We start from the raw sequence: 288,358 nt of genomic DNA, 5'->3' as shown, positions 1-288,358 counted from the left end.
TGTTCCGATGTCTGTCAGCTGTCATCCCCTCAACCCAATAAATAGTAATTCACACTGCCAAATGATAAGGAATAGAATAAATCTCTAATGTTCTTACAAGCACCAGGCAACTTGTAGCATTAGCGTGGGCTTTAGCATTTCAAATGGCCAATCAAATTCCCCAGCTGGTGTCTTAATCCTCTCATTCAGACAATGCAGCCATTTGCCGGCTTCCCTCCCCTCATCGAAGGAGCAATGCACAAAGATATGCGACCCAAATTGGGGTCAGATCAAACCAATGTACACTCTCTGAAAGTAAAAGTGAGGAGGAGGAGGGGAAAGAAGAAACAGTTTATGTTAACCACATAAATGAAATGTAATGTTGGCCTAGATCTGCTTAAACAGGCTTAGTTCTGTCAGCACTTGGCATTTTGATTTCGCGGTTTAATTCCGCCTCGGATTGATGGAAGGATTACAAGGCTGCGGAGGAAAAGCGCAAATCCCACAGCTCTGGTGACCTTGGCCGCCCTTGGATTTTTTCTGGGCTTAAGCTGTCAAAGATGAGATAGAATAATCCTCTTTCCAGATCACTTAGACTCACTGGCATCTTGCTGTGATCTGAAGGCACTGATTCATTTTTATTAGCACGCACAATCCCCCCCCTCTCCCTCCCCCAAAGGTACATGGCACCCGTACAGCTGGCCTGCTTTAACGGCACTCTCTTCTGCTGGAAATCAAATAGTGGAATTTTTGAAACAGAGAGAATTTTGTCAGATCGAATTTACAAGTGGACTATCGTTGCTGTTATCAGTGTGGAGACAGCAGTCAGGTGTTGCTCTCACTGTGTTGCATCTCAAGGGCTCCTTGTTCTCCAGTATTTCCACTGGCTGCATGATGATGTGCTTGCAAATTATTTGCAGCCTCAAACACTCCACACCTAATGCAGTGATTGCTGTTCCTCTTGCAGAGTAAGCTTGTGCACAGCTCGGGTACGTTGCATGTTCAGCCCTACAACCATGCAGGGTGGCCAGGATGGAGCTAGGCAGGGAGCATGGGGAGTGCAGTAGCTGTTTCAGATGTGCCTTTGGGTAGGGTCACCATTCTCGTGGTACATGTGATGGTGTGTCTCGGTCTTTTAAATCTTCCCTTCTCTCCATGGGAGCTTGCTGTAGGGTTAGTGGAGCAGGAATGGTGTGGCAGATGAGTTGTATATGCTTCCAAGAATGCACAACTTCATATCATGGAGCCTGAGACAAAGCCTGAATTCCGTTCTCCTGCTAAGGCAGGGTTCATTCACTGTATCGAGCGGGTGTGAACTGTGGATGCTGGGAGTTAAAGTCGTGGTGGTTGTAATGTTGCATAAAGCATCCAGATGATTGGCAGTAAGTTCAAAAAGTGAGACAATAATTGAGGGTATCAGAAGGCTGTGAATCTTTCTGTACCCCGGCTGTGGATGTTCAGTTGTTGATTATATTCAACCAGAGATTGATAGATTTTTGGGCACTAAGGGAATCAAAGGATATGGGGATTTGGTGGGAAAGTGGAATTGATATTGAAGATCAACCACAATCGTATTGATTAGTGGAGCAGGCTCAAGGGGCCAGTTAGCCCACTGCTGCTCCTATTTCTTATGTTCTTATACACATCAAGCCTTCTCCTGTTGTGCAACCAGCTTTTTTTCTTATTCATTCATGGGATACTGGATCAGCCAGCATTTGTTGCCCATCCCTAATTGCCCTTGAGAAGGTGTTAGTGAGCCGCCGCCTTGAAATGCCGCAGTCCCTGTGGTATATGTACACGATGTTAGGTTAGGGAGGGAGTTCCAGGATTTTGACCCAGTGACAGTAAAGGAATGGCTATATATTTCCAAGTTAGGTTGGTGAGTGGCTTGGAGGGGGACTACGGGGTGATGGTGTTCCCGTGTGTCTGCTGTCCTTTTTCATTCTAGATGGTAGTGGGTTATGGGTTTGGAAGGTGCTGTCAAAGGAGGCTTGGTGAGTTTCTGTAGTGCATCTTGTAGGTGGTACACACTGCTGTCACTGTTTGTTGGTGGTGAAGAGAGTGAATGTTCAGATTGGGTGCCAATCAAGTGGGCTGCTTTGTCCTGGATGGTGTTGAGTTTCTTGAGTGTTGTGGGAGCTGCACTCATCCAGGCAAGTGAGGAGTATTCCATCACACTCCTGACTTGTGCCTTGTAGATGGTGGACAGGCTTTGGGGAGTCAGGAGGTGAGTTACTCGCCACAGGATTCCTAGCCTCTGACCTGCTCTTGTAGCCACAGTATTTATATGGCTAGTCCAGTTCAGTTTCTGGTCAATGGTAACCCCCAGGATGTTGATAGTGGAGGAATCAGCAATGATAATGCCATTGAATGTCAATGGGCAATGGTTGGATTCTCTCTCTTGTTGAATATGGCCATTGCCTGGCACTTGTGTGGCTTGAAGGGGCTGTGAGTATCTCTCCACTTGAAGGCAATTTTGGAGGTGGGTGGCTTGGTGGGGTGGGGTAAAATGTTTTTGTTTAATAGCATTTCCACTAGCTAGTCTCAGAAGGAGCTTTTGCATATAAAGCTGTACTGCAAACCGAATCTTGCTCACTTTGTGTCCTTCACTGCTATCGAAAGACATGCAGTTCTCATCATCTGGTTTCTAAAAATAATCTACTGTATTGTGGAAACACACACAAGACTTCAAACATCATTTAATTATGCATATCTTTCATTTCTCCATGATCCCTCTGTGTCTGGCTCCATCCCATCTCTCCTGCTGTCTTCTGTCACGCCTCTGTGCATCTATCTTAGTTTCCTTTGCCTCATTCCTCCTCTTCTTGAAAGCGCTGCCTGCTGGGACACAATTTCTTGCTGTAGTTCAGTTCTCACATGGACAGCAAGGAGCAATAGCTGATTTGAGCATTTGGGGATGGGGAGTGGGGGTGGTGGGTGGCTGTTGAATCACTGCTGAGCCTCTTTCTACCCTTACCACTGTTGGCACATATGCTTTCCCACAGAGGTCACTGGTCAGTGATTGGTCATGGGACCATTGGCCAATCCGGGTGACCCTAGTCATGTGACTGATATCAAGGAGTCCAGCACTAGGCTTGATTTCTAGAGGAATAGAATTGAAAAGTAGGGAAGTTTATACTGAGCCTGTATCAAACCTTGGTTAGACCACGCTTGGAGAGCTGCATGCAGTTCTGGCCACCATATTATAAAAAGGGTATAGAGGCACCGGAGAGGGTGCAGGAAAGTTTTACAAGGATGATACCAGAAATGTGTGGGCTTGTATATCAGGAAAGGATTGACAGGTTTCCTTGAAAAATGAACGCTGAGGTCTTTAAAATGATGTAAGGTTTTGATAGTGTGAATACAGACAGAATATTCCCTCTTATGGGGCAGAGCATAGCTGGAGGCCATCAGTGTAGAGTGGTAAGAAAGTGGAGCTCGCTCCAACAGGGAGTGCTTGAAGCGAACATTATAGATGCATTTAAGAGGAAGCTAGACCAGCATTTGAGGGAGAAGGGTTATGATGAGGAATTTGATGAGAAACGATGGGAGGAGACGCAAATGGAACAGAAATACTGGCACAGACTGGTTGGGCCAAATGGCCTGTTCCTGTGTCTTATCTCCTATATATTCCTATGTTTTTAAAAAAGCATAAGTCGAGGATGGCCCCTATTGGACCCAAATGCATACCAGGCAGACCATTTACTCACCGAGCCATTGGGGGTGCTTTACATAAGATAATCATAAACTGTATCTACTTTCCAAGGTCCTTAGACCCCACATGGCATTAGTTTCACCTAATGATCCATTGCCTTGGCTTTTGTAGCATTGGAAACGTCTATGATTCACACAATTGATGTGGGAAGTTTAAACCCAGAAAGCTATGTTTAAAATTTACACTCAAATTGAGAGCATTTCAAAAGAACTATCATAGATAGTGGGGCTCATGATTATGGTTTTGGAGCCTTTTTGCAGATAGATAGGGTTTTAGCAAACACTGTTGTGCTGTATATGTGATATATGTAGGGCACGGCTCACTTGACTGCTCCCCACCCTCCTCAGTTATACTTACCAGGTTTGGGACAACACAGACTACACATGCCAGCAATTCATTTACTGCTCTGTTGGTGGGCCTTGCTGCTGTAGAATGTTTCCATGGAAAATCGTTGACTGTCTTGGTGCAATTATGCCAATATTCCTATTCTTTCAATTCAGTTGGTTGAAAAATTGGAAATGGAACCAGCTATGTTAGCCGTTTAATTATTTATTTTTAATACTCCATCCACTTCCAAGATGAAAACTGTAAAGGCGATCTTATTAAACAGCTCATAGGGTCCTGATCTAGGCAGGAAGACCTAACAGGTTAGGTCCCTGATTCACAATATTAATATATTAATTTATGGGATGTGGGCGTCGCTGGCAAGGCATGCATTTGTTGCTCATCCCTAATTGCCCTTGAAGGTGGTGGTGAGCTGCCGTCCTGAGCCGCTGCAGTCCCTGTGGTGTAGATACACCCACAGTGCTGTTAGGAAGGGAGTTTGACCCAGTGACAGCGAAGGAACGGTGATATGTTTCCAAGTCAGGATGATGTGGGACTTGGAGGTGGTGATGAAGCCATGCATTTGCTGCCCTTGTTCTCTTAGGGGTTAGAGGTCACAAGTTTGGAAGGTGCTGTCTGAAGAGCCATGGTGAGTTCCTGCAGTGCTTCTTATAGATGATACACACTGCTGCCGCTGTGCGTTGTCCTGGATGGTGTCATGCTTCCTGAGTGCTGTTGGAGCTGTACTCATCCAGGTAAGTGGAGAATATTCCCTCACATGCCCAACTTGTGCCATGTAGATAATGGGCAGGCTTTGGGGAGTCAGGGGGGGAGTCACTCAGTATTGCAGGCAAATCTCTCACTTGAGGTTCTCCAGTTTGTGTTGTGGGCTGATCAGAATTTCAAGCCCATTGACCTTATTTCCATGTGTGGACCGAATACATCAAATCTAGCCAACCCAGTCCCTTGACCTGGCAGAAGGCTAAATGATTATACCCTTTACCCTTGTGGTAGGATGATCAGACATTTTTTATGACTGTATCTTTAACCTCTTACACTCTGTTGAATCTGTTCAATCTCTTACAGTATCCTCATTGGCCAATACTTCGAGGGGTCCTTCATCCAGCCATGGATATGAACGCACTGAGAGCCAAGTGAAGGCCACGAGTCAACAGCCCTAAAGGTGGAAACAAATCCAGGAGGAAGTGGGAGATACAGCTCATGGCATTAACATCTCTTTGGTTTGCAATGGTTTCAATGGCGACTCTGTGGTCTACGGCTAATGCTACTTTACTGGTGGTGTCCGATATTCTGTTCAATAGTGAAAATATGTGAAATAATAAATAACTGAGAGGGAATGCAAAGCTGTAATGGTCAGGCCTCAGATGACCTCAAACCATGAGGGTAGAGCTGATGTGTTCTCCTCCCCAACCCACAACCCTTTCCCACCTTTCCCCTTCTCTCCACTTCTCCCTTGAAGGCTCTGACCTATGTTGGGATCCAGGTCCATAGACACCAGTTTCCCTTCAGAATCTTACCAAGTGACCATTCATTATATGGGAACCTTAGATACTTGGCAGGCTATATGACCCTGGCCAGAGGCTTCATGCCCTGTCTTTACCCCATGTCCACACGCATGCATCTTCCAGCAGTGGCCACTGGACCAGGATTCAGGAACAGGCATCCTGTTACATTTTCTTTGTCAGGATGTTGAAACCAATGTTGACAACCTTACTGCCGCCCCCTAGATGAGATCAGCTAACTTGGTGTAGACCAGAGATTGAGCCTGGGCTGTGTGGCTCAGTTCTACACTGGGATTGTTGTCAAATCAATGAGCCCCAAAATGACCTTTAAACCCTCTCAAATCTGAAGTAAAGCCACAGCCTTAAATACATTCTGGAACAGTGTTGTCCAATACACTTGCCACTCGCCACATGCGGCAGATCGACCACGGACACGTGGGGAATCGATGCTCTTCATCAGGTGAGAGATTTTAACCAGATGGACTTTAGGACCATGCCGCAGCCCATTCAACTGAGGACACATTTCCGGACTCTGTCTGACACAGTCTGTGGCCACATCAAAAGTAAGTAGAAAATCCTGCAAGAGAAACAGTTCTTAACATGAAGAACCTGTGGACTATCTCCATTAAGGTATGTGGTAAAGAGACTCCAGGAAGGGAAAGCATGTTGAAATATTTTAGTTGCTATGGATGCTGTGTAGTGATGAGCTGCTGCTACTAAAAGTATTCTTTGGCAGAGCCTCTGTCACCGTGCAGTGCACAATTGCTCACCTTTAGCCCCATCCCTCAATCCCAGTTCATCCTTTACATATATTTTGTTTCACGCAGCGAATATAGTAACATGATCACCACAGGTTTGGCGAGCATCAAAATCCTATTGGACAACACTGTTGTAGAGTATCTGTTGCTTTACATAATATGTACTGCCATTTAAAAGAAAGGTAATTAGGTATGCATTCTGAAAGTTTCCATACAACAGTTGCAAGCTGGGTCAGTGTTGAGGTCACATGATTGGCTTAAACAGGTTACAACCTTTTGTGCCATTAGTCACTGAACAAATGTGTCACGTGACTGACAACATATTCGGGTGTGGCGCAGAGCACTCTTTATGACCTGTGTTTAACCTCCTGTGACCTGGCCACTGTCCTAGTATACCAAACAACTTGCATGCTGCCTGTTTTTTTAATATATATTAAGTGCATCCAAACATTCATTCACTGCATAAAAAAGAACTCTAATCTACAAGGTGAAAGTTATCCCACAGAGTGACCAGACCTGCAGAGTCCCAAGATTTCAATCTTCTAAATACCAAATCACGAAACAGAGGGGGCAATTTATAAGACTGATGAATATATGATATTCATTAATAGGAGCAGGCTCAAGGGGCCAAATGGCCTACTCCTCTTAATTCCTATCTTTGTATCACAGATGTCTTTAAGGGGGAGCTAGAAAAGTCCATGAGCGATTGAGAAAGGTATGTTGATAGGGTTAGATGAAGTAGGGGCAGGAGGAGGCTCGTGTGGATCTGGAAGGCCTGTTTTTGAACTCTAAATTTGACATAATTCAATGTCATACAAAAGGCCACAACAGTTCCTAAAAGCCACGTTGTTCTTAAAATTTGCTCCTGGCATATAAGCAAGGCTGGATTTAATGCTTCTCTGTAGGTGATCTGATGTTGAACTGCCTTCTTGAACCGCAACACTTTGTCATTATGGTGCTTATTGGGTTGTTTGATAGTTAAGTGCCTTGTTAGTCAGGTAACATTAAGCATCAGCCCTGTACTTGGGGCTTAATTCTTTGCTAGCAATTGTCGGCAGCCAATTTTAACATGGGGAAGCAAACCTGATCCCACCCCCATCCAATGTCCACACGTATTTTCAGAAGTAGCAATTGTATTGTTGATCAAGAGTGGGGCAACAGTGGCCCATCTCCTTCCCTCTATCCCTAGTACTGAGCATCCAGCACCCACCACCGCCTTCCGGATCAGAAGTTGTGTGTGTGAGTAGGATGGCTTGTTATTACAATGATTAATTCAAATTGACTGAACCCTGTCCCCGGTTTCAGGTCGGTGTCTATTCTGTCGTGTTCTGTAGTTTGAATTAAACAGTAGCAATCTAAAAGTTCAATGTATTTTCCCACCCTGCTCTGTTGCCTTTGGCCCTGATGCTACTGTTGCCTTGTAGCCACCAGTGTGTATTGCCAGTACGGTGTTTACAATAAGAAGTTAGGCAAGGTCATACTTTTCCTGCGATGACATAACCCTCATTGAAAGAAGTTGTTGTGTCACAAACGTGCCATTGCTTTTGGTGGTGAAAATCATGGATATCTGTTCTCCCCTCCCACAGTCAGGGACTGTGTCCTTTAATAGGTATACTCCTATAAATTGGTATATTTTTAAAACAACTACAAACTGCAAATCTCAATGAATTTCTTATTTTTGCCCATTATTCTCTGAGCCAAGTAACAGTATTGCCTTAACTGGTGCATAGAGCAGAATTTTACACTCCGCTGGTGCCAAGATGGAAGGTGCCATGGACCCCATTCTCACCACCTACCTGCCTGCCCCCGCACAATTTTAACAGCAGCAGCAGGGGAGGCGTTGGGCAGTCTGCCAGCTTGTTGGCCTGTTGAGGCCCTTGAGTGACCAGTTAATGACCACTCAAGGGGCTCTTCTCACTTCTGCAGCAATTTTTCCCATGTCAGATGGAGACCGGTGGCAAGTGGATGACGTGGGGGGGTGGTGGGGGGGTGGTTGGCAAGGGTTAGATTCGTGATTGCTCCCGCGGCCAAATAGACGGCTGAAAATTAAAAGCTTGTGCTCACGCATGAAGAATGGCTAAGCTGCCTGTTGAATCATATTCTGATAAGTGAGTCCCTTCCAGAAAGGGGCTGGGGGGAGCAAAACCAGCATAAACTTTTGCTAGTGTTGGGTAAAGTGTGCAGTGTTGCAAATTGCATTCAAAAACTAACAAGCTGGCAGGAACTCTGTTAACAGAGTTTATTGGAAAACGTTATCAATTTAGTTAGATTAATCCTTTATTTTACTAACTGGTCTCGATCAACAACTGAAACACATGTACTAACATTGCACGCTCTTAATGAAGATGTTTTATTAACACTGATTAATCCTTTACTAACTGGCCTTTCTAATTATGGACTGGAAGCCACAGTCCCAACAATACTGAGGCTGTCACTGAGTGTGGCACTGATTCAGCAAGCATGCATAACAGGAAGGGATTGATAAATAATTGCCGATTTAGATTCTTAATCCGTTCAGCCTCCATTTCCAGCAGCTCTCCCCATTTTTCTGCTGGTCTTCTGGCTAGACTTGTTCTGAAAAGTGTGATATTATCTGTGGCAGGGATTTTCATAAGCGCATAAAACTAACAGCCCACAGCACACAGTCTGTTGCACAGTGTATGCACGCCTCAAGTGTAACTGGACAATATTGTGCCGGAGGTGGGGTTTGGGTGGGGAAGGGATTGGAACAGGACAGTAGCTGAGAAACTCCCTCTCCTGGCTAGGGTTATTCAAGCAGATCTTACATTTGATGGACTTTTTAAGCTATCACTGTATGCATTAATACTTCTCATTTCAGAGAAAGCCCCGCACACAAACACTAAGCTTTGTTTCATCGCTCATACTGTTTGAAAGTAAGGAAATACTGGGTTAAAGTCTTGTGAGAAAGGAAGATAGAACTGCCACCACTGATCGAGAATTGCACTAACACTTGTCCTGCGCCTGTGGTTTTGTTTTTGAGAATAAAGGGGAGGACATGTTATCAGAAGGCCAAAAAAGGTAGGAGATACACTCTAGTGAATAGAAAGGTAGTAGCTCAGAGGCATGGGTTTTACTAGCCTGCAGATAGTTGGTGGGTGATGAGGCTGAAGGAAACAAGATGCTTGAAGCTTTTGAGGTCCTGGGAAAGATTGTGTTGGAGGAAGAAACTGTGATAAGTCTCGATATTAATCAAGTGGGGGTGCAGCAAGGAGCAAGAGCATGTAGGATGGGGCAATTGGAGCTCAGGAGGAACAAGAGAGTAAAGCTTGGAGGAACAATAAACTTAAGCACTTCAATAAAATAGAACAAGGGTCATGAAAGGTGGAAACTGGAGTTGAAAGTGGGTATTGCCTGTCAGATTACAAGCTTAACCAGCTGTAGGTCCAACACAACAATGGGAAAACAAGTCACATTAAACGAGTTAACATTGGTGACAGCCTTAGCGTGTGCTACAGCCTAATAACATGGCCTAACGCATGTTTACTTGCACAATTGTTTGACTAATCTACTACTGAATCTGATACTAACACTTCTAACATATTTCTGACAAATTTATTACTAATATTCTAATATTAATCTGGTGTATAGTGCACCACTTCAGAGTGGCTTGAGATGCAAAATGGCTGAATGCAACGATTTTCTGTTTCTGATGTGTAATTATGAACAGCTTCTTACAGCTTCACAGTGTGCTGTGTTCATGCAAGAAATGTGACCAGGACCATTGGCTAAGGGCGGTGTTGCACAGTTGCAACACAGTTCCATATGAATTATTCAGATCACAGTTTTATTGAAAAGGTGTGCTGAGAATGTCCGTACCTAATGTGCCATAGTTCGTCGAGCAGCAGGTGTAACATCTACATCTGCAGCTCGGGCCTTTTTCAGGGGGTGGTACATCTTGGTTCTCAGAGTAGCCATCCTAGCCGATAACTCCACCAACAGGCAGGTGCTGCCTTTGGTCAGAGAGTTGCTATGGAAGCCTGGAGCATCATTGTTGCCCTAAACACAAACTTGCACTAAAGAAGAAAAGACTTGCATTTATATAGCGCTTTTACAAACCACCAGATGTCTCAAAGCACCTCACAGCTAAGGAAGTACTTTTGCAGCATGATCACTGTTGTAATATAGGAAATGCGGCAGCTGATTTCTGCACAGCAAGCTCCCACAGGCAGCAATGTGATAATGACCAGATAATCAATTTCTTGCGATGTTGATTGAGGGTTAAATATTGGCCAGGACACCAGGTATACTATCCCTCCCCTCCTTTAAAATAGTGTTGTAGTACCTTTCACATTGATCCAACCAGGCAAATGGGACCTTGGTTTAACATTTCATCCAAAAGCACTCCCTTAGTACTGCATTAGAATGTCAACCTCAATTTTTGTGCTCAAGTCCTGGAGTGAGACTTGAACCAAGAACCTTGTGACTCAGACATGAGAATGCAACCAACTGAGCCACAGCTGACATTCCAATTTTGGGAGAGCAGGGAAATGGTAATCCAAAGTTCAATTGTGACATGTGAATGGTACATTCAACATTCGACATTAACCCTTAACAATAATAACGTGACAATAAGCAGCAATGTCACTTGATCTAAAGTGTACCATCACGTCAGCTTATCTGCTGTAGAATCCCTCATTCATCCCTTTGTTAGTTTTAGACTGGACTATTCCAATGCTCTTCTGGCTAGCCCTCCCATCTTCCACCCATGTTAGCTTGAGGTCCACCAAGCATCCGCTGCATCCTAAATCGCACCAAATACCATTCACCCATCATCCCTGGGTTCGCTGACATGCATTAGCTCTCAGTCCAGAAAAGTCTCAATTTTTAATTCTGATTCTTGTTTATAAAATCACTCCATGGCCTCACCCTTCACTATTTATATTACTCCTTCTAGCCCTACAACCCTTTTGAGATCTCTGATTGCCTCCAAATGTGGCCACTTGTGCATTTCTGATTCCCATCGCTCCTCCGTTGGTGGCCATGCTTTTGGCTGCCTGAACCCTAAGCTCTGGAATTCCCTCCCTGCTTCCTAAGAGGTTTCGAAAAACCTGTCCCTTTGACCAAGGTTTTGGTTAGCCGCCCTCATAGCTCCTTATGCGGCTCTGTGTCAAATTTTGTTGTCGAACACTCCTGTGAAGTGCCTTGGGATGTTTTGCTACATTAAAGGTGCTATATAAATGCAAGCTGTTGATGCTGAGAAAATTCAGGGAACAGGCTTCAAGACCAGATCCAAAAGAGCTTCAGAACTCCTCCTCCATGTTCTGTATTTGGCAAAAAAAAAACCTGAAGAACAATAATTGTTTTGCCAATAATAGATGAGGTTAAATATTATTCGGCGTTGATTCTAGTTAAATGTTACCCAGCTGGCGTTTATTATATTCATGTTTGCAGTAATGTAATTACAGTGTGGTTCACTGCTAATTACATTGTGGTTAATTGCCTTTCTGCCTCCTCTTATTAAGAAGTATTTTCTTTGTGTCAAGTTAGTTCATTTCTGCCAGGGCAGCAGTTGGGGGTGCTGCAGTTGGATTTGACTACCCTGGGCTCGGCTGGTGATATTTCAGCCTGGATAACCGATCAGGATAGCCATCCACTGACTCCCTGCAGGAAGATATCAGGCACGGACAGGATCGGGTTCAATTCTGCTTCCATGGTTTAACTAGCCCACAACGTTCAATACCACAACAGCTACCTCGCCCACTCTGTAAACTTGAGCCCATCCAAAACTCTGCTGCCAAATGTCCTGACTCGGACCGTCCTGTTCACCCATCACCCTGTGCTTGCTGACTTACACTGGCTCCGGGCCCAACAATGCCCCAATTTAAAAATTCTCAAACCTTGTTTTCAAATCTCCCCATGGCCTCACCACCCCTTCTTATCTCTATAACCTCTCCAACCTCACAACGCTCCCAGACCTTTGTGTCCCCCCAACTCTGGCTTCTCGTACATCACTGATGTTAATTGCTCCAGTATTGGTGTTTGTGCTTACAGCAGTCTAGGCCCTATAAGCTCTGGAATTCCATCCCTTAACCTATCTCTACCTCACTCTCTTCCTTTAAGATGCTCCCTAAACCTTACCTATTTGCCCACCTGATCTATTGGTCACCTGACATAATATTTCCTATATAGCTCGTCATTAAATTTTACTTGATAACGTTCCTGTGAAGCACCTTGGGATGTTTTATAACATTAAGGGTGATACATAAAGGTAATTTATGACTAGACTCATACTTGGCAAATGACCATTTGGGCAAACTACTGGAGGAGTGTGGGCAACAGTTAAACCATCCTCTAACCAGACATAGCACCTTCAGGACAGGAAGGAGAAAAACTGCTCAAATGGTTTTTAAAGCATTGCATATTGCACATAACATTGAGCATCGGAAACTAGCCAGTGACATGCATTCTAATGAAACAATGACTGATTTGGTTGGATTGAAATTAGCCAAATTAAAGTATTTTGGACAACTGAAACAAATGTCTTTCTAATTACAAAAGGAGTTAATGAGAGCAATACTCTGAATGACATTGGGACTGTTGCTGACTATTAAGCACTTTGTAATGAGAGTATGAACTCATGAAAACAAAGAACACACAAGACTAGTTTGTCTATCAAGGCTGTCCTAATTTATGTGCCCTCCCACTGCCTCCACACACCCTGCCCCCTCAACTAAACAGGCCAGCCATGCAATCTGCTGGGAGGGGAAGAGCAATTGAATAAATCCTAGGCAAACTTGGGGTGTGGGGAGCTCCAGGAAACTCCTCTTTGGGGAGGGGATGGGGAACAGGCAGGAAAGTGGAGTGAAGGCCACAGTCAGATCAGCTGCAATCTTATTGAATGGCACAGCAAGCTTGAGGGAGTAAATGTCCTATTCCTGCTCCTATATCTTATGATCTTATGACAAAAGGTGATGAGCCAAGTTCCAGGGGATCACAGTGACCCGAGAGGCATAAACCCCCAATGCCCCACTTACATTACATACGTATTAAAGTCTGTGACAGGAACTTGTTTTGGATGCTGCTGGCCGTCTATTCCACAATGTTTGTACAGCCCAGAAATAGGGGAAGGCAAGAGGAAGGATTGCAGTGGCTTCTCGATGCACGCTATTCCAGAATAGCTGGTTAGTTGCAGTAGCAGAGCAAGAGTCAGGTGTAAACTGAAGGGGCAAAATGTGCTCTCCTGGTGGGGCTGTGTGAGAGTCACCAGCAGCGGAAATGGGAAGCAGCTCCATCTTATAGTCCCGCAGTGCCCCACTGTACAACAAGGGAAAAGCGGAAGTTGCTGGGCTGAAGTTAGGAAATGCCTATTCAGGCCAGATAAGGAACACCTCAGAGCTTGTCTGTCAGCACCTTCGGAGGTGACTGCTGTGAGCGATGAGATTTCCAGCTTGGTTTTTCAAAGTTCACAATTCACACAAACTTCAATTCTGTCTTTTAAGTTTTCATTCAAATCGCAAGAATTTTATTTTTAAAAAATCCAAAAAATCACAGTAAATGGTAGGGCACTGAGGAGTGCAGAGGAACAAAGGGATCTGGGAGTTCAAATACATAATTCCCTGAAAGTGGCGTCACAGGTAGACAAGGTTGTAAAGAAAGCTTTTGACATACTGGCCTTCATAAATCAAAGTATTGAGTATAGGAGTTGGGATGTTATGGTGAGGTTGTATAAGACATTGGTGAGGCCAACTTTGGAGTATTGTGTGCAGTTCTGGTCGCCTAACTACAGGAAGGATATCAGTAAGATTGAGAGAGTGCAGAGAAGATTTACTAGGATGTTGCCGGGTCTTAAGGAGTTGAGTTACAGGGAAAGATTAAACAGGTTAGGACTTTATTCCTTGGAGCGTAGAAGAATGAGGGGAGATTTGATAGAAGTTTACAAAATTGTGAGGGGTATAGACAGAGTAAATGCGAGTAGGCTCTTTCCATTTAGATTAGGAGAGATAAGCACGAGAGGACATGGCTTTAGGGTGAAAGGGGAAAGGTTTAGGGGGAACTTCTTCACTCAGAGAGTGGTGAGAGTGTGGAACGAGCTACCATCTGACGTGGTAAATGCGGGCTCACTCTTAAGTTTTAAGAATAAATTAGATAGATACATGGATGGGAGAGGTCTGGAGGGTTATGGACTAGGTGCAGGTCAATGGGACTAGCGGAATAATATTTCGGCACAGACTAGAAGGGCCAAATGGCCTGTTTTCTGTGCTGTAGTGTTCTATGGTTCTATCACAGTAGGTCATGGTTATTGGCAGCACCGAGGGTGTACGAGAATAGGACGGAGCAAAGCACAGAGGGAATGTGTATCCAAACCAAATAAAACCAAGTGTTGCACAACCTAATAAATTGCTACTAACTTGCATGAAAAGAAACTAACTCTTACTAACATAAGTTTGCATAAACCTATAATTAACTAATGCGAACTCTTTAACCCTTGGTATAAGAGGTTATCACATAGCCAAGGCAGAAATTGCCAGGTTAGGGCAAACCAGCATTTTCACTGATGCCTGTTGAATTCAAGGGTGTGTACCAGAGCCCCATTGCAAACCTAGGGCATCCATCCCCAGGATCGCTGACACACAGGATTTATTACAAATATTGTCAATTAACAACCAACCATGGTGTCAGTGGGGCTTCACAATGTAACTTCCATCCATAGAATAAATGTCATATCTTAAAACATCATTTCTGTACATGCAATAGTACAATGTTAAAGATTTTAGCCCAGTAATGGTACTGAACTACACAAAGCAGGAAGGCCCTAGATTGAATCTGCTAGTTCATCCTGAATTAGCTGGTCCCAGCAACAGTGGGGCACGACAGATGACCTCAGTGCCCATGAGGTCAGGAGAGAGAAAACCCGCCATATGGGCCTGATTTGGGAGGTACACAGGTGGACTTTGGATGGGAAAGGGATCAGGTTTGCTGTGAAGCTCTTTATGGTCAAACAACCCACCAGCATTTGCTGTTTATGCTAAAGCACAAAGGATAGTTATAGTACTGGTCTGGCAACCTGGAGGTCATGAGTTCAAATCCCACTGTGCAATAAAACCAAATTTGATAAATCTGGGTTAAGGGTTGGAATAAGGGAAATGGCCACATGGAATACTGCTAAATTGACACAAGAAGCCAAACTGTTGACTAATATCCTTCAGGGAATGTGGCCTTGCTACCTCTATGTGGCCTGGCCCTTATTTGACCCCAATACCAATACTGGATTGTTAACATTTAATCCCCTGAACTAGGGATAGTAAATAAATACAGCCTTGCTTAAAGGTTGAGAAGAGATTTGATAAAGATGTTCAAAATCATGAGGGTTCTGGACAGAGTGGAGAAAGAGAAACTGTTCCCATTGTTGGAAAGATTGAGAACCTGAGGTCATAGATTTAAAGTGATTAGTGAAAGAACCAAAGGTGACATGAGGTAGAACTTTTTTTTATGCAGCGAGTGGTTACGATCTATAATGCACTGCCTGAGGTTGTGGGTGGAGGCAAGTTTTATCATGGCTTTCAAAAGGAAATTGTGATAGCACCTGAAGGGAAAAGAATTTGCAGTGCTATGGGGAGAGGACCAGGGGCGTGGGACTAGCTAAATTGCTCTTGCAAAGAACCAGTGTAGATGGGCCAAATGGTCTGCCTCTGTGTTGTAACCATTCTATGATTCCATGCCACTGTTGCCCACATCCTAAGAACAAATTAAAGAGAGAAGTGACTGCTTGGATGAGCTGCTGGAGTCTGACCATTGCTGGTGGAAACATTCTCTAGACAGAGCCAATGTCCAGATCTTACTCTTCAGTGTCTGGGTATAAGCCTTGGCCATCAGGAGCAGATTTGATCACATGCTACTCAAGATTTTCAGTCTACTAGAGAGGCACTGTAGAGGAAAATCGGGCCACTGGGTCCCATTTTAACTCTGTATGTGAATGGGTTTTGAGTGAGTTCGCATCTCACCCAGGGCCTGTGTGGGCTAATGGACAATCCACCTTGCCTTTTATATGGCATTGGATTTACTGACAGCATCTTCAACGATGGGCAAGTTAATCCCCCATCTGCCTAGTGATCCGGCATTTGAAAGTACCCAAAAATATTAACTACTGTAAGAACAATGTCTACACAGCATTTACCTGCCGCATTGCTTATTGTTTCAAATCTCACAGCTCTAAAGAAGCAAGAGAAGGTTTCTGGTTTCAAAGAAGAAATTCCTGACCACACAAGGGATTGTGGTATAATAGTTTGTATTTTGCCTTTCTGGTTTGTTATCACAAGATTGGTACTTTGCTGGCCTGGTAGCTCTCTTAGAAAGTGTAAAGTCCATTGTGGTATTGCCCTTCACACACACTAGAAAGGTTGCAGGTTTATATTTGAGTTAGCTGATCTCAACCAGGTCAACAGCACATGGGTTACAGTTGGCCTCTGCACCCCTGGCTGAGAGAGGGGGAGGTATTGGCAGCGATTCCCGCTCTTCATTGATATCCAATGACCGCCCCCTCATCATCCTCCCTGCAAACTGCATGAGCTTGGATGTTGCTTCAGAATAGGATTAGGCTCCAATCTGATGTTGGTCCTCCACAGTCAAATTTAGTGATGGTCACTCACTCACACATGAAGGGTAACCACTTGAACAAGGTACTGGAGTGTAACCAGCACTATGGAGGCTTCAGGACCAAAGTAGGTGATAGAGGGGAGTTTGACCATGTTTTTTTCTTGTAGTAAGTGGCACAATGAGTTTTTGTTGGTGGCTTCAAAGCCAAGTATATCTTTCTTTTAAAGGGGCCTTCAGATTTGTCACAGTTCCAAAATGAAAGACCTTTCTCAATGAAGTTAGATGTTTAAGTTGCAGTCTGAAATTTTCAGTCATTCAGACACCAATAATTAGTCAGAAAGAGACCATGGTAGGTGTAGTCTGGAATACTCTTCCCCAGAAAGCAGTGGAGGCAGGGATTTTAAATTTATTCAAGGCTGAGTTTGATTGGCTTTTGATAGGTAAAGGAGTCCAGGGTTATGGGGGCGGGGGGGTGGTCACAGGCAGGTAAGTGGAGCTGAGACCACAATCAGCTCAGGCATGATCTTGTTGAATGGCGGAGCAGGCTTGATAAGGGCCAAATGGCCTACTCCTGCTCCTAATTCCTATGTTCCTAGACCAGCAGTCTGGTCCAACGTTAGTTATTAGATCAAGCGAGTGTCAACGAGGCGGCTGTTTCACCGTTGAGTGGTTGAAAGGTTGAAGCTTTTTCCAAAAAGTGGATGTCGCCCCATTCACTAATGTATTTATAACACACCTTGCCTCAATGCTTTTCTTTAAGCACCACGTGGATGTATGTTTCTTGTTTGATTTTGTGTTAATTGCTTCTACCACAATTTATCACATATTCCTCCTCGAGAAATCAACATAGCTTTTTCTCCTGCTATTCCCAACAGCAACGTGCTAAAGTCAGATGCAGCGGGTGTGTTATAAAGTTGCATGAATTGACTAATAGGAAACATTCAGAGCTGAAGGAACGCTCTTTACTAAACCACTGCATGCACTAACAAAATTAACTAGTACTAACAAATCTACTAATGATTCTTGGAGGCCTAGTTGAAGTTTTCTGTGTTTCCCTGACAAGCTCCAGTCTCAATTTACCTAATAGATTGCTAACTGATGAATTCTAACCAAGCACTTCTGTGGCAAAAGGTCGGAGTTCTGAAAACCAAAAACACAAAGAAAGATTTGTTTATTGCTTGTGCTTTAACCCTTTCACAATCACAAACCCTTTTTAATCCAGGCTTGACCACCAGGTAAGTATACCCAAGGGGCATCACCAGCTATCATGCCCAAGGGCAGTGTCAGCCTGGATTAGGGTTCAAAATCCCATCTCCTCTTCATGTGCAGTCAATACAATCCCTGGCATACTGTGAATAAGTACATCAATTCAACGTTCTCCAGCACCCAATTGCCCTGCTTGGGATGAGTTCTTGGTCACTCCATTAGTTGGGGCACTATCTATCCTTCTGGATCTAAACCTTGCCTACCTTCCCCAGGGTTATTGTATGTATTGTCTCCTGTCACTTGTTGTACAGCACGCATCAAGGATGGGGCACAGTGGGGTTATTGACCTGGGTATTACCATGCTTTCTGCTGGCAAAGGAAGTCTCAACAGGAATCCCACAGGAGGGGAAGGGAGCAAGGCATTCATATCAAACTTTCCTATTATTTGATAACTTCACAGTAGTTGGATTGTATTGTTGCTTGAGAAGATTTCTAACTCTTTGAGGACTGCTCTATAAATGGGCCCATATGGCCCTTGCTGTGTGGTACTGTACCTAACTGTCCTTATGATTTTCCTCTTGGGTTTGCTCACGGCAATGTGCTGGGAGATTCATCTTTCATTCCTGGAGACTCCAGGGCAAACCCACAGAGTTGGTAACCCTACCTCCAAGAGACGCTAAATTGCCTACTGACACTCTCTGTCGAGACTTACACAAAAAGAATAGCCACTCGGGTAACTATTGGAACCATAACTCAGGAGGGAGCCAACAGCTTCAGCAGAATGAAGAAATTTTGCCAGGAAAAAAAAACTTTGGGAATGTTCCCTGCAGGATTTAAGATGTGGAACAATGGGTCCTGGAAGGGTAATAAACATGAAACATGGGACCAGTGAACGGGTTAAAGTTGTCAGAGGATACAGAAAACTTCCTGTACTTTCTTAAGAGGCCAGATAACTTATCTAGAAGTAAAGACATACTAATCCTTTCAACCAGGACATTCTGGTTTTACTAACCATTACTAACAGCACTAATGGTTATCTGCTTACTAACAATGGAGGGAGCTCTCCCCAGCTTTGTAGTGCATGGAAGCTTGAATGATATCTGACTGGTCAGGGATGTGAACAACAAGAGCGTTTACTTAAAATGTTATACAAGCATTGTTTATAGGCGGTTAGCTTTTTAAAGGGGCACTGTCAGCTCGGATTGAGTGACCAATGAGCCATCATCAAATTTGGTCGTCATTGAATCAAAACAGTTCTAAACCATGAGGGTTTTAGAACTATCAAGCAGAACTGCACGGATCCTTGTGCACACAACTCAAAAAGTATGTGGGGTGTGCATGTATCTTGTGTTATGTGCCAAGCCAGCTGATCATAGTCAGCAAGGTTACGGAGGGAGGGATGCTACAATTAGCCAAAGCATCCCTCCCTAGGCTAAGGAGGGGGATTATCGAACAAGAACTCCAGCTCCAATTCGCTAGCTGATAACTCCTGCTGGATGTGGGGGAAAGGATAGAATTAGGCTTAAAGGCTCACTTTTTTTATTGAAGAGCAGTATCTAGTCCTACATAAGGAATAGCCACTTGACTGAACTGGCAGAGGCCCAGAGGTGGCTGTGTGGGACTGAACCCTCCTGATGAGCCTGCTGGAGAGGCAAACCTGGGGGGGATAGGCGGATACAAAGTTTTGGATTTTCAGTCTTGTATACAGACAGAGATGATGAGCATCCACAGGGCACGTTATCAGCAAAAGGCTCATCTCCTCAGCAGGAGGACCGTGCCCCTTTAAAGGCGTTGTAGTGACAGGAATTTCTGGCATGTCAAGCAATTTCCTGAGTGCAAACCTTCAGCAAGGTGTCTTGTGGGGTCTGTCCAAGGGGGAAAGTACGAGGGAATCTGTCTGTGCCCCGGTTTCCACAAACGGTTGTGTTATTATTGCACTTTCATGTGTTACTGAGCTCCTTAAACATAGCATGATCCAGCCGTAGTGCTGCATGTTTCTTTTCAGAAGCACATCATCTTCTCCCCTCAGTGCTGAGTACAGTACAGCACTGCTTTACTAGACAATCAGTGTGTTGGTGCTGACAGTATGACCTGCCAAATGATGCGAAACAGAGCATAGCTTTGCATCTACAACATGCAGCGTTTCATAGTGTCAAAAAGTGGATCTCTATTAATGCATTGATTTTTGAGACTTGAGAGAATCCTGGTGGTGTTAACAAGCAGAACGCCAGAGTCCTCTCTCTGCTACTCTTATTAAACTTTTCATCCTTGTTACCCAATCTCTCCATGGCCCCAGCCCGGCTCCCTACTATCTACATAACGTCCCCCAGCCCCACAAACCTCTGCGATCTCTGCAGTCCTCCAATTCTGGCCTCTTGCTCATCCCCTGTTCAAATCGCTCCACCATTGGTGGCTGTGTTTTCAACTGCCTTGCCCCTAAACTCTGGAATTCCCTTCCGAATCTGTCCACTCTCGTTCGCCTCTCTCTTTCTGTCTGTCCTCCTTTTAAGGCAGTCTTAATTCCCGCCTTTTTGACCAAGCTTTTGGTCATCCACCCTAATATCTCCTGTGGTGTCAAATTTTATTTCATAATGCTCCTGGTGGAGTTCCTTGAAACATTTTACTATGTTGAAGGTGCTATGTAAATGCAAGTAGTTGTTGTTGTAATGCCCCCACCCCCCCTCAAACAAACTAACCAACATGTAAGCAACAGGGCACGACTGAGTCCGCCTCTGGGGTGAACCTTTCTTCTAAGCTGTAAGGATCATGTGAGAAATGAATTTAATGTAGAGAAGTACAAACTCACAATACGAACCAGCACTGAATTTGCAATTAACTGGCCACAGAGCAGAAGTCGCATTTTAAAGGGTGGCGTGAAGAAGTTGGGGCTAGCTGAAGTACACTGGAACTAGTAGATGTCAGCTCTACGTCCAACCAGTGCCACACTCCAAAACATATACGCTTGAAGCCTGAGATGGAAAGTGTTGCAGATCTCACCACTAATGTCCCTCGCCTTGAGGAGCACAATCTGTTTTTTAAAAAAATTCAAAAACAAGGCAAATTTCTGCTGAATGTTTGCAAAAGAAAAAGGAGGGAACTTAGTTCTTGCAAGCAGGAAATTCCTGATGACTCTTTAAAAGGGGATCGCGGGCTGTTAAAGTGAATTTTTGCAGACCTTTTATTCTTCTGTGTATGTGTGCGCTTTTTATCCAATATTGCATTGTGTCTCATCCAACAAACTAATAACCAGCAGCCAGTGTGTTTGCTGTTATACTAACCTCACTAACCTGATTAACGATTACTAACAGAACTGGTTTATGCAGACCTGCCAACCACCCCATGATTGGATTTCTCATAGCAAAGAAAATCCTATAGCTTTTAATAAGATCTCCATCTTCTTTCCCCACCCCCACCCCACCCCACAATTGGAAAATCCCCTCAACTCCTCTGACATGTTTATACCTAGGTGTGACTCTTTATATACAGGATATATACTGAGAGGCATAGACTCAAGCCTAGGGGCTGGGTGGGTGGGGTAGGAGAGGTGTGAAAAGACAGTTTAGCTTTGATTACACAGAGGCTGGTGCATGTATAGATGGACTGGCGAGGGAGGTAGTGGAGACTAACTGCATCAATAAGGTCAAGAGGCAGTTACATACATGCCTGGGGGAAAATTGGATGGAGAGGCATTGTTGTATATGATGGGTTGATGACGATAGCCCTGAGGTTCCAGGAGGTTTCTTCCGATCTTCCACCACAACTTTGGTGAAGGATCGGTGGAATGCCCAGAGATATGGCGTCAACAGTCATTTTGACAATGATGGGAAACCAGGAGAACTCCCGGGGAATTTCAGTTGCTGATATTTCTTAGACACTGGGATCTGCCAGATGGACCAGAGAGGTCTTTAGCAGCCCTGCACATCCCTATGTTTACTTTTTCCAGTCTGATACTCAACGACCAATGTTCCCTCTGTGCCACACAGTTGGTACCTTCAAATTACCACATGCAGCCCCCCAACAAAATGTAAATTGGGCTGCACACTTAAATAACTCACTCGCACACTCCAAAGCAAAATTTCGCAGGAACGTTGGCAACCACCCAGGGTCTGTCGAATGTGAAATTTTCAAATCCCAACTCGTGTCTACTAAATGTCCACATCAACAGGTTTCCCTCATTAAGCTCCACCAATTTATGAGTGGGTGAATACAATTATGGGGTGCTAATGAGGAAGGTAGCACAATGAAAGATCTAGGTACAATGCCGGGCCTGTGTTGAGTCAACTCATCTCGGGGAGGATAGCATGAGGAGAACTAGACTTGGCTTCTGTGCTCCTGATCACCAGAAGGGGAATTTGGACAGAATTTTTCCGTCATCTGTCACAGAGCGTCCAATCTTAATGGACACTAGATAAGTGGTCCACTGTCATATCACCCACAGTTGTATTACATGATGAGGCTTACTGTCTGGGTTCACATGTGATGAATAACCACTTCAAGTGAAGGATAGAACCATGCGCAGTACAAAAGAGGGCTACTTAGCCCACATTCTTCTCTGAAAAGGCTATCCATTTTGTCCCATTCCCCTTCTCTTTCCCAACACCCCTTTCAAAAATGTCCTTTTCCTCTTCCATTCCTGAGAATTCCACATCCCAACAGTTCTCTGCATAGAAGAAGTTTCCCTAATCTCTCACTTTGTTTATTTTTGACGATGATCTGTAATTTATGCCCTGCATAAACATCAAATACAAAACCCTGCTGCCCGTATCCCATGCGACCCCGAGTCTTTCTTGCCCAGCACCCCATTCTTCCTCACCTACCCTAGCGTACCCTGCAACTTGATTAATTGAATTTAAATTCCACCAGCTGCCATGGTGGGATTTGAACCCATGTCCCCGAAGCATTAGGCTGGGCCTCTGGATTACTAGTCCAGTGACATTAGCACACAGTTACACAGTAACAATGGCAAAGACATGAGAGCAGGTTGCTCTGCTCACAGTGTCATGCGGGGTCTATCGTGTGGGATAGGTTAGGACCTAGAGGGTCACTATCTCCACGAAAAAATATGTTTGGCAAACATTTTACTTTTGGGTGGAGCAGTGCCATTCATCGCAATGGCATCCAGTGTGCATTTGGCGCAATGAATGGATGTTATTCATCCCCAGGTTCTTCCCTCCTCTCCTCAAGATACTTCTTGCCAGGATGGGGTAAGGTTCTATGGGCACTGCCCCTCGGTACGTCCCCCAGGCGATCATTTATTCATATGCGAGTCCAGCCAATGAGTGTCTGCGAGCTATTTGATCGTGTGGGTTGAGGAGACAACACATTAAAAACTCAATCCTGCCCACGTCTGAAAATCCAAGTCACAGGTCAGCACAGCGTTTGGGGGTGGGAATCCTGGCTGAATCTTCCCTTCTGTAGCCCAGGAGCACTGAAGCAAATGGTACCATTCCATTCACTCTCCTAACTTAACTCAGAACGGGAGTGGGTGTCGTTTATATTTCCAAAAAAAAAGATTGCAAAGCCTTTTAAACTTTAACTGAAAAATAGAAATGAGACAGAAAGGAGTGTTGAAACTTTTAAGTCCCATCACTTCAGCTGTTGAGTTACAAGTTGGTCAAATGGACATTTTATCTGACTTAGTAATTTAGAGTGAAGTTTAACAAAAGGCAAATAAAATTGAACTCCTTCACATCTTTCACCTTAACTGTGCAGTTCCAAAACCCAGGAAAAAAAAATCTGTCCTTTAATCGATAGGCAGCAGAATGGAAGGGTCCACAGGGAGAATCAGATAGATCACATCAATAGTTTTTTGTTTTTACATCAAAGGATGAGTTGGACTTCAGATGAGTCATTCATGCTTAATTGCAACCACCTAGCTTCCAGCTTGAGGCTGGCTGGTACAGGGTCTTTTATTACGGTCTGTGAAAGACACGGTGATTAATTCGATTATTTTTGAGTTGGGTAACATTCAGTCTGCTTGGCTTGCATGGTTTTTTGCTCACTGATCTGGAGAGCAGATGTGTCCTCTGAGAGGTAACTTCATGTTTAAAAGCTGTGGGCTTTTGGCTTTCTCTTTGACTTGCATTCTCCTTTAATCAGTCTGCTTTCCACATATCATTTTCCCATCCTTCTCTCACACTTTATTGCTTTCATCTCATGATACCTCTCCTTTTTTGCTATTTGCTCTCGCTCTCCGTCTCATGTTTCTCAATGGCAGTATTTCCTGACTCCATTTTTCCTCTCGTTTAATCTGTCATTCCTTATCTTATTTCTTTTGTGCTTTTCTCTTATTTGGATTAGTTCCTGGAGGCCTGTCTCTTTGCCTTGCAGACTCCAAGATGTGTAGAAACATAGAAAATAGGAGCAGGAGTAGGCCATTCGGCCCTTCGAGCCTGCTCCGCCATTCATTATGATCATGGCAATGTCTCTCTCGGACGGAGAGAGAGGCCTATGGTCTGTCGTTGACCGAGGCTAATTATGTTCTGGTTCATTTTTCTGTCCTCTTTTGATCTACCTCTTCCTTTGTTTCCCACTAGTTTTTGTTTCCTCTGCAGAAGTTGCGAGCTGCACACGTAAACATGTTTACATTTTTTGTTACATTTAAATGTTGGCTCGCGGCTGTGATTCTCACTTAGGGAGGATTTCACTGATTAAAATGCAAACTCAAACCCCGGGAGAGCCCCATTTATTTTAGCGGAGGTAGGGTGGGAAAGTGGAGTTGAGATAGAAGGTTCTTATTGAAGGGCAGAAGCGGGCTCGAGGGACCGAGTGGCCTACTCCTTATTCGTATGCTCCCAAATGAGGACTGTGATATTGGTTGTGCCACCTAATCACACAGACATAAAACAAATAGGGCAAGAGAACAATATAGGAGGGCCTTATGGGGCTCCTAATATATCCGGGCTGTTGGTGAGTCTGTATAAGTCAGTCACTGAAGAATTTAACACTTACTAATACTATTAACACTGGGCATTTGGGGGCCAAAGTACTGGGGAGTGCTTAATGGTTACTTCATCCTGTAACCTTCACCTTCACAGTGAGAAGGCTGCAGTGTGCATTGAAATTTCAAGTGAAAGTATTTTGGAAGGAAGTCTGTTGGGAATGAAATCCGATAAAAACTCAATGAAGAGTTATTCTCCTGCACCAGATTACTTGCATGAGTGCTCAAAGTTCCAGAAATCAGACTAGAAAGCTAATTGAAGGGAGGAGTGAGTGACATTGTCCTAACATCGCTGGGACCTAGGTTCAAATCCAGGTTCTGCTGCTGCTGCTGGTTCTAAGGATCTCGTGTGAAATGTACTTGTGCCATGTCAGTCCAATCCTTAACAGCCTTGAGCTCATGGCGCAAACTGGGCACTAAACTGAAAATCGTTATTCTGAAGCACAAAGAGCGAGATGTTGAATGCCGCACTAATGCAGTGGAGGCTTCTTTCTGGTGCTGAGACCCATTGTTAGGCCCATGTAGAGGGAACTTTATTCGACGTCCAACCGGCCCCGGCAGTAAGATAAAAGCAAAATGCTGCAGATGCCGGAAATCTGAAACAAAAGCAGAAAATGCCGGAAAAACTCAGCAGGTCTGACAGCATCTGTGGAGAGAGAGACGGAGTTGACGTTTCGAGTCTGTATGACCGTCATACGGACTCGAAATGTCAACTCCGTTTCTCTCTCCACAGATGCTGTCAGACCTGCTGAGTTTTTCCGGCATTTTCTGTTTTTGGCCCTACCAGTACTTGATGCTGACATAATGGGTGGGGGTCGGGGGAACAATTTAACCTCATCCCCGCCCTCTTCAGGAAACTGACAGGATTGAGTGCAACATTGGTTTCACACCCCGCCCCATCCCATATTACTCTCCTTGGAAGCCCAATGAGTTAGGTTAGGGAATTATGGTTGGATAGTGGTTATGCTACTGGATTAGTAATCCAGAGATCCTGGACTAATGATCCTGAGGCATGAATTCAAATCCCACCATAGCAGCTAGGAAATTTAAATCCAATTAATTAAATTTGGATTTTAACGAAAAACTAGTCTCAGGAATGATGACCATGAAACTAATGGATTATCATTTAAAAACCCTTACAGTTCATTAATGTCCTATAGGGAAGGAAATCCATCATCCTTGCCTTTTTTTTATTCATTTATGGGATGTCAATGTCGCTGGTTAGGCCAGCACTTATTGCCCCATCCCTAATTGCCCTTGAACTGAGTGGCTTGTTAGGCCATTTCAGAGGACATTTAAGAGTCAACCACATTGCTGTGGGTCTGGAGTCACATCTAGGCCAGACCAAGGATGGCAGATTTCCTTCCCTAAAGGGCATTAGTGAACCAGATGGGTTTTTCCGAAATCATTTTTTTTTTATGACCATCATTAGACTTTTAATTCCAGATTTTTAATTGAATTTAAATTCTAATATCTACCATGGTGGGATTCGAATCCGGGTCCCCATAGCATTACCCTGGGTCTCTGGATTCCGAATCCAATGCCTGGTCTGGTCGATATGTAACTCCAGACCCACAGCAATGTGGTTGACTTGGAAATGGCCTGGCAAGCCACTCATGAAGGTTTGCACTCCATCACCTTCTCGAGGGCAGTTAGAGATGAGCAATCAATCAATCACCTTACCAGCAATGTTCCAATCCTGTGAAGGAATATAAAAAAAAAATCCTTTAGCTTCTTGGCATTGAAATTGTCCCATTCCCCGGAATCCCTCACCTTGAAGGCCACTAGAGATGGACAAATGCTCTGTAATTTTGGACAGATGTTATATTTTGAACTACTTGGTTCTTAAAGTGAGATCAAGATTCATTAGCAATGCCCTGACAGCCTGGTATCAAAAGCAACTTGAGGTTTCTGTAGTTGCTGCCAGCTAAGTAATTCTTCGAGAATAGTAACTCTAGTATTTGATCTTGGTTCATTTAACATGGAGACCAAATGAGATGATGGTCAATTTAACATCACTGACATATTAAGGTGGTGCAGGATTGGAGTGAGTGGAGCGACACCTGAATCAGATGGTCAATTATAAGGGGATGAACCTCTTCATTGGTTTTTAAATACTACATATCTGACATCCAATTTCCAATGTAAGTGAGATGTACACTTCTGGTCTTATTGGTGCATGCAAGAGGAGTGGAAATGGCTTTGGAAGCTGTATTGTATGTTTTTTCTCCTCAGAACCCATTATACAGTACACTCTGTCATAAGTATCATCTGCCCTTATTGTAATGCTCTGATATGGGGTGCCTTATGTGCTGTGTATGGAGTGACTTCATCATGAATGGTGAAGACATGGACTCTGCCATTTGCGTGATGTCATTTTATGAAACATATTTAAATGATTCTCAACGGTTTAAAGGTTTTCATAAGACATTATAAATGAAGTTAGGAATGGGAAGGGAAGTCAAGCTGCCTTTTTTCCATTGAAAGGACAAAAGAAGTTTTGATAAAGCAACCCCATGTAGCCAACGTAGCACAATATCTCTCAAACTTTGCTCTGTCTAATAATCTGTACAATCACCAGACTTTACCACTGTCTGGCTCATTGTCCTCCCTTGATAATTTATTCCACAGATCTGCTGAGTGAGAAAGTTCTGTCTGACTTCTCTTTGTCTTCCTAATTTCTTATTTTTCAATGTGTTCCCGTTTGGTATTTCAATCGTTTACCAGAATGAACCTATTGACCTGGATTAATTTTTGTGATTATTTATTTCTAGAATGGTATCCATGCCTCCAATGTTTTAAGGGTGAGATTGTGAATTCTAACTTGTCATGGTCACATTCTGCTATGGTGTTGTCACTCATCTTCTAGTTGGCTTTCATTGCCTGAAGATTATTGCTGAAAAAAGAAACGTCTAAGCTTGTCATCTTACACTCATCAGGACACTCGGAAGAATACCAATATAAGGGGAAGACAACAATTTATACTGTATGTAAAGAGAGTGCTGATTGGTTGGCAAGTGGTGTTGCCATGAAGAATGTTGCACTGATAGTGACTGACAGTTAACTGCCAAGCATTGTTTGAAATTTAAACCAGGCAGCTTGACCCTGATTGGTCAAGGCATTGCCCTGAGGAGTGAGTCAACGAATATGTAGCTTCCAGTACACACAAATGCACAATACTGCAAGCCTGACTCACAATCTTAAATTGGTTGTCAGCGTAATTTTTCCCCTTATATTGGTATTCTTGCAAGTGTCCTGATGAGTGCAAGGCGAAAAGCTTAGACATGTCTCTTTTTTCAGCAATACTCAAATTCTGTACTACCAAACAACTATTTGTATGAAGATTCAATGAACAGGAAGGTATTAATATGATTATCAGGTATCAGCAGAAAGGAAATTGGGACATTCTGATGGACAACTTGACCACAAACTGCGCTCGTTTACAGCGCACAGAGGGTGCAGGAGGGGAGGGACTTTAAGGTATATTAACACAAGTCGTTGAAGGTGGCAGGACCGGTTGAGAAAGTGGTTAGTAAGGCATGTGGGACCCTGGGTTTCTAAATAGAGGCATAGAGTACAAAAGCAAAGAGGTTATGGTGAACCTTTTTAAAACTGGTTCAGCCTCAACTGAAATATTGTGTTCAATTCTGGGCACCACATTTTAGGCAGGCAATAGAGGCTTTAGAGAGAGAACAGAAAAGACTTATTAGAATGGTTCTAGAAACGTTCGACTTCAGTTATCAGGATAGATTGGAGAAGCTGGGGTTGTTCTCATTGGAAAAGAGAGGTTTGAGAGGAGCTTTGATAAGAGTCAGGACAGAGTAGTAAGGGAGAAACTTCTCTTTGAGGAAGGGACAACAATCAGAGGGCACAGGTTTAAGGGAATTGGCAAAGGAAGCAATGGAAACATGAGAAAAACCTTTTCAAGCAGAGAATGTTTAACATCCAGAATTCACTGCCTGAGAGTATGGTGGAGGCAGATTCAGTCATAGCTTTCAAAAGAGAATTGGCTAGTTATCTGAAGAGAAAAGATTGGCGGGGCTATGGGGAAAAAGCAGGGCATGGGACTAGGTGAGTTGCTCTTGCAGAGAGCTGGCATGGACATGACAGGCCAAATGGCCTCCTTCTGTACTGTAACTATGCTAAGATTCCATAGTTTGGCCAACACCAGGCTTTTGGATTTGCCAACCTCCGTAATATTGCCACCCTCCCCCAACATCAACCTTTGAATAACTGCACGCTGCCACCATGCTGTGGATCCAGCTTCACAGCGCAAACAAGGTGGATTCAGAGCAGCAGTCAAGTTAAAACACTGAGCAACCCCATCCAGCAGAGATTTCCACAAATGAACATACGCCAATTGCAGTGCAGTATTGACAGATGCAGTGAGGTTACGGAACATCAATCCCTGTAACGCTAGTTGCCAGTTCTCTGTAATTGAAGCAGCTGGCATCATTAATGACTGACGGACACAGAGATGATGGATGTGAAAAAATGCTCATCCTGGTGAAAAGAAAGGCTTGCATTTATAGAACACCTTGCACAACCTCACGATGTCCCATAGCACTTTGGTGGGTGACACAAAGATGAGGACTTCCACCATCAGAATATGGGGTGTGTGTGATGTTTCTTTTATCCTGTGGAGGTGCAAGGGTAAATAAGCTATGTGTGCCCAAAATCTTTCAGGTGAAATCATCATAGCAGCTCTTCCTTTTAAAAGGGATAGGGCCTTTACTGTGAGGTAATGAGGAGAGTTTGTCTTCATCACACCTGTGATACACGTTGATAATAATCTTGCAATGGGGCCAAATGGAAAACAGGTCTGCCCAAATAGTTGCCCCATCCCTTGAGAGATGATACCTTGTACATCAGCTACCTGACAACAGTGTGGGTGGTACCATTGTAAGAATACTGCATGCGACAACATGCCCATAGATGTACCTCACTGAGATACTCCTGAAAGCAGATAATATTGTGCAGTATTGGAAAAGTTGTGCATCCAAAATACAGGGACTGACACTGTTTCCATGGAGATGTGTTTGACCAACCAATTTAGATAAAGGAAAGCCATGTGCTGTATACGTTAGTCCTAATCGACTCAGTGTCACAATTTACATCAGTGTCATGGGCTTGGAATCAAACATAAATGTTTGTCAAATAATTATTCGTGATGAAGCTGCCCCTTTTAAATAAGGCTGACATTAGTATAAGACATTGTTCACTCTTTCATCGTCAAGTAATGGCAGAGCGGTGAAGCATCACACAGCAGCTTTGTGTTTTCCCCCTGCATTATACTGGACAGCTAACCCTGTTGTAGATTACAATCTGGATAACCCACTGTTATAAATACCCACGCCAACATTCATAAATTTAGCCTCATTTCAGTATGGAGCACACTTGGCTCAGAGTCAGAAGGTTGTGGGTTCAAGACCCACTTCAGGATTAGAGCACAAATAAGTCCAGGCTGACACTGCAGTGCGATACTGAGTGAGTGCTGCATTATCAGCCTAGACATATGTGCTCAAGTCCTTAAGTGGGTCTTGAACCCACAATCTTCCTCGGTTTAACATCTCATCTTTCGGATGAGATGTTAAACCAAAGCCCCCATCTGCCCTTGCAGATGCAACACAAAAGATCCCATGGCACCATTTCAAAGAAGAGCAGGGAGTTAACTCCGGGCTCCTGGCCAATATTTATCCCTTAATCTACGTGACAAAAAAATAAATTATCTGGTTATTATTCCATTGCTGTTTGTGGGAGCTTGTGGTGCAAATTTGGCTACTGCGTCTCCTGTTTTACAACAGTGATCACACTTTAAAAGTCCTCGATGGCTGTAAAGCGCTTTGAGATGTTCAGTGGTCAAGAAAGGCGCTACATAAATGCAAGTCTGTTTTCTTTTTCTCTTTGTCCTGTGTAAACTCTTTTGTTTTGAAAATGTGCCTCAATCTTGTCCATGTGTCTCCTGGCCACCAGCATCCCAGATTGATGACTTCAACATGAGCTTGGGTTAGGGTGCTTCCATTAGGCAGTGCCTTTCAGTATAAAGGTTCTGTACAGTACAAAGGTTGTAGACCAACTTATAAAAAAATATATATATATATAATATATTCCTTCCCATGATCTTCCATCTTGCTCCATTTGCAGGGAGATCATCATCTCACCCCCCTCCTCCAATCCGGAAAATGGGACAGCGTGATGGACCACAGTGTCATTGCAGTTCTGTGGTCAGCCAGTAGGGAGCAGAGTCCAACTGAGCCAGATTGATTGTGTTTGGGAGGTTTATTTTTAACTTTCTCCACAGGCAGAATCTGCTCCACTTTAAAATTTTCAGCCCCCATCAGGACAATCTGCAGGTCTTCACCCTGCTCATGTTGGAGGTGCATCCTTCGGTGCGATCCTATGAGAGATGGGACAGCGGGCGGGACACTGAAGCAGGAGGCCCAATAGAAGGGCTCGCAGGACTAGCTGGCCGGAGGGCCCCACTGGGAGAGGTGGGTGCTACTGATGCAGAGGGAGAGCGCAAGGGCGCCTCAAGATGGAGGCCCTGTCAAAAGGCTTTTGAGGGTTTATTAAGTATGAACACCCAGAGCTGTCAGGGCCAATGGTGTGAAGGGTGAAAGCCCCCTCAACAAGAATGCTTTTGGCCACAGTTGTTCCTGTCTCAGCCATGCGGCTCCACGATAGTGACATGGACAGCGGAGTCTGATGTCCCTCTGACCTCCCACCAGGAAGCTGCCTCCAATGGCCAGCTAGGCTCCTGAAACAGTGCAGGCCCTGCACACCTCCAGTAAGATCGCCTTGCTGCGCACAATTAAAGGTCAATTGGCCTTTCACATACCTTGATTGGCTACCCACTGTGGATAGCAACCAACCACTGCCAAAGGGAGCCTGCCACCAGGGAAAATTTCCTTGAGACAGGAACACCTTAGGCAGCCAACCTGACTCACCTCGGTCCGATTTTCCTCTCCCTGTCCCCCTTCCCCCAAAGCTGCCTCCACGGGGCTGGGAAGATACCATCCTACATCTCTCCTTCCCTTCCCTTTTTCTCCCTTCCTCTCCTGCCTCTCGCATGATGAGAATCTTTCTTCCTCACCACTCTCCATTCAGAGAGCTGTAAATCGACTCTGAGGGAAGGATGCCCCCTTTGGGCGGGGGTGAGCGGAAAACAGAGGTCAGGACCATTTCTGGGGTTCCGAACACGCCCCGAGGGGTAAGTCACCAGCGGCAATTTTCACTGGGGCACCCTCCCCATTGTGTGGCCTCAAGACGGGCTCGCTGTCCAATTTAGAACAATGGGCGGGTTTTCAAAGCTGGAGGCCCAGTCAGAGGTCTTCCGGCTTGAAAGGACCAGCAGGTTGCAATAGAGGGTAAGTAAGTGAGAGGGTGCTTCAAAATGGAGGCGTCCCCTCTCCAACTCTTTTAAACTTAAGCTAATAAGTAGAACTTGCTGCTGGGTGGTGGGTGGGGGAGGATTACCCCTCTACAGGGCAGCCTGCAGCTGCTTCCTTACCCGGGCAGGCAGGGAGAGCCTTTAAGCCTGCCAGGAGCACTGGCATTGTAGGCCTACCACTGGTAGGCTGTCTCCAGGCAATACATTGTAATACATTGTCCCCCCCCCGTCGCCTGCGGGAACCTGGAGGCCGATTGGAAAATCCCACTCGGCCTCCTTTAATTGGCCCCAATAGGTTCTTAATGATAGGCTGCATTTGGGCAGTAGGGCTGCTGTTCTTCCCACCCTGCCCCTACCCCCCCACCACAACCCCCCTCATTCCCACCTCAACACAAATAGTCCAGGGCCAGGATAGAGCTGGAGAACTGGCGAGCCACGTTCCCTTTTTTAGTGCCCACAAGCCCCGCTGGAAGCTCAAAATCCAGCCCTGAGATCCCAGTAAACTCTCCGAACCCAACAACCTGCCCCAACAGGAAGCAACGAACCCCAACTGCAACTTTCTAACTTGTCCTCTTTCTTTCCAGTTTCTCCCTCTCTTCCAGATCTCCTTTGGGTTACAATTCCAAAGGCACTGTTAGCCTCCCTTCCACTCAACCCGCACCCCTCCCACCCCCCTGCTCCTAGCCCATGTCTCACTCCGATGTAGATGGTAACTATTGGCAGGATTTTTGATCACTGGATCTAAGCGCGAGATCCACCCATACACACACTCCCCAATCAGGGGAACCAACACATTCCCACCTCCGGCAATCAGGACTGAAGCCCCCCCCGGGAATTGTTCCTGTTAACCCAAGGGGATAAGTAAGAGTGTTCTCTGATCTTCAGAGTTGCCTCTCAGCATCTGTGCAGGATTGAATAACGTGGATGAGTTTCCTAATCTCTTAAAGGGTGACAGCACAACAGAACTGACAGACAGTTAGAATCCAGTGTTTCTGCATCCTGTATTGTTCCATTTTTCTTCAACTGAAGGCTTTCAGACCGAGGCAGAGAGAAATGTTTAATCACTCATCTGAATGTTCCCGAATCAAACATTGTTTATAATATTCAAACCTTCTTTGATTGTGTTATGATCACCTCGTGAAAGATTTCTGCAATAAAAATATGTTGTTTAGGAAATAATTTTATGTTATTATAACAAGCAATTTGCCAAATAAGAATGTAATAACAGCTGTTTAAAAAAACTGTAAAATGTTGATACTGTCCCTCACGGAATCAGCACAGATTGTGTTTCTGCTGTTGGAATATTTTGTTGACTCTGTTAATGGGAAATAAAAATATATTACCTTGCAACAATGGCCTCGCTCTTTCAACAGGCACCAAGGTCATGAACTTTGAACCAAGTTTCCCATTGCCGTTCTCGGACTGAAAAAATATTCCAACCCCCCCCACCACCCCCACCGTTTACAAGTGACCTCAGAATCTTTTCCCCCCCACACATTCCTGACTTCTGTCCAACTCTTAATTTGATTTCCAAAACCTCAAGCTTAAAGATTCGGCTCTTTATCAACACTAGTTCATCGGCAAAATGTTTTCGACAAAGTTGTGGTGATTAAAGCCTTGGTTCAAGCAGGTCAGGAAGCATCGGAGAGAGAAACAGAGTTAACGCTTGACCTTTCATCAGAACTGGGAAAAGTCAGAGATGTAATAGGTTTTGAGCAAGGGGTGGGCGGGACAAGGACAAAAGGAAGGTCTGTGATAGGTGGAAGACAGGAGAGATTGAATGACATAACAAGAAATGGGAGCAGGAGTAGGCCATTCGGCCCCTCAAGCCTTCCTCACCATTCAGTAAGATCATGGCTGATCTGCCCCAGGCCTCAGCTCCTCTTTCGTGCCAGCTCCTTATAGCCCTCAACTCCCCGATATTTGAAAAATCTATCTACTTCCTCTTTAAATACTTTCAGTGATCTAGCCTCCACAACTCTCTGGGATAGAGAATTCCAGACATTACCCTCTGAGAGAAGAAATTCCTTCGCATCTCAGTTTTAAATGAGTGTCCCCTTATTCTGTAACTATGTCCCCTAGTTCGAGATTCCCCCACTAACGGAAACATCTCCTCAACATCTACCCTGTCAAGCCCCCTCAGAATCTTGTACGTTTCAATAAGATCACCCCTCATTCTTCTAAGCTCTAATGAATAAAGACCTAACCTGTTTAGCCGTAGTGGATAAGTCAACCCCTTCATCCCAGGAATCAGCCTAGTAAATCTCTTTTGAACTGCCTCCAATGCCAGTGTATCCTTTCTTAAATACGGGGACCAAAACTGTACACAGTACTCCAGGTACGGCTTCACCAACACCCTGTACAGTTATAACAAGACTTCCCTATTTTTAAACTCTAACCCCTTAGCAATACAGGCCAAAGTTCCATTTGCCTTCTTAATTACTTGCTGCACCTACATGCTAACTTATTGTGTTTCATGCACAAGAACACTCAGATCCCTCTGTGCTGCACATTTTTGGGGTCTCCATTTAAATAATAGTCTGCCTTTTGATTCTTCCTACCAGAGTGCACGATCTCACACTTTCCTACTTTAAACTTCATCTGCCCACTCACACAACCTGTCTATATCCTCTTGCAGATTCCTTATGTCCTCATCACAACATGCCCCCCCCGCCCCTGCCACCTATTTTTGTATCGTCAGCAAATTTGGATACATTACGCTGCCCCTCCTCCAAGTCATTAATATAGATGGTAAATAATTGAGGCCCTAGGACTGATCCTTGTGGCACTCCACTAGTTATGTCTTTCCAACCTAAAAAAGACCCATTAATCCCGACTCTCTGTCTTCTGTGTGTTAACCAATCCTCAATCCATGCTAATACATTACCCCCAACACCGTGAGTTCCTACCTTGTGCAATAACCTTTTATGTGGCACCTTATCGAATGCCTTCTGGAAATCCAAATACACTACATCTACCGGTTCCCCTTTATCAACTCTGTTTGTCGTATCCTCAAAGAACTCTAGCAAATTTGTCAAACATGATTTCCCTTTCACAAAACCATGTTGACTCTGTTTGATTGCATTAAGCTTTTCTAAATATCCTATTTCTTCCTTAATAATGGACTCTAGCATTTTCCCAATGACAGATGTTAGCTGACTGGCCTATAGTTTCCTGCTTTTTGTCTCCCTTCTTGAACAGGGGTGTCACATTAGCAGTTTTCTAATCCGCTGGGACCCTCCCGGAATCCAGTGATCCCGGAATCCAGTGAGTTCTGGAATATTTTGACCAATGCCTCCACTATCTCTGCAGCCACTTCCATTAAAACCCTTGGATGCAGGCCATCAGGTTCTGGTGACTTGTCTGCCTTTAGTCCCATTAGTTTGTCAAATACTTTGTCCCATGGGATAGAGACTGTTCCAAGATCTTTCCTCCCAGTAGCTCCTTGCTTATCTGATATCTTTGGGATGTTTATTGTGTTCCCCACTATGAAAACTGATGCAAGATATTGGTTTAAATTATCTGCCATTTCCCTATTCCCCATTATCAATTCTTCAGTCACATCCTCCAAAGGTCCCACGCTCACTTTAGCCACTCTCTATATACCCGTAGAAGCTTTTGCTGTGTGTTTTTATATTTGTTGCCAATTTACTTTGATAATCAATTTTCTCCCTCTTTATTAACTTTTTAGTCATCCGCTGCTGGTTCCTAAAAAAATCCCAATCCTCTAGTTTTCGTCACTTTGTATGCCTTAGATTTTGGATTGGATACTCTCCTTGACCACCTTTGTTCCACGGGTGGTTCATCCTTTTCATCGAGTCCTTATTTTTGATCGGGATAAATTTTTGCTGAGTGTTGTGAAATATCTGCTTAAATGTCTGCCACTGCTCATCCACTGACCTTCCCCTTAGTCTATTTTCCCAGCCCACTTTAGACAAACACTTTCTTCATACTTCTGTAATTGCCCTTATTTAAGTTGAGGACATTGGTTTGAGACCCAAGTTGCTTGCCCTCAAACTGAATTTGAAACCTCCAATGGTAGAGGGATTAAAATCAGAGAAGTTTAAGAGGCCAGAATTGCAGGAACGCAGAGATCCTAAAGAGTTGTAGGGTTGGAGGAGCTTACAGAGATAGGGAGCAGAGATGCCATGGAGGCATTTGAACAGGTGGATGAAAATTTTAATTTGATGCATTTACCAGACTAGGAACTAATGTATGTGAATGAGCATGTGGGCTATGGATGAATGTGGATTGGTGTGAGTAAGAACACAGGGAGCAGAATTTTGAAGCTGATGGAGAGTGGGAAAATGTCAAGAGAGCATTGGAACAGACACCCCTAAATCACAGTTTTACTGAATTTCTTTCCTGAAGATATTTTCTAGTTTTTTTTTTAAGATATCAAGAGCTATGGGGACAGTGTGAGGTAGATCAGCCATGATCTAGTTGAATGGCAGAACAGGCTCGAGGAGCTGAATGGCCTACTCCTATTTCCTATGTTCCTATCACAAGAAATGATCAGAAGGGAGTAAAATCAGAAAATGCTGGAAATACTCAGCAGCATTTGTCACCATCTGTCGAGAGAGAGAGTTAACGTTTCAAGTAGATGACATTTGGTTAGAACATGAAACAAGCTGAAAGGGGTGACTTTGGAGTGACACACTGCGGGGCGGAAGTGACATTTTGGGTGGTGACACTCACGGCCGGAAGTGACGATTTAGGCTGTGCCTGCGGGGCGGAAGTGACATTACAGGAAGTGACGGTTGAACGGAAGTGCGCTGGGGATGAGAGGAAGCGGCGGGGTTGATGGTGAGTCGGAAACTTATGGAAGTTGGTTTTTAAATCATGGATTTGTTTCAGGCGGAGCGGAGAGGGTTTGTTTCCTTCGGTTAGAGAGAGATCGCGGCCCCACTCTCTTCAAAATAAAATAAGTTTCTGTCGGATACAAAGAAGTTTGTCTGGGAGTCTGAGTTTCGTTAAGGAAGGAGGAGGGGAAGCGGGGAGGGGGAGAGGATGAGGAGAGGGGAGGGGGAGAGGGGAGGGGGAGAGGGGGAGAGGATGAGGAGGGGGAGGGGGAGAGGGGAGAGGGGAGGGGGAGAGGGGGGAGGGGAGGGGGAGAGGGGAGGGGAGAGGGGAGGGGGAGAGGGGAGGGGAGGGGGAGAGGGGAGAGGGGAGGGGGGGAGGGGAGGGGGGGAGGGGAGGGGGAGGGGGAGAGGGGAGGGGGGGGGGAGAGGAGGAGGGGAGGGGGAGAGGAGGAGAAGCGGGGGGCAGGGAGGGGAAGGGAGAGGAGAGGGGGAGGGACGGAAGGAGGGGGGCGGGGAGGGGAAGGGGGAGGGGGGGAAGGAAGGAGAGGAGGGGGAGAGGGGGGAAGGAAGGAGAGGAGGGGGAGGGGGGAAGGAAGGAGAGGAGAGGAGGGGGAGGGGGGGGAAGGAAGGAGAGGAGGGGGAAGGAAGGAGAGGAGGGGGAGGGGGGGAAGGAAGGAGAGGAGAGGAGGGGGAGGGGGGGGAAGGAAGGAGAGGAGGGGGAGGGGGAAGGAAGGAGAGGAGGGGGAGGGGGGGGAAGGAAGGAGAGGAGGGGGAGGGGGGAGGAAGGAGAGGAGGGGGAGGGGGGGGAAGGAAGGAGAGGAGGGGGAGGGGGGGGAAAGGAGAGGAGGGGGAGGGGGGGGAAGGAAGGAGAGGAGGGGGAGGGGGGGGGGGAAGGAAGGAGAGGAGGGGGAGGGGGGGGGAAGGAAGGAGAGGAGGGGGAGGGGGGGGGGGAAGGAAGGAGAGGAGGGGGAGGGGGGGGGAAGGAAGGAGAGGAGGGGGAGGGGGGGGGGAAGGAAGGAGAGGAGGGGGAGGGGGGGGGAAGGAAGGAGAGGAGGGGGAGGGGGGGGGAAGGAAGGAGAGGAGGGGGAGGGGGGGGGAAGGAAGGAGAGGAGGGGGAGGGGGGGGGAAGGAAGGAGAGGAGGGGGAGGGGCGGGGGAAGGAAGGAGAGGAGGGGGAGGGGGGGGGAAGGAAGGAGAGGAGGGGGAGGGGGGGGAGGGAAGGAGAGGAAGGGGAGGGGGGGGGGAAGGAAGGAGAGGAGGGGGAGGGGGGGGGAAGGAAGGAGAGGAGGGGGAGGGGGGGGGAAGGAAGGAGAGGAGGGGGAGGGGGGGGGAAGGAAGGAGAGGAGGGGGAGGGGGGGGGAAGGAAGGAGAGGAGGGGGAGGGGGGGGGAAGGAAGGAGAGGAGGGGGAGGGGGGGGAAAGGAAGGAGAGGAGGGGGAGGGGGGGAAGGAAGGAGAGGAGGGGGAGGGGGGGAAGGAAGGAGAGGAGGGGGAGGGGGGGAAGGAAGGAGAGGGGGGGAAGGAAGGAGAGGAGGGGGGGTGAAGGAAGGAGAAGGGGGGGGAAGGAAGGAGGAGGAGGGAGGGGGGAGGGGAGGGAAGGAGATGGGGGAGGGGAGGGGAAGGAAGGAGATGGGGGGAGGGGGAGGAGATGGGAGGAGGGGGAGGAGGGGAGGGAGGAGGGAAGGGAGAAGAGGAGGAGGGGAGAGGGGGAGGAGACCTGGGTGTCGGGGTGGGTGGGTTGTGGGGGGTGGTTAGGGAGAGGAGGAGAGAGCTGGAGTCAGGGACCAAGATAGTCTAGGTCAACATGGCAACAGCTGGAGTGATGGTTTGCTTATTTCTCAATTTACTTTAAATCATCTGTTGTTCAGTAACGTTTTGTTCTTGTGGGAAATCTTTAATAGGAGCTCTGTCCGGGTCAAGATTTGACATATGCTTATATACACAGCTCTTAACATTGGACATCTGTATACACCTACACACACAACTATGTGCTTTTCTATCTCAGAGTCGATCGAGAGAAACATCTTTCTGTTGGTTGGGAAGTCCAGGACTTAGGGACAGAGTCAGATATTTAGAGCCAGAGCTTTCAGGAGTGAAGTTAGGAAACACGTCCACACAGGGTGCTCCAAGTTTGGAACTCCCTTCCTGTTATTGTTCATTTTAAATTGGAAATTAAGCACAGTGAGTGATTAGGATTTGAAATAGCACTGCCTGATAGGGTGTTGGAGGCAGATTTATTCGTGGCTTTCAAAGGAGATTGGGCAAAAACCCCAGGGGGAAAACATTGGCAAGGGCTACAGGGAAAAGGGCAGGGAGTGGGATGAGCTGATTTGCTCTTGCATCAAGCTGGCATGGACATGGTGGGCTGAATGGCCACCTGTGTTAATACCATTCTGTCATTCTATGATTCTTTAAAGGGATATGGGGGCAAAGGCGCATATGTGGTGTACCTGGTATGTGTACCTGGGTCACAGATCAGCAATGAGCTCATTTAATGGCAGAACAGACTCAAGGTGCTAAATGCCTGCCCATGTTCCCATGTTTGCGTTTGTATTTCCTTAGTTGGTGATATTTATAGTATGAACGTATAAATATTTTAGAGTAAGACTGATTTTCTTTATATTTGAATAAATGAAGCTGTTTATTTTTGAGTGAGATTGCCAAAGCTGATTCAGGTATAACCCCAAATAAATTACATTCTTGCACTTGGTTGCAGCTCGATCCTGTCATTCAAGTAATTTCACAGTGTTTTAGGATGAAGGGACTGAGCTGTCCTCATTTTACAATTAAATATGACTTGCGCAGATCAGTGAAACTTGACAGATTTTACAAAAAAAAAGAGTTTTAACAGGATTTATGCTTGGGCTGATCAATGTCAAGTAAAGTTCAACACAGTTAAATATATGTTGCTGTGTATATTGCAAGTAAAAATAGATTGCATATGTGTATAGGCTAAAACTTGCTGAGGTGGAAGCTGGAAGTGTTGGTTGATTAAGTTGCATAAATAGCAAACAGAATGTAGGGGAAAGGACCAGTTTCAGAATCAGGGCCTGTTAAGTGTTACTCATTTATAAAACGTGTTTAAAAGTCTTGTGTATGGTCCACCCTTGCATGTGTCACACTGCCTTTCACACTTGCCCTGTCACATTTTGTTGATAACACTTATGTAACAGTGTGTTCTTTGATTTGCCCAAACCCTGAGGGCAATTTATGGGTCTTCCACTTGAAATGTGGCTTATTTTGGGTGTGTTTTGCCCAAGACATAATTTTTTGGTGGGGGGGTGATATTTGAGGCAACATGGGATTAAAGTCGGCAGAGAGTTGGCTATAGGACCAGCAATGCCTTCTCTGTCCTGCCTTGCTGCAGAGTTTATGATCTCAGTTATGGCGACACAGCCCTGGGCGCAGTTATTTGCTGCAGTTTGTCCCCGTTCTGAAGGTGCCAGGGACAAAGGAAGAAGGACAATATGGTGGGAGTAGATGAGGAGTTCATGTCAAAGTTAAATGGGAAGCTTGTCTTCTGCCAAAGGGTTTTCAACAGCCCCTTGATCCAGCTCTTACAGTGGGAAACCTCAATGAAGGGCCGATGTTTATTGTGCAAGAAGGAAAGGATGTGAATTTATATAGCACCTTCCCATCCTCAAGATGGCCCGGAGGGTTCCGCAACCTCCCAGTTATTTTTTGCGAGCAGTGTTGTAACGTGGCCAAACCCAACAGCTAGTTCATACACAGCGAGACCCCATAGAAAACATGACCTGTTTATCTGCTGTTTTTCCCAGTAATGTTGATTGAGGGAGGAATATTGGACTGTGGGAGATTTGCCCTGTTCATTAATAGTGCTGTCCAGGGCTGACAATTGTGCTGGAGGTCTGAGGGGACTAATATCCACGGTAGGAGATTGTATTTGAAGAGCTGGGTAGTTAATCTCTGGCTAAAGGGATTGTGTTTAGGAGCACTGGTTTGGTCGATGTGACAGAATTACCATTTATAGAGCAGTATTCAAGATCTCCGGATATTTGGTACCGTTGAGTTGCTATGCAGGCACCTTTACAACAGGGAATGTCTGGCTTGAGAGAACTTGCTGCTTTCTGAAGCCTCCCAGTTTTCTGTTGTGCTGTGACTTCCAGAGCTAACAGTTCCTGAAACAAAGGCTTCACTGCCCACATCTCCCTGGAGGACCAGATTGTCCCGGCACAGAGAGAGCTAAACATTTCAAACTTTTTGCAGAATGTAATAAAGGTGAGGAGAAGACCATGTTTTCAAACAGCCGGGATTTGTCAGTGGGCTTGGTGCTGCTGTTTTATCCCACTCGTTTTATTACAGACCCTGTGTCTAACTTGGAACAATTCAGAAGTTCGGAATTTTGCAGTTTTGTTCTATAAGTTGGTGGCCCTCTTACCAGTCCGCAGCTCAATTTGCCTTTAGGTCTGATATGGAATAATGTAATTATCAGAATTGCTCACTTGTTTATAAGAGATATGGATGATGAATTCAGTAGGTTTTGGTCAATTAGTGAGTGTGGTCACATCAGTGCTCAAGGTTGGGATAAAATGGTGGGTTACTGATGGGCAGAAACCTAAAACGAAAACACCGGTGATACAGGTATGTCAGGAAGAACAGACTAAGCTTCCTCGTCACTGATCGGCTGGCAAACATCCCATTTGGCAGTTGAGGGTGTCAGATTTTATCGAGCTGATCTACCCTTTCCGTTTCCCTTTCATTTGGGAGAAACAAACACAGCTATCCACATCAACAGGCGAGGGTGAGAGTCAGTATGACCTATCACATGCTCCTAGTCACTGATGTTACCTGGGGTTTCAATGCACTGAGCGTTTCTGAGATCAGTCTGACTGTTTTTAATGATGGTTCTCCCTCATCGAATCCCGCAAGTAACCCCCCCCTCGTTTTGCAGACACAGAATCAGATTACAAGATCATATTGGCCTGTGTTGATTGGCTGAACTTTGTGTGTTCCTCCAACTCTGGTCTCTTCTCCCTAACTCTTCTTCCTTCGCCCCATCATTGGTGGCAATGCCTTCAGCTGTCTAGGCTCTGAGCTCTGGAATTCCCTCCCTAAACTGCTCTCTCCTCCTTTAAGACACTGCTGAAAACGTATCTCTGTGGCCAAGATTTTGGTCACCTGTCCTATTGTCTCCCTCTTTGGCTCAGTGTCATTTTTGTGTCTGATTACACTCCTGAGAAACACCTTGGGGCATTTTTACCGCATTGAGCAAGCAGTTTATAAATATCAACTCTTATCGAGTACCCACTTTATGCTGCTTCTGCTCATATCACTGTTCTGACCTGTGTTCTCATGTTCCCAGTCCCCTTGTGTGAAATATTCCTTTGCGATAAGGTTGGTGAAGATGGTGGTCACTTGAGTGCAGGGGGAGCATTGTCAGCCGTGGCTCAATTGATAGCACTCTCAACTCTGAGTCAGAAGATTGTGGGTTCAAGCCCCACTGCAGAGACATGAACACTGAGACTGACACTGCAGTGCAGTACTGAGGGAGCGCTACACTGTCAGGGGTGCCATCTTTGGGTTGAGGCACAGTGTGTCCTCTCATGTGGGTGTAAAAGATACCATGGCACTATTTCACAGAAGAGTTCCCCCCCCCACCCCGATGTCCTGGCCAATGTTTATCCCTCAATCAACATCACAAAAACTGATAATCTGGTTATGATCACATTGCTGTTAGTGGGAGCTTGCTGTGTGCAAATTGGCTGCTGTGTTACCTGTATTATAGCAGTGACTACACTTCATTGGCAGTAAAGTGTGCAGGGATGTCCTGAGGTTGTGAAGGATGCTGTATAGATGCAAGTCTTTCCTATTCTCTAACTAAGCAATGCTGTGCCCTCGCAGGAAGAGAGAATGTCTGGAGAAAGCGCGGTGAGTCCAGTGCCCGCAGCGTCGACCCGCACCACCTCCTTCAAAGGGGCGAGCCCGAGCTCCAAGTACGTCAAGCTGAATGTGGGAGGTGCTCTGTACTACACCACAATGCAGACCCTAACCAAACAGGACACCATGCTGAAGGCCATGTTCAGTGGCAGGATGGAGGTGCTAACAGACAGCGAAGGTAAATTGAGCTTAACCACTGCTCCACCCTACCTACTAACCCAGTTAAGGCGACACCTGTGTGTCCTTATTGGCCAGGCTCAGAGAAAGGCTGAACAGGCTGCAGCTCTCTGCACAAGAAGAGAGAAGAGACTGTTAGAGGACTTTAAGATTAGAAAAGGGTAGATGTTGAGAAGATGTTTCCACTTGTGGGGAAGACAAGAACTGGGGGCCATAATTCTAAGATAGTCACTAATAAATCCAATAGGGAATTCAGGAGAAACCTTACCCGGAATGTGGAACTCAGTACCACAGGGAGCGGTTGCAGTGGATAACATAGATGCATTAAAGGTGAAGCATATGAGGGAGAAAGGAATAGAGGGATTTATTGATCGGGTTTGATGAAGGGTGGGAGGAGGCTCTTGCAGAGAATAAAAACTGGCATGAGTTGATTGGGCCAAGTGGCCTGTTTGTCTGCTGTTAAATTCCATGTGGAAATAGCTGCTTGAATCCATGACAGAATGCAGCAAAGAAGACGCAGGTGAGATATTTTTATTTTGTGGGAGAAACTGGAATGTAAGAACAGGAGCAAGCCATTCCCACCCTCAAACCCTTTCCGCCAGTTCATTGGATGGTATCCGATCTGATACATGGACAGAGGTTGCCAGCAGCTACTATCCCTGGCTGCAATCCTATCAAACATCACATTGCTGGCAGAAACAGGATTTCCCTGTTCGTTTAGTCAGCGTACAGCGGATGTTGAACTTTAAATGCCACAAAGGCAAAATTCCAAATTAAGACTAATTTGGTATCTCAAAACTCTTAACTTCAAAAAACAATTCCCTGAGTAGCTGTTCAAAATGTCCCATATGCGATTCCATTTCTCCCTCAATGTTTGCACTCGAGTGTGGTTGCCTCATGGATCACTTAGCATTACTCAAACCTGTTTATCATTTTGTAGTTAAAAATTAACAGGAGGGGGAAGAGGGAGGGCGAGAGAAGAGGGGAGGGAGAGATTGGAGGGGAAAGGGGGAGGGAGAGGTTGGAGGGGGAGGAAGGAGAGGAAAGGGAGGGTGAGGGAGGAGGGGAAGGGAGGGTGAGGGAGGAGGGGAAGGGAGGGTGAGGGAGGAGGGGAAGGGAGGGTGAGGGAGGAGGGGAAGGGAGGGTGAGGGAGGAGGGGAAGGGAGGGTGAGGGAGGAGGGGAAGGGAGGGTGAGGGAGGAGGGGAAGGGAGGGTGAGGGAGGAGGGGAAGGGAGGGTGAGGGAGGAGGGGAAGGGAGGGTGAGGGAGGAGGGGAAGGGAGGGTGAGGGAGGAGGGGGAAGGGGGTGCGAGGGAGGAGGGGAAGGGGGCTGGAGGGTGAGGGAGGAGGGGAAGGGGGCTGGAGGGTGAGGGAGGAGGGGAAGGGGGCTGGAGGGTGAGGGAGGAGGGGAAGGGGGCTGGTGGGTGAGGGAGGAGGGGCAAGGGGCTGGAGGGTGAGGGAGGAGGGTGAGGGAGGAGGGGCATGGGGGTGAAGGAATGGGGGAAGGTGAGGGAGGAGGGGGATGGGGGAAGGTAAGGGAGGAGGGGGAAGGGGGTGCGAGGGAGGAGGGGGAAGGGGTGCGAGGGAGATGGGGGAAGGGGGTGCGAGGGAGGAGGGGGAAGGGGGTGCGAGGGAGGAGGGGGAAGGGGGTGCGAGGGAGGAGGGGGAAGGGGGTGCGAGGGAGGAGGGGGAAGGGGGTGCGAGGGAGGAGGGGAAGGGGGTGCGAGGGAGGAGGGGGAAGGGGTGCGAGGGAGGAGGGGGAAGGGGTGCGAGGGAGGAGGGGGAAGGGGTGCGAGGGAGGAGGGGGAAGGGGGTGCGAGGGAGGAGGGGGAAGGGGGTGCGAGGGAGGAGGGGGAAGGGGGTGCGAGGGAGGAGGGGGAAGGGGGTGCGAGGGAGGAGGGGAAGGGGGTGCGAGGGAGGAGGGGGAAGGGGTGCGAGGGAGGAGGGGAAAGGGGGGATGAGGGAGGAGGGGAAAGGGGGAGAGGAGGGGAAAGAGGGAGGGTGAAGGAGGCAAAAGTGAAAAAGGAGCTGGAGAGGGGAAAGGACCATTGGACAGGAGCTACTTCCCATTTGTGTTGCTTTTTCGCTTTTTCTCTGGGTTATTCATGGTCGTATCAGGGATATAATGTCAGTGTGTGGTAATTGCTCAATAACAATTTGGAATGGTGGAGATATCGCCTTATTTGTTCAGGGAATTTAAAGGCTCCCATTGCATTTCTGCAATAAATTCCTTGGATCCCAGCCCTCTGTGATTTACATAAGCCGCTTGGCCTGCTTTCCCTCTTGCTGTGACTGAGAATACCAAATCCAGAGATCTGCATGCTTGGAATATTTGAGTGAGAAAATAGCATCAACCCCTGTAAAAATGGTGCAAGGCACTGAATAGCTCACAGTAATCCGGTATCGGTAGTAATGGAACTGGTAGTCATAGAATTCAGGGTTGTTAATGTTTTAACTGCTCAGTTGGTAGCACCCTCACCTCTGGATCAGATGGTTGTCGATTCAAGTTCCACTCCAGAGACTTGAGCATAAAAATCTCGGCTGACATTCCAGTGCAGTACCGAGGGAGTGCTTCACTGTTGGACCTTTCGGATGAGATGTCAACCTGAGAACCCATCTGCTCTAAGGTGGCTGAGGAAGATCCCATGGCATTATTTCAAAGAAGAGCAGTGGAGCTCTCTGCTAACCCAGTTAAAATTTATCCCTTAACGTCACCAAAAAAATGATCATCTAGTTGAAAGTGGGTGTCGAAAATCTGAAATATAGACAAAAAGCTGGAAACACTCGGGTCTAGTAGCATCTATGGGGAGAGAAACAGAGTTAACGTTTCAGGTCGATGAGCTTTAATCAGAATGATCATATTGCTGTTTATGGGAGCTTGCTGTGCACAAATTGGTTGCTGTGTTTCCTACATTATATAAATGACTACATTTCAAAAGCATGTCAGTGGCTGTAAAGTGCTTTGTTACAGCCTGAGGTTGTGAACAGTATTATATATTCTCTCCCTAACAGCACTGTGGATGTACCTAAGCCACAGGGACTGCAGCGGTTCAAGAAGGCAGCTCACCACCACCTTCTCAAGGGCAATTAGGGATGGGCAATAAATGCTGGCCTAGCCAGCGATGCCCACATCCCATGAAATAATTTTTTTTTAAGAATCAATGCAAGCCTTTAAGTCTTTAAAGTGGAAAGAACAGTGTGTGCGCCTGTCAGTTAAGGGTTTGACTTTAATATATTTGGGAAGCTTGCTCTCCACATTGACATTCTGCTGAGCATCTGAATTTCCCAATCAATAACCAGTGCCCTATCAAACATTGAAACTGAGCTTGTGCCTTTGACTCCCACAGTCGACAGTACCTGAAAGCTCTGTGATTTTGGATCTTTTTCCTGAAAAGATTAGCCCACCAGAGCCTCTGCCATTTGGTCGTGGACCTGAAGCACTGCCCCATCTTCCTCTCTGTTAAGACTGCCTGACCTGCCAAGCGTTTCCGCCATTTTCTGATCTGGTTCTCACCGCGCTCTCCGACACAAGTCACTGCATCATGAGAATTTTTTTTGTATTTATTCTTTCACAGGATGTGCTAGGCCAGCCCTTGAGAAGGTGGTGGTGAGCTGCTGCCTTGAACCACTGCAGCCCCTGTGGTGTAAGTACACCCACAGTGCTGTTAGGAAGGATGTTCCAGGGTTTTGACTCGGCGACAGTGAAGGAACAGCGATATACTTCCAAGTCAGGATGGTGTGTGGCTTGGAGGAGAGCTTGCAGACGGTGGTGTTCCCATGTATCTGCTGCCCTTGTTTTTCAAGGTGGTAGAGATCGCAGGTTTGGAAGGTGCTGCCAAAGGAGCCTTGGGGGGTTCCTGCTGAGCATTTTGTAGATGGTGTACCCTGCTGCCACTGTGCGTCAGTGGCGGAGGGAGTAAATGTTTAAAGTTGTGGATAGGATGCTGATCAAGTGACTGTTTTATCCTGGATGGTGTCAAGCTTCTTGAGTGTTGTAGGAGCTGCACTCATCCAGGCAAGTGGAGAGTATTCCATCAATTCCTGTCTTGTTCCTTGTAGATGGTGGACAGGCTTTGGGGAGTCAGGAGTTCAATTACTCGATGCAGGATTCCCTGCTCTTGTAGCTGCAGCATTGGTTATATTGTTTGTATTTATGTTCATAGAAGATGGAGTGTCCAGCCACTGCAAAGTGGTTATTGAGGTCACCACAGACGATTCCAAAATTGTGGCATTGTTCATTGTCACGCTGCCAGTACTTTACCCGTGTGAAGATTGGCTGTGCTGGTTTTTCAGTGTCGAGTTGTGAAATAGAAACCCCCACAGCAACAGCTGGATTCACTGGAAGGACTGCACTGTCTACAAGTAAACGCTACAAGGGAGCAGTGCACAAAGGTTTAACACCCTGGACCCACGGCTATTGGGTAAAAGCAGCTTAAAAGAGCACAGACTTACTGCGGACAGGAATGGTGGGAAATAGCCGGTTTAGTTTGTGCGAGAGATGCCTGAATTTTAGGTGCACGGTAAGTTTTAAATGAGGGACGGCCGAGATGGTCAGAAGATAGAAACCCTGACCGGAAGAATAATTGGATGGAAAGGTTTCTGGGGAAAGGAGCTTCAGGATTCATCAGCTGTAAGATCAGCAAAAGACCCAAAGTGTCTCACCTGTGGGTCTTGGTCAGGTGGAAAGTTTTAGCTTCACCTGTGGTGGGGTGGGGTTTCTTGGATTTGTCAGATTAGGAATTCTACCGTGGGCAAAACAAGTCCAGAGGAAATGGCTCTGTAGTGAGAGAGTCTATAACACAGCAGCACTGCATCTGTTGAGACTATGCTGGGGCCAGTAAAATCCAACCTGCCATTGACAGACTTCATATAGTTTTTTTTTAAAAAAAACTTCTCCTCTGTTGTTGCGAGACCCCCACCTTTCAATCATGGTCCAAATGTGTATCTTTAAATCAATCTAACCTTTCTTTAGCTTTAATGCATGTTTGTTCTCACAACAGCTCCATTTAGTTTCTCAGGTTAGTGGTGAAAAATCTCCTCTTGTCCTTTTGGTCTCCCAGACTTAACCCTCCCTCCCCAAGTTTCCAGACAATGGCGGACTGTAAGTTTTTATTTTGCACGCTTGTCATTTCCTGATTTTCATTTTAATGAGAGAGTACAAAATATTAGGTTGGTAGCGCTCTCACCTCTGGGTCACAAAGTCCCGGGTTCAGGTCTCACTGCAGAGCTTGGGGCACAGACACCCGGGATGACACTCGAGTGCAGGACCAGGGGAATGTTGCACTGTTGGAGATGCTGCCTTTCGGGATGAGACGTTAAAACCGAGGCTCCGTCCGCCTGCTTGGGTGGATGTAAAAGATCCTCATGGCACTGTTTCGAAGAAGAGTACGGGCAGCGTCATCAGTGTCCGAGCCAATATTTATGTTTCAATCAACATTACAAAATAAAACTTGTAGTTATCACGTTGCTGTTTGTGGGAGCTTGCTCTGTGCACAAATTGGCTGCCATGTTTCCTACATTACAACAGCGACTACAGTTCAAAAGTACTTCATTGGCTGTAAAGTGTTTTGAGGCGTCCGGTAGTCGTAGGAAGCAATATATAAATACGTCTTTTTTTTATCAAACTGATTTCACCTCATTCCTGTTCAGTGCTCAACTTCCCAATTTGCACTGCCCCTAGATTCCTCCTGAGGGCAGTACTGAGTACACTCGAGTTTGATGGGGTAGTTGCGCCACCTGGAGGAACATTGGTGCTAAAACAGCTGTTTGCAAAATAATTTTATGGGTGGGGGAAAAGTAACAGCTAAGATGGCAGGCGTGTTAGAGCTATAAGCTCTGCAAATTTGTACTCTGTTCCCCCCCCCCCCCGCCATATACAATTCTCATCAGTCGTGCAGCTTTGAAGAGCTGCTAAGTGTGAACCACGGGCACCCCAGCCAGGAAGGAGAGGCAATCTGTGAGTTAACTGGCTAGTTTCATGCAGCTCCTTAATGTCGCTTTTCAGAGTAGAATTAGGAACAGTCTGTGGCCCTTGAGCAGGAAGAAAGCAAACAGCACTGAGAAATAAAAGGTTAATGAGAGCTAAGATGTAAAGGTCTCCAGCTGAGTTGAACACACTTAGCTTGTCCAAATAACTGCAATGTTAACTCCAATGACCTGACCTCTCTCTGCAGAAACATTTCTGTCTATTTAAAGGTCTGGGAAAATAACTGCTTAAAAGCTAATCATCTAAGACTTTTCATTCGAAAGAACCCCAGTCACCAGCACCAGGCCAAAATATTAATCTTACTCTAATGCAAACATGGAATACTGCGGATGCTGGAAATCTGAAATAAGACAGAAAATACTGGAAATACTCAGGACAGGCAGCATCTGTGGAGACAGAAACAGAGTTAACGTTTCAAGTCAGTGACCTTTCGTCTGCTGCTGGTTTTGATAAAAGGTCATCGACCTGAAATGTTAACTTGGTATTCCTGTCTCCCCTCCCCCGATGCTTCCTAACCTGCTGAATATCTCCAGAATTTTCTGTTTTTAATTTTTCTTTTTTAAATCCTCATCCATCTGATGTGCCTTACTAGCCTCCTTTGCTTTGCTGCAGCCTTGTTTGTTTCCTGTTGAGTAGCGAGTGTCCAGCATGTAACACTGGCAAAGGGTGGGCAGCTGGTGTATCTGTTTCCACGAGGAACTAACGTGGAGAGTTCTTCCAGTCACCTCTCTCTTGCCTCTTTCCCCCCCACCCCACCAACTAGAAGACTACAAAGTGATTTTAAATGCATCCGCATGAGGTGGCCACAGAGGAGTCACGGGTTGAAGTGATTGCTGAGATTAAAATGTAAACTTCTCCTGTTTTTCAGGCTGGATCCTAATTGACCGCTGCGGAAAGCACTTTGGCGCGGTTCTGAACTACCTGCGTGATGGCGCCGTGCCCCTCCCAGAGACTAACCGCGAAATTGAGGAACTGCTGGCCGAGGCCAAGTACTACTTGGTCCAGGGGCTGGTGGAGGAGTGCCAGGCTGCCCTTCAGGTAAACCCACCATCTCAATCTTCTCTAGGTCTCCTCTTCACTGGTCACGGCTATCCTCAGGACATCTTCCACTGAACTGCCCAGGTATTGCAATCGATACAAGGTGAAGCATGTTCAATCTATTTGACCTCCAAAATACCAGTCATATAGTCTTTCCACCATAACTAGTTTCTTCAATGATTCCAGTGTCGTTGCTTCAATTGTGGAGGATTTTGGCACGGTAAATATGAAGAAACTGTTTCCACGGCAGGAGGTTCAGTAACCAGAGGACACGTTTTTACGATAACTGACACAAGAATCAGAGGAGATGAGGCACATTTTTGTGCAGTGAGTTATGATATAGAATGCTCTGCCTGAAAGGATGGTGGAAGCAGATTCAATAGAAAAGGGAAGTGGATTAAAGACTTAGAGTGGGACTAATTGGATAGGTCTGTCAAAGAGCCGGAACAGGCACAATGGGCCAGATGGACCCCCTTCTGTTCTCTATGATTCTAATCACTGTTCTTGGCATCCCCATCCTCGTACTGATTTCTACCCTAAACTTGCACTTCATAGCCCTGCGTCTGTGTTCCCTGGTCCTTCTACCCAAACGTTTCAGAACATGCTCTCGTTTTCATTCTCTTCCCCTCCACTTGCTTTATCCGCTCCTATCGGGTCCCTTTTGAGTCCGAAGAGCCCTTGCTTATAAAGTTGCAGACCACAGCTTTTCTGATGCTGGAGATTTGTCTCGTTGAACTCCTCTGCACTGTCACCAATTCCTGAATATCCCCATATGTTGCAGTGGCTGGAATCGTACTTACTGCAATGCACAGCAGGAGTACTGTGCCTGGAGTTCCAGAAAACTTTTGATGAAGTCTTGCACAGCATCCTGCTACAGAAGTTTATGACAGTGGGTATCCTAGCTAAAACTTCCAGGCAGATAAGCCATTGGCTAAAAGAAAGGAAGCAGTGGATATTAGTTAGGGAGCAGTACTTGCTGAGGTGGTGTGCTAAATCAAGTGCCTCAGAAATCAGTGCTAGGGCTGCTACAATTTTTAAATCACATGAGTTTAAATTCAGAAAGTTAAAGGAAATTGGTTACGTTAGTAAATCATACTTGGGCTCAGGGGCTCAACAGCCATCTCCTTTCCCTAAGCTTCTTACATCTCGCATTATATTAATTTTCACCGGTCATACCGTTCTACAAACTTGAAAATGTTGTCATCTCCCCCACCTATCGATTATGATTTACTAATGTAACCAACTTCCATCAGGCCACGGCCGATCTGTGCTTCATCGTCTTTTGCCCATCTTTGTGTATCTCTTGATATCCTAACAAAAATCTATCAACCTCAGTCTTGAAAATTTCAATCGACACCCGGCATCCAGAACCATTTGGGGAAGAGAATTCCAGATTTCCACTGCCTTTTATGTGATGAAGTGCTTCCTGATTTCATTCCTGAATGGTCCAGCTTTAATTTTAAAATGTGATATCATGTCCTGGATTCCTTTACCAGAGGAAATAGCTGGTCTTATTGAATCCCTTTATCATTTAAAAGATCTCAATGAGATGAGCCCTCAACCATCGAAACTCAGGGAAATACAAGCCAAGTTTACGCTGCATAATTTAACCCCTTCAGCCCCAATATTCTGGTAAATTTGAGTTGTACACTGGACAAATAAGTGGGGGAACATAATTAGTGGTGCTTAACTATCTAAAGGAGAAGCAGAAAGAGATCTTGGAATGATAGCAAATCCAATCTTTAATGTACCCAGATATTGCAGGCCTGCATTCAACACGAAGTTACATGTATTCAGCACTTTTAACTAAGCAAAAGGAAAACAGATGCCAAACCCACAAGGAGAGGTTAGGAGGGGTGACCAAAAGTTTGGTGCTTAACTTTATAACATAAAAATGCCTCGTGCACAATTACGTGGAACTGTTTGCCACAACTAGGAATCTTTTTTAATATCATTTTCTAACTACTTTGTGAAATTATGACCTAGAAAAGCTGTGCTTTCTATGTTTTTTTTTTAATGTTTGAAAAGGTTTTCACGTTTGAAATGTTCTGAGACGCTTGTGCTTGTTTTACAGCAGAAAGAGACCTATGAGCCTTTCTGTAAAGTTCCTGTGATCACATCTAACAAGGAGGAACAGCGACTGATCGCAACTTCTAATAAGGTTAGAACAATCTAAAGGAGCACCTGATGGGAGAGGTGCAGTGAGTGTTACTGACCTCTGTGACATATCAACGTATGACACTTTTTCCCCCTCTCCAGTGTATCCTTCCCTTTCACTGTTAGACATACAAATCCCATCTTTTTCTCTATCCACTGTTGGTATTATGTTGTGCTCAGGTGATGATACAGCAAAGCGGAACCCCATGTCGACTGAACTACCAATGTACTGGGGTCCATCAACGCAAGCATGAAATGTTTCCAATTCCCATCCTGAATCTAGGAATGGCACTGCCAATTTGAGCCAAACTCTGGACTCTTCTGTGGTATTTAAACACCTACTCTAGGAACTAGATTCAGACTGCCCCCAGATTTGTTTCACACTGGATCCTTACTGCCAGCATAGAGAGAGAGAGAGAGTTTTCTTTTACCTATTCAGTGTGACGTAATTCTAAACCATGTACCAGATGTACAAGACGGTATTCTAATTGATTATCACTAGTTCTCCTTCACACCATGAAACCACAACTATTTGATATTCTTTTCTCTCTACAGCCTGCAGTTAAGCTGTTGTACAACAGAAGCAACAACAAATATTCCTACACCAGGTAAGGGAAGACCATCTGCTCTGTGCCAAACGCAACGTTAGGCATTACTACACACACTTAGAAAAGACAGTGGAGCTCTCTCAATGGCCTAATGGGCAGAGTATGAAGCAGCTGTTGACTAAAAGTTCCCAATACTGTGTGTGTGTATGTGTCTGTGTGTGTATGTGTCTGTGTGTGTATGTGTCTGTGTGTGTATGTGTCTGTGTGTGTATGTGTCTGTGTGTGTATGTGTCTGTGTGTGTATGTGTCTGTGTGTGTATGTGTCTGTGTGTGTATGTGTCTGTGTGTGTATGTGTCTGTATGTGTCTGTGTGTGTATGTGTCTGTGTGTGTATGTGTCTGTGTGTGTATGTGTCTGTGTGTGTATGTGTCTGTGTGTGTGTGTATGTGTCTGTCTGTGTATGTGTCTGTCTTGTGTGTGTGTCTGTCTTCTGTGTATGTGTGTCGTGTGTCTGTGTGTGTGTGTATGTGTCTGCGTGTGTATGTGTCTGCGTGTGTATGTGTCTGCGTGTGTATGTGTCTGCGTGTGTATGTGTCTGCGTGTGTCTGTGTGCGTGTGTCTGTCTATGTGCGTGTGTCTGTCTGTGTGCGTGTGTCTGTCTGTGTGCGTGTGTCTGTCTGTGTGCGTGTGTCTGTCTGTGTGCGTGTGTCTGTCTGTGTGCGTGTGTCTGTCTGTGTGCGTGTGTCTGTCTGTGTGCGTGTGTCTGTCTGTGTGCGTGTGTCTGCGTGCGTGTGTCTGTCTGCGTGCGTGTGTCTGTCTGCGTGCGTGTGTCTGTATGCGTGCGTGTGTCTGCGTGCGTGTGTCTGTCTGCGTGCGTGTGTCTGTCTGCGTGCGTGTGTCTGTCTGCGTGCGTGTGTCTGTCTGCGTGCGTGTGTCTGTCTGCGTGCGTGTGTCTGTCTGCGTGCGTGTGTCTGCGTGCGTGTGTCTGTCTGCGTGCGTGTGTCTGTCTGCGTGCGTGTGTCTGTCTGCGTGCGTGTGTCTGTCTGCGTGCGTGTGTCTGTCTGCGTGCGTGTGTCTGTCTGCGTGCGTGTGTCTGTCTGCGTGCGTGTGTCTGTCTGCGTGCGTGTGTCTGTCTGCGTGCGTGTGTCTGTCTGCGTGCGTGTGTCTGCGTGCGTGTGTCTGTCTGCGTGCGTGTGTCTGTCTGCGTGCGTGTGTCTGTCTGTGTGTTGGGAGAGCATGGGTGATGCAATTGGCTTCAATATCCTGAGACTAGGGTGGGACAATATCACTCGGAGCTTGCTGATCGGTATCTAGTAACTTCTGGACAGGCCACGTGTCCGGGCAACAGATGAGGACAAGGTGTTACACGAGAAGTTGAATTTATGTAGCACCTTTAAAATAAAGCATCCCAAGGCACTTTCATAGTGTTGTATGTGTTCATAGAAGTGTTATCAAACGAAATGTGACACCAAACCACATGGGGAGATAATAGGACAGGTGACCAAAAATTGGTTGAAGAGGTAGGTTTTGAGTATCATCTTAAAGGAGGAGAGTGAGGTAGAGAAGTGGAGAGGTTTAGGGAGGGTAGAGGCAGCTGAAGGTACGGTTGGCGATGGTGAAGCCTTGAAAATGGGGGTGCACAGCAGGGTAGAATTCAAAGAGTGCAGAGACCTCGGAGGGTTTTAGGGCTGGAGGAGGTTACACCATCAATTGTCTGCCAGGACTCTCAGTCTGCACCAACAGATGAAGGATGTCCATTTGAGTGAGGCCTTGCCCGGGTGACCACTGTCCTTGTATAAAACAGTTCCTCAGCAAGAATCAATGCCTTTAGGAGAACAGGAAAAGTGGAGCAGCCTAAGGTGAAAGTACATTGTGGTGCTGTTTGGCACCCATGGCTTCTCATGCTAAATCCCCAGTTTCCTGGCTGACTTGCTGTTAAGTGAAAACTGGACACTGTTTCCTGAATGGATTGAGGGAATACTGGAGAGTGAGTTCCCACTCGCGCACCTGATAACCGTCTCAGTGGCATTGACAGAGCCTGAGAGCAGCTTCTCTCCACACACCCCTACCAAAGCAGTCAGCTGGGAAATTGTGCAGTCTGTAGGGAGGAACAGAACATATATTTAAAAAAATAGGCAATGCTATGATGCTGGGGGTGATGAGTAGTACTCCCACTGTAAGACCTTTAATACTATTTCATACTTGTGAGAAATAATGCATTTTTTTCATAACTGCTTCGTTTTTACATCACTGATGGATCTAGTAACACGAGATCACTGCAGACAATTCTCCAGCCTCAGAATCAACAGCGACAACTTGCATAACACCTTTAGCGTTGTAAAATATCCAAAGCGCTTCATAGAAGCATTATTAGACAAAGTTTGACACCCGAGTCTCTCAAGGCGCTATCAGGAGAGATGGTTAAAAACGAAAGAGGTCGGTTTTCAGCAGCGTCTTAAAGGAAGAAAGAGGTGGAGAGATGTAGGGTGGCAATTTAACACCTTTACCTGCACGTTTAAGAAGGAGACAATGGAATTTATTTAGATGGTGCCTTTCATGAACTGAGGATGTCCCAAAGGCCTTGTTGGCCATTGAAATTCCAAAGCTCGCTCTTACTCGTAGTTAAAATGAGATATTTTTGTTGAGTACTCACCATTCAACTCGCTGGGGCTGGATGTTTATGCCAGAGTTCAAAGGAATGGTTCAGATTGACTCGCCAATCTGCTTCCCGTTGCTGGCCATCCCACTGAAGTTTTCTCTTGTACTTTCAGCAACTCGGATGATAATATGCTAAAGAACATCGAGCTGTTTGACAAGTTGTCTCTGCGCTTTAACGGCAGAGTGCTTTTCATAAAGGACGTCCTTGGTGATGAAATCTGCTGCTGGTCCTTTTATGGGCAGGGCCGAAAGATTGCTGAGGTGTGCTGCACCTCCATAGTGTACGCGACAGAGAAGAAACAGACCAAGGTGGGTTTTCACTTGGAGACCAGTCTGTCTTTTTGATCACTGACGTATTTGTAACCCAGGTGCAGGTTCTTCCAGTGAAAGTGGAAAGGACAAAAAAGACTTGCATTTGTGTAGCACCTTTCACAACCACTTTACAGCTAATTAAGCACTTTTGATGTGTAATCACGGTTGGAATAATGACAGCCAATTTGTACGCAGCAAACTCCCACAAACAGCAATGTGATAATGACCAGATAATCTGTTTTTTGTGATGTTGATTGTGAGATAAATATTGGCCAGAACACCAAGGAGAACTCCCCTGGTCTCTTTCAAAATTGTGCCATGGGATCCTTTAAATCCACCCGAGCAGGAGGATGGGGCCTTGGTTTAAAGCCTTATCTGAAAGACAGCATCTGCGCACTCCCTCAGTACTGCCCCCAAGTGTCAGCCTTGATCTTTGCGCTCTAGTCCCAGAGTGGGACTTTAAACCCCAACCTTCTGACTCCGATCAAGTGCCACCAACTGAGTCACAGCTGACACTAAATGAATGGTCCTGGGCTGTCCTTGAGTTATTGACCTGCCGTCTTTGTGATTTTGACCCTGCATACAGAGGCCTCGATCTGTTTGCTTTATTATTTTTTAAAACTGTAAAATCTACATTAATTTTTTTTTGTAGTATTTTAACCTGAGCATTTCCAAAATGTTACTGAACGGGCAGCATTCTAATAAATGATTGTGTTAATAAGGTCATTATAAAATACTGCGGATGCTGGGAATCTGAAGAAAAGGTATACGGACTCAAACCATTAACTCTGTTCTTGGCTCTACAGATGCTGCCAGACATAGGTTTTTCCAGCATTTTCTGTTTTTGTTGTATATTAATAAGGGAATTGCTGTTTACAATCATTGTAAGCAGGAGCGATCAGGCAAAAATAAGAGATTGTGTTGCTCATTCTGCCTATCACCACCTTGGAGCAATCCAAATCACTTCACGGTGGATGAAGCTCTTTTGGGAGTGCAGTCACTGTTGTAAACTAAAAAGAAAGGAGAGCCCAGGAGAGGCTATTAAAGTCTCCAGAACACAAAATAGGACAGAGTGTTTGGAAAGGGCTAGGAATCTAACTTCAAGCACATCAGATAAAGGGATGACAATGAGAAAGGGGACAGGAAATACAGGACTGAAGGTGTTGTATCTGAATGCACGCAGTATACGAAATAAGGTAAATGAGCTTGTGGCACAGATTGAAATTGGCAGGTATGATGTGGTGGGCATTACGGAGACATGGCTGCAAGGGGATCAGGACTGGAAGCTAAATATCCAAGGATGTACATCCTATCGAAAAGATAGGCAGTTTGGCAGAGGGGGTGGGGTTGCTTTGTTAGTAAGAAATGAAATTAAATCGATAGCAAGAAATGATGTAGGGTCAGATGATGTAGAATCTGTGTGGGTAGAGTTGAGGAACCGCAAAGGTGAAAAAACCATAATGGGAGTTATATACAGGCCTCCGAACAGTATTCAGGATGTGGGGCACAAGATACACCAGGAGATAGAAAAGGTGTGTAAGAAAGGCAAGGTTACAGTGATCATGGGGGATTTCAATATGCAGGTAGACTGGGAAAATCAGGTTGGTAGTGGATCCCAAGAAAAGGAATTTGTGGAATGTCTACAAGATGGCTTTTTGGAGCAGCTTGTGGTGGAGCCCACTAGGGAACAGGCAATTCTAGATTTAGTGATGTGTAATGAGGCAGATTTGATAAGGGAGCTTAAGGTGAAGGAACCTTAATAGTTGTGAAGTGACCATAATATGATAGAATTTACCCTGCAATTTGAGAGGAAAAAGCTGGAATCAGATGTAACGGTATTACAGTTGAATAAAGGCAACTACAGAGGCATGAGGGAGGAGCTGGCCAGAATTGACTGGGAGATAAGCCTAGCAGGAAAGACAGTGGAACAGCAATAGCAGGAGTTTCTGGGAGTAATTTGGGAGACACAGCAAAAATTCATCCCTAGGAAGAAGCATACTAAAGGGAGGACGAGGCAACCATGGCTGACAAGGGAAGTCAGGGACAGCATAAAAGCTAAAGAGAAAGCATACAATGCAGCGAAGAGCAGTGGGAAACCAGGGGATTGGGAAGCCTACAAAGACCAACAGAGGACAACTAAAAAAGAAATAAGGAAGGAAAAGATTAAATATGAGGGTAAACTAGCCAGTAATATAAAAGAAGATTGCAAGAGTTTTTTTTAGATATATAAAGGGTAAGAGAGAGGCAAAAGTGGACATTGGGCTGCTGGAAAATGACGCTGGAGAAGTAGTAGTGGGGAACAAAGAAATGGCGGAGGAACTGAATAGGTACTTTGCGTCAGTCTTCACAGTGACACACGAGTGACATCCCCAAAGTTCAAGAGAGTCGGGGGGCAGAGGTAAGTATGGTGGCCAATACCAAGGAGAAGGTGCTAGGAAAACTGAAAGGTCTGAAGGTGGATAAATCACCTGGACCAGATGGATTACACCCCAGATTTCTGAAGGAGATAGCTGAAGAGATAGTGGAGGCGTTAGTGGTGATCTTTCAGGAATCACTGGAGTCAGGGAGGGTCCCAGAGGACTGGAAAATCGCTAATGTAATCCCCCTGTTTAAGAAAGGAGTGAGGCAAAAGACGGGAAATTACAGGCCGACTAGCCTGACCTCGGTCGTTGGTAAGATTTTAGAATCCATTATTAAGGATGAGATTTCAGAATACTTGGAAGTGCATGGTAAAATAGGGCAAAGTCAGCATGGTTTCATCAAGGGGAGGTTATGCCTGACAAATCTGTTAGAATTCTTTGAGGAGGTAACGAGTAGGTTAGACAAAGGAGAGCCAATGGATGTTATCTACTTGGACTTCCAGAAGGCCTTTGACAAGGTGCCGCACAGGAGGCTGCTCAGTAAGATAAGAGCCCATGGTGTTAGAGGCAAGGTACTAGCATGGATAGAAGATTGGCTATCTGGCAGGAGGCAGAGAATGGGGATAAGGGGGTCCTTCTCAGGATGGCGGCCAGTGACTAGTGGAGTTCCACAGGAGTCAGTGTTAGGACCACAACTTTTCACTTTATACGTTAATGATCTAGATGAATGAGCTGAGGGCATCCTGGCTAAGTTTGCCGATGATACAAAGATAGGTGGAGGGACAGGTAGTATTGAGGAGGCGGGGAGGCTGCAGAAGGATTTGGACAGGTTAGGAGAATGGGCAAAGAAGTGGCAAATGGAATGCATCGTGGGGAAGTGTGAGGTCATGCACTTTGGTAGGAAGAATAGAGGCATAGACTATTTTCTAAATGGGGAGAGAATTCAGAAATCTGGAGTGCAAAGGGACTTGGGAGTCCTAGTCCAGGATTCTCTTAAGGTTAACTTGCAGGTTGACGCGTTAGTTAGGAAGGCAAATGCAATGTTGGCATTTATTTCGAGAGGACTAGAATATAAAAGCAGGGATGTGCTGCTGAGGCTTTATAAGGCTCTGGTCAGACCACATTTAGAATATTGTGAGCAATTTTGGGCCCCGTATCTCAGGAAGGATGTGCTGGCCCTGGAGAGGGTCCAGAGGAGGTTCACAAGAACAATCCCAGGAATGAAAGGCTTAACATATGAGGAACGTTTGAGGACTCTGGGTCTATACTCGATGGAGTTTAGAAGGATGAGGGGGGATCTGATTGAAACTTACAGAATACTGAAAGGCCTGGATAGAGTAGACGTGGGGAGGATGTTTCCATTAGTAGGAGAGACTAGGACCCGAGGGCACAGCCTCAGAGTAAAGGGAAGACCTTTTAGAACAGAGATTAGGAGAAACTTCTTTAGCCAGAGAGTGGTGAATCTAAGGAATTCATTGCCACAGAAGGCTATGGAGGCTAGGTCACTGAGTGTATTTAAGACCGAGATAGATAGGTTCTTGATTGGTAAGGGGATCAAAGGTTAAGGGGAGAAGGCGGGAGAATGGGGTTAAGAAACTTAGCCATGATTGAATGGCGGAGCAGACTCGATGGGCTGAATGGCCTAATTTCTGCTCCTATGTCTTAAGGTCTTTTGGTAATGGGAGGAAACAAGACAGCAAATTCGCACACATGAAGGTCCCACAGACAACAATGAGATAATCCAATTTAGTGATGTTGATCGGGGAGGTATTTTGGTGCAGTGGTAGCATCCCTACTTCTGGGCCAAGTCCCAGGGTTCAAGTCCCACTTCAGGACTTGATATCCATGGAAGGTGCGTTTATAACGCGGCCAAACAGGTTGAATATCAGCCTGTAGATCTTTCCAGTATGCCTGATGGCAGGCGATAAGAGTAGGAGAATTTCCTGGTGAGCCACACTGCAGAAGGCAATGGTAAACCACTGCAGTACTTTGCCAAGCATAATCATGGACTAATCCAATGGAAGTCCATGGTCACCAACGACCTCTTAGAAGTATGGTATTTGAAGGAGGAGGAGGATATTGTTTGAGGGATAAATATTGGTCAGGAAACCGTGGAGAACTGCCCCAAGCAGTGTCGTCGAATCTTTTTACATCCACCCGAGTGGAAAAATAGGATCTCAGCTTAAAGTCTCAATGTTCAAAGCTCCTGAGTGCAGCATTTCCTCAGTACTGCACTGGAGTGTCAGCCAAGATTAATGTGCTCATGCCTTTGGTGGGGCTTGAATCCATGACCTTCTGACTCGGGTGGGAGTGCTACACTGACCAAGGCTGACAGATAGCAATTTTCCTCCGTATTAGTCCAAAAATTAATATTTTGTCACAGTATCTTTACAGTGCAGAAGGAGGCCATTCGGCCCATTGAGTCTGCACTGGCTCTCTGAAAGAGCATTCCATCTAGTCCCGCTCCCCTGCCTTACCCTCATAACCTTGCACATGTTTTTTTTCAGATAGCAATCCAATTGCCTTTTGAATACCTCAATCGAACCTGCCTCCACCACCCTTCAGAGGCTCTCCTTTTATTCTATACTGTCTCACCATATTTTTCCTGCCAAAATGAATCACCTCACACTTCTCTGCATTGGACTTCATCTGCCACTTGTCTGCCCAATCCACCAACATGTCTATGTCCTTCTGAAGTTCAAGACTATCCCCTTCACAGTTGACAACATTTCCAATCTTCATATCATCTGCAAATTTTGAAATCGTGCCCTATGTACCACTGTCTAGGTCGTTAATATATATATCAGGAAGAGCAAGGGTCCCAACACTGACCCCCTGGGGATCTCCACTACAGACCTTCCTCCAGTCTGAAAAGCAACCATTTATCATTGCTTTCCTGTCACTCAGCCAATTTGTTATCCAAGTGCCACCTTTCCCTTTTATTCCATGACCTAGAATTTTGTTCACAAGCCTGTTGTGTGGCACTGTTTCAAATGCCTTTTGAAAATCCATATACACCACATCAACAGTGTTTCCCTTACCAACCTTCTCTGTTACCACCTCAAAAAACTCCAAGTTAGCTAAACATGATTTTCCCTTAGTGAATCCATGCTGACTTCCCTTAATGATCCTGCACTTGTCTAAGTGGCAATTGATTTTATCCCATGCGATAGTTTGCAGAACTTTCCCTACCCCTGAGGTCAAGCTCTTACTTCACCAGCTTTTTCAGCAAAGCGAGAGAGACTAGTTTTTTTCTTGTTTTCTTGAAGCAAGTTATCATTTAGTAAAATCAGTATGACTGTGGACATTTTGATCCAAGTGAAATAGAGAATAATGGTGCGATTACAAGGCAAGTGAACTCATTCAAAGATTTGGGATCACAGAAAGTGCAGCTGTAAAGCTTGAGTAAGTTTATCACCTGAACACTCAGATTCCATTATATTTTCCAATTACTCTGTCGTTGCCTCCTGACAGCAGCTGAACTGAAGGATTTATGATTGTGCTGTAATTATTAAGTCTGTGTTTAACTCATCAGAAGAAAATAACATGATCTCTGTATATTGTCAGTGGCAGCTCTTGTTAAAATGGCTGAATTTTTATCCACAATTTAAAAGTGCATGATAACTCAGACTGGAGGGAGCACGGTCTCGTATCCGCAAGGAGAGAGAGTTTATTGATTTTACACGCCCTTCTGATGAAGGTAATGTAATGCATCAGTCATCTCAGCAGCAAGGCAAATATTCCTATTTCATCCTCACGATCACTCTGACACTGTCCTTGGTCTCAACTCAACCCTATGCAAACTGCAATTCATCTGAGATTCTGGAACCTGTATCAAGAAATAAGTCCTCCACACCTGTCATCTCAGTCTTTGCTGACTTACACATGCTTCCTGTACCTAACACACTTAACCTATAAAGTCCTTGTCCATGTCTTCGTATCCCAACAAGATCCTGCTCCAGCCCACCTCTACAATCTTCTCCAAACATTAAAGCTCCACCCTTCCTGCTCTGGTCTGCTGCACCTCCCTCTGTGCCACCATCACTGCCAGAGCCTTCAGTCCCCTGGGCTCTACACTGTGATACACCTTTATAACCTCTTTGCCCCCTGTTACCCCACCATTGTAAAACCAGTAAGCTTCCCAAAGTTCTCATCTCCCTCCTGCTCAGTACCCAATGTGTCCCAGTATAATACTTTGCAACACTGTGTAACATGATAGCACTATTAATGTAATTTGTTTCTCCGCCCTGCTCGCCCTTTGAGAGGACCCTCTGCAAACATTCGATTTCCTTTTGAAATCATTGATTGCTTCTGCTTCTGTTCCCTGCGACATCTGTGTCCTCCCCCACCCCACCAACCTTCAATTCTACGTAATTAGCTTGCATTATAATCTAGATGGGCTCATAATCTTGCTCCTTAGCTTCCGTGTATGCTGTTGTGATAACTGGTTGCTGGGGCATACGTTAGAAAAGTCTTCCTCGAACCTCACGTGGGGAAAGGACTGCTGTACAATTGGCTGAGCTACATAGGAAATTTGATGTGAGCCTCTGTCCTATCACAAACTGAGGATTTCTGTTTAGTCTGTTATAGTATAGGTATAGTCTGTTGAACCTCTAATTTGCCGTATATTAAATTGCACTAATTCATTATTGAAGCTCTGTAGCCTGAAACTTTATTGGGAGGTTTTTTGGCTGGTGACCAATGCTTGTATAATCAATAAATTGTGTTATTGTAAAAATCCTGTTCAGCATGGTAACATGTCACATTAATCAGTGGCCTACTCACTGAGAGACAGGCAGATCCAGGCACTTCGAGGACTGGAGAAGGTGGGAAAATTATTTTAAAATAAACTAACTGCTTTTGACTACCTTCTCGTATTGTACAAGAAGCTCAGATTATTTACTGTAAGTGAACTGTTGCAAAGGTGTTGGAAGCACTGTTACCAGAAAATACTGGAACTGCACAGCAAGTCAGTTCGCACCTGAAGGAGAAACCTGAGGCGGCCCTTCAGAGTTGCACTGAAGTGGCCCCATCAAGACATAAACTTGTCTTCCTGTTTGACACCATGCTGCATGTTATCTGTTGTATACCATGTTTAAAGTATTTGCCCTTCTTATTTTGAAGTGCAATTAAGTTCAAATGAGATGTCTACCCTCTCAGGGTAAAAGTCTACCCCCTCAGGCAGAAAAGACCCCATGCCTGTATTCGAAGATGAGCGGAGGAGTTCTCTTTGAATCACAGAATTTTTACAGTGCAGAAGGAGGCCATTCCATCGAGTCTGCTACTGGCTCTCTGAAAGAGCATTCTACCTAGTCCCACTCCCCTGCCTTATCCAGGTAACCTAGGACATTCTGGTGTCCTATCCAATATTTATCCCTCATCTAACATCAGAGTCATACCGCCTCGAAACGTTAACTCTGTTTCTCTCTCCATTGATGCTGCCAGACCTGCTGAGTTTTTCTAGCATTTTCCATTTTTATCACAAAACAGATTACCTGGTCATCAGTATCTTATTGCTGTTTGTTGGACCTTCCTGTGAGCAAATTGGTGTTTCCTACATTACAACAGTTGACTACACTTCAGAAATGCTCAGTTTGCTGTTAAAGCACTTAGGGAGGTGGTGAAAAGTGGTATAGAAATACAAGTCTTTCTATTTTTACTGATTTAAGGCCCCAGTTTTCAGGTCCTGTAGAACCAATAGAAACTTTTTTATTCGTTCATGAGACGTGGGCATCGCTGGCTAAGCCAGCATTTATTGTCCACCCCTAATTGCCCTTGTTCAGAACACATTTAAGAGTCAACCGCATTGCTATGAGCCTGGAGTCGTATGTAGGCCAGACCAGGTAAGGATGGCAGATTTCCTTAGTGAACCAGATGGGTTTTTACAACAATTGACAATGGTTTCATGGTCATCATCAGACTTTTAATTCCAGATTTTCTTTTATTGAATTTACAGTGCAATTTACTGTTCGGCTCATCGAGTCTGCACTGGCTGTCTGAAAGATCGTTCTACCTAGTCCCACTGCCCTGCCTTATCCACGTAACCTAGCACATTTTCTCTGCTGTCCTAGCCAATATTTATCCCTCATCCAACATCATACGGACTCGAAATTGCCGTGGCAGGATTTGAACCTGCGTCTCCAGAGCAGTACCCTGGGTCTCTGGAATACCAGTCCAGTAACAATACCACTCTGCCACCACCTCCCCTTAGATTTTCACTAAGCTGATAATTACCCTTGTAGTAAAGGTGTGCTAGTTCATTGTCAGTGAGAAAAGTGAATTGAGACACTGCCATCAGATTGCCATCAGTCTATTTGAATTGATAAAAGTTTGATGTAAGGCATTGTGACATGTGGATTGACAATCTGTTACTCCTGCAGGTTGAGTTCCCTGAAGCCCGAATCTATGAAGAGACTCTGAACATTTTATTGTACGAGACCCAGGATGGACGCGGACCGGACAACGCTCTGCTGGAGGCAACTGGAGGAGCAGCGGGTCGGTCTCACCACCTCGAGGAGGAGGAGGAGCGGGAGAGGATTGAGCGGGTTCGGAGGATTCACATCAAGCGCCCAGATGACCGATCGCACCTCCATCAGTGAGGCTTCTCAGCTTCTGTTTGGCTGAGCCTCAGCAGAGGTCTAACTTCTAGCCCTTTGTCCATGCCCTCCCCGAAGAAAGAGAGAAAATGAGAACTTTGCCACATAATGGGGTTCCTGCAGAGTTTGATCATAGTGAATGAGTTAAAGTTAATCAGTAAAACTCAGCCAGACTGAGGGACTCCTGATAATACGCAGTACACGGAATGCTAAAGTATGGACATATTCTTACACACGGCAAAACCTAGTTTGGGTATCATGATTGCACAGTTAAATTCTAGCCTTAAAAGCTGCCCTAATTATTGAAGAGGCAAAACACTTTTTCTCTTTTTTAAATTGTACATAACATGTTCACCTGTTGCTCTTCACAGAAAATGTGACTGCAGCTAATTTATTTTCATCGTTTCTCCAAAAGTAATCTTTCAGTCTTGACGGACCCAACACCCTGATTAGAATTAACTGAAATTGGTGGAGATGCACAGCAGGTTAATCTGTACCTGAGAGGTTAACGTTTTAAGCTTTGTGTTCTCACAGTGACTTCATGCTAAACAGTGGCCTGGTCCCTTTTCCTTCAAACACTGCTGACCCTGCTGTATGTTTCCAGCATTTGGTCACTGCTATTTCTGCCTGTACTAATTGGTGTTGCCAAGTCACAGATGTAGCTGAACAAAATTTCGTTTCCTTCCGTCCTAACAAATTATATTCCTCATTTTTTTTCATGGAGTAGTAAACTTAGGTTTATTTTGTTTTAGACACTGGCTCCCTGATTCATCCAAATAACTAGGAGGCTCGATGTAGTTCTTGCATTCCCTTGCGAACCTAGAGGGCTGTAACCGATTGCTTTTCTTACTAAGATTTACATAGTGCTGGAATTGATTTCCTCAGTCCTTGCAGATCAGGAAAAAGTCTTTTTCTTATTATTCCCAATGTTCAGTCATGATAGACCTGTAACACTCAACTCCCTTTCCATTGTTTATCTCTGGCCTGTTCCAGTTTCACCTTTTTGCCATGCAGGCATTCAGTTTGACTCATGAGCTGCCACTCAATCGTGCATGGGAAGGGATTTATGGAGATTTTTTTCCAACAGTAATGGATGATGGAAGAGCTAACTGTATTGTCACGTGCACAATGTAAGCAGGCTCACAGGGGTGTACTTGTGTTGCCCAGTAGATTTTTCTTGGATCCCTTTGGATTTATCTCCACACTACACGCACTTGACCATAAATCACTGTGTACTGATGTTAGCGGGAACAGAATGTGTAGCATTCCTGATTTCAAACGTGTGTCAGTTTTTTGCCAAGCCAGAGAGGATTTCTGTTTCTGATCAAAATAGGTACCAGAACAGTATAATTTTTTTTGTTTTAATTATTACTTCTGTTGGCCCAAAATTTGGTTGTGCACATGGTTTATGGTGTTGGCACTTCACACTAAGCATCCAATTCCTTAATGGCAGAACCCACTCGCTAACCACACCAAATCGTCTGAGATAAGGATTGCATTTTTACAAAGAGAATCTAGTTATTTTATCTGCTTAAAAAAACACAATCTTATATTGTTTTTTATTTGGAGCACATCCTGCACTTCGGATGGTATTAGTTTTGAGTTTGGATGTCAAGTTGAGTGGATTGCAGAAGTCACAGACAAGGGCAGTGCCAGTGCTGTACCACAGTGTAAGAGTGGGTGATGCTGTGCCCACCCTTGCTAGAGATATTCTATTGAATGACCTAAAGAAACTCACTCTAGAGGTAACTAATAAGACTGAGAGAAAAGCATTCAGGTGTAAGAGCTCCTTCCTTTGTCTTGAATCCAAACCGCATCGCTGTTCACACAGATCAGCACTTAGCAGTTAACATTTTGGTTTTTCTTTCGTTACTGCTGGTCACGTGAAATAATTACCCAATTAAGTAAAACGATCGACCAAATCTAAGTCGTCCAATAAGTGAAAATGAAAGAAATCAGTTTGCAGTCCTGTCATTGGGTTTTTAAAGCACAATGGAATTTTATAGCCTGTCCATTGTACTGTGGGGGGAGGAGGTGTGGTGAAGAGAGGAGAGGAAGTCACTTAGAAATACAATTAGATTATAGATTCCCAAACTTGGATTCTATTGGAAAGAGCGTTTTGAGTTAAGTACAGTGGCGTGAAGCAAGTTGGCCACTAGTGGTGGCAGTAATTTAAGAACATGAATCCAGACCATCACATAAGCATTAAAATAAAAATCAAATGCTGCAGATGGTAGAAATCAAAAATAAAAACAATGCTGGAAATACTCAGCAGGTCTGGCAGCATCTGTGGAGGGGGAAACAAGAGTTAACATTTCGAGTTGAATACGACTCTTCAGAGCTCTGATAAGCATCTGCATCAAACCACTCATTAAACCAGATACCAGTGCTGGTGCAGAAAATTGTGTGGGATGGTATGAATCTTCCTAATCCTTTAAAGGCATCGAAACGAGAGAGCAGGTCATTGCACCAGTCTGTTGAATCTAGCTGAACAATCATTAAGTTTTACTCTCTGACCTCATTTTTGACTGGTGCACTATTTGTTCAACATCACATTCTGAGGGGACAATGGAAGAGAAACTGATGAGTGAGCTTATCTGTAGTTAGTTACAAAGTTATAATGGCCTGTATTATTAATCAGCAATGTGTGGTTATATATGAAAACGGTTACCTCGATACTACTTTTTCACTGATCCATTGACTCAGTATTTAGACATCAAATGAAGTTTAACCCATAGAATGGAGGTAGTTGCCTGATAGAGGAGATCAGGGATTACTTACTACTAGTACATCAGCTGGTGAAGTAACGCTGGTAAACTGCAGCTAACCAATAATTAGGACCAATGATTTACTGTTACTCAAACGCCAGCATTTTTGTTCGCTACTTCTGGGATTTTTTTAAGGCAAAATAGCAACTGTTTGGTGCCAAAACACTAAAAATGCAACAAGTGTTGATATATTCATGAAACTGTACAAACTGATGCAGCCTACCGGTAATCAGAAAACTGTTACTGTTTCAGAATCCCTTTGCAAAGACTTCCTTAACTAGTGAGGGTTAATCAATCCCGTCCTTTCTTCATTCTGCATATAACCACTGTGTGGATGTCTTTACAGAAAAGCTGACTTTTCAAGCCCCTACAGCCTGAACCACCTCCACCTCGAGTCCTCTAGCATTGCGTATTTAAGAAATTGAAAGTAACCCCTGTGTATCTGCTTAATTGTGACTTCACGTTGAAGGGAAAACACACCTCATGCCCCTACTCTTACCTGACCAATTTTCTACAGCGCTTTCTGTTGACAGGTTGCATGGTTTTCTGGCTGCTCGGTAATTTTATGATTTAAAAGGCACTCCCTCAAGTGTGAACTTGGCTTGGTGGGGAATACCTCGGAGACAGACGGTTGTGGATTTGAACACACAACCCAAGATACCGCTTCAGAGTATTTCTGAGGAGGTGCTACATTGAGGGGACATTAAAAGCTGGAATGGGATGACAGATTTGCTATCATTGGTGAAATAAGATCATGTGAGCTGAAATCTGTCTGAGTGTGAATCTATCTTGTAAACTCTGCATCTTGCCTTTTATCTGGAACTTACTACAGTCAGAATGTGTGGCGGCTTAAGAGTACAGCCAGTCCCTCAACATGACAAAAAAAAGATTTCATTGCCTGTTACTAAAAGATAGTGGGAAATGGGGAGTTTATTTTTTTTGCCTTGCCAGATATCCAGCCCTCTTTTATTATTCAAATGTTATTTCCCCGGGGAATGTGTGGATCTCTCTACTGCTGCGACGCCTGAATCCTTATTTTGTTTGATGAGATGAGTTGCTTCAAATGGAACTAATTGGGAAATTCGAAAAACGGAACCTTTGGGGGGGGAAAGCGCTGCAGAGCCTCCTGTCTGATCATGCACTGAAATGGTTTAAATCAGTAGAGTCAACCATACCCTCCTGTTAATGGTTCTGGGTCCAGCCACTCTTTCCCTCTTGATCTGAATTAAACAAAAACATTTAGAAACAAATTCAGATGACACTCCTGGAACTTGGCTGAAGGCTGTGTGCCTTAATTAATATTACTATTAGCGGGACTTTGAAATAGTATGGATTGCATGTATCCATGTATATTTATTCACCTGTATGAGTTCAAATGTACTGATGCATCAATCTATTGAAGCTTATTTTGATTTCTAATGTGCTTAAACTTTTATTTATGTTGGGTTATCTGAAAAGTTCTAAAATATATCCATAATCGAGAGATTTTAACTAATTTTGATGCCAGTGGGCAGCCAATATAGCCTTTATCTGATTTATTCTGGCACAGGTTTTACTTCAGACCTTCCAGCCAGTACATGCCCTGTTGACTCAGTTTGAGCATTACTGTAAAACCTGTACATAATTTGTGATTAACTGTTATTTTTGTTTTGCAAAGTCTGTGGTTTAAGGGGAGCCAGCATTATCAGCCACAGGGGGATTATTGAAATTGGTAGTTAATTGATGGGCCTCAAATTTTGTCCTCAATGATGCAGTATGAGGATGAAAACATATACAGCATAAAATAAATATATAGTTTCAACTGCCTGGAAATTTGATGACACAAAGCAGGCACCTGTACCAAATATGGCAGGCTGTCATTAAGCACCAGAAGTGTGCTGCCTGCCATTTTGATAACGGTAGCAAAAGAGGCGTCCAAGGCTTTTGTCACCAAGCCAGCAATGTTCAGGAAAAAATCAATGCGTGGCCTAACTAGCGGTGCTTAAAGGGACCCAGCAGGTGTCAATAGTTCATCGGTGTCCTGTAAGTGAGGCCTGAGGTCAGGTGGGCCTACCCATTCCAATGTTAAGCCCAGTCCCACCAGCAGGCTGACAGGGACCAATTTCTAGACCAACTTCGCCCCACACATGTTCTGCTGGGTAATTCGAGCGTTGACAATGGAGATTCCACTGAAAGTTTGGAGAATCGTAGGTTTTTGCTTGTTTCCCACCTGTTTTCTTAAAACATGCTTTTAAAAACAAATTGTGGTTGTCTTAATGACTCTGAACAAAAATTAATTTGGGAGTCGATATAACTCAAATCAGTAGCTCAAAAGACTGTTATTTAGTAGTATCAGAAACTAATAGCAATAGTAAATGTCATCCATTGGGGTTTTTCAACAATGGAACAACCTCACTTCCTCAGTTTGAGGTCTATAACTGACTTGCCATCAAAAAGGAGCACAGAAGACAATCTGTTAATATTACATTGACCAGCAAACTTTGTCCAGGATGCTGTACAATAATTAGGCACAATGATTTAATTGATCGAAAGATGATGATAAAAACCTAGAGGCAAGAACCTTCTGCAGCTATTACTAAGATTAAATGTTTTTAGGAGTATTAGTCTGCTTCTGCAGTACTGTTTCCCCAAGTCTTGTATCTTCCACCCCTGCCTTGATGGACATAATTTGAATTGTATGAGATTCTTTACTCAGGTTTCAGGGTTATCAGTTTAACTAATGGCTCAATTTTCTCACACCCAAATCTGCCGATTGTTAAGGGTTACCAAACACAATCTTTTGAATGTTTTCCTGGTCTTTTAAACACAACCTGCCATTTGATTGCATTTGGGATAAAAGAGTAACCATGGTTTTACTAAGCCAGGATCAAATTTGATGAGAAAGCTTTTTCAAAGCTCCTGGTACTAGTAATGCTTCAGTGGTACTAAGTGTAATAAGTTTGGGCAGATCCAAGGTGCAGTGCAGAATTGTCTTTAGTTGGTATTTGTGCTCAAAGACCACTGGGCAACTAACGTGTAGTGGACGGGTGCGCACTGGTGCAGATGGTCCTGAGGTGCATCACTGTTGAACTGAGAGCGCTTTACTCTACACCGCACTGCTACGGTATTGGATGGCTTCTCCGAACTTGAGTCATAAAACACGTTGTTGGGCTAGATAGAGCTTTGCTGTAGATCTGACCATATATACCTGATCTGGGGCAGCTTGCTGGCTGCCCAAAATGGAGCATGCTTCATTCCCAAGCACTCGCGTCCTTCACCTTAATCCCCAAAATGTGTTTTGAAAATTAGTAATACTTGAGCATAAGTGAATTCCAGCCAGTACTGCTGCAATCTATTAACAGAATTGCACTTGTAATGCTCAGCCTCACCAGCGTAGCTATCTGTAGGCAACTTTAAATCAATTTTCGGTTGTATGTTCAATTAGATGTCCGGTTTTCCTTGATTTTTTTTAATTAAAAAATATTGGAGCACTGGTTTAATTTGATCTCTGTTCAAATATTTGAACTGCCTTTGAATGTTATGAAAGCACATACTGTGTTGTATTCCGTTTTTATTTTTATAATCTTAGTACATTGTTGAAAGTCTGTATTTTGTACAGTTGTAAAACTCTGCCACTTTATTTAGCTAAATAAAAGGTAAATAAAGCTTGAACTATATTTATAAAAATCTAAATTTGCCAGCCTACATATGAGGATATGCGCATTTTCTGTTTACCGTCTTCCTGGTTTGACACTTTCTTCTATGTAATGATATCACTTCCCTATTAGTTAAATTAGATTCTGTACTTTTTCAATGCTGGGAACAATATACTTGGGCTTCAGTGTCCCAAGGCTTAGGAAGAGAAGCAGCCAACATTCCTGATTGCCATTCAGTGACCCCTGCTGAAAATCTGTGCAAAGCCACAGTATCCATTTCAACCCTGAGAAGAACTTCTAACCTCACATCAAGGCCATCATCAAAATGGCTTAATTTTCATGGTAGAATATTACCTGCCTCAATCCTATCTCATCAAACCTTGCTGAATTCACCTGCTTTTCATGATCCCTGAACCTTCATTCATAAGCTTCAAAGTCCTAGTCTTTGTATACATTTTTTTAATTCAATCATGGGATTTGAGCATCTCCGGCAAGGCCATGATTTGTTGCCCATCCCAACGAGCCACTTTGAGCCATTGCATTCCATCTAGAGTAGGTATTTCCACAGTTCTATTAGGGAGTTCCAGGATTTTGACCCAGCGACAATGAAGGAACGGTGATATATTTCCAAGTCAGGATGGTGCGTAATGTGAAGGGGAGCTTGCAGGTGGTCATGTTCCCATGCATCTGCTGCCCTTGTCCTAGATGTTAGAGGCCATGGGTTTGCAGGTGCTATTGAAAGGCTTGGCGTATTGCTGCAGTACATATTGTAGATGGTACACATTACTACTTGGTACACATTGGCCTACTATTCACAGGACCTCCAGCCCAACATCAGTGGCAGAGTTCAGTCCACATCCCAAATCCTCATGCATGATGCAATTCATTGCAGGGTATCACTAGATAGCAATCTCAAGGGGCTGAATGGCCTACTTATCCTAATTCTTGTGAAGCAGAAATTCTGAATGAACTTTCTTCCCTAGCTCAAGGGTACAGAGGCATACTGTAATTTTTGTAATCATAGACTGTTACCAGTAAGAATTAGTGCTGGGCCTTAGCTATTTGCAACCTTCGTCAATAACTTAGGTACGGAGAATAAGTGTAATGTTTGCTGACAATGCAAAGCTACGTGGGCGACTAAACTGCTGAGGCTTCAAAGAGGTGAAGATGGGTTCAGTGAGTGGACGCGAATGTAGCAGAAAATAATGGGGTGTTATGAAAAGAGTTTTATTCTTTCATAAGATTTGGGTGTTGCGGATCCTTATTTGCCCTTGAACTGAGTGGCTTGCTAAGTCATTTCTGAAGGCAGTTAAGAGTCAGCCACATTGCTGTGGGTCTGGAGTTACATGTAGGCCAGACCAGGTAAGGATGGCAGATTTCATTCCCTAAAGACTAGATAAAGAGAAACTGTTTCTACTAGTTGGAGGGTCAGTGACCAGAAGAGAAACAGATTTAAGTTCACTCGAAAAAAGCCAGAGGGAGATGAGAATTTTCTTTCTTTACTCCGCAATATATGATCTGGAAGGGTGGTGGAAACGGTTTCAGAAGTAACTTTCAAAAGGGAATTGATGTATTCTCAAGGGGAGAAATTTACAGGGCTATATGAGGAAAGAGCAGGGGAGTGTGATTAATTGGATAATTCTTGCAAAGAGACACAGACACTGGACCAAATGGTGGTCTGTGCTGTATCGTTCTCAGCTGAACTGGCTTTCTTTTGCAAAAAGAAATTTGGAAATGATCTCATTGGCATTTTGATGACTGTAAAGGGAATTGGCAAAGTTATCCTGGGTAATTTGTTGACCATGGTGAAGCTTTCAACTATTGGGAGACACCTATTGAAGGTTAGGAAGTAAGGGAGGTCAGGTGGAAGTTTTTCACCAAAAGGCTAATAGACATGTGGAATAAGTGACTGGGGAGGCCTATGAAGGAGATGAGGTTTAGGAGAACAATTGGATATCTTTCTGGAAAGAGATGTGATTGTGGGATTGTGGTGTAAAGGTGGTAGGGAGGGTTGATCTGTCAAAAAAGGGAATGGCTTATTGAGCCAGCTGGCTTTTGTTCCTAAAAATGTTGGTACTCTTTTTTTTTGATAGAGGTTTTCAAAATCATGAGGGGTCTGGACAAAGTGGAAAGGGAGAAACTGTTCCCACTCATGAAAAGATTGAGAATGGGAGGGCACAGATTTAATGTAATTGGCAAAAGAAACAAAAGCGATATGAGAAAAAACTTATTCGCACAGCGAGCGGTTAAGGTCGGGAATGCACTGCCTGAGTGTGTGGTGGAGGCAGGTTCAATTGAGGCATTCGAGAGGGAGCTAAACTGATTTGAAAAGGAAGAATATGCAGGGTTATGGGGAGAAGGTGGAGGAATGGCACTAAGCGAATTACTTGTTTGGAGAGCTGGTGAAGACACGATGGGCCAAATGGCTGGCTGCCTCCTGCACTAAAACAAATTCTGTGGTTCTGTTTGTTGAGGTTATATACCAGTAAATGGGTTGGTTGCTGTCAGACTCAGGTGTACAGAGCAGATTCAATGTCCAAGCCCTTGCTGAGTTTGCTGTTCATAGCTGGGGTGGTAGTAGCCGTTTGGTTAGGGGGGGGTGCACAATCAAGCTTAGTGCCCTTGGCCAAGAAGGGGATAATTCGAAGCAAAGTATTGTGGATGCCAGCAACCTGAAATAAAAACAGATAATGCTTGAAATACTTGGTAGGCCAAGCAGCATCTGTGGAAAAAGAGAGAGAAAAAACAGGGTAAGCATTTCAGGTCGATGACCTATCCTGAGAACTGGGAAAGATTAGAAACAGGTTTTAAGTAAGTGAAAGGGAGGAGAGTGGGATAAAGAACGAAAGGGAAGGTCTGTGGTGAGATGGAAAACGGGAGAGATTAGATGGCAAAAGAGTTGGTGGTGCAGAGCCGAAGGGAGTGGGAATGGGACAAGTAAAGAAACAGAAGATGTGTCCAGAGGAGGTGTGAACGGCAAAGAGAAGGAAACAAAGTGGGGGCAGAGATTAAGGTCTGTAATTGTTGAACCCAATATTGAGTCCAGAAGGCTATAAGGTGCCTAACAAAAAGATGAGGTGCTGTTTCTTAATCTTACAGTGAGCTTAATTAGAACAAGGGGATAATTCCGCTGGTTTTCGCAATCTGGTAACTCGCTGGAAGTATGGCCATGTGGACATTGTGTGAAGGAAGTATCACGATTGGACCAGTTGTGACACTTTGCATTGCCAAATGGATCTCCTGAAAGCCTCTGTCTAAATTTACACACACACACAAATACTACTTGCACAAAGGACCAGGAAATGGCCAGCAGCCACAAGGCCAAACCCAGCAACAGTCATTGATTAAAGGAATGGAGGAGAGGAACCTGGTAGAAAAAAAGGGTAAAAATAAGTGAGAGGCTTGTTGGGCCTAAGGTCTATCTCTAAATTCTCATATTTGTTATTTTCTAATTTGCTAAATTAATAAAAACAGAGAGGCTAAGAACATATTTTTACCAAGTCTGCTACAACTAGTTATATTACCAAGAAGGGAGCAGTGACTGAGCGAGGCAATTATTCCATATTTGCAAAATTGCATTAAATTATCAATGCCATCGGTCAAACTTTTGAAAGTGTCAGGTGTGAACGATTGCATGACAGAAAGCAGGCTATTAATGAGTTCCTAGACAAGAATCCATTATATTATCCAACAAAACACTGGAGTGACAGAACCACAGTAGATTAAACGGAGAAATGAGGGTGGGGAGGCGGTCAACACTTGCTGCAGATATCCAGAGCATTAGTGGCTTTTAAAGTCAATTATTGGAATGAGTAACAGGATGAGTAAGGTCATAGTCATAGAAGAATACATTTTAAACAGATGAGGTGCTGTGAGACAATTAGGTTTTTTTAACTAATGTATCTGAATCCTAATATTTAATAACTGGCTGATCATTATTTGCTTCTGACTCATAGAGTCTTTTAGATTTGAGTTTGTTTCCTGTGAATATTTCTTTTTTTAATTAAATTGAAAACAAGTGTTACGTTTATCAGGTAAAATGTGCCGAGTGTGTTTGAACGTTGCAATAAATGTTCCACTTACTGCTTTAGTTCACTCCCCCTGACGTTTTGCGCCTCTTCTCTTGGTTGTTTAGTTACTGGTCTAGGAACCCAGCGGTTGTGAGTTCAAATCTCGCCATGGGGATGTATAAACTTGAATAAATTAATTTGAGAAATAACACCAGAAAGTGCCAGATTGTCAGCAAGCACACAACCGGTTCACTACTGTCCTTTAGGGACAGGGTGCCTCCTACTTCTACCTTTCTGTGTGGTTCTAGCCCCAGACTATGAAGTTGACTCTTAAAACCCTCAGGACAACTAGAGATGTGAATAAATGTGCCTTTCTAGTACTACCCACATTCCAAAAAGAAGTAAACGCTGAGATACAGCTCTTGGCGCTTCCAGTTCCTGCCTACATTTTTAAAAATTCATTCATGGGAAGTCAGCATCGCTGGTTGGGCCAGAATTTATTGCCCCATTCCTAACTGCCCTTGAGAAGGTGGTGGTGAGCTGCCTTCTTGAACTGCTGCAGTCGATGTGCTGTAGGCACACCCACAGTGCTGTTAGGTAAGGAGTTTGAGGTTTTTGACCTAGTGATGATGACGAAATGTGATATCGTTCCAAGTCCAGATGGTGTGTAACATGGAGGAGACTTTGCAAATGGTTGTGTTCCCATGCACCTGCTGCCCTTATTCTTCTAGGTGGTAGCGATTGTGGGTTTGGGAGGTGCTGTCAAAGGAACCTCGACGACTTGCTTGAGTGCATCTTGTAAATGGTATGCACTGCAGCCATTGAGCGCCAATGGTGAAGGGAGTGATTGTTTAAGGTATTGGATGGGGTGCCAATCAAGCGGTTCAAAGGGGTATTGAATATACACCTCAAAAGGGAATGTTTGTTGGGTTAAGGGGACGAAGCAGTGGGTGGGACTAATTGGTTAGCTCTTTCAAAGAGATAGCACAGGCATAGTAGGCCAAATGGTCTCTTTCTGTGCTGGATGGTTTTATGAAGTTCCTGTCTGTGCTAAGTTAGCTAACTTCAGCAAGCAATGCTAGAATTGGTCTCAACACTCAAGTTAGAAAAGGAGAGAAGACATCATCTCGGATTTGTGCTCCAGCTTGCTACTTAGCAACCTCTGGCATGTGTAGAACTGGATAGGATCAAATCACAGTCTCAGTGATAGCCCATGATGGAATATACATTGCTTGTGCTCACAAATGAAGAATGGCCACTTTAGCAGGGGCGGACCAACCTGGGTAGTCCGTGAGAAGAGAAAGGACAGAATTGAAAGAGAAAAAATAGAGGGTAACATATTTGGCTTTGATGAAAGTCTTACTTTGTGGTTAGAGATGGTCAGGATTGGAAACCTAAGTTTACATATGAACATATGAATTTGAAGCAGGAGTGGCCCTTCAAGCCTGCCCTGCCATTCGAATCAGATGATAAATAACGCCCTTCCCTTCCAGCTTTCCCCACATTACATGGGATCGCCACAATGCTGGTCAATCACTCCATCAGATCATCCATCATTTTTTGAATTTGGCCCTTGGTTTTACAGGCAGATGCCCTTCCTACCACTAACCGTCCCTATTTATCTAGGCTGGGGACCAGCACTGATACACACTAGTTAGGCTTTTTTTCCCCCTCCAGAACCAGCAAGACCTAGAGTGGAACTTGACCCTAGGGCCTTCCAACGCAGAGGTAGGAGAGCTACCCACTGAGCCTTTCCAGCACCTCTCCAGCTTAGCTCTCCTAGTTCAGGAACTTCTAAGTTAATGGCAGTGGCCTTGCTGTTGTCACAATGCTGCCACCCAAACTCAGCACTGTCCAAGGATCAAGACTAGACCCTTCCTGCTATTGTAGCTCAGTTGTACACATCTAGTTCTCTTCACCCACTAAACTCCAGCATTACTGTATTTGTACATTTTTGACCTTAGGACGGTCGTGCTGGGCCCCAATGTCATTCTGGGTCTTGAGATGACGCAGGTGCGCGGTGGTCTTCCGTCTGAGTGCACCCCTGTTCGGACTGAATCCCACATTGGCCCCAAATCCCAAACCCTCCCTCAGGAGCCGGTGCCAGGCCACCTGAGTGGCCTCGCGGAAATACTCTCCGTGCCCTTTAGCACGGCGCGCAGGGGTTTCCTGTACGGGCTGCTGCTGCTGCACACCCTTCACTTTCTTGCCCTCGCCCGCCGCCCGGACATGCCCTGGCGTGCCTTGTTGCTGTCCGGCGGTGGAGGCCCCCAGTGGGGGGCCCTCTACAGGGGTGTCCTCCCGCTCTCCATCGGGAACCTGGAGTGGAGGGTGTTGCATGTAGCAGTCCCATACAACCGGAGGATGTGTTGGTTCATGGACTCCCAAGTTGCCTGCATCTTTTGTGGCCTTGTGGAGTCCGTGGACCGTGTATATCATGTTTCTGGGAAGGAGGAGAAGGCGTGAGGGAGGATGCGCGGGATATGGGCCGGACACGGTTGAGGGCCCTGTCAACGACCGTGGGTGGAAAACCTCGGTTAAGGAAGAAGGAGGACATGTCCACCCTGTTCTCTTGCCCACATATCTGTCCTTGGCTTGCTGCATTGTTCCAGTGAAGCCCAATGCAAACTGGAGGAACAGCACCTCATCTTCGGACTAGGCACTTTACAGCCTTCCGGGCTGAATATTGAATTCAACAACTTTAGATCTTAAACTCCCCCCCCACCACCTCCCCCCATCCCCACCCCGTTTCTCCCCCCTCCCTTTTTTTTCCAATAATTTATATAGATTCTTCTTTTCCCACCTATTTCCATTATTTTTAAATCTAAAACTAAAACTTTGTTAGTCTTTCCACCCCACCCCCACTAGAGCTGTACCTTGAGTGTCCTGTCTTCCATTCTTAATTAGCACCTTTCTTAGACAATATCACCACCTTCAACACCTCTTTGATCCTTTTGTCTGTAAGATCTTTTGATTATCTGCTCCTATCACTGCTTGCTTATCTCCACAATCACCACACCCTCAACTTCTCTCTCTCCCCCCGCCCCCCTACCTTAAACCAGCTTATATTTCATCTTTCTCCCAACTATGCTTCAGTTCTGCCGAAGGGTCATGAAGACACGAAACGTTGACTGATTTCTTCTCCACCGATGCTGCCAGACCTGCTGAGTTTTTCCAGGTAATTCTGTTTTTGTTTTGGATTTCCAGCATCCGCAGTAGCTTTTAGCTTTTTGTTTTTATCTCTGGGCCTGGCCAAGTTGGTTATTAACAGGTCCAGGCAGCGGGTGATTGAGGGTGTCGTCTGACCCAACTGTCTGCCCCTCTCCTGCGGCTATGTTCCCCTGGAGAGGGAACATGCAGTGTCTGCCGGCACTGTCGAGGCCTTCCATCCTTGGTGCGTACCACAGGGACTGGGGTGTTTTATTGACCCCTTTAATCACATTTTGGTTCAATGTTTGTAAGTTTCCTTTAAATTTTGTCTTTGGCTTTGCAGTTCCCCTTTAAGAGGCTGCTTTTTAATTTGTCCCTAATTTTGTTTATTTGGTTGACTCAAAAGAGTTACACACTGGCTGGGCTTTTTTTTTTCCTCCCTCCATAGCCAACAAGTCCTAGAGTGGGACTTGAACCTAGGGCTGTCCAATGCAGAGGTAGGAGAGCTACCCACTCAGCCTTTCTGGCATCTTTCCAGCTTGGCTCTCCTAGTTCAGGAGCTTCTAAGTTAATGGCAGTGGCCTTGCTGTTGTCACAATGCTGCTAACCAAACTCAGCATTGTCCAAGGATCAAAACTAGACCCTTCCTGCTATTGTAGTTCAGTTGTACACATCTAGTGCTCTTCACCCACTAAACTCCAGCACTACCGTATTTGTACATTTTTCATTTATTCCCACATGCAATTTCAGCACAGTAACGTGTGTGACTCCAGGGAGGTTGCATTGGAACCGCAGTGTGAATCTTGCTGTGAATCTTGCCATGTTCATCCCTCTAAAGCGGCTGCAATATAGAAAACAATACAAATCACAGCCTCTAGGGGGTGATCTTTCCCAACTTTGGGCCTGTCATCTGTCAGAGGATAGAACATCACTGCTTGTGAGCGTGGCTCATTTAACTATAAATGTTTCAACGCGTGAGGAAAGACAAGCAGTGAAAAGGAGGAAAGCCAACTAAACGATTGTGCAATACCCCCACATAAAACCACACCTTGCTTACAGACATAAGGCAGATATTTTCTCACAGAAATCTTTTTGAATGCAGTCATGATAATTGCGGTTTGGTTTTATTTATGGGTGCATTGTTTGTCCTCATTGAGAGAAAATGATTAAACATTTAGCACTTTTTTGTGTCCTCTGTCAGTATCAATCTCTTAGATAATATCACCACCTTCAACACCTCTTTGATCCTTTTGTCTGTGACATATTTTGATTCTCTGCTCCTATCATTGCTTGCTTGTCCCTATAACCACCCCACCCTCAACTTCTCTCTCCCTGCCCCCCCACCTTAAACCAGCTTATATTTCACCCCTCTCCTAACTACTCTCAGTTCTGTTGAAGGGTCATTGGACTCGAAACGTCAACTCTTTTCTTCTCCACCGATGCTGCCAGACCTGCTGAGTTTTTCCAGGTAATTCTGTTTTTGTTTTTGTTTTCAATCTCTGGTTAAATGGGGAAGAAAGCTACTTTTATACTGCACCAACGAAGCACTTTAGCCTCTGATCACTTCCTATTGCACCAGTATATTTCTTCAATTCTCTACTTGAAGAACAACAAAGGGTTTTCCAGACGCCTTGACCAACAATCGTCCTCACACACACCATATTAATAAAAGACCATTAGATTTGTTTGCAGGACACTGTTGGTACACGATGGTTACTGTGCTTGCCCACATAACATCAGTCAAAGTAATTGATTGATGTGCTTTAAGTAGTGATAATCTCTAAATAATTGTGTGCGATATTTTATAATGAAGAGCTGGGAGCAGGCAGGAGAAGAACACAGCCATTCATCCTGATTGCTGTTCTTCCTTTGGGAATGGAGTTGGAATAATCGAGGGATTCAGGGATTAATCGACCCAAAGGCACAGGAATAAAATTCTGATGGGGAGAAATTGATCTGTGATTTACAAGGAGGTAATTGGAAAAGAGAACTGCAACCAGCAACAATTTGCATTTAGCTAGCGCCTTTAACGGAGTAAAACTTCCCAAGGCGATTCCCAGCAGAGTTATCAAACAAAATTTGACCTCGAGCCTCATAAGGAGGTATTAGGGCAGATGACCAAAAGCTTTGGTTAGAGAAGGAGGTTTTAATCAGTGTCTTAAAGTGGGAGAGAGAGGTTGAGCGATGGAGAGTTTTAGGGAGAGTTACAGAGCCTAGGGCAGTGGCAGCTGAGGCCACAGCTGCCAATGGTGAAGCAATTAAAATCTATATTAAAATCCATAGCATATATGAAGAAGACACATTTTATCACCATGCTGTGCCTCTTGTTAGTGTGCTGGTCACGTTCAGAATGTTCCTAATTACCTTCCAAATCTCTGAACCAACTAATTGTGACATTTTGTTGCTTTCTGCTTGAACAAAAGGCATCAGTGCTTTGAGAGATCTTTGATTGACCTCCATAAGTTAGCTTATTTGGCATGCAGACACCTGCTATCCTCTGTTTCTCCAGCTACAGTTAGCACTCACACTTCCCTCCCTCCCAGTCCAGTTACTGTGCATCATCCTGATGCTAAGGTACAGAGTGTGGGATTGGCAGTATGATGATCAGGAAGAAGGGGGCCAAGTCAAACTGCACTATTCTTGCAACTGATGCTGTAGCCAACTTTCACTCCCCTGCCCAAGTCAATTTTCTCCCTCTCCTCCCCTATAGGCCTGCTCTCAGTGTGATGCAATTCCACTTGAGCAGGGTGCCCTGCAGCAGCTCGTGCCATTAGTCCATCCTACACCTCATCATGTTTCTGATCTGCCACATGGTCTCCAGAATTTGTTTTAGAATTGTCAGAAGTTGACAGGCTAACTCGCTTCAGCTCCTAAGAGAGACATCGGGATAAGTATACCCCATCTCCCAAAGGTTATACAGTGAAATTCCTAAACATCTATTCATTCCCGCAACTCCACTATCCCAGCTCCTACGGGAGGCACTCGTTCCTCAACCTTCACCCACACAATGTAATTAGAAAGGATAAGTCAAGGTTGAGAAAGTGCCACTCCATCTACTGAAGCTGGTCCTTGTAGTGACTTTACTGTCTCATTACAGTATTAAACTACATGTTGAACAACTGCAAGGGGTTTTTACATAAATTATCCTGCCGGTTAGAACAATCTAAATATTTACCCTCTGTTATGACACAGCAGTTGGCAAAGGCTGTTATTTAAAATCCCAGAGGGAAACTTTAAACAACTGTCATAACCTATATTTTCAAGTGGTATGTTTGAGGTGCAGCTCTAAATTCAGGAATAAGACCACCAGTTCTTGAGAGGTTTTTAATATCAAACTACATGAGACATTTATTAATTTACACAAGTTAAACATATACACTTGGCTACAAATTACTGCTATCATAACCTTTAACAAATTCCCAAACTAATCTCCACTAAGGCAACAACAACCCATAAACATTAAGCAGGCACCAGTCAAAGCCTTTTCACCTTACAAATTCAAAATGAGGTTCTTTTCACTTTGGTTCTTTTGCAGACAGTTACAGGCTTACAGCTGCTTTGATGTTACATGCCTCTGCCCTGCACATGCAAAACTGCTTTCTGTTATACCTAGCACTCTCCATTGAATGCAAATTCTCATTGTATCATCAGGCCCCTTGAAGTCCACCTCTTCTAACAATAAAAGCTCTTTTCATAGTACGAATTTGATTAGTAATATAAATATTGATTGGTATCTCCTGACTAGGTGCAAGATTTCACCCACAGTCTTTGAATGTTCTATTCAACAAAATGCAAATGTCCTCTACCTCTGTGTTTACATCTCAAAACTACTATACATTAAAGCACCCAGATTAGCTTTAATTTAATCCAATTAAAACACACCCACAGACTAAACCTCTATTTAAAAAAATAATTTCCAATAACATTATATACGTTCATGACACCCTCTTTGCATATAAACAGTTCTTCTTCATGTCTTATTTAAACCCTGAATTCCAATTGTTTACCCCCTGGCCTAGTTTAAGCAACACCACGTCCCAACCATCAAATAGTTTATTTTTTCTCTTTTTCATGGGGTGTAGGCATCACTACCACCATTTGTTGCCTAGCCCTAACTACCCCTGAACTGATCTTTTCAGTGCACAGTTAAGAGTCAACCACATCATTGTGGGTCTGGAATCACATGTAGGCCAGAAGATTTCCTTCCCTGGTGAACCAGATGGGTTTTTAGAACTTTTGATGATAGTTGCCATGGTCACTATTACTGAAACTAGCTTTATATTCCAGATTTTATTAATTGAATTTAAATTCCACCAGCTGCTGCGGTGGGATTTGAACCCATGGCCCCAGAGCATTAGCCTGGGTCTGGGTTACTAGTCCAGCAACATTGCTACTGCACCACTGTCTATATTTAACTTATATTTGATCTTTAACTTATACTACATTTACATTTATATTATTTTATATTTATTCTTTAACTGATTTATTGCTGAACTGTGAAGCTCAATCTTTTTACCACTGATAAACTACAAGACATCTAGGAAGCCACACCTGGTACCTACATATGGTTCGCCGTTCCCATCTCTCTGCCCTTGCCAAGCTCCACATGCTGTCCATGACATGAATAATACTCTGAAACAGAAACAGAAAATGCTGGAAAAACTCAGCAGGTCTAACAGCATTTGCGGATACCTTATGACTTTTCTTCAGAGCTAAAGAGAAGTAAAAATGTGATGAAATTTATACTGTTTAAGTGGGGGGGAGGGGCGGTGGAGCAGGTGAAGCTGGATAGAAGAGAAGCGATAGGTGGAGGCAAAGGAGAGATTGCCAGAGGTGTCATGGACAAAAGGACAAAGGGGTGTTAATGGTAGTGGTACTGGCTAAAGGAGGTGCTGATGGTGGCATTAAGGTCAGAAAGCAAAATGTGGTAATAGCAGGACAAGGGTAAGCACCCTGGAAAGAACAACATGAACAAGTGACAGATGGTCCAGGTGGGGGTGGGGTGGGGGGAGGGGACGGTGGTGGGAAAAAAGATTGAAAATAGGATAAAAGGTGGGGATGAAACAAAGAATAAAAATGAAAATAAATAAAAATAAGTGGATTAAAAATTAAAATTAATATTGGAAAAGGGGATAAAAAAAGGGTGAGGATGGAGGAGCGAGTTCATGGTCTGAAGTTGTTGAATTCAATATTCAGTCCGGAAGGCTGTAAAGTGCCTAGTCGGAAGATGAGGTGCTGTTCCTCCAGTTTGCGTTGAGCTTCACTGGAACAATGCAGCATGCCAAGGACGGACATGTGGGCATGAGAGCAGGGTGGTGTGTTGAAATGGCAAGCGACAGGGAGGTCTGGGTCATGCTTGCGGACAGACCGAAGGTGTTCTGCAAAGCAGTCACCCAGTCTGCGTTTGGTCTCTCCAGTGTAGAGGGGACTGCATTGGGAGCAGCGAATGCAGTAGACTAAATTGAGGGAGGTGCAAGTAAAGCGCTGCTTCACCTGAAAGAAGTGTTTGGGCCCTTGGACGGTGAGGAGGGAGGAGGTAAAGAGGCAGGTGTTGCACCTTCTGCGATTGCATGGGAAGGTGCCGTGGGAGGGAGATGAGGTGTTGGGGGTGATGGAGGAGTGGACCAGGGTGTCCCGGAGGGAACGGCCCCTACAGAATGCCGACAAGTGGGGGGGAGGGGGGTTGCGGGGTGGTGGGTTGGTGGGGGTGAAGGGAAGATGTGTTTGGTGGTGGCATCATGCTGGAGTTGGTGGAAATGGCGGAGGATGATCCTTTGAATGCGGAGGCTGGTGGGGTGACAAGTGGGGGGGAGGGGGACCCTATCATGGTTCTAGGAGGGAGATGAAGGTGAGGGCAGAGGTGCAGGAGATGGGCCGGACATGGTTGAGGGCCCTGTCAATCACAGTGGGTGGAAAACCTTGGTTAAGGAAGAAGGAAGACATGTCAGAAGCGCCGTTTTGGAAAGTGGCATCATCAGTACAGATGCGACGGAGGCAAAGGAACTGAGAGAATGGGATGGAGTCCTTACAGGAAGCGGGGTGTGAGGAGCTGTAGTCGAGGTAGCTGTGGGAGTCAGTGGGCTTGTAATGAATATTGGTGGACAGTCTATCACCAGAAATTGAGACAGAGAGGTCAAGGAAGGGAAGGGAAGTGTCGAAGATTGACCCTGAGAAGGTGATGGAGGGGTGGAAATTGGAAGCAAAATTGATAAATTTTTCCAGATCCAGACGAGAACATGAAGCAGCATCGAAGCAGTCATCGATGTACCGGAGAAAGAGTTATGGGAGGGGGCCGGAGTAGGACTGGAACAAGGAATGTTCCACATACCCCTTAAAGAGACAGGCATAACTGGGGCCCATGCGGGTACCCATAGCCGCACCTTTTTTTTGGACGAAGTGAGATGAGTTTGAGGAGAAATTGTTCAGTGAGAGAACAAGTTCAGCCAGACGGAGGAGAGTAGTGGTGGATGGGGATTGTTCGGGCCCCTGTTCAAGGTAGAAGTGGAGAGCTGTCAGACCATCCCAGTGGGGGATGGAGGTGTAGAGGGATTGGACGTCCATGGTGAAGAGGAGGTGTTTAGGGCCAGGGAACTGGAAATTGTTGATATGATGTAGGGCATCAGAGGAATCGCGGATGTAGGTGGGGAGAGACTGGACAAGGGGAGAGAGAATGGAGTCAAGATAGGAAGAAATGAGTTCCGTGGGGCAGGAACAGGCTGACACGATCGGTCTACTGCGACAGTCCTTCTGTGGATTTTGGGGAGGAGGTAGAAGCGGGCTGTCCGAGGTTGGGAGACTATGAGGTTGGAAACTATGGAGGGAAGATCTCCAGAGGAGATGAAGTCAGTGACGGTCCTGAAAACAATGGCTAGATGTTTGGTGGTGGGGTCATGATCCAGGGGGAGGTAGGAGGACGTGTCTGAGAGTTGGCTCTCAGCCTTTGCGAGGTAGAGATCAGTGCTCCAGACAACAACAGCACCACCCTTGTCAGCAGGTTTGATAACAAAATCAGGGTTTGACCTGAGAGAACAGGGTGCGGCAAGTTCAGAAGGAGACAGGTTAGAGTGGTTGAGAGGAGCAGAGAAATTGAGACAGCTGATGTCACACCGACAGTTCTCAATGAAAAGATCAAGAGCAGGTAAGAGGCCAGAGGGAGGGGTCCAGGTGGAGGGAGAATACCGGAGGCGGGTGAAAGGATCCATAGAATGGGGGAGAGGACTCCTGCCCAATGAAGTGAGCATGGAGATGAAGGCCGCAGAAGAAGAGTTCAGCATCGTGCCGAGCCCGGAATTCATTGAAATGAGAGCGTAAGGGTATGAAACTGAGTCCTTTGCTGAGCACTGAACGTTCAGCACTTTGTAGTATAAAGGGTTAACAGATGGGATATGCTAATGCATGATGTAGGTGATGATGTGTCACTGACATCAGTCAGCCATGTGTTTCACTCACGAGAGAGAGACTGGAATCATGCTGAGAAGTAAGGTGCCTTCTCTGTAACCTGTTAAGATGTAGTACTCATAAACAAGTGTTAAGCAGATACCAGAGTACATCTACCCTCTGTTTACTAACCATGTACCACACCTAGAGCTGACTGTTAGAAAGATCATCGCAGAACATGGTGGCAGTAGTAGAGACATCGATGCAAAAAACACATTGGTGTTATCAAAGGAACCAAAGAATGAAGGAAGGAAACCTTGATAGCAGTTCATAACAAATTGATGGAAGGAGGATGCTCTCTGGAGAGAGGTATTGATGACTGTCCCTGGTGAGCTGTCCCTGACTCTACCCCACCCATTTGACTGTCTCAAAGGCCTGCCAAGAGGCTATCACTGGGGGTATTGGAAACGCCATTTTTTCTGGAATTGAGCAGCAACAGGCCATTATAAAGAGCAAAAGCATTAAGTCAGTTCCTTTCTTTGTGCTGCAGGTCCAGTAGTAGACGATGTTCTCCTAAGGCAGAGCATGGAGGAGTCCACCGTGGACTTTGAGACCAATCTTATAGTCTTTGACACCTATTTTAACTCAAAGCAAAACTTAATAATCAAACAAGCACATTTCAACATGCAACAGTAGCAACGACCTGGGGAATCAATTGAATTATTTCTAACTGGCCTATATCGCCTAGCTCGTTCTTGCGGATATGGGATGCTGAAGGATGAGCTAATCCATGATCGCATAGTCATGGGTGTCCAGGATGAAAAACTCTCTGACTTTCTGCAGTCTAAAGACGATCTTGTATTGGATCAAGCAGTCCAGTATGTGAGGCAGACTGAGCTTGGAGAATTTAACAGGGCTATAATTCGGGGTGACTCCTAGGCTTCACAGGATTCCGTTGAGTGGGTAGGTCCACAGACAGTGGCCCCACCCACAGGAAAGCCCACCACACTGGGTGAAAGGGAGGGAAACTCCACAACAGTAGCCATTTTGAGATGCATACATTGTGGCATGAAAAGCCAGCATAGACACCAGGACTGCCCAGGGGGTGTGGAATGCTTCCAGTGAGGCAAAACTGGACATTTCAAGCGTTTCTGCAAGTGCAATAATTTGAATCAAAGTCAAAGACAAGAAAGTATTTATGAAACACATTTCATCCAAGGAATGGAAAGTCAAGAAAAACACAAAATTAGAGTTGCTAGGGGAAGCAGATAGTCTTAGTCCAGACTATTGGTCAGTTGCAGTGAAAGTTCAAGGCTTCAATGCTGCTTTTAAAATTGATACTGGAGTTGTTGTTAACATACTAGCAGATGATCTTGACCAGCTTCAGCCAATGACTTTTCATCCATCAGACTTTACAAGGTCCAAGCAGCATAGACCTTCCAATCAAAGGAAGGATTATTGCAGCTCTTTGCTACCTGGGGGTGACAGACTGTTGATTTGCTCTATGTTATTCACAATCAACGCACATCCTTATTGAGTGGGATGTTGGCATACATTTCGGCATCCTGGAAAAACCAGGTGATGCGCACCATTTGAATGACTCACTGTCTTTCATGCAACAATCTTCAAACTGTTATTTAGAAACAGAGGAACTTCAGCCTTCAGAAGCTGAGGAAGTTTATACTTTCAGCAGTAAGTTCCTCTCTTTCACAGAGGCACCATCCACTAGATCCCATGCGGAGATTGAAGTTAAGAATCTCTCAGTTCTTCATGAAGTAAGGCCAGAGGTGGCGGTTACAGAAGGCACTGTGGCAGACGATGACCATCCCCTTGGAGACCTGCTGGACCTGAATTGGCTCTTCCTAGAAAGTGATGCAGAAGGAACCCTTCCAGAACTGGTTGAGGTTCCAGAGGATGATTCATCTTTTCATTTGATATACGCACTTTATGAATTTTCTGTTGTCTTTTTCGAGGAGTCAGCTGTGTTTCTAGTGACCGAGCAGCATTCAGATTTTAGTTCCACTGAACCTACCAACGTATTGTCTAGTTTACCTTTCCTAGTCACTGAAGAATCTTCCACAGAGAATGCCTTGTCTGAGTCCAGGTTAGAGTCCATAGAGGATCACACTGCCAAAGCGCTGGTACCTTCCAGGATTGAAAGTCAATTGCCACCCATATGCTCATGTATGACATAGATGAAGTTGTACCACTGACATCAGTCAGCCATGTGTACTCTCACGAGAAAAGTTTTCCAACTTGCTGGGAATCATGCTTAGGAGCAACATGCCTGTTCTGTAACCTGTTTAGAAGTAGTACTAATGACCAAGTGTTAAACAGGCACCAGTGTATGTCTACGGTCTATCTACTAACCAAGTACCACACCTACAGTCTGCAGATAGAAGGACCACTACAGAACACACCCTGTAAGATTTTCAAATCCCGCCACCCCTCACCTCTCCCCATCTCCATGACTTTCTCCAGCTCATTGTACCTATATGCACTCTCTAGTCTTCCAATATTAGACCGCTTCTCATTCCCCACTCCCTCCACAATACAATTACATAGGCATTTCCTCAGCCACCTTAACCAGGGCCTCTGGAGTTCCAGCCCTCAGCAGTTCTGCCTTGCCACCTCCTTCCTTGATTTCAAAAACTTCTTGAAAACTCTTGTCTTTCACTGTGCCCTCCCTTGTTCCTCCGCCTCCCCCCGTTCAACTTGGTGTCCACTCACTAGCCACCTTCATGTATGTAATGACCACAAAAGGTTGTAAATTGATATTACCTTTCTCTGTATTCTTAACATCAAAAAATTAATGAAATATTAGCCCTTACCTGAAGGGGTCTAGAATACAAACAGGAGGAAGTTGTACTTCAGGTGCACAGAGTCTTCATCAGATCCCATCTGGAGTATCATCTTCCATGGTGATGTGTTCCAGTTCATTCAGGGAATCTGAATTGCTATGGCAACATGCACTTTTACATGCATGTTGTAGTCTGGAGCCATGGACAATGACAGTGGTTGAGATTCCAATGTGCTTTCTATCACATCGCTGATCAGGAATCTCTTCCACTCTTACCAGCTATAATACTCAACCTGTTTGGCCACACTATAAACATAACTTCCTTGACCACTAAGTCTTGGGGTGGGACTTGAACCCAGAGCTTCAGGTTCTGAGGTAGGGACACAACCCATCACACCAAGACCTCCTCAGTTTTGTGTGCTTGGCCTTGGAAGGGTTACTGCACAGATTCAGTAGAATTACACCAGGGTTTATAGGGTTATATTGCTATATAAACTTTGCTAATATTCCCTTGTGTTCAGATAGGTGAGGGATGATCTAATTGATGGGTTTCAAAGGATAGAAGGACTCAATAGAATAGATACAGAGAAACTATTTCCTTTGAAATCCAGAACAATGGGCCACAGACTTTAAATTGGAGCGAGGGCAATCAGGAATGAAATCTGGAAGGACTTTTTCACACAACGTCTACTGGAAACCTGGAATTCTCTCCCACTGAAGAGTGTAAATATTGAGACAATTGGAATTTTCAAGGCTGAGATTGACAGATTTTTATGAGGTAAGATTAGAAAGGGATATGAAGCAAAGGCAAGGAAATGAAACTGAGATATAGATCAACCATAATCTAATAAAAAGATGGAACGGGCTTAAGGGACTGAACTTACTCCTGTTCAGGTTGCTGAAAAGAAAGACATGTTATGGAAGCTTTTTGCCTTACACTCATCAGGACAAACACAAGAATGCCAAATTTCAAGTGATCACAACAACTTATACCGCAAGAGAGAAGGGTGCTGATTGGTTGGCCAGTCGATTCTGATTGGCCAAACGTTGCCCTGGAGAAAGCAACAGGAAGCTAGAGGCTCGCCAAGCTCTGGGATAATTCAACAAGACGCAAGGTTTGAACGCATACCTTTTGTTTGCACAGAACGGGTCCCTGCACATGAATGTATGTCGCTTCTAGCGAGTTCCTGTCCCTACATTCTTAAATTTCTGCACAAATGTCTTCCCTCAATTTCATCTTGCATACCAATTCCATCAATACACCCCCGGCTACAACTACCATCTCTTCATTGCCATCTTGTGAGATCTTATCATCTCTAAAGTTTCTGATCATTTTCTTGTTTCTATTGATATCCATGTCTCACAGCCCATCATCCTCTGCTCCTAGCTTCCTCTCCAACAGCTTTTCAAATGCCAACTTTCTTTTCTCTGTATCGCTACTTGTCACAAGGCAGCTTCTGACTTCCTCAACTATTCCCTTGTGTATATCATTGATGGTTTTATCTGCTCTAAAGTTCCTCACAGGTTCCCAACCTTACACTCTCCCTCGTACAATTCCCACCTTAAATCCAAGGGCCAGCATATTCAATGCATGTCAGATGGCCTGGTCAATCACTGCCAGATTGGCTAGATCACTTCATGAAACATTGTATTTTCCTCTCCACAGCCAGCACTTTTTACAATGCCAGGAATATCCTCGAGGATAATCTTAAGGTCCCCTTCTTGATTAAAATTCACCTCTTGGGGACATAAGGAAAACTTTTTTGTGCAGTGAGCAGTTAGGATCTGCAGTGCACTCCTTAAGAGTGTGATGGAGGCAGATTCAATCGAGGCACTCAAGAGGGAATTGGATTATTATCTGAAAAGGAAGAATGTGCAGGGCTATGGGGATAAGGCAGATAAGTGGCACCAGGTGAATTGCTCCTTCGGAGATCCAGCACAGACATAATGGGCTGAATGGCCTCCTACAGTGCTGTAACCATTCCATGGAGAATTGGGCGAATGGAAGCCAATGTTGGTCAGCAAGGACAGGGATGACGGGTGAGTGGGACTTTGCTCTAGATGGGATACAGGTAGCAGAGTTTTCAATGAGATGAAGTTACAAAAGTTGGGGGTTAAGATGCCAGCCTGGAAAGTATTGGAATAGTTGAGTCTGGAACTGACAAAGATATGGATGGATGCTGCAATAGTAGATAGGCTGAGATAGGAGAGGGGGCAGTTGTTCTTACATTGAAAGATGCCACGTGCCACCTGCAGGGTCCCCTTGAGCCACACACCATCCTGACTTGGAACTAGATCGCCATTCCTTCATTGTCACTGAGTCAAAAATCCTGGAACTCCCTTCCGAACAGCACTGTGGGTGTACCTACACCACACAGAGTGCAGTGGCTTAAGAAGGCAACTCGTCCAACACCTTCTCAAGGGCAATTATTGAGTGGTTCAAGAAGGCGGCTGTAGTAATTATGGTTTAACCTAGTGTGCGATGTACGTTTAATAATGCTTGTTAGGCAAGATCACATAATCTGTAGTAACCAATAGAAGAGTAGCGCAGGCTACCTCAGCAGTTAGTGTAGAGATAGAGTTGGAGTTGAAAGCACACGTGTCATTAATGCTGAGTATATTGTAAATAAACTTAATGTTTCCACCCGAGAAGTGTCTGCAGAGCAACTCCATCATTAACAGCACAACTCGGCCACCCTACAACAGCGGCTCACCCACCACTTTCTCAAGGGCAATTAGGAATGGGCAACAAATATTGGCCTAGCCAGTGACGCCTGCATCCCATGAATGAATAATAAAAAAAAAAATGCAAGCTGTAATTAAATGACCCATGACTTAATTTAAAAAAGAAACAACGTCACAGAAATATGTTGACAGCAGCGGGGGGAATTAAAATTAAAAATGAGTGAAAGAAAGTGTGTCTTTAAATCTGGGCTCTCACGCCTGTGACAACCTGAGCTGTCAATCAAGGGCGCCCGGGGGTATGTATCATTGAGGCGCTGACGTCACGGGGACCAGCTGTCAATCAAAGAAAGCCTGGGCTGCAGATTTTGCTGGAGAGCAAAGGAATCGGGCAGTATTGCTGCTGGAACATGGCGACAGCTACAGCAGGTAGGGTCAAACATCAGATAACAGTCACGCAGCAGTCAGGATTTTACATCGACATACACTTTAAAAACAATAACCTTTGCTTATTGCGCTTTTGTTCATTTGCCTTTTTTTTTCCCTGCTTAAAACAATCTTTCCTCTTGCAACAGAGGCAGAGATGCGTCAGAGGTTGCTGCGCACAGTCAAGAAGGAGGTGAGTAGGTTTGTGTACATTGCAATGAAATGCAATCACCACGTAGTGAATTGGAGCCTCAGTAAGGAGTAAGACTGTGCTTTTTAACAGCTGGCACCTAATCCCAGTGCTGCTCTTGGGCTGCTGTGTTCCCAGGCAGCCTTTGACATTACTGACAGGGAGGGTTTGAGTTCTTACCACCTTACAAATTGTCAGTCTTTATACATGTCTTTACATACTATAAGTCTTTTGTTGCACACTGTGAGCCGATGAGCTGCACCTCTCATTTTTGCATTTAGATGTTTTACAATTAATTTGAGGAGTTCATTTGGGGGCAATTATTTTGGTTGACTTTTTTAAGGTGCAGTTGCATTTTAAATACAATGGTTTAATATTTGTATATTCTCGCCAATCAGTCGAGGATACAGATGCTCCGTTGCATTCCCCTTAGGCGTTTATAATTCGCATTTTTAAGGTGCGGGGAGGTCAAGATAGAGAATGGCATGAAAACAGACGGCAGCTCAAAATGTTTATATTTGTGTGTCACTCTCTCACAGCGTTACTGGCTAACACTTAGTTCTGGGTATGGACGTGCTGTGATGTGGAAACTGGGGTCTCTGAGGATTTGGGAGAGGGGAGAGTCTTTTTGAGCTTCTAGCCCAAGGTTTATAACTTTAGTGTTAAGATGAAATATTTTGTACTTGACGTGATATTTAAAGGGATATCTATGGCAGGCAACCCCAAACCTCATTCTGCCTGTGAATTTAAGTGGTTTGATTTGGCCAAAATTAAATTCTGCCTTTAAAATGTTTGATCCTGGACCCTTTTGACAGAGATTGAGCTTTTGTGTAATGTGTCTGCATTACTCAAGAGCTTATGGGCTGTGGCGACCCTTCACTGGGTCTCCTGTTAAACCACTTTTGAAGGTGTGGGGACACCGGGGACAGACAGTTCCAGGATGTGGAGTGGGGAACGGACTGGGCAATAACAGGTGCCAGACAAATGCAGGGAATTTGCCACCTCCATCGCTTCACTTCCTTCTCTTCGTGCCCTCTGTTCCCATGTTTATATGCCCATGATGCAAATCATGTTCCAAGTATCTTCAGGATAGATACCATCTGGTTAAATTAGTTAAATAATGGCACGGCTATATTCCTGTGTGTATCAGTTGCTGTGCAGCTGGAGACACTGTGAGCTAGATTTGGAAGAAATAAACACTTTTTCAGGGAACAAGTAATTAGAATGATATGTGGCCTCATCAGCATGGGTTATGAAAATAATGTTGAAAAATGTAGCATTGTGAATTATAATTGTGTGATGTTATCAAATGTCATTAGTAATGCTGGCATTGCTGATAGAGTAATATTAAGAGGATCAGCATGATTTTGGGGAAATGAAACCTGATCATTCAGTGCCAGCTTTTAATCAAAGCAGCATTAGGTATTGATGTGATTCTCAGGTTGTTACCAGGGCTCCAAGGGTTAAATAATGACAAGAGATTACAAGAATTTAACTTGAATTCCCTGGAATATAAGAGGTGATTTGATTGAGGTTCTTAGGATTTTGAAGGCATTGACAGGGTAGAGAGAGAGAAAGAGAAATCTTTGCTGCTGCTGCTGGGATTGTCTGAGACCAGGGGGACATATTTGAAATCACAGCCAGACCATTCCGGGGGGAGGCTAAAACACAGTCCTTCACACAAAGGGGATTCAAGAATGGAAATCTCTCTCACCAAAAGCAGTAGATGCTTCCTCAATTGATCATCTTACATTCGCAATTAGTAGGTTTGTGTTCGCCAAAGGTATGAAGAGACATGGAGCCGAGGTGGGTGGATGGAGTTAAGATGAAGATCAACCATTGATCTCGTTGAATGTGAGAACAGGCTTGAGGGGCTGAACGGTCTCCTGTTCCTATGTTCTCTGTGTTTGGAGATGAATAAACCGGAGAAGGTTTAAATCTCTCGTTGCAGCTTTGAGCTGTTGTGGGGAGCAGCTCACACGTTTGCTACAATGTGTGAGAACTGACTGTTCATAACAAGGGGAGCACCATGGACCATGGGCACGGAATGTGTTACACTAGTGAGAATTCTGCTGCTTGCTGGCTCCACTCATTCACTTGTAGTTATGAAAGATTACTGTTCATTAGAAACCAGCTTAAAGGGGCTCGAGGCATCAGAAATTACTTATTGATGGAATTTCTGTGTGTTTGTTTCTTGCTGCCAGTCAAACAGCTCCTGCAGCATCATCCATTTTGATGGCAGTGTTTGGGTCTGGTAGCATTAACATGGTGAACGTAATTTACACTGATTGCTGGCAGGAACATCTTCTTCTTATTAGATGACAGTGTTGAGTCTCTAGAGCTGACATCAAATTGATGATCCAGGAATGATTCCAGCTCCACATCAGTGTGGATTCAAGTGATCAGCCATGATTCTAGGTCAGGGACCTACTCTGTCGGCAGTTATAATTGATTATCCCCATAATATGAAGACCTAGTGGCTGAAGGCAAAATGCTACCAGTGTACCATCATTAAAATGTTGATTAAACTGTCCATATTTACGGCTAATGGTATGAGTGGTGCATTGAATATTAGTTAACCTTTTCTGCCATGTTTGATTTCATTGCAGGGGCTGCTTACTGAGCAATTTTAGGGGTGGTTGTGGTGGTGTTACACTCACGGAGGCTGAGTTGCTATGGCAACATGCACTTTTACATGCATGTTGTAGCCTGGAGCTATGGATAGTGACTGAGGCTCCAACTTTCTTTCCCATCACATGGCTGACCAGGAATCTCTCCCGCTCTTACCGCCTGCCATTGACATATGCGCTGGAAGAATTTGCAGGTTGATACTTAGCCTGTTTGGCCACGTTATGAATGCACCTTCCTTGAGCATTTGGGGGTACAGTAGCTTAATGGTTATATTACTGGACTAGTACCCAGAGGCTTGGACTATGATCTGGGAGGCATGAGTTCAAATCCCACCATCCTGGCTGGGAATTTAAATTCAATTAATTCTGTAAATCTGGGATGAAAAGCTGGTTTCGGTAATGGTGACCACAAAATTACTGGATCGTTGTAAGAATCCACCTGGCCCATGAACATCCTTTCGGAAAGGAAATCTGCCAACCTTACCTGGCCTGGCCTACATGTATCTCCAGATCAACAGCGACGCGCTTGAAATAAAAACAGAAAATGCTGGAAAAACTCAGCAGGTCTGACAGCATCTGTGGAGAGAGAAAAACAGAGTTAACGTTTCGAGTCCGTGTGACTTCTTCAGAGCTGGGGACTCGAAACGTTAACTCCGTTTCTCTCTCTCCACAGAGGCTGTCAGACCTGCTGAGTTTTACCAGCATTTTCTGTTTTTATTTCAAGTTTTTAGCATCTGCAGTATTTTGCCTTTATCTCAGCAATGTGCTTGACTCTTGTCCACCCTCTGAAATGACTTATAAAGGCGTTCGGTTGCATTCCAGAAGGCAGCTCACCATCAGCTTTTCGAGGGTAATTAGGGATGGGTAACAAATGATCAGTAATGCTCACACCCCACGATTGAATTAAAAGAATCCTTACGCTCTGACAGTTATGGTGCTTCCTTATTTGAAATGCAGAAGCTAATCCCATATGGAGGCAAGCATCTGAAACGATGCTCTGATGCTTATTTGTGGCGACTCCTGGTCTCAGTCGGTCATATTCATGAATATATCTGTTCACTCCCCTGATTGTACAGCTTGTAAGACACACCGACCCTTGTGGCACTCAATCCTAAGCACCAGGAACAGCCCCGGTTCGAACCCCACTCTGTGCTGTGCCGACTGATCTCAACCAAGGCAATATGATCAGCAGCAGTGTCCCTGGGTTAGATGGAGCGAACGAAACATGCCCAGGGTTCATGCTGCTGGTTTTTGCACAGTGATTCCTGCTGGAAACTACTTTTGTGTGTGTGTGAAGGTTGGGCAAGGGTATAGGCCCATGTTTGGCTCTCTCCCTGCCCAGGTGAACTTGCTGGTGCCCTTTAACTCCGTGTTGAGGCAAGTGTCTGGGTTGCCGCTCTGGTCCGTACTGATCTTGGTCAATTTTCTTGATGAATAAAGGTGCTCACTTGCCCCCCCCGATTGCACAGTTTGTAAAATACATCAATATGTGTGCACCAGACACTTGCCACAAAGAACAGCCACTTGTCTGAGTTACCAGAAGGGAGTTGGTGCTGGCAGAACATTGGCTGAGCACGAATCAATCACTGCGGAGGGTGGCGTGGGGAAATCGGGAATAACGGTGAAAATAGCTTTCTCTTGGACACCTGGATCAGTGTCCGCCTGAATGAGTTTGTAGATCCTGAATTCCACAAATAAAAGCGATCCTGATTCTTCAAAATAGCAGCTGAATCTTGAACTGGCCTCGGAAACATCAGCAAAGCCCCTGCAATTGACCTTCAGTCCACCCGCACCACCCCACCGCCTGGTGACCACTCTGTATGACTGATGCAGATGGTAAAAATGCTGCAGCGTTTATAGAGGCCGTGCTGTGACTGATCGAGCTTTTCTTGAATTCTGCTCCATACTGATTTCAGGATCGTGTGGTGATTTTGTTTGAATATCACAGAATATGAATTTGAACAAAAGCAATGACTAGTCTGCACTCTGTGGGCTGAAACCATTTAGAAAGGTTTCAATGGGCAGAATTTTCTCTGCCCTATTACCCTTGAGAAGCATGTTCACCTATCTGTCATTATAACTAAGTGTCTTTCCTGTTCCAGTCTATACAGGGAGCTATACTTTTCCCCCATGAATCTGCTGCCCTCTCCACCTTCCCCTGTTAGACACTGATCCATACTGGCTTAAAAGCCAGTGGCTGCCCCCCCTCCGGTACCTCACTGCCTTACTCAGTCGCTATTCATCGTCTTCGGGTGGCTATCCCTCAGTTCGAGGATGACGTATACTCAGGGCCGTGAGTTTCTGTCATCGGTCTTCATGTGACCGAACGGGTCGATTCTCGACCCACAGATCATTGGGTCAGGACATCCCACGAGGCAGTCGGATCCGGAGTTCGGGATTTCCTTGCTTTTCTTTACTTCTCTGCTGCTGCTCTGCCTCACCATTAAGACTTTGTGACTCAAAGCACGATGCAGCTTGATAGACAATTTTTCGCCATTCTGTATGATTAGTAGCAAGCTCCTCCCAGCCGTTAATGTCAATGCTGCCACACTTCAAAGAGAGCTTTAGAGCCTCTTTGAAGCGTTTTCTTTCTTCTCCCCGGAACATTGGTCACCTGAGAGTTGAGAAAACAGGATCTGTTGGGTTTCCGGCCATCCGGACACGGTGTCCAGTCCATCGGAGTTGATTTTGTTGGAGTTTTGCCTGAATGCTTGTGAGCTGGCTTCAAGAGGGACGCGATTGTTTGTTTGATTGTCCTCCTATTGAATCCGAAGGATGTGGTGGAGACATTGCTGATGGAACCTTATGTGTCGCTGATACACAGTCCAGGTCTCGCTGCAGTAAGGAGCATAGTAATGATAACTGCTCTGTGCGATCAGACTTCAGAGATCTCTGTTGTCAAACACTCGCTGTCGTTGTATGTAGAAGGCTGAGCTGGCACAGCTGATCCGGTGTTGGATCTCCTCGTCAATGGCGGCCTTTTGACAGAGTTGGCTGCCAAGGGATGGGAAGAGCTCAACCTGTTTCAGAGTCTCTCCTTCAACATATATGGGCGGTGGAGTATTTGGCTGACCAGGTGTGGGGTGGTATGAGTTTTGGCAACATTCAAGGACAGGCCGGGTTTCTTGTATGCAGAATTGAAGAGATCAAGAGTGGTTTGCAAACCTGGAGCAGAGTGGACAATGACACTGCAGTCACCCACAAACAGTAGATCATGGGCAGGATTTTGCCCTTGGCGGGGGTGCTCGATGGGGGCGGTCGGGAAGCCCACCTCCACCTACGATTGGCTCCGCTCCACGGTTTCATGCGGGCGGGCCAATTAAGGCCCGCCCTGCGTGGATCACAAGCAGCAGCGCTGAGCGCTACCTGTGTGAGTGGGGGGAGGAGGGAGAGTTGGGCATGCCCGAGAAAGAGCGCTTCAATCTCCCTTACACACGGAGCTGCCTCAGGTAGATTGAAGCACTATTCAAAAAATTACTAAAGACAGTAAAAATTTAATGAAACAGGTCCCCTCATGTAACTCTGTCACATGAGATGGGACACGTTTTTAATTCCAGAATAAAGTTTTCATTCAATGTTTATCTGCTTTAGGAAACCTCAGCCCGCTTGTGGATGAGGTTGCCCAAAAACTGTAAAGGCCGCTTGGCCTTTTTGCCTGCCCGCCAACCATAAGGTTGGACAGGCAGCGTAGATTTGAATCTAATTAGATTGTTAATGGCCTTAATTGACCTTTTAATTAATGGCGCGCGTGCAGCCGACTCCGGTGCGCGCCCGCCAAGCGAAATATCGCATGAGTGCGCGGTGACATCGGGACGCATGCCCGACATCATCATGTGTCATATTACGCTCGGGCGTGTCGGGCGCACACCCGCACGCTGAACGTAATATTCTGCCCCATGTGTGTCTATAGTGGTCAGTTTAGTTTTGGCACGGAGTTGACTGAGGTTAAAGAGTTTTCCCTCTAGACAGTATTTAATTCTGACACCAGAGGCCAATTGACCTTTGATGAGGTGAATAGCCATTGTCAGTTAGATTATAAATAGTGTGGGGGCTATCACACAGCCCACCTTGACCCCGGTTTGGATTTTGAAGGGGACTGTTTCAGACCTCCCACTCAAGACAGTTGCAGTCATCATATCATGAATCCATTGCAGAATTGTGATGAGGTTTCTTGGACATCCAAATCTTGGGAGCACGATTGACTGAGTCAGGCGGTCAGGCCGGGTGAATGCAATGATGCGTTCCTGGCGTTGTTATTGACACATTTTCCTTGGATCTATCCGGCAACAAAGGGAGGGATTTTCCTGTCCCACCTACGGCGGGAGTGGCTGCAGGCAGGATGGAAAATTTGACGGACCAACAAAAGATCCGTTGACTTTGGGCGGGAATCACGGGGGGACCGGAAAATCCTGCCCAAAGTCCCCAAAGACAGAAGAAGTGAAGGAAGACAGCATCTCGCTGGCTGCAGCGGCAAGTTGGTCCCGGTCATCATCGTTTGACACATCGTCAAATTCTCACCACCAGCCTGTCAAGGTTCTGTGGATAATGATGGTGCTTCAAAGTCTGTACATAAAATGAACTCACTCGCAGGCTTCTACCAGAGTCCATTGGCCAAGTCCTGTGGTGATGGAGAATTATTGACGGAGACAGGGTCGTGAACCTGGGAGTCTCTGGTCAAAAATTTTCATGCAGGCGACAGATGCATGAACGTCGTTGGACAGATGTGTTGGGACAGAGCTGCCTTTGGGCAGCAGCATCTGTGGCTGGGCAGCCCTCTTCTGAATACCCTCTGCTCACACCAAATGGAAAGGGGGGCGTCGGCTAAAAAAGGTGCCCTAAAATTAGGCTGTCACACTTTCTCCTGGTTGGGGAAACCACACCCCACGGAATCATAACCTTGATGGTCAAAGAAAGAGAAGTTTAAATTTTATAACTTGGCATGTTAGATCAAGAGTGACTGTGCAGAAGGAAGAACTGCACAGCGACTGTTAATATGTTACCAAAATAATCCTTCAGATTGGTGGAAAAATATCACATAGAGAAAAGCAAGGACTTGCATTTGTATAGTGCCTTTCACAACATCCCCAAAAGTGCATCCCCAGCTAATTAAATACTTTTTGAAGTGTCGCCACTATTGTGATGTCCTACAGCCAATATACACACAGCAAGATTCCACAAACAACGATGAAATAAATAAGTCAATCATTATCGTGAATGTTGGTTGAGGGATAAATATTAGTCAGAACATCAGCAAGAACTTCCCTGCTCCTCAGTGGAATAGTGCCAGGGGACTGTGTATGTCTACCTGGTTTAACATCTCATCTGAAAAAAACAACACTTCTGACAGTGCAGCACTCCCTCAGTACTGCACTGGATCAGTCTAGATTTTACTGCTCAAGTCTCCTGGAGTGAGACCTCCTGACTCAAAGGTAAGCAAACTGAAGCAGGGCTGATACTTTCATAATTCCGAATGGTAGGATTGCTGGTGACTTTCCATTTATTGTGCACTGGTTTGTCTGTTGTACACCTCATGCGCGTGGCACTTACACACCTGTAAACTAAAGCAGTGACATTGTGGTATTGTCACCAGACCAGTAATCCAGTAGACCCAGGGTAATGCTCTGGGGACCCGGGTTCGAATCCTGGATGGTGGAATTTGAATTCAGTAAAAATATAGAATTAAAAGTCTGATGTTGTAAAAACCCATCTGGTTCACTAATGTAAGGAAATCTGATCTGGTCCACAATTAGGGATGAGTAATAAATGCTGGCCTAGCCGGTAATGCCCACATCCCATATATGAACATTAAAAAAATGAACCTGTTGGTGTTATGGTGCAGACTGGAATAGAAGGGGTTCAGCATTAGGATGTTGGTGGTTTATTAACGGCATGTGGTGGGGGTAGAGAAAGATTGGTGGGGATGGGGAGCTCGGAGGGGACCTTAGTCAGGAGTGCTGATGGGTTCTGTAACTGTTCTTGTGATCACTAGGCCGGGTGAGGTATATTTCCATTTCCCTCTGAGGTGGCCTTTGCTCATCATTTTATCAAAAACAAAATCCATTTGGTTAGAGCGAAGAAACAACAGAGGTATCGTTCCACCAATGGATGTATTCTATAGGCCACCGAAGAATGTGAAAGATAGGATCAAATTTGCAAGGAAATTGCTGAGAGGCACAGGAACTATAGAGTAGTTATAATGGGGGACTTTAATTGTCCTAATAGTAACTGGGATAGTAATTGTGTAAAGGGCAGAGAAAGGGAAGATTTAATGAAGCGTGTTCAAGAGAATTTTCCTAATTAGTATGTTTCTGAGCCAATGAGGAAGGAGGCATTGCTGGATCTAGTTCTGGGGAATGAGGTGGGCCAAGTGGATCAGATGTCACTAGGGGTACATTAAGGGCACATTGATCACAGTATCACAAGCTTTAGACTAGTTATAGAGAAGGACAAGGAGTAATCTGGAGTAAAAAAATAATAATTAACTGGGGGAGGAGCAACTTCCATGAGAATAGATCTGGCCCAGGTAAATGGGAATCAAAGATTGGAAGGCAAAACTGTAATAGAACAAATAGGCTGCCTTCAAAGAGGAGGTGATTTGGGTACAGTCGAGGTACGTTGCCACAATGGGGAAAGGTAGGACAAACAAATGCAGAGCTCCCTGGGTAAAGAAAGAGAGAGTGAGATGAAGCAGAGAAAGAGTAAATATGACTGATGTCAGCTGGATAATACAATTGAGAACCAGGCTGAATATAGAAAGTTCAGAGTGATTGGGAGGTGGTGGAAGGGGGAGTAAAAAAAGGAATAAGGGAAGCAAAGAGAGAGTTTGAGTAGAGACTGGCAGCTAACAGAGGGGATCCAAAAGTCTTCTTTAGACATATAAATAGTAAAAGGGTGGCAAGGGGAGCAGTGAGGTTGATTCGGGACCAAAAAGGGGCATTTATGCCTGGAGGCAGGGGTCATGGTTGAGGTACGAAATGAGTACTTTGCACCTGTCTTTACCAAGGAAGAAGATACTGCCCAAGTCATAGAAAAAGATTGGAAATGGCGGAGGCACTGGCCATAATCTTCCAATCCTCCTTAGATACAGGGGTGGGACCAGAGGACTGGAGAATTGCAATGTTACACCCTTGTTCAAAAAGGGTGTAAGGATAAACCCAACAACTATAGGCCAGTCAGTTTAAGCTCCGTGGTGGGAAAGCTTTTAGAAGCGCTAATCCGGGACAAAGTTAACAGTCACATGGAAAAATGTGGATTAATTAAGAAAAGCCAGCACAGATTTTTTTAAGGGTCAGTTGTGTTTAACTAAGTTTTTTGATGAGGTAACAGAGAAGATTGATGAGGGTAATGCAGTTGACGTGTTGTTTGTGAACGTTCAAAAGTCATTGCACAAAGAGCTCGGGAGCAAGGTTAGAGCTCATGGAATAAAAGGGAAAACATGGATAGGAAGTTAGCTGAGTGACTGAGAACAGAGATGTGGTGAGAGGCTGTTCTTTGGACTTGAAGAAGGTTTAAAGTGGGGTTCCCAGGGATTTGTTTCTGGACCTCAGCTTTTCTTGTTATACATTAATAAGCTAGACTTGGGTGTACAGGGCACAATTTCAAAATTTTCAGATTGAGAACTTGGAAGCACTGTGAACTGTCAGGAGGATAGTGATAACCTTCCAGAGGGCATAGGCAGGCTGGTGGAATTGGCGGACACTTGGAAGATGAAATTATATACAGGGAAGTGTGAAGTGATTCATTTTGGTAGGCAGAACAAGAAGAGACAATATAATGTGATAGGTACAATTCTAAAGGAGGTGCAGGAGCAGAGAAACCTAGGGGCACATGTGCACTATTCATTGAAGGTGGTAGGTAGATTGAGAGCATGTTTATTAAGGTATGTGGCATCCTGGGCTTTATAAATTGGGACATAGAGTACAAAAGCAAGGAAGTTATGATAAACCTGTATAAAACACTGTTCCGGCCTCAACTGGAGTGTTGTGTCCAGTTCTGGGAATCACACTTTAGGAAGGATGTGAAGGCTTTAGAGAAGGTGCAGAAAAGGTTCATGAGAATGGTTCCAGGGATGAGGGGTCTCAGTTATGTAGATAGATTGGAGAAGTCGGGACTGTTCTCCTTGGAGAAGAGGAGGTTGAGAGGAGATTTAATAGAGATGTACAAAATCATAAGGAGGCTGGACAGTGTAGAGAGGGAGAGAATGTTCCCATTGGCGGTAGGATTGAGAACCAGAGGGCATTGATTTAAGATGATTGATAAAAGAAGCAAGGGTGACATGAGGAAAAGATTTTTTACACAGTGAGTGGTTAGGATCTGGAATGCATTGCCTGAGATTGTGGGTGAGGCAGATTCAATCAAAGCCTTCAAAGGAGAATTGGATAATTATCTAAAAAGTAAAAAAAAAATGCAAGGCTAAGGAGAAAAGGCGGGGGTGTGGGACTTATTGAGCCAGCACAGACATGAAGGGGTGAATGGCCGCCTTTTGTGATTCTGTGATATGATTCTCAGAATGTTTAGAAGGAAGAGTACAATGCCTCATGTTTGTACGAGATAGGAACAGGAGAAGGCCATTCGGCCCTTCGAGCCTTTTCTACTATTCACAGAGATCATGGCTAATTTGTATCTTAACTTTATCCACTTGTCTCAGTTCCATTTTCAACAATACCCTTGGCTTAGCAAAACCTATTGGCCTCAGATTGAAAATTATCCATGAGGAATATTTTACTTTCTGTGGGAGAGAATTCCACATTCGACTTTATGTGAAGAAGTATTTCCTAACTTCTGTCTTGAGTGGTCTTGGCTCTGATCTTAATGTCTTTAATGAGACAGCGTTCCCGCCAGAGCAAAGGTGCCCAGAAAGATGCCAAAGTCCTGTGCGACAAGTGGAAGAAGTCTTCGTGTGGTGAGTCGCTATGAGCCTTGCTGATGGGCTTCTTTACAAGGCAGAGTCAGAAGGAATGCTCCCCCCGCCCCCCCAGCCTTTCATCAGGAGCTGATGACCGCTTGATGATAATAATGTGCTATTGACGCTAGCGGTTGGGGAGGAAGTGGTTTAAAGAACACTTTAAAAAAAAAATCAAGCACCGACCGACGACATTAAGTGAGTAATGGATAGTCAAAGTGGAGTTGCAGAGGTGCGGGGTGGCCAAGCGACAATTGTACATTACAGAGGTGTTAAAAGGCTTTAGAAGCTGCCTTTGGTGTGGTTATTTGAGAGGGTTATAAAGTGCTTTCCATTTTTACTCTTGTTTATGAGCAAGGGCCATCATCAAGCCTGGGTGGGTGGACTGTGCATTTGAGAGGCCGCTGGATGTTGCCATGCCAACTAGTGGAAAATGATGCTCATTGGATCCATGCGACAGTATAATGGAGGCCCTGATACCAGAAGAGTCAAAATACAGGAGTAACCATTTATTTTGCCGACGGAAGCTACCAGTTTGAAAGAATTTATCACTCGCAACATACACTTCCACACATAAGTTTGTCATGTGTGTCTTTGCTTCACATTTCAAAAGGCCAATTTCCTTTTACCTCTCTTTAAGCTGTTGTCTCTTGCTAGGTTGTTGTTGTTGTTTTTGAAAGAAATAGCTGCTCGTCACCGTGACGAGCTTTCCACTGACTAATTACCGTTTCAGACTCGCCGAGCTCGAAACCCATAGGATCGGGCGCAACAGCGGTTTGACCTAATGTGGGGTAACCATCTCCGTCTGAACTTGCAGCCCTCTGTTCTCTCAGGTCCAACCCTAACATTATTATTAAAGCTGGCATTGGTGTTGTTTGGCGAATTGACCTCTACCTTAAAGAGGATGAACATCAACTCTCCGACACTTCCTCTTGTTAATAGGATCCAAGCTAGTAGCTGAAGCTGAAACCAAGACACAGAGCTGTTCTGTATTGAGACTTGTAGAGTCTCGCAGCTCTCCCACACCTTCCCAGTGTCCCAGCTATCACCTATTTAAGTGCTGTTATTAGTAGAACAAATGGTCAATAAAATACAATAATTAAAGAGGGTGACGGGGCACTGTAACTAGAACGATAATGTCAAAGGAAATTAGACTGACTAAACCAAAATAGGGGGTGATGATGCATCCCGGCCCCTGCAGTGCCCGCTGACCGCTGAAGGCCTCTAGAGTGCCAGTGGACACCGCGTGCTCCCGCTCCAGGACCACCTGGCCATGAACATAGCCGCGGTAGAGGGGCAGAGAGTCGGTTCGGACGACCCCCTTGACCAGCCGCTACCTGGACTTGTTGATGGCCATTTGGCCAGCCCTGGAGAAGACTTAGGAGGAGGTCCTCCTCCCTCCTTGCCGCCCCCCCCCTCCGCACCAGGTGAGCAAAGATCAGGAGTGTGGGGCTGATGTGCAACCAAAAGTTGAGGAGTAGCCCCTTCAAATATCGAAAGAGGGGCTGCAGCCTCTGGCAATCGACGTATCCATGGAACACGGACTTCCCTTGGCCGCAGAAAGCACACGCAGCCTGGGAGTCCGTGAACCGCCTGAAGCTCTGATTGCACGGCACTGCTGCATGCAACGCTCCCCCACGCCAGGTCCCCGACGGAGAAAGGAGGACTCCCACGTAGAGCGCCCTCCACTGGGGACCTCCCCCACTGCCGGGTGGCAGGGCAGAGTGCCACAGCGTGTCCTGACGGTGGAGAAAGGCAAGGAAGTGGAGGGTGTGCAGCAGCGAGTTGTACAGGAAACCCCTCCGCACTGAACGGGAAGGCACGGAGGGAATTCCCGCGAGACGGCTCAAATTGTGCGGGGGTGGTTACGGCTCCCGAGGGAGGTGACGGGAAGCAGGACCAACGCGAAATTCCGTCCAAATGGGGTCAGCTTGGACAGAAGTCACACTCGAGCCGCCTCGAGGCCACAAGTGCCGCCAGGTAAGAGCACCACTGTTTTCAGGCTGTGGACGGCTTTGGCTGCCAGATGGACATTAACAGACACGCAAGATGTCGCTCCTCCACCCTCCAGCACGTCCCCGACTCTGGTCACCCCAGCGGCCTGAGCTCGGTCTTCCGCCGGCCATCGGAATCCATATTGATGGAGGTGCGGACTCCTGAGCAGTGTCTGTCTGATGACAGCTGCTCCCCATGATGGGAGGGAACTCTGGCGTGAGGCAACCATGTTCCAGACCTTGGATCACTTCCCTATAGAAGACAGGCAACTCCTGCAGGGAGGCATGGAGACTCCCCAGGTCTATAAACTGGAGCTGCAGGGCATAGTTGAGGCCGTGCACCTGGCAGAAGACATATGTCATCAGGGCGCTCCATCGGGGAGGGGGTTCCACATAAAGGCATTAGTGTCGCAGGGCCTGAAGACAGAAAGTTGACACTTAGGTGCGAAGGCACACCAGTGACTGACTGCCCTCCCTAAGCAGCAGACACAGAACCTCAGCAGTGACCCAGTGTGTCCTTTTGTCCCAGAGGTCATTGAGTTTCTCCTGTTTTTTGGGACAAAGCCTTGGGGAGGGATCAAGATGACCAGCTGGTACTGCAGCACGGCATCTGTCCCAGTCGATCCTGGCAGAGGACGCTTCACAGTAGATTTTCTGACACTCTGGCATCTTCCGCAGATCAGCTGGTTCTGTGAACATGAGCAGCGCGTCATCAGCATAGGTTGAAAAGACTACCCTCACGCCCAGCCTGCGCAGAGCCATTCCTGACAGCCTCCTCTGCAAGAGGCACAGGAAAGCTTCCACGCAAATAGGATATAACTGGCCAGACAGAGGACAGCCCTGGCGCACTCCTCTCCCAAAATGAAGGGGCGCCGTCAGGGACCCGTTAACCTTAATCAGACACTCTGCAGCGGCGTACAGAAGTAGGATCTGGGTGACAAATGTGTCCCGAACCCGAAAACTCACAAAGTCCCAAATAGATATTTGTGAGCCACCTTGTTGAATGCCTTCTCCTGACCTGGGGAGAGGAAGATGCTTGACAGACCAGCCCTCTGGCAACAATGGATCATGTCCCAGGCCAGACGGATATGTGCTCAAAGACAATTATTACCCATCACATGTTTCTCTTAACCTTAACACTGTAACTGACATAATATTAACAAACCTTAACAATATAATTGAGAAGATATTAACACCTCTTACCTCCATCTGGACTATCACCCCTCCACCAAATATTAATCCATCGTTTCCCAGACTGTTGCTGACCTCATCTCCTCCCAACCTCATAGTAGGCCAAACCCAAACAGCCTGCTTCTACCTCCTTCCCAAGATCCACAAACACAACTGCACTTGTAGACCCATCATCTAAGTCTGTTATTGTCCCATGGAACTGATTTCTTTCTATCGCAACTCTTTTCTTCCTCCCCTTGTCCAATCACTTCCCATCTACATCAGTGACTCTTCCGATGCCCTCTGCCACTTCAATAATTTCTTGTTTCCTGGCCCTAGCCATCTCCTTTTCGCCATGGACATCCAATCCTTCTACACCTGCATCTCCCACCAGGACAGTCTGAGTGAGAGCTTCTTCTTTGAACGGAGGCCCAACCAGTCTCTATCCACCTTCTCCATCTGGCTGACGTTGTTCTCACATTGAACAATTTCTTCATTAACTCTACTCACTTCCTCCAAAGAAGAGCTGTCGTTATGGATACCCACCTTTTGTGGGATATGTGGAACATTCTTTATCCAGTCCTCCTCAGGCCTCCTCCCTCACCTCTTTTCCCAGAACATGCCCTTTCGCCCCGAACTGGAAAGTTTCATCAACTTTGCTTCCAATTTCCACCCATCCCTCGCCTTCACATAAACCACTTCCGACTCTTCCCTTTGCTTTCTCAACTTCTCTATTTCTGGGGATCAACCAATATCCACGACAAGTTCAATGACTCCTTGTGTCTTGCTTTCTCTAAGGATTCCATTCCATTCTCCCAGTTTCTCGGACTGCATTGTGTCTGTTTTGACTATGTTACCTTCCATACCAGTGCTTCTGATAGGCTTTCCTTTTTTGTGATTCCACCCCCACCACCAATGCATTCCCCGCCCCCCCCCCTGCCAAAACCCCCTCCCAGACCCTTGGTCGTGTCTGTCCCATTTCTTGTATATCTGCTCTCATCCCTTCTCCTCCCGGAACCACAGTAGCGTCCCCATTGTCCTCACCTTCCACTCCAACAACCTCCACATGCAGTGGATCATCCTCTGCCATCTCCAGTCTGATGCCTTCAAACACAACTTCTCCCCTCCCCTTTCGACATTCTGAAAGGACCATTCTTTCTGTGACACCCGGGTTCATTCCTCAGTCACCCCCAACACCCCCTCCCCTTTCCACGCTATACCTTCCCATGCCAGCGCTGGAGATTCAGTGCCAGCCCTTTTACCTCCTCCCTTCTCACCAGCCAAGACTTCTTGTACATGAAACAGTGACTTATGGGCGGTACTTTCATTTCAATGTACTGTAATTGCTGTTCATGATGCAGTCTGCTCTACATTGGGGTGACCGGACACAAATTGAGTCCGTTTCTTCCCCCTCCCTTTTGTTTTTTCCAATAATTTATATAGATTTTTCTTTTATCACCTATTTCCATTATTTTAAAATCTATACCTGTAATGCCCTGTCAGTCTTTCCACCCCAACCCCACTAGAGCTGTACCTGTGTGTCCTGCCATCCATTCTTAATTAGCACATTCTCTTAGATAATATCACCACCTTCAACACCTCTTTGATCCTTTATCTGTGACATCTTTTGATTATCTGCTGCTATCACTGCTTGCTTGTCCCTACTACCACACCCCCCCCCCCCCAACTTCTCTTTCCCCCCCCCCACCTTAAACCAGCTTATATTTCACCCCTCTCCTATTTTTACTTAGTTCTGTTGAAGGGTCATGAGGACTCGAAACGTCAACTCTTTTCATCTCTGCCGATGCTGCCAGACCTGCTGAGCTTTTCCAGGTAATTCTGTTTTTGTTTTACAAATTGAGTGACCGCTTTTACACTCCGTGTATAAGTCAACCCCCATTCTTGGAGGGATTTTTTGAGGCATCAAGGGTCGACTTATACACAGACATCTACGGAAGATTCCCTCTGTCTACCCCATCTGTTCCCTTTAACATCATGCACAATTTGATCAAATCATCTTTAGCCTTCTAAATTCCAGGGAATATACACTAGTTTGTGCCATCTCACCTTGTAGCATAACCCTTAGAGTCCAGGTTTCATTTGAACAAATTTGCACCACACTCTCTGTACGGCCAACGTATCCTTCCTGAGGTGTGGGTGCTCACAGTATTTCAGGTGTGGTCGAACCAGGTACGGAAACATGGCTTGCAGCAGACGTCACTGAACCTAGAACAGAAACCTGTTCCACACAGCCCACCCCCCCACCATGCAGCTTGACAATGTTGTGTACATTTCCTCGGACAAGGGAGAATCGTGTGGAGAAGCCACGGAGACAGGTTTGCTACAAGGCAATGACTGAGCTCAGGATGTTCTGATTTTGTAGCATCTGAACCCCAGCTCCAGCAGGGATCACCTAACGTCATCCATTGCTGGGCAGAGACGGTACACCTCCCGGGGGTTTGTTTTGGCGGGGGTGGGGGTGGTGGGTATGGGTACGGATTGACGATGTAGCTCCTAGCTACCAGCCGGCAGACTATGAACAGATGCCTCACTTTCCCAACCCACGTATCCTGTCATTGGCCGCAGAAACAGGTAGTTGAAATAGCATGGGAATAATTGACAGAAATAGGTCCATAGGCTTTCATTGAAGAGTGAGCCAAGCAAAGAAATTAAATATTTATGGGTTTTCAATTGCAGTTTAAATGCAGGTCAGGCACCGTTCCATCTAAATGAGACTGCAGGTTATTAATGAGGCTCTTTGAGAAGCCGGATTTTAATTTATTATTCTTTTATGCGAGTGGCAGTCTTGGTAAGGATTCTTCCTCTATTTCACTGGGGCCTCTTGTTGTTTCTCTGGTCTTCTACCTGTCGTCTCTTTCAGCTTCAAAACAGGAACTGGGGTAGAAGCCCACACATGCAAGACAGCCTCCGGTCGGTCAGCTAGATGGGTATTTCTCCTGGTATTATCTGAGGAGTAATAGTTTGCACGTTGTTCAATCCATAGGGGGCATCACCATTGAGCCTGATACCTGCACAAGGGCGCTTTCCAGCTGGGATCAGCGGGTCGTGATCGTTGCTGTGAACCCCGGCTTTATCCTCACTTCTTTTTTATTTCCTTCATGGGATGTGGGCGTCGTTGGCAGGGACAACATTTGTTGCCCATCTCTAATTGCCCTTGGACTGAGTGGCTTGCTCAGCCATTTCAGAGGGCAGTTAAGAGTCAACCATGTTGCTGTGGGTGTGGACCAGACCGAGTCAGGATGGTAGATTTCTTTCTGCAAAGAACATTAGTGAACCGGATAGATTTGACAACAATCGATGAGCGTTGTCGTGTATTCCAGATTTGTTCATTGAATTCAGATTCCACTAGCGGCCATGGTGGGGTTTGAAACCATGTCTGCAGAACATTGGCCCTGGGCCTCAGGATTACTAGTCCAGTGACATTGCCACTACACCACCATCTCCCCCCCATCACCGTGCCAGATATTTAAGTGTGTGAACCGCAGTTGCTGTCTTTCTGCCTATGGCATAGAGTCCAGCCTTAGTCTAAGGGAGTCCTCCGAGCCCATGGGAGCCGAGGCAAGGATTGGATCCCTTAGGATTGTCCAATCCCTTGGGATTGTCTTGCATTTATGTAGCATTTTTCACGTCCATCGGACATCTCAAAGCGCCTTATAACCAATGCAGAACTTTTTGAAGTATCGTCACGGTTGTTATGTAGGAAACACAGCAGCCAGTTTGCGCACAGCTAGCTCCCGCAAACAGCAAATGTGAGAGTGACCAAATCATCTGTTTTTGGTGATGTTGACTGAGGGGCAAATATTGGCCAGGGCACCAGGAAGAACTCCCCTGCCATTCATTGACATAGTGCCGTGGGATCTTTTACATGCACCTGAGGTGGAAGATGGGGCCTCGATATAACGCCGCATTGGAAAGAAAGCACCCCCAGCCGTGCAGCGCTCCCACAGTACTGCACAGGAATGTCAGCCTTGATTTTTGTACTCAAGTCCTGGAGTGGGACTTGAACCCAGAAGTGAGAGTGCGACCGACTGAGCCATGGTTGACACCTAATGGAAAATAATTCTTTGCCAGATATTTAAGTGTGTGCACTCCAATTGCTGTCTTTCTCGCTGGCATGGGGGTTCGGCATTAGTCTAAGGAAGCTGGAGCAGGCGACCTCTAGTTTTGTTCTCTTTCCCAGGGTTCTCAGTGTCTGGTTTGTTTATTTCCCCTCTTTAACTCGCTCCACTTCTGGCTTCTCATTGGATGTTCATGCGATGCTGCACTGCCTGCCTCACCATACCATATAAGGACGAAAGGAATAGAGGGATATGTTGAAGGGGCTAGAGGAAGAGGAGTGGGAGAAGGCTCGTGTGGAGGATAAACACGGGCCTGGACCTTTCAGGGTGAATGGCTTGTTTCTGTGCTGTAAACACGATGTCAGATTACGTAAAGAACTGCCTGCGTTTCATTCGAGAGTCTGGATAGCGAGTGTTGGTGGGATATCAGAATCCTGTTGTCATCTGCCACCCATCTGCACATTTCCCAGCCAAAGGCACTTGGCGGCAATGAGGAACATCACCCCTGGCTGCCGTATATCAAGCGTCTTCTGTCAGTTACCCCAGGGGAACCAAAGTAAATTTTACTACCCTATCTCGGCTGAGATCAGCAAAGTCGAGACAGTCTGGGTCAAATCTGGGACTTTCCTAGTCTGTGTAATGTTTGAGCAAGAAGAAAATGGTGCAGGTCTTAAGTCCGTTTCTCGGAGAAAATCCTTAGTACTCCTCTCGCACCGATGGGCAAATACCCTACGTTTGTAGCCTTGTGTTACAACCTGTTTTCCTACAGAACTGTTTTCAGAAGGTAAAGGAAAAAAATAACTGTGGAAAAGGAAAGCTGGGAGGGAGGAGAAAGGATATCAACCTAAAGCAACTGCTCCACGTAGCCCTTAAACCCCACACTGCATGTTAACATAGGTGCAGCTGCAACAACATTCAGGATGCTCGACAGCATCCAGGACAAAGCAGCCCATTTGATCAGCAAGTCGCCCACTAGCATAAACATCCGGCCAGTATACCGTGGTCGCAGTGTGCATTATCTATAAGATGCACTGCGGCCACTCACTAAGGCTTTTCCAACAGCACCTCCCAAACCTGTGTCCCCCTCCACCTTGAAGGACAAAGGCAGCAGGTACATGGGAATACCACCACTTCCAAGTTCCCTTCCAAATCATGCATCATCTAGACTTGAGCATTTATCACCATTCTGTCTTCATCATCGGGTCAAAATCATGGGACCCCCTATCTAACAGCCCTGTGGAAGCACTTTCCCCACAAGGACTGCCGTGCTTCAAGAAGGAGACTCAACACCCCATCTTCTCAACGGCAACTGTGGATGGATAGTAAATTGCTCGTCTTGTCAGCAGCACCACATCCAGAGACTGAATTATGAACACTAACTCCCTCGTAGCAGTCAGTATAACAGTCATTACTTCCCTGTTGCTGTAAAGCCACATTTTTCATCTCCTAAGCTTTTGATGATAATGTGTGTACATCAAGTGTTTGCCAGAGTGTAATAATATCTGTTAGGTTTTGGACATTTCCGTGCTAGAATTTCTTCCTTTTTCCATCACTTTGCTGTTGCCTTTACAATGACCCTTCACAATTCTGCTTACTTCAGATTCATGTCCATTTCCAAAGTATTCAAATAATTGAAAATGTGTTTATATGGAATGTGAGTCAGGTCCAACTCTAGAATTAGTCATAGAAAATTTGCGACACAGAAGGAGGCTATTCAGCCCCTGCTGGTTGATGAAGTGCTACCTAATCTAATCCTACCTTCCTGCACTAGGTCCGCAGCCCTACAGCTCACAGCTCTTCAAGTGGACATCCAAGCACTTTTAAATGTGTTGCGAGTCTCTGCCTCTACAACCCTTTCAAGCCGTGAGTTCCACCCTCTTTGTAAGAAAATATTTCCCCATCTTCCCTCTAATCCTTCTGCCCAGTTACTTTAAATCTATTCCCCCTGGTTTTTTGGCCCCTCTGCTAAGGTAACTAGGTCGTCCCTATTTAGTCTATCTAGGCCCCTCATAATTGAATACCCTTCAATTAAGTTTCCGCTTAGCCTCCTGTGTTCCCAGGAAAACAACCCCAGCCTAGCCAATCTTTCCTCATGGTTAAAATTTTCCAGAACCTGTTGAAGAGTCACGCGGACTCGAAACGTTAACTGTGCTCCCTTCCACAGATGCTGCCAGACCTGCTGAGTTTTTCCAGGTATTTTTGTTTTTGTTTTCCAGCATAACCTCCCTGCTTTTTTACTCTGTGCCTCGGCTAATGTAGGGAAGCATGTCATGTGCCTTCTTAACCACTTTATCAAACTGTGCTGTTACCTTTAAGGATCTGTGGACATACTCTCCAAGGTGCATCTGTTCCCCCTCAGGACTCAGTAGCCTCACACTTAACATTATTAACACATTGGACCATCTCGCTAAAATTAAGATCAGGTCCAACTGACTGACTCATCCCCCTAAATATAACTTGGATGAACTGTTTTGCCTCAGAGTGGAGTTTTGTTTTTAGATCTAAAGATGGTGGGAGGTGGACCTCCCTATGAGCCTGTGCTGAATCAGAGGCTCGTCTTAAATGAGGCATGGAGGGAAAAATAGGACTTTGCAAATCACAAGCAATTGTGAATTGTTGATGTAAAAATAAGATGTGCAGGTTTATTTGGAGACTGGTGTGACTCAGTGTAGACTAAATTAAGGAAAGTTTCAAAAATTTAACTCCGTTTCCTGCTATTGAGGTCATGGTGGGGCAGTCTTGTCTTTGCAGTGGAAGCTGAGACAGAGTTTTGGGATTGTTTATTGAGTGAGGGGCTGCTTTCCGATTCACATTAGAGATTCCTGATTTTCGGGGTGTAAGGAACAGGCAGGGACTGAATTGAATGTGTCCTTTTCACATTTCCCCTCCTTTCCCAAAGGTGTTGTTCATTCCCGGGTGTGACCCTCGGACACTACTCACCCTTTTGTACTTGACCTAAGGGGTCATTGTTCATGTGGGAGTAGAGACAATGAGTGCCAACAGGCTAATCCTCCGTGCTAATGCTAGGGAGGCTCACAGTTGCGCTTGATCATGTTGAGACTTGATGTGCAAAGGCACTTGATGCAGGGGTTACCAATTGGCCATCAGTAGCAGAGACCCTCTCTGCTTTTCTCTCCCACTGCCCATATCCAGGAGAGCTGATGCTAACTTGGCTGAAATCAGCTTTTCTTTTGATTGGAAGCTGTTTGTGCCGGTTATATTTCATTGTTCAACACTTGAACCTGATAGGTTTGTTACATTAAATTCTCCCTGTCCACTGAGTGAAAGTGAGTGCTCTACTTCACTGTCAGTGCCCCTTTTAACTTTTCCATAGGAGAGTATAGTCTGTTCTCCCTTCATCCTAGAACATGGCTGAGACCTTTAACACACAGGAGTCTGCAGAAGAAGAGAAGCACAGTTCTGGCCTCCATATTACAAAAAGAAGATAGAAGCACTGGTTGAAGTGCAAAAAAGATTTACTAGAATGATACTAGAACTGAGTGGGTACAACTATCAGAAAAGACTGATCAAGCTGGGGCTGTTTTCTATAGAACAGAGAAGACTGAGAATGTGTCCTGACAGAAGTCAATAAAATTATGATGGAGTAGGGGCCATAAATAAAAGATAGTCATTAATAAATCCAATAAGGAATTCATGAGAAACACCTTCACTCATAAGGTGGTGAGAATGTGGAACTCACTACAACATGGTGTGGTTAAGGCAAAAAACATAGATTCCACTTAAGGAGAAATGAGGTAAGTCCATGAGTGATAAAGGAAATAGAAGGATATGTTGACAGGATGAGATGAGGTAAAGTGGGAGGAGCGTAAATACTGGCATAGACCTATTGGGCTGAATGACCTGTTTCTGTGCTGTAAAATTCTGTGTAATTCAATTCAGTGTCAGCGAGTGGACCTTGAGACCTGAGACTGATCTGTGAACGATCTGATTGGGATAGGAGTGTGGGAGGAATATTCTTTCAGCCAATGGCCTGCCAACTGGATGACGGAACGATTGACACATTATAGCCTGGAGCCATTAGTGGCCCATTTTCACCCTTTCTTGCCCCTGGGACAGCTGTGGTAGGAAATATGGTGGGAACCTTCAATTAAAAATTAGATTGGGTAAATATCTAGAGGAGGAGAAAGTCATTAGAAGCACTCAGCATAGATTTCAGGACGGGAAGCTCATACTTGCCAAACCTTGATTGAGCTCTTTGGAGGAGGTGACATTTATAGTGAGTGAAGGAAATGCTTTGGATGCGGTGGACATGGCCTTTGATAAGGTCCCACACACGGGACTATTGGAGATGATTAAGAGTGGTAGAATTAGCGGAAGGATAACAAATTTTGGATTCAACATTGGTTCAAAGGGAGCAAGAATTAAGGGCAGTTTCTCAGGGTGGTGGAAAATGGGGGCAGGATTTAACGGCCCCCTTGCAGCGGGAGTGAGGCTGTATATGGCGCCGAGCTGTTCAAAAGTCCGCAGGCTTCGGTGGGACCGTAAAATCCCTCCAGTGTAAAAGTCTGCCCTAGGGGCTGGTGTCAGATAGGGTTCGGATCCACCTCTTTATTCATGTAGATGGAGTGACTTAGCTACAAGGCTGGAGGGAGTGGTGTCCAAATTTGCAATAACCGAAAAAAAAGGACACAGGATCAAACAAAGCTGTAAAGTGGAGTGGGGAGAAAAGTGGCACATGGAATTTGCTTTTCTCTTTATTCTTTCATGGGACGTGGATGCCATTTGCAAGGCCAACATTTGTTGCCCATCCCTAATTGCCCTTGAGCTGAGTGGCTTGCCACACCGTTTCAGGGGGCAGTTAAGAGTCATTCACTTGGCTGCGGGTTCTGGGGTCACGTGTAGGCCAGACAGGGTAAGGAAGGCAGATTTCCTTCCCTACAGGACATGAGTGAACCAGATGGGTTTTTACGACAATCGATCCATGGTCACCATTACTGAAACTGGCTTTTCAGTTCCAGATTATTACTTTGGGCCTGAATTTTTCAGTCGTTGGGTGTGTGCGATCGGCAGGCCCGGGACTGACCGGGAAACTGACCACTGAATGCGATCGGCCCCCAACTGCGATTTCACGCTGGCTGGCCAGTTAACAGCCAGCCAGTGTGAAATGCGCGCTGAAAAGCTCAGTGCTGCCGGGGTGGGGGTGGGAAGAGGACTGGTGACAACGTCACGTGGGTGCGGGTGAGTGGTGCGAGAGAGCTCCAGAATTTAGCCCTTGTCGGCCGGGGGCAGTCGGGAAGCTGACCGCTGCCCGCGATTGAGGCCAGAAGGTGGTTTCACGCTTGGTGGGCCAATTAAAGCCCGCCCAGCGTGAAACACGAGCGGCAGCGCTCAGCGCTACCTGTGTGGGCGGCCTGCCCGCCTGACGTCAACACGCGTCATTTCACGCTCGAGCGGGTCAGGTGTGAGCCCGCTCACCGAGGTGAAAATTCGGCCCCATGTCAACATTTAAGATTAGTTTCGATGGGTGATTGAGGAAAAGAGAGGTGAGGACAAGGTGCTCATGTGGGATTAGGGTTGTTGCTCATGTCAATGATAAACATACCAGCACGGACTTGTTGGATTGGGTGGTCTGTGTCTATGCTGTAATTTCCATTTAAGTCAATGATTCATATCCCTGGGCTTCTAGTAAATGTCCAGCTGGTACATGTTGCCCAAGTTGAGTTTACTGCTGTTTTCTCTCCAGTACAAAATGGTAATCAATTATTGTTATTCGACTTCCATAAGGCAAGAGAGCAGGTTCCATTCAAGTGGAATTTGCCAGTTGGGTCAATGAATCTTTCCTCTTCCCGTGAGGATGTGCCCAAACTGCATTTGGCAGCTGGCCTTAGTCTAGAGCTTCGTATGTGGGGCAACATAGGCCGCAATCTGTATGGTATCACACTGAGGTATGGGGCAGGATTTTCCTGAGGGCTTCAAGACCCTGCCGACTGGCTCAAATAAGCGTCTGAAGCCCACACTGTGTGGGAAACAGTCACTCACCTGTGATTTTCCCCGAATTAGCCAGTTAGTGGTCAAAGGGCAGGCTCACTGCCCAATTAAGGATGGTGGGCGCGTTCTCAAAGGGAAAGGGCCAATAGGACGCCCTCCAGCTTGAAAGAAGCAGCAGAAACATTCACTCCCTCCACCACCTACGCACAGTGACAGCAGTATGTACCATCTACAAGATGCACTGCAGAAACTCAGCAAAGCTCCTTCAACACCACCTTCCAAATCCACGACCACTACCATCTAGAAGGCCAAGAGCAGCAGGAACACCACCACCTGGAAGTTCCCCTCCAAGCCCCACACACCATCCTGACTTGGAAGTATTGCCGTTCCTTCACTGTCGCTGGGTCAAAATCCTGGAACTCGCCTCCGAACAGCACTGTGGGTGTACCTACAGTGCTGTTAGAAGAAGGCAGCTCACCACCACCTTGTCAAGGGCAATTAAGGATGGGCAATCAATGCTGGCCTGGCCAGCGACACCCACAACCCTTGAACGAATAAAAAAAAAGGATGCTGTGGTAGGTGAAGGAGAGGCCACTTCAAAATGGAGGCACCCTTTCTCCAACTTCTCCAACAAAAATCTTTAAAAGAGGCCTTTGTAGCCAGGGCGCCATTGTTATTTTTATTATTATTATCATTCCTACGTTCCTGTGTTGGGGGATGGGGAGGAGCCCTTCCCTCAGGGCAGCCTGTGGCTGCAGCTGAACCCAGGCGGGTAGGGCCTGCAAGTCTGGCTTGGAGAGCTGCCCACCCCCATTCACTGGGTCTGTCCTGAGAGGCCACCTTCAGGAAGTTACACTGACCCCCACTGCCTTTGGGTACCTGTTCCGGTCAGCCTCTGACAATAGGCCCTAATAGGCCTTTAAATGTGGGATCGGAGCCGGGGAACTGCCGTGGAGGCGGGCGGCACGGAATTCCATGCCCGTCCGCCCACCACTATTCCCTCGCCGATTCGGGCCTAAGAATTCAGCCCATGGAGCCTGTGAGCGGCCTTCAAGCGACCGATGGTGACTAGGATTTCAGCCTTCAGCTTAAAGTCAGTGCGGCAAGAGTGCAAGAACGCCATTATCCCCTTTCTTGTCAAATTAAGTCAATCCTGTTTTGGGCTTCTGGAGGCCAGTCTCCTGGGGGTCTCAATCGTAAACGGTTGCAAGGCAAGTGGAGAAAGAGAGACTGCTGCATCAGCAACAGGGAGTCCTGAGCTGGAACATTCCTCTGGGTTATGCTGGATGACAGTTTCTAAGCCATCTTTGCTGTGAGCATCAAAAATCACAACATCTGATGGAGAAAGCTCACCTCATTCTTTCTGGTGATGTGCCTAGACTGTTCGAAACATCGCATGCATGTGATGTTTACACAAACTTAATTCTGCTAAATCCATTAAGACCCATTTTAATACCTCAGGTCGCAAAGAAATGGATAATTAGCAGGTTCTCTGTCTGCAAACGTGAGAATGGGGCGGAGAAGCCGCGAACCCGATTACAGTTATAATGAAGTTTGAGGAGAGTTCTGCGATCGGTAATGGATTCCTGAGAGTGAGTTGGGAGGCTGTAATCTAATGAGGAGAGGAGAGGTTTACTCTTTAATCTGCTATAGCGAAGGTTGAGTGGTTTATAAACTTCATCAGAAGCTTGAGATTACATTACAGTCTACAGGAATCTTCATGTTATTGGCTGACTCCTGAATAGCAGTGCTAGAAGGCTCTCTCCATGCTTTCTGATTATATATCCTGCTCTTTTGACTGCTATTGGTGGCTGACGGACATGTCACCTGTTTCACAGGGCATGTGCAGGGGCCCCCGATGTGACGTGTTTAACTAGTAAATAGCATAGTGGATAACAGTTCTAATCAACTCTCAGATTAGCCTAGAGTGGTAGATAGCCCTTGGTACATGCCGGGAGCAAGATGCTGTGAAGACACAGCATCCGATTCCCCAGGATGGGGACAGGTAATCAACTCCGATTCTGCTGAACAAGTTAATGCCAGGGGAAAACGTTTTACAGGGCACTGGGCAAAGGGCAGGGGAGTGAGCCCCAATTGAATAGTTCTTTTGAAGAGCTGGCAGAGGCACGAGGACTTGAATGGTCTCCTTCGGTGCTGTATCATTGAGGTTCAGATATGCCCGGCATGAGCAGGTGAAGAAGTGAAGTCATACCGGGCAGAAAGGACAGGTCGGAACGTTCTGGAAGAGACGAGATTTGATGGAGATGTTCAAAACCATGAGGGGTCCGGACGGAGTAGATAGGGAGCAACTGTCCCTGTTGGCAGAAGGATGGAGAACCAGACTGCTGAGGGAGTCAAGGGAGGAGATCGCAGGGGGCTCTGACCCAAATTTTTAATTCCTCTCTGGCCACGGGGGAGGTGCCAGAGGACTGGAGAACAGTTAATGTGGTTCCGCTATTTAAAAAGGGTTGTAGAGATAAGCCAGGGAACTACAGGCGAGTGAGTCTCATGTCAGTGATAGGGAAACTATTGGAGAAAATTCTGAAGGAGAGAATCTATCTCTACTTGGAGAGGCAAGGTTTGATCGGGGATAGTCAGCATGGCTTTGTCAGAGGGAGGTCATGCCTAACAAATTTCATTGAATTTTTTGAGGAGGTGACCAGGTGTGTAGATGAGGGTAGTGTAGTTGATGTAGTTTATATGGATTTCAGCAAAGCCTTTGACAAGGTCCCACATGGGAGACTTATAAAGAAGGAAAATGCACATGGGATACAGGGTAATTTGATAAGGTGGATTCAAAATTGGCTTAGTTGTAGGAGACAGAGGGTGATGACAGAAGGATGCTTTAGTGACTGGAAGCCAGTGTCCAGTGGCGTACCACAGGGATCTGTGCTGGGTCCCCTATTATTTGTCATTTATATAAACGACATAGATGACTATGTGGGGGGTAGGATTAGTAAGTTTGCGGATGACACAAAGATTGGCTGGGTGGTTAACAGTGAGGTTGAGTGTCTTGGGCTACAGGAAGATATAGATGGGATGGTCAAATGGGCAGATAAGTGGCAGATGGAATTTAACCCTGAAAAGTGTGAGGTGATACACTTTGGAAGGAGTAATTTGAGAAGGAAGTATTCAATGAGCGGCATGACACTAGGAAGTTCTGAGGAACAAAGGGACCTTGACATGTGTGTCCATAGATCTCTGAAGGCGGAGGGGCATGTTAGTGGGGTGATGAAAAAGGCATATGGGACACTTGCCTTTGTCAATCAAGGCATAGATTACAAAAGTAGGGAGATCATGTTGGAGTTGTATAGAACCTTGGTGAGGCCACAGCTGGAGTACTGTGTGCAGTTCTGGTCGCCACATTATAGGAAGGATGTGATTGCACTGGAGGGGGTGCAGAGGAGATTCACCAGGATGTTGCCTGGGATGAAACATTTAAGTTATGAAGAGAGGTCGGATAGACTTGGGTTGTTTTCGTTGGAGCAGAGAAAACTGAGGGGCGACCTGATCGAGGTGTACAAGATTATGAGGGGCATGGACAGGGTGGATAGGGAGCAGCTGTTCCCCTTAGTTGAAGGGTCAGTCACAAGGGGGCATAAGTTCAAGGTGAGGGTCAGGAGGTTTAGGGGGGATGTGAGGAAAAGCTTTTTTACCCAGAGGGTGGTGACGGTCTGGAATGCTCTGCCTGGGAGGGTGGTGGAGGCGGGTTGCCTCACATCCTTTAAAAAGCACCTGGATGAGCACTTGGCACGTCATAAAATTCAAGGCTATGGGCCAAGTGCTGGTAAATGGGATTAGGTAGGTAGGTCAGGTGTTTCTCATGTGCCGGTGCAGAATCGATGGGCCGAAGGGCCTCTTCTGCACTGTGAGATTCTGTGACGCCTGTTTAAGGTGATAGTTGAAAAATGCAACAGTGACATGAGGAAAAGTTTTTTCACACAGCGAGGGGTTGGGATCTGGAATACACAGCCTGAGAGTGCGGAGGAGGCAGGATCAATCGAAGCTTTCCAAAAGAGTAATAGATAATGTTCTGAAGAGAAAAATAACTTGCAAGGCTAAGGGGAGAAGACGGGGGTGTGGGACTGGCGGAGTTGATCATGCAGAGAGCTGGTGTGGACATGGTGGGGGGGGTAAGCACCCAGAGCTTCTATTGACGTTAACTGGCACTGCTGTGGAACTGGGACAATGACCAGCGTAAATGAGCTGCCCCTTCACACTTAATATATGTGGTATGGGATCTGTGGCAACATCTCCCAGGAGTTGGTAATTATTCCGCTGCAGGTTCCGTTCCAGTAGCATTCTCTGTATTTCAAGCGTATTTATTCCCCATTGTACAGAGCTGAAAGACGAAAGAATAAATTTCTATTCATGTGGGGCGGTTCACAACGTCCCAAAGCTCTTGACAGTCAACAAAGTAGTTTTGAAGTGTAGTCACCGTTGTAATTTAGGAAATGCAGCAGCCAAAATTGTGCACAGCAGCATCCCACAAACAGTAATGTGAAAATGACCAGATAGTCTACTTTAGTGAGGCTGGTTGAGGGGTAGATATTGGCCATGACTCTGGGGGAGAACGTCTCTGCTCTCAAGCCGTAAACCAGAGCTGTAAAGGTCACTGAAGCTCCACCCAATCAGGGATTCAGTTTAATTATGTGCCTTCTTAATGTTCATTCCTAGAATCGAGAGAGAACACGCCAGCAGCTTTGAAGCTGTGCAAGTGAAGGCACCTCCTGTCATGGTTGTTTGCATTGTCATCAAAGTCTGCAACAATTCAGATTTTGGTGATTTTTTTTTTCACAATAAACAAAAACGTTTGTGTTGGAGACTCAGCGTGCGAAGGGTTAAAATTATGTGATGTGCAGAGTGTTTTGTTGGCATGTTGCATGGTGAGAGCTATCTCCATGTTTGAATGTTCAGTCAATTGTCATCACACCTGTGACACCGCATAACAGGAGGTGAATAATTGATGTGTATTTCATTAATTCGAGGGGCCCTGCTTCATACGCATATTTTGTTGGAGATTGAAATAGCCTCCCTCAACGAGCGATGTTAAAATGGATGACAAGACTTTCCAAATTCCAAAATTACCTGCATACTTTTGTTGCTGATCTTGGCAGCTATTTTATTTTGTAGCTTCTCTAGGCTGTATTTCTTAGAGCAGGTAATACTGGGAATTCCTTGCCAACATCTTCTTTCCCATCTGAATTGCACGACTACCAGTAAAAGATGGGGACAACTGCAGGTCCACCATTTTGTGTTTCAGAGTTATCACGTCTGACTTCAGATAGAGATCTCCATGAGTAAGTAGTTCCCCGGAGACCAGAGCACCTCCATGTCCTTTGACAGCAGGTTCAGCCTACCAAGGGAGTATCCAGTGGCTGTGCCGAATCCTTCTGGCAAAGGGATCTGGGTGTTAGGAAGGACCGAGTCTTTGTGGCTGTGCAGAAGAAGCTAAAGGCAGGTGGAGGATTTTTTCTGTTATGTTCCACTAGTTCAGCACAGTAGTTATTATAGCGTGCACAAAACAAAAGCATAGCCTAACAGCGGGTCCCCTACAAAACTGACGAGCTGCTCATTATCACATTGCTGTTTGTGGGAGCTTGCTGTGCGCAAATTGGCTGTCACGTTTCCTAAATTACAGCAGTTAGTACATTTCAAAAAATGTAGTTAACAAACTGAAAGGCATTTTGGGACCTCCTGAGGTCATGAAATGCACGAGATAAATATAGGCCTTCTTTTCTGAACAGTCGAGTTGCATCACTGCAACGGTTTAATCTCATTCTTTTATATTCAAGGGTAATTAACAAGGAGATTCGGTTCGGATTTAGTTCTTTTTTTAACCTTTGTCTTTGTGTTTTAATGAATTTCCCTCACTTTCAACAGGTCCCACCCACTGTGCCTGCTCTTCCAAATATGTTTTCTACATTTTTATGTTGGGAATCTTCTCTTGAGCCTCTAACTAGGCCATCTTGAGTTGGCTGTGGAAAATGCCCCTTCTAATGTCACTGTAAAGAGTGACACGTTTAATCCCGATACAGGGGAGGAGGGAAAATAATCTTACACCAGGTTCAACCATGGCAGGTGAATTTTAACTGCAGCCTGATGTCGAAAGGCCATGACAGACCTGATGATGAGTTGGCCATAAGAGGGTAAAAGCTGAAAGACTGTTTTCCCTGGCTGGAGAGTTTATGGCTGAGACTCCTTCGCCCAGGACAAAGGGTTATTCATTAAGGACTGAGATAAGGTGACATTTCTTCGCCCAGAGCGATGTGACTCTTTGGAATTCTCTACCTCAGAGAGTTGTGGATGCTTAGTCTTTGAGCGTATTCAAGGCTGGGTTAGGTTGATTACTTGATTCTTAAGGAATTAAGGGATACGGGGATCAGGCGGGAAAGTGGATTTGAGGTTGAGGATCGGCCGTGATCTAATTGAATGGCGGTGCAGGCTCGAGGGCTACAAGGCTGCATCCTACCCCTATTTCCTATGTGGTGATCCCAACCTTGTGACTGTAATGAGGGTGAGAAGTAGCCTGGATCTTCCTCTGATCCTCTGCAAGGGGAGCTGCAAGCCAGGCTATTCAAATCACACTTTGGGGAAGGGAGGTGAAATGGTGCAGAAACGGCCCTGTTAATGTGGACGTAATCTATCCTGTTCGTGTGTTGTGCTTGATTCCGGTGCATGTATCCATGGCAACTGAAAACTACAAAACCTGATACAACCTCAGAAAAGCTAACAATTCAAAAACAGCCCTAAATGTAGGTCTACAACATATTAGAGAAAAAAACAATTTGAGTTCTGCAAAAATATGTTTTTACATTTTTACGTTGGTTGGGTATAAACAATTCTTAAGGGGAGAGCAGATGCTGAGGGCTTGAGATATTTTTACTGAGAGATCGGGGATATTCACATGAATTGCCTGTGAAAATATTGACCTTTGATTACTCTATTTGGTGTTTTGAAGCCTTCAGTAATTCTTTCATGTAAGTCATTTAAATGAATAGCAAATTGGAAATAAATAAAAGCACAGATGAGCAAATCATGATTGGCATGAAAGGCTGTGGTGCAGAACCGGAGAAGCACTTACAAGTGTTAAATAAAACTGATCAGAACAAAACATGTCAGATAATTCACAGTAAAATTCACTAACTTTAGTTAGATGTAACCTATCTAAAGGGAAACAATGTGGGAAAATCTCACTCAACCTTGACTCCTCCACAGTCCTTGTATATTACTGCTCCCAATTACAACCCACCTTTTTTAATTCATCCATGGGATTTATTGCCCACCCAGCATTTATTGCCTATCCCTAATTGCCCTTGTTGAGAGGGCATTTGAGAGTCAACCTCATTGCTGTGGGTCTGGAGTCACATGTAGGCCAGACCAGGTAAGGACAGCAGATTTCCTTCCTTAAAGGACATTAGTGAACAACCAGCAATGGTTTTCATTGTCATCATTAGACTTTCGATTTTTATTGAATTCAAATTCCACCATCTGCCATGGCAGGATTCGAACGCTTCCTTGATATCGTACTGCAGACCCCAGTAGACATTTTCTAATGGAGTGGATGAACAGTAATTAAGAAGCAGCATTGCTGGGGGGGGCGGGTGGTGGGGAAGTGCTGGATGGTGGGTCGATGCATATACATATTAAAACTGAGCTGCAGGAACGGATGGGCTGACGCATTAGAGCAGAGGGACTTCCAACAGGTGGAAACTCTAGATTTCTAAACAAAAATGTGAGCTGTGTGGCCAAATGCGAGAGATGGATGATTGAGGGCAGACGTGGGTGTATAAATGCTCTCTTCCCCAGCATCGGCACCCTTAACCTAAAGCAAATGAATCTGCAGAGCCCAGTTTGGAATGGATTTTGAGAGCACAGAAGGAGGACATTCAGCCCATTGTGCTTGTGCTGGCTCTTTGAAAGAGCCCTATTCCCTGCTCTCACTTTATCATACTTTGAAATGCCAAAAGATACAAAAAAGATCCCATTTTGCCGTGAAGAATCACTTCTCAAACTATCTTGGGCTACAAAAACACCCTCTTCAAATCACTTCTTCCTATTATAGGCAACCTATTCTAGGAATATACAAATAGCATGGCTGGCTCTGACAGCCTGATATGGTTGTTCATTCATGAGGCGATCGAAATTGACTTCTGGCTTCAGACACCAGCAATTTATCTTTGCAGCCTTACACATGGAAATATTTATCATTGGCAGTGCCTGGCCAGCTCATATCTTCTCTTCCACTGCATGTGAATTGTTCTATAGTATTACATAGTAGTCACAGTACAGAAACAGGCCATTCGGCCTAACTGGTCCATGCTGGTGTTTATCCTCCACATGAGCCTCCCCACCTCCTTCTTCACTTACCCTCATCAACATAGCCTTCTATTCCTCTCCCCTCCGTGTGTTTATCTAGCTTCTCCTTAAGTGTATCTATGCTGTTCACCTCTACTACTCCTTGTGGCAGTGAGTTCCATGTTCCAAACACTCATTGGGTAAAGAAGTTTCTCCTGAATTCCTGATTGGATTTATTAATATCTTATATTTACGCCCTCTAGTTCTGCTCTTGCCCAAAAGTGAAAATATCATTTCCGTGTCCACCCAGTCAAACCCTTTCATAAAATTGGACACTTCTAGGGAGAAAAAGTCCCAGTTTCTTCAGTCTTCCCTGTTGTTTATAATCTCTCAGTTCTGATATCATTCCAGTGATTCTTCTTTGCATTTTCTCTTCTATACCCTTTTTATAATATGGAGATCAGAACAGTTCACAATACTGCAATTGTTAGTGTTGCTATTAAGAGTAAGGTAAAGAAAAGCTTTGTTGAATGGCATGGGCTGTGAAGATTCTCGCTTGAATCTAATGCGTGCTATGGTGTCCCTCGAATGAGGGAAGGGCGGGGAGGGAAAATGTCACGATTTCTTGATTCTCATTATCATTCAGTGAATGTTGGGCAAGAGCAGAAACTGCCTTGAACGGGATGATCCCATTATCACGTGGTAAATTACTAAACTAGCGCATTACTAAACCAACTATCGATTTCGATCTTGAACATGCTCAATGATTGAGCTTCCTTGGCCCTCTGGGGCAGAGAATTCCAAAGATCGGTGGGTGTTAGTGGCTCTGGTTAGTTTGTCCACTATTTGTGTCGGGGTTGGTGGTGGGGGGGGATGTTCCTGTATCTAACCAGACAAATGTCTCCATGTTACAAGGTTTCTTTCCGGCTTCTTCACAGCTTCCAAAACAAGGGAAGACACCATGGGTTTTCTGAGTCACTGGAATTATAATGTTGAGCCACAAGTGGGACAAAACATTACAGGTTCTGTTGAGGAAATGACTGAGGTGAAAAAATTCTTTACACAAAGAATTTGGAAAGGACCTCTGGGTACAACAGTCTTATTGAAGGTTTGGTAGGAAAATAGGAACATAGGGACAGGAGCAGGCCATTCAGCCTATCAAGCCTGCTCCGCCATTCAATTATATCATGGCTGATCATCTACCTAACGCCACTTTCCCGAGCTATCTCCATATCCCTTGGAGCCATTAGTCTCCAGAAATCTTATCGATTTCTGTCTTGAACATGCCCAATGATTGCACTTCCATGGCCCTCTAGGGTAGAGAATTCCAAAGATTCACCACCCTCTGAGTGAAGAAATGCCTCCACATCTCGGTCTTAAATGGCCTACCCTTTACTCTGAGATTATGTCCCCTGGTTCTAGATTCATCAACCGGGGAAACATTCTATGTACATTCACCCTGTCGAGCCCTGTAAGGATTTTGTAAATTTCAGTGAGCTCACCTCTCATTCTTCAAAACTCTAGCGAATACAGGCCCAGTTTCCTCAATCCCTCCTCTCATTAGACAATCCCGACATCCCTGGGATTAGTCTCCGTTGCACTCCCTCTATGGCAAGGATATCATTCCTTAGATAAGGAGACCAAAACTGTACACAATACTCCAGGTGTGAAGGCTTTATACAATTTCAGGAAGAAATTGATGCCACGTTAGGAGAACTGGAGGCTCCTTAACTGATAGCTGAGCTAAGATGGCCCACATGGCCTTCCTCACCCTTATCTATCCCACAAGCGGATGATATTTTGCTAAATAATAGAGTTAATTGCTGACATTTCATTGAATTCAGATGTTCTGCTGTCTACGCTTTTTTCTCATTTATGGGTGAATGTAGAGAAACTGTCACAGACTTGCTGAAAGGACAGATGCTATCACTGACTGGCAGTGTTCCCAGAGCAGTTTGGTTTTACTGAATAGTGCAGTGTTATTCTGAACAGACCGCACTCAACAACAACAACAACAACTTGCATTTATTTAGCGCTTTCAAGGTAGTAAAACATCCCGAGGGGCATCGTGGGGATATTATCCAAGCAAATTTCACACCGAGCGTCATAAGGAGGTATCGGGGCAGATGATTAAAAGCTTGGTCAAAGAGATAAGTTTTAAGGAGCGTCTTAAGGGAGGAGAGAGAGGGTGGAGAGCAGAGAGGTGAAGGGGAGGGTGTTCAGATTTTGTATGACATAAAAAAGCACGTGAACTCCTCAAACCTGTAAAATTATAGTTTTGCTGAGTACCTTCTGGAGCAACCAGCAGTGCCTGACCTCAGTTCTGAACAATGTGCTGAATGAAGAAGAGCATTGTTTCTTGCTAACTTCACCTCACTGTTGGGGCAGGATTTTCCTTGTGGGCTCCTGAACGCTGTCGTCAGTTTCAAATAGGGATCAGGAGCTTAACAGTGTGTGGAAAACAGTCACTCATTGTGATTTTCTCTGAGGTGGCCAATTAAAGGCCAGAGGGTTGGTTGGCCATCCAATTAAGGAAAGTGGGTGGGCACTTGAAGCTGGGGGGCCCAATCAGATATCTTCCAGGTTGAAAGCAGCAGCAGGATGCTATGGTAGGTAAGTGATAGAGAGGACATTTCAAAATGGAGGTGTCCTCTCTCCAGCTTTTTCTAAGTTTAAATGAAAAAATGGCCTTTGCAGTCGGGACTCCCCACCTCCCCGACTCACACCGCCCACGGGAACCTGGAGACTGACTGGAAAATCCCAGTTGGTCTCCATGAATTGGCTGCTAATTAGCCGTCCTTCCTCGCAATCCTATCTCCAGGAAAATGGCCTGCCTCCATTCCTGATCCAGCTGGGGGGGCGGGGGTGGGTGAAGAGGTGGGGCCTTCAAACCCTGTTACTGCAGCACTTAGAATTTTTCTTCTCCACCGATGTTGCCAGACCTGCTGAGTTTTTCCAGGTAATTCTGTTTTTGTGTTACACATTACACTTGTCTTTCCTATATTGGGACTCCCCTAATGTATAAATGCCCTTTGTGGATTGGAGCCACTCTTTTGATCAGTGATCCATATTGAGTTATTGGATCCTAGCTAGGTGACAGCAAGGATGCTACAATTTCCTTTGGTGTTCCCAAGTTAAGCAGGCTCTCCCTTTGGCGTTTCACCATCAGAATTCATATCGCTTGTTAGCTCCACTGTTGCAAGGCCGCTCAATGTAATGTGAATAGAAAAGAGGTGTCTTACAGTATTGATGTTGTAACAGGGGGATAATGGGATCAGATTGTGGGCCTTTTATTGAAAAAATACTGTGCTTTGTTAAGGATGCAAGCTTCCTGTATTTGCTATATGTTGCAGAGTGATGCCTTAACATAAAGGCTGTTTGGTTAATGAACTGTGGGAATTTGGATAGTGCCTTATGTTCTGTTGAAATTTAATACAGCTTCATAATACATGTGTGAAAGCATTGCTAAATTCGTGTATAAGTATTGTTTCAGATGATATCATGTGACCGCCCCACTCTTCTTTTTCTCCTGACTTTACCATCCCAATATTCTGAATTAAATTCCTCTTATCTGGGCTTTCCTGGTATCCGGAATTGTTACCATTTTCTTCAATGTTTGTGTGCGCAGGTGAAGCAGATCATGGAGGAAGCGGTTACCAGAAAGTTTGTACATGAGGACAGCAGCCATATCATCTCCTTTTGTGGTAAGTCTTGGTGATGTGCACATAGTGTGTGTACATACATGTACATGTTTGTGAAGGAGCTGGGCAAACAGGAACTCCTCTTTTAATTGTAGGGCGTGGGCATCGCTGGCCAGGCCAGTATTTGTTGCCAAGCCCTAGTTGCCCTTGAGAAGGTGGTGGTGAGCTGCCTCCTTGAACCGCTACAGCCCATGTGGTGTCGGTACACCCACAGTGCTGTTAGGGAGGGAGTTCCATGATTTTAACCCAGTGACTGTGAAGGAACGGCGATATATTTCCAAGGCAGGATGGTGTGTGGCTTGGAGAGAAACTGCAGGTGTGGGTGGTGGTGTTCCAGCTCCTGACTTGTGCCCGGTAGATAGCGGACTGGCTTTGGGGGGTCAGATGAGCTACTTGCTGCAGAATTCCCAGCCCCTCACCTGCTCATGAAGTCGCGGTATTTACATGAAAACCAGTCCAATCCATCAACTTGTCCCACAACCGCCCACTCCCTTCCAGATGTTACCAGTGCCCACAGTGGGATTGGGTACAGGCAGAGACAGATGGTTATTATTTTCAGTTTACAAAATAAGGACATTTTATGTGAGGGGGGGGGAGGGGGGGTGGGGGGGAAAGAGGGAGAAAGACTAGCTGAAAATTCATTGAAGGATTGAGACATGTTTCAATTGAATTTAAGAACCGAGTTAACAAGTTGGCTGAGTCTTTGAAAAGAAGATAACAGCCAATTACCTTGTGTCAGTTGGGGTGGTCCTCGCACCCTTGGTGTCTGGAGATGGGTTTATGCGGATAATATTTACAATATTATGTCAGCGCTCATGGGACAATATTTGAGCTGATGTTGTTTCCTGTTGTATTTGCAATCCATGCAATGAGATAATGTCTCGTGGAAATAGGTGGACAATATAGGGTCTGTTGTAAATTGCATGATAGGAGAGTGCCTGATAAATGGGGCCCAATTTTAATTAATTCAGTGTTAATTATATGCAGGTGGTGGACATTGGGTATTTGCTTGTGCTCCTATGAACAGGAACAAACTAATAACTATGGTTGTTGGGTGACGAGGTACATGTTTGTGATTTGTATCTCTGTAAATAGATGCTTATAAAAGTGTGTAAATATTGGGTCCAGTTCTATCCTTCAACACCTGGCTTTCTGGAGTTTAACACCAAAACCCCTTCACTTAGGCAGAGTTAAAATCAGCCCCCCATGGACTTAAATGAGTTCATGGCTTCTCATCTTTTACATTTCATTTATACTTAAAAAAATAGGGCGTGCATTTCTTTTATTTCATTCTTATATGGGATGTGGGTGTCACTGGCAGCATTTGTTACCCATCTCTAATTGCCCATGAACTGAGAGACTTTTAAGCTATTCCAGAGGGCAGTTAAGAGTCATTCACATTGCTGTAGGTCTGGAGTCACATGTAGACCAGACCAGATAAGGATGGCAGATTTCCTTCCCTGAATGACATTAGTGAGCCAGATGGGTTTTTACAGCAATTGATAATAGTTGTCATGGTCCTCATCACTGGGAGTAGTTTTATAATTTAAATTCCACCAGCTGCTGTGGTGGGATTTGAACCCATGTCCCCTGAGCATTAGCCTGGGCCTCTGGATTACTAGCCTGGTGACATTACCGCTATGCCAGTGTCTCCCCAAAATTATTCATTTAATAAGGGCCTATTGAATAAAGCGTGTAAATTTTTTTGCATACTCCATATATAGATACTGTACAGGAAAGGAATAGGCAACCCAATAAAAACTAGAAAGGGAAGTTGTGTTGGTGATTTTAGAGAAGTTTGGGCTTAGAAGGAGCAGTCAAGATGAGTTCTGAAAGGTCAGTTACACTTGAGTCATTGAACTAACTTCTTCCAGTTGATGACCCAGCGTGTAGCTGAAGAGAATGCCATGGACCTGCAGCATTTGGACTTTCAAGAAGTGTTTGATGGTGCTATGTGAGAGAGACTTTATGAAGATTAATGCCCGAGGACAGATGGAAAGCAGAAAGCAGAGAGTAAATGAATAATTCTCAGCTCGGTAGCACCTAGCTGTGCAGCATGTATCAGGGAGCTGTTTGTTCTCCGGGGACATCAATGCTTCACACGCGGGCAGAGAGGAAATAATGTCAGCGTTTAATGACAACGTAAAAATAGGCGACATGGCAAACTGAGGACGAACACAGCAGACTGAGGCGTTACATAAACAGATAGGAGTTAAATGTGTACTAGTACAAATTAGAGAAAGAGAATAGAACTACAAAGCAATGATCATTGATAAAATATTCAATGCGTGGTGAAGTGGATGGATCTAGGGGTACAGACTCACTGACCAGGGCTAAAGACTCACTGACCTAGGGGTACAGACACACATTGATCGAGTGGTTCAGAGCCCCTGATCTAGGAGTACAGATACACTGAGTGGTTCAGTGCCCCTGATCTAGGGGTACAGACTCACTGATCTAGGGCTAAAGACTCACTGATCTAGGGCTAAAGACTCACTGACCTAGGGGTACAGACACACACTGACCGAGTGGTTCAGAGCCCCTGATCTAGGAGTACAGATACACTGAGTGGTTCAGTGCCCCTGATCTAGGGGTACAGACACACTGATCTGGGGTACAGACACACTGCCCTTGGTGTATTGATGTATCTCTTTAAGACCAGGATGGCAGGTGGGAAAACATGAACAGGAGAAATGGAAAGTATGAGCAGATCTTGGAATACCAGAGCAAGGAAGTGATACTGAATCGGTGTAAAGCATTGATCAAACTAGAGTAAGACAGGCAGATTTGGGGCAGAGACAGCGAGTTAGAAAGGTGCTGCATCAACTTACTAAAATCACTTCAGGTCAGAGCAAATAGAGTTATAATCAGATGCTTGAAAGTAATTCTGGACCATATTGACTGGGACAGTGGCAGCTAATGAGGAAATCTTGCAGACCACGATTGAAAGGCTTGAGAGAGTGATTAGTGAAAGATTATGTTCACTGGTTGGTGAATTGCTCGTCAGGTGGAATAAACACATAATCAAACAAGATAGGGTAAGTTAGAAGGAATTTGTCCATACAAAAGTTATTTGACTATTCTTCCCCTAATTGCCTACTGAAGCTCAGTAACCCACAACATTTAAGAGGGAATAATGTTAAACTATTCAGACTCTGATATGGAGCTAACATTGAATCTGATATATTGGGCTGAATGGCCTCTTCCTCCTGATCCAGAACGTTTTCTATGTTTGTTATCATCTGCACTCCCATGTTTAAACGTCCTTGGTGTCAATCCAGGAGGAATGATTTTAAAAAAACATGCACTTATATAGCACCTTTCACAACCATGGGATGTCTCAAAGCACAGCCACAATGGGCTGAGTGGTCTCTTTCAGTGCTGTGGCCATTCTGTGATTCTCTGATTCCTAGCATCCACGGCATGTTTGTGTCTTGTGGAAATGAGGAGCCAATCAGTTCGGGAACAGTGCTTCCAACTGCCTGTGCAACGGATGCTTCACGAAGCTGCTCCAGGCACCTGAATGTGATGAATGCTGCAATGCTGAGTGTATTTTAGTTAGATTCAGCCCGGGTTACCAGACTGCTTATTGCGGCTGCTTGAAGCTCATCTGTTGTGGTATTAATGCAACTAAGGAGACTGTGTGGTTAATGATGTAGGTTCTTTGTTTACTGACTTCAGATGCTATGTCCATTAATCCATTTCTGAGCTCAGTTTAACGACAGCAGTGCCGGTTTTGAAGGCAGGCTAGGGTCAAAACTGCTGTGTTCAATTTTTTTTGAAGAAATGTTACATTCATTAGGAACCATATTGCCGCACATGGCACCTCATCCAGCTGTCCTCCTCACACTGTACATCGTTGTTCATGACTCAGAGATGTCTGAATAGTGAAAATTGTCTTCAATTGTGATGACTGCGGTAACATTGATTTGATTACATTTTGAGGTAAAATCGTCTTTGGAAGACAGCGGATGAGAAAGCAAGGCTCTTCCACACAGGCTGTTCACTGATAAACAGCCTGGACTTTCTAAGGACTTAATGGCTTTGCCTTATTTCTGGCTCTCTTCGCTCCATTGTGGAGTGCAGCTCGACTGGCAAAGACACCTTCCTGTGCATTGCCTGTCTAGGAATTGTCCATGTCAATGTCACCTGCGTTATTCCCCGTGCAGGGATAATGCAGGCAAACTCAAACCCATGCTTATCCACCTTTATAGGCTTTTATTCACATCCCTCCTTGACCGCACCTTTCCCTATCCCTGAAATCTCCTTCAGTGATACAGCCTGTTGAAATCTCTGCATTCCTCCAAATTTGTCGTCTTGATTTAACCCCAGTTTTCATCTTTCCACCATTGGAGGCTGTGCCTAGGCCCTGAGCTCTGGAAGTCCCTTCCTATACCTCTCAGCCTCTCTCTCCTCCTTTAAGACACTCCTTAAAAACTTTGACCAACTTTCAGTCAGCCGTCTGTCCTAATACCCGCTTGCATGGCTCAATGTCAACATTTTTTCTGCTAATGCCTCTTAAGTGCCGTTTTCCTGCGTTAAAGGCGCTATATAAATGCAAGTTGCAGTTGAGCTGGGCTTACAGCTGACCTCAGCACTAGGGAAGTCCTCCAAGGAAACCAGTTCTGATTCTCACAGGGTCACTGTGGGGCAACCTTTGTAGCAATCAGGGGGCTTAACTTAAACCTGTAACTTTCTGCTTGAGCTTGTTGAAACTCCCCTTCGTTTGGTAAGCAGGCTCAAGATTACATCCTGATTCAGCCAGCATTTCCAAGGTTGTCAGTGGTTTCTATGATTCAGTCTTGACTATAGGAAGCAAGGGGTTTGGACTGGGCACCTATACCAGCTTGACGTCAATGCTCCTGCCTCTGTTCAAAAGCAAGTTCTTGTTGCTGTTGAGCTGGGGCTGGACCCGCTCTCCTATTTGCTTCCTCACTCTCCATCAGGGTGACCCGTGCCATTCCTGCAGTGAATAAGTTTTGTTTTGAATTTACACTCCCTTGAAGTATCTGGTCCTTGAAGATGCAAATATGCACATTCAAAAATCTATTCCATTGTTTTAGTGCTTTTGCAATGGGTCATTTTTACTTGACCATTGTCATTATGAAATGGACAGAATGCCCAGGCAAATGGGGAGTACATCATTGACTTTACGTGGTTCTGTACTGCTAGTTTTCTGTTCGTGATTGGGTTGGGAGTCATAAACCCAACAGTAGATGGGACCACACATATAAATGTGCTGGAAGAAGCACTTGGGCAATTGAGGTGATCCACTGAAGGAGGAATGAGCTCAAGTGCTACTGACCCTCAGCCCAACAAAAAGGAGTGGGGGGGCGGTGGAGAATGGACGAGTGACTTAACACAACAGCCACAAGGGTTGTTCTCCTGATCAAAGGAGATTGAGGGAAGAATTGATGGAGGTGTACAAGATTATGACAGGTTTTCAATAAGGTAGGCAAAGGAAAGCTGTTGGTCCAAGGATTAGAGGACATGGATTTAAGGTTTTGGGTAAGGGATGCAGGGAGGATGTAATGAAGAACATTTTTTTAACACAGCAAGTGGTAATGACCTGGAACCTGCTGCTTAGGAGGGTGTGGGAAGGGGAGATGATGAATGATTTCAAAAGCAAATTGGATGGATACTTGAGGGAATTACACTTACAGGGCTACGAGGAGGAGAATGGGACTGACTGGATTGATCTACAATGAGCTGACATGGGCTCGATGGGCTGAATAGCCTCTTTCTGTGCAGTAATGACTCTCTGTCTCTAGACCAACTTTACCTCCAGGATCTTAAAAGAACTCCCGGTATCTGGAATCCAAAGAGAACATTGAGCCTTGGACAGTGTTGTGATTCTTGGACATTATGGAATTCCTAATCCTGGTAATGGAAAATGGTAGGAATGGAACAGGTCCTTCTGGTTGATGCTGGGACATGGGAATAGCAGCAGTGAACCAGAGATCAGAGATTCTGAAGCCTTTTTGGTTTCCCATTCTTGCTACCTCTAGTGGAATCTATTGGTGGTGAGTAAGAGGAGGGCAAATACTTTTCCACTGACCCTATCGATGCTGTACTTGGAATCCAGGAAAAGGTGGGTCACCAGTGATTTTGAGGGTGTGGTATTAGCCTTCAGTGTGGTGTGGAGCTTGATCAGAGGCTGGAGGTACTATGTTCCTATTGCTGATAGCACATTGTCAATAGCAAATGCTGCACTAGATGGAGTTGGATTTTCTATTTAATTAACTTCAGGGATGAGGGACTGTGGGGAGTTTGGAAGGGAACAGTAGGGGGGTTGTGGGGAAATGAGGTGGGGGGGTGGGGAGCGCAGATGGGGTTTGAGAGCAGGGTTGGGGTGAGAGCTGGGGGTGGCAGATGAGAGTGAAGTGGGGGGTGTTGAGAGCAGGTAGGGGTTTGAGATCAGGGGTTGGGGGTGAGAGCTGGGGATGTTGGGGTAAGAGCAGGGGAGGTGAGTGCAGAAGGGGGGTTGAGAATGGGGGTGAGAGTTGTGAGGTGGGAGGGAAGGCTGTCCCACCTCGCTGAAAGGAAGAATTTGCAAGTCCACGATTGATTTGCAATCCTGCTGTTTCCAGGATCGTTGCCAACAGTGGGAGTGCTGGGAGCCTGTTCCTCGAAGTCTCCAACAATTTCCCCCCCCAGAAATACGGGACAGACAGCATCCTGTGGGACACACAAAATGGGATGTGGAAGAAACGGTGAAATTACGGGACAATCCTGTAAAATACCGGGATGCTTGGTCACCTTGTTTCCCCATCACCCTGAAATCTGTTTCTCAATGGTGTTTGTTCAATTCCCTTTTGAAAGCCAAGATTGAATCTGCCCCCACCACATGCTCAGGCAGTGCATTCCAGATCCTAACCACTCACTACATGCTCAGGCAGTGCATTCCAGATCCTAATCACTCACTACATGCTCAGGCATTGCATTCCAGATCCTAACCACTCACTACATGCTCAGGCATTGCATTCCAGATCCTAACCACTCACTACATGCTCAGGCGGTGCATTCCAGATCCTAACCACTCACCACATGCTCAGGCAGTGCATTCCAGATCCTAAACAGTCACTACTTAAAAATGTTTTTCCTCATTGTTGCTGTTGGTCCTTTTGTCAATCACCGTAAATCAGTTTTCTCTGGCTCCCTGTGCCAAGGTCAGGATGAAACTGGTTCCTAATACAAAATGCCCCCACCGACTGATGGTCTTTCCGAGAGAGGCTGATGTGGAAACAGTGCAGCAATAAACACTGTTCAGGAGGATTGTTTTAAGATATATGGTGGCATCGCAAAAGGCTGCATTCGCTGATGCCGCAATTGCAGAGAGTGCACTCCCCACATGTACTGTTGCAGTGCCTGTGAATTTGTTGACACTGATGTCCCTGGCAGCTTCCTGCATCGAGGATGGCACAGTCCCAACTCAGCCGACCAAACTCAACACTGTTCTCACCGCCCTTCTCCCAACCCCTTGCCACCAACTCCCTTTCTGCCCCCTTTTCCCCTCACTGCCCCTTTCTCAAGCCCCCGCTGCCTCACCGTGAGTGGGGTGACGAGGGCTTGGGAGAGGGATGGTGAGCAGGGTGGCGAGGGATCGGGGGAGGGATGGTGAGCAGGGTGGCGAGGGATCGGGGGAGGGATGGTGAGCAGGGTGGCGAGGGATCGGGGGAGGGATGGTGAGCAGGGTGGCGAGGGATCAGGGGAGGGATGGTGAGCAGGGTGGCGAGGGATCGGGGGAGGGATGGTGAGCAGGGTGGCGAGGGATCAGGGGAGGGATGACGAACGGGAGGCGAGGGATCGGGAGAGGGGTTCTGAGTAGGAGACGAGGGATCGGGAGAGGGATGCTGAGTAGGAGACGAGGGATCGGGAGAGGGATGATGAACGGGATGGCATAAAAGGCTATGGGCCCAGTGCAGGAAAATGGGATTAGAATAGTTAGGTACTTGTTTGACTGGTGCAGGCGCGATGGGACGAATGGCCTTTTTCTGTGCTGTGGACATCTAAGACTCTATGCCGAGTGGGAGGCGAGGGACCGGGAGGGGGGTGGTGAGTGGGAGGTGAGGGCTCGGGAGGGGGGTGGTGAGTGGGAGGGGAGGTCTCGGGAGGGGGGTGGCGAGTGGGAGGGGAGGGCTCGGAAGGGGGGTGGCGAGTGGGAGGGGAGGTCTCGGGAGGGGGGTGGCGAGTGGGCGGGGAGGGCTTGGGAGGGGGGTGGTGAGTGGGAGGTGAGGGCTCGGGAGGGGGGTGGTGAGTGGGAGGGGAGGTCTCGGGAGGGGGGTGGCGAGTGGGAGGGGAGGGCTCGGAAGGGGGGTGGCGAGTGGGAGGGGAGGTCTCGGGAGGGGGGTGGCGAGTGGGCGGGGAGGTCTCGGGAGGGGGGTGGCGAGTGGGAGGCGAGGGACCGGGAGGGGGGTGGCGAGTGGGAGGTGAGGGCTCGGGAGGGGGGTGGCGAGTGGGAGGCGAGGGACCGGGAGGGGGGTGGCGAGTGGGAGGTGAGGGCTCGGGAGGGGGGTGGCGAGTGGGAGGCGAGGGCTCGGGAGGGGGGTGGCGAGTGGGAGGCGAGGGCTCGGGAGGGGGGTGGCGAGTGGGAGGCGAGGGTTTTGGAGGGGGGTGGCGAGTGGGAGGTGAGGGTTTTGGAGGGGGTGGCGAGTGGGAGGCGAGGGTTTTGGAGGGGGGTGGCGAGTGGGAGGCGAGGGTTTTGGAGGGGGGTGGCGAGTGGGAGGTGAGGGCCCGGGAGGGGGTGGCGAGTGGGAAGTGAGGGTTTTGGAGGGGGATGGCGAGTGGGAGGTGAGGGTTTTGAAGGGGGGTAGCGAATGGGAGGTGAGGGCTCGGGAGGGGGGGTGGCGAGTGGGTGGTGAGGGCTCGGGAGGGGGGTGGCGAGTGGGAGGCGAGGGTTTTGGAGGGGGGTGGCGAGTGGGAGGTGAGGGCTCGGGAGGGGGGTGGCGAGTGGGAGGTGAGGTCCCGGGAGGGGGGTGAGGGCTCGGGAGGTGGGGTGGCGAGTGTGAGGTGAGGGCCTGGGAGAGGGGGGTGGTGAGTGGGATGTGAGGGCTCGGGAGAGGGGGCTGGCGAGTGGGAGGCAATGGCTTGGGAGCGGGGTGGCGAGTGGGAGGTGAGGGCTCGGGAGGGGGGGTGGCGAGTGGGAGGTGAGGGCTCGGGAGGGGGGGTGGCGAGTGGGAGGTGAGGGCTCGGGAGGGGGGGTGGCGAGTGGGAGGTGAGGGCTCGGGAGGGGGGGTGGCGAGTGGGAGGTGAGGGCTCGGGAGGGGGGGGTGGCGAGTGGGAGGTGAGGGCTCGGGAGGGGGGGTGGCGAGTGGGAGGTGAGGGCTCGGGAGGGGGGGTGGCGAGTGGGAGGCGAGGGACCGGGAGGGGGGTGGCGAGTGGGAGGTGAGGGCTCGGGAGGGGGGTGGCGAGTGGGAGGCGAGGGACCGGGAGGGGGGTGGCGAGTGGGAGGTGAGGGCTCGGGAGGGGGGTGGCGAGTGGGAGGCGAGGGCTCGGGAGGGGGGTGGCGAGTGGGAGGCGAGGGCTCGGGAGGGGGGTGGCGAGTGGGAGGCGAGGGTTTTGGAGGGGGGTGGCGAGTGGGAGGTGAGGGTTTTGGAGGGGGTGGCGAGTGGGAGGCGAGGGTTTTGGAGGGGGGTGGCGAGTGGGAGGCGAGGGTTTTGGAGGGGGGTGGCGAGTGGGAGGTGAGGGCCCGGGAGGGGGTGGCGAGTGGGAAGTGAGGGTTTTGGAGGGGGATGGCGAGTGGGAGGTGAGGGTTTTGAAGGGGGGTAGCGAATGGGAGGTGAGGGCTCGGGAGGGGGGGTGGCGAGTGGGTGGTGAGGGCTCGGGAGGGGGGTGGCGAGTGGGAGGCGAGGGTTTTGGAGGGGGGTGGCGAGTGGGAGGCGAGGGTTTTGGAGGGGGGTGGCGAGTGGGAGGCGAGGGTTTTGGAGGGGGGTGGCGAGTGGGAGGCGAGGGTTTTGGAGGGGGGTGGCGAGTGGGAGGCGAGGGTTTTGGACGGGGGTGGCGAGTGGGAGGTGAGGTCCCGGGAGGGGGGTGAGGGCTCGGGGGGTGGGGTGGCGAGTGTGAGGTGAGGGCCTGGGAGAGGGGGGTGGTGAGTGGGATGTGAGGGCTCGGGAGAGGGGGCTGGCGAGTGGGAGGCAATGGCTTGGGAGCGGGGTGGCGAGTGGGAGGTGAGGGCTCAGGAGGGGGCGGTGGCGAGTGGGAGGTGAGGGCTCGGGAGGGGGGCTGGCGAGTGGGAGGTGAGGGCTCGGGAGGGGGGGTGGCGAGTGGGAGGTGAGGGCTCGGGAGGGGGGGTGGCGAGTGGGAGGTGAGGGCTCGGGAGGGGGGGTGGCGAGTGGGAGGTGAGGGCTCGGGAGGGGGGGGTGGCGAGTGGGAGGTGAGGGCTCGGGAGGGGGGGTGGCGAGTGGGAGGTGAGGGCTCGGGAGGGGGGGTGGCGAGTGGGAGGTGAGGGCTCGGGAGGGGGGGTGGCGAGTGGGAGGTGAGGGCTCGGGAGGGGGGGTGGCGAGTGGGAGGTGAGGGCTCGGGAGGGGGGTGGCGAGTGGGAGGTGAGGGCTTGGGAGTGGGGGGTGGCGAGTGGGAGGCGAGGGCTTGGCAGGGGGGCTGGTGAGTGGGAGGCGAGGGTTTTGAGGGGGGTGGTGAGTGGGAGGCGAGGTCCCGGGAGAGGGGGGTGGCGAGTGGGAGGCGAGGGTTTTGGAGGGGGGTGGTGAGTGGGAGGCGAGGTCCCGGGAGAGGGGGTGGCGAGTGGGAGGCGAGGGTTTTGGAGGGGGGAGTGGCGAGTGGGAGGTGAGGGCTCGGGAGGGGGGGGTGGTGAGTGGGAGGCGAGGTCCCGGGAGGGGGGTGGCGAGAGGGAGGCGAGGGCTTGGGAGTGGGGGGTGGCGAGTGGGAGGCGAGGTCCCGGGAGGGGGGTGGTGAGTGGGAGGTGAGTGAAGGTGAACAGTGGATGCACAACGATGATGTGAGCAGTGGGAGAAACAGCTCGTGCTGTCACGGACAGAGAGGATGCCATTAGGCATGTGCAAGTGTTCCTGTTCGGCAGCAGTTACCATAGTGACTGCAAAAAGAGCTTTACATTGCGTCTAATCTGTACTGTCGATCACTGTGAGTGCTTCACGTTGACAATGGGTCCAATGAATGGATATGCTGACATCGTTCATCTTGTCAGGTAGAAGAAAGTTTCTTTCATCTTACTGTTCTGCTGGGCTTTTTGTGTGTGTTTTATCACATGCTGAATATGGATTATTTCAGATAATGGTGTGCACTCAAGAAAGAAGCAATTGTACCAAAACCAATTGCTTGTGAATCATAAGGATTTTGGGGACCTCAAGGCTTAATCTGGATATATTAAAGACATCAAGTCTAACGTTCTGAGGTCTGGCGCTGAGGGAAAAATCGAATTTGCGCTTGTGTGTTAAACCCCAGTTGAATCATTAAATAAAGTTTGGATTCTGCCTGAGGTATTGGAAAATCATTGTGCATGTGGAAGAAGAGATGAAATAAGAAGCTCTAGATGAAGTTGTGGTGAGAGCTGATCCCTGTTTTCAGTGGGATACCGGAACATGCAAAGCAGGAAAATTCTAGGTTCACTCCCTGGTCTGAGCTGTCTTCTGCTGGAGCAGCAGTTGGCCTCAGGACCCCCGGGGTGCCAAACAACCAAGGCTCTCACTCCTGCTTGTGATCCAGTCCCAACTGTTGGATTTATGCATGTGTTTAGACCTGGGTAAAAGCAGGATTGAGTTCAGCTACTTGCCCTTCCAAAACATGATGAAACGACCTGTGGGTGTGAATTGTCCAGGCTTTCAACTCATGAATAATCAGACAAGGTGTCAGAGTGCTGCAGACACTCCATCGTCACCCTCATACCCCAGTGGAGAGGAGCTAAGACAAAGGAACAAAATGGGACGTAGCGGGATAGGGCAGAGAGAGATCAGATTTCCTGAACTGGAGATGGAACCCAGCTTCAGTGGCCTTGAGAGGAAGGAGCCTGTTGTCAGCCCTGTTTAACAAACGCACCACTGACGCGTGAAGGAAAATGGTTTTGGTTTAAGGGGCAAACAGGTTGCAGTGGCACCTGGAGAAATTTGACTTGTTATTAAAGTGGAAGGAAACTGGGTTTGTGCCACACTGTACGAAACAGAGTAACGAGCCACCTTGGTGTGTCTGAAGGAGTTGTTTGAAAAGAAACTCTGCATTATTGCTGAAAAAAGAGACATGCTGTCAAGCACACTCAGGATTGTGCAGCGAGTGCTGTCCAAATGCAGAATCACATCTATGGATTACACTAATAACCAATTTAAGATTATCAGTCAGGAATGCAAGGTGGCTCATTCAGGCTTGCTAGAAGTTACATATATTCATATGCAGGGGACTTGTCTTGTTATTCATTCATGGGATGTGGGCTTCGCTGGCTAGGCCAGCATTTATTGGCCATCCCTAGTTGCCCTTGAGAGGGTGGTGGTGAGCTGCCTTCTTGAACCGCTGCAGTCCACGTGGTGTAGGTACACCCACAGTGCTGTTACGGAGGGAGTTCCAGGATTTTGACCCAGCGACAGTGAAGGAACGCCGATATATTTCCAAGTCAGGATGGTGAGTAACTTGGAGGGCAACTTCCAGGTGGTGGTGTTCCCATGTGTCTGCTGCCCTTGTCTTTCTAGATGGTGAGTTTGGAAGGTGCTGCCTAAGGAGCCTTGGTGAGTTTCTGCAGTGCATCTTGTAGATGGTACACACTGCTGCCACTGTGCGTCAGTGGTGGAGGGAGTGAATGTTTGTGGATGTGGTGCCAAACAAGCGAGCTGCTTTGTTCTGGATGTTGTCAAGCTTCTTGAGTGTTGTGGGAGCTGCACTCATCCAGGCAAGCGGAGAGTATTCCATCACACTCCTGACTTGTGCCTCGTAGATGGTGGACAGGCTTTTGGGAGTCAGGAGGTGAGTTACTCGCTGCAGAATTCCCAGCTTCTGACCTGCTCTTGTAGCTACAATATTTATATGGCTAGTCCAGTTCAGTTTCTGGTCAATGGTAACCCCAAGGATGTTGATAGTGAGGGATTTAGCGATGGTAATGCCATTGAATGTCAACAGGCGATGGATTGATTCTCTCTTGTTGGAGATGGTCGTTGCCTGGCACTTGTGTGCTGTGAATGTTACTTGTCACTTGTCAGCCCAAGCCTGGATATTGTCCAGGTCTTGCTGCATTTGGACAACGACTGCTTCAGTATCTGAGGAGTCGTAAATGGTGCTGAACATTGCGCAATCATCAGCGAACATCCCCACTCTGACCTTATGATGGAAGGAAGGTCATTGATGAAGCAGCTGAAGGCGGTTGGGCCGAGGACACTACCCTGAGGAACTCCTGCTGTGATGTCCTGGAACTGAGATGATTGACCTCCAATAACCACAACCATTGTCCTTTGTACTAGGTACGACTCCAACCAGCAGAGAATTTTCACTTGATTCCCATTGACTCTAGTTTTGCTAGGGATCTTTGATGCCACACTTGGCCAAATGCTGCCTTGATGTCAAGGGCAGTCACTCTCACCTCACCTCGGGGGTTCAGCTCTTTTGTCCATGTTTGAACCAAGGCTGTAATGAGGTCAGGAGCTGAGTGGCCCTGGCGGAACCCAAACTGGGCGTCAATGAGCAGGTTATTGCTAAGCAACAGCTGCTTGCTAGCACTGTTAATGACCCTTTCCATCACTTTATTGATGATAGAGAGTAGACTGATGGGATGGTAACTGGCTGGATTGGATTTGTTCTGCGTTTTGTGTACAGGACATATGTGGGTAATTTTCCACATTGCTGGGTAGATGCCAGTTTTGTAGCTGTACAGGAACAGCTTGGCTAGGGGTGCAGAAAGTTCTGGAGCACAAGTCTTCAGTACTACTGCCAGAATATTGTCAGGGTCCATAGCCTTTGCAGTATCCAGTGCCTTCAGCCGTTTCTTGATATCATGTGGAGTGAATCAAATTGGCTGAAGACTGGCATCTGTGATGCTGGGGACCTCCGGAGGAGGCTGAGATGCATCATCCATTTGGTATTTCTGGCTGAAGATTGTTGCGAATGCTTCAGCCTTATCTTTTGCACTGACCTGCTGGGCTCCTGCAGGCAGAAGGAACATGTCCAGATAATGCATTTCTTTTGAATTAAGCAAAAGCATGGGGGACAATACCTCACTTGCACATACTCCATGGTAACGCCTTGTCCAGTCAGAGCCAACGTGCCACCCAGTCAGCACCCTTTTGTCATACGGTACAAATTGTTGCTTCCTTTGAAATTTGTCATTCTTGCATCTATCCTGATGAGTGCAAGACGAAAAACTTAGACAGCATGTCTCTTTTTTCCGCAATACTCAAGTTCTGTACTAGCAAGCAACTAAAAACTCTGCATTGTATTCCTTGCCCATCCCTTGTGAAACATGCCCATAATTAATGGTGCCATTATGCTTAGATTCACAAAGGCTAATTAGAGGCATTCTCCATTTATTTAGTATCAGTCACAAAATTCCTTCTGGATAATCCTTTGAATAGTGTTGGCCGTGACCCAGTGAGTAGCCTTCTCACCTTAGAATCAGAAGGTTCTGGGTTGAAGTTCCACTCTGTGACATGAGCACAGAAATCTAGGCTGCCACTCCAGTGCGCTGAGAGAGTGCTGCTGTGCTAAAGGTGCCGTTGTTTGAATGAGACATTAAACCAAGGCTCCGTCTGCTCTCTCAGGGGGCCATAAAGATCCCATGTCACTGTTCTGAAGAAGAGCTGAGGAGTTATCCCCAGTGCCCTGGCCAATATTTTTCCTTCACTCAACGTCAACCAAAACATTGTCTATTCACTATCACATTGCTGTTTGTGGGAGCTTGCTGTATGCAAATTGGTTGCCACATTTCTTACAAGACAACAACGACTACACTAGTTAGTGTTAAAACAAACTTTGGGGTGTTCTGTGGCCCCATATAAATGCAAATCTTTTCCTTTTAGTGGTAGGAGATCTTTTACATTGAACTGAACAGGCAGACAGGCCTGAGATTAACATCTTATCCAAAAAATGGCACCTATGACAATGCAGCACTCTCTCAGTACTGGACAAATATACCAGCCTAGATTATGTGCTTAAATCTCAGCAGTCAACCTATAATCTTCTGATCGAGAGGTAAGAGGATATTATGAGCGGGATAGAGTTTTACCTCGGTGCTGAAAATCAATATTCCCTTCTTTATAAAATATCCGGGCCCACTCACCATATTAATGGTCCGAGCCGAGTCGATTGGAAGATTTTAAATTCCATTAAACTTTCCGGGTGTCCACTTCAATTTGGAAATTTCAAAATATACAAATATAGATTTATTTTTAAAACTGCTAATAACTGTATCTTTTAATTTAATACCCTCTAAGGCAAAGCTGACAACAGGCTTTTACAGCTGGTAGATCTTGGTCACATTTACTGAAGATAAATTGAAAATAGATCCTAAACGGCAGGAAATGTTCTATGTCGCTGATCCTAACTGGGGCAGTGATAGGGGACGATAATCAGCCTCAAACCCCTGGACTAGGACTGGAGAGGTTAAAGAAAATACTTTCTGCTGTAATTGCAACTCAGTGATTCCCGTTCCAAGTGTTTGGACATCTGGTGATGACATGATTGGTTTCTTTTTCATTTCCTGTGTTTTTTTTAAAAATTCATTCATGGGCTATGGGCATCGCTGGCTAGGCCAGCATTTATTACCCATCCCTAATTGACCTTGTCCAGAGGTCATTTAAGAAACAACCACATTGCTGTGGGTCTGGAGTCACATGTAGACCAGCAGATTTCCTTCCCTAAAGGGCGTTAGTGAACCAGATGGGTTTTTACAGCAATCGACAATGGTTTCATGGTCATCATTAGACTTTTAATTCCAGATTTTCATTTAATTCAGATTTCACCACCTGCTGTGGCAGGATTCAAACCCGGGTCCCCAGAGCATTGCCCTGGGTCTTGGGATTACTAGCCCAACGACAATACCACTACGCCATCGCCTCCCACTCTAACTGAACTCTCGGGAGAACACTGAAAGATTCTCACTCCATCCAGTATCCTTGGAACTTGGGACCACTTGCTGCTTTCAGAAGTGGCCAAGTGCAAACCAAAAACAGAATTGGAGACAAAAAACACCAAAACAATTGGGAGCTCTGCTAATTCTGTTTTGTTTGCAGTTGGCTTATTGTTGGCGGTAATTGAAAGAATGAGGTGCACTTCTCATGTGGGAGGGAGCAGCTTGGATGAGTTATTCCTCCCCTGGATCTCTGTGATTGCTGTGGTTCAGTTGGTAACACTCTTGCCACTGAGTCTCTGGGTTCAAGTCCCACTCCAGGGCTTAAGCAGAAAAATCGAGGCTGATGCTCCAGTGCAGGACTGAGGGAGTGCTGCATTGGCGGAGGTGCCATCTTTCAGCTGAGAATTTAAACTGAGGCCCCATCTGCCTGCTCAGGCGGATGGAAAAGACCCTGTACTTTATTCTGAGGAAGAGCAGGGGAGTTATCCTTGGTGTCATGCAAAATGCCTATTCCACAATCAACATCACAAAAACAGATTATCATCATCACATTGCTGCTTGTGAGAGTTTGCTGTGCACAAATTGGCTGCTGCATTTTCTACATTACAACAGTGTCTGCACTTCAAAAGAACTTCATTGGTTGTAAAGTGCTTTGAGACATCCAGTGGTTGTGAAAAGTGCTTTATAAATGCCAGTCTTTCTCTCTTTCACCTGTACTGGTAATTGGGGAAATTGGATGCTTAAAAGGGTGTAATTCATTAGTGGGATCTGCTATGCATGCACCAAACAGCTGAGTTTGTTAAAACTGCCACTTGACTTTGGTGAGCTGATCGTTTTCCACTCCTGGTGTAATTTGATTCTGTTAACCCTTTCATTGAGGTAAAATGAGCGGCATAGGCACCTCTGGCAATCTGGCACTCCCTCCGTACTGCATTAAAGTATTAGTCTAGATTATGTGCTCAAGGGCGGAATCGTCCCAGATTTGCAGTAAGTGCGGTAGCGGGCAGGGAAGAAGATGTTTTACCCGCCACTCGCAATGAAGGCATCTCACGCCGTATCATCCCAATCCCGCTGCATTCCCAGAAACACGCGTTTTGATGGCGGGCAGCCTCCGATTCGCCCGCCATGCCGTCACTTCACCGCTTCATCGCGCCAGGCGCCACATTTGAAGTACAGCCACGCGCGTACCTCTCAGTCCTTCCAGCCCAGCACTACTGCAAAGAAGACATGGCCCCAAAAGGCAAGAAGACTGCAACCCCAGGTTTAGTGACGTGTCCCTCGAGCACCTTTTAGACACCGTGGAGGCCCGGCGTGAGGTCCTCTGGCCACAGGAGGTGCAGCAACATCACCGCACTGGCTTGGTAGACGATGGCAGTGGTGGTCAGTGCCAATGCTGCACAGAAGAGGTTGGCTATCCAGTGCAGAAAGTGGAAGAATGATCTCATCGGTGCAGCCAGGGTAAGGCAACCATCTTATCACTCTAAACTCACACACTCAAGCCCATCACACATTCACTGACATCTCACTCACTGCCAGCTCAAGGGACATCACCATCCATTCTCACACTCATAGCCTCACATCTCCATCTGGCTTCATCTCCTTTGGAGACTGCCTCCTCAGCCCTCACCAGCGGCATAGATCAACATGCCCGCGCACACACCCCGGGATACCCTCCTTCCCCAGTACAGCCCTCACCCTGCAGCCTCTTCCCTTGCCTGAGGCCACTTCTCCCCCTTCCTCACCCAAGCCCTGGCCCTGCAGCCATTGAGAAGCCACCCCCTGCCTTATGGCTGGTCTGGTAGGTAGACATCTGCCTGTGAGACCCTAAAAAGTGATGTGGTGCTGCCTCCGAAGCCCTGGTGCTAATGACTGCGAGTGATTCCCGAAGCGAGGTAGGCAAACCTCGAAGTCCTGAGGGAAGTGCAGCTCACCAGGTGCATGCGGTTGTGAAACACATTGGTGGTAGATGGACAATCCAGCGAGGGGGAATGACTCCGGCGGGCTGGCCTTCATGCAGATGTATCATAATAAGGTTCCTGACCTCCAATGGTGGGAAATGTGGCCCGCCATTGATGAGCTGAGCGGACAATCGCAAACTGGTTTCACGACATTGTGAAAACCGATTTCTGACCTCCTTGCCATATTGTCCGCTCGCGCCACCGAACACGCCCATCACCAGTGGGCAAGGAAAATCCTGCCCCTCTTCCCCGGTGTGAGTTTTGAAGCTGCAAACTTTGATTCAGAGGTCAGGGCGCTGTCTCTAAGGTGAGGCCGATTTTTTTTTCCAAAGTCTCCTGTGGCTCAGTTGGGGAATGCACTTACCCAGTGTGGAAATGATCTGCCGGGAAGACAGAGATTCCAAATTTGATCCCGAGCCTGTGTTGAGTTGTGCAATTTGGGTGTCAGTGGGGGCCTTGGTTGGGGAGGCAAAGAGCTTGCCGTAATTCCCATTGCTCTTCAGAGTTGCATTGATACCGAGGACCAACTCAACATTCAGGGGTTCCCTGCATGAGTTGCTCTGTGGGTCCTCTATTGCCCGCACTGAGGAAGTGGGATGTCCTGGGATTTCTGGAGCATTCACCCACCTTGAAAATCCAGAAAGTTAACATGTAAAACGGTGCATTCTATCTACTTCCTTCCACAGAATCACAGAGTGCAGAAGAGGCCCTTTGGCCCATCGAGTCTGCACCGACACGTGAGAAACACCTGACCGACCTACCTAATCCCATTTACCAGCACTTGGCCCATAGCCTTGAATGTTATGACGTGCCAAATGCTCATCCAGGTACTTTTTAAAGGATGTGAGGCAACCCACCTCCACCACCCTCCCAGCGCATTCCAGACCGTCACCACCCTTTGGGTAAAAAAGTTTCTCCTCACATCCCCTCTAAACCTCCTGCCCCTCACCTTGAACTTATGCCCCCTTGTGACTGACCCTTCAACTAAGGGGAACAGCTGCTCCCTATCCCCCCTGTCCATGCCCCTCATAATCTTGTACACCTCGATCAGGTCGCCCCTCGGTCTTCTCTGCTCCAACGAAAACAACACAAGTCTATCCGACCTCTCTTCATAACTTAATTTTTTAAAATTTTGATTTAATTTGATTCAAAGGCAAGTCTCCCAGTTACATACAGACAAGCAGCACTCGCAGGGCTATGTTGATAGAGCGGAGTAAATGAGCCTGACTGTACTGAGAGACTGCATGGACTCGATGGGCCGAACAGCCTCCCTACTGTGCCGCAAATGAGTCTATGACTCTTATCTCATTTGTCAATGTTACCAAGGCTTGGATAGGGTACTGCCTCAAGGCTTCTTTTTGAGATTAATAGCTCTGACACGGCCTGTCCTTTTTGATGCTTTTCTCTCCTGGAGTTGAACAAACTCTTGCAAAAGAAGTGGACAATTATAAAGCGCTGATGCCCTCAGTCGTGACAGGAAGACAGGAAATTTTAACACCTGCCTCACCAACTTGCTCTCTGTCTCCTCATCTTCCCCCCCCCACCCGCCATTACTCTTTTCTTTCTTTATTGCTTAGTGTAGGAGGGAAATTACCAGCCACAGCAAATTGCATTTATATAATGCCTTTAACACAGCAAAATGTCTCCATGGTGAGCTTCACAAAGGCATTTCTGTCAGAATCTGACACCGAGCCACATAAGGAGATTTTAGGACAGATTACCAGCTCGGTCAAAAAGGCAGCTTTTAAGGAGCCTCTTCAAGGAGGTGAGGTGAGGTGAAGAGGTTTAGGGAGTGAATTCCACAATTTGGAGCCCAAGTAGCTGAATCACAGCTGCCAGTGATTTTTTTAAAAATTCATTTGAGGGCTTTGGGCATCGCTGGCTGGGCCAGCATCTCTAGTTGCCCTTGAGAAGGTGGTGGTGAGCTGCCTTCTTGAACCGCTGCAGTCCCTGTGCTGTAGATACACTCGCAGTGCTGTTAGGGAGGGAGTTCCAGGAATTTAACCCAATGACAGTGAAGGAATGTGGACCGGCCTGTCCAACCTTTCAACGTCGGCCGCCACATTTCAATTTTTTTCTCACTCAAGGCGCTGATGAGCAATTTTCAGAAAGATAAGGTTTGACACAGCACTAAGCAGGAATTACAGAAGATGTATGAAAAGGAGAAATAACTTTCTGAGCAAAAACAAAATGTCAAAGCAATAAATTGATCATTTAAAAAAACTGAGTAATAAATATAGACGACCATTAGAGTGTGAGAGGGCGAGAGTGTGTGCCCCCCAACTCACTCCCAGTCTCAGGGTGCTCACCCACTCACTCACTCACTCACCCCCTGTGAGAGCGGGTGACAATGCCTCTCGGTATATGGGGTGAATGAGAACCCTGAGACTGGGAGTGAGCCAGACACAAAGAACAAAGAAAAGTACAGCACAGGAACAGGCCCTTCGGCCCTCCAAGCCTGCGCCGATCATATTGCCCGTCAACTAAAACATTTTGCACTTCCAGGGTCCGTATCCCTCTGTTCCCATCCTATTCATGTATTTGTCAAGCTGCCTCTTAAACACCACTATCGTACCTGCTTCCACCACCTCCTCTGGCAGCGAATTCCAGACACTCACTACCCTCTGCGTAAAAAAACTTTCCCTGCACATCTCCTCTATAGTTTTCTCCTCTCACCTTAAATCTAAGTCCCCTAGTAATTGACTCTTCCACCCTAGGAAAAAGATTCTGACTATCTACTCTGTCCATGCCACTCATAATTTTGTGAACTTCTATCAAGTCGCCCCTCAATCTCCGTCACACTATCCCCTGCCTCTCACCCTCTCTCACACACAGACACTCACCCTCACACACTCACTCACTCACTCACTCGCTCGCTCACACTCTCTCTCTCTCTCTCTCTCTCACACACACACTCAGACGTAGACACACACACACTCTTTCTCACACACACACACACACACACTCTTTCTCTCTCTCTCTCTCACGCACTCTCACACACTCACCCTCTCTCATTCACCCCTCTCTCTCACGCAAACACACACACACTCACCCCTCATACACACACAAAATCAACACTCACACACACACGTGCACAGACACACACGCCCCTTATACACACACACAAATACTCACCCTCTCACACATTCACACCTCTCTCTCGCTATCACACACACACACCCCCTTCTCTCTCACACATTCACACCTCTCTCACACACACACTCACCTCTCTCTGTCACACACACATCCCCCTTATACACACACACACACACACCCTCACACACACATCCTCACACACACAAGCACAGACACCCTCACACACACACACATATTTACAATAAAAGTGATGTCAGTAATCCATATGGATGGGTGTTCAATGCTTGAGTTTTTCTAAGACAAACTGGTTCGTTCTGTAACAGACAATCCTAGTTGAAAATCCACCTACTGCATGATTCAGGGACATTGTCTGTTTCTAAACCACTCACTCATCCACCTTCACTCACCTACCCACTCACACCCACCATCTCTCACTCATTCACCTCACTCGCTCACCTCTCACTCACTCACCCACCATCACCCATCAACCCTCAGTCAACTCACTCACCCACCACCCTCCCTCACTCCCTCACCTACTCACCCATCTTCAGTCACCCACCCACCCGCCTTCATTCATCTATCGTCACTCACACACCCACCCTCACTCACCCAACCCTACACACCCACCCCCACACTCCCACCCTCACTCACCAACCCACACTCATGCCCTTACGCACCCTCACTCACCCAACCACACCCACTCACCCACCCTCACTCACCAGCCCTCACTCACTAAATCAGCAGGGGGGAGGAGGGGATGCAATGAAAGGAGAAGACAGACCTGGTGTGAGGTCTGAGGCCTAACGGTGCCTGAACGCGGGTGCACAGCAAGTGCCAAGAGCCAGGGGAAAGTGAGGAGAAGAGTGGGAAGAACCAGGGGAAGAATGGGGGGAGTCGAGTCCCACACCCCCCACAGTGTCTCTCTCTCCCCCTCCCCCTCCCCCTCCCCCCCTCCCTCTCACCCTCACCCCCTCTCACCCTTCCCCCTCACCCCCTCTCACCCTCCCCCTCTCCCCCCCCCTCTTTCTCTCTCTCTCTCCAAAGACCAGGCCAGGTAAGGACAGCAGCTTTCCCTCCCCGAAAGACACTAGTCAACCGGATGGGTTTTAACTAACAATTGGTGATAGCTCACCATTACTGAAGATTGACTTTCAATTCCGGATTTTATTATTAACTGGATTTAAATGCCACCAGCTGACATGGTGGGATTTGTACCCAAGAAATAAAAACAGACAATACTGGAAATATTCAGCAGGTTATGGGCGGAATTGTTGCAGATTTGCACTAAGTGCTGTAGCGAGCAGGGAAAAGGACTATTACCCGCCGGCCACAATGGCGGCTTTTCACGCCGTATTGTCCCATTCCCGCCTCATTAATCATCATTCTCGGGAAGCACGCCGTTTCAATGGCGGGCGGGCTCCGATTCACCTCGCCACTTCATCGCGCGGACACCGCGTTTAAGGTGCAGCCGGATGCACACCTCTCAGTGCTTCCAGCCCAGGACTGCTGCAAGGAAGACATGACCCCGGAAGGCAAGAAGACTGAGGCCCCGGTTTAGTGACATGTCCCTCGAGCACCTTTTGGACACCGTGGAAGCCTGTCGTGAGGTCCTCTACCACTGCTCTGGCTACAGGAGAGGCAGCCACATCATCACTCCAGCTTTCTAGGCGGTGGCAGGTGGTGATCAGTGCCAGTGCTGCACTGAAGAGGTTGGCCATCCAATGCAGATAGAGGATGAATGATCTCATCTGTGCCGTCAGGGTAAGGCAACCATATCATCACTCTAAACTCACACACTCCCAAGCCCTTCACACATTCACTGGCATCTCACTCACTGCCAGCTCAAGGGACATCACCACCCATTCTCTCACACATACCCTCACATTTCCATCTGGCCTCATCTCCTCTGGAGACTGTCTCCTCAGCCCTCACCATCTTGAGGCCATTTGCAGAGACCAACAAGTGCCCTCATCCCCCACCCTGGGATACCCTCCTTCCCCAGTACAGCCCTAGCCCTGCAGCCTCTTTCCTTGCCTGAGGCCACTTCTCCCCCTTCCTCAACCAAGCCCTAGCCCTGCAGCCGTTGAAAAGCCAACCCCGCATTACGGCTGGTCTGGTAGGTAGAGACCTGACCGTGAGCCCCCCTAAAAGTGATGTGGTGCTGCCTGTGAAGCCTGGCGCTGATTACTGCGAGTGCTGCCCGAAGCAAAGTGGGCAAACAAACCTCGAAGACCCGAGCGAAGTGCAGCCCGCCAGGTGTACGTCGTTTATGTACAGTTGTGAAACATGTCCGCGTACAATCACACCGACGCATTCGGATGATCCATCGTTGGGGAGATGATTCCGGCAGGTTGGCCTCATAATGATATGCAGATGAATCACAGTGAGGTTCCTGACATCTGATGGTAGGAAATGCGGTCTGCCTGACATCTGATGGGCAGAGCGGACGATCGCAAACTGGTTTTACGACTTTGTGAAAGCGATTTTTGGCCTTCTCGCTGTATTGTCCGCTCACGCTGCCAAACACGCCCATAAGACCATAAGACATAGGAGCAGAAATTAGGCCATTCGGCCCATCGAGTCTGCTCCGCCATTCAATCATGGCTGATAAGTTTCTCAACCCCATTCTCCCGCCTTCTCCCCGTAACCTTTGATCCCCTTACCAATCAAGAACCTACCTATCTCGGTCTTAAATACACTCAATGACCTGGCTTCCACAGTCTTCTGTGGCAATGAATTCCATAGATTCACCACTCTCTGGCTTAAGAAGTTTCTCCTCATCTCTGTTCTAAAAGGTCTTCCCTTTACTCTGAGGCTGTGCCCTCGGGTCCTAGTCTCTCCTACTAATGGAAATATCTTCCCCACGTCCACTCTATCCAGGCCTTTCAGTATTCTGTAAGTTTCAATCAAATTCCCCCCCATATTCTTCTAAACTCCATCGAGTATAGGCGCAGAGTCCTCAAACGTTCCTCATATGTTAAGCCTTTCATTCCTGGGATTGTTTTTCGTGAACCTCTTCTGGGCCCTCTCCAGGGCCAGAACATCCTTCCTGAGATACGGGGCTCAAAATTGCTCACAATATTCTAAATGTGGTCTGACCAGAGCCTTATAAAGCCTCAGCAGCACATCCCTGCTTTTATATTCTAGTCCTCTCGAAATAATTGCCAACATTGCATTTGCCTTCCTAACTACCGCGTCAACCTGCAAGTTAACCTTAAGAGAATCCTGGACTAGGACTCCCAAGTCCCTTTGCACTCCAGATTTCTGAATTCTCTCCCCATTTAGAAAATAGTCTACACCTCTATTCCGACCAAAGTACATGACCTCACACTTCCCCACGTTGTATTCCATTTGCCACTTCTTTGCCCATTCTCCTAACCTGTCTAAATCCTTCTGCAGCCTCCCCGCCTCCTCAATACTACCTGTCCCTCCACCTATCTTTGTATCATCTGCAAACTCAGTCCCTTCATCTAGATCATTAATGTATAAAGTGAAAAGTTGTGGTCCCCAACCCTTGTGGAACTCCATTAGTCACCGGCCGCCATCCTGAGAAGGACCTCCTTATCCCCACTCTCTGCCTCCTGCCAGACAGCCAATCTTCTATCTATGCAAGTATCTTGCCTCTAACACCATGGGCTCCTATCTTACTGAGCAGCCTCCTGTGCGGCACCTTGTCAAAGGCCTTCTGGAAGTCCAAGTAGATAACATCCATTGGCTCTCCTTTGTCTAACCTGCTCACTACCTCTTCAAAGAATTCTAACAGATTTGTCAGGCATGACCTCCCCTTGATGAAACCATGCTGACTTTGCCCTATTTTACCATGCACTTCCAAGTATTCTGAAATCTCATCCATAATAATGGACTCTAAAATCTTACCAATGACCGAGGTCAGGCTAATCGGCCTGTAATTTCCCGTCTTTTGCCTCACTCCCTTCTTAAACAGGGGGGTTACATTAGCGATTTTCCAGTCCTCTGGGACCCTCCCTGACTCCAGTGATTCCTGAAAGATCACCACTAACGCCTCCACTATCTCTTCAGCTATCTCCTTCAGAACTCTGTGCCCGATGCCAGTGGGCACAGAAAATTCCACCCTATAGCAATTCGAGAAACAGGGTTAATATTTCAGGTCTGTTACCTTTCATCAGAATTGGGAAATGTTAGAGATTTTATTTCAGATTTTTGGAATTTTGCTTTTGGTGAGCTTGTGTAATTAGCTGAAATGTTTAATAAATACATGACACATTTACTGAGGAAACAGATACACTGCAGTTGGCTGTTACACAGTATAAACTGGGGCCAAATCGTGCAGTGGTGAGGCTGTTATGGGAAATGCAGTATTCCACACTGACGCCCTTTTACCCAGCCTGCTTTTGAAGAGAAAAGAGGCAGGAGGGTTTTTATTGGGGTGAGGTGTTGGTGGGTGGTGGTGGTGGGGTGGTGGGGGGGGGAGCGGTGTTGGCCACTACTTAGTAATGATTGAAAACAGCGTCGAAAAGATCAAGTTTGAACTCCTGCCATTATTTAGTTGAAGAAATGCAATGTATATGAACAGAAACAAAAGGAGCTCATTTGTGCGAGTGCATTGTTATACCCACGTACAGTCAAACTGTTACACACATCTGCACCTTTTTACTCAATTGCCCTATTGGATTCCAGGGGAGGGAGGGGGGACCGTTTTGAGGCTGGGTAAAACCTTCCCTCCAATACCCTGGGCCCCCGATCCTACTTTGTGAGGCCTTTGAAGCACCAATTCCATGGTCCCTGCCCCCAGACTGTGTGACCATCCAACTAGAAGCATAAAGCACAGGTGCTTTGAGAAATATCAGTACGATATCTCCCTTTTTATAATATCCAGGACGAGGATTGACACAGAAAACACACATTGGCCGGAATTTTTTGCTGGTCGGACGGGCGCTCACCCAGCCGGGACGAACGTGAAATGATGCGCGATGACATCGGGCGAGCGGCCGGACAGCATCGCCCACTCGCGCGATATTTCGGTCAGCGTGCGTGCGTGGGAGTCGGCAGCACGCCCGCTGATAATTAAAAGGCCATTAAAGTAATAATTAAGTTCAATTTTTTGCTGCCCGTCCAACCTTATCATTGGCGGGCAGGGCAAAAGGCCTAGCGGCCTTTGGATTTTTTGCGAAACCTCATCCACGGGCAGGATGAGGTTTCGATCCGTCATTTTTAAAAAAAAAATTTCAGACTGATTTCTAACGTGTCCCAGCTCATGTAGGGGACGTGTCGTTAACATTTTAAAAATCTTTATTTTTTTTTATTTTCATAAATCTTCCATCTCCCTGAGGCAGAGCTGTGCCTCAGGAAGCTTTTCCCCGTGCGCATGCGGGCAGTTTGCACATGCCCTCCTGCCCCCCAAGCACGCACGGGCAGCGCTGGGCGCGGCAGCATGCGTTTCACGCCAGCTAAGGCCCACCTCGCCGTTGTGGCTCAATCGCGGGCAGCGGGCGGCTTCCCGAGTGCTCCTGCTTGACTCCCCCCACCCCTGCAGAGCCCGCCCGACGAGGGCAAAATTCTGCCCCTGGACTTTGTAAACGGTGCATCAAACTACAAACAACTGGGAGAAGGCGCATGAATTGACGGCCTTGTGTATGACGGTGTGGCTGGGGACGTTGTTGGGCAGCAGAGCAGTGCTGCCCGATCTTTGTGGCATTTCTGCCATTTGTCCTTTACAGAGCGGTTGATTCCGACGCGCTCCGGGCTCATTTTGCCTGATGGAAGAGGGACTCAGGAAAAAAAATAACTTGGCCCACTTTGCTGTTCTGCTGTCTGCTTCATTAGGCAGTTTGCATTGATGGAGGATTAACACAAGACAGTTCCCAACCACAAGGTCCCCTGGGATCAGTTCAAAGCAAATTTATTGTAACAGGATGCAGTATGCAAAGTCTGGCTTCAGCATCTGAGAGGAAATTTATTTCCAAGGAGTTCAGGTTATTCTCTCAAACAAGCAGCGCTATGAATTGACTGAGCTGGCAATCGCTCCCTCATCCCCTGCCATTTATCTTCCATTTACCACAGTCTTATCTGACTCTGATGCTTCCCACCCCCATCCCTGCCACCAACTCCACAGCTCCCCCGTCCCATTCGATTGTCTCTTTGGCATTCCTGGGGCATTTTGGTGGCGGGGAAGGCAGTGGCGATCTACGTGGGCGGCATCGGGCATGTTCGTTTGCCAGCCCGTCAGGAACCAGCAGCTTAGAGCTCCTTCCCTTTCCCTGTTCCTGCCTTGCCGCCATCCTTGTGAGATTGTTGTTTGGGGAAGCATGAGAGTAAATCCCAAAGGAAAGCTGATTTTGAACTCTGACCTCGCGAGCTAAGTATCAAACCCTCCGCTACCGAATGGAGCTGGCCAGTGTTTACCTTCAAATTGCCTAAAATCCAGACCCAGTGATGTCATCGGGATTTATTACCCAATAAGGTTCTTTAAATTTACATCAATAGAAAAGTGAAATGAATGTAAATCATTAATTATGTAGAATTGCATTAGCTTCATAAACTAACTTGAAATGAATGGGTTGCTGAGATGCCCTAGTTTAATGATGATGGTATATCTACACTGATGGCCGTTCAGCTCTGCAGTACTTTTGGGTGTCGATGACTTTATTCTTTCCCTCCCACCTCCTCTGCATGTTGCTCTCCCAGAGGGACTCGCCCACAGTGATACTCCAATATCCCAATTGACCATCATTGTCCAGCCGCACTGAGTGCCGGTCGGTGATCCAACATTGAGACTCAACCTGACCAATCGTCGCACAACATTTATGTTGATGAGCATCATGAGAGAAGCTAATGAGCAATGAAAAACCATCAGTAAGAGGCAAATAGGTGCCTGTGTTCAAAAAGGGTGCTGGAAACGAAACAGAGGCAAGCATTTCTGGATCGACTCGTCTCACTCCCATTCTTTATAAAAATGTAGGATGGATTATTGAGAGAACTTTGCTTATTTTTTTTCTCCAGGAGGCTTATTAAGACTGGTAGGCAAACAGCTCAACCTGGCCCCTCCTCAGAATGACAGCACCGTCTAACATCCACGCACTGAACTCTGTGACTGAAATGTGATTCAAAGCCAAGCTCTTCTGAGGGGCCGTTCTGCAGCTACCTTCATCCGGCATAGCTTCGGCTCGAGGCTGTGAGGAGATCTTTAGAAAGACTTTGCAATTGTTTAAAATACCAGACGCCTTGTCCCTTTTTTAAAAGAAAAGAAAAGGAAATGGGGTGATTTGATGAGAGAAGTTTTAACCATTTGTACAAGAGAGTGAATCTGAAATTGCCTGTACCTGTGGTGTTGGTGCGGAATGAGGGGATGGCGTGGTGTTGGGGGTGGTGGTTGGAGGCTGGCCTGTGTGCGAGTGTGTGCGTGCTGTGGGGGATGCTACATGGCATGTGATGGGAGCTGTGAATATGTTCAGGTGAGGGAGTGAGTGTGTGAGGGAGTGGGTGATGAGTGTGTGCGCAGGTATGAGTGTGTATGTTGGGTGGTGAGTTTGTGTGCGGATGGGTGAGTGTGTGAGGAGGCGGGTGCATATCTAGACGAGTGCATTGTTAGATATTCAGTAGACCAGAAGACTGCAAATCCAGAGCACCCTCTTAGACACTTCAGGATGGATATGAAGGCATTGGAGAGAGTGCAGAAAAGATTCACAAGAATGATTTCAGGGATGAGAAACTTCAGTTTGAAGGTAGATTGGAGAAGTTAGGACTCTTTTCCCTTGGAGAAAAGAAGGTTGAAGGAGATCTGATAGGGGTATTCAAAATCATGACGGGTCTTGCCAGAGTCCATAGGGAGAAACCGTTCCCATTGGTGGAAGGATCGAGATCCAGAGGGCTCACAATTAATGTAATTGTCAAAAGAAGCAAAAACCATATGAGAAAACACTTTTTCACACAGAGAGTGGTCAGGGCCTGGAATGTGCTGCCTGAGAGTGTGGTGGAGGTAGGTTCAATCGAGGCGTTCAAAAGGAAATCCGAGAGTTATCGGAAAAGGAAGAATGTGCAGGGTTACTGAAGGAATAGCACTAGATGAATTGCTCAGTGGGAGAGCTGGTGCAGACACGATGGGCCAAATGGCCTCCTGCGCAATAACATTTCTGGGATTCTGTGAAGTAACAAACAAACATTGGATTTGTTGACAATGGGATTACAGTTCACGTGTCTTTGTTTACAACATTAATCAGTAAATAATAGTGTGTGTGCCTTCTGCTTAAATTAAATATGGAGTGTTTTAGTTGTTAAGTGAAACATATGCTGGTAGTCCAGCAGAGAAATGCTTCAATCAAGTCGGGTTGAGCATGGTGGGGGTGGCAGGCTGCAGGGGAAGGTTGGAACAGATATGATATCTGTTATTGTGCTGCCTTCATCCAACAGAGTTGAAGTAGACTTAAAGACTAAGATAATCTGGAAAAAGTACAGGCCACAATCAAACGAAGATGTCCAGATGGTTTGCATGTGAGGATTACCCGGGAGTGGCTCATAGGCTGGAATCCAATGGTTTGGATCACTTATGTTTCCAATAAGCGATGTTCATGAATGAGGTACAGGGTAGAATTTAAACATTTGGCCAGAATTAACACATCATCTATTGTTCGTTAAGTCACTCCTCCTCTCCATGTCTGCTGTACATACACCCTGTTATCGACTGCCTATCCTGGGCCAAGAACGTGTTAATGAGGAAAAGGAAGTTAAGGTCCAGTTGTGCTGGATTTGAATGGTGCGCTGTTCCTTATTGTTCCGACCCCATAGGATAAAACCGCAAAAATAATTGACGTGGCCAGTGACCCTGTCGAGGTGTATTTGATGGAAAATTTATTGCTGCTAGATTCTGAGCAGAGATTTTCCAATCCAAAATTTGCGTGTGAGTCAGTCTTGGGGCAGACTTTTCCAGCACCGGATTTCAAGCTGAGAACATCACAGTTTAATGGAACCTCCTCATGGGCGAAATTGCCACTGCAGCCTCGGTTATTGCAAGAACTATAATTACGCAGCTGGCTTGACTTATGGGTTTGTGTGGTACAGGCTGGAGGATGTAGGTGCATGTGCGTGTGCTGAGCAGTTTTTTCAGAAAATCATCGTGCCGTTGTGTTTGGTATGCACGACACAAATCTCCTTTTGCCAGTTATGGCTCAGTGGGTAGTACTCTCGCCTCTGAGTCAGAAGGTTGTGCGTTCAAGTCCCGCTCCAGAGACTCGAGCACAGAATCTAGGCTGAAGCACTTGGTGCAGTGCTGAGGGAGCGCTGCACGGGCAGAGGTGCTGCCTTTTGGGTGAGGTTAAAATGAGCCCCCCTCACCCCGACCCCTGCTCTCTCGGGCAGATGCAAGCGATTCCATGGCACTATGTTGAAGGAGAGCAGGGGATTTCTCCTCGTTACCTGACCAGTAATTATCCCTTAATCAACATCACCAAAAAACGATTATTTGACACTTCTCACACTTCAGCTTGTGGGAGCTTGCTGTGCGCAAATTGTTGTTGTGTTTACTACAATACAACAGTGACTACACTTCAGAAGCACTTCCTTGGCTGTGAAGGGCTTTGGGGCATCATGGAGTCAAGAATGGTGCTGTACAATTGTAAACCTTTCACCCATTCTTCCATCGAGAAGCCCAGGTTAAAGGCTAAAGTTAGAAAGAGTTGGGAGTCACAAATAGATTCAGCGGTTGTGGTCAGCTGACAGCTAGTTTAGGGTTGAGTAGATTTTAGCAGGAAGGAAAGTATTGAGGGAGGGAGGGAGGGAATGAGGTCCACACTTTTGAGGTCCTGGGAAAGAGTTAATTAGGCAGGCAGACACGCCAGCTCTCTCAAACATGTTGACAAATTACAGCATCCAGATTGCCATGAGGTGTTGTCACTCAGCAGAATCAGGATCGCTTGCTCGCTCTCAGATTGGGGGTAGTGTAGATGAGCATGAAGTTGGGTTCCCATGGACGTCCTTCCATGAAGTTGGGTTCCCTCTGTGTTACCCTGGCCCAGCCTTCTTTCTGGCTTTTACTGTGGACGGTGCCAGATTGAGTCAGTTTTGTGTTATAGGCCCCTCCTTATTTGGAATTGAGTTTGAGATTCATTTGACCAAATTCCAATGAGCTGCAAAGGCAGGAAATCTTTCCCAGTCTGGGCTGGGGGTTTGAATCCAGGATCACACGGTTAGTCCAATTCGGGATAGATGCATTGTTGACGTTGAGCCATCTCGGCATCCTCTCTCACCTTGTTTTTGCACTCTTGTTAAATGTGACAGAGTGAATAGAGGGTGACAGTTTCCTCTGAGGAACACATCAGTTGAGCGAGACTGCTATCAGGAGGGGTGGTGGAAGATACCCTGCCATTGGGAGGAGGGGGAAGAGAGAGTTGTGTGACTGGGAGGGGGGTGGGGTTGACGATGGTGGGCCTCAGGCTCTTTGATATCGGCTGCTGTAAAACAGGAGGTGGTGTCGTGTGGACATGTCGGGTTGGGGGGGTTCACATCCCCCACATTTAACCCCTGAGTCATCCCTGCCCATTGTCTGGAGGTAATATTGAGGATGTAACGTTGACTGGTTCAGCATTTTCAGTGATGACTGATCACCAGGAGACCATTCCTAACCAGTTCCTTCAGCCAGCGCCACCTGTCAAATGACTGGTCCAACTGAGAAGCAGCCGGGGGCAGCATTGGTCATGAAGGGGTTAAGATGGAAATGGCTGTCAGCCCCAGGCTGGAGATGAATGAAGTAAGATGGTTGGATGTGACAGGAGATCGGGAGCTGTGCAGTTATCTGCAAGAGCTCAGGGCAGCAAGGATTGTTTATCAAGAGCAAGCTCACGGGCTGGCTGTTGCTATGGAAATAGAGCAGAAGGAGCTTCGGATGGAGACATGAAGATTGCTCATCTAATTCTGCTTGCAAGTTCCCCCTTGCAAATTGATAATTCAACATATTCTGTCCAGTTCTGATTGCTGCTCCTTGCCTGTTCTTTCCAGAAGCTTTTTGAAATTTGTTGTTATCTTCTGCCTCCCCAGCTCTTATTTCAAGGCTGTGGTTATTCTGTAGTTATTGATCCCAAGTGGCTGGTAGGCAAAATATCGACTAGGCTAAAGCTAAGTTAACAGACTGTAAATTCAGTGCTCGCAGCCAGGAAGGGGGCTCTGCATGTACGTGCCCAGACACACTCAGACCACTCTTGTCTGCTAAATGTTAAACTAGGGCTGAAAGGGGTGCAACTTTTAACTCTTACCGACAACGTAAATGGGCCATTTAGGGTTCCCTTCGCACATCTCTACCTGCCCAGCTCGATGAAAATCGGAAGTGTTTCTGTGGCAGCCGATCCTATACCGTCCCATCTTACACTGTCACCCAAGGTTCAAAGGACCCCGAGCACCCTGGAAGAAATTTGAACTCTGACTTAAAAGTGTCGAGTAGGAGCTGCAGCATTTTTTTGATCTAGATTTGATACCACAGTTTGGGCACTGTAGCGTGAGACGGTTTCTTCCCACCACCCCCCCCCCCTCCCAGCCAGCTCTCCGATCAGGACCCACTTAAGTGTTTGACAACGAATCGAAAATATCATTACGATTGCACCTAAACTTTTCAACTGGGACAGTTTCCCCTTCCTACTTAAAGCTTGTTGCTTTGCCCTCTCCCCCTATTGTTCTCAAATATCCTGCGCAGTGGGCCTTGTGCCCCCCCCCATTGGCACTTATCACTCTTGAAATGCCCCTTAAATACATCTGATAAAAAAAAGACTTGCATTTATATAGCGTCTTTCACAACCTCAGGACATCCCAAAGTGCTTCACAACCAATGACGTACTTTTTGATATGTAGTCATTGTTGTAACGCAACAACCAATCTGCGCACAGCAAGATCCCACTAACAGCATTGTGATTATGACCAGGTTACCTGTTTTAGCATGTTGAGTGAGAAATAAGTATTGACCAGGACACTGGGGAGAAGCTGCCTATTTTTCTTTGGGTTAGTGCCTTAGATTCCTTTACGTCCACCTGAGAGGGCAGACGAGCCCTCAGATTAACGTCACATCTGAAAGATGGCTCATCTGACACTGCAGCTCTTCCTCAATACCGCACTAGAGCGTCAGCCAAGATTTCTGTGCTCAAGTCCCTGGAGTGCGACCTGAATCCAAAACCCTCTGACTCAGACATGAGTGCTACCAACTGCGCCACAGCTGACACCTATGGATCAGTTATACGCACAGGATGATCTGTCAGAGATGGTGTTCATCCAACACCTGTACTCAGCCAAGTATCCAACAACCAGTAGCATGTGACACCTTTTTTTTGTGTTTCTTCAGGCATTCACGTTCTTCTCAAGAATCTCTCAGTTTTTAGGGCCAGGTGCTACTACTTTTTAAACAAGGCTCCTCACAAATCATCTCCCACTTATTCATTTGCCCCAATCTGCTCTAAGCACTAAATAAAAGGGCAGGAGAAAAGCTGGAACATGCTAAATGCCAGATTCTGCCATCCTGTGGACACATAATCTGTGAATAAGATAATATAATATTTAATAATGTAACATGATTCTGAGGGAGCTTGGCAGAGTAGATGCGGAGAGGATGTTTCCCCTCCTGAAGGAGTCTGGAACTAGGGGGCATAATTCCTGAATAAGGGGTTGCCCATTTAAGATGGAGAAGAGGAATTTCTTCTCTCAGAGAGTTGGGAATCTTTGAACTTCTCTGCTGCAGAGTGCTGTAGAGGCTGAGTCATTGAATATACTCGAAGCTGAGTTTGGCAGTTTCTTGAGCAATAGGGGGGTCGAGGGTTACAGGGAACTGGCAGGAGGATGAAGTTGAGGCCAAAGTCAGATCAGGTATAATGTCGGGCTGGCGGAACAGACTTGCTGGGACAGAATGTCTACTCCTGCTTTGATTTCTTATTTCCTGAATAAATCATTGAAGCTTTATTAATCTGATCTTCAGATGTTGCTTGAACGGCCTCCATTTTGTGTGCCCTTTCCATAATGTTGCCATGTCAACTGTTTTGGGGCCTCCATGTAGTCAGAAACTCCAGGCATGCAGTCAGCGCAATGTCACAGCGATCTGTGTGGAAGGAGGCAGAGAAGAACAGTCTTGACTCTTGTACGCTGTGTTGATTACTGTCCTGGTCTCCATATTATGATAAGGATATAGAGGCAGTGGAGAAGCTGAAAAAAGAAGTTTGACTAGAATGATGCTAGAGTTGTGAGGTTATAACCTGCAGGAAAGATTGAACAGGCTTGGGCTTTCTTTTTCTCTGGAATAGAGATTGTTGAGGGGTGACCTTGATGAAGACCTTCAAGATTATGAAAAGGGTTTAGAGGGTAGACGTAGAGAAGATGTTTCCACTTGCAGGCGACACAAAAACCATTTGCCATAAATATAAAATACTGTATATACTTGCGTAAAAGTCGAGTGTTTGAAACCACAAATTTTTAAGCAAAAAAATTGGGGGGTTGACTTGACTTATACACGAGTAATACTTTTGAGGGGTCGAAATCCATGTCAGTTCTTCGGAACTGCCGATAATGACACTGTCTCAGTGGTTGCTGGCCATGGTCCTGAATTCAGCAGGGAACTGCTACCCCAATCTCTCTATTCCTGACGGCTTAAATGAGAAAAGAGCAATTGTGAACCGACCCCACTCCCAGAACTAGCACGAGGTATATGAAAATTTAAGGACTTTTGGGCCAAACATCAGAGGTTGACTCTTACACAAGACCAACTATTACTCAAGTATATATGGTAGTCACTAATGAACCCAATAGGGAATACAAGAGAAACTTCTTTACTGAGAGAGTGATTAGAATGTGGAACACAATACCAGAAGGAGGAGCTAAAGCAAATAGCATAGGTTTATTCAAGGGGAAGCTAGATAAATACTCGAGGGAGAAAGGGATAGAAAGAAAGGCTTGTGTTTAGATGTTGCCTTTCACAGCCACCGGACATCGACGGAGCACTTTGCAGTCAATAATAAAGTACTTTTGAAACGTATTCACCATTGAAATGTAGGAAATGTGGCAGCCAATTTTTTTTTGTCCATTCATAGGATGTGGGCTTCGTTGGCTGGGCCAGCATTTACTGCCCATCCCTAGTTGCCCTTGAGAAGGTGGTGGTGAGCTGCCTTCTTGAACCTCTGCAGCCCATGTGGTGTGGGCACATCCACAGTGCTGTTAGGGAGGGAGTTCCAGGATTTTGACCCAGCGCACTCATTTGCGCACACGTAGCATTGTGATAGATGATATTCTGTTGTGTTGATTGAGGGATGGGTATTGACCATGACACCAGGGATAATTACTGTACTCTTTTCAAAGTAGTGCCACGGGTTCTTTTGCGTCTACTTGGAGAGAACAGACAGGACTGTAGCTTATCATCTCACCTGAAAGGCACTTCCGACAGTGCAGCACTCCCTCAGTATTGCACTGGAGTGTCAGCTTTGATTTTTGTGCTTGAGTCTCTGGAGGACAACATGAACACAGAACCTCCTGACCCAGAGGTGAGAGTGCTAGCAGCTAAACCACAGTCAATAACTTGTTGATGGGGTTAGATAAAGGAAGTTGGGGGGGTGGCAGGGGGAGGGGGGAAGTGGAGAGGAGACTGTGTGGAGCATGGACAAAGATATGAGCCTGTTGGGTAGAATGGTCTGTTTTTGTCTATAAACACAATGTAGACGTTAGTGGTATTCACTCTGTGATTCATTCCTTGTCCTGCTTTTAATCAGGAGAGTGAGAGTCAGAAACTATAGATTGCTTGAGGTGTAGATGGTTTTCGATCTCTCTCAGCTGCTTTCTTCCTTTCTCGTGCTGAATGAGGGAAATTTCTAGAATGGACACTTGATGGATAGTGATTTTCATTTTGTGAAGGAGGCAGTTATAATCCTCAAAACCCAGCCTTGGTCGTCTGTACTTTAAAGCTAGCTACAGGATGCGATTTTACTAGTCTTGTAGCTGGGGATCAGAAGAAACGCATTGAAAATTCGCTGTTAGTGTGACCTATTCATTTAAAAAGAACACAGCATAAGGGATTCAAACATGAATCCATGGCACTTCTTCCTGTATCTTACTCAGAACTCATGCGATACGATACCAAATGCACAATGGGCTAGCTGGTTTCAAAATGGCTGGCCCGGTAACGCCAGTTTAAAAATGCATCAGAGTTTAGAGGCTGTGGGAGGGGTGATAAAAGATTGTGAGTAATGAGGCTGCTTTCCATTGTGGCGATGGGATCTTACTTTCTGGAATCAATAGGAACTGTACAATGTGACCCAACATTGTAGGTCTAATGACCTTTGGGAAGGGGACCTGTCCTTACCCAATTTGGCCTGGGTTTGACTCCAGTCCCACACCAATAGTGTTGACTCTTAACTGCTCTTCTGAAGATCAAGCCACTCAGAGGTGCAGAAAAGGGCATCTAGGACTGGGCAACAAATGCCTGCCTTGCCAAAACCACCCACGTCCTGAAAATTATTTTTTTAAAGGGGCCGTTGCTTTGAAAGATGCGGAATTTGATGGGCCAAAGCAGTTGGTGGATAGGGTTGCCAGCCCTCCTGGGCTGCCCCAGAGTCTCCTGGTATTAAAGTTTAATCTCTTGGACACGACTGTGATCCACGCGGGAAGAGAAATCACAGGGGCTGTTAAAAACAAACTGCGTTATCTTTTTACACCTTTGAGCACTTTTGTTTATTATCCATATAAATATTGGTGATGGCGGGGGCGAAAGCTGTTTGACTTGCAGAGGGCGGGAGATCATGTGGTAAAACCTCCAGGAATAGGCCCATCCGAAGTTGGCAACCCTAACGGTGGCTAGTTGATCATGCGGTCGCTGTGGGGCTTTGGGCTGACTTTTAACGGAAGGGGTAGGAGTGCTGAAATGTTTGTGGTTTTTAACGTGGCTGCCTGTTTGCCCCCATTTACCATTTGCTTCCTCACCTGTGGTGCTCTTTCTACCCTCCCCTCCCGCCCCAGCTGCTGTCGAAGCCTGCGTGCTGCATGGACTCAAGCGTAGGGCGGCCGGCTTCCTGCGGAGCAACAAAATAGCCGCCTTGTTCATGAAGGTGGCGAAGACTTTCCCATTGGCCGAGGACCTGTGCAGGAAGGTGCAGGAGTTGGAGCAGGTGATCGAGAGCAGGTAATGCGGACTGCAGAAGATACATCAGGAAGCATCGGACAGGCTGGGGCTAACATTCCCCGTGACCTTCATTTTGGGCGCGCGGGCAATTTCTTTAACTGCGTGGCCGCTTGAAATTTTATTGTGTGGATGTAATTGTGCGCAGTAATTTAAAGGGGCTGACCCACGCACAGCCTGAGGGGGAACTTAAATGTTGCTGTGTGGCAGTCCAGCTTAGCTGGAGCTTATTTTTCCCTCCTAAGATCTATTCTTTCATGGGATGTGGATGCCACTGGCAAGACCAGCATTTCTTGCCTATCTCTCATTGCCCTTGCACTGGGCGGCTTGCTAGGCCATTTCAGAGGGCAGTTAGCCACGTTGCTGTGGGTCTGGAATCACATGTGGTCCAGACCAGGGGTAAGGACGACAGATTTCCTTCCCTCAAGGGACATTAGTAAACCAGATGGGTTTTTATGACAATCAATGATAGCTCCATGGCCACCATTTCTGAGAATAATTTCATATTCTAGCTTTATTAACTGAATTCAAATTCCACCAGCTGCCATCTGAACCTGTGTCCCCAGGGCATTAGCCTGACCCTCTGGATTACTAGTCCAGCAACATTACCACTACGCCACCATCTCCCCCTCTCCTAGAATGGAGAGGTCTTTTAGATTTTGAAAGAGTTTGACAGGGCACATGTAATGCAGATGTGGATTAAAAAAGAGCCATAAATATAAGATGGTCTCCAATAAATCCAATAGGGAATTCAGGACAAACCCTTTACCCAGAGGGTGGTGAGAATATGGAACTCACCACCACATGTGGTAATTAGCACGGATGCATTTAAGGGAAGCTACAGACACGCGTGAGGGGGGGGGAAGGAATAAGAAGGTGTACAGGGAAGTTCAGATGAAGTAAAAGTCGGAGAATAATCATGTGGAGCATGAACCAGGGCCTGTTTCTGTGCTACAAATTCTGTGGACTGGATTTTCCGGGGTGCCATGGTCCTCCTCCCCCAATGAAAAAGGCTGGGGGGGAGTCCGCCCACAATCCCAACAGCTGTCCTGTAGGAATTTAACACTGGGAGCAGTGTTAGTTGCTCTAAGGCAAGACTTCCACTTGGGAGGAAACCCAGCTTAGAGAGCTGCCAGACAATTGGATGGCCGACAGCTCATAGTCCCAGCGGCTCCAGCCTTTGGCGGTGTCCACCGCTGGGATTACAGGCAGTCCCACCATGCTGAGAAGCCCAGGCAAGCCTGGGGGTGGGGGTCTCAGTGAGGCAGGTGGTGGGGCCAGGTTCAAGAGGCTGGGGGCAGGGTTGGGGGGGTGGGGGGTGGTTGGTGTATGACTTTGTGGAGAGGGTGCCTCCGATGGGCCCAGGGGATCCGCAGAGGAGGTCCCTCGCCCCTTGCCTGACAGCAGCCTCCGCAGCTGGACTTCCTGCATGGCATGGGCCTCCCCCTGCAATGGGCAAAACCCCGTGGTGGGATATGGCCGGGCCTCAGTAAGCCCAAAGGGCTGGTGGCCACCCATCGCCTCCCCTGCCCCCTGTAAAATTCCCAGTCAGGGGCAGGAGGGTGGGTGTTGGGCAGGCCACCCACTGGATTTTAAGTGCTTCCTTCGCCTTCAAACCTGCCACTGGGGGAGTGTAAAATTCAGCCCTATGTAATATCGAGTGACAGAAAAGGTTTACTTTTCTTTAAACAATGCCTTGTCATCTTTGCTTCTCAAAGTGTTGAATTCACTCTGGAATCCTGTGCTGTGTAGAGGTAGGTTCACAAGCCATCATGGCTGCTTCAGAAAGTCGGTTGTTGGTGGGTCTTTGGTCTAAAAATCTTTAAACGAGGGCAGGGATTGTGGAATAAGAAATAAGGAAAGGCTGTAGAAGTGGACACCATGAATGGGGACCGTTGAAGCAGTGTCTTTAGCTGCTGAGGCCTGAAGCTTTGGAATTCCCTCAACCTCTCTGCCCCTCTCTCTCCTCCTTTAAGATGCTTTTAAAACCTCCCTATTTGGCCAAGCTTATGGTCACCCGACCTAATGTCTCCTTATGTGGCTCGGTGTCATACTTTGCCCTGTGAAGTCCCTTGGCATGTTAAAGGTTCAACCGAAACGCTATTGTCATTGTTGGTTGGGTTTGGCTTGTTGGGCTCTTTCCTGTTATGAGTTCTCTCCTAATAACACGCTGCTTGTGTCTACAGAAAGACCCAAGGTACAACCCCCCAGGAGAACATGCGCAAATCTCAGAAGATGCCAAATCTGTCTGCTCAGGCTCTGAAACATCTGTGGATTCGCACTGCCCTCTTCGAGAAAGTCCTGGACAAAATTGTGCAGCACCTGGTGGAGAACAGTGGGTTGGTACTGAGTTGGTTCAACCATGGCTCTAAATAATAAACCCATTCTTTTTTTCAGAGAACTGATTTGAACTCCTGGGCAGGTTTATTCCATCTGGTGACACATTAGAACAATGCATGGGGAGCCTTCGTGTTGAGACTGCTTTCCCTTGACTTCTCCCATATTCTAGCTACTTGCTGAGCTACTAATGGGGCCACAAAAGTCCAACGTTCCTCCCTTCCTTGTTTTTGGAAGCTTTACTTTGTATTCCTCTTCTTCCAGCTCCTGCCACTGCCCCCATAGAAGCTCCCGTCCTGCACTGCTGAGCTATGAACCTTTGAAGGGCATTCTGCCCCCAGCCTTACCCAATGATATTTGTGTAAAATGATGTGGTGGCTGGGGGTACACTTCACATGTGCAGTGATGAAGTTTTTAGTGCCTTTCACTGCAGGGAACTGTGCTCACTAATTGGCTGGTTTCCTGAGATGTAGGCTATTTGATTCTGTTGGTGTAGCTTCAAAACATGGACAACTGGGGCCAAATGGGATGGTGGGTTGCTGTATTGTCCTTTTGAAGTGGGTGAAAAGGCATTAATCTCAGATTGGGGGTGTGTTACAACCCCAAAATTAATATTGGGGGTGCATGGGAGACTTGCCTCCTTATAAGTCAATGATGTTGGCCAGCGATCCCCATAAGCTGCCCCTGGGAAGATCTACCAGGGTGATCTGGGTTGACTTAATCTCTGAGGTGCAGTTGGATGCTTTCAATGTCCTTTCCCCTCTCCTGTGCCTCCTTTCAGAATAACTCCAACCGCTGTAGCAGCTCCCAGTATAACTCCAAACCGTGTACCAGCCCTCCCCACCCACCCCTCCCTACAAAATATGGTAACCAAGGTGAGGAGCTCATATTTTGGGACAATCACAAGTAAAAACAGTCCATTTCCCTGTAGACCTTTGATGGAGCATGTTAGTGCTTCACCAATGAAGAAATTCTTTGTGCAGAAAAAGAAAGATCTTGGGTGGAGATTGCGAGTGTTTGACGGGCAGCCAGGTTTAACAATGTCAGCTGATGCTGACTGAGGGAAAAGCTACAGCACTCCCAGCAATGGCATCCAGAATGCATTGTGTCTGGAGAAATGGCAGTCATTCAGTGTGATAGCTGCTGGCTATAATGAGCACACTGCAACTAAATTGGGTAGAATCTGTACTTTCACATCTGTATTTATCTTGCAACAGATGTTTGCTCCTTGGGTCTGAGCAGTAGAGTCACACAGAGTGCACTGGACATCTTACAATGCACACTGGATAGTAACTCATGCACCTCTAGTGCTGTGTCAGTCCCTACGATATGCTACACCTCCTATCCTGTGCCCGCTCTCTGGTTACCTGAGCACTCTTTTGGTCCTAAGCTTCTCTCCCCATCCACGCCACATCTGCCTCCATCATTCCTTTGACCTCTGCCATTCAGTTCAAAACTGCTGAGGTTGGGGAACTGTGCAATTTAAGCTTGTACTGGGTTCAAAGGGCTGTAAAAGTCACTTGGCATTTTTCTGACATTGGAAATGAAATGGGTGGCTCTAAATTTTCTTTCAAGTTTATATCTTTTTTTTTTATATGGAAACAAAATCCCAGGCGGCTCTCTCCCAGCTCAGAGATAAAGACTTGCCTCTTGGCAGGAGCGGATCAGCGCACAGGCCCCTACTTGGAGACCCCAGCTAGATGTGGGCCAAAGTTGCCCATGGTGGCATGGAGCTTGGGCTGTGGCCCCACCGGGTTTCGCCTCAAATACAGAGGGCAGGGCTCGGGCTTAACCAAACCCCATTGTCCCACAAGTCGGCTTCGCAATATCCCGGTGAAGCTGCGCCAGTGCCAGCTGTGGACAGAATTGAGCTCCATAGTCAGTTAGCCTGCTGGCACTGCCCATCCCAGCTGGCATTTAAGCGATGGTCACTTTGGTGCCCATATCCCAGTGTTTATACCTTCAGGAGAGGGGGAAAAAAATGATGCAAATAGCACGGAAAGAAGAGCCCTGTACAGAAATAGTGACAGTCGAAAATGACACAATGTTTTCTATATCTTTTTCTTCTCCTCAGCAAATACTACGAAAAGGAGGCTCTTCTGATGGACCCTGTGGATGGGCCAATATTGGGTTCTCTGTTAGGTGAGCACTGTAGAATTTTACACTGGCTACATTAAAGCAACGATGGCTGCCATAAGGAGGCTGTACAAAGAATTCATATTGTCCGCAGTGGAAAGCCCTAATGGTCCAGCAGTGAGTGAGTGGGGACTGCTGCTCCTCTCCAGGTAGTGATTAAAAGTGACTAGCCAATGGTTTGCATTCATTTTTCTAGTACATTAAATCTCCCGTCATGGTATCTAATCGAAATGCGCCACAGTGGAAGCAGCAAAGCCCCACAAGGGTTTTTTGGTAGGTTAAAAGACATTTTGGCATTCTTTTTTTTTGTGATGCTTATTTTTCTTCTCTCTTTTTACAATCAATATTGCATTCCTCCTCCTCCAGGTACCATGCCAGGCAGCCATGGACTTCCATTGGATTGGTCCATGATTATGCTTGGCAAATTTCTGCAGTGGTTTGCTGTTGCCTTCTACAGTATGGCTGACCAGGAAACTCTCCCACTTTTACCACCTGCCATCAGTCACACTAGAAGGATTTACAGGCTGGTAATCAACCTGTTTAGCCATGTTTTGCACACACCTTCCTTGGCCATCAAGTCCTGAATTGGGACTTGAACCCAGAGCTTCTAGTCCAGGGGGTAGGGACACTACCACTGTACCACAAGACCTCCTCAATCTTGCACTCACCTCTCATATTTTCACCCCAGGAATTGCCCAATGACCTACAAAACCAGGCTGTTGACTGTCAGTGGTGCTGACTTAGATCCTAGTTACTGAATTGGGACTGTGTCATTGGAGGAATCCCACACAATTGGTACGGGTGAAGTCGTTGATCATTTAGAACGCTGGTTCAAGTTGGTTTAAATCTTCATTTTGTTATTGGACATTTATTTATTTTTGAGAATGAAATTGTCTCTTGATTTTTCACCTCCAACTTTGTGACAAAGTATCAGATGCAACATGAGAGGTCCCACTCCTAAGATCATCCTCCCCTACCCTGGATAGATATTGGAAAATGCTGGACTAGTAAGCCCAGTCATACCTTAAGATCCGGAGTCTGGTTTCACCATCTCTTATTTTCACCTTCCCCCGCCCATCTCACTGCGGGCAAGGTCTCCCCACATTAGCCAAAGGAAGACTTTCAGTGAGATTGAGTCAGCCGCTTACCTGACAAGAGATCAGTGAGAATATGGAACTGGCAAACCACATTTGGAGCGACTGTATTTATAAAGGACAGTTGGACAAGTGCAGGAGGGGATAAGGAACAGAAGGCTCTGCTGACACCTTCAGATGAAGAAAGGTGGGAGGAGGCTCATGTGGAACATAAAGACCAGCATGGATCAGTGGGGCTGAATGGCTGTTTCTGTGTTGGTAATCCTTTGTAATTATTCATTAAGATTTTTGTTGGCTTTTAAAGGTTATTTATTTCTTCTGACTCCTTTCTCGCCCTCCATATGCACTGTGTAATCTAGGCTGGAGGGAGCAGTGATAGGTCTCTGGCAATGCTCCTTTGTATTGACCCTCCACATTCCTGAGAGTATTTGGTGTGAGCACCCATCATGGCCTCCTTCCTCTTCATTCTCTCCCTGTAAGCTAACACCCACTTGATGCCCCTCCAATGGCGGAAGATCTCCCCATTTGCAGAAATGGGTGTTCTACGCCCCCCCACCCCACCCCACTCACCCCAACCCCCACCCTCGTTTGAGACAGAGCAGCCCTCCCGGACATCATATCAGTTCCTGGAAGAAAAGACCCTTTAGAAAAACTTCAATCTTAATCTTTATTTTAAAAAAGGGCTTACGGCGCTCATCTCATCTCCTTGCTGTGGCAAAATTGAAGAGGTGTGGGTGTAATAGACCCATGAGTTCCTGTGTCACTGTACCTGAGGGGGAGTGGGGGAGCCAGTTGGAACCAGTGATCCTACCCTGAGAGGGGAGAGTTTACGAATAACCATTTAAAGAACAAAGGGAATAATAACATCCTGCAGATGTTTGATGGTGAATTGTTCACTTCAATATGGTTTAAAAAACACATTGGGAGTGATTGTTTTGCCCGCGTTAGCCATGGTTTCAGTTGATAGCACTCTCATCTCTGAGTCACAACTATGGGCCTCAAATTCCACCTAAGACTTGAGCACAAAATCGAGGCTGAACTCCAGTGCAGTACTGAGGGAGTGCTGCATTGTCGGAGGTGCCAACGTTTGGATGCGATGTTAAACTGAGGCACCATCTGCACACTCAGGTGAACATCAAAGATCCCACAGCAATATTTCAATGAAGAACAGGGGAGTTCTCCCTAGTGTCCTGGCTAATATTTATCCCTCAGTCAACATCACAAAAAAAACAGAATATAAAGCACTTTGGGAGTGTCCTGAGGTTGTGAAAGAAGCTATATAAATGTAAAGTTTTTTGTTTCTAACTTCAAATGTAGTTGCCCCTTTACATTTACAGAATATTTACAATGTAAAGTGTGCGCGATGCATCCCATATAGCGTTTAAATTAACGGGAATGATTATTGGAAAGCAGAATTGGCTGCATGGGTGTTCATCCTGTATCTCAGGTCGAAGTTGTGTGCTGTGGTGCCTGTGCATATGTATTTGTCCACATCAACATGCCTCTGTCCAGGGCTGGACCTCAGCCTTTCACCACTGGTACAGAAGTAACTATTCTGCTTAAACATGAACCAGAACAACAGCACACAATTAAACACTTGTATGAATGCTTGGTTACGCACATCTTGGTGACACGAGACTCTGGTTGTGACTGTACCACTTCTTCTCTCTTTCACCAGTTGGGCCCTGTGCCCTTGAGTATACGAAGATGAAGACGGCCGATCATTTCTGGACTGATCCTTCAGCGGACGAGTTGGTTCAGAGGCATCGTATTCACAGCGCACATTGTCGCCAAGACTCGCCCACCAAACGACCAGCCCTCTGTGTAAGTTTGGTTCCGTTTCCTTCCACCCTTCGCCTTCCATTGCGGCCACGTGAACTGAACTGACTGAACCTGAACCTTTTATGAACTGTTCCACTGCAAATATGTAAGGAGTGAACAGGGATAGAGGGCGACGGGTGGGAGAGGAGCACGTCAGAGATCCTGGGTCAGTTGAGTCGAACTGTTTTTACTTCTTCATCCTGGAGCTAAGATTACCAACTCTGCAGGACTGACCTGAAGTCTCCAAGGAATTGAATGAACCTTAATCTCCAGCAGGTTGCTGCAAAAAATCCTGCAAGGAAAATCGAGGGGGGCATTAAATAAATTCAATGTTTTCTTTCATTGAACACTCCAGCTTATGTGTTGTAAAAATATTGTAGAAAGGTGAGAGTCAAGAATCATCCAGTCTGGCGAGTGTGTTCACTTTCCAATTGCCAGAGGAGGATGGGGCACTCTGAAGATGGGCATGTTAGTTGACCAATGGTGGGCGTGGGGTGGCTAGATTCATGTGATGATAGAATGGAATGCATTGCCAGAGTTGCCAACTTGACTTGGTGCTGAGCACTTTGTTTCCGCCAGTTATTTTCTGACATGATCCTTGTCAAAACTCTACCTAGTTTTCCCTATTGAAAGAGGGAACTGGCGGGTGTGGAAAATCGTTGGGTTTTTGGGCGGCTGTTAAGAAGTTCGCTTCTTTCCAGTTTTCTCCACTCTAATGAAGCCGCGGACCTATTCTGGGCCTACAGTTTCTGGAATCAGCAACATCACAGCCCAGCCCAATCCTGCGATGTCTATGTCTAACCGGTTTTCCAGCAAGGAGGCCATTGGACTGCAGTCAAGTAGAGTAGCAGGGGCTCGACAGGGTAGACACTGAAAGGTTGTTTTCTCTGCCTGGGGAATCTGGAACATGGGGGCACAGTCTCAGGATAAGAGGTCGATTATTTAGGACTGAGATGAAGACAAATTTTTTCACTCAAAGCTTTGTGAATCTTTGGAATTCTCTACCCCAGAGGGTCGTGGATGCTGCATTGATGAGTATATTTAAGGTTGAGATACAGATTTTTGGTCTCTCGGGAAACCAAGGAATATGGAGAACAAGTGGGGAAGTCAAGTTGCTGCCATGATTGTATTGAATGGCGGAGCAGGCTTGATGGGCCACATTGTCTACTCCTGCTCCTAGTTCTTATGTTAACATTCACTTGGTAGTACAGAACTTGAATATTGTTGAAAAGAGAGACATGTTGCCAAAGTTTTTTGTCTTACACTCATCAGGACAAACGCAAGAATTCCAAATTTCGAAGGATCACGACAATTTATACTACAGGAGAAAAGAGTGCTGATTGGTTGGCAAGATGACTTTGATTGGCCGAGGCATTGCCATGGTGTCTTGTCAACCAATCAGCACCCTTTTATCCTGTAATTTAATATGTTGTGACCGATTGAAATTTGGCATTCTTGCATTTGTCCTGTTGAGTGCAAGACGAAAAACTTCAGCAACATGTCTCTCTTTTCAGCAATATTCAAGTTCTTAGGTTTTTAAGTTTCTAAACCCAGGCTGAGTTTCTCTTTATCTTTTTTTCCCGTCCTTCCCCCCCCGCCAGCCCGGTTCTGGCTGTGCCTCAGTTGGCTGCCCCATTTGCCTTCATGGCAGCAGAAGAGTCATTCAGTGGCTGCGAAGAATTTTGAAATGCCTTGAGGACAAGGGGGGTGCTTTACAAATGCGAGTTTGCTCTTTAATTTACAGAATGGCTACTGCATGTGCAGCAATACGCCAGTGTAAACAGGCACCTTCAGGAGACATGGGGAGTGAAAAACCATTAAGAAGAAGAGTTGGATGGAGTGTCCTATTTTTGGACACTTGGGTGTGTGGTGCTGATTGACTTGTCATCAGCCATTTTCCTTGTGAAGACACAGCCGCCCCCTCAATCAATGGACTGCCTTCATTATTTGTTGTTCTCATTAAGGTAGAGTTTTCTGTTGCTGGTTTCAGCCAGTTAATTGAGCTCATCATCAGCTCCTCTTCTGATTTCTGTGACCTGACGATTGTTGCCAGTCAGTGATGTCCTGTTCCTCAGCAGCTAATGAGCTAAGAGGCCTGAATCCTTTCCTTATTAACACTATAACAGCAGCGAACTAATCACTCACTACTGCTCCCTGAAGAGACACTTCCCGAGCTGTCAGTCTCTCCTGTCCTTATTACTCATGGGGATGAGCTGATTCACAGACTGAGAGTCGACATGTAGCAGGAATCGCAGGAAATTGCGATTAATCCTTCCTTTCCTTTTCCACTCCTCAGCACCACCTTGACTTCAGAGTGCAGTGACGGGTCAGGATGGAGGGGAGGGTATAGAGCCAGCCATCCCCACCCCAGGAGTTGAAAACATCAAGAGTTAACATGACAGTGGTTTTTGAGATTATGAAGGGTTACAGTGAGGTAATAGGGGAGATCTTGTGGCGCACTGGGGTAGTGTCTCTGCCTCCGAGCCAGAAGCTCTGGGTTTCAGTCCCAACCCAGGGCTTGATGGCCACGGAAGATGCGGCCAAACAGGTTGATTATCAACCTGCAAATCTTTCTAATTGCACAGCAATGGCAGACGGGGGTGAGAGTGGGAGAGATTCCTGAGTTGGAAAGAAAGTTGGAGCGCCTACCATCGCTATCCATAGCTCCAGACTACAACCTGAATGTAAAAGTGCATGTTGCCATAGCAACTCAGACTCCCTGAGTGAACTATATCCCAGCACCACAGTGAGGTAAATTTTGATTGATTGTTCCTGATGCTGAACAGGGTGCGGACTAGGGAACAGGAATGTAGAATGACCACAATAGGAATTAAAGAGCCAGTGAGGAAACCTAATACCCTCTTCACACAGAGGGTCTTAGAAATTGGAATTCTCTGCTGCAAACTGCTGTCGTAGCAGAGCCCATAAACTCTTCTTGAAGAGAATGAAATGGTTGCTTGAGAAAGAGGAATAGAATAGGACATTAGTCAATCTGCAGATGAATTGCCATGAAACTTGGCAGAAACTAAAAAAAAAATTGTTGGGCAGTAAGTTGAAGGGGGGGAAATGGTTCTTCTTGGCCCCAATTCTAACCAAATCCAGACCCTGGGTTATGGCAGAAAATCAATTGCAATACGATTTGTAAAGACAGCCAAGTGCCGAGTACGGGAACTGGTGGGACAGGTGGATCAGCTGAGATGGGCTCAGTGGCCTTTCTCCTCGGTACCAGTTATTCGAAGGATCTAGCGGCCTTCTCTCCGTGCTTTCCCCCGATCCCTCTGGTACTAATCACTCCACTATGACTAGTACTTAATTTTGTCACCGAGTGACATTCCCTGTGGCTCTTTGTTTCCAGATTCAGAAGCGACATTCCAGTGGCAGTATGGATGACCGGCTTACGCTTTCTGCCCGCGATTACGTTGAGTCCTTGCACCAGAATTCCCGAGCGACATTACTGTACGGCAAAAACAATGTCTTGGTACAGCCAGTGAGTAACTGCCTAACTGTGTGTATTATATTTTACTGTATGAACTGTGAGGATGGTGTGTGCCTGTGTAAGTGGCTCGGTGGGTAATACCCTTACCCCTGAGTCAGAAAGTTGTGGGTTCAAGTCTTACCCCAGGGACTTGAGCACATACTCCAGTGCAGTACTGAGGGAGTGCTGCACTGTTGGCGGTGCTGCCTTTCAGGTGAGATGTCAAACTGTAGCTCCAGCCCCCTCTCGGGTTAGAAGATTGTTTAGAAGAAAGCAGGGCGTCCTAGCCAACATTTATCTGTCAGTGAACATCACTGAAACAGGTTGTTTGGTCATTATCATGCTGCTGCTTGTGGGAGCTTGCTGTCCGCAAATTGGCTGTGTGTTTCCTGCGTTACAAGAGTGCCACACTTTAAAAATACATCATTGGTTGCAAAGTGCTTTACGTGCTTGTCATGACAAGTGCTTGTCATGTGATCATGAAACAGGCTCTCAGTCTTTTTACTGAAGCAGAGACTAATTGTTGTCTGTACTCTGAATCATAATTCAAACCATTTGAAATTTAATAATGAACATGTCCAGATTTTTTGAGTGTTTCCCAAAGGCAGGTAAATCAGCAGTTGATGCATTGAGATGTGTTGCAAAACAAATTATTCTGGAGACGTTGCCTTTTTTTGAACGCTAAATCTTCCATGTGGTCAGCTGAGATGTGAACTTTTCCTCACAAATCTTCCAATGCTTATTGAATGGGAATAATCATGGAAAAGTGGAAAAGCAGACTGTGACAGACCCACACTCCATGTTCGGTTATCCTCCATAAACAATCATCCTGACCGCCCTTTCATTCAAACACCTAGCTAACCTATTATTAAATATTAATATGGTCTCAATCAGGAACTCCCACAGCGCATTCTACAGCCTCCCAGCCTTCATGTAAAAAGCTTTCTCGTGCCCCCCACCCCGTCCTTAACCTCATATTTAATCTTCTACCTATGCCCCCTTGTTCCATATTGTGTAGGTACACACACAGTGCTGTTAGGGAGGGAGTTCCAGGATTTTGACCCAGCGACAGTGGAGGAACGGCGATATATTTCCAAGTCAGGATGGTGTGTGACTTGGTGGTGTTCCTAGATGTCTGCAGGGGAGGAGGGGGGCACAGGTGAAAAGGAAGTTCGCATAGAAATACTTTAAACTGAGTGCAGAGAATGTATAGAGTAGTTCGCTGGGAGAGGCAGAAGAGTCTGATCCTATCTCTAAATTCATGAGGTAGTAGGTTAAGTCCCTGGAGAAACATTTGATGGAAGGACATGAGAATTATCATGGCTTATGATGTCGCCTAAATACTAGGACTGATGGACCATAGCGTTGCGTTCTTTACCAGTACTGTTCATTCCTACTTTCCAATAGGAGAGCTCCAGAAAGCATTGCTCCTTGGCATGCAGTGTGTGCAACACTCCTCTTAGTCCCTGTCAATTCAGCACAGTAATTCACGGCTTCATTAAATTCTGTTCTGTACTCAGAAAGATGACATGGAACCCATTCCAGGATACCTTTCACTCCATCAAACAGGAGACACGATGACACTAAAATGGACACCCAACCAGCTGATGAACGGGTCTGTGGGAGACTTGGATTATGAGAAAAGGTAACTGATTTACAACAGCGCTGGGAACTTTGTGGATTGCTTTTACTGTTTGTGGCAGGACATGAATCTTAAAAATGTGAATTCATCTAAGTTAAGCATTCCTCACCAAACCTGACCTTTAATTAGAGTTGATGTGAGGCTGCTGTGTGCTTTCATTTGGGCCGAGCTAAAGCTTCTTTCATTAAGTGCACCCCTGGAATGCTGACCTCTGAGAGTGGGAACTGCATTACCCAGTGTGACACTGAGCTACACAATTCAGCAATGTCCCCATTCACACTGAGCTAACTGATACTGTAGTCAGGGGGAGCCAACTCTCTACCCATTAAGTTGTCTTGGCAATGGGTATGTGTGCAAGTCAGCTAAAGGCAGGACTGGGCTTGGACATGATGCCTTCCAAGGTCAAATAGCCTGCCTCACGCTGTGCAGCGCTCTCACAGCAGAATGGCCATGTAGATACCGTACGGAGAGCAGCAGGCACCCGGAGGAAATGCGCCTCAGCAAGAATCAGCGACTTCAGGAGCAGAGCCAAGAACAAGTGAGGGGAAATGGCATTAATTGGCATTGACACAGGGCACAGCTTTGAAATTTACTCTTGAGTGTATTTTCTTTTGAAAGGTTGGTTTTTGTGTGCAGTAAAGGCATGGCAACATTTGTGATGTGTTGTAACATGATTTTCCCTTTTGTTTCTTATGAACTTGTTGCTTCTTTCTTCATTTCAAATCTTGTCAATCATCTTGGGCTAACACTTGTGCCAACGGCTGCTCACTGTTTCTGTCGCTCTGTTTGTTGACTCTTTCTCTGCTGTCTGCACTGCTTGCTTGCCAAATTTATCACCTTACACCGCTTGCTGCTTGGTTCTCTCTGCTGAGTTTGCTACGTGACTCCCAGCACCAATTCCCGGAAACCCGTCCGGCTCCAGGGGAAGAGAAGTCGAATTATCTGGTAAGTTATGGCTCCGTGGGACAATGTCCAGTGTACAAAGTCATTCCTGTCCATGAGCTACCAACCAGTGCTTTCAAAAGGTCCACTCAGCGTTCACCACTACAGCCAACAAAATGTTTCCTTATTAGTGTGATACTGACCCATGCACACGTGGAAGGCCCATGGTTGGCTATCTCAGTAAAAGGGGCTACACCACGTCTCCTGTGACTGGGTAGGAGTGAAGGGTCTACTATTGGATTCATGCATCTTGGCCGGAGGTAGGTGAAGGTAGTCTACCATAGGCTTCCGTACCTTTTGGCTATATGAAGGAGAAAGCCAATTAATGATCCCGCTTCTGATCACAAAGCTGCCAATTTGGTGGAAGAAACAAACGCGGTTGACTGCGGTGTCGCCCCCTATTTGAAAGTCTGTTGGCCGCTCCCTGGCTAGTCTTGGTTGCCATACTGGAGGCCAGCGAGATCCACGTGGAAAAGCTGTGCCAGCATAAACCAGCAGTTTCAGGAGATAAGCGGGGTTGGGGGGGGGGGAAGTGAAAAAAAAAACAGAATAATAAGATTGTCTGATCTCAGCAAAGACACTGCTCCATTATCACGTATGGAATTGGGTCCTAGACTGTTCCATTAAAACACTCCTCTCTACAGGGGTACAACAGTTACTGGTGATCAGGTAGTACGTGTCCACACAGCTTTCTATAAATCCCTGAAAAAAAAAACAAGATTATCTAATTCCCCAAGGAATAGCAAGGCTCAGTTGAAGAGGTAGAGGATTCATTGTCATCTAAACCTCAGAGATTGTGCTCAGTAAGGGGTTTGTACAGTAATGCTTATCCTGCTTTTACAGCCATATTGGATTTACTTGGGAGTGCCCTTCACATGTAAAGTGTGTTATACAAATAATGCTCTTGAGACGTGGGTGACCGGCTTTTCAGAATTCAATGTCTGGGTGGCTTCTCTTGTACCATAAGCACCAGGCTACCGTACCCAATCTGGAGTTGCAGTCAGTCCAGTGATAAGATATCCAGGATTGAAATCCAAACTGTTAGTTCTATTGATTGCCCTTCAGTTTCCATTGGATTTTCTCTGCTGACCATGTAAGGGAAACTGAATTGGATTACTGGAAAAAAAAACTCAATAAATAAGTGCCGGTTGTTTACATGCTGGGGGCTGCTTAGCTCAGTTGGCTAGACTGCTAGTGTTTGGTTCAGATTCATGCCAACAGCACCGGGTTCAGTCTCCATTTCGGCTGGGGTAGAGCTCGGGGCCTGCCTCCTCACCCTATTCATGGTTAGGTCAGTAATCACCAAGGACCTGCCTTCAGGCAGAGAACTGAAGAAACAGTTTACATGCCTGAAGTTATATCCTGAAAGACCATTTCTATTATCATAAATACCAATGAGTGACAGACACCAAGGGAATTGCCAACGTAAGTCACGCCAAGATAAATTACTTGCTCTAGCTGCTTTGGACATGGGCACTCTGAAGGATGATCTCCAGGTCCTTCTGTGCTCCAGGCAGTTGCTAGAGTCTGTTACTGTCATCTCTGGCTAGCTACACTGTGTTGTGCAGCTACCTCAGATATTGTTGGGGAGAGTAGGGCACCATGCATAAATGCTAGATCATTGCAAGGGGCTTGGTGAAAAGGAGTTCTGTGCTTGATTCAGGTGCACATTTGCCAACGTACTGCACATCTGCTCATTTGAGTATTGGTGTCTGTGACTGTCTGCAACATGAGAAATGTTATTTGTCCAAGCTGTAGGAAGTAGCTGTGCACGGCGAAATGTCAGTGTATAATTGGGCAAGATTTGATCTTGTTTTCCAGTATATACTGGGACTATGCCATGACCATCCGCCTGGAGGAAATCGTTTACCTGCACTGCCATCAACAGAGTAAGAATGAAAGAGTTTCCTATCTGAATTTTGTTTCTTAAGGTTGTATTTCCATTAGATGATAGACACAATAACAATCTGAGGTATCAGTTGTATCCTTGCGCACTTCACCCCTCACCCCGATCTACAAACCAAGGGTGTTTTTATAATTCATTTTCAGGATACAAAGCTGGCATTCATCACCTGTCCCTTGTTGCCCTGTTAGAGCTGAGTGATTTGTTAGTCCCCTTCACAGGGCAGTGAAGAAACAACCCCATTGGTGTGGAATTAGAGTCACATAACAGAGCAGACTGGTTAAGGGCTGCAGATTTCCCTACCTGGAGGACCTTAACACAACAATCTGACACCTTGACATGGTCACTTTTACTGGCAACAACTTTTAATTTTATTTAATTTGCTTTCTCGTTGTTGAAAACTGAATTCAAATTCTCAGATATCGTGGTGGGATTCGAATCCTTGCTCTCCAGGATTACTAGTCCAGTAATGTAACCACTGTGCTGAGTATGACGATACGATATCAGTTTTGCTGGATGGCTGCCCAACTTTACGTGCATTAAGGTAGAACTATAAAATCATGCTGCACAGAAGGAGGCCATTCGGCCCATCATGGCTGTGCCTAAAGAACTGTCCCAATGAGTCCCAACCCTCTGCAGATTTTTCTCCCCTTCAACTCCCTTTTGAACGTTAGTATGAAACCTGTGTTCACCGGCCTTTCAGCCAGTGTGTCCTACATCACGACTCTCAGGTCGGTGTAGTTTGTTGGACTGTGAAGCACTGCCCAGCAGAATGGTGTGGCACAAGCAGGACATCTCCCAACCTGCCCCATGTTAATTTCTGCTGTGCCAGTACAGGAACACTGCCAAAGAAAGCATGGGTATTTATTCATAGAAGAGACCGCCAACCCAGAGACCTGCAAACAGTTACCCTGCCAGTTGTCTTAACGGGGGATGGGTTTGCCCTAAAAAAAAAATTGCGAAGCCCTTGGGCAAGGTTGAGTTGAACAGACTGAAGAAATATCAAGTAGAGCTCGCTTGAAAGATGGAGTCCTGGCCTTAAAAGGAAAACAGCTAGAATAAATAATACACAGACTTTGCAATAGTTATGATTTATTTCTGGCTCATTAAGGTTTCCTGTATGGTTTTACTTTTGGTGTCGGAACTAAAATTGCACATTTTTTTGACACTGAGCCACACAATCCTGGACCATCTCAGGTTATAACCCCTGGCTGTTTCCTGCCACATCTTCTCTCCTTTGCTTTAGCTACTGTCTAACTCGACAGCCATCCTGGTGTTAATGGCTGTGTTTTCTTTCCCTGTGTGCTCACAGTTGACAGTGGTGGGACGGTGGTCCTGGTGAGTCAGGACGGGATCCAGAGACCCCCGCTCCGCTTTCCAAAAGGAGGACACCTGCTGGCTTTCCTGTCGTGTCTGGAGAATGGCCTCTTGCCTCGTGGACAGCTGGATCCTCCTCTGTGGTCACAGAGAGGGAAGGTACAGAAACATTCCTCACAAAGAAAGTCACGACAGTGCCCTCGAAGGGCAACTTGATCCTTTCTTTAAGATCTTGAAGCTTCAAATGGCTCGCTCTCAGAATCATGTAAACCACAGTCCTGCTGTGTTCTGCAGAGTTCCAGTTTTCAATATTTTAATGATGTTGATCTTAATGTCATCTTAGATTGCACCCCGATAGGATTACACGGCTGTGATGGAATGATGCTCTCGTGTTGTGCTGTATAACTGTTTAGAAAAGGCCATTACAGATTGGGAATCTCATTTTTGTTGTGAGGAGGTGGGGCAGAAACAATTCACGCTGCCTGTTACCCGCCCCCCCCAGGGTCACTGCGTAATAACCTGAACAGAACTAATGGGCACGAAATCGACAATCGCACTGAGAGGGCGGGATGTGCTGCTTTGGGGAATGGTAAAATCGCAGTGGTATGGTCAAGGATGATCACGTGAGTCTAGGGGCTGAGGCGCTGCAGAAATAGGCTTTAATTTGCATCTAACCTTGCTGAAGCTGAGCAGAGGTGCTTGACCCTGACACTGGGATATTTGACAGGGGATAGTGTTTCATGTCCTTCACCTTGAAAATGAAGTTGACAAGAAAAAATATTTAAATATTTAGGGCTGTTGAGATGATACCAGTAATGTGTGCAGACATTTGTGCCTCAATGCAGAGCTGAGAATTATATCAGAGAAATGTGGCTCTTAAAACATAGCTCACCCTATTCACTGGTCGGGAATTTCCGCTCCTGCCCGCAGCCAAAAGTCCATTGTCTTTGGGCGGTGATGGGACCAGAAAATCCCGGCCACTGCCTGTATGCAAAAAGGGAAGAATGAGGACTTACAGGATTAACCTGCCGGCACCTGGTGGGACCCTATCCCCAAAATGGCCAGATCCTGTGGGCTATTAAGGGGGAGGCAGTAGCGTGGTGTTGTTGTCGCTGGACGGTATTCCAGTGACGCAGGGTAATGCTCTGGGGACCCAGGTTCGAATCCCACCACGACAGATGGTGAAATTTGAATTTAATAAAAATCTGGAATTAAAAGCCTGATGATGACCCTGAAACCATTGCTGATTGTCCTAATCTGGTTCACTAATGCCCTGTAGGGAAGGAAATGTGCCATCTTTACCTGGACTGGCCTGCATGTGACTCCAGACCCACAGCAATGTGGTTGACTCTTAAATGCCCTCTGAGCAAGGGCGGTTAGGGCAATAAATGCCGGCCTAGCCAGCGACACCCACATTCCAGGAACAAATAGAAATAAAAAAAATTATATGGCACGATCATAAAGCATTGGGCTAGCAACAGTGACATGCACTGTCAGCAGAGAGTGTGATCACACATCTGACACCCAGAACTGGATTTTCTCACCAACTTAGGGGCAGGCACTGAGATGTCTAATTTTGCACCGACATGCCGTTTACTGGCACCGTCCCACGCCTGATTCACTTTGGGGAAGGTAAGATTAGGGGCGGAGCATCTTCCTGCAGGGGATGGAGCATCTTAAGATGTGTAAGGGAATCCTTACACATGGCTGCTGAGTCACATACAGGTCAGACTGGGTAAGGCGGCCGATATCCTTCCCTGAAGGACATTAGTGAACCTGACTGATTTTTACAGCCATCCTGTAGTTTTATGATCGTTTTTAATGAGACTAGCGTTTTATTTCAGGTTCATTAATTCTCCATCTGCTGTGGTGGGATTTGAACTCCTGTCTCTGGAGCAATAGCCCAGGCCTCTGGATTAGTACTAGTCCAATAAAATTACCACTATGCTGCTGTCCCTATGATTGATTGTTAGAATTAATGACTGGGTTGGACAGGATGGTAAGGAAGGGAATACCCCGACTTGCAGGGGAATCCAAAACTATGGGGGCCAGAAATAGTTATCCATAAATCCAATAAGAGAATAAGGAAAAATTTCTTTGCTCAGAGTGGTTGGAATGCAGAATCCGCTACTTTTTTTTTAGTCGTTTGGTAGTACTGAACTTGAGTACTGCTGACAAAAGACATTTTGTGGAAGCTTTTCATCTTGCACTCATCAGGACAGCCAAGAATACCAATGTGAGGGGAAGCAATAACTTTCTACTGTATGAGAAGAGAATGCTGATTGGTTGGCAAGTGGACTCTGATTGGTAGAGGTGTTGCCATGGAGGATGCACCAGTTAATGGTGACGGACAGTTAACTGCCAAGCATTGTTTGAAATTTAAACCAGGCAGCTTGACTCTGGTCAAGGCATTGCCCTAAGGAATGAATCAGCGAATGGTTATCACTTATTTCGATAAGAGTATAATGTTACGGTGTAGAGTTATACAGGATACAGTTTTACAGTGTAAAGTTGTTGCTTCCCCTGACATTGGTATTCTTGTGATTGTCCTGATGAGTGCAAGATGAAAAGCTTTGACAAAATGTCTTTTTTCAACAATACTTTGTTTTTCCTTTACTCTTTCATGGGATGTGGGTGTCACTGGCAAGGCCAGCATTTGTTGCCCATCCCTAATTGCCCTTTCAGAGCACAGTTAAGAGTTAACCACACTGCTGTGGGTCTGAAGTCATTTGTAGGACAGACCAGGTAAGGATGGCAGATGCCCTTAGGGCATTAGTGAACCACATGGGTTTTTACAACAATTGATGATAGTTGTCATGGTCACCATTGTTGAGAGTAGCTTTATATTGCCTGAATTTAAATTCCACCAGCTGCTATAGTAGGATTTGAACCCATGCCCACAGAGGATTAGGCTGAGTCTCTGGATTACTAGCCCAGTGACATTACCATTGCACCACCACCTCACCTGCTACTACAGGAAGTGATTGAGTCAGATAGTTTAGGTGCTTTCAAAAGGAATCTACCCAATTACGTGAGAGAAAGAGAAATAGAAAGAGATGTCAAAAGGCAGGGATGAGGTAGATGGAATAGGAGGAGACTCAAGTGGAGCATTAACACCAGCACAGACTAGTTGGGCCAAATGCCTATTTCTGTGCTGTAGATTCTATGTAATTCTATGTATATCCTGTGGTCCTGAACCTTCTGGCCTGTTTCCAGTTCACTTTCTGGCCCTCGCAGGTCATTGAAGATGTTGAGATTGAAATTATTCCTTTGCCTCCATCCAGGGCAAGGTTTTCCCAAAGCTGCGAAAACGAAGCCCTCCGGGATCTGCGGAATCCAGCTCGGACAAGGAGGATGAAGAGGCCACTGACTACGTTTTCAGAATAATCTTCCCGGGCACTAACTCCGAGTTTGGTATGTACCTGATAAACCTGCTAACGCAACCCAGCCAGTCCTGCCTAATGAGCTAAGGTGGATGTAGAGTGTTTACAAACAGTTGGCCTTTGGTTGTTTATCCATGTATCAGTCCTTTCCTACTTGGGTAACTCAAGAATGTCCAGGATTTTTAACCGATTAAAATGGTAAGAGTTTAATTATATTGTTTTGTTAAGTGTTGAGGAGAGCATTGGATTTCTTCATGGACCAGTATAGCATTCAGTGAAGAAGAAAAGAACCAAATTAGTAACCTGTGATATAATTGAGGTTGTTCACTGGCCACTAATATGCTGGGGTTTTTTTTATTCATTCATGGGATGTGAGTGCCATTTTTAACATTCATTCAGGGGATGTGGACTTCGCTGGCTTGGCCAGCATTTATTGCCCATCCTTAGTTGCCCTTGAGAAGGTGGTGCTGAGCTGCCTTCTTGAACCGCTGCAGTCCATGTGGTGTAGGTACACCAGTGCTGTTCGGGAGGGAGTTCCACAATTTTGACCCAGCGACAGTGAAGGAACGGCAATATATTTCCAAGTCAGGATGGTGAGTGACTTGGAGGGGAACATCCAGGTGGTGATGTTCCCATCTATCCGCTGCCCTTGTCCTTCTAGGTGGTAGTGGGCATGGGTTTGGAAGGTGCTGTCTAAGGAGCTTTGGTGAATTTTTGCAGTGCATCTGCATGGTACACACTGCTGCTACTGTGCGTTGGTGGTGGAGGGAGTGAATGTTTGTGGATGTGGTGCCAGTCAAGCGGGCTGCTCTGTCCTGGATATGTCAAGATCCTTGAGTGTTGTTGGAACTGCACAAGGGCAGCATGTGTTTGCCTGTCTCAAGTGCCCTTGAGAAGGTGGTGGTGAGCCGCCTTTTTGAACCAGTGCAATCCATGTGGAGTAGATACACCCACAGTGCTGTTATGGAGGGAGTTTTAGGATTTTGGACTCGGAGACAGTGAAGGAACGGATATGTTACCAAGTCAGGATGGTGTGTGGCTTGGGGGGAGCTTGGAGCTGTTCACATGCTTCTGATACTCTTGTCCTTCTAGGTGGTAGAATTTGGAAGGTGCTGTTGAAGGAGCTTTGGTAAGTTGCTGCAGTGCAAATTATAGATGGTACACAGTGCTGCCGCTGTGTGTCGGTGGTGGAGGGAGTGAACGTTTAAGGTGTCATGATGCAGTAATATGTGGTTAAAGCCCACAGCTTCCTGCACTATATCTTATCAACCTCAGTTTGGGAAATATCACCTGCCCCAGAAATGACAGCATGTGGGTTTATGCTTGTGAGATGCCACAGCGCAAGTTGGCCACTTTAGTCCTGTTGTGTCATGAGTGTTGACTGGAGACTGGATACTTCCTAATAAAAGGAAGAGTCAGCCATTGCTACTCTTGTAGATCTGCAAGGCCCCACAAATGAAATGGTAGGGGATGAGGCCTAGGAACAGATTTTCTGCCTGCCCTCTTGGTTGATGCAGAACACAGGGTGGTCACATGGGAAGAAAATGATTTACACTTGCTTCTTTAAAATGGCAAATCATGAAGCTCCCTTCATGGTTCCCGACCTTATCCAGTAGTCGAGCCATATTGATCATGGTGGCCCTAGGTTTGATCTCGGGCCTGTGCTGAGATTGCCGACCTCAGCCAAGCGGCAGTGGAGATGTCCAATTTGACCCTAGCACCCCTGGGTTAGGAAGGGGCCCCCCCCTCACCTTCCCGACTGCAATCTGAATTGCTGGGATTGTGACTCTGAACCCTTTCACTAATTTTTCTCAAGCAAAGCCTCTCTTCATGGCACAAGATAGTTGGATTATTGACCACATTAACACAGCCGCCACTACGACATTTCCCAGCCACCATTTGCAACATTGCTGATGTCCCAGTTAAATTTTAGGAGGTTTCCCAAGGTCAGGATCTGACTCGGACATGTTGCCTCTGCAGTCAACTCGTTATAAGGACGGTTAGTTGGATGAGTTACTAGAGGGTGCCTGCCCCTCTGAACATGTATCCCAGTGAGGAGTTGTCGCTTTCAGGTAAACAAAACTGATAGCAGTCCAATGTTGAAGGGTAGCGTTGTGTTGTTCAGTGGTGTTCAGGTGTCCTTCATTCTTCTAAAGTTACTCACATCCCCACCCTTTTATACCCACCTCCGATTATCATTAACTTTCACTGCCTTCCACTAGCCCTTGTTTCAAGGACAGCAACGTGACTAACCGCGAGGGGATGTCCCCTAATAGGGCTATGATGGTCCTGGAACTCTAGTGGAGGCTGGTTTTCCAACACTTCTTAAGCTTTCCTTCCACCATCCCGCAGAGCCAGACATGGCATCAACGTAAAGTCCTGACTTACAACTTGTGTTCATGATACAGGATTCAGTGATGTTGCCATTGGTATACAGGATTAAGAATGTGGTCTGAGTTTTGTTAAATAGATCTGATTTAGATGGGTTATTCCTCTGCCTGACCATTCCTTATTTGGGAGATGATCAGTTGCTCAGTCACTGATGGCAGGCTTAATCAGTCAATTCAGTCCACTTTTTTTTATTCTTTCATGAGATGTGGGCATGGTGAGCATTTGTTGCCCATCCCTAATTGTCCTTGAACTGTGTGGCTTGCTAGGTGATTACAGTGGACAGTTAAGAGTCAACCTGGGTCTGGAGTCACATTTAGGCCAGACCAGGTAAGGACAGCAGATTTCCTTCCCTAAAGGGCATTAATGAACCAGATGGGTTTTTAATGACAATTGATGATAGCTTCATGGTCACCATTACTAGCACACTGACTAGCTTTCAATTCCAGATTTATTAACTGAACTTAAGTTCCACCAGCTGCCATGGTGGGATTTGAACCCATGTCCTCAGGGCACTAGCCTGGGCCTTTAGATTACTAGCCCAATGATAATACCTCTACACCATCTCCCCCATCAGTTTACAGGGAGGAATTTGAATAATAGATCTGAAATAATCCTGCAACTTCTGCTTCTGAATTTAAATTGAAGTTCCTGCCCCTCCTTTCAATATTTTTCTTTCAAACAAGTGCGTTATGCTGTTGTCCATGGCGTTCCAATCACTCGATGGGACTCCCTGGCCTGACATTGTTGATGGTTACACTTCCAGAGTCTCGAAGTCACACCTCCCCTTAGATTCAAACCAAAAGGGTTCGGAGGAAGAGCGATGGAGCTCATCAAATTGCAGGAGACTCTGTGATAGTGGAATGCATAATTCAACTGTGTGCAGTGGTAGAGATAGAGGGCCACGTCACTCATAAGGTTGCCACAGTTTGCTTTATCACATTACTTGGCTCGCTATAAAACTAAACAGAATTTAGCTGATAAGCCAAGAGAGCAGATTGACACAGAGCACATGGGAAAAGGATAGCACACTTTAATAATTCTTCATCGCTAATTCTTTAAAGTTATGTTCAGCAGTTTTTAAAAAGCTAAGCTAAACTGTCTCCGTCAATAAAAATCAAAGCATAAAACAACACATTGGACACAGCGGAGAGGATAAATACTGTTACAAAGGACTGTATAGAAGGAGAAGACAATTAAAAACTAGATTGGTTCGCATAGGAAGCAGAGAAATGTTTCATTTCAAAACCCTTTTTCCCACCTCAATCTATCGAAATAGGTCTTTGGTGGACTGAATGTGACAGTAGAAGATCAACAGATATTCCATTAAATGTCAGACGTCTTGTGGCTGCATCTTTCAAACAGAATAAAGACATTCTGTTGCTGATCTTGCTCATTTCTCTGTACCTGCCAATCTTTCCCTGGTTGGTTTTAATGATCGAAGCTGACTGTTAAGGCATCAAAGCCTCTTAAACCCAAAGCTATTTCTATCCAATAATGTTTTGTTGGTGAATTTGCATTGAAATGTATTAAGTTTACAACCTTCCTTGATTTAAATCGTTCAATCCTCTCCTTTATTCCTTAACGTAAATGATTTAAAGCACACCTAAGGGGTTTTTAATATTGCAACCATTATTTCATTCAAGTTCCGACAGTTTAATTATTAACTTACTTTGATTTGAAAATAATTGAGTTTGGGTAATAATTTATAAATTCAATTTCTTTCCCAGATAACGTTGACTGTGGTTAATTGGTGAATGGTGACTAAGGGGCTTTAAGCTAGATATCAGTCCAGCGGTCCTTCTCTGAACCTTTTCCACAGGAGTCCAAAACTGGGAGTAGTATTCTAGATCTGATAAATTTCTTGTACAAGAACAACATAGAATTTTTTTGTATTTAATCACCTTACCATATCTCTTAATACTGTGCTTTTGCTACAGCCTCATGACACAGATCACGAACCTTAAGAGATCCGTGCACTACAACACCTGGGTCTACCTCCCATTCAAAGGCTTTGTGTTCACAACACTGCGTGGCACACACATCCTTGGCGTTAGCCCGAGCCGTGTGTGTAATAGAGCATTTATCTTTCCTAAATGGCATCTGCCAGGTACAGGCCCATCTCCCCATCACATCTGCAGCTGCAGTTTTTTTTTCCTCATCTGGGGTTCTAACACTTCCACTGTGACACTCCATTGCATCTTAACCCAAGAGTCCTGTTTCTGTGTCACGTCCTCCATCCTCCCCCCAACAAGCTGCCACTTCCTGCTGCAGCCCCCCCCCCCCCCCCCCCCCCCCCTTGAGCAGGTCATCGCTGAGTGTTAGAGTGAGTGTCGACCTGGTTTTACCTTTAAATCCTTCAACCTGAGCTTTTTATTTTTTTGTTCGAGGGCAAACGAAAGAAATATCGGAGAAGCAAATTTGGTTGCTTCCTGGCAGTATCTGGAATTCTGTGAGAACAGAACCTTTATAGAGCATCAACAGCCTTCCTCCCTTGCGATCATTGTCATCTCTGCAAAGAGGCATTCACTCTGTTGTTGTCTAGTCGTCTCAATTTCTCTGCTCCTCTTACCCATTCTAATCTATCTCGCTCTGAACTTGCTGCACTCCGTTCTCTCAGGTCCATCCCCAACATTGTCATCAAACCCGCTGACAAGGGTGGTGCTGTTGTTGTCTGGCGCACTGACCTCTACCTCGCGGAGGTTGAGCGTCAACTCGCAGACACTTCCTCCTACCTCTCCCTGGACCATGACCCCATCACTGAACATCAAGCCATTGTTTCCAGGACTGTCACTGACCTCATCTCCTCTGGAGATCTTCATCCCACAGCTTCCAACCTGATAGTCGCCCAACCTCGGACGGCCCGCTTCTACCTCCTACCCAAAATCCACAAACAGAACTGTCCCGGCAGACCGATCGTGTCAGCCTGTTCCTGCCCCACGGAACTCATTTCTCGTTATCTTGACTCCCTTCTCTCTCCCCTTGTCCAGTCCCTTCCCACCTACATTCGTGATTCCTCTGACACCTTACGTCACAACAACAATTTCCAGTTCCCTGGCCCCAACCGCTTCCTCTTCACCATGGATGTCCAATCCCTCTACACCTCCATCCCCCACCAGAATGGTCTGAGGGCCCTTAGCTTCTTCCTTGAACAGAGGCCCCAACAATCCCCATCCACCACTACTCTCCTCCGTCTGGCTGAACTTGTTCTCACACTGAACAATTTCTCCTTTAACTCCTCTCACTTCCTCCAAATAAAAGGTGTGGCTATGGGTACCCGCATGGGCCCCAGCTATGCCTGTCTCTTTATGGGGTATGTGGAACATTCTTTGTTCCAGTCCTACTCCGGCCCCCTCCCACAACTCTTTCTCCGGTACATCGATGATTACTTCGGTGCTGCTTCATGCTCTCGTCGGGACTTGGAAAAATTTATTAATTTTGCTTCCAATCTCCACCCCTCCATCATTTTCACATGGTCCATCTCTGACACTTCCCTTCCCTTCCTTGACCTCTTTCTCAATTTCTGGTGATACACTGTCCACCAATATCCATTACAAGCCTACCGACTCCCACAGCTACCTCGACTACAGCTCCTCACACCCCGCTTCCTGTAAGGACTCCATCCCATTCTCTCAGTTCCTTCGCCTCCGTCGCATCTGTTCTGATGATGCTACCTTCAAAAACAGTTCCTCTGACAAGTCCTCCTTCTTCCTTAACCGTGGTTTTTCACCCACGGTCGTTGACAGGGCCCTCAACCGTGTCCGGCCCATCTCCCGCGCATCCGCCCTCACGCCTTCTCCTCCCTCCCAGAAACATGATAAGGTCCCCCTTGTCCTCACTTATCACCCCACCAGCTTCCGCATTCAAAGGATCATCCTCCGCCATTTCCGCCAACTCCAGCATGATGCCACCACCAAACACATCTTCCCTTCAACCCCCCCTGGCGGCATTCCGTAGGGATCGTTCCCTCCGGGACACCCTGGTCCACTCCTCCATCACCCCCTACTCCTCAACCCCCACTTATGGCACCTCCCCATGCCCACGCAGAAGATGCAACACCTGCCCCTTCACTTCCTCTCTCCTCACCGTCCAAGGGCCCAAACACTCCTTTCAAGTGAAGCAGCATTTCACTTGCATTTCCCCTAACTTAGTCTACTGCATTCGTTGTTCCCAATGCGGTCTCCTCTACATTGGAGAGACCAAACGTAAACTGGGCGACCGCTTTGCAGAACACCTGCGGTCTGTCCGCAAGAAAGACCCAAACCTCCCTGTCGCTTGCCATTTTAACACTCCACCCTGCTCTCTTGCCCACATGTCTGTCCTTGGCTTGCTGCATTGTTCCAGTGAAGCCCAACGCAAACTGGAGGAACAGCACCTCATCTTCCGACTAGGCACTTTACAGCCTTCCGGACTGAATATTGAATTCAACAACTTTAGATCTTGAACTCCCACCCCCATCCCCACCCCCTTTCCATTTCTTCCCCCTCCCTTTTGTTTTTTCCAATAATTTATATAGATTTTTCTTTTCCCACCTATTTCCATTACTTTTAAATCTGTAATGCCCTGTCAGTCTTTCCACCCCACTCTCACTAGAGCTGTACCTTGAGTGTCCTGCCATCCATTCTTAATTAGCACATTCTCTTAGATAATATCACCACCTTTAACACCTCTTTGTTCCTTTGTCTGTGACATCTTTTGATTATCTGCTCCTATCACTGCTTGCTTGTCCCTACAACCACACCACCCCCACCTTCTCTCCCCCCCCCCACCTTAAACCAGCTTATATTTCACCCCTCTCCTAACTTTACTCAGTTCTGCTGAAGGGTCATGAGGACTCGAAACGTCAACTCTTTTCTTCTCCGCCGATGCTGCCAGACCTGCTGAGTTTTTCCAGGTAATTCTGTTTTTGTTTTTATTCTCTCTGCTGTGTCTAACTTGCTTTGGCTGAATGAGGTGCAGTCTGATATCCCTTTCACTGAGTGTGTTCCATACGTCAATAAATTCCATCTTCTGGCCAGCTGTTTATGTATTAAGTGTTTAGCGATGGATGAGAAATTGATCTTGTGGTTTGACTTGTTGAAAATGATGGTTGTAAACCCTGGTGTATAGATCGCACTTTAATATTGGCAATAAAAGAGACATTTGATCAAAGTTTTGCTGCTTACACCCATCAGGGTAGCTGTGCAAAATAAACCGACAGTAAAGGGAACGGCTTTCATTAATGGTTCAGTTAATTGAAAATGATTACTGTAAACACTGGTATATAGAGCAAACTTTCAGGAATAGTTTAATCCATTGAAAATGCTCACTGTACAAGTTGGGCCCAGATTTTCACTCCCGGGGTAACTGTGTAGAAATGGGAGAATTCCCAGCTCTGCGAACACAAACTTTAAAAATGGCGCCTCTCCCCCAATCCTGAGTTTAGTTCCTGGGAGGGGGGAGGGGGCGCGGCCTGAATTAGAAGTCGGGCTCGCCGTCCCCGGAGTGAGTGCGGAGGTGGCCGGCTGCGGAGCTGGGCTGGGTGGAAGGCCTGCCTCTGTGCCCTGGCACCTTGTTAAACTCAATAAAAAGAATGTTTAAAACAAAAAGCAGCTGTCCATCCCTCACCCCCTCACACTCCCCATGCCCCATCCATGCCAACCTATGCCACCTCATGCCCCCCCCCACCCACCCCTCATACCACCACGCCAACACATGCCCCTCTACATAACCCCATGGCCCCTCATAACCCCCATGCCAACCCATTCCCTTCTACCCCCCCTCCCCCCCATAGCCCCTTGTACTCCCATGCCATCAGCATCCCCATGGTCCTTTATATCCTCTATGCCAGCTCAGCGCCAACTCATGGCAGCCCATTCCACCGCCCTTTGCCCTTACCCCTCTCCATGCCAACACACTTGGTATCCACCATAGTCAAACCTCAGGAGCCATGCTGACATAAAATAAAGTTATGTATATTGATGATGACATTATTTTTAAAAGCACTCTCATTGATTAAAAATAACATTTAATACATAAAAATCCCTTCAATTAATCTCTTATGAAAACAAGCATTTCTATTCTATAACCACTTGGAGCTGTCAATCGAACTGCTCACTTAATGGGAACCCCACTGTGATAACGGCTGGAGGTTCCTGGCCTTGCCCGCCAGTGGGATCTTCCGGTCCCACCAAAGCCAGTGGACTTTTGGCCAGTTTGCCACAGGGGTACACGTCGTGGCAGAGGCGGAAAATCCTGCCCAATGTTAGTTTGTAAAATCGGTCGTTGCAGCACAAATCCTATAATGATAACCCTCAGGCTTAAGTCAAGATACACAATGAAATATCAAACACTGATTTAGTTTTGAACTCCAGACTGTTTTTAAAATTTAAAGCCCAGCAGAGTTAAATCTACTAACAGCTTTGATAGTTCGAATGAATCTTGACAGTTCCAATTGATTTACATATTTCTTTGCCAGCTTGACATTTACTTGACAGCTTTGACAGTTCCAATGAGTTTTTGCACTTTTTACACACAATCATGTTTACTTTTAACAATCCCAAAAGGTGCCTTACCTCTCCCAAAGGTGTCCCAAGGCCATATCCAAAGGGGAACCTTACCTTTCCAAACGAATCCACCAAGTGCAGCCCCGCTCTCACCTGGTCTATACTGCACACATTGGGTTTCACACTCCTGGCCGACCAAAATTCCACTTTAGTGGAGATAGCTGATGATTTAAATGGCCAGCTGTCTCCGTAAACTGTGCATGTGCAAAACCCCAGCCAGACTCTGGTCCCACCCCAATGAAGAAAAGAAGTCTTCTGTTTGGGGGCGGGACTTAGGATTTTTGGCCATTTTTGCCAGGAAGGAGAGCCTTCTGTCATGGCAAAAATCTGGGCCTTGGTGTCTAGATCATATTTCCATGAATAGTTTAATCCAATTGAAAATGATCACCATATCACCATCCTGGGGGGTTACCATTGACCAGAAGGCATGTGAATACTGTGGCTACAAGTGCAGGTCAGAGGTTGGGAATTCTATGGAGAGTAACTCACCTCCTGACTCCGCAAAGCCTGTCCACCATCTACAAGGCACAAGTCAGGAGTATGATGGAATACTCCCCACTTGCCTGGATGAGTGCAGCTCCAAAAACACACAAGAAGCTTGACACCATCCAAGGCAATGCAGCCCACTTGATTGGCACCCCATGCGCCACCTTCAACATTTGTGACCTCCACAACCTTCATGACCAACATACAATGGCAGCAGTGTGTACCATCTGCAAGGTGCACTGCAGGAATTCACCAAGGCTCCTTCGACAGCACCTTCCAAACCCGCGACCTTCACCACCTCAAAGGACAAGGGCAGCAGGTGCATGGCAACACCACCAGTTGCAAGTTCCCAACCAGCTGTTTTTAACAAATAAAACACCATTTTCCTTTCTCTTCTGTGTCAGTGTTCAATGCTATCTACATTCAAGGTGGATGGTAATGGTTAGACTACGCGCACTATCAGGTCCCCCGAGAATCTGAGGTGGTTGAGACAACAAACAGAAGGATACTCAACTGAACCCTGGTTTCATGGAGCTAATTTATCTTTTATTTCCTTTTATTTCTTCTCCTGAAAGGTAAAGCTCTTGGGCTGGATATTGGGACACCCCTTTGCTGTTGTCCCAACTGATTCAGCTAGCTGGGGATTGAACTTTGACCCTTCTTGCTCGACAAGTCCTGAATCAATTCCAAGATCGACTTGAAGAACATCGGGGTGGTGGCTTTTTAATCTCACTTGTTGGTATTGAGTTGAAGATATATGAGCAGTTTATATCTGGCTTGCATTTATTTCATTTAAAAAAAACTCTCCCAACCTTAGGGTAATTTTTTTTTTAAGTCAACTTTAATCTCAGATTGACTCGAGTTTTGATGTTTCTCGTCCACCCCCACTTACATTTTCCATCCTTTGGCATATCTTCATACATTCCCGACTTGTACCCCTCGATGTTTTGACGTTTGAGGTTTCTCTTGTGGTTTGTTGCTGTCGATCTTGTTACAAAAGATGGATGCCAACCAATGAACACCTTATGTGAACCACTGAGGGAGAAGCCAGTTGTAGACTAACGGTGTGATCGAGTACTCTAATTGAAGAGCTTAGTTCACCTCACTCAGGAACATAGGAGCGGGAGGAGACCACTCCTCAACCCCTCCAGCCTGTTCTGCCATTCAGTTAGATCATGGCTGATATCTGTCCAAATGCCATTTACCTGACTTGTTTCCATATCCCTTAGTAGCCTTGCCTAACATAAATCAATCCATCTTAAATTGTGAAATTGTCAATTGAGAAAGTTACAGATTTCCACTACCCTTTTATGTGGAAGTGCTTCCCGACAACATTCTTCAATGGCCTAGCTCAAATTTTAAGGTTATTCTTCCTTGTTCTGCATTAGAACAGAATAAATAGGAGCTGGAGTAGGTCATTCAGCCCTCCGAGCCTGCTCTGCCGTCTAATACTCTGATGGCTGATCTACTTCAACTCCACCTTCTGGACTCTCCCACCAGAGGAAATAGTTTCCCTCAGTCAAAACCTTTTATCTTCCCAGCCATCTCAATTAGACCAATCCTTAATCTTTTATACTCAAAGGAATACAAGCCTCACCTATGTAAACTTTCCTCGTTATTTTAACCCTTTAAGTCTCAGCATCATTCTAATAAGTTCACTTTCAGCTTGGTGCTTGCATCTTCTTCCTGGAGTGGGCTGCTTGTCTTTTCCTGAATGTTGATGATTGATTATTTACATCCGCTTTACGGGATATTATTTCAGTTCCCCAAGATCTGATGGACGTCCAGGGGGGTGGAATCCCCCTCATGTGGCAGCCAAACATACGCAAATCCTCCTGCTCCTCGTGCTCGCAGAGTGGGTCGTCTGATGGAGGGCCTTCCAACGGTTGTAACCATGAGAGGTATGTTCCCCCAATGGAGTAGAGCAAGGCCGAGGTCATTTGGACTAATCTGCTGGTGTGTAAGGGTACTCGTGCTTTTCAAACTTTCAACTGGGGCCATGAGCCGTGGACATGGCTGACCATAGGCCAGCGTTTATTGCCCATCCCTAGTTGCCCTTGAGAAGTAGTTGGCGAGCTGCCTTCTAGAACTGCTGTATGCACAGTGGTTCGTTATAACTGAGTGGCTTGCCGGGCCATTTCAGAGGGCAGTTAAGAGTCAGCCACATTGCTGTGGGTCTGGAGTCACATGTAGGCCAGACCAGGTAAGGATGGCAGATTTCCTTCACTAAAGGACGCTAGTGAACCTGATGGGTTTTTATGACAGTCCAGTGGTTTCAGGGTCACCAACACCGATACTGGGGTTTTATGTATAAAAACAAAAAGCTAAAAGCTACTGCGGATGCTGGAAATCCAAAACAAAATAAAAACAGAATTACCTGGAAAAACTCAGCAAGTCTGGCAGCATCGGCGGAGAAGAAATCAGTCAACGTTTCGAGCCCTCATGGCCCTTCAGCAGAACTGAAGCATAGTTTCAACAAGGGAGAAATATAAATTGGTTTAAGGTGGGTGGGGGGGAAGAGACACATTGAGGGTGTGGTGTGAGCAGATAATCAAAAGATGTCAGAGACAAAAGGGTCAAAGAGGTGTTGAAGGTGGTGGTCTTTGTCTGAGAAAAGTGCTAATTAAGAATGCAAGACAGGATATTCAAAGTACAGCTCTAGTGGGGGTGGGGTGGAAAGACTAAAGGTTTTAGTTTTAGATTTAAAAATAATGGAAATAGGTGGGGAAAGAAGAATCTATATAGATTATTGAAAAAAAAGGCGGGTGGGGGGGGGAAAGAAACGGGGTGGGGATGGGGGGAGGGGGAGTTTAAGATCTAAAGTTGTTGAATTCAATATTCAGCCCAGAAGGCTGTAAAGTGCCTAGTCGGAAGATGAGGTGCTGTTCCTCCAGTTTGCGTTGGGCTTCACTGGAACAATGCAGCAAGCCAAGGACAGACATGTGGGCAAGAGAACAGGGTGGAGTGTTAAAATGGCAAGCGACAGGGAGGTTTGGGTCTTTCTTGCGGACAGACCGCAGGTGTTCCGCAAAACGGTCGCCCAGTTTGCGTTTGGTCTCTCCAATGTAGAGGAGACCGCATTGGGAGCAACGAATGCAGTAGACTAAGTTAGGGGAAATGCAAGTGAAATGCTGCTTCACTTGAAAGGAGTGTTTGGGCCCTTGGACGGTGAGGAGAGAGGAAGTGAAGGGGCAGGTGTTGCATCTTCTGCGTGGGCATGGGGAGGTGCCATAAGTGGGGGTTGAGGAGTAGGGGGTGATGGAGGAGTGGACCAGGGTGTCCCGGAGGGAACGATCCCTACGGAATGCTGTCAAGGGGGGTGAAGGGAAGATGTGTTTGGTGGTGGCATCATGCTGGAGTTGGCGGAAATGGCGGAGGATGATCCTTTGAATGCGGAGGCTGGTGGGGTGATAAGTGAGGACAAGGGGGACCCTATCATGTTTCTGGGAAGGAGGAGAAGGCGTGAGGGAGGATGCGCGGGATATGGGCCGGACACGGTTGAGGGCCCTGTCAACGACCGTGGATGGAAAACCTCGGTTAAGGATGAAGGAGGACATGTCCGAGGAGCTGTTTTTGAAGGTAGCGTCATCAGAACAGATGCGACGGAGGCGAAGGAACTGAGAGAATGGGATGGAGTCTTGGGTTTATCGGGTTGAATAACATGATGATAGATGTACTGGAACTTTATTCAAGTACCTTTGGTGATCATGAGTGAAATTTTGCAAACCTTTTCCTCGGGAAATCAAATAGATTACTGTGTGCCCATGAGGGGGGAAATTGCATCTCGTCTGTAGAAGGAGTGAACTTGGATTGAATGCCTTTTTTTGTGCCCCTCTGTTATCCAATGATCGCAACTATGAAATGGATCGAAGTTCTCCCCCTGCCCTGAACTTCCTCAAATTCAGCCTGTGTAAAAATGCGTTCTCAAATTAGATTTGGTTCTTGAATCAATGGCCGGAATTTTACGGCCCTGTGACAGCAGGGGCGGGGCTGTACAGTGCAGCTGTTCTAAACTCCGGCGGGAATGTAAAATCCCGCTGCCGTAAAATTCTGCCCAATGTTTTGTTATGGCATTGCACCTTAGCTGTCCATTGTAATGTCCGATCTCCGCCATTGCAGGTTCTTCATGGCAGTAGGTCACATTGATCACCTGTAGATCACATTCAGTTCAGTTTTTCTTGAGCCGAAATGAAGGGGTTTATACGTTGTTCAAATCTCACTCCAGGGCTCGAGTGCAAAATTCAAGACTGACACTCCAGTGCAGCACTGAGGGAGTGCTGCATTGTCAGAGGTAACGTTTTTCAGATGAGATATTAAATTGAGGCCCCGTCTGCCTGCTCAGGTGGATGCAAAAGATCCCAGGGTACTATTCCGACAGGGAACAGGAGAATCCTGGCCAATATTTATCCTGCAATCAACATCACAAAAAACAGGTTAACTGGTCATTATCACATTGCTGTTTGTGGGAGTTTGCTGTGTGCAAGTTGGCTGCCGCATTTCCTACATTACAACAATGACTACACTTCAAAACATACTGCATTAGTTGTGAAGCGCTTTGACACCTCTGGTGGTTGTGAAAAGCGCGATATAAATGCAAGTATCTCTTCTTCCTTTATTGTACAAAATAATTTGCAATAAGGTAAAAAGAGTAAAAAGCATGACAAACTCAATGATATTGAAATGCTCCTGACCATGGAAAATGGGGAAGGGTCCGAGGGAGAGGCGAGGGTTGGACTGAAGCCTTGTTTGACAGAAATCTCCTGACACTGTGACTGATCACCGTTCAGCGATTGGCCTGACCATACAAGCGACGAATGCATCTGACCAGTTGAAATGTCTAGTGCTCTTTCCGGTATCAGTGTTACTGTGGTTTTCCCTTACAGGGCACCTCTGAAGATGTTGTGTGACAACATGAAGTACCAGATCCTGTCCAGGGCATTCTATGGATGTATGTATCAATCAGGTTTGATGTGGTGAATTACCTGAGTAACGTGTTTCCAAATATGTTACTTTATTTCAGTAAACAAGCTGGTGTCACGGTTTGGGATTATTTGGCCATTTCTGTAGGTAAAATACTTGGATATGAGCAACTTTATGAGCACATGAATGTCTGCACAGGAAAAGACCGACCATTCTTACCTGCCAAACCCACACAGCAGTGATGCCATGTGCATCACCAAACCTGCTCCTCACCCCCTTTGAGCCATGTAAACCCCTGGAAGGGGCAAAAAGAACAAACTTTTTTAAAAGCCCAGACTGATTAAAGAGTAAAATACTAGAAGATTGTTGCCCTGTCACCTTTGGTAAGCAACACAAGTCCAGAATGTCACGTTGGCCCTGCTTTATCTGTGGCGGCCTTCTGACTTGCAAGACGATGGTTTGCACTGTGATGATCAACACTGTTAAGCATCGCCTGGTGTGGTTCAGGAGCCCCACTCTGGCATGGCAGTCTACGTCGATCTTGCTGCAGAGGAAGACAGTGGGTTGAGAAGGTGCACAATTCACTGGCCTCTGTTTGCTCTGGGCCCTCTTCTTGGCCAGCTGAGCTTCCTGTTTCTGCTCGCCTCTTCCAATGCCCCTTCAAACAGTCAGTCTCCAGAGGTCATGGCTGCCAGTGACTGTCTCCCAGTTGTCACTGCCAATGTCCGCCATCTTCATATCTCACCTGTAGGTGTCCTGGGAGTGGAGATATGGACGCCCAGGAGGTCGTGACCCAGTGGCCAATTCTTGGCAGGACAAGGTCACCAACTCCGAGGTCCTGGCGCGTTCTAACTCCGTCGGCATACACTCATTGCTGAACCAACGACATCAGCACTGGCTCAGCCACATTCATCGGATGGATGTCAGACATATGTACAAAGACCCTGCTTTAGGTTCCAGGATACCTACCTCTTGTTCGAGGTGATCTCCACCTCAGGTGGAAACAGGCCCTGCTCTCGCTAGAAGGAGTACGTTTGGAGCAACAGCTGTCCAAAAGGCTGTTGATTTTTCAGGCCTTCCCCATGATGATTTGGGACTCGTAGGTGGACAAGTGAAAGTGAAGATGTCAGATAGAGATTGCTATTTGGGTGGAAGGGTAGTTGTACACCTCATCCAATATCTAATATCGGCAGGGGTGTAAAACCAACATTGCAGCCAATTCTGTGGATGTGCCACCTGGCAAGATAGATTAAAGGCATCCCCTACTCCCCTTTATTTCTTGGTTATGTGTGGTTCAACCAGTTGGGAAACCCGGTGGATAAAGGGAGGCGAGGACTGCTGCATCCAGGGGGTACGTGCTTTTCAACTGACCCGCCAAATCCAGTTTACCTGCTTCGCTTACCCTCATGGTCCACAACCACCACCCACCCCCCCACCCCCAACACCCAAAGGCCCTTCTGATCTCCTCAGTTGCCTCTGATCCCTCTCTGCACCCCAGCCCCTGCTCCCTGCCTCTGGCCTGGGGCTGAAGGCCCAGCTGCCTACCATATGGCCAGTGTCCCAATCTGGCCTGGCAACAGCGAGGACAGTTTGGCAGGATAATGTTAACCAGACCTTGCTGTCAAATTTGGTGGGGCCGGAGCGAAACCCATTTTCTCCCTGGGTTTTCCGACCTCAAAACAGACTCACCCACCCTCTTTCCCCCTCTCCCCCCCCCCCCCCCCAACCCGACTCCCTCCCCATCAAGTTCATGTCCGGCCCTTTGATTCAGTTTGAGTTCTAAGTCATCAGACTTTCCAGATTTCTCCGTTGATCTCCGTGACTGCAATAACTGCGTTTCTGGACCTTCAGGAATGTAGGGTGCAACTTATACACTCGTGCAGCAGCTTATCGATCAGGATTGTCCAACCTCTCGCATGAGGGTCCACATTTCACTCTTTTTTTCCCCCTTACTCACAGGGCCAGGGAGCAAATTTCAGAAAGATAAGGCACTCGAAATTTATCTCGCTATTAAACAAAACAACAGAAGTTGTGTATTTTTAGGGGCACGCTTCGAACGAGAGAACAAATTCATTAACTTACCTTCTCGTCGCTGTATCGAACACTAACCTAGTGAGATATCCGGCATTGCTTTTGCCTGCACAGGTAGTCAGTGACTGCCTGCACACTGAATGTTGTGGTGCAGAGTATCTGAGATAGATTAAGAGAGACCATAAGACATAGGAGCAGAAATTAGGCCATTCGGCCCATCGAGTCTGCTCCGCCATTCAATCATGGCTGATAAGTTTCTCAACCCCATTCTCCTGCCTTCTCCCCGTAACCTTTGATCCCCTTACCAATCAAGAATCTATCTATCTCGGTCTTAAATACACTCAATGACCTGGCCTCCACAGTCTTGTGTGGCAATGAGAGACATAGCAAGCCCCTGGTTACCCCAGCAAGAATCACGGATGTAGCTCGGAGGTGAATCTGACAAATTTAGAGATACATTTGGAATATTCAGTTTGCCCCACTGTCAGCGTGAATAATCTGTCAGCGGATGCTGGGCATTGAGCGCCTTTTTGTTCACACAACACGGGACGTGCAACCAAACACGATGGGGAGGAGGCAGGGGAGGGTGGGGAAGAGCGTCAGGCGGGTGACTGACAGGCCCGGTAGCCAATCACTGCAGCCGGACACTGGCCCAATGGCCACAACTCTCTGGCCAATGATGGCACGACAGCTGCGAGGCCAGGTCGCGGTGTAAACGCCCCGCCTCGCGGAGCAGTTGGAAGAGCTCTCACTGTGGAGTTTTAAAGTTATGAAAGGTTGGCGGGCCGGGCTCTGGAAAACCCTGTTACAGGTCATCAACTTCCTGCTTAGATACAGTTTATGGGGAGTGGTGAAGGTGATGCAGAATCCTCCACCCAGGAGAACACCGGAATGTTATAACTACTTCTTTGATGCTTTTGGATTTGGGAGTGGGATGAGCTCTGAGCGGTGAATTCGGGCACCCTCAGCGTTTCGCGTAGCAAGCTGGTGCGGCAGGTGATTTGACGTTGGTTCACTTTTCACGGGCGTTCCTTTGCTTCCCAGGGCTTGCCTACTGCAGACACCTGTCCACCGTAAGGACCCACCTCTCCGCCCTTGTCAACCACACCATCATCTGTCCATCCGCGCCATCCAACGCGGTCTGCGGCCTCACGAGAGAGATTTGGCAAACCTTCCTGCAGGACAAAATGGTGGGTAGAAAATGAGCGGTGGCTGTTGAGCCGGGTTAGAGGGTTTGTGCGGCATTCCCCGGGGGCTGGGGGGTGGAGGGGGCGGGGGGCCACGATCTAGGCGAGGCTGATAGTCTCTCTACAAAAGTACCCACGCCAGTAAGGGGTTTCGGTCCAGCTGTCTCCATGCAAATCGGCGATGTAGAGATGGCTGGCGATGGGAAATGGAACCCTTTGTTTTCAGTCCACTCCCAGGCTAGTGCCGCACGGGCTATTTGTGAGATAAATCTGCCCTGTTCTCTATCCTGAGGTACAGGCAGTGCCTCCAGCAGTGTGACAGCTACACTGCCAATGGGGGACTGTTCTTGTGATGTCTTTGTGATTCAGCATTAGAAGTCCCCAGTCTGGGGGTTGGGGGTGTAGAGGAGATGGGGTGGGGTGGGGGGTTCCCGTTCCTCTTCACTCTCTTCCGAAGGAAACACTTGTGACCACGAGGTGAAAACTACCTCAAGCTCAGCAGCGACACCATAACATGAGCGTAGGTGCACGTGCGGGAAGCTGGATAAGCCCGCGAGGAATAGGAGGTTACCTTGAGAGGGCGAGATGAGGAGGGGCGGGAGGAAGCTCGTAACGAGCGTAGGCAAGCTGGGCCGAATGGCCTGTTTCACGGCGTTGGGTCCTGTGTAATTCCATGGGCTGGATTTTACCTTTCTGGGTGGAGTGAGGGAGGCGAACGGATACTGAGCCGCCTGCTCACTCCTGCCCCCTGCTGTCTCAGCACGTCCAATCAAGCGTCAGGTGACCGTGCCCAATTGGCGCTGTCGGCCGGGATGCCGCGCGGCAGAGGGTCACGGCTGTGAGTTTAAAGGCTCCCCCTCTCAGAATCTCCCTTTTATTTTTTTCTTTACTGAAGCCTTAACGAAAAAAAAAGAAAGCTGAGAAATGAGTTAAAGAGAAACGTGCGGACACAGCCGCCTTGCCCAGCAGAGTCTGCTGCTGCGTTCAAGCTCGGTCCCGGTGACTTGCCCTTTGCCACCTTGTCATTAGCCGCCACAAAACGCCCCCAAACTCGTTTTAAGGCTGACGGCCAAAAAAAAAAATGCAGCGGGAAATGAGAACCTGCAGACGATTGGGTCAATGAGACGCTGGTAAGCAATTTCAAAATGGCGGGCAGGCTGCCCGGTTCCACGCCAGCCCACCTTCCATAATTTGAGAAACTGGCACGAATACGTCCTGTTGCCGACCTGATTGGGGGGGGTGGGGGGGTGGGGGGTCCTCCCCGATCTGTAGACTGTAGAATTCAGCCCCATGTGATCAAATGCCCAGTTGGCTCTTCACCATTTGGACACTTGCGCTGGACGATGTGTGAGGTACCAGACGGTACTTACAGCTGTGGAATTGGATTGGAGCGGGAGACAACTCCGTTTGGAGAAGAGGGGAAAACATGGAAATCAGGCAAAGACTGATTATCTGCTTTAAAGACCCATTTGGAACGTTATTAGCCCGTCTTGTGTTTTTTTTGTTTTTAATTTTTGAAAATGAAACTGCAGAGCTACGACGAACAGGAACTCCTGCGGCTCATTTACTACGGAGGGATTGAGGTGGAGATCCGGAGGGAGGTGTGGCCGTTTCTCCTGGGACATTATCAGTTCGGGATGACCGAGGTGGAGAGGAACGAGGTCAGTAACTGGGGGGCACTCGGTACTTAATTGACTTTCAGGAGCAGATTCCCCATCGTCACCTGCCTTCTCAATGTATATTTTAGAATAAACTGACCACGCTCTGGTTTATCTCAGCTTTTAATTCCCTTATGATTTCCCTGGGGTTCAGACCTGTTGCTCCCAGTGGCAATTCCTGAATAATTCTGCTTCCTCCTTACCTGGTTTGTAGATCCGCATTGCCGTCTCCCTTTTCTCATTGCGAAAAGTTTCCCAAAGGCACTCAGCCCCGTGACCAGCGCCAGTATTTCCCGGTCCCTCCCGACAGTGGGCATCTTCGCTGGTGGGACGGGAAACTTCGGGGAGAGAGAGAGAGAGGCCAAAGGTTAATCGGACTGCTGGCCGCTCCCGCAATTTTCCCGTCCCGGCCCGCGGTGATGCCCGCCCGCTGGCGGCAGCCGAAAATTCCGCCGCAGCCCCTTTCCGGGTTTAAGGGATGTGGGCCTCAGGGTGGCCCGGCGTGCCGAAGAGGTTGGAAAATCCCATGTGCGGTTACATCCAAAGCACAGAACTCCAGCACAACACGGCAGCCTCGTGTTGCCTCAGTGAGGGTAAATGTACCACTGCGAAGTGGAGGCTCAATCTCTGGTCTCAGTCAGGGTTGCAACAACAACAACAGTTTGCATTTACCCAGCGCCTTTAATGTGGGGAAATATCCCGAGGCACTGCGCAGGAATGCTGTCAGACAAAACGTTGGTACCGGGGACAGGGCTAACGGCTTCCTCAGAGGGGGAAGTTTTAAGAAATGGCTTTTTGAGGAGAGAGAGAGGTGGCGAGGTATGTGGAGGGAATTCCAGAGCTTGAGGTCCCGTAGAGCTGACGGCACAGCCGCCAATGCTGGGGTGAAGGAAGCACAGGATGGAGAATCCAGGCTTGGATGTGTGTACTCAGAGAGCTGTAAGGCTGGAGGAAATTAGAGACAAGACCATTGAAACAGTTTGAACAGGAGGATGAAAATTTTAAATTTGACACAAGGACATTACAGCTAGCCCCTGGTGTTGGGGTGCAGCAGGGTAGAAAAGTCAATCCGGGATCCTGCTTCTGTTCATAGAGGCGCGATGGCACAGAAGGTACAGCCCATCAAGTCCATGCTGGCTTTCTGTAGGACAATCCAGTCAGCCCCATTCCCCCACTCTATACCCGTTCAGCCCCATTCCCCCACTCTATACCCGTTCAGCCCCATTCCCCCACTCTATACCCGTTCAGCCCCATTCCCCCACTCTATACCCGTTCAGCCCCATTCCCCCACTCTATACCCGTTCAGCCCCATTCCCCCACTCTATACCCGTTCAGCCCCATTCCCCCACTCTATACCCGTTCAGCCCCATTCCCCCACTCTATACCCGTTCAGCCCCATTCCCCCACTCTATACCCGTTCAGCCCCATTCCCCCACTCTATACCCGTTCAGCCCCATTCCCCCACTCTATACCCATTCCCCCACTCTATACCCATTCAACCCCATTCCCCCACTCTATACCCATTCAGCCCCATTCCCCCACTCTATACCCGTTCCCCGACTCTATACCTGTTCAGCCCCATTCCCCCACTCTATACCCGTTCAGCCCCGTTCCCCCACTCTATACCCGTTCCCCCACTCTATACCCGTTCAGCCCCATTCCCCCACTCTATACCCGTTCAGCCCCGTTCTCCCACTCTATACCCATTCAGCCCCATTCCCCCACTCTATACCCATTCAGCCCCATTCCCCCACTCTATACCCATTCAGCCCCATTCTCCCACTCTATACCCGTTCAGCCCCATTCTCCCACTCTATACCCATTCAGCCCCATTCCCCCACTCTATACCCATTCAGCCCCATTCCCCCACTCTATACCCATTCAGCCCCATTCCCCCACTCTATACCCATTCAGCCCCATTCCCCCACTCTATACCCATTCAGCCCCGTTCCCCCACTCAATACCCATTCAGCCCCGTTCCCCCACTCTATACCCGTTACCCTGCACGTTTATTCTCCACAAGTGCCCGTGCAGTTTCCATTGACGTTGATCATCTCCACTTCCACCAACCACTCGGTGCGTTAGAAAAGCTCTTCCTCACAGCCCCCTGCATCTCATGTTCAAAACATTTAAATGAGACCCAAACACGCTGGGTGTTTATATTCAGAGTCAAATAATTCAGTCCTATCGATAGATGCAGCGTTGCTTTTCTTGGAACAACATCCTGGGGGTTACCATTGACCAGAATCTGAACTGGACTAGCCATATAAATACTATGGCTACAAGAGCAGGCCACTCACTAGGAATCCTGCAACGAGTAACCCACTTCCTGACTCCCCAAAGCCTGTCCACCATCTATAAGGCACAAGTCAGGAGTGTGATGGAATACTCTCCACTTGCCTGGATAAGTGCAGCTCCAACAACACGCAAGAAGCTTGACACCATCCAGGACAAAGCAACCCGCTTGATAGGCACCCCATCCACAAACATTCACTCCCTCCACCACTGACGCACAGTAGCAGCAGTGTGTGTATCACTTACAAGGTGCACTGCAGGAATTCATCAAGGCTCCTTAGACAGCAACTTCCAATCCCACAACCACTACCATCTAGAAGGACAAGGGCAGCAGATAGATGGGAACACCACCACCTGGAAGTTCCCCTCCATGTCACTCACCAACCTGACTTGGAAATATATCGCCGCTCCTTCACTGTCGCTGGGTCAAAATCCTGGAACTCCCTCCCTAACAGCACTGTGGGTGTACCCACACCACATGGACTGCAGCGCTTCAAGAAGGCAGCTCACCACCACCTTCTCAAGGGCAATTAGGGATGGGCAATAAATGCTGGCTTAGCCTTCAACACCCAAATCCTGTAAATGAATTAAAAAAAACTTTAGGAGCTTCTCCAGCGCTAAGATCACCGCACCAATGCAGTGTTTCATATTCTGTCTTTCCTGTGCACCACTGTTAACAACAGTGACTGCCTGGGCCCTAAGCTCCGGAGTTCCCTCTCCAAACGTCATGATCCAGCGATCACCCTGGTGGAAAGTAAGGACGTTCAGTCGGAATGGGAATGGCTTCTGACATTCCCTAAATAGCTTTGCACTATTTGCAGGCGGAGAGCTGCACGCTGAGCATTTAATGTTGGGGTGTTAGCACCGCTAGAATGGTGAGAATCTCTACCTTCAGGAGAGCGGTGAATTGTGGGGCGGGGGGGGTGGGATTGCGGAGGTGGGAGAGGGGAATGCTTTTGATAAAAGTTCTCAGCGGCTACAAGTTTTGTCCGGTGTAACCCCCGTTCCCTCCCGTTCTCAGGTGGATGATCAAATTCGGACCTGCTACGAGCAGACCATGGGCGAGTGGATGGCCTGTGAAGCAGTGGTCCGTCAGAGGGAGAGAGAGTCCCACGCAGCAGCGTTGGCCAAGTGCTCGTCCGCAGTCAGCCTGGATGCTCAGATGCAACGGATGCTGCACCGAGATTCGACAGTGAGCAACGAGGTGAGGGCCAGGGTGAGAAGAAGCGTGTAGATTGAACGAGGCAGGTAAAGCACCAGACACGGCCACAACAACAACAGCAACAACTTGCATTTGCGCGTCACCTTTAACGTAGCAAGACCTCCCAGGGTGCCTCGGGGGAGCATAATCAAACAAGATTTGACATCGAGATACTAGGACGGGTGACCAAAGACTTGATCAAAGTAGTTTTAAGGAACGCGTAAAAGGAGGAGAGAGAGAGAGAGAGAGAGAGAGAGAGTGAGGTTTAGGGAGAGAATTCCAGACAGCAGGGCCTTAGCAGCTGAAGGCACGGCTGCCAATGCTGGAGCGATTAAAATCAGGAATGCTCAAGGCCGGAATTTGAGGAACGCATTGATGTCAGAGGATGTGGAGGAGTTTACAGAGATATGAAGGGATTTTAAAACAAGGGTGAGAATTCTAAAATTTTCAAAACACAAGGAAGGATTCTGCTGAACTTCTGGTCATTTTATTCATCATTCTGAACACGGCTTGTCCAACCTATTCGCATGGGCGGTGGGGAGGGCACATTTCAATTTTTTTTCTCACATTTAGGGGTGGGGGGGGCGAATGAACAAATTTTGGAAAGATAAGGTTTGGCACCACATTAAACATGAATTTTTTTTAAAAGTATGAAAAGAAACAACTTGCTGAGCAAAAATAAATCACAACAATAAACTGATAATTAAAAAAACGAAGTAATAAATAAAGACGACTATTAAAGTGTGAAAGGGCGAGAGTGTGTGTGTCTGACTCACTCCCAGTCTCAGGGTGCTCACTCATTCACTCACTCACCCTCACCCCCTGTGAGAGTGGGTGACAATGCCTCTCGGTGTGTGGGGTGAATGAGAACCCTGAGACTGGGAGTGAGCCAGACACACGCTCTCACACACATTCACCCACCTCTCTCTCTCTCACTCACACCACTCACTCACTCCTCTCTCTCACACTCACACTCTCCCCTCTCTCACACACACACACACTCACCTCTCTTTCTCTCTCTCTCTCACACACACACTCACTCACTCCTCTCTCTCACTCACACTCTCCCCTCTCACACACACACACACACACACACACACTCACTCCCCTCTCTCTCACTCACACACACACTCACTCCTCTCTCTCACACTCATACTCTCCCCTCTCTCACACACACTCACACTCACCCCTCTCTCTCTCTCTCACACACTCACCCCACACACACACACACACACTCTTACCCCACACACACATACATACCCCTCACATGCACACTCACCTCTCTCCCACACACACCCACCCACCCCTCTCTCTCACACACGCTCACACTCACCCATCTTTTGAACACACACACATACACTCAACCCCCCTCTCTCACACATGCACACTCACCAATCCTTTTCTCTCTCTCTCACACACATACCCCTCCCTCTTGCACACACAGACACTCATCCCCTCTCTCTAACACACACACACACTTCCCCCTCTCACCACCCCCCCGTCAACAGGCTTGCTCCCTGTCACCCACCCTGCCCTGACACACACTCACTCACCCATCCTCTCTCACACACGCTTACTAAATCTGCTGGGCCCATGGGGTGGGGTGCGATGAGAGCGGAGGAGAGACCTGGAGTGAGGCTTGAGGCCTAGCGGCATCCAAACACGGGTACTCACTGCGGGGAGGGACGCAGCCGGAGCCGGGGGAAAGGGGCCAAATCCGGGCCAGAGCACCAGAAGCTGCGGAAAACTGTGGTGAGCGGGGGCCTTGCGTGCTCCAGAGTCTCTCTATCTTCACAAACTCACTGCTACTCACGACACAGCCTGTTTCTCTCCCATGGCTGCTGTTGATAGGCCCCATAGTGACCCCATCAGCAGCAAACATGGGAGAGAAGCTGTGATTGGAGGAGCAATTCCCTGCGGAAATCTTCAGACTCACTGACCCATCTTACCGTCATTTTCACCAATCGACCTGGGGGCCACATAGGCCGCGGGTAGAACAAGCCTGCTCTAAGCTTTCGGCCTTCAGCTGGGTTTGTTGGTTAAATATGTATATACACGTATTTGCCCCAGTTCCAAACCAGTCGTGGAGCGGTTATGATACTGAACGAGCAACCCAGGATCCAGAAGTCCAAATCCCAAAGTGAAAAGTTGTAAGGTTGAATTTAATAGTCTCTCAACTTGTGTGTTGACATCTGCTAAAATGGCCACTCCTGCCCGACATGGAAAGGAACAGCCAACCTCCCAGCATGTCTGCCATGCACGGGACTGTGGCCTAGCACTTCACGGTTGAACCTTGCGCATCTTCTAAGGTGGCCTAACATGTCACTCAGCTGTAAAGTCACTTGAAGAAAACACGCTACTATCTTTTATGGTGAACAGGGAGGAGCAAGAAATGTGTCCTTGTCACTATTGGAGGAGGTTCTTGTGGAGCCTACAAGCCACCATGGACCAGCTGTGCCAAGGGGCCTGTGTTTCTGTGCTGTACATTCTACATGTAATTGCTTGGATGTAAGAACAAACCAAGATCAAAAAAAAACAACCGTTAAATGGTTCAATACTTCACCAAGCCAAGAAAATAAGGAGGCCCCTGGCTTGGTACCTATTTTGTGCTGAGTTAGCTGACCTCAACTGCAGGAAGCTATAATCCACCTTGGCACTGTGGGCTTAGAAGCTAGAGAGGGGTTCCCATTCTTGATCATTGTCCAGGAAAGCGATCTTGTGTGTGGTTCGTCAGGTGAGAATACTTCTGGCCTTAACTAAAACGTCTTCCATTGCCATAACAACTGCCAAGTTGGGGCAGAGTTTTTAGCTCGGTGTGTGGGCACGCGCCTGACCCGCTTGAGGGTAAAATAACACCTGATGGCGTCGGGCGAGCGTCCTGATGTCATCCCGCGCTCGTGCGATATTTCAGTCAGTGGGCGTGACACTTAAGAGGGCAATTAAGCCCATTAAAGTTTCAAATGTCCCCGATTTTTCGGGTCTGTCCAGCCTTACGGTTGGTGGATGGACGAATCTGCCAGGCGGACTTTGCATTTTTGATGAAACCTCATCCAAGGGTGGGACGAGGTTTCCGTTATTAAATTGAAAAAATAAAAATGTACGGACAGAATTTTCATCATGTCTATGTTCAGGTGACTGATTCTGATGCATGGACATTTGTTTTTTTCCAGATTTTAAAATCTTTCTTTATTGTTTTTAAATTCTTCAGCTCTCTGAGGCAGCTCTCTGCCTTCAGGGAGCTTTCATTCCACGTTCCCCTGCTCCTGCGCTTAGGTCAGTGGCCTCACCCCAGCGGCGCCGAGCTTATCAGTGTGAAATCGCGGTCAGGAGCCGATTGCGGGTGGGTAGTCCGCTCCCCGGCCGCTCCCGGGCCTGCCAATTGCGCCTGCCTGTCGAGCTGAAAACCCTGCCCTCGATGTCCAATTTGCATGGGGAGGATGACCACTTGGCTTCCACAAGGCTGCTGACTCCCCTTGTTGTCTTTCACCTCGCTCTTCATTCTGAACCTGATGTTGCCTCTCCCACCTGTTCACATTACCAAGTTGGAGCAGTAACTGCCCTCCCCAGCAACCATCGACAAACCCTTTCCTTCTGCCACAGCAAATCCATTGTAAGCATAATGACTGCTCTGAAAACAACGGTGTCGGTTTCTCACCTGTGTTGTCTGGCACGAAGAAATACTATTATGAAGAGGGACTGTTTTTTATCATTAGAATAGAGGGAGATTAAAGGTAATTTGATGGAAACTTTTAAATTATGAAGGGATGGAACAGACTAGATAGAAGCAAACTGTTCCCAGTGAGTGATGGGGCTATAACAAGAAGCCATAGATAGAAGATTAAATGTAAAAGCGTTGGGGCAGAGAGCTGGAGAACTCTTATTACACAGACGATTGCAAGGCTGGAGAATGTAGGGACTTAATCAGAGATCATGTCAATATTTAAGAATAGGTTAGGTAAGTGGTTGAAGGAAATAGGGATAAAGGAATACAGCAACTGGCTTGGCTCATGAGATTAGCACAACAGCTCCTGTGAAAGTTAAAATCTGACATGGACTTGCTGGGTCAGCACCTATTTCTATGTAATACAGCCTCCTTCTTCTCTCCTCTGTTACCCCATGTATATCCCTTCTCCATCCCTTCATTATATCCCCTGAAGCTCATGCACACCCCCGTCCCCAACTTGACCTTTTTTGCAATATCCCTCTAAAACCCAAATCCATCTCCCTCACTGCTCCCCAACTCCCCACTTCCAACCCCATCAACAGGAAGGATTTCCCAGGGGGTGACAGTTGCTGTCTCCTGCCCCTGCACACACTGTAGGTTTCCCCGCACTGAGTTCTGACGTGTTTTTTTTTTGTTTTAACTTCTCTCCTTCAAGTTTCTCCCTTCTCCTGAAGACTTTGATCCCCTGACCATAATAAAAATGGCCAGCGATTTCCCTCCAGCATCTTATCCAAGTGCCCACAGCTTGCGAGTGAGTTTTGGCAGTGAGGATAAGCCAGTTTGTGTGCAACATGACCACGCTTGACATCTACGCCCTGGCACTCCCTGTAGCAATGACTATATAGCGCATGAGAGTGGCAATCTCTGCTGGCACCAGACCTGAAACCAGGAGCTCTGTGGTTGACTATACGCACCTGCTGCAGCCCAGGCTGAGGACAGCCACCTTAGATCAAGTTCGGATGTGAGACCTTCCTGGCCTGTAATGGGCTTACAAATCCGTCTCGCCTGGATGGTTAAACTGGCCCATTTAATTCCGCATTGAGTAACTTCCCTCCTGGCTCCCCAAAGCCTGTCCACCGTCTACAAGGCACAAGTCAGGAGTGTGATGGAATACTCCCCACTAACCTGGATGAGTGCAGCTCCCAACAACACTCAAGAAACTCAACATCATCAAAGGCAAAAGTGCCTGCTTGACCGGTGCCCCATCCACCGCCTTAAACATCCATTCTCTCCAACCCCGGCGCGCAGTGGCAGCAGTGTGCACCACGTATATGCGCACTGCAGCAACTTGCCAAGGCTCCTTTGACAGGTGCCTTCCAAACCCCTGACCTCTACCATCCAGAAGGAAAGGGTAACAGGTCGATGGGAACACCACCGCCTGCACCACCTCCAAGTCACTTACCATCCTTACCTGGAAATATATCGAGGTTCCTTCACTGTCACTGGGTCAAAATCCTGGAACTCCCTTCCTAACAGCGCTGTGGGTGTACCTACACCACACGGACTGCAGTGATTAAAGAACGCAGCTCACCACCACCTTCTCAAGGACAATTCGGGATGGGCACTAAATGCAGGCCTAGCCAGCGAAGCCCACATCCCGTGAAAGAATAAAAAAAGTAATATTGGCCTTTGGCTGCTTTTCAGCTTCCCAGAAGAAGTTACTTCACATTTCACAACGAGCACAACAGAACCAACGTGTATGAAACAGTCAATCTGATGCACACACGATTCCTTCCTTTAGGGTTTAAATTGAGTAGCAATGGAGAGAGCTGGCATACTGAATCAGCGCACTGCCATTCCATCTCGGAGAGATGGCTTTCAGTTCGGACCAGCCTGATGGAGTGGGTCCACCCTCTTGACTGTCCAGATGCAATGACCCTCGATGGTCTTCAGTTAGATCCAAGAGCCCAATCACATTCCCTGAAATGATTCCAAGAGGTGGTCCTGCTGTTTGGCAGGTGTTTGAGAAGGTGAAGAGTCAAATTGATACAGTATAGGGTGTGGTCCAGTGTAGGCATTGTTGGGCAGCAAGATCAGAAATGTTGCAATGGGGCAGATATTGTTAAACCTCATTTAATTTGTCTATCTTTGCTCCTTACCCCTTTCAAAAGAAAACCCACGGATGCAGGCACTCATGCCTTGCAAAGGACAAAGGTTGCTGGTACCAATTTTAGATACCTTACTCAGTAATAAAACACCCACTGTTGCTCAACATTAATTCAATGGCAAGAAAACGGCAAAAAACTGATGTTTTAATGTTTAATTGTGCAATTTCTCTTCCCTTCACCTCTCTAAGTGACTCTACTCTCGTATTCCAGTCTTCCCAGAGTTGTGGCTCAGACAGTCAGAACCATTTGCGTCTGCAGAGTGATTCAAGCACAAGTACGCAGGTGAGTTGCACCCTTGTGGCCCCAATTGCTCTTCCTGCAGCCTCCACGACTGGGAGGTCATGGCCCACAGCTTGGGAACCCCTGCTATAGGAATTTCCAAATAGGTGAGTTGAAATGGGCCGTATGGCCTTCCTTTTCTATGAGAGTGGGTTGATGGGTTTCTTGAACAACGCCAGAAGGTGTTGAAAGGTCTTTCATGCTGAAGGGACTGAGATAAAAACTACCCAAGTTTCCAGAATGTCGTAACTCCAGTTCTGACTGTGTTGGGCTGTCTGGAAAGCCTATAGAAATGTGACAGACTCACAAAGTTTAGAGGCGACAGATCTTTATGACAAGGTTTCATTCAGCTGTAAGGTCCCACGTTAGACAGTGATAGACGAGGGTCTCTTAATGTGTCTCAGTGGATAATTGCAACATATGGGCCATCCAGACAAATTCAATCCCTGCTCTGTGCCCAGTCAGTGGGGTGGCAGTGTGGTGGGGTGGGGTGAGGGGGGGAGACGCAGTAGCGGAGACACTACAATTGGCCTCAGGACCCATGGTTGAGATTTTAACACATTTACAATCCATCCACTTGCACAGTGTTGAAATTGGGCTGCAGCAGTTGAAAAGGTGGTGGGGGCGAGGGCAGGGGGGAGATAAAAAATCAGGCTGAATTCCTGCTCCCGTCGGGTCATCCAGCGGATGGCGCCCCCACATGGACACCACACCCCCTCTTCCCTAACGGGGTAGACTTCGCATGTGGACGATAGTTGAGAAAGAGTTTGGATTTGATGTAATCTTCCATGGGTGGTAGTCTTGAGTTGAGGCACTGGAAGAGGTCACCATCTTGAGTAGAATAGAGGACGGGTTAAAACGGCAACAGGGAAGAAATGAGATTCTCCCAACCATGTTCAATTGGCCAGTAAGGACCAATTTACCGCTTTGTGTCCGTGCTGTCCTGCTGTGCTTATGTGACTTAGAAGAGGCGACAAAACCCAGAGTCTGATTTTGTTTCTGAATATACTGCTTAGCTTTCAAGTATAGTATACCTGAGCCCAGACTGTTTAAAATCCCAAATATAGTGCATTTTCAGCAGAGGAGGAGAGAAAATTGAGAGGCTGTGGTGGAGTCAGGGGGAGCAGGGTGGTGGGTTGGGGGTGGCTGGGTTGGGGGTGGTTGGGTTGGGGGTGGTGGTGGTTGGGGGGGGTGGGTGGTTGGGGGCGGGCTGGAGTGGGGGGGGTGGTGGGGTGGGTCCCAATGTAGAAAAGAAGTTAATTAAAAGTGTGCAGGGCAAAAGTCATATTTATGTTCAAATTCTATTAACCATCTTGGGCGCTGGCAGAATGTTCTGTCTTAGTGGCAATGATGAGTGACTTTGAAACATTGAATTGAGGTTATCTCAATACATAATTATATGTAACTATTTACACTGGGTAAATGGTTAATAAAAGCCAGCAATATTTGTATTCACTAAGATATTGGGTTTAAAGAGCCATTTAGATGATGTCATCAGCCATAGTAACAGATATTATTGTGTTATGACAGTTTCACTGTCCAGGATGAACCACCCAGGGCCCTCGTTGGTGTAAATTACAGTTGCTCACGTCGCCTGTAGGACTCTGCAAAAACCGTGACATTGACATAAAGGACGCAGACATTGTTAGTCGTTAACTAAGGCCCTGTGACAGCAGTACCCAAGCCTAGGAAATGATTCACTGCTGCCCAGTCAGGCTGAAAATGGTGGCGCCGTACCTCCCCCCCTCACCCTCACCCCCTTCCAGGAGAGAATCACCTCATGTAAACCTGATACCCCCCTCGACAAAGCCTCAGGAGGTAAGAGAAATGTGGAAGAAGAATAGGTTATTGGCCCCATCAAACCTAGTTCAGCTCCAGAGAAAAGGTTTGGTGCAAATACTTGCAATTGAGCAGATGTGCGATGACCAAGATTCGGAATGGTCACCTTAATATGTTGCCCCCCCCCGCACCCACAGACATTTTTAATCCCTGCCCAAGAGAAACATTGAACTTTTTTAGTGGCCTCAATCTACGGTATACAGCCTCCAATCCTGCTCCCAATTAGATACTTGTTCAGTTTCCTCTCAGGAATATGTTGCCTTTCCCAATGCTGCACCACAAGGTTGGAAAAGATGCTGGTGCGCTGATTGACTTCAAGTTCTTGGACACAGAGCCAAGTCATGTAAAAAGCATAAATATAGTCAAGTGGTGACTGGGCCCAAAATTCATCGATGTCTTCTGGGCCTGGAATTCGTTTCACTTCAGCCGGTGAATTTAACATGGGGACAAAATGAGAACATTGCGAATGAAGGAAAGTTGTACAAGGGAGAGAACACTGAACAAAACAGCAATATAAGGAGGAGCCTTGGGCCTGTGTTGAGTTCACTGATCTCAGGCAAGAATGCTTGGCCCTAAAATTGGGCTTTAAGGCCCATGGACTAGAAAAGAATGCATTTGCTAAGCTTTCTGTCCTTGATTGCTCTCATAGGCCTGGATCTCCGCTCCTGAGCTGGGGCATTTGGAACAGCTCCACAAACCCCCGACCTGGGAGAAAGTTCCCCGGAAGTAGGGATTTTCATTGCGGGGCAGTGGGGTTCTCTAGGAGTCAGGTCCACTGCCCCCAGAACAAGTGCGAAGGTTGCCAGGTGCGGAGGCGGGCTGAGCGGAGGGCCTGCCCCTGTGCTTCGACACTGTGTCCAGGATTTAAAAGAGAACGATGAGACAAAAAACAGCCCTCCAGCTTTCACCCTTCACGCCCCACGCACTGCCCATGCTCCATCTATGACAACCCATGCCACCTCATGCCCTCTATCCACCTCCCACGGCCCCTCATACCCTCTGTGCTAACCTGTATCTCTCTATCCACCCCCATGCCCCTTTATAGCCCCTATGCCAACTTAGTGCCAGCTCATGCCAACCCATGCCCCACACCCATAACCCTTTTCCCTTACACATACCATGTCAACTCACTCAGTATCCACACAGGACACATGCTGAGTTTAAATAAAATAAAGTTCCAGGTGTTTATTGCAGACTTAATTTTTTTTTAAAATCCATAAAAACTAATTCACTACATTTACATTCCCTTAAATACATCCTTATAAAGACAAATATTTCATTCAAGTGCTTAATCCCTTATAAAAATAAACATTGGAACTCATAGTCCCACTTCAAAGAGTCCACTGGGAGCTGTCAATCAATCTGTGAACTGGAAGGCACCCTACTGTGATAATGGAAGGTTGTGATAACAGTCATGCAGCACTAATTCAGTAATGGTAATCTTCAGGCTTACATCAAAAGACGGAATCCCAAGGGTACCTGACCTCCCCCAAAGGCGTCCTGGGACCATATCAAAAGGAGTACCCTATCTCTCCAAAGGACTGCACAAAATTCAGGCCTGCTCCGACCAAGCCTAATCTGCACACATGTTTCACACACACCTGGGCCACCAAAATCGGATTTGAGCAGAGGCAGCTGCTGATTTATATGGGCAGCTGTCTCTGCGAAACACCCAGGCGCAAATCCCGACCCAGGCCCATTACCACCTCTGTGAAAATGGTTGGTGCGGTGCTCTGGGGCGGGCCTTACGATTTTCGGCCTCTTCCACCACCTTCACAACAATGGAGAGACTCTGCATTGTTGCGAAAATCCAGGCTGCAGTGTTTCCTCCTGCAAAATACACGTGCGTGGATGTTGAGTTTAAAAAGGGATCGGTTTTGTCTTTGATGCCCCAGGCCTCTGGTTGAACAGCCTGCCGACAAACGGGGTCATTCTAACCCAACCCCAGCCTGTAAGAGCTAACAGGATTGGATCACCCCATTTTACACCCCGCCCCGATTTCATGTTCAGCCATGGCATAGTGGGTTGTCCTTTGAATCAGAAGGTTGTGGGTTCCAGTCCTACACCAGGGCCTCAGGCATATAGTCTAGGCGGACACTCCAGTACAGCACTGAGGGAGTGAACATCTTTCGGATGCGACATCAAATTAAGACCTTGTCTGCCGATTTTAGTTGAAAGATCCCATAGCCCCATTGGAATAAAAGCTATGGAGGTCTCCCCAATGTCCTGGGTCAGCATTTCCGCCCTAACTAGCATCTAGAACAAACCATCTGGACATTATTTCATTGCCAGATTGTGGGAGCTTGCTGTGCGCAAGTTGGCTGCCATGTTTCCTACATTACAACAGTGACTCCATTTCAAACGTAGCTCATTGGTAGTAAAGCGCTTTGGGATGTCCCATAATCATGAGAGATGTTACCGTGAATAAATACTTTTTTTTTATCTTTGGTGTTAATGAAAAGTAAAATCAGGAGGTGGTAGGGGTCAATCGGGCAGATTCCTCCTGGTCTTGTCATGTTGAAATAACCCCCCCCCGCCCTGCCAAAAGGTGTAGCTCACTAAAGTGAGGGACTGGAAATCAGTTCCTGCCCCTAGGTACAGCTCTCAGCAGCCAAAGGGCAGCAAGCGAGAATTTTTAAAAATGTAATGGATTTTTAAAAAATGATGTGACCCCCCGCCATGTCCCCCTTCCCCACTCGCCTTCCCCCTTAGCCGCCCAGCGCAAATTATACCCAAGAAAAGTTTCCTAAGATAGTAAGAGGCTTAAAACATCAGAAAACAAACCGGATATGGCGAGGAACGGAAAAACCAGAACAGTCAGCAGAACTAGGCACGTGAGAATCAGCAACATTGAGGTGACGTTGTGAATGACGTTTAGGATTGAAAACAGCAAGACCACTCACAGACCCATTTAAACTCAAGGGGGCTGTGTTAATTTTTCAACTGACGCACGACAATAAGCCACACGTTTAAACCAGAATACACGACGTTCAGTGGCTGATTGATTCGACTCTCGGATGGATGAGACTCCTGGGCTGAAGGGAGACTCGCCGGTTCTGCTCGTGTGAGCCGCAACCACCAGGAAACTTACAGCTTGCTGTGTAACCTTTATTGGCTCTTTTTTTTTTTTGCTCTCAGGTGTTTGAGTCTGTGGAAGAGGCTGAGGGTGAACAAATGGAGAAAGAAATGGGGACCGACGGTGATAAACAGGCAGTGCCCGTTCCAAACGGCGCCGTGCCGAATGGCACCTACTCGCCAGACTCTGGCCATCCATCCTCTCGCAACTTCTCTACAACGTCTGGCTACTCGGAGCGCAGCTTCAGCACCGAGGAGGTGATACAGTGCAGCCAGCAAACAATGGCACAGAGACGGGGAAGCGGGGTGAACAAAGCAGAGGAAGGATTTCCTCCCCAAGAGGAGTTACAGGAAAATATACCTCCCCAGGAGCAGCTACTGGAAGTAGTTCCTACAGCAGATAGATCCAAAGCAGCACTCCCGGTGGCAGATGGACCTGCAAAAGTAGTTCCCGTGACGGTAGAATCAGAAGAAGTAGTTCCTGTGGCCAATAGATCTGACGTCGTAGTTCCTGTGGCGGATGGATCTGAAGAAGAAGTTCCTGTGGTGGAAGGATCAAAAGTAGTTCCTGTGGCAGAAGAATCAAAAGTGGTTCCTGTGGTGAAAGGATCAGAAGTAGTTCCTGTGGCAGAAGGATCAAAAGTGGTTCCTGCAGTGAAAGGATCAGAAGTGGTTCCTATGGCGGAAGGATCAGAAGTAGTTCCTATGGCAGAAGGATCAGAAGTAGTTCCTATGGTGGAAGGATCAGAAGTAGTTCCTGTGGCGGAAGGATCAGAAGTAGTTCCTGTGGCGGAAGGATCAGAAGTAGTTCCTGTGGCGGAAGGATCAGAAGTAGTTCCTGTGGCGGAAGGATCAGAAGTAGTTCCTGTGGCGGAAGGATCAGAAGTAGTTCCTGTGGCGGAAGGATCAGAAGTAGTTCCTGTGGCGGAAGGATCAGAAGTAGTTCCTATGGCAGAAGGATCAGAAGTAGTTCCTTTGGTGGAAGGATCAGAAGTAGTTCCTGTGGCGGAAGGATCAGAAGTAGTTCCTGTGGCGGAAGGATCAGAAGTAGTTCCTGTGGCGGAAGGATCAGCGGTAGTTCCTGTGACAGACAGATCAGATCCTGATCATGAGGAGTCGAAAGACAACCTTCCTCAGTTTAAAATGGAGGACAATATGACTGAGCAGGAGCTGGTTGGACGAGAAGCAGCGCTCCCTATTGGACCAGAAATGGAAGGCTTTTGTCAGCAGTTGAGCATGGCTGAGAGCAATGCTCATGCAGCTTCTCCAGCCTCCTCCACTGGAGTAACGTACGCTGTGAGTACTCTTAGTCAATGAATACCACGTTGTTGCTGCTGTGGGAGAGCCAATGAGAGCTCTCGTGTAATTTGCCTTCTTTAATTCAATCCCAAAAGTTTGGTACAAAGCCAGTAGATCTGTACGGTGTTACTTTTGTATTTACCATGAGCTAATATCCTGCTTTTAAAGCAAAATTTCTTATGTTTATCAAAGGTGAGGGATGCTGACAGAGGGGAAGGGAAAACATTTTCTATCCCAAGTGCTCAGTTTCCACACTGATAGGCAGGCGAAGGCTAACTGGTCCATCGAGTTTGCCTCACACTCATGACAGTCAAAGCTTCAAAGCTAGACATTTGGATGTTTCACAAAGGCCAAAATTGGACTGTCAGATTCAAAACCAAACAGATGCCAACCCTAAGTCCCCTTGACAATTCACCAGTTTATTTATAAATCACTTGGAAACCTATCAGCCAATATTTCTATGTTCCTGAACTTCCATTCAGCCTTTCCCCACTTGACCGATTTAAGGACTTCCCCTGTGATCTAGAGGCAACGATCTGAGTGTCTAGAGCCATGTCTCATCCGTGGAAGGCATTGTGCATTAAATCCTCATTGGGCTGTGTTGCTATGGTGCCACTTGGCACCATTTCTGTCAGAAGCTGGCCTGTTTCTTTTCAATGACGAGAATGTAAGAGCAAAATACCGTGGATGCCGGACATCCGAAATAAAAACAGAAAATGTCGGATAAAGCCGGCAGGTCTGGCAGCGTCCGTAGTTAACGTTTCACATCCGTCTGTTTCTGTTCGTAAAACTAAAGAGTGTATTTTTTTAATCTTTCAGCAAGAATTGCTGGACATGTACACCATCAATTTGCACAGGATAGAGAAAGATGTTCAACGCTGTGACCGTAACTATTGGTACTTCACGCCCGCTAATCTGGAGAAACTACGCAATGTTATGTGCAGGTAAGTCTTGTCTGTTTTGATTTTTTTTGTTTTTAATAAGCTTCGATACAGCGACACGTGGAAGGCCGAGAAGTAACGTTACCTCCTGTGGGGCTGGTGAGTAACGTTCAGGTTGGATTGTGAGGAGGGCGATCGGCGTTACATCAAATCTTAAAGAGTTCAGGGATGGGAGGACAGCTTGAAGAGACCGGGCTCTTTACTTTGGAGAAAATGCTGGCTTAGAAGGGATAATGAACAAAACGTCTAAAATTTATGAAGGGACTTGAATGCAACTTAGATTAGACGGGAAAGATACAGACCGTGGGACCAAAGTTCACGTCATTAATTATTTTGACATTGTTTGCTCCTTCTGCAGTTATATCTGGCAGCACTTAGAGATTGGTTATGTGCAAGGAATGTGTGACCTCCTGGCCCCTCTGCTGGTTGTCCTGGACGATGGCAAGTTTATGATTTAATTAAATTTACTTGTGGCTGAGCAGCTAACAATCTTTTGTTTTCAGTCAATATTAACTTAATAATAATTCTAAAGTGAAGTAATCCCGCTAGGATTTTGACGTCCGTCTGGTTGTTTTGCGGCTGCAGTGTAAGTAACTCAGTTACTTCTGCGGACGAGGCTGCTGTCTGGCAGTGAGGGGCCTACAGCTCTGCTCTTAAACCCACAGCCGCAGGAGGAGGCCTATCAGCCTCGTGGTTCTTGCCCTTCAGTTTGATGGTGGTGGATTCGCATCTTAACGTCATCCACTCACCTTTGTTCTTTCTCCCTGAAAACCCTTACCTGTCAGCAAATCGAACGCCGACCTCAGTTTTGAAAATTTCAAGTGACTCCCAGCCAGTCAACAGCTTTTTTTGCGGGAAAGAGTTCCAGATTTCCTCTGCCCTTTGTGTGCGGAGCTATATTCCGATGTCACCCCTGAATGCTTGCTTCTAATTTGAAGGTTATGCCCATTTTATTCTGGATTCCTCCGCTGACTGGCTCCTAGTTTGAGCATGTTTTAAGGCTGGGCTGACTGGCTTCATTTTTAAGCTCTGGAACTGATACACGAGCATTAATATTAGACTAATTACAGCGACCAGACATCCTGGTTTTCTGGGACAATCCCAGTTTTACATTAAAGGTCCTGGCGTCCCGATGGTTTTCTCCAGAATGCTCAGATGTTTGGCTTTTCACCTCTCTTGCCTCTCACGCAGCATCAGTGTCTCTCTCTCTCTCTCTACACCGAGACCCCGCCCTCTGTACCCTGCCCCTCACGTTCCGTTTACTGTCGGGCAGCCAACGTCGGCAGGAAGAGAAACGCTCTCTCGTGCCGCGCCGCGCCGCGCTCTGCCGAGCTGTGCTGAGACCCTCCCGCGTGTGCAGAAAATAATCCTTCTCGCTGGCGTCGGAGCCCTGAGGGAATCCAACTGGCTGATGGCAGAAGGTTGACAACGGTGCTCACCGACTGGCAGCCACACTTGTAGAGGTAGCACCAGTCGGCGCCGAGGGGAGGTGACAGGCAAGTCCTGTTGAGCTGTGAGATGCAACCAAACTTGGTCATTTGGTTTGAAGATCGTCGCGTGCTTTCCTGTGCCTCGCGGCTCTGGTTCTTCACACTTGAGGTAGGCCCGCTGCTTGCCGGCATCTGGCTGGCTGAAAACATCTGTATTTTATTGTTAGAAGTAGAAGAATCCATCGTGTGTAAATGCCCATGAACGTTAACGAGGCTTTTAAGTGTTCCAATGATCTGGCATTTGTTGATAATAATGCTGTTATGTCACTGAGGGGCCCTGACTCCCCACGCTCCAGGTCCCACTCCCTCCCGCCCGATCAAACAGTTGCATAGGGTGCCCAGCCCCTTCGCCCACCACCCCCCTCCCCAACTCCAGCCTGGGAACAAGGTTCAAAAATATCGATGGAGGAGGAGGAGGAATGAAGATTGGAATCCAATTCCCCTTTTTCTTTCTTTTGTCATTTTCTAAACTAAGTAACACAACCTTTTGAAATGGAGAATTGTCCATCCCCAAATTCAAAACAAATAATCGTGCACTGATTCTGTCGCTGGCGGCTGAGATTAATCAGTTGCCAGCAGACTGGGGAAATCAACTGCTGTTGAGTTGACCTCCAAATTCCTTCTGATATTTGCAATCTACAAGATACCAATATCGGACTGAGCCTTTCACGGTCACCGGTCGCTGTAGACTATTCCAGCAGTTATTTACCATGTGACAGGAGGGACCCAGGATATCTCCCCTGACTGACTGAGCCTTTAGGTCCATTGTCACCAGGCATTATAATGACAATGGTCTGCAAAAGGCTCAGTCTGGTGTTGTTACCTTTCTTCTGAATTGCAGCTATCTGCCGGAACAGTACGTCCTCTGCAGAAGTAATTTGGAGGTCAGCTCCACAGCAGTTGATTTCCCCAGTCTGCTGTCAACTGTGTAATCTCAGTAAACCAGCAACAGAATCGGTGCACCATTATTTGTTTTTACTCTGTAAGAGTCTAGCGATGGGCAATTCTACATGTCAAATGGTTGTTCCTTAGCTTGGAAAATGACAAAGGAAGAGAAAAGAGCAATTGGATTCCTCCATCAACATTTCTAACCTTGTTCCAAGTTCTGAAAATACCCGAAGAGAATTGTGGGGACCGTTCAGTGGCACAGGGTTTTGGTGCTTCATCGTACATTGGCTCAGATTTCATACAAACAAGAGCCTTCCTGTTAACGAAAGAGGAAAGGCTAAAGATCAAGTCAGTCCAAGGCATCTGACACACTTTCTAATGCCCAGCTGATCAGCGGTGTTGGCAGAAACCTCAGAGAAGCTCGAGCTATTATTTTCCTGGCTAGTAGACAGCACTTCAACCATGGGGAACCAAAAGAAGGACAAATAGTTTTAAAAGGGCCAGAGACAGAAAAGGTGATTTATTTACTCCTTGCCTGACATTTCTAAATTTACTGTCCGACAAACATTTTCATAAAGCTCCCGTGTAAGGGATCAGTAAGTGACATTGGTCAAGATTACGCATTGCACAGTAAAATTACAGTGGAATAGAGGATTCTGGCTGGGTCCTTGTGACAAATGTAAGCCTTGGTTCAGTTTTTTTTAAGAACATGAGGCAGAAATATCGTTAAAACAAAAGACTATGGTTTTTAACCGCTGTCTTCAATAATTGGGTGTATTAATACCGTTGCCAACTCTGGCTGGACATATTCCGATGCTGTCATCACATCTGCCCCTCCCCCAGACTCCTGCCATTGGTCGCCCAATGTGTCAATTATCGTGGAGCCCGCCTTCTCAAGGCTTTTCAATGTGTCCCAGTTTTGCCTTTTGAAAGTCTGGTCACTCTAACAGTAATGAGAGTGCTCAGTTATTAGGGATGGCACAGGTCTGGCCCCTTCCTCACTCCTGGGCTCCTGCTCACCCGAGCCATCTTCTGCTTTATCTGGAAGTCAGAAATGGACCGTGTTCACAGGGACACAATGTATGAACCTCTAGTTAAAGGGGGAGGAAAAACGTATCCAACATCACCCTCATCCTGATGGTCACCCTTGTGTTTGGCTGCATCGAGCTGCGCGTTGACCCACAGGACGCAAGTGCCACTACGTGCTGAGGTTCTACCTGTCCCCGGTATTGCGAAGGACGGGTCTGGCCACGCTGTCGCGGAACGCTCCAAGTCGTTGGACCGTGCCGTACCACCTGTCCCTCATGGAAAAATTTATGCAGAGAACCACCTTTGACCACAAGCCCATCAGGCAATGGTCTGCACGTAACGTCCTAGAGGCCTTGCGGGAAAAGGAGAGGGTGGGTCCTGTGGGATAGTTCCCCGAGCAGACTGTCAAAGTCATTTGACAGAATGCCTCATCGCCGGAACTTTCCACAAGCATCAAGACGTAGCTTGGCTGGTGGTGAGAAAGGCCCTCCCCGTTAGATCCTTCCAGCACGCCTGGAGTCTCACCCCCTCCGAGGTTAACCTCGAGGTGGCAGTGGTGGGGAAGAGACCGTTGTCCACCTCCTTGTGGAATGTGCCTTTGCAAAGAAGGTCTGGGGAGAGACGCCGTGGTTTTTTGTTGAGGTTCATCCCGAGCAGTTCCGTGAAGCAGGACTCTGCACTACGGGCTGTTCCCAGGGACACACACCGGGACAAACATCAATAGTTGTTGGAGGATTATAAACTCGGTGAAAGACGCTCTTTGGTCTGCCCGAAACCTGCTGGTCTTCCAGTGTAGAGAGTTGTCCTCGAGCGAGTGTTGCAGACTGGCACATTCCAAGGTCCAGGACTATATGCTGAGGGATGTACTAAAGCTTGGGGCAGCCGCTGCAGAGGCCCAATGGGGAAAGGTCACTGTCACAGACTTTTCAGCCTTAGTGCACCGAAGGGCTGGAAATTGTATAGACCCCCCGGGCTGTATGACTCACATTGAATGTATACAGTAAATATTACATGTACCACAATTGGATTGAAGCACCTCAGAGTGCAACATGATCTATGTAGAAAATTTGAATACAATTGCACTTTCTGTGATGGCCATTTTGACATGTTTTGTAATGTTCTTTTAGATATTTTATGAATGAAGTATATTTTTGCCAACAAAGCTCGGGATGGCATGGTGGAGCGGGGAAGGCATGGGGAGGTGGGTATGGCATGGTATAGACAGGATGGCATGAGAGGGTGGGAGAATGGGGGTGACATAGGAGGGAGGGAGGAAGATACGGAAAGGAAAGAGGTGAGGAGAGGAACGGCATAAGAAGGAGGGAGAAAGTGGCTTGGGTTGGGAGGTTGGATGGACAGCATGGGGGAGTCGCGCATGGGAGGGGATGGGATAGCATGGGAGGGGGGTAACATAGGGGAATGGCACTGGAAGGGACAGCTGGGAGGGATGAAATGGAGGATGAGGGTGGCATAGGAAGAATGAGTGGGATGGGGGATGGGACCGCAATGATATGAGAGGGATGAAAGAAATGGGATGGATACGGCATGAGAGGGATGATTTGGGAAGGCTGGAGTAGCGTTGGGTTAGGTATTTAAAGCAGTACAGTTCCAGCACAGATACAGGTACAGATTTGCTAATTTCATCGCAAATGTTTTGCAGGTCTCTGCTAGTTAGGAATAATTTAGTTGTTGCAATATGAACCTGGAATGAAAAATGCAATGCTTGTCTTTGTTTCCAACCTGCAAGTGCACAGTCCAGTCATAGGATTGAAAATGAGGAGTCAGTGCTTTGAGAAGTGTGCTTTTTTGATCCCCACCCCACCCGTGGGGACATCTACAGATGAACTTGCAATCCTTCTGCTTATTCCTCCCTCACCATTCTGCCTTGCTGCCCTTGTACAGAGGCCATGGCGTTCAGCTGCTTCACCCAGCTGATGAAGAGGATGAACCAGAACTTTCCGCACGGAGGGGCCATGGACACTCACTTTGCCAACATGCGTTCTCTCATCCAGGTACACTTCGCTCCCCCTCATTTTACCCTTTACAGTGCTGTGGTACCAGATGTTCATCACACAAGTTGCCCGAGGCAGAAAAATTATTGTTTAAACTTGTATCGAACCTTGGTTTGACCACAATTGGAATACAGTGTATAGTTCTAATCTCCATATTATTAAAACGATATAGAGGCACTGCAGAAGACTGCCACATGGATTGGTTGAGCTAAGTAGCATTGATGTTATTTAAATGGAGAAATACTGAAGAAAGCTGCAGCACAGAGAGATTTGGGGGTCCTCGTGCATGAATCACAAAAAGCTAACGGACAAGTGCAGCAGGTAATAGGGAAGGCTAATGGAATGTTGGCCTTTATTTCAAAGGGAATGGAGTATAAAAATAGGGAAGTCTTGCTGAAACTATACAAGGTACTAGTTAGACCACACCTAGAATACTGTGAACAGTTTTGGTCTCCTTATCTAAGGAAAGATACACTGGCATTGGAGACAGTCCAGAGAAGGTTCACTAGGTTGATCCCAGGGATGGAGGGATTTTCTTATGAGGAGAGGTTGAATCAGTTGGGCCTGTACTCATTGGAGTTTAGAAGAATGAGGGGCGACCTTGTTGAAACATATAAGATTCTTAGGGGGCTTGACAGGGTGGATGCTGAGAGGTTGTTTCCCCTTGTGGGAGAGTCTAGGACCAGAGGGCATAATCTCAGAGTAAGGGGTCGCCCATTTAAAACAGAGATGAGGGAGAGTTTCTTCTCTCAGAGGGCAGTCAATCTGTGGAATTCTTTACCGCAGAGGGCTGTAGAGGCTGGGTTGTTAAGTATAATCAAGGCTGAGACAGACAGATTTTTAATCAGTAAGGGAATCAAGGGTTATGGGAAAAAGGCAGGAAAGTGGAGTTGAGGATTATCGGATCAGCCATGATCTCATTGAATGGTGGAGCAGACTCGATGGGCCGAGTGGCCTACTTCTGCTCCTACGTCTTATGGTTTTATGGTCTTATGCTTTTAAGTGGAAGCTAGCTAAGTACATGAGGGAGTAAGGAACAGAAGGTTATGCTGAAAGGGTTTGCTGAAATAGGGTGGGAGGAGACTTGGATGGAGCATAAACCACTTGACTTTAATTCTGTTTCTGTGCTGTACATTCAATGTAAAAGCCAGCTCCTTTAGAGAAAGAAATCGCTGTCGTCAGCTGGTCTGGCCTGCATCTGACTCCAGACCCACCATAATGTGGGTGACTCTTAATTTCCCTCTGAAATACCACTCAGTTCAGGGGCAAATAGGAATGGACAACAAATGCTGGCCTTGCTAGCAATGCCCACAATATATGAAAATAGAAATTGGTGGCAGCACTTTCAGCTGCTTAGGTCCTAAGCTCTGGAATTCCTTCCCTAAACCCTCTCCACTTCTCCCTCTGTTTTCTCCTTTTAAGACATTCAAATTACATACCTAGAATGGGCTGGTTGTCTTATGAGGAAAGGTTGGACAGGCTAGGCTTGTATCCAAAGATAAAAACAAAAAGCTAAAAGCTACTGCGGATGCTGGAAATCCAAAACAAAAACAAAATTACCTGGAAAAACTCAGCAGGTCTGGCAGCATCGGCGGAGAAGAAATCAGTTAACGTTTCGAGCCTTCATGGCCCTTCGGCAGAACTGAAGCATAGTTAGAAGAAGGGAGAAATATAAATTGGTTTAAGGTGGGTGGGGGGGGTGGGGGGAGGGGAGAGACACATTGAGGGTGTGGTGATTGTGGAGATGAGCAGATAATCAAAAGATGTCACAGACAAAAGGGTCAAAGAGGTGTCGAAGGTGGTGACATTTGTCTGAGAAAAGTGCTAATTAAGAATGGAAGACAGGATATTCAAAGTACAGCTCTAGTGGGGGTGGGGTGGAAAGACTAACAAGGTTTTAGTTTAGATTTAAAAATAATGGAAATAGGTGGGGAAAGAAGAATCTATATAAATTATTGAAAAAAAAAGGGGGGGGGGAAGAAACGGGGTGGGGATGGGGGGAGGGGGAGTTTAAGATCTAAAGTTGTTGAATTCAATATTCAGCCCAGAAGGCTGTAAAGTGCCTAGTCGGAAGATGAGGTGCTGTTCCTCCAGTTTGCGTTGGGCTTCACTGGAACAATGCAGCAAGCCAAGGACAGACATGTGGGCAAGAGAACAGGGTGGAGTGTTAAAATGGCAAGCGACAGGGAGGTTTGGGTCTTTCTTGCGGACAGACCGCAGGTGTTCCGCAAAACGGTCGCCCAGTTTGCGTTTGGTCTCTCCAATGTAGAGGAGACCGCATTGGGAGCAACGAATGCAGTAGACTAAGTTAGGGGAAATGCAAGTGAAATGCTGCTTCACTTGAAAGGAGTGTTTGGGCCCTTGGACGGTGAGGAGAGAGGAAGTGAAGGGGCAGGTGTTGCATCTTCTGCGTGGGCATGGGGAGGTGCCATAAGTGGGGGTTGAGGAGTAGGGGGTGATGGAGGAGTGGACCAGGGTGTCCCGGAGGGAACGATCCCTACGGAATGCCGTCAGGGGGGGTGAAGGGAAGATGTGTTTGGTGGTGGCATCATGCTGGAGTTGGCGGAAATGGCGGAGGATGATCCTTTGAATGCGAAGGCTGGTGGGGTGATAAGTGAGGACAAGGGGGACCCTATCATGTTTCTGGGAAGGAGGAGAAGGCGTGAGGGAGGATGCGCGGGTTATGGGCCGGACACGGTTGAGGGCCCTGTCAACGACCGTGGATGGAAAACCTCGGCTAAGGAAGAAGGAGGACATGTCAGAGGAGCTGTTTTTGAAGGTAGCGTCATCAGAACAGATGCGACGGAGGCGAAGGAACTGAGAGAATGGGATGGAGTCTTTACAAGAAGCGGGGTGTGAGGAGCTGTAGTCGAGGTAGCTGTGGGAGTCGGTAGGCTTGTAATGGATATTGGTGGACAGTCTATCATCAGAAATTGAGACAGAGAGGTCAAGGAAGGGAAGAGAAGTGTCAGAGATGGACCATGTGAAGATGATGGAGGGGTGGAGATTGGAAGCTAAATTAATAAATTTTTCCAGGTCCCGACGAGAGCATGAAGCAGCACCGAAGTAATCATCGATGTACCGGAGAAAGAGTTGTGGGAGGGGGCCGGAGTAGGACTGGAACAAGGAATGTTCCACATACCCCATAAAGAGACAGGCATAGCTGGGGCCCATGCGGGTACCCATAGCCACACCTTTTATTTGGAGGAAGTGAGAGGAGTTAAAGGAGAAATTGTTCAGTGTGAGAACAAGTTCAGCCAGACGGAGGAGAGTAGTGGTGGATGGGGATTGTTGGGGCCTCTGTTCAAGGAAGAAGCTAAGGGCCCTCAGACCATCCTGGTGGGGGATGGAGGTGTAGAGGGATTGGACATCCATGGTGAAGAGGAAGCGGTTGGGGCCAGGGAACTGGAAATTGTTGATGTGACGTAAGGTGTCAGAGGTATCACGGATGTAGGTGGGAAGGGACTGGACAAGGGGAGAGAGAAGGGAGTCAAGATACATCACATCAACAATTTCCAGTTCCCTGGCCCCAACCGCTTCCTCTTCACCATGGATGTCCAATCCCTCTACACCTCCATCCCCCACCAGGATGGTCTGAGGGCCCTTAGCTTCTTCCTTGAACAGAGGCCCCAACAATCCCCATCCACCACTACTCTCCTCCGTCTGGCTGAACTTGTTCTCACACTGAACAATTTCTCCTTTAACTCCTCTCACTTCCTCCAAATAAAAGGTGTGGCTATGGGTACCCGCATGGGCCCCAGCTATGCCTGTCTCTTTATGGGGTATGTGGAACATTCCTTGTTCCAGTCCTACTCCGGCCCCCTCCCACAACTCTTTCTCCGGTACATCGATGATTACTTCGGTGCTGCTTCATGCTCTCGTCGGGACCTGGAAAAATTTATTAATTTAGCTTCCAATCTCCACCCCTCCATCATCTTCACATGGTCCATCTCTGACACTTCTCTTCCCTTCCTTGACCTCTCTGTCTCAATTTCTGATGATAGACTGTCCACCAATATCCATTACAAGCCTACCGACTCCCACAGCTACCTCGACTACAGCTCCTCACACCCCGCTTCTTGTAAAGACTCCATCCCATTCTCTCAGTTCCTTCGCCTCCGTCGCATCTGTTCTGATGACGCTACCTTCAAAAACAGCTCCTCTGACATGTCCTCCTTCTTCCTTAGCCGAGGTTTTCCATCCACGGTCGTTGACAGGGCCCTCAACCGTGTCCGGCCCATAACCCGCGCATCCTCCCTCACGCCTTCTCCTCCTTCCCAGAAACATGATAGGGTCCCCCTTGTCCTCACTTATCACCCCACCAGCCTTCGCATTCAAAGGATCATCCTCCGCCATTTCCGCCAACTCCAGCATGATGCCACCACCAAACACATCTTCCCTTCACCCCCCCTGACGGCATTCCGTAGGGATCGTTCCCTCCGGGACACCCTGGTCCACTCCTCCATCACCCCCTACTCCTCAACCCCCACTTATGGCACCTCCCCATGTCCACGCAGAAGATGCAACACCTGCCCCTTCACTTCCTCTCTCCTCACCGTCCAAGGGCCCAAACACTCCTTTCAAGTGAAGCAGCATTTCACTTGCATTTCCCCTAACTTAGTCTACTGCATTCGTTGCTCCCAATGCGGTCTCCTCTACATTGGAGAGACCAAACGCAAACTGGGCGACCGTTTTGCGGAACACCTGCGGTCTGTCCGCAAGAAAGACCCAAACCTCCCTGTCGCTTGCCATTTTAACACTCCACCCTGTTCTCTTGCCCACATGTCTGTCCTTGGCTTGCTGCATTGTTCCAGTGAAGCCCAACGCAAACTGGAGGAACAGCACCTCATCTTCCGACTAGGCACTTTACAGCCTTCTGGGCTGAATATTGAATTCAACAACTTTAGATCTTAAACTCCCCCTCCCCCCATCCCCACCCCGTTTCTTCCCCCCCCCCTTTTTTTTCAATAATTTATATAGATTCTTCTTTCCCCACCTATTTCCATTATTTTTAAATCTAAACTAAAACCTTGTTAGTCTTTCCACCCCACCCCCACTAGAGCTGTACTTTGAATATCCTGTCTTCCATTCTTAATTAGCACTTTTCTCAGACAAATGTCACCACCTTCGACACCTCTTTGACCCTTTTGTCTGTGACATCTTTTGATTATCTGCTCATCTCCACAATCACCACACCCTCAATGTGTCTCTCCCCTCCCCCCACCCCCCCCACCCACCTTAAACCAATTTATATTTCTCCCTTCTTCTAACTATGCTTCAGTTCTGCCGAAGGGCCATGAAGGCTCGAAACGTTAACTGATTTCTTCTCCGCCGATGCTGCCAGACCTGCTGAGTTTTTCCAGGTAATTCTGTTTTTGTTTAGGCTTGTATCCACTGGAGTTTAGAAGAGGCGACTTGATTGAAGCATATAAAATCCTGAGGGTGGATAACAGGGTGGATGTGGAGAGGATGTTTCATCTTGTGGGAGAATCTAGAACTAGAGGTCACTGTTTAAAAATAAGGGGTCGCCCATTTAAAACGGAGATGAGGCAAAATTTTTTCTCTGAGGGTCGTGAATCTTTGGAACTCTTCTCCTGAAAAGGCGGTGGAAGAAAGTCTTTGAGCATTTTTAAGGCAGGGATGGGTAGATTCTTGGTAAGCAAGGGGGTGAAAGGTTATCGGGGGTAGGCGGGATACAGATTTGAAGTTACTATCAGGTCAGCAAAGATCTTATTGAATGGCGGAGCAGGCTCGAGGGGCCGAGTGGCCTACTCCTGCTCCTAATTCGTATGTAAAAAGGATAAGATTAGCAAAGGCAAATGTGGGCCCATTACAGGCAGAGACAGGGGAATTTATAATGGGAAATCAGGAAATTACAGAGAAACTAAACAAATAGTTTGTGTCTGTCTTCATGGAGGAAGATACAAAAAAACTCCCAGAAATACTAGAGAACCAAGGGACTAGCGGGAATGAGGAATTAGTCTTGGTAAAAAAGTAGTACTGGAGAAATTAATAGGACTGAAAGTTGATAAATCCCCTAGACCTGATGATCTACATCCCAGAGTGTTAAAAGAGGTGGCTGTAGAGAGAGTACATGTGTTGGTGGTCATCTTCTAAAATTCTATCGATTCTGGAACGGTTCCTGCAGATTGGAAGGTAGCAAATATCACCCCACTATTGAAGAAAGGAGGGAGAGAGAAAACAGGGAACTACAGTAGTAGGGAAAATGCTAGAATCTATTATAATGGATGTGATAACTGGACACTTAGGAAATAATGGTAGGATTGGGCAGAGTCAACATGGATTTATGAAAGGGAAATCATGTTTGACAAATCTGTTAAGGGTTTTTTGAAGATGTAACTAGCAGAATAGATAAGGGGGAACCAGTGGATGTGGTGTATTTGGATTTTCAGAAGGTTTTCGATAAGGTCCCACACAAGAGGTTAACAAAATTAGAGCACATGGGATTGGGAGTAATGACATGGTTTGAGAATTGGTTAACGGGCAGAAAACAGAGAGTAGGAATAAACGGGTCATTCTCGCGTTAGCAGGCTGTGTACTACAAGGGTCAGTGCTTGGGCCCCAGCTATTCACAATCTATATCAATGATTTGGATGTGGGAACTAAATGTAATATTTCCAAGATTGCTGATTGCTCAAAGCAAAGTTGTGATATGTGAGGAGGATGCAAAGAGGCTTCACGGGGATTTATACAGGTTAGGTGTGTGAGCAAGAACATGGCAGATGGAATATAATGTGGAAAAATTTGACGTTATCCATTTTGGTTGGAAAAACAGAAATGCAGAGTATTTCTTAAATGGTGAGACATCCAAAGAGATCAGGGTGTCCTTGTTTATAATTCATTGAAAGCTATCATGCAGGTACAGCAAACAATTAGGAAGGCAATGGTATGTTGGCCATTATTGCAAGGGGGGGATTTGAGTATAGGAGTAACGAAGTCTTGCTGTAATTGTATACAGCTTTGGTGAGACTGCACCTGGATATTGTGTACAGTTTTGGTCTCCTTACCTAAGGAAGTATATATTTGCCATAGAATGAATGTTCACCAGACTGATTCCTGGGATGGCGGGATTGTCCTGTGAGGAGGGATTGAGGAGACTGGGCCTGTATCCTCTAGAGTTTAGAATGAGAGGTGACCTCATAGAAGGGTGCAAAATTCTTACAATGCTCGACAAGGTAGATGGAGGAAGGATGTTTCCCTTGGCTGGGGTGCCTAGAACCAGGGGAGACAGACTCAGAATAAGAGGTAGGCAATTTAGGACTGAGATGGGAAGGAATTTCATCACTCAGAAGGTGGTGAATCTTTGGAATTCTCTACCCCAGAGGGCTGTGGAAGCTCATTCATCGAGTATATTCAAGACGCAGATCAATAGATTTCTAGATATGAAAGATATCAAGGGATATGGGAATAGTGTGGGAAAATGGCACTGAGGGAGAAGATCAGCTGTGATCTAGTTGAATGATGGAGCGGGCTTGAGGGACTGAATGGCCTACTTCTGCTCCTATTTCCTAGGTTCCTATGTTCCAAGAATTGAGGATATAATCTAGGGGGATATTTTAGTGCAATATTGAGACAGTGCCACATTATCTTGGGACGCTAAATGGAAACATGTTGAAGATTCCTGGCACTATTTAAAAAAAAAAGAGATAATCCCAGTGATCTGGAGAACATTCATCTCTCAACCAACACTGTACAAATTGTGCGATTTGTTGCTGTTTGTGGGATCTTACTGTGTATAAGTAATATTGCCTATATAATAATAAAGCCTGCTCTGATTTTTTTCTTTCTCGAGGAACATATAGTGCAGACTGTAACTTTATATGATGTTATGAAACCCAAACTTACCTTATTGTTGAGCTGCGGAGGTTGGGAACTTTAAGTCCTGAGAAATCTCGGACTTCCTGCACGTGAGAATATATCTGCTTCTTTCAGCTCTTCAGCCCAGGACAGGCCCAGCATGCCTGAGCATAAAGAGAAAGGAAAAACGGCATGATTAACCCAGGTCAGTTGACAGGGAGCTGAGCACCATGAAAGACTAGCTTCTCAAGCAAGGGACAGGGAGAGGAGATAGGGAGAGGCCCCAAGAAGTTCCAGGTAAGGGACAGAGACAGGGGACGGAAACAGGTCCCAGTTAAGTTAAGGAACAAGAGAGGAGCAGCAGAGAAATCGGCGTCAAATTAGACAAAGGGCTGAAGGGAGCAGGTTTTAAGTAAAGAGGGCTCAGGAGAAGCCCTGAAGATCCAAGAGCGCAGTGGAAGGTTGGTGACTCTGTGCTGCGGACAGTTGGGGAAAAGGTGCCCCTTTGGAACTGTTGTGTTCTGCTCAGCGCAGCCGGAGGTCTGAAGTCGTGCCTGCAATTTGGTGTTTTGAGTGTAGATTTGGGGATCCAGGGGAACGGAATCGCGGGAGAGATTGAAATCCTGTGCAGCGCGCCGTCCTTTATGCCGTCCGAGTTGGAACGACTCTTGGAGAGAATTCCAAAGCGAGATCTTTTGAAGGCGAAGACTGGAATCTCTCATGAGAGAGTTTTGGTGAGATTGGTTGACTCACAGTGTTACTGGCGTCTGGATGGGTTGTTGAGAAATCCATGGGCTCTGTCTTGGTTGCATCTGTCATTTATTGTGTAGCGTGGTGTGTTCAACCACAGTTGGTTTGTTAATTCACATGTACCTCATTATTAACTTTACATGAGTATAAGATAGATATTGTAAATTGTTTTATCTTTCTGACCTTGTAAAGTTTATTTTTGTTTGTTCAAAATCTGTGGAATCTTGTGGCATTCTTCACTTAGCACACGTCTTGAATCTCAAACTTTGTCTAGTTTAAACAAAACGTTATTGGTCCCTAACCGGATCTTACCAGCAACCTGGTGGTCTGGCCTTGGAGCATAACAATGAGATCGTGGAGACTCATGAAGCTCTGGGGAAATGGACTTGAACTGCTCCTGGTGATTTTTGAAACATTTTTGATTTCCTTGAAGAAGATGGAACTTTATGGGTATAGGTGACCATAGCTGGGATACATACTTCAGCTCCCAAGGTCTATGCAAGAGCAGATGAGACCCCCACTGAAACTTACGTCTCTCATAAGATTGGCCATTGTCACCCATCCTATTTGAGTTCATCGATTATGGTGTGTTGTTTTGAAGTATTTCTGAATGTGTAGCATTATGTTGTTGGGAGCTACCACTTCCTACTCACCCATGGAATATGGTGCCTCAAGATGTAGAGTTGCCACTTAGTGAGGCTCAAAAGGGCATGTTAAGGCATTGATTGGACAATATAAAGTATATGTGTCCAAGTTGCTCGTTCATATCAGTACCAGTTGGCTCTGGTGAATGACTTTTAACCTGGATATGGTCACATATACATGGCTCTTCAGAAGCACACTAAGAAAGATGAAGGATGTTTGGGTCTTTCTCACCTCCAGTAAAGTCCCTGTGTGGCCCACAAGGCACATGTCCAGTTCTCCAGCATTGGAGTGGCCTTCGTTAACTCAAGAGTGTTAAATCCAGGACCCAGCTGTTGGCTGGAGCCAAGGCAAAAGGGGAAATGATTTTGGGCAGGGATTCTCTGTCTTATTCCAGCCTGTCTCTGGGCACCAGAAAGGGAGGAGCAGTCTCACTGGGAGCCTGACTCTTTGCCAAAGGTGAGAGCAGACTCAAGCAGTTGGTGATGAGCAAGACTGGTAAAAGGCATTGAGTTTGGATGTCCAGCGCATGGCAAGTTGTCCTTTGTAGCTGCTTTCATTGAGCGGAAGATGAGTGTCATGTAGCCGATGCAAAATCTATGAGCCTTAAGATTAAAGCTTCTTTAAGGCATTATCTGAAGGCTGGATATTTGAACATGCAGTTATACATCCAGGGTTCATTGGCTGCCATGCTTCAATTGTATAGAGGCAAGTGGTATTTTACCCTCTTGTGAGCTCATTGTATGTTTATTGCTTTTAATTATTGTACTGTCCATTTGGGCCTGCACACATTGGTAGGAGGACACAGTTGCCAATTACATTGCTATAGTTTGTTAATGTCATGTCAATTATATTGTTAAGGTTAAGAGAAATAGGTGATGGGTATTAATTGCCTTTGAGCACATATAAATAGGGGATAGCTGGGACCTTGGGTTGAGTAGCAATAAATAAAAGCTCTGTGTCCTGGGCTGGGATTTTCTGGCCCTGTCGTGGGCAGGACCCGCTGTGGGCGAGGCGGTGCCCCAGCCAGAAGTCCATTGACTTGCGGCGGGACCGGAAGATCCTGGCGGCGGGCGGGTGCAGAAAATCCCGCCTTTAGTTTCGGATTCACCAATCAGCTTGAATCCTATGAACAACCATATTCTCTTACTTTCAGAGCATTCTAATGTGAGCATTCCATGTGATTTCCGTTGGCTAATATCAGTCAGGGGGTAATTGTTAATCCTGGGCACACCATCCGAATCATGGCAAGTACTTGGGCACGAATTATATCTTCTATGAGACTGCAAGAGAGAGAGCAACAACTCAAGAAGGAATGATTTTCTGGTGTAAACTTTGGGTTGGAGGACAAAGTGACACTGAGGAAGGTTTGAGTCGCTGACAAAGAATGAGTTGGAGAAACAGGGACAGACCAGAGTCTTTACTTTAACAAAGTGAGACGTCTGCAAAAGGAACTTTGGTAAACTCCGAGCTTAGGAGAAATGGGAGAAAGTTTATAGGATCAATTACCATAACAATACTGCTGAAAGCAGAGGGAGCAATCAGCAAGTCAGCGACAGAGAGAGAGAGGTCGGAGCCCAGAGGGGTGAGGGGAATCGCCTGTCAGAGCTGGAACTGCTGCTTGTACAATCTGTGTTTGTGCCTCTGTTCCAGATCCTGGATTCAGAATTATTCGAGTTAATGCACCAGAATGGGGACTATACCCACTTCTACTTCTGCTATCGCTGGTTTCTGCTCGACTTCAAGCGAGGTAAGTGTAAGTGGTTATACTGGGCCGTACCTCTTCACATCTTATTCTCCTCTTTTTTCCCCTGCTGCGTCCCTCTTCAGACCATTTGCCACTTTGATTTACTAGCTAGGACAAAGTGGAGATGGTCTGTGCCTCAGAGCAGCAGTGGCTGCAGGTAATACACCCACCAGGGGCCCAGAACCGCAGAGCGACCCAGGCCAGAGGTGAGTGATGGTGGTGGGGGCTGTAGGGAGGGTGGTCTAGCAGCAAGTGCAAGGGGCCGGCCTCTCAGCCTGTTCCCTCTTCCCAGTGCCGGATCCCCCGATCGGGAGGAGCTGATGAGGGACCCATCGCCGGGGGGACCACAGGCAACCCGCACAGGTTTGCTTATTGTGCTGCCAGCATGGCGACAGGACCCCCCGCTGCTGGGTGAATCCCAGCAGCCGTGGGATGAGGCCCTTAAGCGAGCTTTAATTGCCCAGGTAAAGGGCCTCAGTTGGTGGCGGGATGGGAAGGCCATTCATGGGCTTTTCCACCGCAAACTCATCGGGGTGGAGGCAGGAAGGTGGCAGGGTCCCCAGCCATCATCGTCTGCCCCATTAGATGCCCACCCCACCTCCAGCTCATCACAGGGGCAGAGCGTAAAATACCAGCCTCAGGCAGCAGAGATTTGGACAGCCTGAAGTTTGCAGAGGTTTTAGAAAGTGGGAGGCCGGCCAGAAAGTGCATTGGAGTAGCCAAGCCTAGGAGACAGAAAGGCATGGATGAGGGTTGCAGCCACAGATGAGCTGAGGTGGGGGTGGAGTCCGGCAATGTTACAGATGTGGAAATTGGCAGTCTTAGTGATGGCACAGATATGTGGTTGATCACCATTAACCTCAATGAGTGAAAAGTGGGGCAAATTGGAGTGTGAACAGCCCTGGCACTCAAATCCATGAGTCAGTGGTTGGGATCCGTGCCTTCTATCAACCTACCTCAATCCACTGTGTAATAAATAGCTATCTCCACAGCACCCCCACCTCCATACCTGAGTATAGGTTTATCAATGCCCTGCCACTAAAGAGGGGACTCTTTAACATCACTTTACCTCTGTTCCTCCTGGCCTGCTGAGCTCTCCCTTTCTGCTCCATGAGTACAGACTTTCTTCTGGGTGTTGGCGGACTAAGGGTTCTTCTGAAGCCACAGAGACGTCGGATCGGCCAGCAGGGATACAACGGGGCCAAATCTTGCCCCCTTTAAGAACAATAGAGGGTCGCACCATTTCTGGGCCCCGACCCTGTACTTCCTGGCAACACACTCGATCTTCTGGGTGCAGCCACCTAATTGGCTGCCTCTTGAGTCTGCCATCCAATGGAGGACAGGAGTGGGTTCCTGAGGCTGCAGGCTCTTTTATTGGGCCGGCAGCTGAGGTGAATGTTGCTGCTGCAGGATGGGGACCACGAGGGCTCCTTCATCTTGAGATGAGGTTTGGATTTTTTTAGTATAAATTCCTGCCGTGTAGTGTAAAGGGTTAACATCAGAAACATACATTGCTGATGTAATGATGATGCCCGGTCAGGTGACTGAGAAGTGCTAAGAGTGATCTGTAAGGAGGAGAAGCTCCAACCTCGAGGAGAGGTCCAAATATGCAAATACATGCTGCAAAGAAAGAGTTTTGAGAAACGACAGACTCGAGCAGCATACTTTGTGATAATAGATTATCCCCAAAACCCCCGTTTAGACCCGACCACACAAGCTACCGCTGCCAGGCCGACACTGAGGATGGGGGCAGGAGAAAGCCCTCCACAGGATGGCCTGTGGCCCCAGACTCTGCCCGCTGATCAATTCTGCTCCAGAGGCGCTGGGTGGATGGAGGAGGCTTGGCAGGCTCCTACCCAGCCAACCGCTGGCAAGTCACCTCAAGGCACCTGCCAGGCTTGGCCCTCATTGTTTTGTGAGAGGGGGCGCATCCATCACTAGGAAGATCCAGGGGGCTCCCCAATCAGCCCACAAATGGGCACTTCACTATTTACATTGGCTACCCACTGCTGCCAGGCAGATGGCACTTGCCAGTGACAACCAGCCTCTGGCAGGGAGTCCCCCCCTTCAAGCCCACCTTTGCAGAATCGGTTGTGTCCTTGACTTGTGTTTCCTGGCCACCACCCCACACGCTGTCCATTCAACATTTGAATTGAACCCTTTGCAAGATCATTCAAGAGTCAGCCCTGCCCAAGAGTCAGCCCTGCCCAAGAGTCAGCCCTGCCCAAGAGTCAGCCCTGCCCAAGAGTCAGCCCTGCCCAAGAGTCAGCCCTGCCCAAGAGTCAGCCCTGCCCAAGAGTCAGCCCTGCCCAAGAGTCAGCCCTGCCCACTGTTAAAAACTCCACCCAGCAAATCCCTGTTCATTGCAGCACAACCTAACTTTAAACTATCAGTGCCAAACATGCGACAACAAGACTGCTGGGAATGAGAGAGTGTGTGTGTGTGTGCGTGTGTATGTGTGTCCATTGAGGTAGATCAGTTCGATTAGAAAATCAATAGAGTAGCACCAATAATTTTAATGATCAAGTACAATTGGTTACACAGTGACGAGGCAGCAATAAAAAAGATAGATTTTGCCCTCAATTATTTGACAAACAGGCGATTGTCTGTTGAAACTGTCTGTCCCATTGTTTGTTGCTCCAGTTCTGCCGCTCCCTCTTACAACAGTTGTTTGCAACACCATGCAGCAACCGTGCAATTGCCCCCCCTGCCCTCAGCCAATCAGTGACACTGGCCCATTTAACCCATATGCAAACATGCTTCTGTTTTATTTCTCCCTGATCCTTTTCAGCAGGTACACCTCACAATGAACCACAGTTAGGGCAGTTTAAGGATCACATTGTTTAGCCTCACATATGAAGAATGATTATATGGCTGGAGGACATCCCGATGCTCCTGCTCCCGGAACTAAGGCCTAATGTTTTCAGGAGATGAAGCAGCAAAGAGAGCACAGTTACCCATTGCTCTCCTCTGTTCCCCCAACCCCACCTGTATCTTTGCCGCTTCGGGTTTCTGCAGCCTGTGCCCTCTTTCCCCTCTGCAGAGTTAGTCTACGGTGACGTGTTTTCGGTCTGGGAAACTATTTGGGCAGCAAAGTACACCTCGTCGACTCACTTTGTGCTCTTCATCGCGCTGTCGCTGGTGGAGCTTTACCGAGACATCATCCTGGAAAATAACATGGACTTCACGGACATCATCAAATTCTTTAACGGTGAGCAAGAGAGGGGCAGGTAGCGAGCTGGGATTGTCTGGGAACACCTGGGAGGGAATGCCTTTCAGGTCAGGCCCCCACGGCTGTTGATGTGAGCGGAAGCTGTTAGTGAGCTGCCTTCAACCTCCACCACGTGGAGGAGAGAGACATGAAAATGAGCAACTACCCACCCTGTCCACGCTCTTGGGGATTTGAGGGAGTAAGGTTATAGGGAAAGGAGTAGGCCATTCAGTCCCTCGAGCCTGTCTTTCAGTTATAGCAGGGTTGATCTGTACCTTTCCTCCATTCCCCACTTTGGTTCTATAATCCTTATTACCCTTTAACAACTCCATTCACCCAAGTTCCAACAGCTCATCCCTGTTACTCTGCATGACCGGGAGGGAGGCTGTTGAAAGATCTGTTATCATTAGAGGGGTAATCTCATCTCCTTTATCCAGAAGGGAAACGTACTCGGGTTCTTGGAGTGGAAGGACCTGGGTTATAACTCATTGAAACAGCTGGTTGCCTCCCTTCCTGGCCTTACACCCCAGTTCGGAGAGGATACTTCACTCCTCTGACTGGACTGGAAGTGATCTAGGCCCCTGAGGTGGAAGGTTGAGCCCGCGAGGGCCCGCTTGACCCCTGAACCTCGCTAACCGTCACTTCTCCTCTACCTTCTAGAAATGGCCGAGCATCACGATGCACGGCAGGTGCTGAAGCTGGCGCGTGACCTCGTTTACAAAGTGCAGACGCTGATCGAAAATAAATGAGGAGGAGGAGGAGGAGGAAGAAGACGAGGGCACCCAGGCAGCACATCGGCCGAGGGTTTGCGGGTGAAGCCTTGAGCCTTGCAGCTGTCCAATCCATACGTTGTTATTTCTAGTGTTACCTTTGCGTTGGAACCACTGGTTTAGGCCACTGTGTGTTCTGTTGCAGTGAGAGGTGTTGAAGGGTGTAAGTTCCCTTTTCTCGCAAGGCTGCAGCTGAAAAACTCCTGAATTTCCCCCATGGTGGTGGCTTTTCTGCAGAAGCTCACAGCTGCTGATTCTGTGGGCGTTTTCCTGCGTTCGATCCCACTTTGCTTTGTCCGTGTATATTCAGTACATCAAAGTGCCCGAGATACTGGGGGGGGAGGGGGGCACCCATTTAAAACTGGGGAATTCAGGCTGTAAGAAGCAATGTCGGGAAGACCCTTCCCAGCCTTACGCAGACAGTGTGAATGGGAAATACTTCAGAATGAGGGGGTTTGACGAGAAAGTAGGCAGATGGGGCTGAACCTATCAAAAATGGGCTGAACTTGTGGCCTGAATGACTCTTTCCTCTTCCCCATTAGTTCGTGTGGAAGTTGTCATTAACTCCCCTTTAGCGACCCCTCATGTTTTTCGGGATTATTTTTAGTCATGCGCCCAACGTAAGACCCAATTCCTGCCATCCCGGTTCGGTCAGCGTGTAACGGTCAGCAGCAAAACTCCACAGCCCCACAGCAGCTTCAAAGCAACACAAGTAAAGGTTCCGGTCCTCAGGAGCCTCTTGGGCCCTGTTATGCACAGTTGAAGTTGCTGCCCACCCGCCACCCCGACCCAGTCCTGATTCCTCCAGGGCCCTTGATTCTAGCTTTTACCATCAGCCCCTATTCTCTTGAGCTTTGCAGCAGCCCAGTTCTGTGGGCATCTTGCTCAATCCTACAGTCACACAGGCTCCCATAATTTGGATTACACTTTCGACCAGGGCTCGGTGAGGAGCACTCTCGCCTCTTGAGTCGGAAAGTTGCTTGTTCCATTCCAGTGATTTGAGCTGATTTTCCAGTGCAGTACTGAGAGAGTGCTGCACTGTTGGAGGTACCGTCATTCAGATAAGTGGAGCTGAGGCTCTTGCCTGCCCTTTCAGTTGGGTGTAAAAGATTCCATGCATTATTCATGGAAGAGCAAGCGCGTTCTTCTGTATTTATCCCTCAACCAACGTGACTAAAACAGGTCAGGTATCTTATTGCTGTTTGCAGGACCTTGCTATTGTCAATTTGACTGCTGCATTTCCTACATTACAACAGTAAAGAAGTACTTTAAAAGTACCTCATTGGTACCTGTAAAATGCTTTGGGACGTCCTGAGGTGGCGAAAGGCGCTGTGTAAATGCAAGTGATTACTTGTAACCTCTATTCAAGTACAATGGCATTCTCCTGAAAAGTCCGGCTCTCTCCTCTTAATGTGGCTTCCTTGAGAGTCTCCACCTGCTTCAGTCTCAGGCTGGCATTTAAGGACAGCCTCCTCTCTATTTCTCGCAGCCAGTGATGCAGACGCAGTGGTTGCTGCGCCAATTAAACTCCTTTGGGAAAAGAACCAGACACATCATTGGGAGTTGCACTGGAGGTTATAAACCAAGATGGAACAGTTCCTGGTAGTTGCCAAGGGAAAGGATGGGGGAGGGGAGATGCAGTCCTTGGCAAATACAGTAAAACCCACAGGAGGAAAGTCAGCTTGGGTGCCTGATTGCCCTCTGGAACACACTGCCAAGTTTCTAGGGTAAGCATGGAGTCACTACACAGTCCTTGAAAGGAGAAATGGACATTGCCAGTTAGAGGGAACTGGATATGTGCATCATGCCTGATCACAACTAGAAGATGCCAGTTCAGATTCAGGTCTGCAGACAGTATTCCAATATAAAGTACTTTTTCTTCAAAAAATCGGGGATTTGATTAGTTCTGGTTACTGAGGCCTTGTAGCAAATTGTCCAAGCAGACATCTCTTTGATTTTTCCACGTTTCTATGACATTAACCTTCTTGTATGCACAGAGTCCGAGAACCAGTTGATGTTTCTGTGAAATAGCACAAGTTAATGCAAAATTAGCCACAAGAATCAATGGCTGGAATCAGGATTTAATATCAGTCTGTACGTCAACCAAGTTATCCACTTCTTGGAAAGGGGAGCCAGTTTGTTAGTGGCCGCTGTATTTCTCTGTTAATTCTGCTGTTTACTTAACCAGGATTCACTAAGGTTATCCAGTGCACCCACTGAGCCATAGAAGGACAAGGATTGAGCCCGGGACTGAGTTTAGTTAATCGATCCCATGTGATCATACGAAAAGGCAAAGGAGAGATAATCAAGCCTGCCCCATGCAGTTTGCAGTGCCACCACACCTATTGTTCACCAACCCCCACCTGAACCCGTACCCCTGCCGCCACCTGGGAGAGGCAAAAACAAAACCTCCGGAAAAGCTGTGGGAAATCCTACAATTCCCCAATGCAATCAAGCAAGCCCCAGGACGTCCTGGTTAGCAATGGCCTCAACTCAGTAGCAAATTGTCGCCTTTAACTAGCAGTGTCAGTTTCCCTTTTAAAGAACCGCACTGTCTCCAGATTCACTCCCACGTGTCCTGACGGCGTGTCCCAGGCACCTCACCTGACTCCGATTTTACAAAAGCAAAATTCAGTGGATGCCGGAAATCTGAAATAAAAGTAGAAAATACTGGAAATGCTCAGCAGCTCTAGAAGCATCAGTGGAGGGAGAAACAAGAGAAAAGGTCATCATCCTGAAACGTTAACTCTGGGGTTCTCCCTTTCCATAGGTGCTGCTGGCTCTGATTTTACCGTAATGGACCGTAATCCTACTGTCTGTATCTTTCTCAAATAATCTGCCTAACCGGATTGTATCTAGTTCCTACATAATTTTAGACGTTTCAGTCATTATCCCGTCTAAAGCAGCAACTCTCCAAAGTAAATGACCCTGACTTTGGAGCTATCATCATAACAAAGAGCTTGAAGATATTATATCATCTCAGTGGTTCTCCTCGTCATCCACTCCAGAGGCTCAATATTCATCAGCTGCAGGATCAAAACTGGACACAATCCATTCAAAATGATCTATAATAGGCATCGGAATCAATATCAACCCAAATCAAAGACACTAAAAGCTGCCTTTAGCCCAAGTATAATGATCTTTATTTTCTGCTTAACGGTGCTAGCAATACACATAGGGCAGGATTTTATGGGTGCCACCCCCGAAAAATCAACGTGAAACCTGCCCCTGTTCTGTTGGGCTGCCCGGCAGCCATTTAAAGCTCTGAGGTGCATTAATTGACTCCCAACTGAGACAATGTTCCTCCCCTGACAGCTCGCTCATCTCGGCAGCGCCACCCAGAGTAGAGGCCATTGCTGGAACTGCATCCAGTCCCTGATGAAGAAGTGCCAGGAGTTTCTTTTTTCTTTCATGGAATGTGAGTATCGCTGGCCTGGTCAGCGTTTGTTGTCCATCCCTAATTGTCCTTGAACTGAGTGCCTTGCTGGGCCATTTAAGAGTCAGCCACATTGCTGTGGGTCTGGAGTCACTTGTAGGCCAGACCAGGTAAGGATGCGGAGTACCTTCCCTGGTGGACATTAGTGAACTAGATGGGTTATTACAATAATCGACAATGGTTTCATGGTCACCATTACCGGGACTAGCTTTTTAATTCCAGATTTATTAGTTGAACTCCAATTCCACCAGCTGCTGTGGTGTGATTTGAACCTGTGTCCCCAGAGCATTAGCCTGGGCCTCTGGATGGCTAGTCCAGTGACCACCACCACCTCCCCTTAAACAGGTGACAGGTAAGGATGCTAGGTAAGTTGGTAGCAGGGTTAGGAGAGAAGGCCCCTGAGAGGGGGGAGTGATGGGGGTGGGTGGGGGGGGCCAGGGTGCACAGGCCAGGGGAAGAGGGGACACCCGGGGGTTGGGCAGACCTTTGGGGCGGGGATGTCCGATTGGAAAAGGCAGCCTGTGAAGTAGGCACCCTAGCCTTCCCGCCTGAGGCAAACTACCCTCTATCTCTTCCCAAGGGCTGAAAAGTTGCAGCCAGGCAGGGATTAATTGGCCACTTAAGGGTTTTAATCGGGGGGATGGGAGAGGGCAGGCAGGCTTCCCTAGATCTCGCCCACCGCCCATAAAATCACGGTGAAGTCGGTGGGGTGGGCAGGTAGGAGGTGGGAAAGTCACCCAAAGAATTTTACGGACCTCCTCCTCCTCATGCAAACCCACCTGTGGTCGGGGGGGTGGTGGGGGAGGGATGTAAAATTTGGCCCTCTATCTCAAAGGTTAGGCAACTGTTAACTCTTTCTCTTTCCACAGATACTGCCTGACCTGCTGAGTATTTCCAGCATTTTCTGTTTGTATTTCCGATTTCCAGCATCCACAGTATTTTGCTTTTGCCTACCCGGGTATCATACCCCATGAGGCCTCTTTTTCCTCGTATGTGCAACAATTTATCGAACCTTTTTGTAAGCTGAATAGTGAGGTGGCGACATGTGTGCTGCAGATGGCCTTAGCAGCCCTGGGTTTGTGAGGTGGTGCCTGAGAGCATCAGCCCAAGTCTCTGTTCCTGGTTTGCTACCTTGGAAGCCCCAGTGTGTATGTGAAGTTCTGGTGTGGACAGGATGGTGCTTGGCAGCAGCATTTGTAGTCAGATCATCTGCTGCAGCTGACACATGAATAATAGCCACTGAGCAAGGTGGTGGTGGCTGGTAGGACTAGATCTGAACAAGGAGTCAAGACCATCAGGATTTGAAGGGGGGGAAGAAAACTTCAAAGGCATTATTCTGTGAAGCAACATCATGTGACATTCTGGGAAGAGGGGAAAAGACATTGGAATTGTGGCCTTAGACAGCGAACAACTTCCTACTATATGGAAGGGGCACTTGAATCTTTCTCCTCCTCTGGAACTGCTTTCTATCTCATCCATACTGTTTAATATAGTACAGTAAAAGGAGAGTATGTATTTGTGCTCCTGATGATGATCCTCACTATCACCTTTACACAAGGTGCTAGAAATGTACAACATTTCCTCTTTCCGTTCTGTGAGATAGGCCCTAGCTTCAAACATCATGAAAGCAATTTTAACCCAGCCCAGCCGTCAGGAACCTGACGAGATTAGGTGCAACACTGGTTTAATCCCCCTGGCCCGAATTTACTCTTTATTGAAGTTAAAGGAAAGTAGCAATGGATGGTGTGTAAAATTGTTGCCGCCAATTCCGTGTATTTCCCACCCGCTGAGTGTTTCCCTTTATAAACCAACCGTAACTCCTTGCAGCACTGGTCAGAATTAATCTTTTATCTCAAATCCTGAAGTTTGCAAATTACACAGGTACTGGAACTTTTCGTCTAACTCATCACCCTTGATCTTACTTTGTGTTTTCTGAACTTCACACTCCACCCCATCCACTGCACCACCCCCACCCCCCAATCAAAATTAGCTCTTATAATCTCTTTTCCCGTTCCCCCATGGTCGCAATAATACAGCCATCTGCTGTGATTGCTGTTCGCAAGACAACAAAAGGGTCTCTCCCTGCCTTCCAACAGAAGCTGATTTCACATCCATTTCCTGTTGCCCATCTATGTTTTTGGGATGAGGGGTGGATGTGAGTGGGGAGCAAGTCAACTTTCGACGTCCCTGGATCTGAAGAACTACTGAATTTATTTCAAAGAGCAGGGGAGCTATCCCTGGTGTCCTGGCTAACATTTACCCCTCAATCAGCATTAATAGAGAACATATCTGGCCATTATCACATTGCTGTTTGTGGGACCTTGTTGCACATATTAGCTGCTGCGTTTTCTACATTACAACAGTGACTACACTTCAGAAGTATTTCATTGGCTGTATAACACCTTGGGGTGTCCTGAAGTTGTGAAAGGTGTCACATAGATCCAAGATTTCTGTCACCGGTTTTTAAAGGAGGTTCATAACCTTCATCAGTTTCAACATGAAAATGAAACTTACAGTGGAGTCACTGGAACCACGCACATTACTTCATTCAGCTCTTCTGTTGCTGTCCTTACCAACTACCCTTAGCCCTACCATTTTATCTAGAGTTTCTTTGACCTTTCCTGATCTAACAGCCTTCCCCGTTTTCCTATCCTGACTATGCATTACGTACAGAAGTGACCCCTCCAGTGTTGCATGTCTGTTAGTAGTCGACAGTTGCCACAAATACCCTAAAGCCCCCACAAAAGTGTCTATTTTCTGTCAAACTTGAAGGAGACGTTAACCTATCTTCCAAGTCTAAAAGGTTGCTATGTACCCAAAGCAAAGTCCAAATTAATTTTGAAAATTGGTCACAGGGTTTCCCCCAGCACAGACGAAGCTTGAGAGGTCTTAATGTTTAAATATGGCCATATCAGTCAAGGCTTGCATCTATAAAAACCTGCATTGACCACTTAACCCCAGTAGAAACCCTGGTGAAGCTTTCACACTGGCAGAGAGTTGTAGTCAGTCTATTGTTCCTACTTCTGCCTCTTCCCCTTCCCAACACATAGAATGAAATAGTGTATTTAGGGCGAGTAACTGATGTCATAGATCCAATGTGGCCTGTTTGTTGCCTCATAGACCTCAAAGCTCTTGGAGCTTCTACAAATTAGTATTTATAGCTAAAAAAAAAATGTTACTAATGGGCACTCATGTTAGGGAATAGAGGGTTCTAACCATTCCAACCCTATACCAGTTGAGTTGAGGGATTGGGAAGTGCATGCATTCCTGTTTGACTCAGTTTTTGCTGGCGCCAGTCAGGTCCATGAAGCTGAGGCATGTTCTCCTGTGGAAAAGGGATGGGACTTCCCTGCTCAGCTTTGGTTCTGATTCGGTTGAACAACATTTCCTGTCCTCTCTGCCTTTTTGGTGTCTACCCTGCCCCACAATGCATCATGTTTATCAACGTTCATTCAGAGTTGAACAAATGCTAAAAGTATTTTTTTGATGGGCATAGAATATGTATTTCCAAAGGCCTTAGAAAGGTATATATATATCATTATGGAATTAAAAATGTTCAGTTGTGTGTTAATCCTGTTTTTTTTCCCCCCAAAGTGTAATCTGTTTCATGATTTCTGTACAGTGTAATGTCTTCAGTTCCCTCTCCCATAGGATGGACATTAGAGCCATTTCACAGTTTCATTTCTGGAACATATCAGGTGAGGTGTGAGAAGCAGGTGGAAAACCAAATCCATATGTAACATGAGCTTGTAAAATCAAAGGCAAACCATATCAACCCAATAACAATAAGGATAAAAGGAGTTGCTTGTAACAGAAATAGATACGGTGGCTATGGAACAAAAACATTTTAACAAACGCCAAGTGAAGTTTGGTTTGCAACACCCAAAATCCCATTTCCAGAATTTTCTTTTGGCAGATTGAATTTGGCTTGACATATTTCTGCACTGCCTCCCTTTAAAATAGCTTTCTCCCCTCCCCATCATTGCTTACTGAGAACGATGTCTCTTCGTTTACACTCTGTTTAAAACTGAGATTGTTGTAATTTTTAATATTTTTCAGTGGGCGCTGAGGAGATTAATCTGTTTAGGCTTCGTCTGCACTTGTGAAACATTTTGTGGGTTTTGTTATTTATATATTTTTTAAATAAAGGGGGAAGACATGCAAATTTCACCAAGCACTAATAATGTTGAATGTGTATTCCTGTAAACACTGGAACCCATCTATAAAGTCGAAAATAATTTAGACTAAAAAATGGCTCGGCTTTTGGTTTGGTTCTCCTGGTGCTCCTCTCTGCCCCAATCTTGTCATTCCGCGGAATCTCAGTTCCTCCGTCTGTCGAAACTCCTTGGACGCTGAGAGTATTCAGGTCCTCGATAGTAGGGTGTTGCATGTTCTGCGGACAATACGAGCACAAGCCTCTGGCGCATCAACCCTCTTAGTTTCTTCAGCAATTTCCTGCTCTTGCAAACCGGAGGAAGGTCAACGTTCGCTTCTCCTTTAGCACAATACAGGAAAATGGAGAAAGCCGGACAGAACCACCCAACTAAATAAAGTCACTCTAAATGGCACTGCTAGAACGATTGAACCAGGATAGTGGCATTTTCTGAAGACTGTGCTTTGGAATTGTCCACTGCTCTCTTGACGAGTAGCTCGGGGTTTACATCCCTAAGGTTACGGGTAGGGAACTCCTAGCGTGCGAGAGAGAAAACTCCTGATCTCCTCCTTGACGAGGCTTGAATGAACTATGATTCATAACAGCAAGGAAATAAAGCAACACCACTCCTAGCGCACAGACGCAGCCAGATGTGTAGCCAGGGCCCCTTCAACATTCCGAAGTGGTGGCCTCCTTTAGCCCAAGTGCCCGTGTATCTGATTTGCGATATCCAAACCGGTTGTACATTTTGAAAGTGTCTCTGTGTCACTGCCTGGTGTAAAATGTTGTTCTGTAAATGGAGATTATTTGCTTTTAAATGTTGTAAACACTATCTATTGTAAATGTTAAACACAGAAAAGGTATCTATATGCGGATGAATATATATATATATATAATTATTTATATATATATAAAGTAGAAGTGAATTGTGCATTCTCTAAAGAGACAAAAACAAGCCACTTAGTGCTTTATAATGTGGGCCACAATTCTGTACTGTGTGCCAAATTCCTATCCTCTTGATATTGTGTTCTGTTGATGTTTTGATTGGTTTATATTTAATTGGATCGTCTTACGTCAGCAATGGGCTCCACACTCCTTATTTTAAAAAGAAAGTCCCTAATTTTCTCACCTCTCTGCCACGGAGAACGATCCAATCCCGTGTTGTGAGTCAGTCTACAAAGGGACGTGTCTTCTCCTGCTCGGGCGAGATACCTGATCCAAGTGACTTGCCTTTGTGCGCTCTCTCCACAGGCACTAGAACTTCCTGACCATCAACCAGTCAACCAGTATCTCCATTCCGAGCTCCCTTTGATTTAACTTTATAAATCAAATTAAAGGTGATCTGTTGAGTGTCGATCTTGCAGTTATTGGAAATGTGAAATAAGTCTGGGAGATGTTGAATCTCAACAGGAGCCCATGGCTGATGTAATGAGGATTCAAAGGCAAAACGACAAGGAGTTGATTTTCAAGAGACCTGTGATTCCCTGTGCCTATTTTCCAAACCTGCTCGACTCTTGCCACAGATTAGCCCGTTACTGAGCTAGACTGTGTTAACATCAAAGTACAGTGTTAACATCAAAAGAACTGTCAGATCAATCACGAGTGTAACGCCATCGGTTCTTATAGAAAACAAGAAGGAATCTTTAGCGCACAACCTATAAACCTAGAATAACCTATAAAGTTGTCCAATTTCAACAATGAAACAAAACGTGAAATAAATGATTTGCCCCTTTTAAGCTAGACATTAACCCCTTTGTCGTTTTGATCCTTCGCAGTGTATGCCCTGTGCTGTGGTTTGCTAACACTGCCCTATACTTCAGTATTTGCAGTTCTGATACTTGTAAAGACCTAGACTGCATTTCACAGCCCTCTGAGACTAGCAGGTGCTCAAGTTAGCGTATCTTTGTGTGGAGTGCACTGTAATTTGACAACAAACTCTTCCTTCTACACAGCTTTTAGATTCCGAGCTTTTTTTTTTAACCAGTATGTGATAGCTGTTATGGTCCGTGACTTCCAAACATGAATAGGTCCCCAACTTAAAATTTGTTCCTGTTCCAAAACCATCCTCAGATGTTTTTTTTATATCTGTTCCCCTACACGGTCACATTTCTCCCTCTTCCTTCTGCTATGATAGCAGAATTAGAGGATGCCCAAGTTAGATTCTTTTCAGTTGTTGGGTAGCCCTTGCCTCCATCCACTGTTACTGACCCTCCATTTATTCTCCCACTATTTCCTCTCCCTTCCTATCCAATCTATGCAACAGAGAGGGTGACCAAGGTGCAAAGCTGAACTCTTTGAACATCTCCCCAAGGCTGACCACCAATGCCTATTTGGGAGAATGTTAAATTTTCTTCCTCTCTGCATAAGGTGAAGTGGATCATCTTAGCTCACTCTCTTGAGAGAGTGGAGTCCGCCACATAAATATTTTAAGAACTTATATAAATAATTTCCCCCTTACCCTTCCTCTGATGTACTTTTTCTATCTCTCTTCCCACTGCATCCTCTTCTACTTGTCTCTCTCTTTTATCACTATAATAGCCAGTGTACCTGGGATATTTCTCATTTTTCCTAAGCTCCAATATCCCATGCTTTCCCCTCCTGCATTTCACCATCTACTGTTGTTATTTCCCAGGAATTCAAAATCCTGGAGCACCTTCCCACCATCGTCCATCATCTTCTAGCCCACTGCAGACATTTAAAATCATGCCTGGAACCATCTAATTACCACTGCCTGACTTAGCTAGTCCTCTCTCCTTTAGTTTCTTTTCTATCTTAATATCCTGCACTGTGGTCCTTGACCTTTCATTTAAGGAACGTGGGAATATATAAGGCCAGAAGAAGCCATTCAGGTTCCTACGGTCAGTCCAGTGTCTGGGAAATATCTTATCCCAAAAATAGATGTCATACACCTCCGTCAAATTCTTTTCTCCAGACACTTAAACGTCTCTCCCGAATTTGCTGATTATTTCAGCCCTTATTTCCTTGCTTGGCTGCCCATTCCATACACCGACCACCCTCTGCATTAAGTAGTGAAATCTAAACTACCTCTTCACCCTTCCAAATTTAAGGGCAAACCTTCTCGGTGTTAGATATGTAACAATGTTAAACATATTTATGTTTACATTGTCTATACTCTTTAGAATCTTGACTGCTTCAACAGGATCACCCCTGGGCCTTCTCTCTCTCAGTGTTAAGTATTCCCAGCTTTTACAGCCTCTCTTCATAACTCAGGTGCCACCTCATGGACATCAGTTTAGTTGCCCTTTGCCAAATCATGTTTTTCCAAGCACCATATACCAAATCAGGGCTGGGGTAGGACCAGCACTCTGTACAAACTCAATCTCATCCTGAGATTTGTGCTCCATTCTGTGGGCTCTAGGCCAATATCTTAATTGGTCCCTTTATAGATGCTGCACCGTGTCCTGATGGCCTCAGCTATCTATACACCAATAACCCCATAGCCCTGTCCAGTATCGTGTAGTATTAGCTTATGTTGCCACTGTTTGTTATTCTTTCCCAATCTTGCTTATGCTTTCCCAATCTTGCTTATGTTTAATTTTTAAAAAACACATGCTGAATTTGGAAGAAAAATGTCTTGATGGCTTTATTGAGGCCAGGCTATGCCAATTTGTAGTTTCCCAAAGCAGTGAAATGCAGTCTTGAGCATTTGTGCCATTTTGTGGTGTACATATCCCTGACATCGTGTCATGGTTTGTCTCTCCATCTTGAGCCTCTCGCTGAAGCACTGTATCAACATGTGGTAACTTTATAATGTAGCAAAATATATATTTTATCATTGAATTTCTTTTCTAAGAATTGGCAGTTAAAAAGGAAAAATGAAATGATTTAAAAATAATATATATATATATACATACAAATTCTATGGTGAGTGTATTTTAAATATGAGATATATCTATAAATAAATATATAAATGTTCAAATATTTTGGGATGTGTTTGTGGGCTTCATACATTTCAAAATGGTTTCATACAGGAGTGGGAGACTATTTGAGCTGGCCAATGAACAGGCTTGGGTGAGTTCACACACAAAAAGAATTGTGTATTAAATACTAAATATGTAGAAGTCCATTCTTTGAACGTTCGACAATCCACATCTACCTTTCTCGGTTCTTTGAGGGGTTCACTCTCCCAAATTTGGATTAAGGTTGGAGGATATTTTTCTAGTCAGGTCTGACAACACCATAACGCGCTGCATAAAAATCAGCAAGTACCAAATCACAGGAAACACTGTGAATGAGCTGGCCATTCGGTCCAGTCAGTCCATGCCAGTGTTGATGCTCCACTCGAGCCTCCTCCCATCTTTCCTCACCTGGCTTTATCATTGTAACCCCCTATTCCCCTCTCCCTCATATTCTTGTATGTTTTCCCCTTAAAAGCATCTATACTATTTGTTTCTCCCGCTACCTGTGGTATCAAGTTTCACATTCTCACCGCTCTCTGGGTGAAGCAGTTTCTTCTGAATTCCCTATTAGCTTTCTTGGTGACTATCTTACGTAATGGCCTAGTTGTTTGCAGATTATTTACCCCAGAGAGATGCCTTTTTATTCACATGCAGTGCTGTGGTTATATGTTATGTATGTTCTCCTTCTGCTGGATCAGCGGTTCTTCAACCCTTTTGGCTGAAGGGCTCCTTTTTAAATGGATCAGTAACCATGGATCTCCATCTAATTCTTAATACTCTACAATACTCAGTATGAAAGTGCTGTGTTTAAATTTACTGTTTTATTTTAATAATGCTTTTAGGAAAACAGGTATTTAGTTACAGATGTCAGATATACAGATCCTCCCCCCCCCCCCTCCCCCAATATTGTTTTTGTGTTATAGATAGGGATCAAATAATTCTTGAGGAACAAATAATTGAAATCAGCACAGTGCAGATGTCAGTTCAATGAAAATATTTGATACGCACAGTCACTGGTAAGTTTAAAGAATTTTTCTATCCTATGTGCAGTGGCAATTCAAACCACTACAGTTAAATCTGTTCTAGAGCTCAGCAGAAAGTGAGCAGCAATCAGGGGATTATTGCATGGTTACTGACGTTGTGAATCTTCATGCTGCTCTCAGTGCTCCTCCATGTGTTTGCCCCTTTTCCTAGGTAGCACCCTTCTCTTCCCACCTTACACAAAAGGGGGTTACCTTGGACCACTTCTTGTGGTCATCCATCACCCATCACACTGGGCAGAATTTAATGCCGTCCCCTTGGTGACTTTAGTGGCAGGGAGGGCATCTAATCAGGTGGGAGAATGGCAGGCGGGGACATTCTTGGGGTTACCATTGACTAGAAACTGAACTAGACTAGCCATATAAATACTGTGGCTACAAGAGCAGGTCAGAGGCTAGAAATTCTATGGTGAGTAACTCACCACCTGACTCCCAAAGCCTGTCCACTATCTACAAGGTGCAAGTCAGGAGTGTGATGGAATACTCCCCACTTGCCTGGATGCATGCAGCTCCAACACTCAAGAAGCTTCACACATTCCAGGACAAAGCAACTTGCTTGATTGGTACTCCATCCACCACCTTCAACATACACTCCCTCCGCCACTGACGCACAGTGGCAGCAGTGCGTACCATATAAGATGCACTGCAGAAACTCACCAAGGCTCCTTTGACATCAAATTCCAAACCAGCGACCTCTAGCACCTAGAAAGACAGGGACAGCATCTGCATGAGAATAGCAGTACCTGCAAGTTCCCCTCCAAGTCACACACCGTCCTGACTTGGAACTATATTGCTGCTCCTTCACTGTCACTGGGTCAAAATCTTGGAACTCCGTCCTTAACAGCACTGTGAGTGTACCTATAGCACACGGACTGCAGTGGTTCAAGAAGGCAGCTCATCACCACCTTCTCAAGGGCATTTAGGGATAGGCAATAAATGCTGGCCCAGTCTGCAAAGCCCACATCCCATGAATGATTTAAAAAAAAATATTGCACTCATCAAGGTAAGTGACATTGATACTAGGGAAAGCTTATTTTCTTATTTCCAGTGAGAGCTGTTGACACCATATGCTCTCAGGGGATGTACAGGCCAACTTAGGTGCAGAACATAAACAAAAATACCTGGAAAAACTCAGCAGGTCTGACAGCATCTGCGGAGAGGAACACAGTTAACGTTTCGAGTCTGTATGACTCTTCAACAGAACTAAGGAAAAATAGAAAAGAGGTGAAATATAAGCTGGTTTAAGGGGGGTGGGGGTGGGATAGGTAAAGCTGGATAGAGGGCCAGTGATAGGTGGAGATAACAAAAAGGTGTCATAGACAAAAGGGCAAAGAGGTGTTGAAGGTGGTGATATTATCTAAGGAATGTGATAATAGGTGACATTAAGGGTAGAAAGCAGGATGAGCAAGGTACAGATAGCCTTAGTGGGGGTGGGGTGGGGGGAAGGGATCGAAATAGGCTAAAAGGTAGAGATAAAACAATGGATGGAAATACATTTAAAAATAATGGAAATAGGTGGGAAAAGAAAAATCTATATAAATTATTGGAAAAAAGGGGGATCGGAAGGGGGGTGGGGATGGAGGAGAGAGTTCATGATCTAAAATTGTTGAACTCAATATTCAGTCCAGAAGGCTGTAAAGTGCCTAGTCAGAAGATGAGGTGCTGTTCCTCCAGTTTGCACTGAGCTTCACTGGAACAATGCAGCAGGCCAAGGACGGACATGTGGGCATAAGAGCAGGGTCCATCCCATTCTCTCAGTTCCTTCGCCTCTGTCGCATCTGTTCTGATGATGCCACTTTCAAAAACAGTTCCTCTGACATGTCTTCCTTCTTCTTTAACCGAGGTTTTCCACCCACGGTGGTTGACAGGGCCGTCAACTGTGTCCGGCCCATCTCCCGCGCATCCGCCCTCACACCTTCTTCTCCCTCCCAGAAACATGATAGGGTCCCCCTTGTCCTCACTTATCACCCCACCAGCCTCCGCATTCAAAGGATCATCCTCCGCCAACTCCAGCATGATGCCACCACCAAACACATCTTCCCTTCACCCCCCCCGGAGGCATTCTGTAGGGATCGTTCCCTCCGGGACACCCTGGTCCATTCCTCCATCACCCACTACACCTCAACCCCCTCCCACGGCACCTTCCCATGCAACCGCAGAAGGTGTAACACCTGCCCTTTTACTTCCCCTCTCCTCACCGTCCAAGGGCCCAAACACTCCTTTCAAGTGAAGCAGAGTTTCACTTGCACTTCCCTCAATTTAGTCTACTGCATTCGTTGCTCCCAATGCGGTTTCCTCTACATTGGAGAGACCAAACGCAGACTGGGTGACCGCTTTGCGGAACACCTTCGGTCTGTCCACAAGCATGACCCAGACCTCCCTGTCGCTTGCCATTTTAACACTCCACCCTGCTCTCATGCCCATATGTCCGTCCTTGGCCTGCTGCATTGTTCCAGTGAAGCTCAACGCAAACTGGAGGAACAGCACCTCATCTTCCGACTAGGCACTTTACAGCCTTCCGGACTGAATATTGAGTTCAATAATTTTAGATCATGAACTCTCTCCTCCATCCCCACCCCCTTTCCGATCCCCCTTTTTTCCAACAATTTACATAGATTTTTCTTTTCCCACCTATTTCCATTATTTTTAAATGTATTTCCATCCGTTGTTTTATCTCTACCCTTTAGCCTATTTTGATACCTTCCCCCCACCCCACCCCCACTAGGGCTATCTGTACCTTGCTTGTCCTGCTTTCTACCCTTAATGTCACCTATTATCACATTCCTTAGATAATATCACCACCTTCAACACCTCTTTGCCCTTTTGTCTATGACACCTTTTTGTTATCTCCACCTATCACTGGCCCTTATCCAGCTCTATTTGTCCCACCTCCCCCCCCCCGCCCCCCCTAAACCAGCTTATATTTCACCTCTTTTCTATTTTTCCTTAGTTCTGTTGAAGAGTCATACAGACTCGAAACGTTAACTGCGCTCCTCTCCGCAGATGCTGTCAGAACTGCTGAGTTTTTCCAGGTATTTTTGTTTTTGTTTTGGATTTCCAGCATCCGCAGTTTTTTGCTTTTAACTTATATAGTGAGCCTGACTCTGCACCTAACAGTGAGCCTCTGGATGCATCTGAGAGGAGCCTCCTGGTTCACCAAGGTGGCATTTTCTCTTTACTATGCCAGCTGTCCTGTGGCCTCATTGAATGAAGAATCCTTTAACAATTGCAAAGAATTAACATCAATTTTGAGGTCTGATATCAATTTGCCTGCAGTCTTAAAGGTGCCTGTTTCAGATAAGGTATAGTATTCTTTTATTCATCCATAGGATGTGAGTATCATTGCCTAGGCCAGCATTGTTTGCCCATCCCTAATTGCCCTTTGGAATGTATTAGAGAAGGTAACAGCATTTAAACCAGTGGGGCAGGGAGAGGCAGAAGGTTAACTGACCAGTGGTTATTGTTAGTTTTGCGCTGGACCCAGGCAGTGAGCAGGTACGCTGGGTGGGATTCGGCCAGCTGCCTGCTCTTAGATACGGAAGGGTTTTAACAGGGAGGGGTCTCAGGGTGATTTGGAAGAGTAGTGAAAAGGTGGGGACAGAGGGGTAGAATCTGGGGTAGGCAAGTTCCGCCCTTACATTGGAAGAGCACTTTTGCTCCTCTTGGCCCCGCCAGGGAAAAGAAAAGAAAAACACTTTGATTCAAGTTCTGTGCCACCAAGCGACTGTTTGAGAAACACTTAACTGTTTTTAAACTTAACTCTGCAGCATTCTGATTCTCTTCACGCTGGTGGGGAGGGGCAAGCCAGGTCAAAGTTAACATCGCTGCAGGAGCCCCAAGGGTGTTATTGCACCCTGATTAACGTGTATGAACGTGGACTCCGCTGGCTCTGAGCCAGACAGCTTTGCCACCAGTCCAACAAAGCCCAAGACAAAGCTGGCAACTTGATTGGCACCCCATCCACCACCTTCAACATTCAGTCCACCACCGACGCACAGTGACAGCAGTGTGTACCTTCTACAAGATGCATTGTAGCAACTCACCAGGGCTCCTTTGACTGCACCTTCCAAACCCGTGACCTCTACCATCTAGAAGGATACCAGACACATGGGAACACCACCATCTGCATGTTCCCCTCCAAGCCCACACACCAATCTGACTTGGAAATATATCGCCGTTCCTTCACTGTCGCTGGGTCAAAATCCTGGAACTCCCTCCCTAACAGCACTGTGGGTGTACCTACACCACAGGGACTGCGCAGTTCAAGAAGGCAGCTCACCACCACCTTCTCATGGGCAATTAGGGATGGGCAATAAATACTCCCCAGCCAGTGACACCCACATCCAGTAAAAGAATTTAAAAAATGAAAACTGGTACATGCTGTGGTCCAGCAGCTTCGTGGGACATCTGAGACATTTTAACAGCCCACCCACACAGTGATTGGGTTAAAATTACACCCAATGTGTTGGCCAGCTGGAACTGTAGAAATTGATCTGAGCTGTTTTCAGTCCATCCCCCTAATGAATTCCTCTCCCCAGTTAGCATCTGGCCTGGCCCAGCATGGGGGCTTTCGCTTCACCCTCTTCCCGTGCTGTCAGGGCATCAGTGCCCAGATTCTCAAAGGTGACTTTGTCGGAAAGTTGTCTCTGCTAATTGTCCAATCTGTTCTCTTCACAGGCACGCTACTGATTAGGTTACAAACAGCAATGCCAATCTAACAGTTGCTATGGCACCTCTGCAAACTGGGCAGTGGAGAGCCCAACCAATGTCATGTCATCTGTGTAACTATGGTGACAATGTGTCAGGTCTTTCCCAAGTCTTGCTCCATTTCCAAATGCATCTATTTCAACAAAAGTGAAGCAGCTGTCTCTCTTTGCCTTGGTGCTTTTAAAAAGCTCTAATCTATTTAGGGATTAAAAAGAATGTTTACGAATACTCTTTACCTTTCTTACCAGCATTTGCTAATACATTTGAAGCTATTAATATCAATACTCATGCCTCTGGCTAGCACTTTAGATCATTAGGACTATAAGAATTGCGGAATATATAAAGACCAAGGTCCCTTTAATTCATCTTCCTGGTAGTCGCATAACACAATATTGGAGATGTGATCAATGACAACAATCGATCTCCATCAACCCTTCTACAACAGAACCAAATATGAGGTGGGAAAAGCCTGCCAGCACTGGGAAATTGGGGAAACTAAAGCCCATTCTGGGGAATGCTCACTTATTCCTGATTCAGTCCCACTCTTCCACCTATTCTAGACACTTCAGCACCACTCATCTCTCTCCACGTCCCTGTCTCCTACTCCTCTCCCTCCTGCCCCCAGTTTCCTATCCCTCTCTCAAGATCTCCATCTCCCATTCCTCTCTCTCCAGCTCCCAGTATCCCATTCCTCTCTCCAGTTCCCAGTTACCCATCCCTTTCTCCAGGTCCCTGTCTCCATTTCTCTGTCTTCCGTTCCATATATAGCAATGGTTGCACCTGGAATAATCGCTATGTATTAAAATCAAATTTCCCACTATCAGGTAACAGATGGAGCAGTAGGTACTTGTCTCACAAGTATCTTGACAATTTTTAGCTGAATTGGTGGAGAAGGAGCCATTGAACTTGGAGGTCATCGATGGGAAAAGATGGATAATGTTGGAAAACACCGCAGGCATCTGAAGGAGTAAAACTGATAAATGTCTCAATATCATTCTTACATTCAACTAGTTCCAGTGTTCTTTGTCATCGAACATTGAATAAAAAGGAATAATTTTCTTCAGGATTCAAAAGTATTATTATGCAGCAGCTTAGCCTCTGCTCACAGAGAGCTCCATCTCGTCTTCTCCGATCAAAGCAGTCCCCTTCAAACTGGTTGCTCATTTCTAATACATTAATCAGTCCCCTGTGGAATTGCACATTGCTAGTCCGGATCGATTTGAATTTTCCAGGTCAAGCAGTTTTAGAGGGTGGGGACCAGTGAAATCACTGTGGGGAGTGGGGAAGGGGGCAGATGAAAGAAAGACTTTCATCTACATTGCACCCTTTGCAACCTTCAGGATGTCCCAAAGTGCTTTACAGCCAATTATTTACTTTTTGAAGTGTAGTCACTGTTGTAGGAAACATGGTAGCACAAGGTAACAGAAAGAGAATAGACAATGGTATTGCGGTAGATGTAATTTATCTAGATAAATCTAGACCTTAGATAAGGTGCCCCATAATAGACTAATGAGCAAGGTCAGAAACGTGGAGTCAAGGGGCAGAATGGATTGCTAGCTGGCTTCAAGACAAAAAACAGAGACTGGGAGTACTTGTTCAGAGTGGCAGAAGGTGGGAACTGGTGTTCCACAAGGACCAACACTGTTCACAGTTTAAATTCATGATTCGGAGTTTGGAATCAAAAATACAATTCCTGAATTTATGGATGACACCTAACCATTGTCAACACCGAAGAGGACTCCAAAAGATTACAGGAGGACATGAATAAACTTGCCAAATGGACAAATAATTGGCAAATCAAGTTCAACACAGATAAACATAAGATAGTACATTTTGGTAGGAAGAATTGGGAGGTCACTTATTACTTTGGAGGTGCAAGTCTAGGTTGGGTAGAGGAATAAGGGGATATCAGAGTACAAATACACCAATCACTAAAGGTTGTGCCACAGCTTAGCTAGGCCATAAAGAAAGCAAACCAAGCACTAGGTTTCATTTCTGGAAGGATAGAATTGGAAAGTAGGAAAGTTATGCTCAATGTGTATCGAACCTTGGTTATACCACACACACAGTACTGTTTGCAATTCTGGTCACCATATTATAGAGCGGCACTGGAGAGGGTGCAAAGAAGATTTACAAGAACAATACCAGAAATATGTGGGTATACTTGAAGAAAGCACTGAGGGTGACAGAATGTATTCTGGGTGGGGGACTTCAATGTCCATCACCAAGAATGGCTCAGTAGCACCACTACTGACTGAGCCGGCCAAGTCTAAATGGACTGGATCTATGTACGGCAGGTGGTGAGGGAAACAAGAGAGAAAAACATACTTGACCTCATCCTCACCAACCTGCCTGCCGCAGGTGCATCTGTCCATGACAGTATCAGTAGGAGTGGTCACCACACAGTCCTTGTGGAGAAGAAGTCCCATCTTCACATTGAGGATACCCTCCATCATGTGTGGCACTACCACCGTGCTAAATGGGATAATTTCAAACAGATCTAGCAACTCAAGACTGGGTATCCATGAGGCGCTGTGGGCCATCAGCTGCAGCAGAATTGTACTCAACCACAATCTGTCACCTCATTGCTCAGCATATCCCCCACTCTACCATTATCACCAAGCCAAGGGATCAAGCCTGGTTCAGTGAAGAGTGCAGGAGGGGATGCCAGGAGTAGCACCAGACATACCTAAAAATGAAGTGTCAACCTGGTGAAGCTACAACACAGGACTACTTCCGTGCCAAACACGTAAGGAGCAAGTGATAGACAGAGCTAAGCGATTGCATAACCAATGGATCACATCTAAGCTCTGCAGTCCTGCCACATCCAGTAGTGAATGGTGGTGGGCAATTAAACAACTCATTGGAGGAGGAGGCTTCACAACTATCCCCAATGATGGGGGAGCCCAGCACATCAGTGCAAAAGATAAGGCTGAAGTATTTGCTACAATCTTCAGCCAGAAGTGCTGAGAGGATGATCCATCTTGGCCTCCTCCAGAGGTCCCCAGCATCACAGATGCCAGTCTTCAGCCAATTCGATTCACTCCACATGATATCAAGAAATGGCTGAAGGCACTGGATACTGTAAAAGCTATGGGCCCTGACAATATTCCAGCAATAGTACTGAAGATTTGCGTTTCAGAACTTGCTGCACCCCTAGCCAAGCTGTTCCAGTACAGCTACAACATTGGCATCTACCCAGCAATATGAAAAATTGCCCAGGTATGTCCTATACACAAAAAGCAGGACAAATCCAACCCGGCCAATTACCGCCCCATTAGTCTATTCTCAATCATCAGTAAGTGACGGAAGAGGCCATTAACAGTGTTATCAAGCAGCACTTGCTGAACAATAACCTGCTCACTAACGCTCAGTTTGGGTTCTGCCAAGTTCACTCAGCTCCTGACCTCATTACAACTTTGGTCCAAACATGGGCAAAAGAACTGAACTCCAGAGGTGAAGTGAGAGTGACTGTCCTTGACATCAAGGCAGCATTTGACCTAGTATGGCACCAAGGAGCCCTAGCAAAACTGGAGTCAAAGGGACAGGGGGAAAACTCTCTGCTGGTTGGAGTCATACCTAGCACAAAGGAAGATGGTTGGAGGTCAATCATCTCAGTTCCAGGACATCACTGCAGGAGTTCCTCAGGGTAGTGTCCTAGGTCCAACCATCTTCAGCTGCTTCATCAATGACCTTCCTTCCATCATAAGGTCAGAAGTAGGAACATTCGCTAATGATTACTGATGAATATTCGCGATTCCTCAGATACTGGAGCAGTCCATGTCCAAATGCAGCAAGACCTGGACAATATCCAGGCTTGGGCTGACAAGTGGCAAGTAACATTCATGCCACACAAGTGCCAGGCAATGACCATCTCCAACAAGAGACAATCTAACCGATGCCCCTTGACATTCAATGGCATTGCCATCGCTGAATCCTCCACTATCAACATCCTGGGGGTTACTATTGACCAGAAACTGAACTGCACTAGCCATATAAATACTGTGGCTACAAGAGCAGGTCAGAGGCTAGGAATTCTGAAGTGCGTAACTCACCTATTGACTCCCCAAAGCCTGACCACCATCTACAATGCACAAGTCAGGAGTGTGATGGAATACTCTCCAGTTGCGTGAATGAGTACAGCTCCAACAACACTCAAGAAGCTTGACACCATGCAGGACAAAGCACCCTGCTTGATTAGCACCCCTTCAACAAACATTCACTCTCTCCACGACCGGCGCACAGTAGCAGTCCCGTCTACAAGATGCACTGAAGGAAGTCACCAAGTCTCCTTAGACAGCACCTTCCAAACCCATGACCTGTACCATCTAGAAGGACAAGGGTAGCAGATACATGGGAATACCATCACCTGGAAGTTCCCCTCCAAGCCACTCACCATCCAGACTTGGAAATATATCGCTGTTCCTTTACTGTTGCTGGGTCAAAATCCTGGAACTCCCTCACTAACAGCGCAGTGGGTGCACCTACACCACGTGGACAGCATCAGATCAAGAAAGCAGCGCACTGCCACCTTCTCAAGGGCAATTAATGATGGGCAACAAATGCTGACCTAGACAGCAATGCCCACATCCCATTAATGAAGAATAACAACATTGCAAATCAGAAAATTATTGACAATCTGGGTGTGTTTTCTCTTGAAAAAAGGTTGAGGTGGTGACCTAGTAGAGATACTTTTAAAATTATTAAAGGTTTTGATAGACTGGATGCATTGTTCTCACACATCTTTGAAACTCAAACTCTTCCAAATATAAAGCCTTTCATGTCTCTATTTTGTCTGTGCTTTTAGATCAATAAAATATACCCCCTCTTCTATTAACTCCTGCAAGATGCAAACATGTTTCTTATTACCTCTGACTCCCTTTGATATTCAAACTCTCAACTTATGTAAAAATGCAAATGTTAGATCTAACCTATTCACTTGTACCTCAAACCTAACACTTCTATCCTATTCATGTTTTAAACCCTCCAGACAACCAATCTCCTAGTAACCTTTGCCAAGCTTAATTAAATGATTTACACACATGCACACACAGACATACAGCCTTCTTTATGGAATAAAAATATTCCCCTAAAATATTAAAAAGAATAACATCCATTCTCACACTATGTAAGTCAATTTGCACTCAGCGTGGGCCCATGTGGTGGTGGTGTTCCCATGCATCTGCCACCCTTGTCCTTCTAGGTGATAGAGGTTTGGAAGGTGCCTTGGTGAGTTGTATGAATGAACTAGATTATCTGTTGGTGGAGAGATAGATATTGACCAGGACACTGGGGAAATCTCTCCTTGTCTTCTTTGAATCGTGCCATGGGATCTTTTTTGTCCAATCCCAGTGGGGGCGGGGGGTGGGGTGGGGGGGTCAGTACTACACTTCAGTATCAGCCTAGTTTCATTCATAGGATGCGAGCGTCGCTGGCAAGGCAGGCAAGCATTTAGTGCCCATCCCTAATTGCCCTTGAGAATTTGGTGGACTGTGTCCTTGAACTGCCGCAATTCATATGGTGTCATTGCACCCACATTGCTGTTAGGAAGGAAGTTCCAGGATTTTGACCCAGCGACAGTGAAGACACAGTGATAAAGTTCCAAGTAAGGATGGCATGTGGCTTGGAGAGAAACTTTAAGTTGGTGGTGTTCCCATGCATCTGCCGCCCTTGTCCTTCTAGGTGATAGAGGTTTGGAAGGTGCTGTCGAAGGAGCCTTGGTGAGTTGTCGCAGAGCATCTTACACATTGTTGCCACTGTGCGTCGGTGTGGCGGAAGGAGTGAATGCTGAAGGTGGTGGGTGGGGTGCTGATCGACATTATGTGCATACAGGAGGGAAATTTACTCATTCTGTCAGCATTGAATCTCCCCCATCAATGGACATCCCTACAAAGATGGCTTTCCTTGATCGGCTGGCTATCTGAAACTCACATAAATCCCCATCATCACCATTTAAGAGTTTCCAAATCAAACTCCTCAGAAATCTCTCTCAGGTGGAGAGTGCCTGACATTTCCTAACTGGGTTGGGATGGGATCCTTGCTCCTTGGCCAGGTGGTGGTGGAGGAGGAGGAGGAGGAGAAGGGGGGCGGGGAAAACACTGACAGCGCCACCCAGCGGGCGGGAGGACCGGACACTACACCCCACTCGCACTCCTCCACAGGGTCCAGCTTGTCTGCTCGGACACTCATTGGCGCGCGGGGGTGGGTGCTGGCAGCTTTTTAGTCCGGGCGGCTCTCCGGCAGGTTTTGTCGGTGCGACTTTTGGTTCCGCATCCGCCGCCCGAAGGGGGGGGGGTTTTCCTCCCGTCCCCTTCCCCCCACCCCCACCTATATCCCCCATCCCCCCCTCCCCTCCCCCTCCTCCCATCCACCCCCGTTGCTGGGAGGCGTGCGCCGGGACGGGAGCGAGGGGGATGCGGAGTGGAGCCGGGGCCCGGTCGGAGGCTGGTGACAGGCTGGTCCGGGAGTTCCTGCAGAGCGGAGCGGCAGTGAGGTGAGGTGAGGCCGGGCCTGTGTGTGTGTGTGTGGGTGTGGGGCGAGGGGGCGGGGACGCTCATCCTCGCCTGGCGGGGGGGGGGGTGGTGGTTACTGCTCCCGGGCACCTTGATAGTTAAAACCCGGGCAATGTCGGCCCCTAGACCGCAACCGTTTCATTTAAACCCGCGGTGGGCCGCTCTTTATAAATTTTTTTTTTGGGGGGGGCGGGGAATGCCAACGAGCTATTCGACTGCAGGAGGCATCGCGGCTCAGTTTGTTTTGGTTCAGCGTCTCCTTCCAGGGGGTAGGAGGAGGGGAGGAGGTTTTCCTCTTGCTATCCTGCTCCTTTTGGGGGTTTGCTGAGAGGGCAGCTGTCCCAAGCCCGTCTGAGATCACTCAGTGGGTGGGGGTGGGGGTGGGGGGGATTGGGACCAACCCGCCCATTCTTTCAGAGAGCCAACAGTGGCTCAGTGGGCCGAATGCCTTCCTCCGAGGTGCTGTATGAGCCTGTGCACTCAGCACTGACGAAGGATTGAACTTTTTGAACCAGGTGGATGGCTCGAGTTCCTGGAGACAGTATTTTGAGAAGATCACTGGGTGCCAGGACGGATTGCCCGAATGCACCCGTGGCATTCTGACAATCAACAAGTGCCTCCCCCTTTTTATAACAAGGGCAGTGCGTGAGGGAAGGTGCCGCTGTCTAAACTGAAAGTTATAGAATACTGAGAATTTTTGGAAATCAATTGCCCTGGCCAATTCCTCAGCTAAAAAGAAATGTCTGGCTGTCATATTATTCCTGTTTGTGGTCGTTATGTTATTGCTGTTTGTGGGAGCTTGCTGTGTGCAATTTGGCTGCACTTCAAAAGATACTTAATTAGCAGTAAAGAGCTTTCAACACACTGAGGTTGTGAAAGATGTAATCTTCCAGAAAGAGTAGTGAGGTAAAATTCTTGGAATTTAAGAAATAAATGAGTGCTAGAGTGGGTTAAATGTTAGGATGCCTCTGAATGGGTGAATTAAAATGGGCAGAATAGGTCTCCTCAACTGCAGTGATCTTGTGAATCACTTTGTATTATTCACTTATCTGGATAATTTTCTGATAATTAACTCCAAAGGCCTGTTGCTGGCAAAAATAATATGCAGTTGTTGCTTTCAATGTATTTTCCGATATATGTCCAAGTCAGAATGGTGCGGGGCTTGGAGGGGAACTTGCAGGTGGTGGTGTTCCCATGCACCTAATGCCCTCGCCCTGATGGGGCGGAAGGGCTGCAGGTTTGAGAGGTGCTGTCGAGAAAGGAGTGAGATTTGGCAACAGGAAAATAAAAATCAGTTTATTATTTTACAGAAATAGAATGATGAAGAACTGGGGTGTTATTGGAGGAGTAGCTGCAGCCTTAGCAGCGAGCATCTACGTATTGTGGGGACCAATTACCGAGAGAAAGAAACGCAGGAAAGGTACTGTACAAGAAGAATGTGACTGTCAGAAATCACTTGAAGTGTTCACCCTTTCTTTCCCTTCTTATATTTTATGACCTCTGTTCTCTGTTTGACTGTCTTTATTTTTTATTCTTTCATGGGATGTGGGCATCGCAGGCAAGGCCAGCATTTGTTGTCCATTCCTAATTGCCCGTGAACTGTGTAGCTCACTAGGCCATTTGAGAGGGCAATTAAGAGTCAACCACATTGCTGTGGGTCTGCAGTTGCATGTAGGCCAGACCAGGTAAGGATGGCAGATTTTCTTCCCTAAAGGGACATTAGTGAACCAGATAGGTTTTAATGACAATCAATGATAGTTTCATGGTCATTGCTGAGACTAGCTTTATATTCCAGATTTTATTAACTGAATTTAAATTCCAGCTGCTGCGGCGGGATTTGAACCTGTATCTCCAGAGCATTAGCCTGGGCCTCTGGGTTACTAGTTCAGTGACATTACCACTATGCCATCATCTCTCACCACGTGTCCCACCTCTGCCAGTGCTTGAGCCTGAGCATTCATGCCTCCTTCCATTATATAAGACAGATAGCTACTTTTAAACAGTCTCAACCCCTTTTTCCCAGACTTCTGGCATAGCTTGATGTGGCAGAATGTGTCTTTTCTGTTGTGAATTCTAAGCGTACGAAGCTACTGTGAGTGCAGCCTGTATCCAAGTTTACTGTCTGCCTGATATAGCTTTAGAAATCAATGTAAACTATGCACAAATATTGACAGATACTGTTGCTCAGAAATAAACTGGTTGCATTTGGCCGTTCTGATTTGTGCCTTGTGATCTATGTCATTTGGCAGTTTATTTTTCCTCATCTGGTCTCCCTAGCACATATCAAGTATTTAAAGGGGGTGTTTTTTTTTTATCAGAATCTTTTGAAATTAAATGGTTATGATTAACATTAATGATTTTTTTTTAATTCGCCAATTTTAGGTATTAGGAGAGTTGTAGGAAGAGCCTAGCATTTTGCTTCTATGAATTAGCATTGTTCTCCTTAGAATAAAGGCTAAATCATAAAAAGTAACAGCAAAAGTTAACCCTGCCGACCCCTTGAGCCTGCTTCACCTTTCAATAAGATCATGGCTAAACTTCTACCTCAGCTCCATTTTCCTCTCTATCCCCATATCCCTTGATTCCCTTAGCGTCCAAAAGCCCATCAGCCTCAGTCTTGAGTATACTATTCAAATCCCTCTGGGGCAGAGAATTCTGAAGATCCACAACCCTCTGAGTGAAGAAATTTCTCCTCATTTCAGCTCTAGTTGGTTGACACCTTATTCTAAGTCTGCAACTCTAGTTCTAGACTCCCCGGCCAGCAGAAGCAAACTCTCAGCATCATTTAAATTTTTGCCATTGCTTACCTATTGACATTTTAAAATCTAATTTCCCCATCTACCTAACCAATTTACCCCTCATACCTCCGACATTGGCATTGTTTAAAATTAAGACTCTGGTTTTGGACTTAACCATGTCATTTTCAAAGTTAATTTGAAATTCTAACATATTATGATCAGTCTTCCCCAGAGGACCTATTACTATAAGGTTACTAATTAGCCCTGTCTGATTACGCAACACTAGATCGAAAATAACCCATTCCCTCATTGGTTCCTCAAGAGAGGGAACAGATTTAACAGAGGTGTTCAAAACCACGAAGGGTTTTGATATATTAAAAAGGAGAATCTGTTTCTAGCGGCAGGACAGCCCAGAGGACACTGATTTAAGTTCATTGGCAAAAGGAGCAGAGGGGAAATGAGAATTTCTTTTTATGCATCGAGTTATGATGATATGAATGCACTGCTTGCAAGGGTGGTGGAAGCAGATTCAGTAGAAACTTTCCAAAGGAAATTGAATAAATACCTGAAGAGGACAAGCTTGCAGGGCTATGGGAAAAGGGCAGGGCAGAGCAACTAATTGGATAGCTCTTTCACATGGGTCAGTCATCTCGGCTCCAGGACATCACAACCGGAGATCCTCAGGGTAGTGTCCTAGGCCCACACATTTTCAGCTGCTTCATCAATGACCTTTCTTCCTTCATAAGGTCAGAAATGGGGATGTTCGCTGATGATTATGCAATGTTCAGCACTGTTCGCAACCCCTCGGATACTGAAGCAGTCCATGTTCATGTGCAGCAAGATCTGGACAACATTCAGGCTTGGGCTGATGTGTGGCACGAATGTTACTTGTCAATTAAGTGCCATCTCCAACAAGAGAGAAACTAACCATCGCCCCTTGACGTTCAATGGCATTACAATCACTGAATCCCTCACTGTCAGCATCCTGGGGGTTACCATTGACCAGAAGCTGAATTGGACTAGCCATATAAATACTGTGGCTATAAGTGCAGTTCAGAGGCTAGGAATCCTGTGACGAGTAACTCGCCTCCTGACTCCCCAAAACCTGTCCACCTCTACAAGGCACAAGTCATAAGTATGATGGAATATTCCCCACTTGTTTGGATGAGTGCAGCTCCCACAATACTCAACAAGCTTGACACTGTCCAGGCCAAAGCAGTCCGCTTGATTGGCACCACATTAACAAACATTCACTCCCTGCACCACCGATGCACAGTAGCAGCAGTGTGTACCATCTACAAGATGCACTGCAGGAATTCACCAAGGCTCCTTAGACAGCACCTTCCAAACTCACGGCCACTAACATCTAGAAGGACAAGGACAGCAGATAGATGGGAATACCACCGCCTGGAAGTTCCCCTCCAAGTCACTCGCCATCTTGACTTGGAAATATATCGCCGTTCTTACCAGTTGCTGGGTCAAAATCCTGGAACTCCCTTCCTAATAGCACTGTGGGTGTACCTACACCACAGGGACTGCAGTGGTTCAAGAAGGTGGCTCACAACCACCTTCTCAAGGGCAACGAGGGATGGGCAATAAATGCTGAGCCCACATCCCGTGAATGAATAAAGAAAAAAAACAAGGCAAGCACAGGTACAATGGGCCAAATGGCCTCCTACTTTGCTGTATTATTCCCTGAATCTGGCTCAGAGTGGGAAAAATTGAGCATCTCTTTTTGCCTGTTGGCTGTACCGATCCTATTTAAAATGGGTTTGGATGGTCTCAAACCCAGTGACAGTCATTGTAGGCCCCCCATGTTTGGGCATTAATTGGTCATCATAGGGTGGATAAGTGTTTCAACTGGTACAGTAGGGTGTGATGTTCCAATTTTGATACAGGGCATATGTGCCTCTCTCAGCATCTTACTGTGTAGCACCTGACCTTCGGAGTGCTTGCTGCAGAGACTGGGCACCTGCAGTAGGAGAGTGTTCCACGTCCTAGAGCTGTCATCCCTTGCCCTGAGCGGAAACATTCACAAAACGAACAAGACACTTTCCGCTTCCCTTTTCTTGACCAGTGCGTTCCGAAGGCATTGTCAGGATGTGTTGTCTTCAAGGAGCCAGTGAGGTCGACCGGCTGTTAAGGTCTGAATTATTGTAGTCATCGATCAGGGGAGGATGATTCAGCATTGACTAATTCAGCTAATTCAGCTCTGTCAAATGGTCAGGCTCAGTAACCTTGCCAAGCTAACGCTCCCCTAGTGTTATTATCACTTCACATTTAAGCAAAAAAAAAGTGTTTTTAAACAATCAACCAGCATGGATGGAGCAAAACAGAAAGATGGTTTATGTTAAATCATGATTTTTTGTAACTGTTTAATATTTAAAAGTAATCCTGATGGTAAGACACTCTTTTTCTCTCTATCTCTCTGTCTCTCTCCTCCCTTCCTCACCACCCCCCACCCCCTCCCCCAACCCCACCTCACACTCTAAAATTCTTAAGCGCTGAGGCAAAGTAGCTTGAAGGAGACATCGATTCTGACAGAGTGAAGCAGCCGAATTAACATTCGGAGAGACAAAACTCAAACTTCTAGCTTGTCTCTACGCTCCCTTCAGAAGAGCGGTATTTACAGTGGGCTGGGTGGAGGAGGACTGGATAACAAGGCTTCTCAGTCAGGGAATGTGGATTTCTTCCTTTTATTATTTACTATCGGACGAATATTGCTTAAGGTTGGACTGCAGCATGTTCGTAATATGTAGATGTTAACATGCCCTGCTGCTTTAAGACCACTGCTCCTGTACTGTCCGTGGGAACCCAAGTAATTGTAGGTAATTTTATAATTCCTCAGGTCAATTAGAAGTCAGTAAATGCCTTGTAAATTTCCACTTACCGGGTGAAATGACCTGCTTTTATTTTAATCATTGCCTTGCATTTGCAACAAAGTGTTTTGAATGTGGTGTGACAGATACGCAGGACTTTTTCAAAAGAAAATATATAGATTTGGCTCATATCCAGACTTGGACTGCTCGTGGATTCCCGTTCCCTGGCAATCCAGCCCTTAGTGCCAAAGGAACTTGTGCCTCTTACTCACTGGAAGCCTGGAAAGGACGGTTCTGAATGTTTTTATCTCTTCGATGGACCTGTGCTAAATCAGAGCATTTAGATTTGTTAAGCTTTGAGATGTATGCAACGTAAAAGGAGCAGTGATTTAAACATTGTGGCTGTGACGCCTCTAAGCAGCCTGATTTTATTAATGGGGCAGTTTATTAACTAATTTGCTAAGAGCCAATTGTGACATTGGATATTGTTCTTTTCCAGGCCTAGTTCCGGGCCTCTTGAACCTTGGAAACACTTGCTTTTTGAACTCCCTGGTCCAGGGTCTGGCTGCTTGTCCGTCCTTCATTCGCTGGCTCGATGATTTTACCAGGCGTTACAACCTGGACAGTCCACAGGAAGAGCGTTGTCCATATCTCTCTGTCACGCTTCTCCGATTACTCCGAGGTGAGATACTGAGCGGGAAGGGGACAAGGTAAAGATCAAAGTTCTGAAATGGCTAAGGTGCAGGTCCTTTTCTTTGGTGGAAGTCAGAAGTAGCAAAAGCAATCTTGACCAACAAAAATATCCATTACATGTTCACCTTTTAAGGTTGGTCATAGCATTGTGCCCTTCTATCATCATTCATAGCATACGAGTTTCGCTGGCTAGGCCAGCATTTATTACCCATCTCTAATTGCCCTTGAGAAGGTGGTGTAGGTACACCCTCAATGCTGTCAGGAAGGGACTTCCAGTTTGTGACCCAGCGACAGTGAAGCAACAAGTGATATAGTCCCAAGTCAGGAAGGTGTGAGACTTGGAGGGGAACTTGCAGGCGGTGGTGTTCCCCTGCAGCTGCTACCCTTGTCCTTCTAGGTGGTAGAGATCTCAATAGGTGGTAGAGATCTCAAGTTAGGGTGGTGCTGTCGCAGAAGCTTTGGCGAGTTGCTGCAGTACATCTTGTCGATGGCACACACGCTGCACTGTGCATTCAGCCAAGGCTGAGTTTTGTTTAACCCACTGTTTTATTCAGTCTCTCAAAGTCCCTCCTTTATCTCCTTGAGGGTTATTCAACTACCATTCATGAAAGACAAATGACTGACCAGATTTCATAATGTTTCGTTCAGGGTTTGATCTTAAATGGCTACTCTCTGTATTTTCTGCATTTATTTCAGATTTGTTATTTTTGTTCACAAAAAAAATCTTTGGAAACTATTGGTTCTGTGGATAATTTTCTTCATGCGTGTCTCCCCTGTACTTGGTGTCTTTCAACCCAGAAGCTCGTTGAGAGAATTCATGGGCACAGAACTGTGTCATTCTGTACTTCCTGGGTTCGGACTTGGAGTAAGATGCTGGTTCTCAGCAGCTTCGTTTGGAGACTCTTAAAGTGAGGGAGGGGTAACGAGACAAAACCAAAATACTGCGAATACTGGAAATCTGAATTAAGAACAAAAGAGGCTGGAAAAACTAGGGAGTTCAGGCAGCGTCTCTGGAGAGAAACAGAGTTAACATTTCATGTCAGTGACCCTTTGTCAGGAGTTCTGATGAAATAGTTCTGGTGAAAGGTGCAACCTTAACTCTGCCAGGAAAAGGTAGTGGGAGCAGATTCAGTAATGATTTCCAGAGGAAATTGGATCAACACTTGGAAAAAAAATCTGCAGGGCCCTCGTGACAGCAGGTGAGTGGGACTAATTGGATAGCTTTTTCAAAGAGCTGGCACGAGTGTGATGGGCCGAATGGCCTCCTTTTGTACTGTGTGATTCGATGGTTGTGGATTTCTGTCTGTCCATTCTATTTCAGGATCTCTTTCATTTTTCTTCTGTTGGTTAAAGTTAAAAAACAGAATCATTTTAAAGGTTGAACTATTCAGGAGTCAGCAATTTGTTCTTTCCCATTTCCTTGCCTTCTCTCCTAAGGGTGCCAACTCCTGCTTGGGTGCAGTCCAGTGGGAGCCCGCAACCCTTCTGCCAAGTGGGTACCCTTCACGTTTGAACATAGCTGCCACCACAACTAAGCCTGATCTGATAACCACGCACAGGGGTAAATGGGGAGCAGTCAGATGTTAATGCCTTGTCAATTGCATTGTTAAGGTTTGTTAATGTTATGTCAATTCTATTGTTAATGTTAAGCGAAACAGGTGATGGGTCATTTGTTCTATTCAAAAGAGACTATAAGTAGGGCGTATCCTTGGCCACCTGGTGCCAATGGGGTGGGCGGGCAGAGGACCTCCTCGTAAGCCTGCTCCTCGGCCTGGCCAAGGTGGCCATCAACAGGTCCAGGCAACGGGCAGTTGTCTGAGCCGACTGCCTGCCCCTCTCCTCCTGCGGCTGTGTTTGCAGCCGGGTGGCCCTGGAGAGGGAGCTCTCTGAGAGAGCTATCCAATTAGTCCCACTCACCTGCTCTGTCACTAGGGCCCTGTGTACACTAGAGGCCTGCTGTGATTGGTGGGCACCACAGGGGCTGGGGTGCATCATTGCCCCACAGAAATGATATTTTGATTTGATTTCGTAAGTTCCCTTTGATGTTTTGTTTTGGTTACAGTGCCCCACCAGGGGTCTTCACCCCCTCTGATCTATTGATTTTTTTGTTTAATTTATTGATTGATATTTCACTAGAAGAGTCTATAATTGGGGGATATCTTTGGCCACCTGATGTGGAGGGGGGCCAGGCAGTGGGGAGGACCTCCTTGTAAGCCTGCTGCTGGACCTGGCCAAGATGGCCATCAACAGGCCCAGGCAGCAGGGGTTCATCCGACTTGACTACCTGCCCCTTTACCACAGCAGTGTCTGTGGCTGGTTGGCCTTGGAGAGTGAGCACGCAGTGTCCACCTTGAGGCCTTCTGCGATTGGTGGGCACCGCGGGGGCTGGGGCGCATCATCACCCCCGAGAACAATATTTTGATTTGATTTTGTAAGCTTCCTTTGATGTTTTGATTTTTGTTACAGTGCCCCATCAAGGGTTGTCTACCCTGCCCCCACCCCCCACTTTCGTTAGTTTGATTTATTGACCATTTGTTGTATTAAAAGAGAATATGATTAGGGGATATCATTGGCCACCTGGTGCAGGGGTGGTGGGGGTGGCAGGCAGGGTGGTGGACCTTCTTGTAAGCCTGCCCCTGGGCCTGGTCAAGGTGGCCATTAACAGGTCCAGGCAGCGGGCAGCTAAAGGGGTTGTTAGACCCGATTGCCCCTCTTCCGCGGCTATGTTCATGCCCGGGTGTCCATAGAGAGAGAACACGAGGTGTCCGCTGGTATGTTTGAGGCTTTCTGTGACCGATGGGCACTGCTGGAGTGCATCATCAGTCCCAGGAACACCATTTTAATGTAATTAGACAAGGTTCCTTTGTATGTTTTCTTTTTGTTACAGTGCATCTTTAAGGGGCTATCACTCCTGTTAATAGTTTATTTCATTGTTTTTTTTTTAAAAAGAGCATATAAACAGGGGATAGCTGGACACTGGGTTGTGTGGCAGGAGAGCTGTGAGACTGAATAAGTCAATTAACTCTCTTAATAAAGAAAAACTCGGTGTCTTGGTTTCGGCTTCATCAACCAGCTTGGTTAACATCAGAAACTGATGGACCTGAACTGATTGTCCTTCCCTTCTCCAGCTCAGCAGCACTGAGGTGAATTGTGGTGCCTCTGTTGTCATCCGATTAAAGTGAGCTGACTCAGCACAACCCAGGGATTGAATAGTGAGCAACTTTTTTTAATAAACCTTTCTCTACCTACAACAGACTGGACTATTTCATTTGCTAGTGGTTTGAAATGCAGTGTGATTTTCCTGGCAGGTTCAAGAATTCAACAGCATAATTCCTATAAGTCTTGCCAATTGTTTGTCAGTATGTGCAAAGCATATTGATCAACATAGACGTATAAATGTACTTCATTGTCTGTGATATGCTTTGAGATAAAAAGTGCTATAGAAATGCAAGACCCCCTTCCTTTAGATGAAATGCTGCATTTCCATTGAGCTGTGGTGCAGGTGCATGGCTGAGTGCTCCTGATGGCTGGGTGAATTGAGGGGCAAGGGGATAGTCGCACATTGCGTGTTTTATTTTCTCCTTTTCTGCTGCCAGTATTATCCAATGGGGACGAGACTGCAGAGGATGTGGTGGATGCAGGAAGTCTCTTGGAAGTCTTGAGGATGTACAAATGGCAAATGTCTTCATTCGAAGAGCAGGTAAACAGTAGGACATCAAAAGGCCTTTATCCCTGGAATCATTCTTATGAATCTCCTCTGTACTCTCTCCAATGCCTTCACATCCTTCTTCAAGTATGGCACCCAGAACTGGACGCAGTACTTCAGATAAGGCCTAACTAGTGTCTTATACAAGTTCAACATGAGCTCCTTACTTTTGTACTCAATGTCCCGACTAATAAAGCCTAAGATACTATATGCTTTATTAACTGTTCTCTCAACATACTGTGCCATCTTCAATGACCTATGTACGTACTCACCGAGGTCCCTCTGTTCCTGCACTTCCTTTAGAGGCTTTCCCTTTATTTTGTACTGTCTCTCCATTTCTTTCCTACCAAAACGAATCATCTCACACTTTTGTGCATTGAACTTCATCTGCCACTTGCCTGCTCAATCTACCAACATGTCTTGTCCTTTTTGAAGTTCAAGATTATCCCCATCAGTTGACAACATTTCCAATCTTCATATCATCTGCAAATTTTGAAATCATGCCCTGCACACCACAGTCATTAATATAGATCAGGAAGAGCAAGTGTCCCAACACTGCCCCCTAGGGAACTCTACTGCAAACCTTCCTCCAATTCTGTTTGCTGTCACTCAGTCAATTTCTTATCCAAGTGCTTACTTTCCCTTTTATTCCATGACCTAGAATTTTGTTCACAAGTCTGTTGTGTGGCACTGTATCAAATGCTTTTTGAAAATCCATATACACCACATTAACAGTGTTTCCTTTATCAACGTTCTCTGTTACCTCCTCAAAAAAACTCCAGCAAGTTAGCTAAACATGTTTTTCCCTAATGAATCCATGCTGGCTTCCTTTAATTATCCTGCACTTGCCTAAGTGATTATTGATTTTATCCCCGACAATAGTTTCAAGAAGTTTGCTTCCCAACGGAGGTCAAATTGACTGGTGTGTAGTTGCCAGCTTTATCCTGGCACCCCTTTTTGAACAAGGGTGTAACATTTGCAGTTCTTCAGTCCTCTGGCACCTCCTCTGTGTCTAAGGAAGACTGAACGATCACTAGTGCCTCTGCAATTTCCACTCTCACTCCCCTCAGTACCCTCGGATGCATCTCATCCGGTCCTGGTACCTTATCTATTTTAAGTAAAGATAGCTTTTCCAACAGTACCTTCCTCTCAATTGTAAGTTCTTCTGGTGTAGCAGTTACCTCCTCTCTCACCTCGGCCTGGGTAGGATCTTCTTCCTGTGTAAAGACAGATGCAAAGTGCTCATTCAACACCTGCGCTATTTCTCCAGCCTCTACATGCAAGTCCCCTAATTGGCCCTCCTCTTTCTTTTATCACCCTTTTATTATTTACATGCTTATAGAAGACCTTGGCATTCCCTTTTATGTTTGCTGCCAACCTCTTTTCATGTTCTCTCCTTGTTTTTCTTATTAGTTTCTTCACTTCCCCTCTGGTCCTTCTATATTCAGCCTGATTCTCCATTGTATTTTCTACCTGACATCTGTTGTACGCGCACTTCTTCCTTTTCATCTTCACCTCTATCTCTCTCGTCATCCAGGGCACTCTGGATTTATTTGTCCTACCTTTCCCCTTCAAGGGAATACACCTTGATATTTCCTGCAATACGTTTTCTTTGAAGGTGGCCCATTGTTCAGCCACCGTCTTTTCTGCCAATATTTGATTCCAACTCACTTGACTTGGATGCCTTCCCATCCCATTGGCTTTCCCTCAGTTAATTATCCCTACTCTGGATTGTTCCCTGTCCTTTTCCATGATTAACCTAAACTTTATGATACCATGGTCACTGTCCCCTAGAGGTTTTCCCACTGATATTTGATCCACTTCGGCCAACTCATTCCCCAGAACCAAGTCCCAAAATGCATGTCCTCTCATTGGAAACATACTGCTGCAGAAAATTATCTTGATCACATTCCAGAAACTCACGCCCCTCTTGTCCTTTTGTACTAATCCTATCCCAGCCTATATTTGGATAATTGAACCTGCACCTCTGTAATTTCTTTGCAAACTTGTTTCTCCACATCCCTTCCACTAGTAGGTGGTCTATGTACTACACCAATCAATGTTATTGCACCTTTTTCATTCCTTAGCTCTAGCCAGAGAGATTCCATCCTTGACCCCTCTGGAACACCCTTTCTCTCCAGTACTGTAATGCCATCTTTAATCAGTTTTGCCACCCTTTCTTCCCACCCCCCCACTCACCCCACTTATCATCCTTTCACCCTTTCCTGTCTCTCCTTGTATGCAGGAATATTTAACGCCCAGTCCTGCCCTTCTTTGAGCCAGGTCTCTGTTATAGCAATAATATCCTAATTCCATTTGTACACCTGTGCCTGCAGGTCACCAATCTTATTAACCACAGTCCATGCAGTCACTTGCATGCCCATTAGCCCTGATTTAGGCTTTTTTACTTTCCCCCTTATTCTAGCCCCATCTAATGACTTACTATTGCCTATATTCTGGCCCCATCTAACGACTTATTGTTGCCCACTCTAATTCTACCAAACTCTCCAAGTATTCTATCTACTTTGATACTACTTTCTGATATATCCTCATTATCAGTTGATACTTCACTACTTCCCACTGCCAGTTTTTCTCCTCTGCACTCTAAATTTCCTCCCAGGTTCCCAGCCCCCTGCCAATCTAGTTTAAACCCTGCCCCACAGCACTAGCAAACCTCCTCACGAGGACATTCGTCCCGGTCCTGCTACGGTGTAACCCGTCCTTCTTGTACAAGTCCCACCTGCCCCAGAACCGATCCCAATGCTTCAGAAATCTAAAGCCCTCCCTTTTACGCCATTTTTCCAGCCAGGTGTTTAACTGCTCAACCTTCCTATTCTAATACTCACTAGCACGTGGCACTAGGAGTAATCTTGAGATTACTGCTCTTGAGGCCCTGCTTTTTAATTCCCTTCCTAACTCCCTAAAATCTGCTTTCAGGACCTCATCCCTTTTCCTACCTATGTCGTTGGTCCCAATGCGGATCACAACCTCTGGCTGTTCACCCTCCCCCAAAAGAATGTCCTGCTCTCTATATTGTCATTCATAGCAATACTGAGGGTCATTTACGTCATTTCACCTCTGTACCATTACTGAAAGCTATTGGCTCTTTGAGTTTCTATGACTGATATCTGCGTTCTGTGTTATGTTCACATGCTTCTACTTTTAAACAACGGCCTGGCAAAATGGGAAACTTGTCAATTCCTGCCAAAGCCCACCCTAAGCCATTCCTTCTGGCGTACAAGAGTGCTCGTTTCTGTCACATCTCACTCTTTCCCTGACCCCTTTTTCCTGTTTCCACTGAGCAGTGCTGTTCTCCTCGTCTTGTGTTTGCAGGACGCTCACGAGTTGTTTCACGTTCTCACCGCGGCTCTGGAAGATGAGCGGGATCGTCAGCCTCGAGTTGCACATTTATTCGACGTTCAGTCTCTGGAGGTAAAATGGCTTTTTACACTGGGATTGTGTTCTAGTGGTTGCAAACGTAAGTACAGGACACGTGGTGAGCGGGGCTTGTTGTGCTTTAAGAAAGTCCACTACCCCCTTTTGTTGTGTCCAAAAACTGAATTGGGCTTTTAAAGAGAAACTGTGTACAAGCGCCAAATAGTCCGATTGCAATTGTTGCTGTGTTTCAGCATTTTTCCACAGGAAGGATTTGGAAGTAATTCACGTTTATGAAGCATGTTTTAATTCAAAGTGGGTTCAAGCAGACATGCACTGCAGCTGCTCAGGTGAAGAGGAGGGAGGGGGGTATTTTCTTGATAATGAGCCATGTGTTGAAAATGTGTATTAAAACTGGTTGACCAGATTGTGAAATATTGCTGCTTCACTTTGAGCCGAGAGATTAAAAGTCAATCAACTCATCCCGCACTCTTTAACTTGAGATGGTTCCCCATTCATTTTGAAAATAACAGGAGATGGTTTATACGGGGCCCAGAGGGGAATGGGGAGGGAACGGAGAATGGGGAGGGAAAGGGGAATGGGGTGGGAAGATGTACCTGTTTCCCTGAGCAGGAAGAAGTCAGAGGGACAACCTCCCATTTCCTGCAGACACTGAAAATAAAGGGGCAAAGACCACCCAGGAATCCAGCCCAGTTCAGCCTGTGGTGGGAGTGTGTGGGCCCAGTGAGGGAAAACTTTGGGCTTGGTTAGCTAAAATCAGAGCCTGATAAAAAGTTAAGCTTGCTCACTCATATGGAATAATATGGCTTGGTTTTTATGTATTCATGAGCTGGGATTTGAGGCTGTGAATTCAGTGAGTTATGATTATATCTCTCACTTTACATTCCTTCACTGCCTGTAAAATAAAGCAGCTTAACAGCAACTCACAGTTAATGTGAAAATATGTCCCAACACATTTCACAGGCTAATGAAGGAGATATAGGGGTGGGTGACTACAAGGTTGATCAATGTGGTAGGCTATAAGGAGCATCTTAAGGGAGGGCTGAGAGGGGGAAGAGGTTTTGGGAGGGAACTTTGGAGCGTAGGGTCTACTCCACTGAAGGCATGGCTGCCAATGGTGGGGTGAGGGAAGTGGGGGGATGGACAAGAGACCAGAATTGGAGGAATGTAGAGTTGTTGGAGACTTGTAGAGCTGGAAGAGGTCACAGAGATAGGGAGAAGTGAGGCCATGATTTGAACATGAGGATTAGAATTTTAAATTTAAAATCTTGGCGGACTGGGAGGCAATGTAGGTCATTGAAAGGGACATGATATACAGTTCAGGGTGCAAAGTGGTATAATTATGACAACTCCTGCCCCGGCCTATACCATTGTTTAAGTGGATACTCAACAGTACAACTGCTGTTCTAAATGCTACAGGTACCAAATACACTTAACCTAAGAGAATACCAGACTATAAATGTGTTACCTGTTCACAAAAGGTCACTCACTCACACTTGTGCAACCAGACCCCAATGTGCATTTTTGACAAAGACCCCAAACACAAGGTCATTTCAAACCCTGTTGAAACACATGTTTTTCCTACCTGATTCTTGACTGAAATGAACAAATTCCTTAAACCAAAAAGTATTTTGCCTTGCGCCAGCTTTGGTAATCTGTATCTCTGGTTTTGTAGACTCCGCCAGAATCGCAAGAAAATCAGCTGAGCTGCAGGAGCCGAGGTAAAAAATCTTTGTTCTAAATTGAACTTCAGTAATGTATGTTCTCAATCCAACTGTGTTAGTAAATAACTCTGCCCAGCTGGGGACTGAGCAATGATAACGGCGTGACTGGAGAGGCTAAAGCTATAAATTTTCCAGGCAATGAGATATAACACTTGCTGCCTGCATATATTGGAAAATGGTAGGATTGAGTTCTGATCTGAAGGAATACATCATGATAAAGGCTCACTGTGACTGTGGCTTTGAATATTGAGCTGAAAAAAATAGCCCTGCGTTCAATTTTTAAAAAGCATGTTACTTGTATGTTTATTTTAAAAGTCACCCTTAACCTAGTAAAATGTCCCAAGGTGCTTCACCAGCATTTATCAAACAAATTTTGACACTGGGTCACGTAAAGTGATAATGAGACTGGTGACTAAAAGTTACCAAAGGCCTCGCCTTGAGAAAATTCTCTGCAAGATGTCACAAATGTTTCTTTATCGAATTGGAGTGCAGATGCACTCAGTCCAAAGATTACACAGGAAAGTCCTGATAGTTAGTTACTTGTTATTAGCCTTTTCATGCAACCTTCGTTTATCGCAATTCAATTTCCATCTGCCTCTTTGGGATCGTTTTGTGTCTTTTCCTTTTTACAGCAGCCATTAAAATTGAACTCCACTAAGTTTCCTGATGTGTTTTGCAGGAGGTAAAACAAATCTTATCACCGTTAATTCACATTTTCTCTGATTATTTAAGGGCCTTTGCTGCCACCACCAAGTCCCTGGAGGTCTCAGCATCCGTTCCACGGCCGACTGACCAGTAACATGGTGTGCAAACGGTGCGAGCAACAGGTGGGTTCATGTGAGGAAAGAGGTGACTTTACCTAACAGCGACTGAGCTTGGAGAGAGTGTAGTGTAGATTTACCAGAAGGACATCTGGACACCAAGGGATAAATTACAAGGAGAGATTACACAAACTAAGGTTGTATTACATGGAATTTAGAAGGCGAAGGGTGATTTGATCGAAGTTTACAAGATACTAAGGGGAACAGATAGGGTAGATATAGAGAAACTATTTCGGCAAGCTAGGGGGCACAGTCTTAAAATTAGGGCCAGACTTTTCAGGAGTGAAATCGGGAAACATTTCTACAAGCAAAGGGTGGTAGAAGTTTGGAACTCTCTTCCACAAACTGCAATTGTTGCAAGATCAATTCTACATTTTAAAACTGAGATTAATATCTTTGAATAACAAAAATCTATTGAGGGATATGGAGCGAAGGCGGAGTTAGGTTGCAGATCAGCCATGATCCCACTGAATGGCAGGACAAGCTCAAGGAGCTAAATGGTCTATTCCTGCTTCTATGTAAACACACATGAGTTTTTAAGCTTCAAATGGTGCATTTTAGTTACCTACTGAAGTTCTAGCATGAACTATATTTCTTTTCTCATTTTGAAAATCAGATGTTTGAAACATAAATGCTAACATCTGAGCTTGCAGTGATGTCCAAGTGCCACATCAACCCCTACGTTGCTAATTAACTGACTTACACAAAAGCATTGCTGGACTTACTCCCATTAGAAACCCTTGTGGGTAAGAACAAGTGGAAAGAAGAGAATTGTGGATGATTGAGGTTGTTCGCTATCACCATTGCAAGTGCATTAGTATTGAATTGTGTAGAATTACCCCAGAAACAGGCCATTCAGCCAACTAGTCTACACGGGCGTTCATGTTCCTTAAGAGCCCCTCCCACCCCATCAACATCTAACCCCATCAACATAACTTTCTATTCCTTTTTCCCTCCATACGTTTATGTAGCTTCCTCTTGAATGCATCTATGATATTCCCTCGACTAGTCTTTGTGGTAGCGCATTACACATTCTGAGCACCCTTGTCAAAGCCCTTCCTCCTGGGGCAGAATTTTGCCCTGGTCGGGAGGGCTCGGCAGGGGTGGGCGAGAAGCCGCCTGCGATCGGGGCCGGACCGCGATTTCACGCTGACGGGCTAATAAAGGCCCGTCCAGCATGAAGTGTGAGCGGCAGCGCTGAGTGCTGCTTGTGGGGGTGGGGGGGTGGGGGGGGGTGGAGGGCGGTGGGTGGGAGGAGGGGGAGCACGATCTTTGTGGGTGCGCGCTTGAAAATCTTCCTGAGACACGGGCCTGCCTCAGGGAGGTGAACATTTTTCAAAATTAAAAAATAAAGATGTTAAAACTGTTTTAAAACATGTCCCCTTCCATGAGCAGGGACGTGTTATTAATTCAATTTTAAGATTTTTTATTTGCTGTTGGAAACCTCATCCCACGTGTGGATGAGGCTTCCAAAAAAAAAAGCAAAAGCTGCTTGGCCTTTTCGCCTGCCCGCCAACCATAAGGTTGGACAGGCAGGAAACATTTCTTTTCATTACCTCAATAGGTCTTTTAATTGTCGACAGGCGTGCTGCCAACTCCGGCACGTGCCCGCCAACTGAAATAGCACACGCATGCTCAATGATGTCGGGACGCTCGCCTGGTGTCATTTTACGCTCGGTTGGGTTGGTTACACACCCGCCTGACAAGCTAAAAATTCAGCTCCTGAACTCTGAACTGGATTAGTGGCATTTTTACAGAGCCTAGAGTGGGTCGAGGCCCCGAATTTTGGACTTACCCCACAAGTGGAAACATGTTCGCTATGTCTACCGTTTCAAACACCATCATAACTTGTATGAGACTTTGTAAACCTGCGAAGGAATGGGCCATACAAATCCCCCCCTGTTTTATGCAGAGGACAAGAATACTTGTTTTCTGTTTATTGAGAGCTACAGTCCTGAGCCGTGACTTGCTCTAAACCACTTGTAATGCACGTTCACGTGCTGATTTTTGCTTCATTTCATTCGCTCACACATCGTTTCTCTTTCCCTCGTCCTGGCTCCGTAGATGGTGAGCTGTGAATTCAGAACAAATGGAGCAGAATGCCCCTGCTAAGGTTGCAAATAAAGATGAGGGAGGGAGATGGACTGCTACTGCCCTCCCTCCGCTCTCTGGCCATCGTGTATTATGCAAAGCGCTGGTATAGGGAAAGACTCTACCACATTATCACTGGCTTTACCACTTTATTGACTTTATCATGTTATTATTGGCTTTGCATTTTCTTGTCAGAGTCCTGTGAGGTACGACACATTTGACAGCCTCTCCCTCAGCATTCCAACAATCACGTGGGTATGTATTGCCTACAATTTATTTTATGCTGATTACATTGTATTATTTCTACTGATTACAAAAAAATGATTCATTGTGGTGTAGAACTATAACCAACTTCAGAGACTTGAGCACAATAGTCTAGGCTGAATCTCTCGTGCAGTAGCTCACTGTTGGAGGGAGTGTTTTTCAGATGAGATGTTATCTGCCCTCTCGGATGGACACATAAGGTTGCTAGGCATTTTTTCAGAGTCGCAGGCGAGTTTTCTCCAGTGTCCTAGATAACATTTGTCCCTCAACCTACATCACTGAAACAGATTTATCTGTTTATTATCACATTGCTGTTTAAGACCATAAGAAATAGGAGCAGAAATTAGGCCATTCGGCCCATCGAGTCTGCTCTGCCATTCAATCATGGCTGATGAGTTTCTCAAACCCATTCTCCTGCCTTCGCCCTGTAACCTTTGATCCCCTTACCAATCAAGAACCTATCTATCTCGGTCTTAAATACACTCAATGACTTGGCCTCCACAGCCTTCTGTGACAAAGAATTCCATAGATTCACCACTCTCTGGCTAAAGAAGTTTCTCCTCATCTCTGTTCTGAAAGGTCTTCCCTTTACTCTGAGGCTGTGCCCTCGGGTCCTAGTCTCTCCTACTAATGGAAACATCTTCCCCACGTCCATTCTATCCAGGCCTTTCAGTATTCTGTAAGTTTCAATCAAATCCCCCCTCACCCTTCTAAACTCCATCGAGTATAGACCCAGAGTCCTCAAACGTTCCTCATATGTTAAGCTTTTCATTCCTGGGATCGTTCTCGTGAATCTCCTCTGGACCCTCTCCAGGGCCAGAACATCCTTCCTGAGATACGGGGCCCAAAATTGCTCACAATATTCTAAATGTGGTCTGACCAGAGTCTTATAAAGCCTCAGCAGCACATCCCTGCTTTTATATTCTAGTCCTCTCGAAATAAATGCCAACATTGCATTTGCCTTCCTAACTATCGACTCAACCTACAAGTTAACCTTAAGAGAATCCTGGACTAGGACTCCCAAGTCCCTTTGCACTCCAGATTTCTGAATTCTTTTCCCATTTAGAAAATAGTCTATGCCTCTATTCTTCCTACCAAAGTGCATGACCTCACATTTCCCCACGTTGTATTCCATCTGCCACTTCTTTGCCCATTCTCCTAACCTGTCCAAATCCTTCTGCAGCCTCCCCGCCTCCTCAATACTACCTGTCCCTCCACCTATCTTTGTACCATCTGCAAACTTAGCCAGGATGCCCTCAGTTCCTTCATCTAGATCATTAATGTATAAAGTGAAAAGTTGTGGTCCCAACACTGACCCCTGCGGAACTCCACTAGTCACCGGCCGCCATCCTGAGAAGGACCTCCTTATCCCCACTCTCTGCCTCCTGCCAGACAGCCAATCTTCTATCCATGCTAGTACCTTGCCTCTAACACCATGGGCTCTTATCTTACTGAGCAGCCTCCTGTGCGGCACCTTGTCAAAGGCCTTCTGGAAGTCCAAGTAGATAACATCCATTGGCTCTCCTTTGTCTAAATAAATGCTGGCCTAGCCAGTGACACCACATCCCATGAATGAATAAAAAATAAATAAAGCACTATGGCGGTAAATGCAGGTTTTTCTTCTAAACGAATGAAGTTAGCTCACCAGTTTGGTACCAAAGAGTGGGGAAGAGGAAGGATGTTGGCTTCAGAGTGGGAACTGAGGTTTGAGACAAGTCGGGGGGAGATCAGTTGAGTGCAAGAGCAGGGGCAGCAGGGCAGGACGGGAGGGACTCGGGTGGGGAAGACTGGTATAAGCTTCGAAGGGGACCAGAGAAGGTAGTGATACAGGCCCCAGAAAGGGGTAAAGAGGAGACATGATGAGCGCAAAACAATGGGATTAAATCAAAATAACTTATTTTTGGGGGAAAAAATGAAGTTGAAAACAAGGTTTTGCCTGTGGAGAAGAAAATGAGTGCTTGGATACTCTCATTGCAATGTTTCATACATTACAACAGTGACTGCACTTTAAAAAAAAAAGTGCTTAATTATCTGTAAAGCTCTTTTGGGATGACCTGAGGTCCTGAAAGGTGCTATGTAGATGCAAGTCTTCCTTTATTTGAGCCGCATTGCCATCTAGTGGCTTAGGTGTGCAACTCCATTGTCACAGGTATCTGATTGCATGCAGTTTTCCCATTATAAAGTGTTGATTTGCTTAGTTAGGGTTTTGCCATTAGTTGTAGCTTATGTGGACAGTTTGTAAATGTTAATAATTTGAAAAAGAGAAATAAGTGTTTACTCCATTTACCCTTTGTTAGTATCTATGCTTCTGGCAGCATATACACTCTGTTCAACTATGTAAAAGACTCCATGATTCCATCAACACACTTATCATCGGATATATTGTCATGGTTTAAATAGGATTGCAGGTGACTGGGAAGTGGAGATAGAGGAAGCAAAATAAACCAATTACTTGCTATTCAGCTCACTAAAGCTGAAAAGTGACTTTACTAATTGATAGCTACACTTTTTCTGTCATGATTATCATGGATGATGGTAATAATGGAGGAAACTATCTAAATGTAAATATTGTGGCTGTTACATTGAGCTGGTGTGTCTGCTCTGTGCAGAACTGGTTTTAAATGACCTGTTATTTTTCTACCTCTCCAGGGCAGACCTATGACACTGGACCTCTGCCTGCAACACTTCATTTCCTCGGAGTCCATTAAAGATGTGGTGTGTGAGAATTGCACTAAGGTGAACAGCACTCCCATCTATTCCAATTAACACCGGTGATGGTTTTTGGACAAAGTAGAAGAACTCTGCACGTAATGGACACGTGATTCTTATTGGGCAGATAAACTTTGGCCACCTAAGGTGGTGGTGCCAGCTTGCAATGAGGTTTATGAGTGAAAGAAAGTCAGAAATATTTTTATGGATTAAAAATAGAAATAAGGTCCTTCCCCTGATGGCTCAGTTGGTAAATGCTGGATCTCACTGGCTAGGGGCGGGATTTCCCAGCCCCGTTCACTGCCAGGATCGTCCGGTCCCACCGAAAGTCAATGGACTCCCACCACGACGGAGCCAGAAAATCCCAGCCTAGGATGGTTTGAGGTTCGATCCCTGGTCTATCTTGATTTAGTTAATCTCCAGGTAGAACAGTGAGAATTGCACTAAAGTTGGCTCTAAGTGGCTAAGAGGAGGGGGAAAGATATTACTTGGGGTTCCCACTTTTGAGATGTTGACCTCCACTGGGAAAACATGTTTGTGGAAATCAAGTAAAAACATGGGCTGTGATGCTGCCAGTGGTTGAACAGCTAGCTAATGCTCACTGTCTAAGCCGTGACATATGAAGCATAACTATGACAACAATTCCAAAGATTTAGAGGGAAAAAGGTGCTAAAATTAATAAAGCTGAAAGATGATGTGCATGCATTGCTGTAGACAATTAGCCATGAAGTTGTTACCGAGCAGTATGATAGCATAGTAGTTATGTTACTGGACGCACAATCTAGGGGCCTGAACTAATTCGAACATACGAATTGGAAGCAGAAATAGGCCATTTGGCCCCTCAAGCCTGTTCCACCATTTAATAAGATCATGACTGATCTGATTGTAGCCTCAACCCCACATTCCGCCTATCCCCGATATCCTTTGATTCCCTTGCTAGTCAAGAGTATGCGAGTGCAAATCCCTCCACAGTAGCTGCAGAATTTAAACTCAGTTAATTAAATAAACCTGGAATAAAAAGCCAGTATCAGTAATTGGGAACATGAAGCTACTGGCTTGTTACTAATTGTTCATTGGCAACCTTTACAGAGAAAAATCTGATGTCCTTACCCAGTCTGGCCTATACATGACTCCAGCCAGACCCACGGCAATGTGGTCGTCCCTCATACTGCCCTCCGAAAAGACCTAACAAACCATTCAGTTGTAATCAAGAGGGTGGCTCGCCACCACTGTTTCAAGGGCCACTAGGGATGGGTAATAAATGCTGGATGCAAGCGACACCCACATCCTGTGAATGAATCAAAAAGAAACCTAGTTTACCACGAGAATCATTTCACTAACACCTATACTCTTCAAGCTACCTTATTGTCCGTAGCCAATACTCCACTTGTTAAGCTGGTGAAC

At 46.4% G+C, this 288,358-nt stretch overlaps 3 protein-coding genes across 6 annotated transcripts in view; all 3 read left to right on the top strand.

Annotated features, from left to right (window-relative positions):
• The first annotated feature begins 37,148 nt into the window (after window positions 1-37,148).
• kctd10 (potassium channel tetramerization domain containing 10) lies at window positions 37,149-65,105 on the top strand. 3 transcript variants are annotated; one of them, XM_078554444.1, is made up of 7 exons: window positions 37,149-37,195; window positions 43,051-43,264; window positions 50,116-50,285; window positions 52,363-52,446; window positions 52,998-53,050; window positions 55,762-55,957; window positions 64,701-65,105. In XM_078554444.1, the coding sequence occupies exons 1-7, from the start codon at window positions 37,193-37,195 to the stop codon at window positions 64,917-64,919; spliced, it is 939 nt and encodes a 312-aa protein (XP_078410570.1). In that variant the 5' UTR covers window positions 37,149-37,192; the 3' UTR covers window positions 64,920-65,105. The 3 variants fall into 3 exon arrangements, with proteins under 3 accessions (XP_078410570.1, XP_078410569.1, XP_078410571.1); XM_078554443.1 differs by having other exon boundaries at window positions 52,360-52,446; XM_078554445.1 differs by lacking the exon at window positions 37,149-37,195 and having other exon boundaries at window positions 43,032-43,264; window positions 52,360-52,446.
• Window positions 65,106-91,746: 26,641 nt separating this feature from the next.
• Window positions 91,747-242,204, top strand: sgsm1a (small G protein signaling modulator 1a). The gene is made up of 25 exons (XM_078554447.1): window positions 91,747-91,767; window positions 91,914-91,957; window positions 128,605-128,680; window positions 165,683-165,845; window positions 168,029-168,181; window positions 170,254-170,321; window positions 173,088-173,233; window positions 176,586-176,717; window positions 178,226-178,350; window positions 181,111-181,178; window positions 182,505-182,668; window positions 185,794-185,923; window positions 197,074-197,212; window positions 200,195-200,259; window positions 203,307-203,452; window positions 204,982-205,110; window positions 208,424-208,606; window positions 214,646-214,717; window positions 219,692-220,924; window positions 221,747-221,871; window positions 222,227-222,309; window positions 227,178-227,287; window positions 238,151-238,247; window positions 241,288-241,455; window positions 242,116-242,204. Exons 1-25 carry the CDS (start codon window positions 91,749-91,751, stop codon window positions 242,202-242,204), a joined length of 3,927 nt encoding a protein of 1,308 aa, XP_078410573.1. The 5' UTR covers window positions 91,747-91,748.
• A 23,648-nt stretch (window positions 242,205-265,852) lies between these two features.
• The window catches only part of usp30 (ubiquitin specific peptidase 30), a 37,582-nt gene continuing 15,076 nt past the window's right edge, over window positions 265,853-288,358 (top strand). Inside the window, exons 1-9 of one of the 2 annotated variants that reach the window (XM_078554439.1) lie at window positions 265,853-265,974; window positions 267,304-267,413; window positions 272,050-272,232; window positions 275,840-275,943; window positions 279,283-279,381; window positions 281,021-281,066; window positions 281,802-281,896; window positions 284,177-284,236; window positions 286,895-286,981. In XM_078554439.1, coding sequence (XP_078410565.1) covers window positions 265,895-265,974; window positions 267,304-267,413; window positions 272,050-272,232; window positions 275,840-275,943; window positions 279,283-279,381; window positions 281,021-281,066; window positions 281,802-281,896; window positions 284,177-284,236; window positions 286,895-286,981 — 864 coding nt within the window. In that variant the 5' untranslated portion in view covers window positions 265,853-265,894. Of the gene's footprint in view, window positions 265,980-267,303; window positions 267,414-272,049; window positions 272,233-275,839; window positions 275,944-279,282; window positions 279,382-281,020; window positions 281,067-281,801; window positions 281,897-284,176; window positions 284,237-286,894; window positions 286,982-288,358 lie in introns of both variants that reach the window. The other variant, XM_078554440.1, reaches the window with a different exon arrangement.

The sequence above is a fragment of the Cetorhinus maximus genome, chromosome 12, assembly GCF_964194155.1.
Source record: "Cetorhinus maximus chromosome 12, sCetMax3.hap1.1, whole genome shotgun sequence".
NCBI lineage: Eukaryota > Metazoa > Chordata > Chondrichthyes > Lamniformes > Cetorhinidae > Cetorhinus > Cetorhinus maximus.
The sequence above is the reverse complement of the archived record's forward strand: the minus strand, read 5'-3'. Positions and strand labels throughout refer to the sequence as shown.

What these genes read in the sequence shown, in the direction of transcription:
- sgsm1a (XM_078554447.1), top strand. An exon ending in AATATTGGGTTCTCTGTTAG is followed by an intron (nt 170,322 to 173,087) that starts GTGAGCACTGTA and finishes CTCTTTCACCAG; the next exon opens with TTGGGCCCTGTGCCCTTGAG. An exon ending in CCTTCCTGCAGGACAAAATG is followed by an intron (nt 203,453 to 204,981) that starts GTGGGTAGAAAA and finishes ATGAAACTGCAG; the next exon opens with AGCTACGACGAACAGGAACT.
- kctd10 (XM_078554443.1), top strand. An exon ending in GGTGCTAACAGACAGCGAAG is followed by an intron (nt 43,265 to 50,115) that starts GTAAATTGAGCT and finishes CCTGTTTTTCAG; the next exon opens with GCTGGATCCTAATTGACCGC. An exon ending in TGATCGCAACTTCTAATAAG is followed by an intron (nt 52,447 to 52,997) that starts GTTAGAACAATC and finishes TTCTCTCTACAG; the next exon opens with CCTGCAGTTAAGCTGTTGTA.